The sequence below is a fragment of the Rana temporaria genome, chromosome 10, assembly GCF_905171775.1.
Source record: "Rana temporaria chromosome 10, aRanTem1.1, whole genome shotgun sequence".
Lineage (NCBI taxonomy): Eukaryota > Metazoa > Chordata > Amphibia > Anura > Ranidae > Rana > Rana temporaria.
In genome coordinates this window covers 30,859,546-31,138,184 of record NC_053498.1, presented here as the reverse complement: position 1 = coordinate 31,138,184, position 278,639 = coordinate 30,859,546, and the positions used below count along the sequence as shown (strand labels likewise).

General features: G+C 43.2%; 1 protein-coding gene across 1 annotated transcript; it reads left to right on the top strand.

The window, feature by feature from the left end:
• The first annotated feature begins 38,584 nt into the window (after positions 1 to 38,584).
• Positions 38,585 to 156,263, top strand: LOC120915824 (SH3 and multiple ankyrin repeat domains protein 1-like). The gene is made up of 12 exons (XM_040326624.1): positions 38,585 to 38,688; positions 80,058 to 80,140; positions 90,288 to 90,412; positions 95,088 to 95,223; positions 109,451 to 109,531; positions 123,275 to 123,283; positions 126,139 to 126,162; positions 142,221 to 142,277; positions 143,980 to 144,104; positions 145,311 to 145,419; positions 149,290 to 151,849; positions 155,616 to 156,263. Exons 1-12 carry the CDS (start codon positions 38,585 to 38,587, stop codon positions 156,184 to 156,186), a joined length of 3,984 nt encoding a protein of 1,327 aa, XP_040182558.1. The 3' UTR covers positions 156,187 to 156,263.
• Positions 156,264 to 278,639: the final 122,376 nt, after the last annotated feature.

Here is a 278,639-nt window from a genome sequence, read left to right as displayed (position 1 = left end):
GCTACGCTGCCATAACTTAGGGAGCAAGTGCTTTGTGAATACTGTACTTGCCTCTCTGTTACGTCGGCGTAGCGCATATGAGATGCGCTACGCCCGCTTATACATACGCCGCTCTACGTGAATCTGGATAATACTGTATATATACAACTGCAATTAGCCGTTCAAGCTCACCATACATGTTATAGTCTGAGTGGCAGATCCACATACATCTGCGCTGGGCGCAGCGTATCTAAGATATGCTACGCCGCTGTAACTTACTTTGAGTTGGTTTGAATCCTCAACGAATCCGCGGCATAAGTTACGGCTGCGTAGCGTATCTCTCGCGGCATAAGGGCGCGGAATTTAAATTTGGCGGGTAGGGGGCGTGTTTCATTTAAATGAAGCGCGTCCTCGCGCCGAACGAACTGTGCATGCGCCGTTCGTAAAAACTCCCAGGGTGCATTGCTCCAAATGACGTCGCAAGGACGTCATTGGTTTCGACGTGAACGTAAATGGGGTCCAGCCCCATTCACGGACGACTTACGCAAACTACGTAAAATGTTCAAAATTGTACGCGGGAACGACGGCCATACTTAACATTGAGTACGCCACCATATAGCAGCTTTAACTATACGCCGGAAAAAGCCGAACGGCAACAACGTAAAAAAAAATGCTGTAGTCCAAGGGAGGGGGCGAGCACTAGGGTTGCCACCTCATCCCTTTAAAAAGGAACACATCTGAATTACACAGATTCTGAGGCTAATTCAATGCAGATAAGGCACCAAGTGAGTTTAATTACCACCTTAATCAGCCACAGAACCTGTGTAATTCAGATGTGTTCCTTTTTAAAGGGATGAGGTGGCAACCCTAGCGAGCACGACACTCCACACCAGGGAGAAAGCCTCGCATTACGGTGTTGAGTTACAGACAGAAGAACAGGAAGTGAGGATTTCTCAGAAGAAATAAGGACATTTAAAAGAAAAATGGAAGGATGAGGTAAGTGAAGGAGGACTGCACTAAGGTAAAGGAAGCTATTTAGGGAAAAATAAAATTCCTTTACAACCCCTTTAAGGTATGTCCTCATGTGACCAATGCCCCCCCCCCCCGAGACAATCATGTCACATTGGCTTTTAAAACTGCTTTGCGGTGCCTGCAGCTGCCGAGTCTCTGACTCCCCCTCTATCTCTCATCACCAGGGCCGGACTGTCCCAGCCCGGTAGGCTGCCTGTCCTGAGGCTGCTTTGAGCTGTAGCTGATTGCAGCGCTCCCCCTCTCTCCTGCGTGTATGACACCGGGCATCTCTCGCTGTGTGTGAGAGCTGGGTCTGTGTTCGGCTGTGCTGCCTGTGCTAGACCTGCTTGTGTGATAGTAGATGGAACACTGATTGAATCAGTGTTTTGTCTATCACACAAGCCCGTCTAGGGGCTGCATTCATATACAAAGTGGGGCTGCATTTATATATACAGCGGGGCTGCATTCATATACAAAAGTGGGACTGCATTTATATACAAAAGTGGGACTGCATTTATATACAAAAGTGGGACTGCATTTATATACAAAAGTGGGACTGCATTTATATACAAAAGTGGGACTGCATTAATATACAAAAGTGGGGCTGCGTTCATATATACAGTGAGGCTGCATTCATTTTAGGGGTGCAACGGATCACAGTTCATCCGTGATCCGAACGGGTCACCCCCTTCGGATCGGAACACACTGTGATCCGCGGATTGCCGCGGCTCCAGAGCTAGGCCGAAGCCGCGGTCTTTCCTAACGTTATGGCCGCGGCTTCGGCCTACCTCCGGAGCCGCGGCCATAACGCTAGGAAAGGCCGCAGCTTCAGCCTAGCTCCGGAGCCGCAGGAATAACATTAGGAAAGGCGTGCTCCGGAGCCGTGACCATCTTGGTACACCCGGCGGCAGCCCTTCTCTGTTTACACCCACAGAGGAGGAGCCCGCACTCCTGGGGAAGAAGCACACGCTGGAAATGTCTGTACTGCCCGCGGGGGGTCTCTTGCCCCGAGAGGAGGGGGGGTCTCTTGCCCCGAGAGGAGGGGGGTCTCTTGTACTGAGAGGAGGGGGGTCTCTTGTACTGAGAGGAGGGGGGGGGGGTCTCTTGTACTGAGAGGAGGGGGGGGTCTCTTGTACTGAGAGGAGGGGGGGTGTTTGCACCGAGGGGGTACTATAGTTGGTGGGGGGAGATGTGTATATTACAGTGGGGGGGGGAGATGTGTATATTACAGTGGGGGGGGGGATGTGTATATTACAGTGGGGGGGGGGAGAGATGTGTATATTACAGTGGGGGGGGGGGAGATGTGTATATTACAGTGGGGGGGAGATGTGTATATTACAGTGGGGGGGGGGGGAGAGATGTGTATATTACAGTGGGGGAGAATTTTTTTTTTATTTGCCGATTCGAAAAATGATCCGATCCGTGACTCCTGATCCGAGGAACGATCCGAACTGGGAGTTTTTTGATCCGTTGCACCCCTAATTCATATGTACAGTGAGGCTGCAATGATGGGCACTGATGAGGCTGCATTGATCTCTTGTACCATGTCTCCAGTCTCTGACCATTCCTTGTACCATGTCTCCAGTCTCTGACCATCCCTTGTACCATGACCATCCCTTGTACCACGTCTGCAGTCTCTGACCATCCCTTGTACCATGTCTGCAGTCTCTGACCATCCCTTGTACCATGTCTGCAGTCTCTGACCATCTCTTGTACCATGTCTGCAGTCTCTGACTATCTCTTGTACCATGTCTGCAGTCTCTGACTATCTCTTGTACCATGTCTGCAGTCTCTGACTATCTCTTGTACCATGTCTGCTGTCTTGACTATCTCTTGTACCATCTGACTATCTCTTGTACCATGTCTGCAGTCTCTGACCATCTCTTGTACCATGTCTGCAGTCCCTGACAATCGTCTACAAACTATGGGATAGATTTATGGCATTTATATTTAAATATTTTTTACTAGTAATGGCGGCGATCATTGATTTTTTAGCGGTACTGCAACATTGCAGCGGACACACCGGACACCTAATTGAGTTCTGTAAGCAACACCTTATTTTCTGGCAGTGCCCCTCCCGAGACTAGACTCTGGATCTGCCCTTTCATGTGACATCGTTTTGGAAAATCTAAAGTCGATTATACAAAGATCGTATGGTCAGACTGTAAAGTGTATGGTGAGCCTTATTCAGTTGGGACGTGCGAAGCACAACGTGATCCTATTGGTGAAAAAGATCATTGTGGATTGGTTGAAGCTTTATTTCAGTGTCTGATAGTATTACACTTAAGAGCTGCTTTCTATAGGTTTTTATGGCTTTAGATCTAAATAAAAATATTTTATATTATTCAGAGAAATTGTAATATAAGGATTTGTTCTGGTTTATGATGCTTTGTATGGCCAATCACCTGTTTGCTACTTTGAGTTTTAACTTTATTACGTATCTGTTTCTATATCTTGTCATCATATCATTGTATATTAGAACAAGGGGGAAAAGATCTCCCATAACCCCATGGGGCTTGACCTGCTCTGCTCCTGCATAATACAGTGGTGGGGTATGCGGTGTCTCGGGATGTGTTGAACGTATGCGCTCTATTTAAATATACATTCCTTGTTTTATAATCATTTACTTTGTAATACAGTTAGGCGGGATGTAGAATTACATTGTGGGTGCAGCTATACATAGTAACCAATCAGCTTCTAACTTCAGCTTGTTTATTTAGACTCCATTCACACTTGCCTGACTCTAAAGTGCGACTGTGATCCGACTTTACACTCTCTGGATCAAAGTTGCATCAAAAGTTGCATAAAAGGCTGCGACTTTAACCACTTAAGCCCCAGATCAATATGCAGCTAAAGGACCCTGCCCCCTTTTTGCGATTCGGCACTGTGTCGCTTTAACCACTTAAGCCCCGGACCAATCTGCAGCCTAAAGACCCAAGGGGTTTTTACAGTTCGGGACTGCGTCGCTTTAACAGACAATTGCGCGGTCGTGCGACGTGGCTCCCAAACAAAATTGGCGTCCTTTTTTCCCCACAAATAGAGCTTTCTTTTGGTGGTATTTGATCACCTCTGCGGTTTTTATTTTTTGCGCTATAAACAGAAATAGAGCGACAATTTTGAAAAAAATTCAATATTTTTTACTTTTTGCTGTAATAAATATCCCCCAAAAACATATCTAAAAAAATTTTTTTTCCTCAGTTTAGGCCGATACGTATTCTTCTACCTATTTTTGGTAAAAAAAATCGCAATAATCGTTTATCGGTTGGTTTGCGCAAAATTTATAGCGTTTACAAAATAGGGGATAGTTTTTTTGCATTTTAATTTTTTTGATTTTTTTTACTACTAATGGCGGCGATCAGCGATTTTTTTCGTGACTGCGACATTATGGAGGACACTTCGGACAATTTTGACACATTTTTGGGACCATTGTCATTTTCACAGCAAAAAATGCATTTAAATTGCATTGTTTATTGTGAAAATGACAGTTGCAGTTTTGGAGTTAAACACAGGGGGCGCTGTAACATTTAGTGTTCACTGTGTATGTGTTTACTAGTGTAGGGGGGTGTGGCTGTAGGACTGACATCATCGATCGAGTCTCCCCTATAAAGGGGATCACCCGATCGATGCGCCGCCACAGTGAAGCACGGGGAAGCCGTGTTTACACACAGCTCTCCCCGTTCTTCAGCTCCGGGGAGCGATCACGACGGAGCGGCTATAAACAAATAGCCGCGCCGTCGTCCCGGATCGCTCCCCGAGGGGACCCGACCTCCGCATGTACCGGGGGGGGGTCCCGATCGGACCCCCCACCCACGTTAAGCAGGGGACGTACAGCTACGTACATGTGCCTGTCCGTGCCATTCTGCTGACGTAAATGTACATGAGGAGGTCGGAAACTTTTTTTGAAATGCGTTTTTCTGGCTATTTTTGTTGTTGTTCTGTCTCTCACTGTTAAAAAAAAAACCTAACTTAAAAATTATAGACTGATCATTTCTTTGTCAGCGGGCAAGCGTACAAAATCAGCAGGGGAAAATACTAGGAAAGCGAATGAATTGCTTTCCTAACACTGAACCGCCTCTCAGCCAATCAGGTGCTCAGGTCTGTTACCTGTCACCTGATTGGCTGAAACGACAGGTGCTATGATTGGACACTGCCCATCAGGCGTCCAATCATAGCAGAGGATGGGAAAAGAGGAAGGGAGAAGACATCGCCGTGACCCGCTTCCCACAGAGACAAGGTGGGCGGGGGATGCACAGTAGCAGCAATTGGTGGGCACACTGGCAGCAATTGGTGGGCACACTAGCGGCAATTGATGGGCACACTGGCAGCAGTTGACGGGCACAGTGTCGGCAATTGACGGGCACAGTGTCGGCAATTGACGGGCACAGTGTCGGCAATTGACGGGCACAGTGTCGGCAATTGATGGGCACAGTGGCTGCATCTGATGGGCACAGTGGCTGCATCTGATGGGCACAGTGGCTGCTTCTGATGGGCACAGTGTCTGCAATTGATGGGCACAGTGTCCGCAATTGATGAGCACAGTGGCTGCGTCTGATGGGCACAGTGGCTGCATCTGATGGACACAGTGGCTGCATCTGATGGGCACAGTGGCTGCAATTGATGTTTTTTTTTTCAGTTTGTTTGCGCCCCCATCCACCACTGGTCTCCATCCGTCTGGATTTCACAGATCAGATAGCAGCAGGTGTCAGCAGACATGTCACCGCTGACATCCGCTGCTCCATAGCCCGTGTGAAAGGGGCCAAGCAATGTCTAGTGTATGTACTGTGTGCTGCTTTCACTAAGCAATGTGCCGGTTTTTACTCCCTACTCAGTAGGGAGAAAAAAAAACAGCACACTGCTGCTGTATGAAGAGAGCTCTGTGTTGTTTACCAACACAGGGCTCTCTTCTGTCATTCGCTGAGTCGATCAGCGAGTCCCAACCATATAACATTGACCGTGACCCGCTAATGGGCTTGTGCTGTAACGAATGGCAGCATAGCCTTCAAGGTCTCGCTCGCGCATGTGGAAGAAAGCATGTACAAGCCCACCCGCTTCAGTAAATGTAACAAGTGGTTAATCTGGCCATACACTAGTAGATTTTCGACCTAACAAAAAAAAACACTCACTGTTGGAAATGTGTTCTTTCGATGTTCTTTTTAGGTTTCTACATGCTTGCTTTTCCATATCGTTATTGTGATAAACAGATTTGTTAATTAGCCACTAGAGAGCATTCTATATTCCACTGAAATTAATTACTCTCCCAACTTAACAATCATTTAACACTGAACTCCAAGCCCTCCCTTCAGTCTTGCACAGCTGAACATGCTCCTTGTACTGAAATGGCTTACTCTGATTTTACTGCACCCTGTGAGCTTCTCATAGTGTGCATTAGAAGTTGCAGCAAGTCAGACAGCTCACCTCATTTCCTGGCTGGAGGACATCAAGCATCATCTAGCACTTCCCTTCCCTCGCACAACTGTCCCTGGCCCGCCCCCTTCATTCATTTGATTTCACTTACTGTGTAACAGGAACAAGCTTTCCGGCTCGCATATTTTGTTGCGTGATTATCTTGGGATTTGTAGAGTCGCACGTTAATGCATGTTTGTCACCCAAAAGAAGCTCCTTCTCCTTTTTGGGCGACAAGCTAAGTGCAATTTTTAAATACACGTTTTGCTCGATTGAGAGCAATTCTGTTGTACGACAGTCGCGGCGCAGTCGCAACGTGTTTGGGGTTCCATTAGGAATTTGTCAGCGATTTGGAATATTAGACAGAATCACAGCGATTCTGACCACAATTTCACATGGCAGGGACCTAATTGTTTCAATCATAGGGGCTCAGCATCACGTGCTGCTTTGCCTAGGGTGGTCAGCATGTAAATGCAGCCTGCTTATGAATGCCCACTCCTCCAGACTGATGGTCATCCTTCAAGGTGCTTTGATATTTGCATCAGGGCCGGCCCTACCATGGGACCCGATGGTACCATTGTACCAGGCAGCACTTTCAGGGGGGCAGCAAATTTCCTGCCTGCACACCATCCCATTCCGCCAGCTCCACTCTCCACTCCACTGTGGGGCTAATTGCATGAATAGAGCCATAACAGGTCCTTTTTATACTTCGATATACATGTATAGAGCCATGATAGGTCCACTTTATTTATCATGATATAAAATAATGGATGTGGGGGCATTTTGGTGGGCGTAATTTTTTTTGGGGGGGGGGGGCAGCATTTCATTCTTGGTACCAGGCAGCACAATGTCTTGGGCCGGCACTGATTTGCATAGCACACCCCACACAGGCGATGCTGAGATAGGATTCCCCGCTGCTACATGGCCAGGCACACCGCATTTTCCTTCATGCATTCCAACACAGAACACTTTGGCTTGTTTTTGATGTTTTATTAGGGGTAATTAACTTGAATGAGGTAGGAAATGATGGGATGCCCAACTTGCCCAGGGCACTGATCATCAGTGCCGCTTATCAGTGCTCATCAATGCTGCCTATCAGTGCCACCAATCAGTGTAACCTGTCAGTGCTCATCAGTGCAGCTCATTAGTGCCTCCTACATAGGACTCTGAGCTGAGAGTGTCTCTCAAACAGCCCAGAGCCTGCACTGCCCCTCCCTCCTCCCTCACATGGATGGTAGAGGAGAGAGAGACAATCTGCTGCTTCTCCTCCTGCCCCTCTCCTCATGTGTGTGCACGGCGAGAAGTGTGAAGCCCAGCAGCTGAATGATCAAATTCAGCTGCTGGGCTTCACACTTCCTGCGGTGCACACACATTAGGAGAGGGAGGGGGAGGCAGGCTCTGGGCTGTATGATGGAAACGCTTTCCGCTTGGAGCCCTGCGGCCAGCAAACCCCACCAGGCCCACCCCCCCCCCTCCCAGTCGCAAGTGTGACCTTTTGCCACTGCTATGCACTATATTACTTTTTTTGATTTATATGACTCTGTATGAGATATCTCCCTTTTTTCACTCTCCACCTCCCATTGTCACTCCCATGATCTTTTTTAACAAACAAAGGTGATAGAAATAGAAAGTCATTCAATACAGTATACCTCTTGACATGGCACAAAACAGGACATACAATAATGAACATCAGCGTACAGAGATATCTCAGATCAGGCAGTGTAATAGGCCACATCATGTCGCACAAAGAAAAACAAACGGCAAAAAGGGCATCAACAAAACAAATAAAAATAAGAAAACCCCAAACACCCCCCCCCCCCCCCCCCCCAGAGGAGACAGGGCCCAGGGCCCTTAGGAGGAAAACCAAGGAGCCCATACTTTTTCATATTTCCACGGGCGTCAGTCCCATGATCTAATAGCTTTTTATAAAAAAAACATCTTGGCCAGGATTCAGAGAGATCGGCGCATCTTTAGATAGGCGTAGCGCATCTCATATGCGCTACGCCGACGTAACATTTAGAGGCAAGCTGAGTATTCACAAAGCACTTGCTCCCATATTTACGCCGGCGTAACGTAAATGGGCCGGCGTAATTTAAAGTAGCAAGGCAGTGGGCGTGTTGTATTATAATGAAGCGTGACCCCATGTAAATGCATGGCCAAACGAACGGCGCATGCGCGCGCATGCTCAGAATCGCGTCGAATTTACTCCCTAAGATACGCCGGGTCCATTCATGCGACGTGAACGTAACCTACGCCCAGCCCCATTCACGTACGACTTATGTAAAAGATGTAAAATACGACGGCTGTTCCGACGTTTCCGACAGCCATACCTTAACATGACTTACCCCTGCTTTATGAGGGGTAAACTTACGCCGGACGTACGCCTTACGTAAGCGGCGTAGCTTACTGCGACGGGCGCAAGTGCGTTCGTGAATTGGCGTATCTAGCTCATTTACATATTCGACACGCAAATCAATGGAAGCACCCTTAACGGCCAGCGTAAATATGCACCCAAGATACAACGGCGTAGGAGACTTACGTCGGTCGTATCTTGCCAAAATTCAGGCGTATCCGCTTTCCTGAATAAGCGTATAGATACGACGGCGCATATTTGGACTTACGACGGCGTATCTGGAGAAACGTCGTCGTAAGTCCTTTCTGAATCCGGGCCCTTGTTTTTTCCTTGTTGCCATCCTGATGCTCCTCCCCTCTTCCAAGCCCTATTTGTGGGTGTTTCTGTGGGCGCCTGTTGAATGTGCGCTATAGCGTGTACCTATAGCATGCACTTACGTCCTCTGCAGATGTCGGGTACACCAACAAGTCCAGGTACACCAACAAGTCCAGGAAGCATCACCACAGCATGCTTTGTTGTGAGGTCACCTGTATTGGGGCAGTTATTTGACAGATCCTTTCCCCTTGGCTTCCAAGTGACAGTGCATGGAGCCAGAAGCAAGTGATATCAATCAAGGCTAATTTGTTATCCTCTTCTTGTTACCTGCATGGTTGTTCAGTGGTGGGGTCAGGAGAGCACACTGACAACCATGCATCTAGCCTCATACACAATATGGAAAGAGGGGGATCAAGTGCTACATACACTTTGTTCAATGGGGGACAGAAAGAACAACAAATAAGTAAGTTTGATTTCACCTTTAACTTCTTGACGACCGCCCTATAGCAGATTTACTGCTACAGGGCAGCTGCATTGCACAGAATCATATATATATATATATATATATATATATATATATATATATATATATATATATATATATATATATATATATATATATATATATAATGTGTGAAGCAAACCCCTGAGGGAGCCGTTGTTTGTTCAGTCCGTTACTTTGCCTTTCAACCCCAATGAACTGTCCCAGCCCCTCTGACACACCTAGCAATGTGATTAATGGAATAACTCAGCAGGAATACACAACACAGTTCTTCTTGTAGTTTACTTGAAGAAAAGTAAAGTTCAGGTTAACATTAGTCAGCCAGGACCTGTGTAAGTCCCCAGGACTTGGTTGAAAAAGTTTAAAGAAAACAGTCAGGAACACTATGCAAACAACAAAAGCAATAGGTAACAATGGGCTAGATTCAAAAAAGTTACGTCGGCATATCTGTTGATACGGCGCGTAACTTCTATGATGCGCCGGCGTATCTTTTTTCTGTAAAGCAAGATACGCCGGAATTTTGCTAAGATACGACCGACGTAAGTCTCTTACGCCGTCGTATCTTAGGGTGCATATTTACACTGGCCGCTAGGTGGCGCTTCCATTGATTTCGCCGTAGAATATGCAAATGAGCAAGATACGCCGATTCAGAAACGTACGTGCCCGGCGGATTTTATTTACATCGTTTACGTAAGGCTTTTTCCGGCGTAAGGTTACTCCTGCTATATGAGGCGTATCCAATGTTAAGTATGGACGTCGGGACAGCGTCGAATTTTGCGTCATTTACGTTGTTTGCGTAAATCGTTCGCGAATAGGGCTTTGCGTAAATTACGTTCACGTTGAAAGCATTGACTATTTGCGACGTGATTAGGAGCATGCGCACTGGGATACGTTCACGGACAGCACATGCGCCGTTCGTTAGAGACGTCATTTACGTGGGGTCATGTTTTATTTGCATAAAACACGCCCACCTCTCCACAATTTGAATTTGGCGCGCTTACGCCGGCAGATTTACGCTACGCCACCGTAACTTAGGGCGCAGGTTCTTTGTGAATCCAGCCCCTGCCTCACTAAGTTACGGCGGCGTAGCGTATCTGAGATACGCTACGCCCGCACAAAGTTATGGCGGGGTATCTGAATCTAACCCAATATGTACAGATTAAAGCGGAGGTTCACCCTAAAAAAAAATCTATATACCATTACATCAAGCATACTTCCGACATCTACAGTATGCTGTTTTTTTTTGTTTTTTTTTGCCGTATATACCGTTTTATTGTTATTTTCCCCCCGGCTTCCGGCTCCCGCGGGAGTGGGCGTTCCTATTCAGAGGTTAGATGATTGACGTCTGGTGGAAAACTTCCCCTGGCGCATAAGGCGCGTCACCAGTTTTTTGTAACTAGCCGACCTGCGAGTCGGCTCTATATGGCGCCTGCGCAGTCAGCTCTACACGGCGGGCGCAGGCGCCGTATAGAGCCGAATTGCAGGTCAGCTAGTTACCGAAAACTGGTGACGCGCCTTATGCGCCAGGGGAAGTTTTTCACCAGACGTCAATCATCTAACCTCTGAATAGGAACACCCACTCCCGCGGGAGCCAGAACCCGCAACCCGAGGGGAAAATAACAATAAAACGGTATGTACAGCAAAAAAAAAAAAAACGGCATACTGTAGATGTCGGAAGTATGCTGGATGTAATGGTATATAATTGTTTTAGGATGAACCTCCACTTTGAATAGACTCCCCAATGGTTTTGGTGTGTGTGGGATGCTCTGGCTAAAGGGGAACCCCAGGCTGGCCTACTGTACCTCTAGTACCATCCAGTGAAATGATATCAATACCCGTGGTGTGTCCCCTTGAAGAGCAACCATGGTAATGTCCTGGAGGCAAAGCTTTGCGTTTTATTATGTTCACCAGCAATGTAGGAGCTCTGTGGACAATATTTGGATGTGGTATTCTATGAAAAGCATTAAAGGTTCCTCACCAAATCCTGTACACAGTCAGCGGTCCTCCCCTGAGCGATCAATCGATCTTAGATGAAGGTGTGTCGCAGTGCCATTCAGTCCCTGAGCTGTTGCAGGGTGTCCTTCTTTAGCATGGACAGTCTGTTCCTCTGGGCTGGAGCTGCATGCACAATCTGTTCCTCTGGGCCGGAGCTGCAGGCTGTGTGCCCCTTGCTACGCCGCAATTCCACACACACAGAGTGCAAGAGATGCCCTCCTGATGGGTTGCAGGCAATAAGAGGCCCTGGCCTAGTTTCTCTGGCTTTTTATCTCCTCCCCCACAGTCCTTTGCTGCTGTCCTCTGATTGGCTCAGGCTCTTCCAATAGGGAGGTTACAGACAACCTCCAATAGGGAGTTTACAAACAAGTAGTTCTGAGAGTCTGTGTGTGAAGAGAGAAAAGGGGGGGGGGGTGAAAAAGCCCATGCTGCTGCAGCAGACAGCTGTCTTCTAATAGATTGGATCAGTCTGGACAAGTACCCACTACATGTGATTCTCTTCTTCTGGGTAGGGGGGTGAACGTGCTGCTGACACGCCGCTTCTGCTGTGATTTGTCTCAGCTGAAGCTGATCAGCAGGTGCCAGCCAACGGATGTCCGCTGGCACCCACCGATCGTCAGGAAAACGCACAGAACTGAGCTCTGTTAATAAGGCAGAGCTCCGTCCTGACAGGGAAAGTAATGGATGGAAAGAAAATCGATCATCTTCCCTTAGACCTCTTTCACATTGAGGCGTGGAGCCGCGGTGACGGTATAGCCATGCTATTTGTAGCGCCGCTATACCGTCGTATTTACCGCGATATTCGGGCGCTAGCGGTCGGTGAGGTTTTAACCCCCGCTAGCGGCCGAAAAAGGGTTAATACCGCGGTTTCCCATTGATTTCAATGGGAAGGCGCGGTATAGGAGCAGTAAACACCCCGCTCCTATACCGCTCCAAAGATGCGGCTAGCAGGACTTTTGGAGTGTTCCTGCTACCGCACCGCTTCAGTGTGAAAGCCTTCGGGCTTTCACATTGAAGCCTGCAGGGCATGATTTTTCATGCGGTATAGCAGCACTATTTTTAGCGCTGTACCGCATGAAAAACACCTCAATGTGAAAGGGGCCTTAGTAAAAGCACCCCACATAGTACACACAAACACTGGCAAGGCACACATTTAACCCTTTGATCACCCTAACTGTTTAACCCCTTCTCAGCCAGTGTCATTAGTACAGTGACAGTCCATATTTTTTAGTACTGATCACTGTATTGGTGTCATTGATTCCCACAAAGTGTCAATTAGTGTCAGAATGTCCGCCGCAACATCGCTGTCCCGCCGCCATTACTAGTATTAAAAATAAATAACAATTCCAGTATATATCCCATAGATTGTAGGCACTGTAACTTTTGCGCAAACCAATCAATATACGCTTATGGGATTTTTTTTACAAAAAAATATGTAGTGGAATACATATTGGCCTAAATTTATGAAGAAATCCATTTTTTTTTTTGTTTTTTTCTTATTGGATATGTGTTATAGCACAAAGTAAACAATATAGTTTTTTTTTTCAAAATTTTATTTTTTTGTTTATACCTGGGTGCATTATCGTAGGATTTTCAGTTAAAGTAACGCAGTGCCGTATCGCAAAAAAATGGCCTGGTCATGAAGGGGGTAAACATCAAGTGGTTAAGGTAAAATGAAATGACCTGACATTGCAGCGCTTCCTGGATAGCATGGGAAATTTTACTGATGGGTGTAATTTCCTTCTTTCTTTTTTTCTCTTTAAACTAATACCAACTTTACTCTGGGTGAAGCTATTTTGAATTCCTATCTGCCATGTTTAGGCACTGTGGTTTAACCTCTAGGGGAGAGCCGATGCACATGCCCAGCGGCCGCAATGTCCACCGGACACCCGCGATTGCCTGTCACACAGATCCACGTCCTTTCTGGTTAGAGGAGACTAATGGTGTGTTCCCAGTACAGAGGAACACCGATCGGTCTCCTCCCCTTTTAAATCTCCTCCCCCTACAGTTAGAATAACTCTCTAGGTAACACAAATAACCCCTTGATTGCCCCCTAGTGTTAACCCTTTCCCTGCCAGTCATATTTACATTTTTATAGCACTGATCGCTGTATAAATGGTCCCAAAATAGTGTCAAAAGTGTCCGATATGTCCGCCGCAATGTCACAGTCATGATCAAAATTGCAGATCGCCGCCATTACTAGTAAAAAAAAAAATCAATAAAAATGCCATAAATGTACAGTGTCCCCTATTTTGTAGATGCTATAACTTTTGCGCAAACCAATCAATATACGCGTATTGCGATTTCTTTATTTTATTTTACAAAAATATGTAGAATAATACATATCAGCCTAAACTGAGAAACAAATTGTTTCTTTTTTTTTCTTTGTTTTTATTGGTTATTTATTATAGCAAAAAATAAAAAATATTGTGTTTTTTTTTTCAAAATTGTCGCTCTTTTTTTGTTCATAGAGCAAAAAATAAAAACTGCAGAGGTGAGCAAATACCACTAAAAGAAAGCTCTATTTGTGGGGAATAAATTACATATGGGTACAGTGTTGCATGACTCAATTGTCATTCAAAGAGTGACAGCGCTGAAAATTGGCCTGGGCAGGAAGTAGGTGAAAATGCCCAGGATTGAAGTGGTTAAATAGAAGGCGCTCAAATTGCCACTGGTTCATATGTTTTGCATATTTTCATTTGCATTTTTAATTGCGTATAAAAGTATTTATATCTATTATTGTTTGTTTGTAAGAAGGATCAGTATGTAATCCCATGTCCATTATTCGCCATAATACTTCCAGTATAACAGGGATATTTCCCATGTTCCATTATGACTGCTTAAAGCGGGGGTTCACCCTATAAAATAAAAAAACATTTTTTTTTTCTTCTAGCCTAAAATTCGGCATTGTAGCGCGAGCTACAGTATGCCGGTCTTAATTTTTTTATCGCCGTACTCACAGTGTAATCGTACATCGTAGATTCCGACTGCCCACGGGGAATGGGCGTTCCAATCCAGACGGAAGGTGATTGACGGCCGGCTCTGGCGCGTCACGCTTCTCCGGAAATAGCCGAAATAGGCTTGGCTCTTCACGGCGCCTGCGCATAGTCTGTGCGCAGGCGCCGTGAAGAGCCGAGACCTACTCCGGCTGTCTTCGGGGAGCGTGACGCGCCAGAGCCGGCCGTCAATCACCCTCCCTCTTGAAAGAAACGCCCATTCCCCGCGGCAGACGGAATCGTCTATGTACGATATAACCGTGAGTACGGGGATAAAAAAATTAAGACCGGCATACTGTAGCTCGCGCTACAATGCCGAATTGTATGCTACAATGTTGTTCTGCAGGGTGAACCACCGCTTTAATAAAAGAATTTCAATTGACTTTTTTTTTTTTTTTTTTAAATGTGCCAACCCTTTACCTCTATGTGCCCCAGTGTTGGGCCATTAAATGATGTAGAGTGGCATACAATGGAACAGATCAAGTGTTCAAGCTGCCACTGATTGAAAAGAACCTTAACTTTATTCATTATCCATAGTTGGATAAATCTTTGGTGACTTTCTTTAGGGCCAATTCACATGATAGAAACACGTTCCGGATGCATTTCTGCATGCGCGTTTTTTATGCGTTTCCAGTGCGCTTTCGATGCTTTCCAGTGCATTTTCCCTCTTTTTTTTTCCTTCACCTTAAAGCGGAGTTCCACCCACTTTTGAGAGGTGGTCTTAAAGTGGATGTAAACTCAATTTTTTTTTTTATGTATAAGATTTCCTATCATCTGTGCCCAGTCTTGCCACACTGAGTTAATCCAGCTCTGAGCAATCCTCTTTTATTGTTCAGCGAAATACAACAGACTTCCAGATAAAAACCAAAGTGCACAATTCACATCCTCTCCCCTGTGTTTTGATTAAATGTTTTCAAAATATGGGGTGAGTCACAGTTCAGTGCCATGAGAAAATGCAACAGCCATCAGAATATACATAGAGCTGGAGGGAAGAGGGGAGGGGGATGTGAATTGAGCACTTTTTACAGAAGCTGTGTATGTCTGCAAGCTAGTGCACGAGATATGTAAATAACCTGTCACTCAAGCAAGGACTTTGGTTTTTTATCCAGAAGTCTGTTTTATTTCCCTGAACAATAAAAAGAGGATTGCTCAGAGCTGGATTAACTCTGTGTGGCAAGACTGGGCACAGGTGATAGGAAATCTTATTCTCTACATTGTGACATAAAAAATAAATAAAACATTTTTGGGTTTTACATCCACTTTAAATGAAAGACCACCTCTCCACCCCTCGCTTTTTGCTAGTTAAAAAAAAACTAAAATAAATTGTTCTAACTTAGCTTTTTATGAAGTACAGCCTGTACTTCCGATCCATCCACTCCTCAGCGCAGAACGTCCTATCCTCTTCTTTGGCGAGCCCCCCCCCCCCGCTGTCTTCTGGGACCTGTGTGTGTCCCAATAGACAGCCGGCCATTCACAAAGCGGCGCGCCACTCACGCATGCGCAGTAGGAAGCAGGCAGTGAAGACGCGAGGCTCCGCTGCCGGTTTCCATTAATTAGAATGGCGGCACCTGCAGCCGATCTGATGGACAGATCGGCCTAGGGGGGCCAACATCGCGGTCTCCCTGGACAGGTAAGTGTCCTTATTAAAAGTAAGCAACTACAGTGTTTGTAGCTGCTGACTTAAAAAAAAAAAAAAAACTTGTGGGTGGAACACTGCTTTAAGCGCCAGTTTACACCACATGCAGTCCAGTGCGTTTTTTTTCTGCATTAAAACAGCATGGAAAGTAGGTTATAGGCATACCCCACTTTTCAGTACACAATGGGGTTTATTAACGCTGGAAATGGGAAAATCAGGCTCACTTCTACACAGAAACCAATGAGCTTCCCGGTTTTATTACGAAAGCTTAAAGTGGATGTAAAGCCACTCTCATCCTTTCTAAACTACTGCCATAGTGCTGATCTATAAGGATATAGATGCCTCCTGCATGTATCCTTACCTGTCAAATGTCTCCCCTCTGTCTGTTATAAGAACTGAAAAACTGCAGATTCTGTGGGTGGGTCTGTTGTCTGGAGCTCTGTGGGTGGAGTCATGATGTCAGTAGACTCCCCGCCCTCCTTTACACTCCCCTTGTCAACATGCATTTTTTCCTGTGTATTCCTTTTTTTCCCACAAGAAACTTCCTGTGTATTCCTTACACTAAATTCTGCTATGATCACTAACATCCAGTCAAAATCCAGAAATGTAACCACTTGACTTCAGAAAAGAAGCGGGGGTGGGAATTAAAAAATAATGCCTGTCTCCAGGCTAGTGCATGAGATATGTAAATAACCTGTCACTCACAGTAAGGGGGAGGAACGGACAAAAGTTTTCTTTTGTTTGTCCGTTTATTTCACTGAACAATAAGAGGATTGCTCAGAGCTGGATTAACTCTTTGTGGCAAGCCTAGGCACAGATGATCGGAAATCCTTTACTGTACATTGTGACTGCAAGAAAAAATAAATAAATCGGGTTAACATCCACTTTAATTGAACAAGCTGGGGTTAGAAGCTAATTGGTTTCTATGCAGAAGTGAGCATGATGTTGCACTTTCCAGCTTTAGTAAATAAACCACATTCTGTACTTAAAACATGTATATAACATTACATTCTGCATACTTCCAACATTTACAGTATGCTGTTTGTTTTTGTTTTTTTTGCTGTACATAGCGTATTATTGCTATTTTCCACCCGGCTTCAGGGTACTCACTCCCGCGGGAGTAGGCATTCCTATGCAGAGGCGCAGTGTCATGTGGGACTTCGCCCAGATGATTGACGTCTTGAAAAAAACTTCCCCTCGGCGGATAAGACGTGCCACGAACTAGATTTGGTGTTCTTAGTTTAGCCATATTCCATCAGCCAATGGATCAGGTGTGCTTGCCGATTTATAGAGGCCTTAGCGACACTTGTATATTTTTCATGTTTTATATGTTCCCACTTTTTTGTATGTGTTCATAAGATACTGTAAGTTTTTTTTTTTTCCTTGATTTCTTATGTGAGCCTTCTCTTCTTCCCCCAAAGTGTGAGTGGACTGTGCATTCAAAAATCTAGGACACGGGGCTTGTAATAGTTATGGTGTAATGACTTATTGCGCTCCGATATCAGTTTTTGTCCTTGAGGTGAAAGCTGCCTCCCCTTTCCTCTTTTCCCTTTTCTTTCCACTGTTTTGTATGACTTCAAATGTAAAATAAAATAAAGATTATAATAAGAAAAAAAGGGGGGGGGGTGTGACAGTTGAAGAATTGGAACCTTTGCCAATGTTTTTTTTTATCCTGTTCCGGTGTACCCCTCTCCTGTTTTTTTGTATGTGTTTTAGGCTGTTTCCTTGCATCCAATTGCATGACAGGAGACTAACCAGCTCTCTACAGAGCCGCTTCACATATCTCAGGAGCTGCAAACTGCACCAGAGTTCTGTGCGTTTTCTGGCCTGAATTCAGCCATGGACCTGAAGCGGTGAATGGAGATGTACCGGATCCCCTGCTGTGAGCCGCTCCGTTCCTCAGAGTGAACCCAGCCTTAGTGTTTTGGGGACAGGAAATGAAATCGATGGAAATAAAAAAAAATACCCCATTGACTTTATTAGAGATGTACTGTATACTGCAGATCGCTAGCCTCATTATAGGGTCCAATTTCAAATAGTAGGCAGATGGGAAGCAGATGAGCAGATGGGGAGGGGAAGACGGGTGCTAGCAAAAGCTTAGATAAAAGTATAACCATATGTAGGAAAATTATACTCCATTCAAATTGCAACATTCATTTTAGAAAGAACAAGCAATGCTTAGGACCTATGTCAGTTTTTTGTACTGTCTTCCCTCAGGGAAATTTCTCTTTACTTCCTGTCTTAGTGTAAGTTGTCACGAAGCCAAAAACAGAAGGGAAATCCAAAGTCTGACGGCAATTACCGGAACAGGATAGAAAAACGTCTCAGGGACACCTATTCCACCGATTTCCAATAGATGGTGCAAAATTATTTCCTGCAACCATTATTATACAGTATTTATAACCACTTTAAAGCGGGGGTTCCGCGGGAAATCGTTTTTTTAAACCTGTGCATCTACTGTTATTAACATTATTAAAGCGGAGGTTCACCCAAAAATCCACTTTTTGAAATTAGCTCCAGCATACTGCTAACATCTTGTTTTTTTTTTGTACTTATCGTTATATGAGCCCTTGTTATCCGTCTCCGAGCGGGGAATCCTGCGGGGAATGGGCGTTTCTAAGCAAAGAGGAGTTGATTGACGGCTGCTAAGGCGCGTCACGCCTTCAAAAAATACCCAAAGTGACACTCGGGCGTTTACGGCGCCTGCGCCTGCCGTGTAGAGCTGACTGCGCAGGCGCCGTAAACCCCCGAGTGATACTTCGGGTATTTTCGGAAGGCGTGACGCGCTTTAGCAGCCCGTCAATCAACTCCTCTTTGCTTAGGAACGCCTATACCCGGAAGTAATCCCCCGCTCGGAGCCGGATAATAAGGGCTCGTATAACGATAAGTACAAAAAAAAAAAACACAGCATACTGCAGATGTTAGCAGTATGCTGGAGGGATGTAGCTAATGTCAGAAAGTTTATTTTTGGGTGAACCCCCGCTTTAACAGTGTACTCACATCTCTGAATTTTCTAGGCATCCGCATGCGAATTCGGCCGTAAATAAGTATTTATAAAAATGAGTCCTGTGAGGTTCCATCTTGCTTGTGGGCACTGTGAAGCCCACAAGCAAATACTTCCTGGATTCTGTGAATGCTCTATCCCACGCATTGGTAGTGTTGACGGCGAGCGGCGACGTCAACACTACACGGTTGACGTCAGAACGGCCGGCGAGCAAAATCTTGCGACATCTCGGCATTCTGTGTTAGGAATCGTCTCCTGGGAAGCGTGACACTGTGCTCCCAGGAGACATTGCAATCCTGTCCCAGCAAACACTGGGGCACCGAGAAACAAAGAGCCACGCCCACTCCCGCAGGAGGGATACCAGGAAGTGGCTGCTATTGTCTACTGAATTGGAACCATTTTAAAAATTATGGATACCAGAATGTGTATGTAAATACGGAGCTGGTGTGAATAAGCTGAAGTTGTTATTGAGGGTGAACCTCGGCTTTAAGTACCTCCTTTTTTGAGCTTGAGATTTAAGATTGTCTGTCACAACTTTATTTTTTATAAACCACATTTGTTGTAGAGCTTCACAGGAAGTCAACAATCTTTTTTTTCTTCATGTTGTGCAATATATCATAAACATAAACTTGTGTTCTTGTAGAGATACATTTACTGTTATTTTCATGCATGCAATTATTTTGACTATGCTGCAAGTTCGTATGTGGAGATAGTTTTACAGTAGCTCTTAGGGTTATTACCAGTGGAGTCTTTTGTGACCTGATCATTACCCTATACGGAGAATGCAGATCTGTTTTGTGGCCGTATGTGATATCTCTTTATGTATGTAAAGTCAGACAAAGTTTTAATTGTCCATTTTTGATAAATAGAGGTCACGTGTGTCCATTAACTACTTAAAGGGGTGTTCCAGTCATTTTTAATGTTTATTAAAAGTCAGCAGCTACAAAAAGTGTAGCTGCTGGCTTTTAATAAACATACACTCACCTGCTCCACGTTCCAGCGACGCGCCGGCCGGGGCTCCGCTCCTCTCCCCCCCTCTCCAGCCGGCGTCTTCATTCTAAGTGTGGGCACCCGGCCGTGACAGCTTTCGGCTTCACGGCCGGGCACCCACTGCGCATGCGGCGCTGTCACGTGTCCCAGGCGATCTCCTACAGGGAGGGGCTGCCAAAAGGTGATATGACTATTCGCCTTAGCAGCCCCTCGGTGGAAGGAGGAAGTGGGACAGGAAATCCCACTCCTCCTAAAGCCCCCACTCCCCCCCCCAAAAAAATTACATGCCAAATGTGATATGTAAGGGGGCGAGGAGTGGATTAAGCGGAAGTTCCACTTTTGGGTGGAACTCCGCTTTAAAGTGGATGTAAACCCTCCATACACCCAGTGAAGTGAACAGCCTCAGATGGATACACAGAGATAAACCAAATCTCCCTACATAGGTTTTATATGTATATCTGCTGTCTTCACATTTATATACTGTTTAGAAAGTTGAAATTGTGTTATGAGATTTTCTCTTCCTGTTTAACACAGAGTGTGATGTCTGGGCATACAGCCAAGATAGCTAACATTGCTGATTGGAGGAAAGGCACACACCCCCTCTCCTCATAGGCAGAGACTCTCCGAGCTGTTTTGTAATAGGAGCTGCTCTCTGCTACTCTATTTTAGCAACCTCCTTAGACAAAAGATTCAGGCTGCTTTTGTCTAAAAAGTCAAAAAATATGTCAGGAGTTTTCAGGCTGATAACAGAGGAACCGTTCAGAAGAGAGCTATAACACTTAGTTCATTGAAAAGAGCAATGGCAACAAACTTTTACCCTTAAAAATCTCCATAGGCGAAGTTTAAATTCTACAGGTTGCATGTTGGTCTAGGGCTTGAATTATTGCTCTCTCGCTCTACCGATCGCGGCAATGTCTCACGTGTTTGAACACCTTCTTTATAGGCAGGCACTGCTCGCGTATGCGTTTGCTTCTTCACGTGAGGTCGGTGGGACGGGCCGCGTTAAAAAAATGTTTTCTTATTTATTTTACCTTTTTTATTTTTTACAATGTTCTTTTTAAAAAAATTGTTACTTTTATTCATATTACAAGGAATGTAAACATCCCTTGTAATAGAATCAAGCATGACAGGTCCTCTTAAATATGAGATCTGGAGTCAAAAAGATCTCAGATCTCATATTTGGACTAAAATGTAAAAAAATAAATAAAAATGATTTTGTCATTTGAAAAAAAAGAAAACAATGGACCTTTAAGAGCTATGGGTGGAAGTGATGTTTTGATGTTGTTTCCGCCTGCTATGGTATGGAGACGGGTGGGGGCCATCTTCCCCTCACTCGTATCCATACCCAGCCACCAGAAGGACCCGATCGCCTCCGCCACTGCCGAAGGCTCCTGTAAGCGGTGGTGGGCGCGGGAGGGGGGGCTCTCTCCCGCTGCTGATAACTGTGATCTTGCGGCGAATCCACCGTGGAGACCACAATTATCGTAAACTGGACCGTTGCCTGAAAACGAGTATATCTGGGTTATGGCAGCTGGCTGTTGCCATAAGAGATATCCCTCTTCAAAGTGCCAACGTATATAGTCATGTGGCGGTTCAGAAGTAGTTAAAGCGGGAGTTCACCCATTTAAAAAAAAAAAAAAAATCTCCCCTTAGCTTCCTGCTCGTTCGGTCTAGGGGAATCGGCTATTTATATTAAAATATGAGCAGTACTTACCCGTTTTCGAGCTGCATCTTCTTCCGTCGCTTCCGGGTATGGGTCTTCGGGAGCGGGCGTTCCTTCTTGATTGACATTCTTCCGAGAGGCTTCCGACGGTCGCATCCATCGCGTCACTCGTAGCCGAAAGAAGCCGAACGTCGGTGCGGCTCTATACTGCGCCTGCGCACCGACGTTCGGCTTCTTTCGGAAAATCGTGACGCGATGGATGCGACCGTCGGAAGCCTCTCGGAAACCTGTCAATCAAGAAGGAACGCCCATTCCCGAAGCCCATACCCGGAAGCGACGGAGAGGATGCGTCTCGTAAACGGGTAAGTACTGCACATATTTTAAAATAAATAGCCGATTCCTCTAGTAATAACGAGCAGGAATCTAAGGGGGAAAAGTGCCCTCTAAGGGTGAACCCCCGCTTTAAGCAGCTTCTGTATACTTGGGCCATAGTTTTTTTTTACTGCGTCCAAGAGTTATTTTTTGTGGTTATAGTTTTGGCTGCAGTGACTGCACCCATATGGGTGAGTTGGTAGACACGTGGGGGAAATTAAAACTGGAGCACTCAGAATCTGGTGCAGCTCTGCATAGAAACCAATCCGCTTCCAGGTTTTATTGCCAAAGCTTAATTGAACAAGCTGAAGTGAGGCTGCATTTACACTTGAGCGTTTTGAATCGCGGGCAGATATGTCGCGAATCTGCCCGCAAATTGAAACCGCTGATATGTGAATGACAAATCACAGGACTCGCATTTGAGATGCCATCTCTGCAATCGCGGCAACACGCATTGCGGCAATTCACATTGCGGCAAGCATGTCGCCCAAAAGTAGCTCCTGAACTTTTTTTGGACTACATGCTTCCCACGATGCGTGTGGCCGCCATTGCAGAGAGATTAATCGCTTTTCTGAGGTCGGAGCGACTGCAGTGGTGTGCATTAAAGGGCTCCATTCACTTACATTGATTTCCTCATGCAGCGTGACTTGAGGCGACTTGGGGCGACTTGAAGTCGGATCAAAAGTCGTCCCTGTGTGAATGGGCTCTAAAGGTGCTGTTTGTTTGTTTGCTGAGGTTATTCCAAACATCTGCATTGTTGCATCTCATTTTATAAGTGTGAGACTACTAGCGTGACCACATTTCCAAACTGCCATTCAGGGACACCCCCGTCCTTCACAAAAATGTACCAATTTTAACATTTTTCAGGAGCAGTGATGCTAGTTATGGTTAAAGTTCAACAATGAAAGTGAACAATTCCTCTAAATATAGTGCCTGGGGGGTCAAATCACATTTAAATTGACTTAAATTAAATCGGCCATTGAAAAAAAGAAAAAGCAAAAAAAAAAAAAAAAACTAGTGCCCCCCCCCAGTCCATACCAGCACCCACGGGCTCTACCCCCCACCCCAAAGCATCACATCCACATCTTACCCTGGCTGGTGGTTGTGGTGGCATGCAGTCAGGGGGGTTATTAGAATCTGGAGGCCCCCAAAGGGTCTGGAATGGACTAGGGGAGGGGGACCCCACGCTGTGTTTTTTTTTTTTTTTACTGGCAGCTTTATTTTTTATTTACGCTCTCCGTCTCCAATCTAAAGCTACACTCGGAGGAGGAGGAGAGAAGCCATAAAAAAAAGTAGATATAAAGATATTTACTAGCTTCGTTTTTTCAATGACACTGACACAGGAGGAGCGGTGTAGAAGGGGCTGGCAAGTGACTTTTTTTTTCTTAACTATGCAGGGAATGCTGTCCCAGGGCCAGGAGAGGCGGGATGGCTGGCCTGACACCCCCCAATGGTGGCGCTTACTAGGAACAGTTACTGTTTCACCGATTCAACAAAAGGAAAAATTAGTTAGATGAACTTTAAGGCCTCGTACACACCATCGAACATGTCCGATGAAAACGGTCCACGGACCGTTTTCATCGGACATGTCCGCTGGGAGATTTCGGTCTGATGGCTGTACACACCATCAAACCGAAATCCCTGTGTACAGACAGCGCGGTGACCATGACGCCGCCATGTCACCAAACTAGGAAGTAAAATACTTCCACGCCCTGAACGCCAGCTGGCGGCGCATGTTTTTACTGCAACTAAATTGATCATTGCAAGGGCCTGGAAGACCCCGGTTCTCAGTTTCGAAGCAGTTAAAAACTGCATTAATGATATTATGGTTAATGAGAAACTCACTGCTGTGTTAGCAGATACCCATGATAAATTTCTCAGGGTATGGCAACCCTGGGTGGCCAATAACCACCCTTCACGATTTAACCCAACACTACTTTCTCTTTGATAGGTCTCTGTTCCCCCCGCCCCGTGGACCCCCCCTTCTCTCTTTCTTTCTTTCTATTTTTCTTTCTTTCTTTTTTTTCTATTTTCTTTTCTCCATTTCTTTTCCTCTTTCTCTTTATTGCCATTTGCTCATACTCCTTATCTAGTTGACTCTCTTTCTTTTCATCCTCCCTTTCTTTGTGGCTTGGGCCCTCAGGCTTGGTCCTGTCGGTCCTGGACACGGGATGCATTATTCCTTTTATATTTGAAAAAACAGATGTCCTCTGCTATCTGCCTGCTTGAATTTTAAGTTTTTTTTTTTTTTTTTTATTATTTTCTTTATTTTTTATTTTATGTATTATCTTAATTTTTTTATTTTTAATTTTCTCTTTGTAATGTTGCGCATTGTATAGCAACTTTGCTTTCAAGTTCTATATTTACTCCGGCGTGTTAGCCGGTATGTTACCTAAGCCAACATTAGGTTAATTTAGCAGGCCATCTGTCTGGAGAACATTATATTGCCGGTCTTCTGGATTCACTTTGGATTCCTAGAAGCCAGATTAATCTCAGGTTTACGGACTATCTGTTCTGATGTCTGATAGTTTATGGTGTGTCCACCACTGTTTTTTTTTCTTTCCTTTGTATTCTTTTCTGTTTATTGATGTGCCTTTTCAATAAAACTCTTTGTACAAGAAAATACTTCCACGCATGCGTCGAATCCATTCGACGCATGCGGGAGTTATCTGTCCGCTGGTTAGGTGTACTAACCAGCGGACATGTCGGACAGACGGGTTTCCAGCCGACAAGTTTTAAAGCATGCTTTAAAACTTGTCTGCTGGAAAAACCTGTCTGCTAGGCTGTACACACGGTCGGATCAGTCCGCTGAAACTGGTCCGCGGACCAGTTTCAGCAGACATGTTCGATCGTGTGTACAGGGCCTTAGTTTATATAACATAGAGGGTGGCCATAAGGATTGAGAAAAGAGAGGGGAATAAGTAAAGGATTAGGGTGGTGAGGGATTAAGAAATTGTTTTTATCCCACAGGGTAAACTCCCTACACTTCTTGGTTTTCTCAAAGTTATTGTATTCAGGGATCCTAGAAACCTATAAAGACTTCAAATCTGTCATTCGATATAGCGGATAGATTTTAGTTTATTACTATCCATGAAAGTTTACATTTTACCAGCTATAATGAAATAGATGATGCCTTTCTTAATCTGTCTGACTATTCTAGTTGCGAAGAAAATAAAGGACATCGGTCTTCCAGATATATCCCTGGATGGTTGCTAGTTTAGTAGAGCTTCAGATGGGGATTTGCTGAAGAATATTTTTGTGATAAGTAGATTTTGGTAAGATCAGGGCTGCGGGAATGCATGGGAATGGAGTTCCTGCACTTTTTTCAGAGCAGGAACGCAGTTCCCTTTGCAGGACTAGAGCAGCCGAACCGCCCGAGCCAATCCTTCACTAAGCGGCGATGCCTAGCTCAAGTCACTGTCAGGGGCAGGTGAACCTTAGTAATCCTTTATGTTACTGGCCGCTTCCTGTATATGGATTTATTAGGTAGTGTGCGGGTATTCCATCACTTGCTCGATGCCGCAATGTCTCCTGGGAGCTTTTGTCATTGTTCCCAGGAGACATTGCGGACATTTGTCGTGAGTTATCGCGGGATTTAGAAAGAACTTGCTTCTTTCTAAATCCTGCGATAACTTGCTGCAGACCTCCGCAATGTCTCCTGGGAACAATGACAAAAGCTCCCAGGAGACATTGCGGCATCGAGGAAGTGACGGAATACCCGCACATTACCCGATGAATCCATATACAGGAAGTGGCCAGTAACATAAAGGATTACTAAGGTACAGTAGATCTAAAAAAAACAAACATGCGGTTTAGTAATTATGCATATGAGCGTATCATTTTTTGTAAGGGAGTGGATCTTGGGTGGGAGTTCCCACACGTTTTTTCCCCAGGACTTGACCTCTGGGTAAGATCCACCATATATGGTATAATTTGCCTTTTTGTCCGCAGCCACAAAAGTAAGTAGACGAAGGAATGAAATACAATGTGATGGAACCATGGACCACCTTAGAAGGACCTTCTAGTTTTCCTCAATAATTAGGGTGTTAATATAGGATTTTGAAGCTCTAGATTAGTGGTCACCAAGCTGTAGCCCCCAGGCTGGATGCGGCCCTTCCATAGCCTTTATCCATCCCTTGGGGCACTATTTCTTCCATTTGATACAAGACACTAGACATGTGCACTGCTGAGAAATTCTTTTTTTTTCGTATTCGTTTTATACATTTTTTTGCGTTTTTTGAAAATTCGTAAAATCTGGAAATTTGAAAAACCATTTTTTTTTCTAAATTTTCCATTTTTTGGAATTTGAGATTTTCAAATTTTAGATTTTCAAATTTTGCAATTTCGAATCTCGAATTTTAGAAACTTCCAAATTTCAAATTTTCCAAATTTTGCAATTTCCGAATTTCCCAAATTCGGAAATTGAAAAATTCGAAAATTGAAAAATTCGGCAATTTCGGAATTACCAAATTTTTCAAAATTCGTTAATCGAATTCGGAACTAAACAAATCTACAAGACATTGTTACTTTCACTGGCACCAATTATAAAGCACCATTGCTTCCACTAACACCCAACAATGGGGCATGATTCCTCCCACAGATGCCAACAATGGAGCACTATTTCTCCCACTGACCGCAACAGTGAGGCACTATTCCTCAAACTAACACCAACAATAGGGCACTAGTCATTCCACTGACACCAACGGGGCACTATCTTCCCACTCTACCAATGATGGGGCACTATTCTTCCTCCTACTGTCCACAGGTGCTATGCATTTTTTTGACCACCAAGCCTGAGGCATTGTTTACTCTCACTGACACCGGGCATTTTATAACCTCACTGGCCACAGTCTGCCCCCCCCAAAATTCTAAAGAACAGTAAAACGACCCTTTGCCATTCTCCCAGATCCATTCTTTCGCCCAGGTCCTGCTCCCACCATTCTACTCCCACCAGGCCCTTTCATGCTATTGGTTCAACCCAATAGGACCTTCCATTCTCCTCTATGGAGCGGCAGATGTAGACAGACTTGTGTCCATTTACACCCACCTACCTCCAATTTGCAAAAAAATAAAATAAAGGGGATCCACCCCCTTCCATCTGGGCAGATCGTATAAGAGGGTCCATTCAGTAGAGTAGGCATATACAGAGCAGACACAGACCAGACATCTGCCCGCTCCGCTCATTGTGGCCCACGACCGGTTAATAAGTCGCTTAAGTTGCCCTCACTCTGCAAAATGTTGGGCACCCCTGCTTTACACGCACATCAACTTTAATGTCTGACCATTCTTCCAGAAATGCGTTTGTGTGATCAGACACTGATGTTGAACAAGAACTGACTCACAGTCAGCGCTCTAATTCATCCCGAAGTGTTCTATCGGGTTGAGGTCAGGGCTCTGTGAAGGCCAGTCAAGTTCCTCCACCCCAAACTCGCTAATACTTGTCTTTATGGACCTTACTTTGTGCACTGGTGCACAGTCATGTTAGAACAGGAAGGGTCCATCCCCAAACTGTTCCCACAAAGTTGGGATCATTTAATTGTCCGAAATGCCTTAAGAGTTCCATTCACTAGAACTAAGGGGGCAAGCCCAACCCCTGAAAAACAGCCCCATATCATAACTCTCCCGCCACTAAATGATTTGGATCAGTGCACAAATCATGGGGTACCATTCTTTTAACAAGAATTGCCACAACGCATGAGAGGGAATGTGCACCGTAAGGGAAATCAGAAAATAGAAGGTCATTGGACTTGGAAATGAAATGGCAGGGCACCTTCAGGCAAAGGGAATAACTTTTATAGCTGAATGGTGAGTTTACTACCCCTAACCTGCCTCTCTAACGCCTGCCACACCTCCTTTTTAAATTAATTTAGTACTGCATTGTGTGTACAGCTTGGACTTTCCTTTTAAAGAAAGGGTGACTATAGGAAGAGTGCAGCGGAGAGGAGCAAAGGTCAGAAGCATGTGGAGCAAGAGAATAGGAGAGGACAACTTATTCCAAGCAGCTGGCACTCAATAACATTGCACTGATGTCACACAGCTATAAATAGCCCCGATAGCTAAGGAGTCACTTCCTGCTCTGTCCATATCCAACTGTCTAGCATCGGAAATGCCTTGTAAGTTATCATACCGTCTTTTAGAAATACATGTTTGCTATTGCCTTTCAGTGCTTGTAATAATACCATCTTTCTATAGCATAGTTTTAGAAGGTGGCATTTCATTTGCTAAAACACTTTGTATTGTCAACAAATATTTTACATATTTCACCATTTTCATTCTTGGTTGTGTCTTAGTACTACTTATCTAATGCACTTCCCGCCTACATGCACTCCAGACATGGCTGCATTGTGACTGCAGGTTTCCTGATGACAACAACTAGGGACCACCGGACCAGGCATGTGTAATGTGTGCTGAAATGGCTACTTGTAGATTCCACCACATGCCCATGTGGCAGGGACAGAGCTTGTCACCCCATATCAGAAAGTGATTCCACTTCAAAGAAGTAATTTCACTTTTACCCAATCCACTAGGGCAGTGGTTCTCAACCTCAAGTACCCCCAACAGACCATGTTCTGGGAACTTCCTTTAGATAAGAGCTATTTTATCAATACCATGTCATTGATATTGATTTAAAGCAGCTGTGCAAAGTAAAGGAAATCCTGATAACATGGCCTGTTGGGGGCATATGAGGACTGAGGTTGAGAACCACTGCCCTAGGGGACCAAGAACATGTGGCATTTGAGATCCTTTTTGCCGTTGGAAAGCAGTGTGATTGTAAACATTTCCCCTTGTTGTCTGACAACACTGCTAGAAAGGAGATGGACTTGTGATTGACAGCACAGGTCTCTGGCAGCATGGGCCACTTTGGAGACCAGTGCTGCAAACAGGGGCGGTTCGTCCATAGAGGGCGCTGGAGCACCACCCCCTCTGGCTCTCACCGCCACTGAGTCTAATAACATAGATTCATGCATTGCACGAATCAATGTATTGTTGCCGCTGTTCTATTCAGATGGCCGGACATGAGCGTCGACCATCTGATTAACGGCAGCTGGTTGGCTGTACGGAAGTGCCTATCAGAGCCAGCGTCATCGAGGGCGGGAGAAGACATTGAGGGTCGAGGACGTGGATGGCTGACTCCAGTAAAGGTAAGTGCCGGGCGGGGGGGGAAAGGGGCATTTTACAGGGCACAGCGGTGACGAAGGGCACAGTGACATCAATGGGCACAGTGGCGACAATAGGCACAGTGGGGACAATTGGCACAGCGGCATGAATGGGCACAGTGGGGACAATGGGCACAGTGGTGACAATGGGCACAGTGGGGACAATTGATGGCACAGTGGCTGTGTTTGATGGCATGGCACAGTGGCTGCGTTTGATGGCATGGCACAGTGGTGACAATTGATGGCACAGTGGCTGCGTTTGTTGGCATGGCACAGTGGTACGAATTGATCGCACAGTGGGCTGCGTTTGATGGCATGGCATTGTGACTGCATTTGATGGCATGGAACAGTGGTGACAATTCATGGCACAGTGGCTGTGTTTGATGGCATGGCATAGTGACTGCATTTAATGGCATGGCACAGTGGTGCGAATTGATGGCACAGTGGCTGCGTTTGATGGCATGGAACAGTGGTGACAATTGATGGCACAGTGGCTGTGTTTGATGGCATGGCACAGTGGTGACAATTGATGGCACAGTGGCTGCATTTGATGGGCACAGGCTGCAATTTTTTTTTTCCGTTTGCGACCCCCCAAAAATTTTGATCACTAGCCGCCACTGGCTGCCATTCTCAACAGATCATAAAGCCTATGGCTCTGTGTAGTGTATCTGCCGGTGCTTCCAAACATACACAGTCCCTGCCAGTGGATCACATAAGGCCACTACAATCGTCTCGGTGGCGTTATGTCATACACGGCACTGGCCAGACAGCACTGAATGCAATTTTTCTTAATGGCAACAGATCACTTTACACTGCAGGAATGTGTAGTCAATCTACAGTATGTCTTCTTGTAAACATACACATCCCCCCAGCTGATGGATCACACAGAGCTGTAGTACTTAGTGACCATTACCATAATGAATGAACAATCTGCACTGTCTGGGCAGCAATTAGGGTTGCCACTCATCTTTGATTCACCGGGTTTTGAATCACGTGTCTGGGTTTCAGACCGCCTGAAACTCAAGTGCCAAAACTCACAGTCCACTGCCTGCGTCTAAAGTCTCCCCCCTCCCTCCCTTCTCTCTCCTACCCCTGAGCGAGTGAGTAAGGGGGGCTCCAATCTAAGGAGTGCTCTTCAGACTCTAAAGTAAGAGGGGCTTTGGGAACCCTAATTTGCATCAGAGTTCCCCTTTACACCAGAGTCCATAGTGTTCCCCCTTAAAAAATAAAATTGCCATGCACTGCTAAAGTGCTCCGGCTTGGCTTAAAGAAACGTGGGCATCCCTAGCGCTGGTTTTTCAACCATATTAATCAAAGAGGGAGAAGGGATTAGGGGTTCAGTGCTGGATTTACCTTTTTCCACAGCAACATCCATAAATTGGGCTTAGGAACAGGGTGGAGCTGTCACCAACAATAACAAAAATAAAGATGAGTTTTTACTCTGCAACAGGGGAACCAATCTGTACAGGACCAAGTGCTGAATGCACTTGGACCCTTTTGGGATAAAATAAAAGTAAAAAAACGAAGTTAAAGTTCTTCTTTAACCACTTAAGGACCGCCTCCTGCACATATACGTCAGCAGAATGGCACGGCTGGGCACATGTACGTACAGGTACGTTCTGTACTAGTACCCAGCCGTGGGTCGCGGGTGCCCGAAGCTCCATGACCAGGACTCGCGGACCCGATCGCCGCTGGAGCCGGCGATCGGTCCCCAGAGCTGAAGAACGGGAAGAGCCGTGTGTAAACACGGCTTCCCCGTTCTTCACTGCATTGATCGCGTGATCCCTTTTATAGGGGGACACAATCGATGATGTCACACCTACAGCCACACCCCCCTACAGTTGTAAACACACTTCAGGGAACACATAACCCCAACAGCGCCCCCTGTGGTTAACTCCCATACTGCAGTTGTCATTTTCACAATAAACAATGCATTTTTTATTGTGGTCCCAAAAATGTGTCAAAATTGTCCGAAGTGTCCTCCATAATGTCGCAGTCACGAAAAAAATCGCTGATTGCCGCCATTAGTAGTAAAAAAAATTTTTTTACAAAAATGCGCATACATTTTGCGCAAACCAACCGATAAATGCTTATTGCGATTTTTTTTTTTTTTTACCAAAAATAGGTAGAAGAATACGGATCGGCCTAAACTGAGGAAATTTTTTTTTTATATATATATTTTTGGGGGATATTTATTATAGCAAAAAGTAAAAAATATTGCATTTTTTTCAAAATTGTCCCTCAATTTTTGTTTATAGCGCAAAAAATAAAAACCGAAGAGGTGATTAAATACCACCAAAAGAAAGCTCTATTTGTGGGAAAAAAAGGACGTACATTTTTTTTTGGGAGCCACGTCGCACGACCACGCAATTGTCAGTTAAAGCGACGCAGTGCCGAATCGCAAAAAGGGGCAAGGTCCTTTAGCTGCATTTTGGTCCGGGTCTTAAGTGGTTAAGAGTAAGTGCGATATTGAGCCATATATATCTGAAATTGCATTCCTACCTTCTTTTATTTGGAGAGCCAGTTTATACAGGTGACACTTATGTATGCAATGTTGTGATAACCCTAATACTGTTAGGTGACTATTTGCATATTACATCTTGGTGTCTGGAATATTATAGACTGCTATTAATGACATCTTGTATCTCTCTGTGGTTGGTACACTTTGCCGATCTCAGCTTGCTGGAATACCTACCTGGCATATTACCTGATGACCTGCTAGAAGTCTAGCCTGACATGTTAAACCTTTTTGCAAATATTCCTGTACACTGGGGAGCTTACTTGGCATATTACCTCATCCTTTGAATATTCATTATATTGTATACCACTGTGATTGCTGCTTGACATGTTACATCTTGCTGTAAATATTAGTTTGGCTATTATATCTGATCAAATATTTCTTGTCATATTACATCTTGCTATGCATAAAAATTGGCCTACTGCATCTTCCTGTTAATATTACTTGGCATATTACATATTGCAGTGAGTTTTATTTAGCCAGCATTATGCTGTGAATATTACTTGGCATATTACAGGTAGCTGGGAATTTTGCTTGGCATATACAGTACCATGTTATTGTGACTATTACCAGGCATATTACATGATGCCGTGACCATGAATTGGTGTACCAGAGCTTACTGTGGATAGTTTTGGAATATTACATGCAGATGTGAATGCCACTTGGCACATTATAATGTGTTATGAAGCTTATTTGACATATACCGTATTTATCGGGGTATTGCGCGCTCCGGCGTATAGCGCGCACCCCTAATGTGGACCCAGCAAATCCTGTAAAAAAAAAAAACATTTTACTACTAACAGTTTTGGTGTCTTGCGCGGTGTCCATCGGTGGCCCCGTCGGGTCTGGCGTCCGTCTGCGGCTTCGGTGGTGTCCTCCCGGCTTCTCCCGCGCTGTCTCCCCGTCGAATCGCCGCTTCCCGCGCTCAGTTTGAACGCCTCCGCCGACGTATACCGAGTGCAGTACACTCGGCTACATTCGGCCAGGCTCGGCTTCGCTCGTGCTCACGTTCTGTGAAGTTTATGCGTGAGCACGAGCGAAGCCGAGCCTGGCCGAATGTAGCCGAGTGTACTGCACTCGGTATACGTCGGCGCAGGCATTCAAACACAGCGCGGGAAGCGGGTATCCGCGTATATCGCACACCCACGATTTTCCCCTTATTTTAAGGGGAAAAAAGTGCGCGGTATAGGCCGATAAATACGGTAAGCCCTTTACCTGCCAACAGGGTGGATTTGATTTAAATCATGATTTATATCACTAGTAAAAAGGCTTGATTTAAATCTTAAAGCGGAGGTTCACCCAAATAACATTTATATCAGACCAACTTCTTTATACTTCTAACATGTACAGTCCACAATTTTTTATCTCTTTAGGCTGCACATACCGTATAATCTATATTTGCAAACAGTATAATAGTAAAAATTGCGCTTATCCAGCTAAATAATTAATGCACATAAATTAATATACCACAAGAAATATATAAATCAAAGGAAATATATATATGAAAAATAGGGAAGGCAGCAGTTCTGGTGCCGAAGCACAAATTTAAGAACAAGGAAAAGGGGGGTTAGAACTGCGCCATGGCACCCAGACTTCGTGTGTTATAAAGTCAATTGGATAAAGTAGACTTCAGGGTTTAAAAGGAAGAAAGTCAATAAAATTCTCCAGGGGTTCCACGATCCTAATGTACGGAATGATGAATCCCACCCAGATGGTCCACACTTATTCCATATATAACTCGACTGCCAGAGTCATGAGCAGCTTACCAGATCATTGACTTCAAACAGCAGTCGACTGTGACCCAGCCGCGGCCTTTAAGGAGAGGAGGGGGGGGGGGGAGACCCACTTCCTAGATGTCACTCACTCCCCAGAGATTGACAGAGGCGCAGAGTATATGAGAGAGGGTCCACCGTGATTCACAGCACGCTATGTGTGAAATCCCACCACCGATATTAGAAGCAGCTTACCAGAACTCCAATCATAAACAACAGTCGGCTATGACCCAGCCGCGGCCTTTGGGGAGATTCCACTCCCTGGATGAAATCACCACTTGCACCCTCGATAATTAACAATGGTGTCACCGCACAAAAAAGAAAACGGCAAACATAGCGTAACTCCGTGGGATAGGTTATTTATTAAAACAATAAAACAATAAAAAGGGTTACTCACATAATGTAGTAATCACAAGGAGCATTTGAAATTGCCGGCCGGCATGTAACAGAGCGAAGCCCTTACTCCAAACGTAATGACGTCACCGCACGTCCTCCCAGACGCGTTTCGTCATTCGAAGTTATCAATGGGATAGGGCGTTGCGGTGCGTCATCCTATTAATAGGCTCAGACCCCACCATGAGGTGTGAGCAAATACGCAGCAGACGCCATCTTGGTCGTGGGCAAACATGCCCATACCCGACTAACATCTAACTGGACCCAGCTTAGTTGAATGAACGAGTGCATAAGCAGTGTTGTGATTAGGAAAATAAAAAATAAATAAGTGAGCAGTCTATTGCGAACAGGCACTAACGCAACAGACTGCAGAAAGGCATCAAGATCTAAATTGCAAGCGCACACTATACGCAGTGGCGGTACCTATAACGGCATATAGGAGCAAAGTGCCACCTAGTGGTAGCTTCACAATGGTGCAGCGACAATTCAAACAAAGAAAAAGGTGAAAAGGGATCCCTTAGGGAAATCCTCATGTGCATAAATCCATATAAAAGCTCGCAGGGGACTGAGCTGCCAATCTCCGGAGCCACCGTGGAAAAAATACTACGTGTGTACAAATAAAAATACTATGTGTGTACAAGTGAACAAATTAGCATAATTCTTAATTATGTGCAAAAAAATGTTTTAAGTGAAAAAGAGATTAGAATAAAAAACTTATATAAATACCTATAGTTCTTTTAATCATATAGGTGACAGTGTTAGTTTTAAATATTAAGTATTATTTATTCTATGTTGGTGTAAATGCAGAACAAACAGCATGTGACCAAAAATAAACATATAAAGATAAATGGACAATATGACCAAAAGGAGAGGGGGGGAAAAATTAAAAAAAAAAAAAAAAAAAAAAAAAAAAGCATAAAGGGGGAGGGGAAAAAAGAAGGGAATACTGGTTGATGGGGGGTGTGACACCACCACCCAAAAGGCAGCTAAAAAGGTGCAACCAGGTCATTATACCCTAATTGTGATATAAAGAATATTATGTATCTTATATTTAAGTGTAAACATAACACCTCTAGACTCTATACAGATCCCATGGAAATATAGACAGGCGTCTGCTGCAAATCTCCCACAGCCCACCGTGGGTTTCACAACTCAGACAGTAAACATTCGACTATATACATGAATCAGGAAACAAACAAAACTTATACAATAAAACAATACCTGGAATAAAAACCTAAAAAAGGGGATATATGCTAGGCGTTGTTAATGAATGCATTAACGTCAGTCTCTTTGTTCAGACCGTATGGGGCGTATGTTTTTAGCCGGTATATCCAGCTCATTTCCATCTTTGAGATGGACCTGACCAGATGGCTCCCCCTCCAATGGGGTTTGAACTTATCTATTCCAAGGAATAGCGTATTAGCTGGGTTTTTACCATGTTTGAGCAGGTAATGCTTCGAAACAGAATGGTTTCTGAAGCCACTTAGTATGTTGGTTATGTGCTCGTTAAGCCGGATTTGAAGACTCCGCTTAGTACGGCCCACGTATTGTAGGCCACAAGGGCACTGCAATAGATAGACGACCCCTGTGGAGGCACAAGTTATGCATGGTTTGATAGTGTGCTCCTGACCTGTAGCTGTAGAGTTAAAGGTGGTAGTGCGTCTCTGTGAGCAGGAATTGAGAGTACATACTCTGCATTTCCTGCATTTATAATAGCCCGTGAGTTGTTCAAAAAATCCCATGCCTCCCATGGGGGGATTGAGGACATTAGGGGCTAGTTGGGACCTTAGAGATTGGGCCCCTCTAAAAATAACTCTAGGTTTAGCTGGAAGAACTTCCTTTAATACATTGTCATTGAGCGCCAAATGCCAATGTTTGCTAATGAGATGTTTAATACTTTTATGTTGGACTGAAAAATTAGTGATAAAAGGTACATCCTTGGGAAAACCGTCGCCTTGTACAGTAACCTTATCAGCCAAAAGGTTTGCTCTATTGCAGTGGTTCTCAACCTTCTAGTGCCGTGACCCCTTGATAAAACTTTCCAACCTGTGGGGACCCCTAACAGTAAAATTATTTTCATAGCGTGGGTTTAAAGCACCCAAGGCAAGACAAACCCGGACATTTAGCTCTTCCCGAGTGCCTTCCACTGGTACAGTAGTCAGCCTTGTCTAAGACTACAATACCACTGCCTTTATCAGCCGGCCTTATGACAAGATTTTTATTCTTACATAAGGTATCCAGGCCCTCTTGCAGAGATTTATTTAGTCTAGCTTTTTTAACCTCCATAGTATCAAGATCTCTAATGAGCACGTCCCTAAATACTTTCAAAGATGGTGCCAGGGACCCTGGAGGGTTAAAAAGGGATGCGTTGGCTAACCCAGAATGAACATATTGGCTAGTCACTGTATTATTAGTTTGTGAGATACCCAACATATACCTTTTAATGTTGAGTTTTCTCACAAATTTGTGAATATCCATGAAAGTATGGAATTTGTCAAGATTGGTGGGTGGGACAAACTTGAGACCTTTGTCAAGGATCGATTTCTCAGAGTCGCTCAAGACTACAGAACTCAAGTTAAAAATCCCCCTTCCTGCTACGTTCTTGCTCGCTTTAATTGCTCTGCTCCTCCTACCCCCTCTAGTTCCTCTTCTCTTTCTCCTTGTCTCTTTAATCCTTGGGTGGGTTTGTGAAAACCCCAGCTATTAGACCCATTGGTGCCAGGTTGGCCAGAAGAGACTGGGGGTCTAGTGTAAGTTTGATACGTAGGAGGGAGAGTTGTTCTTTGTGGTAAATACTGAGATTCTTCCGTGAAGGGGAAAAAATCGGGTCCCTCCCTATCACTCAGTGGGAAGAAGGCATTGGATATTGGGATATTATAATCCCAGCCAGACCCCCCCTCCGCCCCTAGGTATGAAGGGGATGGGTGATCTGAATCACCTACTGGATTTGGTCGCCACCAATTAGGGTAATCCCCATGAGGACCACTCCCACTTTGTGGTCCCTGAACCCAACCCCTACCCCGCGAGGGGTGACCTCTAGGTTTGGGTGGAGGGCCCTGATATTGTGGACCTTGATAAATATTCGGTCCATAGTCGGTTCTAGGCCAACTAGGTTGGCGTGCCTGGCCTTTTTGGGGGTAACCACCTCTGGACGGTCCCTGGCCCCTTCTAGGGGAATGGTAAGATTGGACCAACACTTTTTTCACTTTATCAGTGGCCTTTTTAGGGACCACCAATGGAGCCCGTTGGGAACCAAGCGGGTCAAATCTTCCTTCACCAGGGACTGTGGTGTCCATCTCATTAGAGTTATTTTTATTCTGTTCCTCCAACAGTTTTTTTTGCCAACTAAAGACGCTTCCTTCCTGATAGTCGGTGAGGTCTCTGTTGTATTTTTTCTTTTTCTAAATCCGTTGTTCCCTATCTTCCTTTTCCATGATTTTTTGGAGACTTGATGAACGGTCCCTATACTCATCACAATCTTTAATAGGATTAAGTTTTTCTCTGATGAGTTTAATTTCATCATCGAGCCTAGATAGTTTAGAGGTCTTTCTCTCTATTAGGAACCTGAGGAGTGTCACTCCGGCCTGGTTAAATGTTTATACCAACCTTCCAGGTCAGCCTCACCCTTCTGGGGAGCCAGTTCCCACCTCAAGCTTCTAGGTACCATAATATTTTTTACATATGTTTCTAGATAAACCACGTCCCATTTAGTGTGGTTTTCTGAAACCATGAGGTTTTTTAAACGGACAAAGGTCCCTCCCAAGTCTGTTTCATCTTCTTTGAAGGACTCAAAAACCCCTTCTACATTCAACATCTTTTTAGCTCTAAAATCAAAAATGTCCATATTAGGGACTGGACAAGGGGTGTCCATGGTGAAAAGGGACAGCAGCAATAATAAGCCAAAGAGCAAACAGTATAATAGTAAAAATTGCGCTTATCCAGCTAAATAATTAATGCACATAAATTAATATACCACAAGAAATATATAAATCAAAGGAAATATATATATGAAAAATAGGGAAGGCAGCAGTTCTGGTGCCGAAGCACAAATTTAAGAACAAGGAAAAGGGGGGTTAGAACTGCGCCATGGCACCCAGACTTCGTGTGTTATAAAGTCAATTGGATAAAGTAGACTTCAGGGTTTAAAAGGAAGAAAGTCAATAAAATTCTCCAGGGGTTCCACGATCCTAATGTACGGAATGATGAATCCCACCCAGATGGTCCACACTTATTCCATATATAACTCGACTGCCAGAGTCATGAGCAGCTTACCAGATCATTGACTTCAAACAGCAGTCGACTAGTTCCAACTAGAGATATGTGGATGGTCACGATTGATGTGACATCCCTGTATACCATCATTCCACATCATTTGGGGTTTGAGGCGGTACAATATTATTTGGAACGTGATTCGGACTTACAGGAGAAACAGGTCCATTTCATTATGTCCCTGTTAAAGTTTGCAGCGGCCTCGAACTATTTTTGGTTCGAGGGGAAGTTTTATAGGCAAGATACGGGTGTAGCCATGGGGGCCAAATATGCTCCCAGCTTGGCTAACCTATTTATGGCCAAGTGGGAGGAGGATGTCATCTTAGGTAACAATGTACCCCAGATTGCCCTTTGGGCAAGGTACATTGATGACATCCTCCTCCTATGGGCTGGTGAGCATGTTGACCTATTGTCCTTCATGGCCTCCCTAAATCAGAACGATAGGGGCATACTGCTCAAGTTCGAGGCGAGCCAGTCCGAAATACATTACCTTGACCTATCCATTAGAATAGAGGGTGATGGGTTTATAACATCTACCTATTTTAAAGAGACAGATAGGAATTCGTTTATACCTACCGACAGCTGCCATTATAAACCTTGGATAGCTGGAGTACCAAAGAGTCAGTACCTCAGACTTAGGAGAAATTGTAGTCATACTGCCGATTTTTCAAATCAAGCTGAGGTTCTGACGAGCAGATTCCTAGAGAAGGGTTATCCCCTGGAATCACTATTGGAGGCCAGAGAAGGTGTTCTGAATACCAATAGAGCAAACCTTTTGGCTGATAAGGTTACTGTACAAGGCGACGGTTTTCCCAAGGATGTACCTTTTATCACTAATTTTTCAGTCCAACATAAAAGTATTAAACATCTCATTAGCAAACATTGGCATTTGGCGCTCAATGACAATGTATTAAAGGAAGTTCTTCCAGCTAAACCTAGAGTTATTTTTAGAGGGGCCCAATCTCTAAGGTCCCAACTAGCCCCTAATGTCCTCAATCCCCCCATGGGAGGCATGGGATTTTTTGAACAACTCACGGGCTATTATAAATGCAGGAAATGCAGAGTATGTACTCTCAATTCCTGCTCACAGAGACGCACTACCACCTTTAACTCTACAGCTACAGGTCAGGAGCACACTATCAAACCATGCATAACTTGTGCCTCCACAGGGGTCGTCTATCTATTGCAGTGCCCTTGTGGCCTACAATACGTGGGCCGTACTAAGCGGAGTCTTCAAATCCGGCTTAACGAGCACATAACCAACATACTAAGTGGCTTCAGAAACCATTCTGTTTCGAAGCATTACCTGCTCAAACATGGTAAAAACCCAGCTAATACGCTATTCCTTGGAATAGATAAATTCAAACCCCATTGGAGGGGGAGCCATCTGGTCAGGTCCATCTCAAAGATGGAAATGAGCTGGATATACCGGCTAAAAACATACGCCCCCTACGGTCTGAACATAGAGACAGACGTTAATGCATTCATTAACAACGCCTAGCATATATCCCCTTTTTTAGGTTTTTATTCCAGGTATTGTTTTATTGTATAAGTTTTGTTTGTTTCCTGATTCATGTATATAGTCGAATGTTTACTGTCTGAGTTGTGAAACCCACGGTGGGCTGTGGGAGATTTGCAGCAGACGCCTGTCTATATTTCCATGGGATCTGTATAGAGTCTAGAGGTGTTATGTTTACACTTAAATATAAGATACATAATATTCTTTATATCACAATTAGGGTATAATGACCTGGTTGCACCTTTTTAGCTGCCTTTTGGGTGGTGGTGTCACAGCCCCCATCAACCAGTATTCCCTTCTTTTTTCCCCTCCCCCTTTATCCTTTTTTTTTTTTTTTTTTATTTATTTATTTAAATTTTTCCCCCCCTCTCCTTTTGGTCATATTGTCCATTTATCTTTATATGTTTATTTTTGGTCACATGCTGTTTGTTCTGCATTTACACCAACATAGTTTTAAATATTAAGTATTATTTATTCTAACACTGTCACCTATATGATTAAAAGAACTATAGGTATTTATATAAGTTTTTTATTCTAATCTCTTTTTCACTTAAAACATTTTTTTGCACATAATTAAGAATTATGCTAATTTGTTCACTTGTACACACATAGTATTTTTACTTGTACACACGTAGTATTTTTTCCACGGTGGCTCCGGAGATTGGCAGCTATCAGTCCCCTGCGAGCTTTTATATGGATTTATGCACATGAGGATTTCCCTAAGGGATCCCTTTTCACCTTTTTCTTTGTTTGAATTGTCGCTGCACCATTGTGAAGCTACCACTAGGTGGCACTTTGCTCCTATATGCCGTTATAGGTACCGCCACTGCGTATAGTGTGCGCTTGCAATTTAGATCTTGATGCCTTTCTGCAGTCTGTTGCGTTAGTGCCTGTTCACAATAGACTGCTCACTTATTTATTTTTTATTTTCCTAATCACAACACTGCTTATGCACTCATTCATTCAACTAAGCTGGGTCCAGTTAGATGTTAGTCGGGTATGGGCATGTTTGCCCACGACCAAGATGGCGTCTGCTGCGTATTTGCTCACACCTCATGGTGGGGTCTGAGCCTATTAATAGGATGACGCACCGCAACGCCCTATCCCATTGATAACGTCGAATGACGAAACGCGTCTGGGAGGACGTGCGGTGACGTCATTACGTTTGGAGTAAGGGCTTCGCTCTGTTACATGCCGGCCGGCAATTTCAAATGCTCCTTGTGATTACTACATTATGTGAGTAACCCTTTTTATTGTTTTATTGTTTTAATAAATAACCTATCCCACGGAGTTACGCTATGTTTGCCGTTTTCTTTTTTGTGCGGTGACACCATTGTTAATTATCGAGGGTGCAAGTGGTGATTTCATCCAGGGAGTGGAATCTCCCCAAAGGCCGCGGCTGGGTCATAGCCGACTGTTGTTTATGATTGGAGTTCTGGTAAGCTGCTTCTAATATCGGTGGTGGGATTTCACACATAGCGTGCTGTGAATCACGGTGGACCCTCTCTCATATACTCTGCGCCTCTGTCAATCTCTGGGGAGTGAGTGACATCTAGGAAGTGGGTCTCCCCCCCCCCCCCCTCTCCTTAAAGGCCGCGGCTGGGTCACAGTCGACTGCTGTTTGAAGTCAATGATCTGGTAAGCTGCTCATGACTCTGGCAGTCGAGTTATATATGGAATAAGTGTGGACCATCTGGGTGGGATTCATCATTCCGTACATTAGGATCGTGGAACCCCTGGAGAATTTTATTGACTTTCTTCCTTTTAAACCCTGAAGTCTACTTTATCCAATTGACTTTATAACACACGAAGTCTGGGTGCCATGGTGCAGTTCTAACCCCCCTTTTCCTTAATCTATATTTGCAATCTGGCTTCCGGGTACTTCTCCCCGTGGGAGTAGGCGTTTCTATGCTGAGGAGGCATGTCATCTGGGAGGTCGCCCAGATGTTTGACGTTATTTCAGAAAAAGTTCTCCCCGGCGAATAAGGACCCGCCCCCCCGTATTGCGTAGGCGCGCCACGAGTCACGGCATTTCCGAAAGAAGCCAAACATGCAGAGCTGCGAGTCGGCTCTATACAGCGCCTTCGCACCGACTAGGAGCCGTGTAGAGCTGACTGCGCAGGCGCCGTATAGAGCTTCTTCATGTTTGGCTTCTTTCGGAAATGCTGTGACTCGTGACGCGCCTACGTAATACGTAGCACGTCATTGTTTTTTTACGTCACCGCGTTCTGAAACGATCGTTTTTTAACCGATGGTGTGTAGGTACGACTGATGAAAGTCAGCTTCATCGGATATCTGATGAAAAAATCCATCAGACCGTTTTCATCAGATAAACCGATCATGTGTACAGGGCAATAGAGACCACCGGGACCATCTGGTCCGCGGTATTCTCTATGGTAAATTGCCACCCCTCATTCTTCGCACAGGTGAGCCGGTAGAAGCACCCGAGGGCAGCGGGGCGGCTGTTTTTAAATGAAAGGAAATCACCAGCTGAAAAAGAAGTTATCTGATGATGCAACTGCACCTAAGGACCGCCTCCTGCAGATATACGTCGGCAGAATGGCACGGCTGGGCACAAGCACGTACCTGTACGTCCTCCTTAAGTGCCCAGACGTGGGTCGCTGGCGCGCGCCCGTGACCCGGTCCAAAGCTCCGTGACCATGGGACCCGCGGACCAGATCGCCGCTGGAGTTCCGCGATCGGTCCCCGGAGCTGAAGAACGGGGAGAGCTGTGTGTAAACACAGCTTCCCCGTTCTTCACTGTGGCACTGTCATTGATCGTGTGTTCCCTGATATAGGGAAGCACGATCAATGACGTCACACGTCCAGCCCCACCCCCCTACAGTTATAAACACAGATGAGGTCACACGTAACCCCTTCAGCGCCCCCTAGTGGTTAACTTCCAAACTGCAATTGTCATTTTCACAGTAAACAATGCATTTTTTGCTGTGAAAATGACAGTGGTCCCAAAAATGTGTCAAAATTGTCCGATGTGTCCGCCATAATGTCGCAGTAACGAAGAAAATCGCTGATCGCCGCCATTAGTAGTAAAAAAAAAATAATAATAAAAATGCAATAAAACTATCCCCTATTTTGTAAATGCTATAAATTCTGCGCAAACCAATCGATAAACGCTTATTGCGTTTTTTTTTATACCAAAAATAGGTAGAAGAATACGTATCGGCCTAAACTGAGGAAAAAAAAATTTTTTATATATTTTTTGGGGATATTTATTATAGCAAAAAGTAAAACATATTGCATTTTTTTCAAAATTGTCCCTCTATTTTTGTTTATAGCGCACAAAATAAAAACCGCAGAGGTGATCAAATACCACCAAAAGAAAGCTCTATTTGTGGGAAAAAAAGGACACCAATTTTGTTTGGGAGCCACGTCGCACGACCGCGCAATTGTCAGTTAAAGCGACGCAGTGCCGAATCGCAAAAACTGGCCGGGTCCTTTACCTGCCTAAAGGTCCGGGTCTTAAGAGGTTAAACTCTAGACGTCATAATATGACGTCCACCTAAGGAGAAGTGGAGGGTTTAATACACCTTTTTTAAATACTACTTTAACATGTTATGGGCATAGTCATAAAGAAGTTAACAATTTGATCCTCCAGCCACTGAACACCATGAGAAGGTTGAGTGGAATTCTAAAAATATTAATATGCAACATTTTCAATGATGTTCACCTTCAGCATACAATTGAATTGTTGCCTACATCTCATTTCCAGCTTTTCAATGGAGAATCCAGGTCTTGGTAACCTTTGCAGTATTTATATTACGGTGAATGTTTGAAACATTTTGCTTTTTTTAAATTGTGAATCATTATTAAAATCATTGCAACCTATATAAGTATTTGAAAATGAGGAATTCACTATTATTTCTCATTTACATGGCTCAGAGCTTCACATAGTAAGGACACAGAATTTTTTTAATGTATTTATAATATATAAAAAGAAAAAATGCCCCTATGTCGTACTGTGAATATTACTCTCCATTTGCAGCTTGCTCCAAATCTTCCTTGACATGTTAGTTTTGCTATGATTGCTATTTGGCATATTGCATATTACTGGGAATTTTAATTTGCATATTACATTTTGCTGTGAATATTATTTGGCGTATTCTCGATGTGCTTCTCACTTGCCATTTTATGCCTTACTTTGATTATTTGCCATATTGCTTATTGCTGGGAATTTAACATGGCACATTACGCTTTGCGGGGAATATTATTGGCTTAGTCTTGATGTGAATATTACTTGGCATGTTCCATATTGCTGTGAATATTTCTTGCCATTCTACATGCTGCTGGAAGTATTACTCACCATGCAGCATCACAATGTGATAACGTTTTCTTTCAAAGTATAACCTGCGCCTGTTAACGTATTGATGTATTTGTGTGTTGAAATCTACATAGTGCAGCTTGATAGAATGTTGCTTGGCATATTGTTGTATTACTTACTGCTGGAATTAATACCAAATTTGGCCTTTTGGATTTGTACTTGTAACTGGCTTCTGAGATCTAGCAAGGATAGTATATCTATTGTTTCATTTTGTATCATGTGGAAGAAAATGGATCATTGCTAGGTGCCTTTCCGAAGACGGAATGTAGTCAGCTACCATGTTTTTAAGCTGAACTCCGGATAGTACAGATTGAAAACATATAAGGAAGCCGTTGCACTAGAATTGTATTGCCATTGTGAGGGGTTAGCTCGGTAGCGGGGTGTGTGACCCCTTGGATGGGTTCACCACACACTGAATTTATACAGACTGGCAGTCATCTTGCTGGAAAACAATTTCAAGCATCCAAACAGCATAAACAAAATCAAACCTAAAATAAAATCCTAGCCACTCTGGGTGTCTACCTTCCACACAGGAAGCTATCTAAGGAGTCTGGCTCAGCCTAGCGCTGGGCAGACAATGCTGGTCATACAGCACAAACAGTAGTCTTGATATTTATAACACAGGAAAAAGTCAATGGTCTCCTCACCTCATCAGTAGACTTTCTGGCACTGCTCTCCTACTCACACAGCCTTAGGAGTGATGCAGCAACCAAGTGGTAACCCTCTGGCTACTTATAAAGGCCTTGATTGCTTCATTCTGAACAGCTGAAGCTTTTCAACGGCCTTTAGCCTTCCACTGGCTACGTTTGTAGCCGACGCCGATAACAATCTGTGTATCGTCTAAACAAGGCAGAAATGTATGTCCCATCAGTGACAACACCCACAGATTTACCTGACTTCCTGTCAGACAGAGTAAATTTCTTTCCTGCAACCACAGTGTTGCAGGGGAATGCCTCCCGTGGAGCTATTGTGTTCTGGAAGAGCCACTCCAAATGAAAATCAATGCCAAGCCACAGTGGTGGCTGGTGCTCAAAATATTTGGCATGGGGGGGGGGTTGCAAACAAACTGGACAAAAAAAAACATGGATTATAGCCACTGTGCCCATCCCACGCAGCCACTGTGCCCATCCCACGCAGCCACTGTGCCCCATCAAATGCTACCAGTGTGCCCATCAATTGCTACGACTGTGCCCCATCAGATACTGCCCGGCACTAACCTGTCTCACAGTGGGTCAGCAGCAGACTCCTGCACGTCCTCCATGTCTTCTTCCATCCTCTCTCAGGCGTCCAATCACAGCGCCTGACATTTCAGCCAATCAGGTAACAGACCCAGCAACCTGATTGGCTGAGAGGTGGTTCAGTGTTAGCAAAGCAAATTCCTTCCCTGTGCTAACACACAGCTGAGTGAACAGCGAACGCCCAGCATTGCGCCCGCTGTTCACATTTGTGGGTGCCTATTAGAGCCTATGGCTTCCAAAAAACCCGCCGGTGTAATTCAGGTGCCCTGTGCCCGAAAAGGGATGGACACCTGAATAGGGGGTGTCAGCGGCAACCATAGATTCATGCAATCCATGAATCTATCTATGGGGATAGAACGGTGCAGGAGAGAGGGGGCAGGGCCCATGCTCCCCTTATGTACGCACCGCCAAGCCATATCCCATGACAGACTCCATCCTAATTGGAGATATCTTACCTGTACAACATAAAAATGTGGTCATGCATGTCCCCCCCCCCCGCCACAGATGGCCATGAACTGGAGCAGGAAGCTGGGGTTATATAGGGCTACTGGGGTAGCACCTCCCCTTTTATGCTGAATGCATTATCGTACATGTTAAAATGATTGTCAAGTCTTCTTTTTTTTTTCTATAAAAATAACCAACATGTTATACTTACCTGCCCTGTGCAGTGGATTTTCACAGAGCAGCCCAGATCCTCCTCTTTTCGGGTCTCTCTTCTGTGCTCCTGGCCCTTCGCTCCTGTTGAGGGCCCCCACAGCAAGCAGTTTGCTATGGGGGCACCAGAGCCGAGTCACAGCTCCATGTGTCCAATCAGACATGGAGGCCCGCTCCCCTCTTTCTCTGATTGGCTTGCTGACTGAGGTTGATTGACAGCAGCCAATGGCACCACTGCTGTGTCTCAGCCAATCAGGAGGGAGAGTTTTGGACGGCCGAGACACTCGTGGACATTGCAGGACAGATATGGGACTCAGGTAAATATTAGGGGGCCGGGGGCTGCTTACAAAAGGCTTTTTATCTTAATGCATTAAGATTAAAAACCTTCTGACTTTACAACCCCTTTAAAGTGAAACTAAAGTTGGCAATACTCATCCCCCCTCCACTAGGTCCATTGCAGGAAATGGAATCCTCTCTCAGACTTCCTCTGGTAAAGTAGGAACAAAAATTGTCTCTGGACAGCCGCACTATGAACAAATTGTAGCCTTTTATTAAAAGGACAGCACTACAAGTCACAGCAAAATAAAATAAAACCTGACTGCTGACGCGTTTCGCACTAAAACTAGTGCTTAGTCATAGCTACAGTATGAGGGTGAGGGTGAGTGTTGAGGAGCACCCAGTACAAAGGTTAATGATAGGAGTTAAAGTCCAAATCTTGATCTTTATTGATCAAAAGATTTCAATGCATTTTGGGGGAAATGCGCTCACGCTTTCCTCAGGACTAATGTATACAAAAATGAAACATAATATAAATAACTTATAATACCCCCTGACCAACTGGATAAGCGCAGAATCAGGTCTCCCTGTCGGATGACACAAGCTCTCCTGAGGTGTGGAGTCCAATTACTAACCAGTGTTCATCAGAGCTCATGATGGTGGAGATGGGTTTTGCTGCATGTTAGTACCAGGTCATGGTCCTCAGGATCACCTCACCAGGAGGTGAGTAAGCCGGGGTCCAATAGCAGATAAAAACTCAAAAAAGAAAATATGGACGGCCGCACCAAAAAAACTTTGAAAGGTAGCCTTTAATGGTAAAACAGGAAAAGGCACTACAAAGCACAGCAAGCAGTGGGGTATATAGCTAAAGTAGCAGTAGCAGATAAGAATGGAAGATAAGGATAAGCAGAAGTGTAGTCAGTAAACAAGCCAATAGTCAGTAACGTATGGTTGCTTGCAGGTTGGGAATAAGCAGAAGCATAGTCCAGGAAAAAGCCAAGGGTCGGTAATGAGTGGCAGCAAAGATGTGTGCAGCAGCAGGACTGCAGCAGCAGCAGTGAGATATTGGCTGGAGAGAGCACAATAATCTGGCAAACAGGAAGTGCAGAGACATGGCCTAAATCAGGAAGTATGGGTTGAACAAAAAAGCATTACGAAAATGTATTTTTCCAAGAAAGAATTGGACTTTGTAGGCACATTAGAATATAAAAATAGTTTTAATAGTACATAAATACATAGATTAATAATACAATATACAAAACAAAGGTCCCTGGGTGCAAAGAGGCTCAAAGTTTCAACTTCCAAACGGAGAGGCCCGGATACACATACATCGGCGCATATTTATGCCGGCGTAGCGTATCGAATATACGCTACGCCGACGCAGCGCAGAGAGGCAAGCACAGTATTCACAAACCACTTGCTTCCGAATCTACGCTGGGTTTTGAAAGCGCAAGTCGTCATAAGTGGAAGTGGGCATGAGCAATGCAAATGAGGCGTGACCCCATTCAAATGATGGGCAGAGCGCCATAAAGATACGAATAACGAATGGCGCATGCGCCGTCCCGTGGACGCATCCCAGTGCGCATGCTCAGAATCACGTCGGAACTACTCCCTAAGATTTGACGGATCACTGCCTACAACGTGAACGTAACCTACGCCCAGCCCTATTCACTTACTACGTAAACTACGTAAAATACGACGGCTGTGTTCCCTGGTCCATACCTTAGCATGACTTGCGCCTCATATATGGGGAATAACTTTACGTACGACTTACGCAAAACGCATATATTATGCGCCGGGCACAAGTACGTTCGTGAATCGGCATATCTCCCTCATTTGCATATTTGCATATGTGCATAGAAAATCAATAGGAGCGGCAAATGCGCCCAGCGTAAATATGCGCCCACGATATGACGGCGTAGGCAAGTTATGTCGGTCGTAGGAAGCCTATTTTCAGGCGTATCTAGTTTTGTGGGCACGCCGCACAGATACGAAGGCACATATTTGCACTTACGCTGCGTATCTCGAGATACGACGGCGTAAGTGCTTTGTGAATCCGGGCCAGAGTGTTTTCGCCCTCGCTTCCATGCAACTTGTAACACGGAGGGAGTAGTGTATTTGATGACTTTCAAATGCGGGGCATTTTATGTGGGCAAAACAATCCACCAATTCAAGCAGCAGATATATGACCATATATACTACTTCCAATTTGCCAAAATGCTGACCCCGGTCAGACGCCATTTAGGCCTCTATCACAAATTTGATACCAAGATGGTCCATTGTGTTAGAAGTTATACCTCAGGACCCACGGGGAGGCAACTGGGGTAAGCACATCCTCCAGAGTAATTGCACTCCACACCTCAGGGAGACCTGATTCTGTGCTTAACCAGCTGGTCAGGGGGTATTATAAGTTATTTATATTATGTTTCATTTTTGTGTACATTAGTCCTGAGGAAGGCGCAAGCGTATTTCCCCCAAAATGCATTGAAATCTTTTGATCAATAAAGATCAAGATTTGGACTTTAACTCCTATCATTAACCTTTGTACTGGGTGCTCCTCAACACTCACCCTTTAGTTGGATATCCACTGTATATCTTCTTTTGAGACCATCAGAGGGGCAGCAGCCCAAACCCGTAATAGGGCCAGTCTACATGGCTCATTTACTGTTAGCCACTTTGAAAGAGGAATGGCTCGGGTTAGACCTCTATGAACCAATATCCCACTTCTGTAGGCCACACACATGGCAGATTTGAAAGTCTAGTGGAAAGATCGCTTCAATGTTCACGCCAAACAGATTTCCCGTGATTCCTGCACCAGAGACCCATCCCCAATTTAAAACTTGAAAAAACAGTCTCGAGTCAAATTCCATTTTAACTTGAGTTTCCGGTAATTCATCACAGACAGATTTTGATTCCTTAAAATAACACAGGTCACATTTTACTGGAGTGTACCTTCACCATTTTGGCATCAGTGCTATAGTAACCTATATTGTGTGCCAATTTCTGGCTGGAAGTTTGCCAGTTTGTGGGGGCAGGTCTTTGTGTATAGCTCAAAAGCAAACAAAAATATCCATCTGGTTATTAGAAATGCCATATAATTTTTTTTGTAGATTCAAAATATACTTTTGCCTCAATTTCCCTCTCTCTGGGGCAGTGCCTGATGAAAGCGGAACACTTACGAAATAAAAGACACGGTTGATTATATGACTTACACTTTATTTTCCCAGAACTGTACTTCATCTTATTAAATTCCACTCCAAATGACAGTTTACTGAAGTAGTAAATACAAAAATTTATATAAAAAAACAGATGGTAAATTTATTAAAGAGTGTGTGTAAATGGGTATGTGGGCGTTGACTGGAGTTGTTTTTCTCAACAGACTAAATTTGAAACCCTTTATGAAAGTTAGGCCTAGATTCACGTAGGGCGGCTTTACGTTGTGCGGGCATAGCGTATCTTATTTACGCTACGCCACCGCTACTTAGAGAGGCAAGTGCTGTATTCACAAAGCACTTGTGTCCTAAGTTACGGCGCCGTAGCGTAAATCGGCCAGCGTAAGCGCGCGCAATTCAAAGTAGGCAGGTCGTGTTGTGTTTAAATTAAGCGTGACCCCATGTGGATGCATGGCCAAACGAGCGGCGCATGCTCGGTATCACGTCGTATTTACGCCCAAAGATACGCCGGCTCAATGCCTGTGACGTGAATGTAACCTACGAACAGCCCCATTCACGTATTACTTACGTAAACGACGTAAAAAGATACGCTTGTTCCGACGTCCATACCTTGCATGGGCTGCGCCACCTAGAGACCTGCTTTATCTTTACGCCGGCGTATGTCTTACGTAAACGGCGTAACTAATTGCAACGGGCGTACGTATGTTTGTGAATTGGCGTATGTTGCTCATTTACATATTCGACGCGGAAATCAATGGAAGCGCCACCTAGCAGCCAGCGTAAATATGCACCCCATGATACGACGGCGTAGGAGACTTACGCCGCTCGTATCTTGGCCAAATCTATGTGTAACTGATTCTATGAATCAGGCGCATAGATACGACGGCGGCCATTCGGACTTACGACGGCCTATCTGGAGATATGCCGTTGTAAGTCTTTTGAGAATCTGGGCCCTAGTCTTTAATCTGTAGTCCCTGGTATGAATCACTTTTTCTCAAAACCATTTGACCATCTCCTAGGTTTATGTTTTTTTAAACAATCTTTTCTAAAAAGGTAAAATTCTTAGCAACCAAAAGTAAAGACACCAATGTAGTCATGTCAATGAGATGCCACTACCTATCTTGACAGCAAGCTGTGAAAGTGCCCTGAATAGCCTGCTCAAGAATAAATGTGAGGTGCTTGACTCTTACTCGCATCAACCAAAAGATGGTAGTGGAGATCACAAAGAGAGAGGTACCCAAAAAAGTAGAGGCCACCCGAATGAAAGGTCTACAAAGGATCAAAAAGTAGATTGCCTATTGATCACCTAAAAAGCCTGGAGCCGCTAGATATCTTATGCTAATAGCAGGTAGGCAGGTTGAAATGTATTCGTTCTTAATCATAATAAATGTTTTGTACTACCTATGAACATCCCGCCAGACCTAGTTGTTAAACTAAAACAACAATCTAGCTACAATTGGGACAACCCCTCCATTACCTATCTTGGGATTCAACTTACTTACCCACCTAATAAACTGTATGAAGCAAATTATCCCTCCTTATTAACTCAAATCACTCAAGATACACAGTCTATTAAAAAGACACAACTATCTTGGATTGGAAGAATAGCAGCCTTTAAAATGAAGACGTTACCAAAAATTCTATATTACTTCCGCTCCCTCCCCATCCCATTACCGACTAAATTTTTCACACAAATTAACTTGAAATTGAGCAACTTGGTCTGGTTGGGAAAGAAACCTAGAATTGCTTTATCTACTATGTCATTGGTTAAAGCTAAAGGAGGCCTAAACCTCCCAGATTTACGCCTATATTACTTCGCCTCACTCCTTGATCAAATGAGATACTGGTTCAGATATTCAAATGATAAATTATGGTTGAACATTGAACGAGAAGTGTCTAAAGGGAAGGATCTATTTTCCCTTTCCATGGCCTGCTATGCTCTACCAAAAATTAATACACCCAACTTCCTAACAATTAGAGCTACTCTGGCAGCATGGAAGTTTGCTCTAACAAAATTACAGCCGACATGTAACCCAGTCCTAATGCCAATACCACTAGGAGTAATCGATTACTGTAAAGTAAGAATTACTACCACACCCTGGTCCAAACAGGGAATCAATTTTTTTGATCAGCTATCACCCGATGACATACATAAAATAACGAATAAACTCATAGCCAAACCGTTCAATAAAAACTTTGACCCAAAGAAAAGTGTGGAACTCCCTAGGGCGCTGTGGGAATTCTTCACTTCCTATAAAATAAGTGGGAAGAGAGGCATATCCCATATATATAAACTACTTTCATCTTTTCCAATTCAAACCAAAACTTTAAATATGATTAAATGGGAGAAGGATCTATCACAAACTTTTACGTGGGAAGAATGGCAAAAAGCCATCCATATTAACAGTTCTTCTTCTGCATGTGTAGAACATTGGGAGAACGCCCAGAAAATACTAAACCGCTGGTATTTGACCCCTTACAGACTATCCAAAATATTCCCTAGCTCCTCCCCCATATGCTGGAGATGTGAATCCCACACTGGCAATTTGTTACATACCCTCTGGGATTGTAAAACCTTATCTAGCTTCTGGAATAATGTATCCTCCTTTATCGCATCCTTCACTGGTAATCTAAAAATACTCACACCTGAATTAGCCCTACTAGGTTTAAATCTAGATGTCTATCCTCCTCAATTTAGAACTATAGTTGCCAACTTCCTTACAGCAGCGAGACTCACCATAACAAAACTATGGAAATCTACCTTAGCACCTAACTTATCTGATGTTGTCCAGAGACTCAATACTCAGGCTCACTATGAGCTAATGTTAGCACATAGGAAAGGAACCATAAGTAAATTCATTAAAAATTGGAATGAATGGATTACTCATCCTAGGGCCTCAAATTTTCTGAAGAATTTTAATAATTATTAAGTGTGTTCCTGAACGACTACACTCCTAAACTAGACCGGATGTAAAAGATAACTTCCTACTCACCTTCCCCTCCCCTCCTTCCCTTGATACCCCTTTATGTTTATTTTGATTTTATTAAATAATATAAGATAATGAGCCATAATCCCTTGTTTACAGCATGATCCCGTTGGGGTAAACAGGGATTGCTAGTTACTTGTTTAAGCATCTGACCACTATCCAACTGGACTAAGGCCCTATATGGTTACTGTTTAGTAAAATGATAATTTGAAGCCTACCCAGGCACACTGTTGAACACATAGTATGACTAAGAAACTGTTGTATTGTTATGACTCTTATTTGTGCTTTATTGTGTATCTTTGAAAAATACAATAAAAAACATTTGAAAAGAAATGTATTCGTTCTAGCAAGTTAGTGGCTGGCTCAGTTTCCAAACGTTGTGGTCCCTAGCCAGCCCACCCATGCTATACAAAGGGGGAAGGCTGAGGTCTAGGAGCCTTTGGAAGCCAATTTGGTTTGTTCTGTTGTCGCCTGCGGTTGGAGGTACTGGGACTGCTGCGACTTTCAGTCCCCTGAGGACACCAGGACTTTTGGAGGCATCCAAGCCATTGTGAATGTCAAGTTGGACTTTTACCTCATGGGCAGCCACACTAAAGTAGTTAATTTAGGGAGACGGATGTTGTTCATATTGAACTGGTATGCCGAAATCTGTTCAATAAAGGTACATGAACCATTCTGAGCCTGGTCGGAAGTTATTCAAAGGGGTGCATGTTGGTTCTGGTGTATCCAAAGAACCAGGATCTGTAAAGCACTTCAAGGTTATGAAGAAACACCACTATAAAGGGTTAACGCAGCAAGACAAGGAAGAATAGTTTTTTTGCCGAACCCTGGGTGCCAGAAAAGATATACCGGTATATATATCCAAATTACCAGGGGGGTCACATTAAACCAGAATGCGGGCTGCAATTGGCCCGTGGGCCAGACTTTGGACATGCCTGAGTTTAAATAAAGCCGTTTTATGTGATTTTTTTTCTTCTAAAATGTTACTCATTAAAGAAGTTGTGTATTCAATAAAATAATTGAATGCATTTTTAAAATATAGGTGTAGCCAAAACCTTTGTTTTTGTTATTGCATTAAGAAAGCATAAAATCCCCTATTATGTTTTTTTTTTTGCTGTCTTACTGGGGGAGATCACCCATCCCTTCCTCTCTTGGGGACACAACAAAAAGTGAGAGGAAATCTCCCAAAAGTAAAGGGAATCCCCTGCCTAGACAGATGTCACCTAAACCATTGTCTCTATTGGAAGATTTCCCCTAACCTCTTGTCCTCAGGACAATCCCAACATTTTGGATTTCTCCTCACTCTCCTGTCTCTGTGAAGAAGGTCGCGGGAACCAATCCTCTACAAGAACAGACTGCTTGATAAGCGGTGCACAACTTGTTTTGCTTTCTTTTGAAATTACTAAAAATTACTGAAAGATAAAAAAGGTTTTGCCCTTGCAAACATTTGCATGTCTAAGTGTCCTGCAGAGTTCTGTCTGCTTAACACATCAGAGACAACTCTGTAATTGAAGAAGGGCCAAACACATGACTTTGACAGGTCACATGACTGAGTCCAAAAGACAGCAGAACGCTCAACACATTTGTAAAGATGATCTTTATAAATGTGCCTTTTTTTCTCGTTCATAGAAGCAGCAGTGCGGTCACAGTAAGGCCATACTGCTCCCTTTTCTTATTGGGCCCCTTAACCTCATCCGGAACGCCCCATGCCTATATACTGTACTGCTGCAGGGCGGCCCTCCTGGGTGAAATCATACAGTGTCGCACGAGCACGCAATTATTAGTGCCGTTTTACAAAAAATGGCCTGGTCATGAAGTGGGTAAAACCTTCTGGAGCTGAAGAGGTTAAGTTGACCATTAGGGATGAGCTCGATGTTCATTGGGTGTTCGCCTGTTCGCTGAATAGCAAACAATTTGGGGTGTTCGTGGCAAATGCAAGTTATTATAAAACAAAGTGTTTGGGGACCTGGGTCCTGCCCCGGGGGACATGTATCAATGCAAAAAAAGTTTTAAAAACTGCAGTTTTTTGGGGAGCAGTGATTTTAATAATGCTTAAAATGAAAGTGAAATATTACTTAAAATTTCGTACCTGGGGGTGTCTATAGTATGCCTGCAAAGTAGCGCATTTTTTTCCCGTGTTTAGAACCGTCCCTGCACAAAATGATGTAAAACTACTCGCGGCTATAATGAATTGTCGGGCCCCGGCAATACAGTTAAGTCATTAAAAAAAACGGCATGGCTTCCCCCCCACAGTCCATTACCAAAATTAAAAAAAAAAAATGTGTTGGGGGTCCCTCCCGAATTCCATACCAGGCCCATCAGGTCTTGTATGGATTTTAAGGGGAACCTCGCGCCAAAATTATCCGAGCACGCAACCTGGCAGGCCTTAGGAAAAGACGAGAGAGCGCCCCCCTCCTGAACCGTACCAGGACACATGCCCGCAACACGTTTTTTTTCAATGACTTTTATCTGTATTGCCAGGACCCGACAATTCATTATAGCCACGAGTAGTTTAAAATTATCTTTTTTCCTTAAGAAATGTCATTTTGTGCAGGGACTGTTCTAAACACGGGAAAAACTTTACAGGCATACTATAAGCATTATTAACCACATGCCAACCGCCGCATGCAGATATACGAAGGCAGAATGGCACAGGCAGGCAAAAGGACGTGTATATATATATATATATATATATATATATATATGTCCCCTTTAAGAAGCGGCATTGTGGACGTGCGCGTGCCGTGAGCTCCGTGAGTGTTTACCGCTCCTTCCCATTAAAAGCAATGGGAAACCGCGGCTATACCGCAGGCAATGTGCCTCTGCAGAGGCGCATCGTGGGCGGTATTAACCCTTTTTCGGCCACTAGCGGGGGGTAAAACTGCACAGCTAGCGGCTGAATACCGGCGCAATTCCAACGGTAAAGCGCCACTGCACCTCCCGCCCCCTTAAAGTGGTTGTAAACCCATTTTTATAACTTTATGCTACAGGTAAGCCTATATTACCTGTAGCTACCCAGGATGGTTTAGGAGATATCCCCTGTGTCTGCATGTGCCGAAGTGATCGACACATGCGTACTGAAGAAATGGCACGTTGGGCCGCTGCTTCATTTAGATGTGCCGTTACTGGCGGCTCCCTCACGCTTTACAGTGTCAGAGCACAAACCAAGCCCTCATGACACTGAAGCCTTTGGCGGCTGTTTTCGTAATGTATGCTTGTACCAAAATAGCATAGCTCCCGACCGTCTCTGATTTTGAGGGACCGTCTCTGATTTTGAGGGACCGTCTCTGATTTTGAGGGGCCGTCTCTGATTTCGAGGGGCCGTCTCTGATTTCGAGGGGCCGTCTCTGATTTCGAGGGGCCGTCTCTGATTTCGAGGGGCCGTTTCTGATTTTGAGTGACCGTCTCTGATTTTGAGGGACTGTCTCTGATTTCGAGGGACTGTCCCTAATTAAGAGAAACTGTCCCTAATTTTGGTCTGATCTATATAGTTGTTTATAAAATGCACCTTTAACTAATCATTATTTTTGTATAATTCTCCTTTAAGGGGGCGTGGCAGGGGGTGTGTCCTATGCCTACATACTTTTGCTAATAGATATCCCTCGTTCTCAAAAAGTTGGAAGGTGTGAATTAGTAAGGGTTATTAAAGCGGAGTTCCACCCAAAAGTGGAACTTAAACTTAAACCACTCCTTGCCCCCTTACATGCCACATTTGGCATGTCATTTTTTTTGGGGGGGGGGGGGGGCTTCAGTAGGAGTGGGACTTCCTGTCCCACTTCCTCCTTCCGCCCAGGGACCGCTTAGGCGATACATCATATTGCCTACGGCGGCCCCTCCCTGTAGACGATCGTCTGGGACGCATGACAGGTCCCAAGCGATCGTCTGAGCACTCAGAGTGCAGCACCACTCGCGCATGCGCAGTGAGTGCCCACAGTTAGAATGGAAGCGCAGGGGGAGAGGAGCGGATCTGGACAGTGGAGCAGGTCAGTATGAAAGCCAGCAGCTATGCTTTTTGTAGCTGCTGACTTTTAATAAACATAACAAAAGTCTGGTACTCCGCTTTAATACACAAAGGGGTTGATTTCCCAAAGGCAAATAGACTGTGCAGGTGCTCCAGAACTTAGTAAATGAGGTGAAGCTTCACTTTGCAAAGAATGCCCAATCACGTGCAAAAAAGTTTTTGCTTGCATGTGATTGGCTGATGAAAGTCAGTAGAGTTTCCCCTCTTTTCCTAAGCTCTGGAGCAACAGGACTTGCAAAGTGCACAGTCTATTTGCCTTTACTTTAGTAAATCAACTCCATTGTGTTGCTTATTGAAAGAGAAGCCGTGTCAACTCTTCTTCTTTTCACAGTTTTAATAGGTTTACTTTAAATGTAAATTCTGGGCAAGCACGCAGGACACTGAATACTCAGTGGATAGTCACATTTAGGAACGGCTTTAACTATAAAAGGATTAGTAATCAGTAGCTGCTGCCAGTTTTTTTAAATCCAGGCACCCTGCCAGGCAGCACAGCCAGATTCTCCACCTCCACTGTAGCATCAGGATGGCAAAGAAATGAAGACTGCTGGGTGCTCACTCTGCTGTCATCTCTGGTTATTAAGATTACAGTCAGCACATGTGCATTGCAGCAGACCCTGATTGGCTACTACTGATGCCTGAATGCTGTTTTGCAGGAAACTGATAAAAAGACAATATCGTACGTCTTGATAGTTGCAAGTAGAAATAAAATTGGTTCTTAAAGCGGAGGTCCGGTAAAAAAAAAAAAAAAATTAAAAGTCAGCAGCTGCTAACACTGTAGCTGCTGACTTTTAATAAGGACACTTACCTGTCCTTGTCGCCAGCAATGTCAGCCCCCGCCAAGGCCGATCCTCGATCCTGGCAGCGCCATCCACAGTAAGGGAAACAGGCAGTGAAGCCGTGCGGCTTCACTGCCCGTTTCCTACTGCGCATGTGCGAGCAGCGCGGCGCTTTGTGAATGGGCCGGCTGCTTTCTGGGATACACACAGTTCCCAGAATGCAGCGCGCCCCATTCACAAGAAGAAACCGAGTGTTGGAGGAGGAAGAGAATCCACCGCAGAAGATGAAGAGGCAGATTTGTTAATTTAAAAAAAAAAAATAAAAATTTTTGTAGGGATTTTTTTTTCCAGGGTGGAACTCCACTTTAAAGTCACAAAAATTCTTGTACGACAGAAAAAAAATCGGAAGTGATGTCATGTGTTAAAAATGTATTTGTATTGTATTTTCGGACGACAACTGTACTGACTAAACGGAAATCGTACGATCTGACATCGTACGAGGAAAATTTTCGTGCATGTCCGATCGAATAATATCAGATGAACTGTCGTGATCGTCTCTCGAAAAGTAGTGTACACACGATCCAAAAATCGTACGATTCTTCCCCGGACGATCATTTTCGTCCGGTATTCGGATCGTGTGTACGGGCCATAAGGCCTCTTCTACACTGCTCTGTAGCAATTTTTTTTACCACAATTTTGCTGTTTTTTATATGTGCTTGTGTTTGTAAACAAAAGAAAGATACAATGGCCCGGATTCACAAAGCACTTGCGCCAACGTATCTCCAGATACGCAGCGTAAGTGCAAATATGCGCCATCGTATCTGTGCGCCGGACTCGCAAACTAAGATACGCCTAAAAACAGGCTTCATCCCACCAACGTAACTTGCCTATGCCGGTGTAGAGTGGACGCATATTTACGCTGGATGCATGTGGCGCTCCCATTGATTTTCTATTCAAATATGCAAATGAGGGAGATACTGCGATACACGAACGTACGTACGCCCGACGCAGTGCGCGTAAAGTTATGCCCCATAAAGGAGGTGTAACTCAGCAGCATCCATGCAAAGGGCTGCACCAGGGAACACAAGCCGGCGTATTTTACGCAGTTTACGTTAGACGTGTGTCTGGCTGGGCGTAGGTTACGTTCACGCCGTAGGCAGTGATCCGACGTATCTTAAGCAGTTGTTCCGATGTGATTCTGAGCATGCGCACGGGGATGCGTCCACGGGACGGCGCTTGTTCCGTTCGTTATAAGTATCTGTCTGACACTCAGCCCATCATTTGCATGTTGTCACACCTCATTTTCATGGCTCACGCCCACTTCCACCTACACCGGCTTACGGCTGAGAAACCCAGCGCAGTTTTGGGAGCAATGGCTTTGTGAATTCCATACTTGCCTCTCTGAGCTGCGTCGGCGTAGCGTACAGGAGATACACTACGGCGGCATAAATGTGCGCCACTGTCTGTGAATCCGGGCCAATGTATCTGTGTCATCCATTATAACAGAGACAGAAAACATGGGGCAGGCTTCACAGTGACTGATCACTGTAATAGCCAATTAGAGGCTATCACAGCGATCAGGAGACCCGGAATCAGATGTTCAGGGTCCCCATCGTGAGAACGAGCCCGCGGCTCCCGGTGAGACCCCAGTCTCTGTGCTGGGAGCACACCGCATGGCGCACTCCCAGCACAAAGGGAGATGTGCAAATATGCATCCCCACGGAAAAAAGGCCAGTCCAGTGAGGATGCATATTTGCGAACGATCGGTGTGAAGGGGTTAACAACTGAAGTAGTAGTTTTATGTTTTAAATTTCATAAAAGGACCTTGATTGCTTAGGGGCCTGAGTCCCAACTGATGAAAGTAACCTTGCCCGCATAAATAAACTACACATACAGTGCCTTGAAAAAGTATTCATACCCCCTTGAAAGGTTCCACATTTTGACATATTACAACCAAAAATGTAAATGTATTTTATTTTATTGGGATTTTATGTGATTGACCAACACAAAGTGGCACATAATTGTGAAGTGGAAGAAAATGATAAATGGTTTTCAATTTTTTTTACAAATAAGTATCTAAAAAGTGTGGCTTATATTTGTATTCAGCCCTCTTTACTTTTATACCCCTAACTAAAATCCAGTGGAACCAATTGCCTTCAGGAGTCACAAAATTTGTAAATAGAGTCCACCTGTGTGTAATTTAACCTCAGTATAAATACAGCTGTTCTGTGAAGCCCTCAGAGGTGTCTTAGAGAACTTTAGTGAACCAATAGAAATATGAAGGCCAGGGAACACACCAGATAGGTCAGGGATAAAGTTGTAGATCATTTTTAAGCAGGGTTAGGTTATAAAAAAAATACCCCAAGCTTTGAATATCTCACGGAGCACTGTTCAATCCATCATCCCAAAATGGAAAGAGTATGGTACAACTGCAAACCTACCAAGACATGGCCGTCCACCTAAACTGACAGGCCGGGCAAGGAGAGCATTAATTAGTGAAGCAGCCAAGAGGCCCATGGTAACTGGAGGAGCTGCAGAGATCCACAGCTCAGGTGGGAGAAACTGTCCACAGGACAACTATTATATGAAAGAGTTTTGCTCTGTGCAAATGTGGATAACAAGGGAGTCATGGGTTGCACGCCTAGCATGCAATGGTAGTAATTTATTGGCAATGGTAGAAATGACATGAACACCAAATAAGCAATTTAAGGATTATTACAGAAGCAATCTCAGTAGCGAATAATGTCCCCCCAATTACCTTTAGTCTAAATCCAGGCTATACCCTTCTTATTTTTGGTCACTGGTGGATGTGTATGATAGAGCTGGAGGGGAAGATAGCACAGCATTGGCCTCCTGTTGGCCTTTCCTTCCTCCACAGCAAATCATTAATAAGACCTCATCTGGAATATGCAGTTCAGTTTTAGGCTCCAGTTCTCAAATGGAAATCAAGGAACTGGAGAAAGTGCAGAGAAGGGCAACCAAACTGATAAAAGGCATGGAGGAGCTCAGCTATGAGGAAAGATTAGAGGATCTGAATTTATTCTCTCAAGAAAAGGAGATTAAGGGGGATATGATCAACATGTACAAATATATAAGAGGCCAATATAGTGAACTTGGTGTTGAGTTATTCACTTTACGGTCAACACAAAAGACAAAGGGGGACTGTTTACGTCTAGAGGAAAAAAGATTTCACCTCCAAATACAGAAAGGTTTTTTCACAGTAAGAGCTGTAAAAATGTGGAACAGACTCCCTCCAGAGGTGGTTCTGGTCAGCTCAGTAGATTGTTTAAAATAGGTCTGGATACTTTCCTTAATGTACATAATATAACTGAGAACTAACATTTATAGGTAAAGTTGATGCGGGGAAAATCCAATTGCCTCTCGGGGGATCAGGAAGGAATTTTTTTTCCCTGCTGTAGCAAATTGGATCATGCTCTGCTGTTTTTTTTTTGCCTTCTTCTGGATCAACTGTGGGTATAGAATTGAGTATATTGGATTGTACGATATATTTTTTTTTTATGGTTGAACTAGATAGACTTGTGTCTTTTTTTCAACCTGACTAACTAACAGCAACAACATTCTCCTCTCTCCAACTAAGTAAATAGGAGTATGGGGCCAGATCCACAGCCAGCAGGCTTAACTTAAATGTTCCTATTTAAGTTACACTGCCGCAAAATTTCTACCTAAGTGCCCGATCCACAAAGCACTTACCTAGAAATTTGCAGCTGTGTAACTTAAATCCGTCCGGCGCAAGGCGTGCCCAATCTAATGGGGCGAGTCCCATTTAAATTAGGTGCGCTCCCGCGCCGGACGTGCTGCGCATGCTCCCGACGCTATTTTCCCGACGTGCTTTGTGTGGATTTACGTTGCGCCGAGTTTCGAGAATCACGACGGGTGTAAAAGAAAAAAAAGATTTGGCGCGGGAAAAAAAAAAATGTAAAAAAAATTTGACAGCGACGCGGGAAAGAAGGGTCTACTTTTACATGGTGTACTAAGTTTACACTTTGTAAAAGCAGCCCTAATTTTGCGACGGCAAACTAACACTTACGGAAAAAAAACGGAGGGAAAAAGCTTTGTGGATCTCCGTAAGTGCTAATTTGGATACCCGACGCGGAATTTCGACGAGAAATGCCCCCAGCGGCGGCCGAGGTACTGCATCCTAAGATCCGACAGTGTAAAACTATTACACCTGCCGGATCTTAGGAATATCTATGCGTAACTGATTCTATGAATCAGCCGCATAGATAGAAACAGGGATACAACAACGTTTCAGTAGATACGCCTGCGTAGCCCTTTTGTGGATCTGGCCCATTGATTCTAAATTCAGCATTTTAGTCAGCCAATCAGTGGGTCAGAATCCTAAAGCCTCGTACACACGATAGGTTAACCAGAGGACAACGGTCTGAAGGACCGTTGTCATAGGTTAACCGATGAAGCTGACTAATAGTCCGTCACTCTTACACACCATCGGTTAAATAACCGATCGGGTCAGAATGCGTGACGTAAAACACAGCGACATGCTGAAAAAAACAAAGTTCAATGCTTCCAAGCATGCGTCGACTTGATTCTGAGCATGCGTGGATTTTTAACCGATGGTCGTGCCTACTAATGATCGGTTTTGACCTATCGGTTAGGAATCCATAGGTTAATTTTAAAGCAAATAGGTTATTTAACCATAGGTTAAAAAAAAGCCAATGGGGCCCACACACGATCGGTTTTGACCGATGAAAACGGTCCTTCAGACCGTTGTCCTCTGGTTAACCTATGGTGTGTACGAGGCCTTACAGAGACCCATTAGCATTTCAGTAAAGCTAGAATCTTCGAGTGACAGTCAAAGGCTCCCCAGGTATGTAGATATAAGATAGACAATAAAGAACGCACAACAAATATGTTAAATGTAAATTAAACATCACAAAGGTGAGTAGTGGCTTTTAATAAAAATAATCTTCTACCATACAATTGTGGTTTAGTTACATTAAAAATGGGAAAATTCTTTCTAAGTTGATTTGTCTTCTATTCCACGAACAGAATGTCCTAGGAGATCGGCAGTGAGCCTTTTACAATTATTTGCATTGAATTGCAAAATATGACATTCCTCCTGAAGTCACTACTGGGCCATTTTTTATTACTGTTGTCTCTCATGGCAAAACCTATTCTGTGCTGCTATTTCTCTAACTGTTCATTACCCATTCTGTAAGGTCAGGTTATACCACCGGAGAGCTGGAAAAAAAGCTAGCCTCATCAGATATTTCCGACCTCAGTCTCATGCCGTAAAAGTATTCGCCTTGCAGCTTTTTTTTTTATCCATTGAAATCTAAAGCTGGTGTTTAGCATTTTGTCAGCCCTTTTTTTCATACTCCATCATATGCTATCTCGCCTGCTAGTGGGAAGGTCTTTATTGAGCTGTGTGGGCAGTTTCAAGGGCAAATGTGTTACCTGTATTGCAACCCAAGATTCCTGATAGACAAGCAGAGGATAATCGGCCATGTGACGGGGGTACCAGGAAGATTAACTTTCATCAGTTAATTGGCATCAAGGATACTTTTTGGGGGAAGAGAGGGTCACTTAACCACTTCCATACCGGGCACTTACGCAGCTTCCTGCCCAAGCCAATTTTCAGCTTTCAGCGCTGTCGCACTTTGACAATTGCGCGGTCATGCTACACTGTACCCAAACAATTTTTTTATAATTTTGTTCCCACAAATAGAGCTTTCTTTTGGTGGTATTTGATCACCTCTGCGATTTTTTTTTTTTTGCGCAACAACTAAAAAAAGACCTAAAATGTTGAAAAAAAATAAAGTTTTTATTTTTGTCTGTAAATAAGTAAGTTTTCTTCTTCAATTAAGGGCACTGATATGGCGGCACTGATATGGCGGCACTGATGAGGTGGCACTGGTATGCGGCACTGATGGGCACTCATAGGCGGCACTGATGGGCACTCATAGGCGGCACTGATGGGCACTCATAGGCGGCACTGATGGGCATTCATGGGTGGCACAGATGGGTACTTATGGGTGGCACAGATGGGCACTGATAGGTGGGCACTGGGCATGGGTGGGCACTGAGGGGTGGCACTGATGGCATTGCTGGGCATCACTTGTTCATTTACCAATGTGTGCCAGTCAGTGCCCATTTGTGGGCACTGATTGGCATCTATTCTGCTCATTTTTTTTATTGTTTTTTTTATGGTTGCCCCTTCCCTGGGTGGTCCAGTGTGGGCATCCGAGGGGGGCTGCACTGATAAACAATCAGCGCAAACCCCCCCTGTCAGGAGAGCCGCCGATCAGCTCTCCTCTACTCACGTCTGTTAGAGATTGGACACGGCTGATCATGTGGTAAAGAGCCTCCGTTGGAGGCTCTTTACTGAGATCGGAGATGCAGGGTGTCAGACTGACACCCCGCATCACCGATCACTGTGCTATGCGCCCCCACAGGAGCGCACCGGCATGTTATCCTGCTGGACGTCAATAGACATCCAGTCAGGATAACACAACCATTTCCCGGACTTCAATATACTATTAACTGGGCGGGAAGTGGTTAAACCAATCGGCCATAACTTTTTCACCACCTACCTAATGTTGAGTAGACATGTGCACACTGAAATAATTTGTTTCAGAATTTTGTTTTCGTCCAAAAAAATACATTTATTTAGTTACTCTCGAAATTCTTTTTTATTTTGTTTCGTTAAAAAATGCATTTGTCCAAAAATCCGAATCAATTAAGGTCGAATCTGTCATTGAAGGCTTACGGTGTCTGTCGAATGTTCTAAGAAGATTCGACGAAGCAGCTAAACTGTACGACGCGGCACAAGTACATTTCCGGTCGAATGGGTTGCCCACAAGCTATAGAAGAATTATAATGCTGTATGACACTACTAATAATTATATTTATTAATTATTATTACTAGTCAACCAACATTAGAATTCTTCTATAGCCTATAGGTGGAGCATTTGGTGATTATATGTTTTTAGCTGCTTTGTCGAATCTTCATGTCTCTATAATGTCGAATCTTTTCTCTCTATGTCGAATAATCTTGGACTAATAGAGTTAGGTTACGCCGATTTGACCGCAGGTTCAATAGACACAGATGGCTATTGTCACCGTCATGTCGAATCTTCTATCTATAGCGAACTGTTGTCGCAGCGAAACGAATATAAAGCATTTTATGTCAGATCTTTCAGATTTCAGATTCTGCACGTTCGTTATCGTTTTTGTTAAAACAAACGCGAAAATCCCAGAAATTCAGACGAAAATGTATTGGGACGAAAACAAATGCACATGTCTAATATTCAGTAGGTTCCAGTTTTGCCGCCAAAACAGGCCTGACCCATTGCGGCATGGACACCACTAGGCATCTGAAGGTATTCTATTGTATCTGGCACCAAGCCATCAATAGCACATCCTATAAGTTGCAAGATAGGGCCTCCATGCATCGGACTTGTTTTTCTAGTACATCCCACAGATGCTCAATTCAATTGAGATGTGGAGATTTTGGAGGTCAAGTCAACACCTTGAACTCATTGGGCCGGATTCAGATACCTGAGCGTATCTATCCGGCCGGCGTAACGTATCTGTATTGTAACGCCTCTGTAACTTTAAGCGCAAGTTCCGTATTCAGAAAGAACTTGCTCCCTAAGTTACGGCGGTGTAACGTATGTGGGCCGGTGTAAGCCCGCCTAATTCAAATGGGGATGTTGGGGGCGTGTTTTATTTCAATGTGCTTTGACTCCAGCGTATTTTACGTTTTTTTTAACGCCGCATGCGCCGTTCGTGAAAAAATTCCAGTGCGCATGCTCGAAAATCCGCCGCAAAACGTCATTGCTTTCGATGCGAACGTAAATTACGTCCAGCCCTATTCGCGAACAACTTACGCAAACAATGTAAAATATCCCAGTGTGCATTGCGCCAAAGTACGCTGCAATGACGTATTGGATTCGACGTGAACGTAAATGACGTCCAGCCCTATTCGCGAACGACTTACGCAAACAACGTAAAATTTTCAAAACTCGGCGCGGGAACGACGGCCATACTTAACATTAGCTACGCCTCATATAGCAGGGGTAACTATACGCCGTAAAAAGCCGAACGTAAACGACGTAAAAAAATGCGCCGGCGAGACGTACGTTTCTGAATCGCTGTATCTACGTAATTAGCATATTCCTTGCGTAAACATACGGAAGCGCCACCTAGCGGCCAGCCTGAAATTGCAGCCTAAGATACGACGGTGTAAGACACTTACACCTGTCGGATCTTAGGGAGATCTATGCGTAACTGATTCTCTGAATCAGGCGCATAGATACGACCGACCACACTCAGAGATACGACGGCGTATCAGGAGATACACCGTCGTATCTCTTTTCTGAATCCAGGCCATTGTTTTCCTCAAACCATTCTTGAACCATATATGCAGTGTGGCAGGGTGCAACATCCTGCTGAAAGAGGTCACTGCCGTCAGTGTTATTTTTCAACTTCCTTTAACCACTTCAGCTCCGAAAGGATTTACCCACTTCCTGACCAGGCCATTTTTTTGCGATACGGCACTGCGTCACTTTAACTGACGATTGAGTGATCGTGCAATGCTGTACCCAAAAAACGTTTTATTTTTCCACAAATGGCTTTCTTTTCGTGGTATTCCATTGCCTCTGCGCTTTTTATTTTTTTGCTCTATAAACCAAATAAGAACATTTTGAATTTTTTTATATTTTTTACGTTCTGCAATAATACATATACGAATGAACAAATGTAAAAAATAAATAAAAAAATTTCTTTATCAATTTAGGCCAATAAGTATTCTACATATTTTATTTAAACTCAGTCCCAATAAGCGTATATTGATTGGTTTGCGCAAAAGTTATAGTTGTATAGTAAAGTAATTGCGGAGATCTGAGATTTTTAGCGGGACTGCGACATTGTGGCAGGCACATTTGATCCGTGCTATAAAAATGCACTGATTACTGTATAAATTACATTGGCAGGGGAGAGGTTAACATCAGGGGCAATCAAAGAGTTAAAAATTCCCTAGGGAGGTGCTTACTGTGTGTGGCACACTGAAGGAAAAGAGAGGCCTGTGATTCAGCTTAGCTGAATTACAGGATCTCTTTCCTTTCCTGACAGACCTGCTGTTTGCCCGGTTTACACTGATCTGTCTCTCCTGTGAACAATCGGCGTCCGCCGGATCCACTGGTTGGCTCACGCTGTGTCGTTAACTGCGTGCACCAGTGCCGCCCTGCCGCAGTAAATGTACATGGATCGGTTCGGAAGAGGTTAACAGACCAAGCTGTCCAACAACAATAGCAGTTAGAGTGGTGGAACAAAAAACACAAATATAAAGAACATAATTTAACCCCTTCATGCCTGCACTTTAGCTGAAAGACGGCTACAGCACAAGCCTTAATAACCAGGAGGGCGTCTATGTGATGAGTGAGTCAATGAGACTCGGCTGATCATAGATTGGAGAAAGGAGCCGATCCCGCCCCCTTACCACATGATCAGCTGTCCGAGAATGACAGCTGATCACGTGATGTAAACAGAGCCAGTAATTTTTTTTTTTCTCTCATGCTGACAGCGAAAAATACAATGAGGGGGAAAAAACAGATCCCTGGCTTCTGTCAGAAGGACATCGGTCCCAATCGGAGAACAGCCGCCTCATCTGTGCCCACCAGTGCCATCTGTCAGTGCCCACCAGTGCCACCTACCAGTGCAAATCAGTGCCCACCAGTGCCAGCCATCAGTGCTGCCTAGCAGTGTCGCCTATCAGTGCCACCTATCAGTGTGCTTCAGTGCTACCCATCAGTGCCACTTATTGGTGCCGCCTTATCAGTGCCCATCAGTGCTGCATTATCAGTGCCTATCCGTGCAGCCTCATCCGCACACAACAATGAAGGTGAAAAGTTACATGTCTGCAAAAAATGTTAACATTTTATAACAAACTATGAAAATATTTTTTTTAGGTCTTTTTTTTTTTTGTTCAAAATAAAATAAAAACCCCAGTAGTGATTAACCACTTAAGACCCGGACCTTTATGCAGGTAAAGGACCTGGCAATCTTTTGCGATTCGGCACTGCGTCGCTTTAACTGACAATTACGCGGTCGTGCGACGTGGCTCCCTAACAAAATTGGCGTCCTTTTTTTCCCCACAAATAGAGCTTTCTTTTGGTGGTATTTGATCACCTCGGTTTTAATTTTTTTGGCGCTATAAACAAAAATAGAGCGACAATTTTTAAAAAAATTCAATATTTTTTACTTTTTGCTATAATAAATATCCCCCAAAAAATATATATATAAAAAAAAATTCCTCAGTTTAGGCCGATACGTATTCTTCTACTTATTTTTGGTAAAAATCGCAATAAGCGTTTATTGATTGGTTTGCGCAAAAATTATGGCGTTTACAAAATAGGGGATAGTTTTATGGCATTTTTATTAATATTTTTTTTTTACTAGTAATGGCGGCGATCATCGTTTTTTTTTTTTTTTTAGTGACTGCGACATTAAGGCGGACACATTGGATACTTTTGACACATTTTTGGGACCATTGTCATTTTCACAGCGAAAACTGCTATAAAAATACACTGATACTGTGAAAATTACAATGACAGTGAAGGGGTTGACCACTAGGGGGCACAAAGGGGTTAAATGTGCCCTAAGGGAGTGATTCTTACTGTAGGGGGGTGGGGCTGTAGGTGTGATGTGACTGATCGTCGTTCCCTATAACGGGGAACAGATGATTAGTGTCACTGCCACAGAGAAGAACGGGGAAGGTGTGTTTACACTCACCTCTCCTCGTTCTCCAGCTCCTGTGACCCGATCGCGGGACTCCGGCGGCGATCGGGTCCGCGGTCACGCCGGCGGCGCGCGTGCGACCCACGGCTGAACACTGAAAGGGCAACGTACTTGTACGTGCCTGTGCCCAGCCGTGCCATTCTGCCGACGTATATCGGCGTTAGGCGGTCCTCAACCACTTCCCGCCCGGCCTATAGCCGATTTACGTCCGGGAAGTGGTTTTGAAATCCTAACTGGACGTTCCAGAACGTCCTGCAGGATTTCATGCCGTGGGCGCCCGTGAGGGCGCGCAGCGCGGCGATCGGTGATGTGGGGTGTCAGTCTGACACCCTGCATCTCCGATCTCGGTAAAGAGCCTCCGGCGGAGACTCTTTACCATGTGATCAGCCGTGTCCAATCACGGCTGCTCACGATGTAAACAGGAAGAGCCATCGATGGCTCTTCCTCACTCGCGTCTGACAGATACGAGTAGAGGAGAGCCGATCGGCGGCTCTCCTGACGGGGGGTTTGCGCTGATTGTTTATCAGCGCAGCCCCCCATCGAATCGCCACACTGGACCACCAGGGAAGCCCACCCTGGACCACCAAAAATAAAAATAAAAGGCTGAAAAAAAAAAAAAAAAAGCATAAAAAAAAGATGCCAATCAGTGCCCACAAATGGGCACTGACTGGCAACATGAGAATCAGTGCTGCCCCACAGTGTCCATCAGTGCCACCCCAGTGTCCATCAGTGCCACCCCACAGTGCCCATCCATGCCCAGTGCCCACCTATCAGTGCCCATCTCTGCCACCCATAAGTATCCATCAGTGCCACCCATAAATGCCGCCCATGAGTGCCCATCTGTGCCGCCCATGAGTGCCCAGTGCCGCCTATGAGTGCCCATCAGTGCCGCGTATGTGTGCCCATCAGTGCCGCCTATGTGTACCCATCTGTGCCGCGTATGTGTGCCCATCTGTGCCCATCAGTGCCGCCTATGAGTGCCCATCAGTGCCGCGTATGTGTGCCCATCAGTGCCGCCTATGTGTACCCATCTGTGCCGCGTATGTGTGCCCATCTGTGCCCATCAGTGCCGCCTATGAGTGCCCATCAGTGCCGCATACCAGCGCCGCCAATCAGTGCCACCTCATCTGTGCCCATCAGTACTACCTCATCGATGTCCATCAGTGCCATCTCATCGGTGCCCATCAGTGCCGCCATATCAGTGCCCGTAATTGAAAGAGAAAACTTACTTATTTACAAAAAAATTAACAGAAAAAAATAAAAACGTAATTTTTTTTCAACATTTTCAGGCTTTTTTAGTTGTTGCGCAGAAAAAAAAAATTGCAGAGGTGATCAAATGCCACCAAAAGAAAGCTCTATTTGTGGGCAAAAAAGGACGCCAATTTTGTTTGGGTACAGTGTAGCATGACCGCGCAATTGCCATTCAAAGTGCAACAGTGCTGAAAATTGGCTTGGGCGGGAAGGTGCGTAAGTGCCCTGTATGGAAGTGGTTAAGTGGTTAAATACCACCAAAAGAAAGTTCTATTTGTGTGAAAAAAATTATAACTATTTAATATGGGTAAAGTGTAGCATGAACGCCCATATTTTATTCAAAGTGTGACAGCGCTGAAAGCTGAAAATTAGCCTGGGCATGAAGGAAGTGCCCAGTAGGCAAATGGTTGAAAGCTAAATTTTGCAACCCCCCCCCCCCCCCCCCTAATAAATAAAACCCTATAAATAAGGAAAAGCTGTACATTTTTTTCTTTTTTTTTTCATTCAATTAGCTAAATTGAGTTTTCACTTTGGCAAAATGACTCCACCTGTCCCTAAACAGACAGTTATTGTAACACAGGAGGAGTTATACCCCATCTCTTTTATTCAGCTGGGCCTGTATACTAGATCACCATACCCTTCTCTCTCGCCTGTCTAGTTAATAAAAAATACAAAATCATACAATTTGTGTTTCATTTTCAGTTACTGAAGAGTTGGGAAACAAAAGTTGAGTCACAGTGGAATCTGAGAAGAGCGGTGAGCCTCTTAGAGGTTTCAAATATCACCTCTGCATCTGGCTTCAGAGAAATTTCCAGCTGACTCATTTGTTACGCCTGGGACATGAAAATGTGTCTGTTAATAATGCCCACCCTTACACCTGTGGCGTGTATCACTTATAGTATGAAAGATCATGTTGGTCTCTAGCAAAAGAAAACTTTAAAGAAGAACTCTATGGTGTTGATTTACTAAAACTGTAAATTGCAAAATCTGGTGCAGCTTGGCATTGTAGCCAAGCACTAGTCCATTTATCTGATAGAACAGAGCTTTGGAGTCACTTTGCACATGCTCAGTTTGGTGTGTATTGCTAGAGAGCTTTTTTTAGCACTGTCCAGACAGAGGGTCAGGGGTCATGCAGCTTCATAGGACAGTCAGAGGAGAATGAAAACTCCCGGGACGTGCGATACCCTTCGGTCCGAGATGCCCTTAACCCTTTGATTTGTCCTATAACGGATATTGCAGTGTGGCTGCCCATTTTGGATACATTCCCCATCTTGGCCTCGCCCCCTGCCCTTGTGGTCCCGGCTCTGTCTGTGGTTCTGGTTACCTGTCAGACTCTACTCTTGTCTTGTCGACAAACACTATATATACGTGGGTCTGATGTCCTTTAGAGGAATTCCTCTTTGATTGGCTGTACTAAGCTCTTCTATAAGCTGCATATTGATGGTACGTCTGCGATCTTAAATGTCCCTGGTGCAATGGACGGCTAACGACTATTCAGATTAATGAAATATACAATATCTCGCTGTCAAATTCTCCTAACCTCGTCCTGAGGAAGCCAAAAGGCGAAACGCGTAGACGAAAAGGAATTTTTGCAATTGAACGTATACTTTATATGGTTTTTCTATGTATTTTCTTTATGTATTTTATTGTATTTTTGTAATTAAAAGTTTATATTTTTTTAAACCCTATGTTCCTGTCTTGCCTTAAAAGTCCACCTTGTCACTGCCCTTATCAGTAACCCTTCCCCTATCCTCCTATAGGCTTTAACCAGACACTGATGGAAGTCACAAGACTGCTATATACTGCTGATAAAAAAATGTATTTAGCGGTTTATATTTACTAAAATAACTGCATTTCCATGTTCTGTGAACTGTGGGAGACCAGATATAGTGAATGCAGGGTTCTGGGTTTAGAAACACTTTAACCACTTAACCACCGCACGCCGTAAAATAACGGCTGCAGGGTGGTCCCTTAACTCTGGGAGGACGTTATATAACATCCTCCCAGAATCGTGCGCTCCCTGAGGCTCGCACACAGGAATGTCCTTGACCGCTGGGTCCAGAGGACCCGGCGCATCACAGATCGCGGTAAATTGCCACTGATAGCGGCCGTTTACCACGTGATCGCTCCAATGACAAAAAAAACGCATTTGAAAAATTGCTGTGCAAATACCATGTGCGATAAAAAGTTGCAACGACCGCCATTGTATTCTCTAGGTTCTTTGCTACAAAAAGCATATATAATGTTTTGGAGTTCTGTGTAATTTTCTAGCAAATAAATGATGATTTTTCCATGTAGGAGAGACATGTCAGAATTGGCCTGGGTGCTCCAGAACGCCTGATGGTGCTCCCTGCATGTTGGGCCTCTGTATGTGGCCACGCTGTGTAAAAGTCGCACACATGTGGTATCGCCATACTCGGGAGGAATAGCAGAATGTGTTTTGGGGTATCATTTGTGGTATGCATATGCTGTGTGTGAGAAATAACCTGCTAATATGAAAATTTTGTGAAAAAAAAAAATCTGGATTTTTGCAAAGAATTGTGGGAAAAAATGACAACTTCAACTCGCAATGCCTCTTTCTAAATACCTTGGAATGTCTTCTTTCCAAAAAGGGGTCATTTGGGGGGTATTTGTACTTTTCTGGCATGTTAGGGTCTCAAGAAATGAGATAGGCCGTCAGTACTTCAGGTGTGATCAATTTTCAGATATTGGCACCATAGCTTGTGGACCTTATAACTTTCACAAAGACCAAATAATATCCATTTTTTTTGTTGTTGTTATTTGTTACCAAAGATATGTAGCAGTATACATTTTAGGCCAAATTTATAAAGAAAAGTATATTTTTTTTGCAAAATGTTATAATAGAAATGAAGAAAAATTCATTTTTTTACAAAATGTTAGTTCTTTTTTCATTTATAGCGGAAAAAATACAAACCGCAAAGGTGATCAAATACCACCAAAATAAAGCTCTATTTGTGGGAAAAAAAGGACAAAAATTTCATTTGGTTTCAGTGTAGCATGACTGAGTTATTGTCATTCAAAATGTGAGAGCACCGAAAGTTGAAAATTGGTCTGGTTATTAAGGGTGTTTAAGTGCCCAGTGGTCAAGTGGTTAAAGGACTCAGAAGTGGTCCAATCGCTGAGTTGTTTTCTTACCGTGTTAAAATTTGGATATGACTACCGTATAGACTTGAGTATAAGCCGAGATTTTCTGCCCTTTTTTTGGGGTTGAATTTGCCTCCCTCGCCTTATACTCGAGTCAGTGTACCTAAAATTATTAAGAGGCTGTGGGCATCCATCGTTTGAAACTTGCGGTCTCCCTCTGTCCCTTCCGTGATAGGCAGAACTCTCTGCTGAGAAACGCCTATCACAAATGTTCTCTCATCCTCACCCATCTCAGCAGACACTGTGATTGGCGGAACACTGAACACAGTGTTTCCTGGGAAACTGTTTCCGAGGATGAGAGGACGTCCGTGATAGGCGGAAGAGGAACCAGGAGGAGACCGCAAGTTTTAAACAATGAATGGACGCCCGCAGCCTCTCAATTTCAGGTACACTGACGATGGGCACAGTAATGACGGGCACAGTGAGGATGGGGACAGTGACGATTGGCACAGTGACAATTGGCACAGTGAGGTTGCAATGGGCACAGTGAGGCGTGCAAATGGGCATTGTTGACCCTCTTTTTTGCTTGCAGTAGCTGCTGCATTCTCACCCTCGGCTTATACTCGAGTCAATACGTTTTCCCATTTTTTTGTGGTAAAATTAGGTACCTCGGCTTATACTCGGGTCAGCTTATACTCGAGTATATACGGTAGAAACAAGATAATTGCTGATTCATTGATTCATCCTGGTCATATCTGGCTTTTCATACAGTAAGCATTTAAACACTGGTGACTGTGCCATCACTATTTTATTGTATTTAAAAGGGAGTTTAACCTTGCCTTACCTCCCCTCAAAAAATCACGAATACTTGTCCCTGTCCAAAATTAAAAATAAAAACATACTTACTAGACCATTGAGTCCAGCGTCCTCTTATTAGTAGCAGAAGGACCCCCTCTGGCACTACTTATTGGTATGCCAGGTCTAAAGAATGACAACTCACAATCAGTATAGAATCCCCCTCTTAGTGCAGACCCCCCATCAGTATAGAATCCCCCTTAGTTCAGACCCCAGTAAAGACACCCCCCTTAGTACAAACCCCCATCAGTATAGACACCCCCCTTAGTACAAACCCCCATCAGTATAGACACCCCCCTTAGTTCAGAATCCCCCCTTAGTACAGAGCCCCACAGTATAGGCACCCCCCATTTAGTGCAGACTCCTGCAGAATAGACACCCCACTTGGTGCAGACCCCCTATCAGCATAGGCACCCCTCCCCCCTGTACATGTCCATCTACTTAAAATAGAGTGTAAGTACCGTACAGACCTCAGAACAGCGCGGACGTGTATACACAGCGGTGTGTGTCCCTCGGGTTCCTCCTCCTCACTGGATGTAAACAGAGAGGAGGAGGCGCCGTGGCTTCAGTCTGCTCCGTTGACACAGAACGAGGAGCAGATTAGTGTAGGGCAGCGGCGCCACAGCTGCTGCTATCCACGAGTGTCACCCCTCTGGCGGGTTTCACCCGGGTGTGGCCCGCACCCACCTAGCAACGCCTCTGACTACGGCCCCTGAAATGTGTTTCCTGTCCTTTCTGTGACCCATATTTCTGAGGGACCACACTTTGTGGAGAGCCTCTGAACCCCAGAAATGTATCGCCACTAAAGAACTACATTTCTATTGGTAGAGGATCCATTTTGAGCACCTCACTTTCACCTCATCTTGGAAACACTCCAGCAACAGGAGTGCTAGGAGAGCAGAGGCCCCACTCACCTTTGTCTACAGCTTCACAATGTCTTCGGCTGGACCAATGAGACTTTTTTATGGTGGCTCCCCTACTGGTATTTGAGATTCTGCAGTGTTTTGGCCAAAGAGAGAGCAAGACAGAAGAAGAGATGAGTGGTCTAGTTAGCTGCAACAGGACCATTAGACTGAAATAGGCCTTAGGAAGCACATTATGCTTGTCGTGTGTGACTAAGGGCCATCTTTACTAAATTACAATTTACAAATAATAAGGGATATAAAAGAATAAGGAATTATAAACTCAGCAAAGCAAGGTCCATAAAGACAAGGATGAGCAAGTTTGGGGTGGAGGAACTTGACTTGCCTGTACAGTCCTGGTCTCAACCTGATAGAACACCTTTGGGATGAATTAGAGCGAGCCAGGCCTTGTCCACCAACATCAGTGCCTGACCTCACAAATGTGCTTCTGGAAGAATGGTCAAACATTCCCATAGACACACTACTAAACCTTGTGGACAGCCTTCCCAGAAGAGTTGAAGTGGTTATAGCTACAAAGAGAGGGCCAACTCAATATTGAACCCTACAGACTAAGACTAATAGCCAGATTCAGAGAGCGTTACGCCGGCGTATCAGTAGATACGCCGTCGTAAATCTGAATCCGCGCCGTCGTAAATTTAAGCGTATGCTCAAACTGAGATACGCTTAAATGTTGCTAAGATACGACCGGCGTAAGTCTCCTACGCCGTCGTATCTTAACTGCATATTTACGCTGGCCGCTAGGGGCGTGTATGCTGATTTACGCCTAGAATATGTAAATCAGCGAGATACGCCTATTCACGAACGTACGCCCGGCCGTCGCAGTAAAGATACGCCGTTTACGTAAGCCGTTTTCAGGCCTAAGGATATTCCACCAAAAAGATGGCGCAGCCAATGTTAAGTATGGACGTCGGACCCGCGTCTGTGAATGGGTCTGGGCGTAATTTACGTTCACGTCGAAACCAATAAGTCTTTGCGGCGTAATTTGGAGAATGCGCACTGGGATATGTCTACGGACGGCGCATGCGCCATTTGTAAAAAACTTCAATCACGTCGGGTCACAATTCATATTAGCATAAATCACGCCCACCTCTTAGCAATTTGAATTAGGCGCGCTTAGGCCGGCACATTTACGCAACGCCGCCGTAACTTAGGATGCAAGTGCTTTGTGAATACAGCACTTGCCTCTCTAACTTACGGCGGCGTAGCGTATATGCGATACGCTACGCCTGCCTAACATTAGGCTCATCTACCTGAATCCAGCTAATAGATGCCATTTAACTTCATGTGTGTGTAAAGACAGGCACCCCAATTTGGTAATCTAGTGCAGGGATCTCCAAACTTCTCAAACAAAGGGCCAGTTTATTGTCCTTCAAACTTCAGGAGGGCCAGAGTGTGGCCAGTAGGGGCAGAAAATGTCACTTGCCTGGCATCAGTGAGAATAAATATGGCCATAGGGTTGGTGGTCAAAGAGGATCAGTATTGCCACTATTAGGAGGAGTAATAGTATCCGCCATTTGTATCAGTGGAAGAAATAGTGCCCCATTGTTGGTGTCAGTGAGAGGAATAGTGCCTCATATCAGTGGGAGAAGTAGTGCCCCAAGGGCCGTATAAAGGCTAGCAAAGGGCCACAGTTTGGAGACCCCTGATCTAGTTAGTATGTGAGATTTACCTTAATATGTAATTATAATGCATTCAGAGAGACAGTTGTTTCTGGACCCACAAGGTCAGAAGGCCTAAGGCCGCGTACACACGGGCGTTCCAAACCGATGAGAATGGTCCGACGGGCCATTTCCATCGGTTCACCGATGTTGTGGCCGGATGGTCTGATGTGCGTACACACCATCGTTCCAAAAACCGATCGGGTCAGAACGCGGTGACGTCAAACACACGACGTGCTGAATAAGACCAAGTTCAATGCTTCCAAGCATGCGTCGACTTGATTCTGAGCATGCGCGGGTTTTTGACCGATGCTTTTCTGTACTGACCATCGGTTTGGACCGATCGGGCAGCGGTCCATCGGTTTGATTTTGAAGCATGTTTTAAAATTTTGGACCGAAGGAAAACAGACCGATGGGCTATACACACGGTCGGTTTGGACCAATGAAACTGAACCTCGTTCCTTTCTCATCGTTTTTGTCCGAACGTGTGTACGCGGCCTTAGTAATGTGTATGGGAAGATTTAGCCGCCCTTTGAGGTTTTTACTGTTATCTGAGACCCCAATAGAAAGCTGAGAGGGGTTGTCGCCTTCCCCTTCTCTAATTTAAAGGCAGTGTATGATCTTTCTGTATAACAATTCTTTTGATGAAAGGGTTGTATCTTCAAGTTGCTTGTAAGAACTTGCTGTGATCATTTTCATTAAAACAGAGCAATACATCCTGTTGAAAAATCCATGTAAATTTTAAGTACTTTTTTTTCCCTTGCTGATAAATTATTATTTTACACTTTAAGATTGTTTGAAACTATCCTATCACATCTATATTTAGTTATTTATGTATTGTTGCATGTATATCTGTCATGGATGTGATCAATGTAATACATGTAAAGTTATCAATGTGTTAAAAACAATATCACAAGCTAAACACGTGAGTGTTAACATTTAAAAAGAAAATGATTTTACTTATATTTTTTACTTATATATTTTTTTGTATAGTTTGGAATTATATTTGTATATGAGAGCAGGCAATCTTTCTAAACGTATTGGGTTGAGGTCACGACTCCGTGCAGGCAAGTCAAGTTCCTCCACCCCAAACTTGCTCATCCATGTCTTTATGGACCTTGCTTTGCTAATTTTATTATTCCTTATTATTTGTAAATTGTAATTCTTTAGTAAAGATGGCCCTTAAAAAGCACATCATGCTTGTCATATGTGACTAATGCCTCGTACACACCATAGGTTAACCAGAGGACAACGGTCTGAAGGACCGTTTTCATCTGTCAAAACCGATCGTGTGTGGGCCCCATAGGTTATTTAACCATAGGTTAAAAAAAAGCCAACTTGCTTTAAAATTAACCTATGGATTGCTAACTGATGGGTCAAAACCGATCGTTAGTATGCAAAAGCATCGGTTAAAAACCCGCGTATGCTCAGAATCAAGTCGACGCATGCTTGGAAGCATTGAACTTCGTTTTTTTTTCAGCACGTCGTGTTTTACGTCACCGCGTTCTGATTCGATCGGTTATTTAACCTATGGTGTGTACGCGTGATGGACCATCAGTCAGCTTCATCGGTTAACCTAAGACAACGGTCCTTCAGACCGTTGTCTTCTGGTTAACCTATCGTGTGTACGAGGCTTAAGGCCTATGTCGGTCAAATTGCTCTGTTGCAGCTAACTATTGTTTAAAACTCTGCTTTCAGCTTTGCCGTATTACACAATAGTTGCGCTTTACTACCCCTTCTTACAATACAAGTCTACCACATTCAAAGAGTGCAGGATTTTAAAGGTGCCATTAAAGCAATCATTGTTATATCCGTTTAGCTTAATGTAATTTTTATATCAGTTTGGCTTAATCGATTGGCACCAATTAAAATACCATACTCTTTGAATGTGGTATATACTGTGTGTAAAATTTGGGATGTGGTGTCTTTTGGTTTTCCCCCTGCCATTTTTCCTGTACAATACTAGTCTGTGAGTCAGCCAACCGAAAACAACGCACTCCCTGTGTGACTGATATCTTATCTCAACAATTGTTAATCCAGGTTCCTGAAGAAGGCTGAGCTAAATACCAATCTCCCTCTAGTGAATAATATTCTAATCTCCATATTTAATATAACAAAAATGTGAAAGAACACTCTCTGCCCAATCTCTGCCTGCTAGGACTTGGGGGCTCATTGAGACTGGGTTCACACTGATACTACACCTCAGTCATACGACTTTCATCCTACTTTGCTCTGCGACATCACTCCTACATCGGTCCTGCATTGGTCCTACATCCATCCGACTTAAATGAACAGGATACTACTTTGATCCAATATTGATAGTCTGACTTGTCCTTTGACCAATCAAAACAATCCCAGAGATAACTTCCTTTTACTGCTGGCTGTAATCACATGTCGGATGTCAAAAGTCGGATGGTAAGGACAAGGATCCTACTTTGATTCAACTTCAATGGGCTGATGTAGGATCAAAGTAGGACCAAAGTAGTACAGGGAGCATTTTCAAAGTCGGACCGACTTGTGTCGGATCAGTTAAGACGGCTCTCATAGGGAAACATTGATTTTCACACATCATGCGACATGAGCTCCCAATGTCGGAGCGTTTGTTGTACCAGTGTGAACCCAGCCTGATGCTGTATTTGAAATGGGCAGGTCTTGGGATTCCTATTAGCTAGGTATAGATCTGGATATTACTTCTTTATAGGGCAGGTGAGAAGCTGGATGCTTTGCTCATGATGCTTCAGCCATGCTCTTGGTCTGTAATATGCAATGATTTCCAGCAGCAAGCACCTCTTGTACTCTTGTACTTGGCCCATTTATGCTGTATTTGAGTTGGACTGGTCTTGGGATCCCCATAAGCACCTACATAGACTTGAATATTGGTCAGTTTTAGGATAGGTGAGAAGCTGGAGGCATTGTTCATGATGCTTCAGCCGTGCTCTTGGTTTGTAATATCCAATGGATTCGGCACCAAGCACCTCTTGTACTGGGCCCATTTATGCTGTATTTGAGTTTGACAGGTCTTGGGAATCGGGATTCCCATAAGCTCTTACATAGACTTGCATATTGCTCAGTTTTAGGATAGGTGAGAAGCTGGAGGCATTGTTCCTGATACTTCAACCATGCTCTTGGTTTGTATTTGGGGGATATTTCGGGCAGCATGTAGCTTTTGTACCTCTTGTACTGGGAAATGCAGAATGCTTTCCATTATTGGGACTATGAGTGAGGAGGAGGTTCTCTGTCTGAACCCAGCTCCATAGTATGAACCACGAGCAAGATCAGTGTATCCAGGGCCGTTTGAAGGAATTTGGGGGCCCCAAGCAAGAAGCGGGGGAGGGGGTGTTGCTGAGTTACAAGTTGAGAAGCGGGGGGTGGTAAGTTGACAAGTGTAAAAAATTATTCTGCTATAAACCAGATAAGCGGAGGGGGGCTGCCTCCCCCCATGTTCTTTTTTAACCCCCCTTCCTCTCCCTATCACATACCGCTGCATACAGCTGCTGCCCCCCTCCCTACCACATACCGGCACATGCTGCTGCTGAACGTCAGCTAGTACTTCTTCTGACTGCCTCCCCAGGTCCCCCTATGTTCTTTTTACCGCATGCCGCGCTGCAGAAGATTCAGTTTGCTGTTCCCGGACGGACTGAAAGGAAGTGAGCACTTGGTGTGTGCACTTCCTGTCAGTCCGGTCTGGAACAGGAAACTGAATCTCCTGTACCACGCGGTTACGGTACCCGGCCGGACTGCAGGAGGAATTAGGAAAGGAGCTTGGCCAGGCTACAGGCTGCAGCATTTATAGGAAGCGGCGGCAGGAGCAATCTGCTGGGGCCCCAAGCAGTTGCTTGTTTTGCCTGTCCTGTTCCGACGGGCCTGAGTGTATCAAAAGTCTATCTATCTATCTATCTATCTATCTATCTATCTATCTATCTATCTATCTATCTATCGATAGTTGTTTAATGGGGGGGTCCATAATTTGTTCTTATGCAGAGGACCTTTAGTGCCATTATTTACCTCTGCCAGTATGTGTGCCTTTTTATAGACCTTTTGGCTAAAATCCAGTACCTATGTATGAATTTTACTTTACATTTTGACTGTAGTTGCTCCATTTTCTTTTGCACCAGGGCTCTGTGAATTAGTTGCACCTCCGGCCGTACCCACTAACACTGCTGTTCTTCTTTCAGTGACTACATCATTAAAGAAAAGACTGTGCTGCTGCAGAAGAAAGACAGCGAAGGATTCGGCTTTGTGCTGAGGGGAGCGAAGGGTGAGGAATTCTCTACTATAATTACTAGGGGTGTCCTGTGTCTCCCCGCTCTACTGGACTGAGACAGAGTGCCGCTGTCCATAGAGAAGTGCAAAGGCATGTTTTCCTGTAACAAGTACAAACGACCAAGATTAAGCCAACCGCATACAAGAAGTGAAAGATTTCATCTGTATTGCACCTCAAAGAATAACAACCATAGGTACCACTTTAGTCTGCCTGGTTGATGATTGAGAACTCCGGTCTACCCAAATCAATCATTCCATGCGGCTGCAGTGCTGTATGATTGGGAGTGATGTATTTTTCTGTCCTGAGCTGATTATGAAAGGCGCTTTCTCTCTACGAAACCCCTAATGGCCAGAACAATTCTTATTTTTCAGCTGTACTTCTGATCAAAGAGGAGCTTCAGTAATAACTAAAACTCCTGATCTCATCCCCCCTACCCTAAAGCACTCTTTAAACTAGAAGCAAGGCAATTTTGTTTTATTTTGGATAGAATAGGGGATGGTTATAACCCTTGCCAGTTTTTTTTGCCATCTGTGTTCTGTTTGGGAGATTTCCCTTCACTTCCTGTCCTAGAGGCACACCAGGAAATGAGGAAAACCCCTGGTTGCTACCAGGATCACCAGAACAAGCGTCTTCATTAAAAGATTTCTTCTCAATTCCTGTTCTGATGACAACTCAAAATTTGGGATTTTCCTCTAGGCACATATATTCGACCATGGTTTCAATGTGGCAGTCTGGTGCTGTTCTATTAATCAGTTCAGGTGTAATTTTTATTTTTTTACCTGAACCGTACCCAAAAACACACAGGACCCTTTTCAAAACTGCACCATAGCCACCCGCACATGTGTTAACCAGGTCCATTGAAAGCCGGTCCAATTCACATGTTATGCAAATTGGATGAGGTTGAAAACGCATCCAATGTGAGCTGAGTCTTACTGTCACTCTCCATTTTAGGGTTGTTCCGATACCAAGCATTTGCCCGAGTACTTGTACTCGGGCAAATGCTCCCGATGCTTCACCCGATACTTGTACTGTCGGTGGTGATCAGTGCGTGGGGAAGTTACAAGCACCGATCACCGCTTAAAAGTAATTTCTCCGCTTCTCTCTACACCCCCTCTCCCCGCGCGGCTTTCAGCTGCTTTAAAATCAGCGGTGATCGGTGCTTGTAACTCCCCCACACGCGATCACCGTTGACTGTCCCGTGTCCTCCTCCAGCCCCCCTCTGTTTTGCTGCAGTCTGTCTCTCTCCCTCCATGTCCCCCGCTGTGTTTTTCTCTCTCTCCGTGTCCCCCGTGTTTCTCTCTCCCTCCGTGTATCCCGCCATGTATCCTGCCGTGTTTCCCTCCGTATATCCCGCTGTGTATCCCGCCGTTCTTCTTTCCCCTTCCGTGCTCCTCCTCCACCCCCTGGTGTCAGGATGGAGAGTGGGGTAGGAGCCGGTAAATCCGGCTCCTTACTGCTCCGAATGGACAGAGTCAGTGATCACTGACTTTGTCCATTCACATAACTGAAAAATCGTAACCTGTGTTTACAATGTTTTAGTTTATGAATGAAAAGAAGACGCTGTCTTCTCCTTTAATTTTCAGCGCAGCTGATGCTGCTGAGAAAGGGACTGGGGAACATGTGTCCCTAGTCCCTTTCCCTGTCTCAAAGGGGAGATGTCAGAGGTCCGTTAAGACCCCTGATATCTCACCAAAGCCCCCCAACAGGGCTGAAAAAATAAATAAAATAAATAAAGAATAAAAAAACAAAAGAATAAAAAATAATATTGTAGAAAATAAAAGAATAAAAGAAAAAACACACTGACACGGTCCACCCCCCCCCCCCCTTTAAAAAAAAGAAAGCATTATAAATAAAAAAAAATATTTAAAGATAAAAAAAAAAACTTACTGACACATGTGCCACTGTCACATGAGATTAAAAAAAAGTATTGGTATTCAGTATCGGCAAATACTACAACCCTACTCCATTTTAATGATCACAAGACAAATAGACAAGGAAGATGGTCACCAAGACAAACAGAGAGGGTGGATCTTCCTAGTAGGCAAACAGACAGCAATACAAACTTGACTGGTGTTCTAGTATTCAAAACCAAACCTAAAAAATGGGCGCAATGGTTTATTGCAGGGAAGGAGGTGGCCTGGCCCTAACTCTAAGGGAAGCAGGTGGACGCAGTTTGGCATCTTTTCCCTGGGCGCTGGATGACTGTGTCCCGGCACTGAGGCAGGCATTCGTAATAAATAATTGTACATCTTAAGGAGATAGCAAAGTCAGTTTCGTTGAAAATATGTTTTTTTTGTTACAGCTGAAGTTGCATAATTTATCTGAAGTATGGCGCACTTCTTTCGTGCTGATGGTTCCTATAGAAATCTTCTCTATAGTGATGCCCAGTGTTGAACATTTGGCATTGCAGAGCTTAAAGGATAAGTTCACCTTTGGGAACATGTTACACTTTCCACCTGTTTTTAGGGTGGAACATGTAATATGTTCCAAATGCTTCAGGAGCTGGAACAGGAAGGTCACCCCCAAACTGTTGCACAAAGTTGGGAGCATGAAATTGTCCAAAATTTATTGGTTTGTTGACGCCTTAAGAGTTCCCTTCACTGGAACTAAGGGGCCAAGCCCAACCCCTGAAAAACAACCCCACACCATAATCCCCCCTCCACCAAATGATTTGGACCAGTACACAAAGAAAGGTCCATAAGGACATGGATGAGCACGTATGGGGTGAAGGAACTTGACTGGCCTGCACAGAGTCTTGACCTGAACCCGATGGAACACCTTTAGGATGAATTAGAGGGGGGACTGAGAGCCAAGCCTTTTCATCCCCATCAGCCAGGCCTTCTCATCCCCATCAGTGACCTCACATGCGCTTCTGGAAGAATGGTCAAACATTACCATAGACGCACTCATAAACCTTTTGTACAGTCTTCCCAGAAGAGCTGAAGCTGTTATAGCTGCAAAGGGTGGGCCAACTCAATATTGAACCCTACAGACTAAGACTGGGATGCCATTGAAGTTCATGTGCATGTAAAGGCAGGGTCCAATACCTTTTGACAATACAGTGTATGTTATCTGTTGTTTGTACCCGTAGTTGGACATGTGCATTCGTTTTCGATCCGAAAGATCCGACATAAAAAAATGCTTTGTTTTCGTTTCTACAACAGTTCGATATAGATAGGAGATTAGACATGACGCTGACAACAGCAATCTGTGTCTAATGAATCTGCGTGTTGAATGTGCCTAACCTCTATTAGTCCAAGATTATTCTACATAGAGAGAAAAGATTCGACATTATAGAGACAGTGTTGGGGTAGAAAATATGAACGACGAAGATTCGATGAAGTAGCGAAAAGCATACAAACGATCTGTCATTGAAGGCTTATGGTGTCTGTCAAAAGTTCTAAGAAGATTCGACAAGCAGTAAAACTGTACGACGCCGCAATCATACATTTTGGCCAAATGCTCAGCCCATAGGCTATAGAACAATTTGAATGTTGGTTGACTAGTATTAATAATTTATAAATATAATTATTACTAGTGTCATACAACATTCAAATGTTAAAAAAAGTAAAAAAAGTGGCAAAAAGTAAAAAAAGTGGCAAAAAGTAAAAAATATTGCTTTTTGTTTTGGTTTATAGTGCAAAAAAATAAAAAAATGCACACTACTGCTTCTGGGCTGCACTACGGGTAGACATGTGCACACTGAAAAATGTTGTTTCAGAATTTCATTTTCGTCCGAAAAATAAATGTATTTAGTTACTCCCGAAATTAATTTTTATTTATTTTGTTAAGAAATGCATTTGTCCGAAAATCCGAATTAAGGTCGAATCTGTCATTGAAAGATTATTGTGTCTGTTGAATGTTCTAAGAAGATTCGACGAAGCAGAAAATTGTACGACGACGCAATTGTACATTTCCGGTCGAATGTTCCGCCTACAAGCTATAGAAGAATTTGAATGTTGGTTGACTAGTATTAATAATTTATAAATATAATTATTACTAGTGTTATACAACATTCAAATGAAAAGGTAAAGTTTTCCTCTGGATACATCTTAGACCGGAATGGCAGTAGTTTTCAACTTCGGATCTCATGCAGGGCCAATAGAATCTGTCTCGGACCAGTTTAAAAGTTCTCTCTGCTCCTAAGTGACCATGGTCATCATGCAAAGCTTTCAGCACATTTTCTCTATGCTTCTCTGGGAGGAACAACTGCTGCTTTTCTTCTAAGTCATCTGAGGGGCCCCTTCGGTAGACCACCCCGTCTAGCAGTTTCAACCGTTCCCACTCTTTGTGGACCAGACGAGCCCTCTTTGACCCGCTTTCATTGCTCTCAGAGTTAACCCGATCAAAGGATCTTCAGCCTGATCTACTCTCAGGTCCTTCTTCGTGAAAGTAGGCAGGCCCTCACTCCTCAGCTGTGTAGGGTTACAATACATTTTAGGGACACCGGCAGCCATGACTCCTATGGCCTCTGCTCCAATCATTCCTTTGGTTCGGCACTCCACCCCTTGGCATAGGGCTTGAACTCCATCTGGAGTCAAATGAGTCCACTCTGTTTCTGGGACCCCTGTGCTATAGGGTCTCCTGGATAAGGCATCCGCGTCTTGGTTATTGACCCCAGAGCGATATTTGAGGCTGAAGCGGAATCCTGACAGGGCAGCCAACCACCGGTGCCCAGTGGCATCCAGTTTGGCCGTAGTGTAAGTGACTGGGTTGTTGTCAGTTCTGACCACGAAATTGGCCCCGTACCGGTAGTCTTTTAGTTTGTCCACCACTGTCCACTTCAAGGCCAGGAACTCCAACTTGTGAGTGGGGTAATTCTTCTCAGAAGGGGTGAGACCCCGACTCACATATGCCACCGGTCTCAGGAGGCCATCATATTCCTGGTATAGTACTCCTCCTAGCCCTTCTCTGCTAGCATCCACATGTAGTTCATAAGGCTTGGCAGGATCAGCGTAGGCAAGGACAGGAGCCTGTGTTAAACTTCCTTTCAATTGGAGGAAAGCTCTTTCACATTGGTCGGTCCATTCCTCCTGGATTGATTCACGAGGCTTCATAGTTCCATGGGCTGATGAACCCGGCTCAAAGGGCATTGATTCATCTTCTGCTCCTTCCATTCTTAGAAGCGTGTTCAGAGGCTGAGCTATCTTGGCAAACCCCTCTACGAACCTCCTATAGTATGAGCAGAATCCTAGGAAGGACCGGAGTTCAGTAATATTACGAGGTCTCGGCCATGAAGCCACAGCTTCCAACTTTTTAGGATCAGTTGATATGTCTTCTGCTGAAACAACATGTCCCAGGTACGTGACTGAAGGCAGACAGAACTGACACTTCTCTAAGGAAAGTTTCAATCCTTCTTCATGCAGCCGCTTCAAGACCTTTTCCAACCGCTGCTCATGTTCTTCCAGTGTTCTTCCGAAGACTATTAGGTCATCCAGATACACTAGTACCTTGATCAGGTGCATGTCTCCCACCGTCTTTTCCATTAGTCGTTGGAAAGTTGCTGGGGCTCCTGTGAGGCCTTGGGGCATTCTATTAAACTCAAAGAATCCCAGTGGACAGATGAAAGCAGTCTTCTCTTTATCTTCAGGATGCATGGGTATCTGGTGATATCCACTTCGCAGGTCAAGTACACTAAACCACTTTGCTCCGGACAGACACTGTAAGGCATCTTCTATTCGACGAGTAGTGTATTGTTCGGGAATGGTTCTTTGGTTGAGTGTGCGGTAGTCTATGCACAAACGGATGGAACCGTTTTTCTTGCGAACTACCACGATGGGTGAGGCATAAGGACTCCTGGATTCTTGGATTATCCTGGTCCTTTTCAATTCAGCCAGCTGTTCCCTTAGGTCATCTAGATCTCCCAATGGGACTCGCCGTGACCTTTCTCGAAAAAGGGCATGTCATCTTGGAGGTGAACGCGGTGCTGAGTGCTCCTAGCACACCCCACATCAAACTCATCCTTGGAGAATAAATCTTGCCACTTGAGGAGCTGAGACTGAATTCGCTTCTTCCACTCAGGCGAGATATGGGCATCTTTAGGATAGAATCGTTCAGCTGGGATCTCTGTCTACTCCCTCTATTAATTCAGTGGGTGAGAGGGGTGTGGCAGTGGCCACTTGTCCAATCGGCATCCGTGCCTTAAAGGTCACTGGGGAGTCTGACACATTGCATACACTTACAGAGACTCTCCCACGGGCCCGCTGTAGAGCTCTGGTGGATATTATCTCAGGCACCAATTCCACTCCAGATCTCTTCATATTTCTGGGATCAGTTTCCAGGACCACATAGGGGCCTGGTTGTGACCAATTCAACTTGACTGAGGCCCGGAAACTAGTCATTTCTCCTGGCTGTAAGACCTTCTCTGCTCTTTCTAATCTCCAAAGCCGTCCCACTTCTGCAGGGGCCCTCTGTTCTTGAATAATCCGCTGGTAGATTGGCCGCAACATCGGGTGCATCTCCTCTGAAGTAGAACTCTCTTCCGTCACTAATGGAGTTATAAGGCGTCTCACCAAGTCAGTATTTGTTCCCACAATCATAGAACTTCGATTAGCTCCTGGTGGGCGGGGACATACAATGGCTAAGGCGTCACAGACCCCTGGTTGTCCAACAGTTGCCGAACTGAACTCCAGCTTCACTTGTAGACACCCATCATATGGAAGCTTCTGAGTCCCAATACTCCAGATTTCGAGATCCTCTAACTCCATCAGGGGTAGATGCTTCAAATGCTTCTGGTAGAAGTCCCAGTAAATCAGTGTTACTTGAGCACCTGAATCGAGGAGAGCCTTCGTGTAAACCCCTTCTACTTGAACTGGGATAATGGGTGAAGGGCCTATCAACTGGTCAGGGAACTTCTTCGGAGTAGTAGAAGGCATAGACCCAGTCGGCTGCACTCTAGCCCTCTTCCTCGCTTGTGGTGGTTGTTTTCTTCCCCCTTCCGGGTGTTTAGGTTGTGGGTGTGCCTTGCCTCCCTCTGACACAGGACCAGACGCCAGGGGAGGGGATCTTTTTGTCGTAGCAGGTGAGGCTCTGGGTAAAGACTTGGGCCTCTTATTGGTATCCTGGGAATCAGAGCAGTCTTCAGTAGTTGGGCACCCAGTTTGCTCCCTCACTGGGGCCCTCTGTAGTTTCCCGCCGGTCGATAACTTCCTCTTGAATTCGATGGGCTCGGACAGGTATTTCAGTAATGACCCACTCCTCCGCAATTATAGCAGATGTTTGACGGTTTCTTGATAGGCACCACCTGAGTAGTAGATTCAGGAACTGGTTCTGAAGTGACTTTTTCAAGGGGCGACTTGACACCTGCAGACAATAGGGTTAACATTTGCGTCAGCTGGGAAACTTGAGCCTTTAATTGCTCCACTTCTGAATTCCCATTCGACACATTGAGCGTTCGAACCTCAGCAGGAAATGAAAATCCTGAGCCCTTCTTTTTCTCCTCTAGGATAGCCTCTTCCTCCCTTACCATCTTAATGAGATCAGAGTATCGCAAAGAGGTACCCCCTTGTAAGGTCTTCAACTGGATCCAGATAGGTTCGGAACTCAGAGCGCCTCTCAGGATCTGTTTCATTCTAACTTGATCCATATCCCTGGCTTCTATTCCTTTCTTTAGTACAATCTGGTATAGCATTTTGTTTAGTCATCGAATATACTCGGAAAGCTGCTCATTTTCCCGTTGAAACATGTGTTCAAATAGGAAGATTAGATCTGTAGCTTTCTCTGTGCGCCCAAACTCATCTTGTAGCATGCGAAGATAGTCATATGCTGTACAAGACTCCTGACTGAATTTCAAATTTCGGATGGCTTCTGCTGCAATGCCTTTCAGACTTTCAGTAATGCGTTGTTTCTTTTGAGCCTCTGGAACATCCCATTCTTCCAGTGCTTGCATAGCCTGTTCCATCCAGGTTTCATACTCTTCTTCTCCAGGAGGTACAGGCTGCACTCCAGAAAAAATTCTCAACTTCCTGTAGCCATAGTTCACAGATGGCGAGGACATTTTTCTAACGCTCTCAACCAGTTTTCCTATGTCCATGAAGAAGGAAGCTGGGGGGTAGTTAGTGGTTGGTACAGAAGTGGTAGTTACTTCCACTGTGTCTGACATGGTCTGGCTTGGTCCCTCCAGACAACTTGCTGAGGTGAGTAGAGGGAATAACCATGCTTTAACTTCTCCGGCTAGCTGGATGCTATCACCCTGGAAGCAGGTTGGGACTCCTTTCTTCCATTCTAGTAGGGCATAGGTATGGGAGACTTTTTGATCTATTTTCGTGTCTATTACAAACACTTTCTGGTCAGGTGCTAGTGTAGTTACTGCTTGACGGATCTGTTCCTCTGTCCATTTGTCAGCAGGAATGTCCATTACTATACTCAGCCCTAATTGGCCATTTTGTTCTTTGCACCACTCTGCTGCGGTGTTTGGATCCATTGCTGGCTCGTTTGTGCGGTTATCACTTTGCGAGAGGTATCAGAAGAAATCCCGGACGAGGCCCCCACGTGTAGCGCTCACCCCCGAAGGAGCCGCTGAATTATCGGGACTTCTGTCTCACCTCTGTGACACACCACAAACAATGAATCCACAGCACACCAGCACACCTTGTGAAGCTTTATAACATATTTAATAACTGTGGGATAGAGCAAAAGCCCTTAACGTCTCCCCACTCTAATATAATACAACTAATAACAGGATGAGATAATACGTTTAGATTGAATGCAATGAACAGTAATATATATATGTATACTTAACGGTATCTACCCCACCCTAAACTACTGGCCAGTAGTACTGTCCTAGGCTAGCCAACGTTGGGGCCCTGGTGTAGGAAGTACACTTGTTGCAATGGCCAAAGGCCGCTCACCACTTCCAGTGTCTCTTTGGGAAAGGAGGATGATTGTCTGCGGAAGCGAATGTCCCTCTCTCCTCAGACTGACGTCTGTGAAATGGATGCAGTCTTTTAAAGCCTCTGGCAGGACATCTCAGATCGTCTAGGGGCCGTCTGGGGAATCTGGCAATAACCTCCGTCAGCTCCACTCACTCAGTTGGGCAGGCTGGATTACTCCGGTGGCTGGATCGGCCCTGCGACCAGGCCTCAGTTCGATCGCTCAAAACACAGTCTCTCTCTGTTTCAGTAGACGAACATCAGTCTCTCCAAGAACTATTGCATAGAGCCTGTGTCTCAGTGGCAAACACACAGCTCTGACACAAGCCGTCTTCAATCACCCTGTGATGCATATCTGTGTTCCCTGGGTCACTGTTCCAGACTCCCTCTCCTCACTACTTCCTCCTCACTCCCCTCTCCCCCGGAACTTCCTGTCTCACAGCCTCCTGGGAAATGCAGTTCTCCAGCCCCTTGCTGTAGAAATGTATCTCTATGTCTGCTCTGTACTGCAGTCTCCAAATCTGTGCTCTCTGGCTCCACCTGCTGCAATATATATATATATATATATATATATCTACATCCTCTTAAATGGCTGAAAATCACAACAGGGCTACATTGTCATAAGTGATTCATGCTGATAGCTGAGAAGCATGCGCAGAAGCTTTTTTTTTATTTTAAACGGCGGACGAGAACGAGCATAGTTCTCGTGTACTAATAGCCACACTCCGCCCCTACCTCCCCCAGTATACACCCCTGTACTGTGTAGAAGCCGAGGATTAGAAAAATCAGTTTCACTTTCCACCAGAGCAATGGGGGCGGAGTGAAGGCTGGGTTGTAAAGAGTTATGCAAAGGACAATGAATGGAAGGGAGGCGGAGCTACAGCGTCCTAGAGACGCCCAAGAATGTCCTGCCTCCTTGCCTGTGAAAGAGAGAGAACGTCTACATGCAGAGCTGTAGGCAAAGGGAAGGGGCGAGCACGTTCTGGACATTCTGCTTTCCACCATGCAAAACAGCTGAGATGCTGGTGGAAAGCAAGAAGAGGAGGCACAGGATATGGCACTTTGAAAGCTAAATTACGATATTTTGGAGGGCAAAATGAAAAAAGAGGTAAGGAACATTTAAATGCTCTAGCTTAGATTAATACATTTTGTGAATAAAAAACAAACCTTTAGTGTTCCTTTAAGGTCACGGTGTGAAAAGGGTGGAAACTAATGTCAAGCAACTGAAGATTAATATATAATAATATGGACTTTATCATGTTTCTTTGCAGCACAAACCCCAATTGAAGAATTCACTCCAACTCCAGCCTTCCCAGCGCTCCAGTACCTGGAAAGTGTGGATGAAGGGGGAGTGGCCTGGCGAGCAGGGCTGCGGATGGGAGACTTTTTAATTGAGGTACCCATATATCTTTTAAAATCAATTTATTTCCTTTGCCTGGAAAATGTAATAATTCAATATACACTACTCAGTCAGACCAGAACTTTATTATTGGGTCAAACCAGATAATCTTTGCGTCTCTATAGCCACTTCAACCACTCTGTTAGTTTGAGGAAGGAGCAAATATGTGCATTGCCATACTATCCTTTGGGGCTGTGTGTTCCTATTGATGCATGCAGTGTAGGGAGATGCAACTCAAGTCCTTGCATGCAAGGGTGGTTCCATAGGACACTGCGAGAGAAAGGAGCCACCCTGAAACTGGAAGCCTGGGGCAGCGATCATGGCATCAACTTAAAGGATATTTAAAGGTTTAACTACTTGTAGCGCCCCCTACTTTTGGTACGGGCGCTACACTAAAATTAGTGGGGGATGAGAGGCTTAGTCACTCCCATTCACAAATTATGGAATTTAGGCTGCTGCCAATTCCAGAATCGTCCTGTAGGTCAGTCTGCGCGCAGGGGGTTCGTTGACACCCCTGGGCGGCAGTTGGCGCTAGAGGGGTTCTGGGGGATCCACCTCTTTTCAGCAGCCAATCAGGGGGGGTTTTCCCTCGTTGGGCATGCTGGGAAGAGGATATATCTGGGGAGGCCTTTTTTGGCGGGTTGTTCTTGCGGGGCCCGAGTTCACATGTGTGGTTTGAACACTGTTTTCACATGCAGGCGCTACTCACGTATGCGAGCTCGGCGGGACAGGGCACGTTTAACCACTTAAGGACCGCCTCCTGCACATATACGTTGGCAGAATGGCATGGCTGGTCACAGGCACGTACAGGTACGTCGCCTTAAAGAGCCCAGCCATGGGTCGCGCGCACACAACTCGGTCCGAAGCTCCGTGACCTTGCCCGCGATTTGTCACAGGAGCTGAAGAACGGAGAGAAGATGTAAACACACCTTCCCCGTTCTTCACAGTGGCACTGTTTCCTGATATAGGGAAAGACAATCAATGACGTCACACATCCAGTCCTGCCCCCTACAGTTAGAAACACATATGAGGTCATACATAACGCCTACAGCGCCCCCTAGTGGTTAACTCCTAAACTGCAATTGTCATTTTCACAATAATCAATGCATATTTATAGCACTTTTTGCTGTGAAAATGACAATGGTCCCAAAAATGTGTCAAAATTGTCCGATGTGTCTGCCATAATGTCGCAGTCACGAAAAAAATCACTGATCGCCGCCATTAGTAGTAAAAAAAAAATATTCATAAAAATGCCATAAAACTATACCCTATTTTTGTAAACGCTATCAATTTTGCGCAAATCAATTGTTAAACACTTATTGTGATTTTTTTTTTACCAAAAATAGGTAGAAGAATACGTATCGGCCTAAAATGGGGATATTTATTATAGTTAAAAATATTGATTTTTTTTTCAAAATTGTCGCTCTATCTTTGTTCATAGCGCAAAAAATAAAAACCGCAGAGGTGATCAAATACCACCAAAAGAAAGCTCTATTTGTGGAAAAAAAAGGACGCCAATTTTGTTTGGGAGCCACGTTGCACGACCGCGCAATTGTCAGTTAAAGCGACGCAGTGCCGAATCGCAAAAAGGGCCAAGGTCCTTAACCTGCAAATTGGTCCGGGTCTTAAGTGGTTAAAAAAAAAATATCTTATTTATTTTACCTTTTATTTTTATGGACACAGTGAGGCAAAGTAAGGCACAGTGAGGCATGTAGATGGACACCCTAGGCTTTTACTCGAGTCAATATGTTTCCCCAGTTTTTTGTGGTAAAATTAGGTGCCTCGGCTTATATTCGGGTCGGCTTATACTCGAGTATATACAGTAGTTGGCTGTAGCAGGAGGTAGCTTGTTTGCCAAAGATATGGAGAGTTGTTCATGAATGAGTATCTGCAGGCAACAGTGAAGCATGGTGGAGGCTCCTTGCAAGTTTGAAGCTGCATTTCTGCAAATGGATTTGGAGATTTGGAGAAGATCAATGCTATCCTCAAAGCTAAGAAAAAAAAGACAGATACTGATTCATCATGTCATACCATCAGGGGGTCATGTGCCTGGCCCAAGGTGTATTTTTCAGCAGGACAATGACCCCAAACATGCAGCCAATGCCATTGTTTTTGTGTATTGAGTCGCTTAGCCTGGTCTCCACATCAGAGGAATGGCTTTTTGGCTGCAATTGTTCCATGAAGACCACTTCTGGTCAGACTTCTCTGAAAAGTAGGTAGGTGTACCTGGTTCCCACCAGTTCTGTGCTGATGACACTGTTGGACCTTATCTGATGTCGAAGGGAAATAAGCATGATGTGTCATCTATCTGCTGCTTTAAGTTTCCTGACCACTGCTTCTACGGTCCCCAACGTTGCCCATTTCTTTATGCTTCTTCAGAAAAGCTTTAACATCAAAACTTGAAACCCCAGTTTGCTTTGAAATGTTTGTCTGTGAGAGACCTTGCTGACACAACTACCCTGTGTCTTGTTACTGTGCAAAGTCTTGTCATGGTGTATGGCCTGTGGCATGATACTCCACACCCCGGTTTTAAGGCGAGGTGTAGGAACGCTGATGTTTTTGTTTCAGTTAGTAACTGTGTTTCAACCTATGTATCAAATGTAGATCATTAGCCCCTGCTTGGTATAACTAAGGGGTGCCCAACCAGTGGCCCGGGGGCCACATGTGGTCCTCGGAGCCCTCTGATTTGGCCCACGACCTGCTGCTCTGGGATGGAATAGAATACTGTTATTAAAGGTAAGTTTATTACTTAAATTACAGTGTATATATGGGCATATCTGTTCTGCAGTGGTTACTGGGATACTTTCAAACTGATCCGCAGGTGCAGAGTAGTGCACCTGAGGGTTACCTGCACTGAGCCATAGGCCCCTTTTTACACGGTCAGTCCGAACCAATTGGACCCTCCATTCACCTCTAAGGAGTAGCATATGTAAAAGGACTTGTGTTCGTTTACAAACATCTACTTCCAATCCGATCCACAAAAAAAAAGTAGAGCGGACTCTATAGAGTAGAGTGGAGTAGCCATGCACCCGCTCCGCTCATTGTGGCTCGCGACCGGTTACCAAGTTGCTTAGGTGGCCCTCGCTCTTCAAAAGGTTGGGCACCCCTGGTATAACTGGTTAATTATACACTTGACTCTAAGGGCCAGATTCTCGTAGATCTGCGGCGGCGTATTGTATCTCATTTACGTTACGCCGCCGCAAGTTTTACGGGCAAATGTTTGATTCACAAAGCACTTGCCTGTAAAGTTGCGGCAGCGTAGCGTAATTTCCCCCGGCGCAAGCCTGCCTAATTCAAATGATCCGGATAGGGGGCGTGGATCATTTAAATTAGGCACGTTCCCGCGCCGAACGTACTGCGCATGCGTCCTTAAATTTCCCGCCATGCATTGCGCTAAATGACGTCATTTTTTTAACTTCGCCGTGAGTTACGTCCTTTCCTATTCACGGACGACTTGCGCAAAAAAAAAAAATTTAAATTCGACGCGGGAACGACGGCCATACTATAACATGGCAAGTCTATCTATACGCCACAAAATAGCAGCTTTAACTATACGCCGGGAAATGCCGACTAGCGACGACGTAAGAGAATGCGACGGCCGCGCGTACCTTCGTGGATCGATGGAAAAAGCTAATTAGCATACCCGACGCGGAAAAAACGACGCAAACTCCACCCAGCGGGCGCCGAAGTATTGCACCTACGATCCGAAGGCGTACGAAGCCGTACGCCTGTCGGATCGAAGCCAGAAGCCGTCGTATCTTGGTTTGAGGATTCAAACTAAAGATACGACGCGGCAAATTTGAAAGTACGCCGGTGTATCCGGCGTACTTCTTCTGTGAATCTGGCCCTAAGCCTACAAAATCCCTGTACAAAGTGTGAAAGTGTAAGAATTGATTCCGGTCTGAAGCCAAAGGGTAGTCACTTTAAATCTTGATTTGATTTAGATTTCTCTTCTGTTCGCTAACTTTGCATTTTGTAAGTTGATAAAAATAAAGAATAACGTATTTATTTTTTAAACCATTCTTACTTTACAGCATTTCTTCACACGAAAACTTTTGCGCAGTACTCTATATACAGTTTTTTTTACGCAGGATAGTCAGCATAGGTGTTGGGAGGGGTTAGGGGGACATTTTTAAGACTTGTTAGGTTCAGGATGGAATTCTACTTTAAGCCCACCTACTTCATAAATAGATCAAAGAATGCCATTAGATTCTTTGTATATGTAAATTGAAAGTTGAAATGTATACAATATATTAGAAATTAATTCTAAAACCCAGGCAATAATGAATATACAGTTGAAACGAATATATGCACTCTTTTTTGTGTAGCTCTCTGCATGTACACTGTTAGCACATGTGCACTGCAATAGAGCCTGGCTGGCTCCTAGTTCTGGCCATCTTGATATACAGGGGGTTACATAACGTGAATAAAAATACCAACTCGGGTGGCGACATTGCAGAGGTGGCCAATTCTTCGTTTTCATTTTCTAACCTGAACTGGATAGCTGTAACATTCCTGCTTCACCTTTTCACAGTGTAAGGTTTCTGCCATATTTGTTACAAGTGTGCCCCAATTATAAAATCTGAATAATTGTATTTAAAGTAAGACAGTGATTTGGGAGGCTAAAACTATTTAGTGCACAGAATATGTGTGACATTTTGCTTTTTTTTAGGTGAATGGTCAAAATGTGGTGAAAGTTGGACACCGACAAGTAGTGAATATGATTCGGCAGGGAGGAAACAACTTAATGGTAAAAGTTGTCATGGTGACCCGTAACCCTGAAATGGAGGATGCCATGAGGAAAAAAGGTATGATAGACTTTTATTTAGGTTTTATTACTATTACCATCTATTTACAGATTTTTTGTTATTGTGAGGAATATACTGTTATCAGATTTAGGACGGGTCCTTTTTGATCTTAACATTTTTTCGGATGCTGTTGTTGAGTTTCGACACCAAGAAGATAAGAAAAATCAACCCCTTCCCTTGACCCAAACCCATTACATTTACTATGATGTAAAATCAGCCCTTGGGTACATTTTATAAGTATTTAATGTGTGTATTTATATTGGTACATACATATACAGTGATATATATATATATATATATATATATATATATATATATATATATATATATATATGTGTGGATATGTACAGTACTGTATTTACTGCTGTTGCCAGTAAAAAAAAATATTAAAAGCCAGCAGCTACAAATACTGCAGACTTTTAATATTAGGACACTTACCTGTCCTGGAGTCCAGCGCCGTCCGCAGCAGAGGACGAGCGATCGCTCATCTCTCTGCTGCTCCCCCCGCCATCCTCAGTGAGGGAACCAGGAAGTGAAGCGCTCCGGCTTCACTACCCGGTTCACTACAGCGCATGTACGAGTCGCGCTGCGCCCGCCGATTGGCTCACACGCTGTGTGCTGGGAGCCGAGTGTTCCCAGCACACAACGGGGGACAGACGGGAAGTCAGGAAAAACCCGTCTTTTGCCCGTGACGTGTGGCCGGAAGTGGGTGCAAATACCTGTCTTTAGACAGGTATTTGCACCGCTTTAAATACAATGGTAATAAAGTATCTAATGTAAACTAATCTATGGACCCTCTCATGCAGGCACCTTCTATTCTGATCAGCAGGGGATCTGTCTGCTGATCAGAGATGAAAAAAGTGAATGACAGGTCTGTGTCCACTAATTTTCTGCAGAGCCGACACAGGGATTTATGTAGTGCCAACACTTTGCGCAGCACTTTGCAACATGTGGGCAGACAGTACAGTTAAAAAACAATTCAATGCAGGAGGAATCAGAGGGCCCTGCTCATTTAGAGCTTACAATCTAGAAGGTAGGGTCAAGTGAAACAAAGGTGATAATGTCAAGGATTGATTTCCTGACACAATTTCAGGATTAACCCCATGTCTGCCGGTTGACCCAAATCAACATGGTGAAATATGCAGACCAGACAAAAATCTACATCTCACCTTTTTCAGCGTTCAACTTCGAGAGAGAATTGTATTGCCAGCACAGCTTTATAAACATCATGACATCATTCACATGAACACAAGCATATTTGATTGGTTCAGTCTATAAATTTCAGCCCATGGGCGTCCGCTGAAATATTTTCAGGGGAGGGCGCTTCGGCAGCGGCGATACACAATCACATTTAACACTTTTTTCTAACGCTAGCGGGGGTTAAAAGTGCCCCGCTAGCGGCCGAATAGCGCAGCTAAGACGATGGTAAAACGCCGCTTTTTAGCGACGCCTTACCGAAAACGTGGCCAGCTGGCAGTGTGAAATAGCTCTTGAGATAATTCAACTTCACTCTATGCCCATATAAATATAGTCTAGAGAATGTAAAGACCCTCCTTAAGCACAGATGGACCCCCCCTTCAGCAAAAATGGATCGCCCCCTTCAGCACAGACCCCCCCCCCCCCTTAGCACAGATGGACCCCCCCTTCAGCACAAACCACCCCATTCCGCACAGACCTCTCCATTCAGCACAGATGGACCCCCCTTTCTTCAGCACAGACCCCCCTATTCTGCACAGACCCCTCCATTCAGCACAGATCAACCCCCCCTTCAGCACAGACCCCCCATTCCACACAGACCCCTCCATTCAGCACAAACCCCCCCTTCAGCACAGATGGACCCCCCCTTCAATACAGACCCCCCCTTCAGCACAGATGGACCCCTATTCACTACAACCCCCCCCTTCAGCACAGACGGAACCCCCCCCCCCCGCCATCCCATTTAGTACCTAAGGTCAGCCATCAGTGCAGCACAGGCACAGCACAACACTGGAGGGGGAGGCAGCTTCACTCTGCTCGCTGTGCCTGTGTGACATCCGACCTGGGACTGCTCAGACAGCCCGCAGCCACGAGAGAAGGGGATAGTTGGTCAGGTGCAGTGATGTCACCCCGCACCAGATAACCAAACCGCCCCCCCCCCCCCTTGCAACACCACGGCCAATAGCTTGCCTCTCTCTCCCTGTTCTAACCTGCCTGTCACCGCGGCGCTGTCACTGCTTCAGTTGCGGAGGGGTGTCTTCAACACGTTCTCGATTTTCCAGGGGGGGTCAATTGCCCCCCCTTGCCCTATGGAGCGGACGCCCATGTTTCAGCCCCCTTATTACACGCCCCCTGTGACGTCTGTACTTGGCATAGAGCCCTCATAGGTCAGTTTACATAAAGGGTGGTCTCTTCTTACAAGTCAATTTTTGGGCATGCTGCTCACATTATCCTTCTTGTAAGTCCATGTGTCATTCAGGCATAAAACGTTCCTTGCACAGTCGCCATGTTTGGTTCTTTCGGTGAAGAGAGGACAAGGGGCGGTTTCCTCTTGCAACGGAGTCCATATTTGTTCTTTGGAATGAGGAATTTTAGGAGTGCAGTAGAAAGGAGGGGGGATGGAGTGAGTGGGGGTTTGAACACATCTGAATAACTCTCTGTTGCCTTTTTCTTCCAATGTTGAATTGTAACTTTAAAACACTATCTGTTTCTTTATGTAAGGACAATATCAATATTGCAGTATATACCCATATATACAGTAATAACTTCATCAACATTTGAGTAACTCTATTCATAACACAAAAATATTTATTTTATTTTCACTTCCATCACAATAACTGATGGGGAAAAAAGGGACATACAGTTGTTAGGTGTGGGTAGGATAGGTTTCTCTGAAGAGGAGGGTTTTCAGGGATTGTCTAAAAAGGAATAAAGTAGGAGATATTAAGACAGATTTGGGTAAGGAGTTCCATAGGATTGGTGAGGCTCTGGAAGAGTCCTGGAGGTGAGCATGGGAGGAGGTGACGAGGGAGCTAGAGAACAGGATGTCTTGAGAGGAACTATGGCCCAGATTCACGTAGAATGGCGGCGGCGTAACGTATCGTAGATACGTTACACCGCCGCAAGTTTTCATCGCAAGTGCCTGATTCACAAAGCACTTGCGAGAAAACTTCCGCCGACGGCCTCCGGCGTAACCCCGTGTAATTCAAAGGGGCGTGTGCCATTTAAATTAGGCGCGCTCCCGCGCCGGACCTACTGCGCATGCTCCCTTTTGAATTTCCAGCCGTGCTTTACGCGCGAAGTGACGTCATTTTTTCGAACGGCGACGTGCGTAGCGTACTTCCGTATTCCCGGACTTAAGCCAGAAGGAAACATTTTTAAATTTCGTCGCGAGAACGACGGCCATACTTTATACAGCACATACGTGTGCTGTGTAAAGTTAGGGCACCTAAAACGACGACTAACTTTGCGACGGGAAACTAGACTAGCAGCGATGTAGCGAACGCAAAAAACCGTTGTGGATCGCCGTAACTCCTAATTTGCATACCCAATGCTGGTTTACGACGCAAACTCCCCCCAGCGGCGGCTGCTGTATTGCATCCTAAGATCCGACAGTGTAAAACAATTACACCTGTCGGATCTTAGGGCTAACTATGCGTAACTGATTCTATGAATCAGTCGCATAGTTAAGAAGACCCTAAAACAGAGATACGACGGCGTATGAGGGGATACGCTGTCATATCTCTTTAGTGAATCTGGGCCAAAGAGAACAATTAGATTGGTATTTTGAGATTAGGTTAGTGATGTAGCTGGGGGCTAAATTGTGGATGGCTTTGTAAGTTGTTAGCATTTTGAATTAAATTTGTTGGGTGATCAGAAGCCAGTGGAGAGATTGACAGAGAGGAGTTGCAGACACAGAGTGATTGGTAAGGTGGATGAGTCTGGCAGCATCATTCATGATAGATTGGTGGGGAGTTGCATTAGTTGAGGAGACCCAGGAGTGAATTAAGCGCTTTGTTGTATCAATGGTTAGAAAGTGGCGTATTTTGGAGATGTTGCGGAGGTTGAAGTGGCAAGATTTGGATAGTGATTGGATGCGGGGCTTAAAGGAGAGTTCAGAGTCCTGGACTACGCCTAGGACCTTGGCATGCGGGGAAGGGCTGATAGTTGTGCCATTGATTTCGACAATGCGATCAGGGGAAGGGCCATGTGGTGGAGGAAAAATTATAAGTTCAGTTTTGGATAGATTAAGTTTGAAGAAGTGGTGTGACATCCAGACTGATATATCTGTTAGTAAATTAGTGATACATGAAGAGACTGAGGGAGTGAGCTGAGGGTTAGAGAAATAGATTTGGGTGTTGTCAGCGTAGAGATGGTATTGGAAGCTATGAGAGGCTATCAGTTGACCCAGGGGGAGGAGGTGTAGATTGAAAATAAGAGAGGTGCAAGAACTGAACCTTGGGGGAACCCAACAGAGAAAGGAAGAGGAGAGGAGGAAGTAGAATTGTAAGTAACACTAAGACCCCTTTCACACTATAGTGGCGGTCGTTTTTGCGGTGCTTTTTGGGCACTAGCGGGGTGTTAAGAAAGGGAAAAAGACCCATTTTGCAGTGCTTTCAAAGCTTTTTTAAGGCACTGTGGAAGCGCTGCCCATTTATTTCAGTGAATGGGAACTCACCCCAAAGATGCTGCTTGCAGGACTTTTTCTAACGTCCCGCAAGCCCACCGCCACGAGTGTGAAAGCACACATTGCAATGAATGGGAGGTAGTTTTCAGGTGCTTTTTAAAGGCTATTTCTAGCGCTAAAATGCCTGAAAACTGCCTCAGTATGAAAGGAGTCTAAAGGTGCGGTTGGATTAGTAGGAAGAGAAATGGCGAAGCGTACAATCACGGAGACCAAAGGTGTCAAGTTTTCTAAGAAAGAGTTGGTGGGCAACCGTATCAAAGGCAGCAGAAAGTTCCAGGAGTAGGAGTACAGAATAGTGTCCATTGGTTTTGGCTGTTAGTCGATCATTTGATAGTTTTAGGAGAGCAGTTTCTGTGGAGTGTTGAAGACAAAATTTAGACTGAAGTAGATCAAGAAGGCTTTTCTTGGCAAGGTGGTCACTCAGCCTGTTGTAGATCAGACATTCAAGGAATTTGGATTAAAAGGGAAACAAAGAAATGGGACGGAGGTTGTTGAGATTAGTTGGGTTCAGTGAGGGCTTTTTAAGTATGGGGCTGACTAGTGCATGTTTTAGAGAGTTGGGGAAGATGCCAGAAGAGAGGGAGAGATTGAAGATGTGGGTTAGTGAGTGTAGAATAGATCCAGAGGGTGAACATGGCATGAACATTTTTAAAAGAATGGGATCCAGAGGGCAGGTGGTTAGCTATGGACAGCCAGGATTAAATAGACTCCGCTATCTGTTTACATCTGGCTACTGGTCCACTCAAATGAAAGAGGACACGGTTCTCCTAAAAAAAAAAAATGAACAGGCCTGTTTGAACCCAGAGGTACACCCACTTATCCAAAGGAATGCATTGACCTTTCAATCAGATCTGCCTGAAATACTGACAGGTGGACCTGATTGGATCGCCCAAATGAAAGGGCCTTATTTCTTATTGTGACAGCAGCAGTTTCCAATAGGGTTGTCCAGATACCGATACCAGTATCGGTATCGGGACCGATACCGAGTATTTGCGGGAGTACTCGTACTCGCGCAAATACCCCCGATACCTAAATAGAATACTTTCCCCCCCTTCCCCCCCCGCCGCTGCCGCCGCATCGCGCCGCTGCATCGCGCCGCCGCATCGAGGGACATGGCTAGAGGGACATTGCTGCATATGTGAGGGACATGGCTAGAGGGACATTGCTGCATATGTGAGAGACATGGCTGCATATGCGAGGGACATGGCTAGAGGGACATGGCTGCATATGTGAGGGACATGGCTAGAGGGACATGGCTAGAGGGACATGGCTGCATATGTGAGGGACATTGCTGCATATGTGAGGGACATGGCTAGAGGGACATGGCTGCATATGTGAGGGACATGGCTAGAGGGACATGGCTGCATATGTGAGGGACATGGCTAGAGGGACATGGCTGCATATGTGAGGGACATGGCTAGAGGGACATGGCTGCATATGTGAGGGACATGGCTAGAGGGACATGGCTGCATATGTGGGGGACATGGCTGCATATGGGGGGGACATGGCTGCATTTGGGGACACATTTAAAAAAAGTATCGGTATTCGGTATCGGCGACTACTTGAAAAAAAGTATCGGTACTTGTACTCGGTCCTAAAAAAGTGGTATCGGGACAACCCTAGTTTCCAATCTCATCACTCGTTTCTAGAATACGATCACACTTTCTGACTGTTGCACTGAGATTTTTCAGCCCATAGGACCGCAATCTAAGCACCAGGAGACTGAGAGTGATGATCCATGGATGACTCCACAGTTAACTCTTTAACCACTTCAGCCCCGGACCATTCTTCTGGTCAATGACTGGGCCACTTTTTGCAATTCGGCACTGCGTCACTTTAAAGCGGATGTTCCACCCCAAAAATATATTAAAAGCCAGCAGCTACAAATACTGCAGCTGCTGACTTTTAATATAAGGACACTTACCTGTCCTGGAGTCCAGCGCCGTCCGCAGCAGAGCACGAGCGATCGCTCGTCACCCTGCTGCTCCCCCCTCAATCCACGCTGAGGGAACCAGGAAGTGAAGCGCTGCGGCTTCACTGCCTGGTTCCCTACGGCGCATGCGTGAGTCGCGCCGCGCCCACCGATTGGCTCCCGCTGTGTGCTGGGAGCCGAGTGTTCCCAGCACACAACGGGGGGGGGGGGCGACGGGATGTGACGAAATGCCCGTCTTTTGCCCCTGAATGCCGGCCGGAAGTGGGTGCAAATACCTGTCTTTAGACAGGTATCTGCACCCCCCTCCCCCCTGAAAGGTGTCAAATGTGACACCGGAGGGGGGGAGGGTTCCGATCAGCGGGACTTCACTTTAGGGTGGAGAACCGCTTTAACTGACAATTGCGCGGTTGTGCGATGTGGCTCCCAAACAAAATTGGCGTCTTTCCCCCCCCCCCACAAATAGAGCTTTCTTTTGGTGGTATTGGTGGTATTTGAACACCTCTGTGGTTTGCGCTATAAACATAGATAAAAGAAATAGAGCGACAATTTTGAAAGAAAATTTATATTTTTTACTTTTTGCTATAATAAATATCCCCCAAAAATAGATAAAAAAAATTTTTTTCCCCTCAGCTTAGGCCGACACGTATTCTTCTACATATTTTTCGTAAAAAAAAAATCGCAATAAGCGTTTATTGAATGGTTTGCGCAAAAGTTATAGCGTCTGCAAAATAGGGGATAGTTTTATGGCATTTTTATTAATTATTTTGTTTTTACTAGTAATGGCGGCGATCAGCGATTTTTATCGGTACTGCGACCTTATGACGGACACTTTGACACATTTTTGGGACCATTGGCATTTTTATAGGGATCAGTGCTATAAAAATGCATTGATTACTGTAAAAATGCCACTGGAAGGGAAGGGGTTAACACTAGGGGGCGAGGAAGGGGTTAATTATGTTCCCTAGGTGTGTTCTAGCTGAAGGAGGGGTGGGACTGACTAGGGGAAATGACAAATCGCTGTTCATACATTGTATGAACAGACGAACAGTCATTTCTCCCCCTGACAGTTCTCACTCTGTAACGAGCAATCGCGGGTGCCCGGTGGTGATCGCGCCCACCGGGCACACGCGTCGTCACCAGGGGAGAGCACGCGCCCCTAATGGCTGAAATGCGAGATGACGTAAAATCGGCGGCTGGTCGGCTAGTGGTTAAACATGCAAACAATAGTTGTCACCATGTATTTCATTGGAAACACGCACCGTTCACGGTATCTACTATAGCTATTCTGACCTTTTAAGAAATGTCTGTGACATTCGCTGCCTTGCCTAGACAGGAATATTCAGAGTTTAAAATATGGTAGTCTTTACAGAGGCAAATTGGTTGATTTTTAAATATCGATTCATGAAAAGAAGAATGGTGCAAGACAATATTTACGCAAAAAATATTACAAAATAGGCAATTTCAACAGTAAAAAATAAAATTGGAGTAAAAATGAAAGGTACTTTAGAAAACTTTTCTTAGTCTTTGGTTCCTTTTCAGACTTAAATATACTAAGAGAAAGTTTGACACTGCCCCTCAGAAATAACTCTTATCTTTCTGGCAAGGTTCCAGTGGAAAACAAGAGCCATGAGCTACAGGTTTGCCATCTTTTCTGATTTCCGAAGAGGGTGCTTTCAAAAATTTGTCTGAAGGGTGTTGAAGTGTTTTATGATGATCCAACGGATACTCCCTCAATGTAAATTTTTCTAACTGTATCAATATTTCCGAATCACCATATTTTATGATCTGATAACTAATGTGTCATTGAATAGTAGAAAATCATGATTTGATCAACATCAAACATGATATTTTTTCTTTCGCATATTTTTCTTAGGTAATGTAATGCGTCTCATTCGACTTCTGGACATTATACCATAGGCATATTTGGTATGGAACTGATTGTTATTCTCTTATATGTAGCGCCCTGGGGTTTAGTCAGGGAGTTTCTCACCTTGTCAAGGGTAGCTACCATAGGTCATTTGTTCGATATCCATTGATTTCTCCCTAAGTTTGGCCTTGTTGTACTTTTCTCTTCTATCACTAGGTGGCCGGGCACTTGGTGGTACTAGATAGGAAAAAGGATAACTCGAGGTCAGGTTATGGGTATATGGCGTATCTCAGTCAATGAGCAGGGGTTTTCTTGAATCCCTTGGCTTGCTGGGAGAGCCTATATATTCGGGTGGAGTCAGGTGATCTGTGTTCTGTGCCACCCGGACTGCCGTCTGGGTAGACGTGTGTCATCTTCCCCAGGCTGCTAAGCTGGAGATTGGGCCTATCCCAGGGGCAACTGGGTGCCAGGCTGTGTGAGGGCCTATCCAGAAGTAGGAGGGCAGCGCAGGGCAACCAAAAGTGAAGGTTCTGCTGGCTGGAGAACCTGTCGTTGTCGGAGTTAGGCTCCATTCACACTAAAGCTTTTTTTTATGCATTTTGCATTTTGAAACAGAGTAGAAATGGGGGAAAGGAAGAGGGGGTAGAGCCAGACTACGGGACATGGACCAACCAAATAGAGACCTTATGCAGGCTTTATGCCGGTATGCCCGGTCGGAGGGCAATGCCTACGTGATTGGCCCAGGGCTCCCAGATGGATTCAAATCGATCTTGATTTATAATTTAGTCCTGAAATACTTCCTGTATTGGACAGAGATAATCCAATCTTTATGCACCATCTATTATATCTCCATTCCCTGCTATTCTCTCCAACTCTAGATCTAATGCCCCCTGTAATCTGCTCACTGTATTGTATATTTTTTTTAGAACCTTAGCCCCTAACTCCCTGATCCTAGTTTAAAAGCTCCTCCATCCTTCCAACTGTTCCCCCCACACTGCTGCACCTTCCCCATTTAGATGCTGTCCATCCCTACAGTACAGCCCGGAGACAGCCGAAAAGTCATCCGAGTTCTCCAGTAATCCAAAATCCTTCTCTTCTGCAAAAATGTTGCACCTGCTTGTTCAGCTCTCTAGTATCCTAGAATAGTGTGGCTTGTTGCATATGTCTCTGATTTTTTTTTTTTGTATGCTCCACCTTCCCCTAACCTTTTCATTAAAGCTAGGTCTTCCTCAGCCCCTCCCAACAATCCCCCCCAATACAAAATATGTCAAACCTGAGCTCCTGGTAAATAGCAGACGATGACGGTCATGGTGACAGATTACCCTGTCTTTCTAATGTGTCCCCTACCACCAATATTTGTCTCTCCTTATCTATACTCCTGCCATCATCCATTAGTGGATCAGTCATTCCCCCTGGTTGATAGAGGAAGTATTCTGCTCCAGCAATGATACCTCTTTAACAGATACATAGTATACATACATAGTTAGTCAGGTTGAAAAAAGACATAAGTCCATCTAGTTCAACCAATAAAAAATAAACAAAAGAAGCCCCCATACAATCCCATATACAGTACTAGGGTGACCACGTGTCCCGAATTGCCCGGGACAATCCCACATTTTACAGGTCTGTCCCGGGCACCTTCATTCCAGGGCAATACAGTGCCCTGGAATGAAACTGACACAGCCAAACGAATGCCTTCAAAAATTGCTGCCACATCACCGCTTTACTCACTGACAGTACTTGTTCTGGCCGGGAATGCCTAAAGGAGCACAGTCCCCGCCACCTGCTTGTGATTGGAGAAATAATAAATCCCGCCTCTTGTGTCCAATCACTGTGCTGTGATTCGTTACACCACAAGCTGATTTTTAGGAAGGGGGTGTCCCTGAATGGTAGTTTGGAAATGTGGTCATCCTACCATATACACAATCCTACCGTATACCCACAGCTGATCCAGAGGAAGATGAAAAACCCCAACAAAGCATTATTAAATTTGCTAAAACAGGGGGAAAAAAATCCTTCCTGATCCCCTAGAGGCAATTGGATATTTCCTGAATCAACTTTACCTATAAATGTTAGTACCCAGTTATATTATGTATCCCTATATCATCCAACCAGGCATATTAATTGGAGTGTATTGACTCAGGGATAGCCTCACTAATACTTTTCTCTCCATCCCATCTTCTAACTGCAACCCAGATATCTACCTCTGGATCTTGCTGTTCCATCTCTTCACCGGCCCCAACCAGCATCTTATGGGTGAGGTCAAACTCCCCTCATAAGGATCAATTCACAAACAAAATCCACATGTGATATGAAGGTCACGTGACTCATTTTTTGGGAATATCATATGAGATAAGAGTCAAATTATCATAGTAAAATATTGAATGCAAGTTAAATACTGCAAAAAAAATTGATTTAGTAAATTCACTAGAGAACACACACAGTCATTTTTATCACCTGCCAGTAAGCAGTGGGTATTTTGGCAAAGTACAAAATAACAATGAGGGAAGGCACCTTTCACACGCCCCAGGTGTCATCCTGCTCAGCGGGGATCAACTTACACTTATGCAGAGCGGATACAGACACAGCCCGCTCTCCTCTATGGGTGGTCGGACGTTAACAGACTGCCTGTCCATTTACACCCGACTGCCATCTGACGTATGTTTTAAGCGGATAAGATTGGATCGAATTGGATGTCAATGGGTGTAAACGAACAGATCTGTTTACATCCATCATTCCATAGGGAATAATGTAGAGTCTGCCTAAAAAACAGACACGTGGACCCATCGGACTGCCAGTGTGAAAGGGGCTGAACTCTGCACTGGCCAGCAAGTTAAAAGTATACAATGTATCAATGTGGAAATGTTCTCTGCTTGGGGGCACTTAGCAAGGGGGAGTAGCCTTGACTGCTGGCGGGGGACCCAAACAGAACAGGATCGGGGGTATTCTGTTCAAAACCATTGAATAGGGCAGGTAAGTATAACATGTTCTATGCTGATGACACTCAGATATACATTCACACTAAACCAAATTCTACTTTAGCTGCTTCCCACCTATCTAACTGTATTCATGATATAAAAACTTTGAGGGCCCATCATTTCCTTCAGTTCAACTATGACAAGACAGACATCATGCTTATTGGCACCACCCATCAATTATGTAAGGCCAGTCCTGATAGCATATCTATAGATGGCACTGTACTTGAACTTCAGTCTAAGTTTACAAATCTAGAGGTGATATTTAATGACTAATTTAACCTTTTGATCCCTATGTACAAAATGTCAGAACTTTTTATTTTTTTCCACTTGGGAAACATTCCTCGGCTGTGTCCTATGCTATTATACTCTGTAGCTGAAAAGCTGAACCATACATTTGTGTTCTCCTGACTCCAGAATTCTCCAGAATTTTGTACATATTGTAGTTCATTAATAGTGGATTTAGCTACACCAGTGAGTAGAGCATTGCAATAGTCTACTATTTCAATGCTCTACTCACTGGTGTAGCTAAATCCACTATTAGTCATCTCCAATATGTACAAAATTCTGCAGCCAGAATCCTGACTAGATCTGGTACAAGATATCATATTACCCCTATCCTGGAATCTTTGCATCGGCTGCCTGTAAGGTTTCGCATGGACTTTAAAGTGGAGTTCCACCCAGGAATTTTTTTTTTGCCCATAAATCCCCAAAACAATAGAAAAAAATTATACTCACCCGAAATACCTGTTGCTATGCGGAAGTCCGTAATCTGCCTCTTCCTTAGCCACTGTCTATTTTCTTCTTCATCTTCTTCTTCTAGTGAATGGGGTGCGCTGGTTTCTGGTAACTGTGTGTGTTCCCAGAGAGGAGCCGCCCATTCACAAGTCGGCGCGAGACTCGTGTATGCGCAGTAGGAAACGTGCATGGAAGCCATAAGGCTTCACTGTCTGTTTCCCTTAGTGTGAATGGCGGCGCGGGACCGGCACCGATCGAGGGATCGGCATTGGAGGGGCCATCAGCGTGGGCGAGTAGGACAGGTAAGTGTCCTTATTAAACGTGAGCAGCTACACTGTTAGAATCCCGCTTTAATATGCTCTTGCTTGACTATATGGCTCATCATGGCTTGGCACCCCATTATCTTTTTTTTATTTTAATACTTTTTATTGAGTATTTCAAACCCCATTATCTTTTTGAACCTTTATCAACTTACTCCTCCCCTCGTAAACCTCCGCTACTCAAATTCTGGTCATCTGTGTGTCCCCTACTCACCTATGCTCAATGGGAGGCAAAGCATTCTTCTGCTTTGCCTCAAAACTCTGGAATTCACTTCCAAAGAACATCAGAGAGTCATATTCTCTAAACTCATTCAAATCAAATCTAAAAACTGTTTTCTTTAGACAAGCTTTCACGTAATTTTGCCTTTTTCCACTGTTTTTCTTATTTCACTGTTTTACCCCTTATATTTCTTGTGTTTTCCTTGTAAGGCGCCTTGAGAAGGTACCTTTTTTAAAGGCACTATATAAACTAAAGTTTATTATTATTATTATTATTATTATTATTATTATTATTATTATTATTATTATTGGATTGTGTGTGTTGCTTTAAATTCATTAATAGCTATTTTCTTTGCTGACCTTGCTCTAAATTTAGAGGTTAGTCAGAGGGTTAGTTACCTCTGACATATTTGTTTTCAAATTTGGACCTCTGTTCCAGCTGTGGCTGTACTGCAGGTGATCACTATTGTTGTCTGGGGTGTCAGTTCCACCCCAGGTCAAGGGTGGTAGCAGTCAGATCCAGGCGTGTTGGGTATTCTTTCTCAGCGACCAATCAGTGGGGGTTGATCGCCTTGCTGTGCATGCTGGGGAGGAGTATTTAAGGGACAGATGTCACGTGTTCTGGGTCGTCGTCCACCCTGGGCAGTCGTCCCACCACCCCTGTGTGTTGTCCTCCTGGCCGGAGGTGCGTATACAGAGTTTCCTGGCTCCGGGACCACGTTGGTCTGGAGTCATGTCTTTCTGAGCAGGCCCAGTATCCAGACTGGGTTCGCATTGACAAAGTGGTCCTGTGCTATCCGTCCTGGAGGGAGGAAGCCACCGAATGATGTACCAGTCTGGAGAGCACCCAGCACGAGGCTGGTACATTCAGGGGGGGCCTGAACTTCATTAAAGCACACATTACTACTGAAAGGCTGAGCAGTGATCGCCCGTCAGTTTCCTGATTTCCCAAGTAACTACTTTGAGATGAGATCCAGGTGCTTAATCCTAAATTTTAGAGGATTCTGGGCCGAACGTATCTTCACCTTTGGGAAGGTCAGTGGCAGAGACTGTACCAAGGTTCTGTGTGACACCCTGGCTGCTAGGACTAGTGAGAGAGGCCTATCCAGGGGCACAATACCCACTCTGGCTAGAGCGGCGATGAGAGTTCATGTCTGGAAGCAGGAGTGCTTCCGATCAAGTTCTTCACCTGAACCCACTACCTATACCCTATTTCACCTATTCTTTAATCTTTTACCACATTCGGTAAATGAAGCAGAGAACAAGGAACGCAAAGTGTGGACATTGACTTTGTTTTAGCTCTCATCCAGTACCCTAGACGGCGGATAAATAGAGGTAACATGCCACCCAAAGAAAACCAGCAGCTCATTCGGGGGTAGTGCTACAGGTCATTATTAGAATTATCAAAATGTTTTTTTTATTATAAAGATAAAACTCTTGACACCAGCAGTGGTTTAAAACAAACAGATATGACATCTTGATAAAGAAGATATTTTTTTTTCTTTATTCTAGTGCCTCAGCAAACAAAGCGAGTTACTCCACCTGCAATATCACTACGTTCCAAATCCATGACATCAGAATTGGAGGAAATGGGTAAGCGCTGCTCTGTATGGCATATGACCTGGCAGATCACAGATGCTCTGCATGAATGTCTTTCTTTCATTGTGGCTTTCAAACTGCATGCTTTGCTGCACGACCTTCACTTTTTTGTATACGTAATTGGCTGTTTTAAAGTGTTTTCAAAGAAACTCACCACAGTTTTCATAAGAAACTTAAAATGTAGTCCTTTAATATAATTATTTTAAAAATAATATATATATATATGTGTGTGTATCTATCGATCAATAGATAGACAGATAGATGATTGGATGGATGGATAGATAGATACACAGTGCTGTGAGAAAGTATTTGCCCCTTCTAGATTTTTTATTTGATTGCATATTTGTCACAATTAAATGATTCAGATCATCAAACTAATTTTAATATTGCACAAAGATAACCCGAATAAATGCAAAATGCAGATTGCTAACTCACACATGCTACTGTAGGTGACCGCGATATTGTGTCAATCTCACTCCCTTTCTCGGCGAGATTGACCACCTACGAGCCCCGTCGCGGGAGCCAGCGCCGAGACGGCTCACCACGATGGGAAAAAGCTGTCATAGAAGCGACAGGGATCCGACTTGGATTCCCGCCAATTCTAGCCACGGCGTTTGGTATGAATCATGAGGGGGAACTCCACACCAAATTTTAAATAAAAAACCGACATGGGTTCCCCCCCAGGGGCATACCAGGCCCTTAGGTCTGATATGGATTGTAAGGAGAACCCCCTACGCCGAGAAAACAGCGTGGGGGTCCCCCCACAATCAATACCAGACCCATATCCAAGCACGCCGCCCGGCCGGTCAGAAAGGAAGGGGGACGAGCGCCCCCCCCTGAGCCGTACCAGGCTGCATGCCCTCAACATGGGGGGGTTGGGTACTCTGGGGCAGGGGGGCGCCCTGCGCCCCCCCCCCACCCCGAAGTACCCTGTCCCCATGTTGATAAGGACAGGGCCTCTTCCCGACATCCCTGGCCATTGGTTGTCAGGGTCTGCGGTTGGGGGGCTTATCGGAATCTGGGAGCCCCCTTTAATAACCCTAGGTAAATGAATATGGGGTACCCCTACCCATTCACCTGGAGGATAAGTGTAAAAGAAAATATACACACAACACAGGGTTTTAAAATAATTTATTAGTCAGCTCCGGGGGGTCTTCTCCCCTCTCCCGGGGGGTCTTCTCCACTCTCCGTGGGGTCTTCTTCCATCTTCTCTGCTCTCCGCTGTCATCTCGGCGCTCCCCGGTTCTTCTCCCGCTCGCTCTCCGGTGCCTTCTTCGGGGCTTGCCGCCGCTAGTAATAGAGCTAAAAAGAAGATAGCGGCTGGAGAGTGGAGAAGACCCCCCGGAGAGTGGAGAAGACCCCCCCCGAAGAGTGGAGAAGACCCCCCCCGAAGAGTGGAGAAGACCCCCCCCGAAGAGTGGAGAAGACCCCCCAGGAGAGTGGAGAAGACCCCCCGGAGCTGACTAATAAATTATTTTAAAACCCTTATTTTAAACCCCTGACCCAGAGCACCCAACCCCCCCATGTTGAGGGCATGCGGCCTGGTACGGCTCAGGAGGGGGCGCTTGCTTGTCCCCCCTCCTTTCTGACCGTCCGGGCGACGTGCTTGGATAGCGGTGTGGTATGGATTGTAGGGGGTTCTCCTTACAATCCATACCAGACCTGGTATGCCCCTGGGGGAGAACCCATGCCGTTTTTTTATTTAAAATTTGGTGTGGAGTTCCCTCTCATGATTCATACCAAACGCCGCGGCTAGAATTGGCGGGAATCCAAGTCGGATCCCCGTCGCTTCTATGACGCGCTCGCTGGAATGTGCTTTTTCTATTCCAGCGAGTGCGAGATGTCGGCGACAGGTATTGTATCACTTGGCAGTGGCACTCCAATGGGAAAACTGAGGAGCAGTACCATGTCTTCCCTCCACAACTCCCGAGCCAGACACCTGGTGGCGGTTTCCATTTTGAGGTGTTATCTTAGATTGTTGTATAAGCTGATTTATTTTACAATGGGCATCTGCTCCTAAAGAAGTGAGATTATTGTCACAAAACGCATTGAGCTAAAGGATTTAGAGTCGGTTCACACTGGGGAGACCTGGGATCCGACCTCAAGTCGCACGGTCGAGAAAATGAATGGGAGCCGTCTTAATGTACACTACTGAAGTCGCTCCGACTTCAGAAAAGGTTCCTGTACTTCTTCATTCCGACTTCTAGGCAACTTGTTGTAGGCAACTGATTTCAATGGAAGTCGCCTCAGAAGTCGGATTAAACCTAGACTTCAACTTTAAGCTAGACAAGGAGTCAAAATATATCTTTCATAAGTGAGACTGTACAGATATATTATACACACTCATATATTTTATTGCTGAATATGAGAATGCTTGCATAAGCCCACAAAAAAGTAAAATACTGTAGCAGATGTTAGACATGATACATGCCAGCAGCACGTTGATGATTATCTTTATGCACATAGTTTAACCATTCCAGCTCCAAAAGGTTTACCACCCTTCATGACCAGGCCATTTTTTGCAATACGACACTACGTTATTCTAACTGACAAATGGGTGATCGGGTTTACCCAAATAAAATTGATCTTTGTTTTGGTGGTATTTGATTGCCTCCTGTGGTTTTTATGTTTTGCACTATAAACAAAAAAGCAGACAACTTTGAAAAAAAACCTATATTTTTTACTTTCTGCTACAAAACATCCGATAAAAAATACATAAAAGCATTGAATTTCTCCATCAATTCAGGCCAATATGTATTCTGCTACATATTTTGGTAAAAAAAAAATAAAAAAAAATCCCAATACAGTAACTGTATATTGATTGGTTTGTGCAAAAGTTATAGCGAATACAAACTATGGGATATTTTTATGGAATTTTTATTTATTTAATTTTTTTTACTAGTAATGGCGGCGATCACTGACTAATAGCAGGACTGAGACATTGGGGCTGACATATCGGACACTAAGCAATACTTAATCAGTGCTAAAAATATGCACTGTCACTGTACGAATGACACTGGCAGGGAAGCTGTTAACATCAGGGGCGATCAAAGGGTTTAAAAAATATGTAATTATAGGTATACACTGGATGCAGACTCATTAATTTGTCTCTAGTGGGTGCACTTTTCCAATAATAAATAAAAAAAAAAACCTAGACACTGCTGATATCTAGATCTTTATACAAAAGTATGATACTTCTATTTATTTGTCAGAAAAATGTCAGTGGCAATTTGACAACTATTAATATGGAATAGGTATTCTTAATATGTCTACATTGATCATGGGTACCACCTAGAGTGCATTAAAACCTCATAAATCTGAGCTCCTGTCCTCAAAATAATGTCTAAATTCCCAGAATCTTTGTGTGCTTTGTGTATTTCTTCCAGATCTGTGCAGTAATCCAGTCTGAAACATTGCTTCTGTACAGGATCTTCCTGTAATAATGACCGGTCACTCTGATCTCTCTCCTTGTGCAGGGTGAGCGGTCTTGTCTCCGCCCCCTCCTGTAGTTTTTTTCAGGCAGCCTGTAGGGACTGGGACTGCTGGGTCCTTACTGTATGTACAGTATCTGAATTTGCAAAGGCATTTTGTGCACACAAAGTGGATTGATATCCTGCATGGCCATTGAGAAATATATTCATAGTTTTTGTGCCCAGAGTTCAGCTATAAAACCACAGACCATACCGATTTTAAACTTGTCAATATCTGGGACGATTATTACTTATTTAAAAAAGCAGCAGAAGCACCTTTTTAATATGTCCTTCAAATGGCAATTTGCTTCCATCATTGATTCTTTGGGACTTCACCTTTGATTTGTAGGATCTGAGACTCTTCAGATCTACATGATCATAAGCCTTTTTTTTAGTCTGATGGGATCGGATCGGTTTTAAACCTTTACAATGGCATTTATTAGCCTCAAGCCTCGTACACACGATCAGTCCATCCGATGAGAACGGTCTAAAGGACCGTTGTCATCGGTTAACAGATGAAGCTGACTGATGGTCCATCGCGCCTACATACCATCGGTTAAAAAAAATTGTGTCAGAACGCGGTGACGTAAAACACGACGACGTGCTAAAAAAAACGAAGTTCAATGCTTCCAAGCATGCGTTAACTTGATTCTGAGCATGCGTGGATTTTTAACCAATGGTTGTGCCTACAAACGATCAGTTTTGACCTATCGGTTAGGAATCCATCGGTTAAATTTAGAGCAAGTTGGCTTTTTTTTAACCAATGTTTAAATTACCTATGGGGCCCACACACGATCGGTTTTGACCGATGAAAACTGTCCGTCAGACCGTTGTCCTCTGTTTAACCTATCGTGTGTACGAGGCCTAAGTCTCCATCAATGAAATGTATTCCTCCAATAACTTCATCTGCTGTAAGCAAAAGAGCAAGGACAGTGTGCGTATTATTACTGTTATATAGCTGAATGACATACAGTAGGCTCTCAATTCATCAGTTACACCATCTAAAACTTAATATTGGATGAATATGTTGAACCCCAGCTACCTTAAAGTGGTTGTAAACTCTGTTACACCACTTGTGCCTAAAGGTAAGCCTATACGGCTTACCTGTAGGCAGTAGTGTATTTAGGTTTTGTACTGCCCTAGGCCTGACTAAACTCATGCACCGCCTAATTTAAATATGACCCACCCCTTTCTGTCAAGGCCACACCCCCTTGCCATTTAAGACCCACCCTGAAATTTTTGAGCGCTAACACTAGTTCTGAGGGCCTGGGAGAGGGGCAATAAAGTCCCTTAATTTGCAAAGATTTCCTCTCACTTGCTGTTTTGCTATGAGGCAGGAAGTGAAGGGAAATCTCTGCAATAGGACAAGGATGGTAAAAAATAAACTGACAGGGGCTATAATCCTCCCTTACTCTATCCAAAATGAAAAAAAAAAGTGTTGCCTATAGTTCTACTTTAAGCACAAATTTCTGATAATCTTATGGAGAGGACTAAGAAGAGTTAAAAATGGCAATGGTGCAGCAGAAAACATATAGCACAGTGAGGAAGGTTTGTGGTCCAGGATAAGACAGTCAAAATTAGAAGCCGTGCCCCCCCCCTCATAGTTGTGGAATGTCGGCTGTCCGCATATCGGAAGCAGTGCAGCTGCTTTATGGGGGCGCTAGACTAATTTACCTCTCAGCCCAGTCCGCCCCATAAGACTGGCGCTACACTAACAGTGTAACGCAACCTGGCAGAGACTCTTTCTGTGCTGCCCCCCTGCAAAGTACTGCCCTAGGTCTGGGCCTTGTTGGCCTAGGCCAGGATACAGCGTTGCCTGTAGGTACTGTAAATATCTCCTAAACTTGCACCGTTTAGGAGATATTCACTATATGCGCTGCTGCCAACCTCATCAGTGCATGCGCATTGAAGAAACAGCCATTTCAATAGTCGTGCCATGACCGGAGGCTCCCGCGGGAGTGATGTCATTGTGGCTCTGGCCAATCACAGCGCCAGAGCACTCGAACCCGGAAGTGAATAATGTGAAAGATGTCGGCCATGGGAGCGGAGTGCGGGCGGCACTGCAGGGCACCGTTCTAGGGTACGTTTTTTTAATAATGAGCTAGACTAGCTCACTATGCCTTGGTCTTGCATGTTTTTTTTTCAGAGGTTTACAACCTTTTTATTCTGACTTTTTGAGCTGTGCGTCTTTTGGTTAATTTCAGATCCGAATTCAGACCAAAAGTCGGGCTGAAATCAGACCTGAAACGGTGAACTGGCACGCACCAGACCCTCATGCGGCTCATATGTGAGCCCAGCCTGATTCTGACTCTTGAATACAAGGAAATTTATAATTTTTGTACTACATTTATCTGCAGCTGCCTGAGAACGGAAATTACACTCCTTGGCATAGATTTTTTGCACAAACGTGGAGTTCAATAACTGCATTTGTATCCAGTCTGTAGGTGTGGTGCAGCAGCAAAGATTCACAGTCAGGTGCAACAAAAAACTTGCATTGAAATAATGCTTTTAAGAGAGCAGAATGTGGCCCGGCTGTCTCGTGCCCAAGTGGGATCAAGTCCAGAGAACCCTACACTTTCCCTCCTCCTCAGGAACCTTTCCCTACTGCTAGTTTTGTCCCTAACAGATGGGGTACCTTTCTCCACACTACCCCCTCATGTACAGCGTGCCAAACCTGGGAGCCAGGGCCTTAAATTGGCTCTGCCAAGTCATCGGATAAATTCCCTGGTGACCGAGGAATCTATAGAGGAACCATGTTCCTCTTAACTTCCTCTCCAGCTGCAAGGCCGCTGCGGGTGAGCGCCACCTCCAGTGGAAAAAGTAGACTGCACCTGCCTTCAAATGCCTCCCACCACAGTTCTAAAAGGGGTGAAAACATGCCAGTTTGAGTTTCCCTTTAATTGCAGCCATTGCATTGCAAGCTTGATTTCACCTTAGGCTTGTACTGTATTTACAGTGGAAATTATGAGAAACAGTTGAAACATGATTACATTATTTTATTATAATTATGCAGTTAGTTTATGATGCCTCTAAATGGAAATTGGAGAAACTGTTTATTGTACATTAATTTGTCTTTAGGGGAACCTACTTGGTTTGAACGATAATTCTAGGAATGTTTAGACCAAGTAAATAACTGAGATTAATGTAACTTGATCAGTTTTCTTTTATAGTCCCAGGCACATTAAACCAATTATACCTATGTGTTATACTTTTGTTGTATTACATTCATAAGCTATCAAGGTATTTATATCTTATACAAAGTATTACTGACATGGACAGATTCAGTTTAAAGAATAATCTATTCTAATTTTAGGCACCATAAGATGATTGTACATGAGTTTCATGTACTTCACTGCTGCTTAGTTCAACTGCTGGAGAGCTTTCTTAAAATTAAAACCTACTAAGGGCTCTACAAACTTCTCCCTGCCCCCCCCCCCCCATGTGACAATGCACATGCTTGCGATTGGACGCTGAGGCTGATGGCGGATCTGTATATGGTTTCCTTATGATGCTTACTTTGCAGTGGCTTGCTTTAAAAGAAACTGCCATGAGAAAGCATGGAGACACCCATTGCTAATTTCTCCTGGAATGCAGTTAAAGAACCAAAGGGTTAGCAAAACACCCTGGCAACTAGAATAACAGGTTTTCATTAAAGTGGGTTTCCCAGCACACCTGCTACTGTAGCTAGCTAGCCAAAAAACCCAAACAATGAAAGCCCTATGCATGGGGTTGTAGTGTTTAGCTGGGTGGGAGGGCTCAAGTATCCCATTAAGCTCTGCTGCTGAAAGCCTGTGAAATTCTGTGAGAGACTGACAGCTACACTAGTGTAGTGTACCTAGATTTATGAACGTTTAGGGCAGTATGCTCCAAAGGACAAAGCCAATGCAAGAAGTCTACTTTCCAAGCATTCATCCATGGGTGCATGGTGCCCTAAACATAGGTATCAATAGGTGCACCGTTTAAACTCGTCCAGCCACAGCGGCTGTCAGCCTCTCTTAGAGTTTCACAGGCTACCAGCAGTGGGGCTGGATGGGACACATCTGCTCTCTGCCTGCAGATAAATACCAGAGTCCCATGCACTGGGGCTAAACACCCAATGTGCATGGGCCTTTCTCTGTTTAACAGAGATTTTAGTTGAATTTTTTCTGCTGGGCTTCTGATGTGTCCCTGTGCCTTTAAGGGAGAATTGACTGCTATACATCTTTAAATTTTTTGTAAATGGAGGAAAACAATTATAAGTTCAAGGCCCCCTGCAAGGTGATGTCATAATGTGTTAGTATGTACCTTAAAACAAAGCCCTCCGGCATGCTGTCATTGCTGAAAGGGCTTCGATATTCACCCCGTCTACCTTCCACATTCACAAACTCCACTAATTTAAATGGTAGAGACACAATGATGTCACTCCCACACATGTGCATGGGAGCCGAGGTGGACGGTATGCCTTACCTTCAGAGCGCTGTGTGCATGCATTGGAGACATCATCCGCTATAGAAGCAGTGAGCAGTGCACGTTTAGAATATTCATTTTACCTACAGGTAAGCTTACCTTTGGGTAAAAATTGCAGAAAATAGTTTATTATTGCTTTTAAGAGTGCACTATGTAGAGGGCTTTGATGAGACAGTGCCTCTTCCACAGGAATTTTGCAAAAACTTTAGATTTTAACGTAAATTGTGTTCTAAATTCAGGCAATTGCCATTTTTGTTTTACTTTAAAATTGTTCTGTGCTGTGCCCATGGAGGTCACTTTGAGCGGAGGTTCACCCTAAAACATTTTTCTACCTTTACATTGTGCTCGTTTGCAACAATTAAAGTATGCGGGGTTTTTTTCGCTGTACATACCTTCGTACAGCTATTTTTCCCCATGGAATCACGCGGGAGTGGGCGTTCCTATCCAGCAGGTGATTGACGTGATGACAAAAACTACCTCCCCCTAGTTTTTGTCATCACGTCAATCACTCGCTGGATAGGAACGCCCACTCCCGCGGGATTCACTACCCGGAAGCCAGGGAAGAAAATGGCTGTACGAGGTATGTACAGAAAAAAAAAAGGCATACTGTCATTGTCGAAAGTCGGCTCAATGTAATGTTAGAAAATATTTTTTAGGGTAAACCACTGCTTTAACTGTTTCCCTTACCTGCACATGCAGTACCACCCAGGAGAGAAGACCTAGTACTTCTGAATATGAGGAGTATGTGACTTACTACCCTCCCATGTGTTGGTTCTGGTGCTTGTCCACTTGGGTACCCAGTGCTGTCACAAGTGGGTAGAGAGAGAGTCCTCAGTCTTGTAGCAAAAGGATGATACCTATATGGCCACAAAGGATATAAAGCCACTTTGTGTGCACTAAATGCCTTTGCAAAACCAGATTTTACTTTGTATAAGTAGCAGGGCCGTTTGAAGACATTTGGGGGCCCCAAGCAAAAAAAAAGTGACAAGTGACATTTCAAGTTGAGAAGCGGGGGGGGGAGTTCAGCTTACCTCTATCCTCCGTCTCACATGGTGTCCGCACAGGGGCCCCAGCAGGGAGGGCCATCGCTGCGTCCTCCTGCAGTCCGGTCGTCCGTGTACCATAACCGCACAGTACAGGAGATTCAGTTTGCTGTTTCCGGGGCCGGACTGAAAGGAAGTGAACACTCAGTGTGTGCACTTCCTGTCAGTCCGGCCGGGAACAGGAACCCGACGATTCTCCTGTACCGCACGGTTATGGTACACGGCCGACCGGACTGCAGGAGGACGCAGCGGTGCGGCAAGGGCCCTCCCTGCTGGGGCCCCTGGCCAGCTCGGGGCCCCAGGCAAATGCTTGCTTTGCCTGTCGGGTTCCGACGGGCCTGATAAGTAGTATTGACTTAATCAGTGTGCTGTACATAGCTTGTGCAGAGACCAGAGCTGTGGGAGCGACCAAGCAGACCCCACCTACTACAGAAAACTACAGGGGTGGGTGGATACAAGACCAGTCACTCTGCACAAGTAGATAGAGCAGCAGTGACCGGTCTTTATTACAGGAGGCTTCTGCACAGAGGCAAAGTTTCATACTGCAAAGATCTGGAAGAATTGCACAAAGCACACCACGATTCAAGTAAGAATACCCATGCCTCTTGCATGTAGACAATATTTGCTTATCCTGGAATTCAGCTATAAGTAAACCAGTCGCTTTGTCTTGCATGAGCAGGAAACAGATTCACTTTATTGGACAGTCATTTTTTTTTTATATCTCTCCGGGTATCAAATAGAGACATTATAGCTTGATATTAACTGTACAGAAAAGAAGAGCCACAGATGGTTGTGCAATAGTGAAAACAAATCCCACAGTGTTTCAGTGTTGGGAGGATGGCGTGTAGGCCCTCTGTGTGTCATGCCTGCTCTCCAGGACATAGCAGTATACTCTGCAGAATACTATGTTCCAGGCCAGCCTCCAGGGGATTTCTGCCATCAACTCTTACTGTCTTGTCATTGTGCTAATTAAACAGGATGTAAGCATGTTCCGCTTGGAGTCTGTTCAGCTGTGCTTGGTCTCTTTCCCATGTTTGGGATGTTGCAATTTGGTGTTTAGTTTAAAGAGAAAATATCATTGACTTCTTGATGTGTTTTATGATTGCCACAAGAGATCCTTACAGATCTCTGCATACATTCATATTTGATGTGGATCGGAACTCAAAATTTACATTTTATACATGGGAATTAAAGATTGTAATTCAATTAAAGGAACGTTTAAAACAAAAAAAAGGTATAAAATAAAATAAATTACAGGTTATACTAGTTCAGGAAATTTCTTGGAAATATATTAATCATATTCACAGGAACATTAAAAAATAAAGTGAAAAAGTATCAAATGTAAAAAAATTACATGTTGAACGAAAGCTTAAAATGGTTAAAGCCGTGGTTCACCCTTAGAGAGCACTTTTTAGCCTTAGATTCCTGCTCGTTTTGTCTAGGGAATCTGCTATTTGTTTTAAAATATGACCTGTACTTACCCGTTTACGAGATGCATCCTCTCCATCGCTTCCGGGTATGGGCTGCGGGAATGGGCGTTCCTTCTTGATTGACAGTCTTCCGAGAGGCTTCCGACGGTCGCATCCATCGCGTCACGATTTTCCGAAAGAAGCCGAACGTCGGTGCGCAGGCGCAGTATAGAGCCGCACCGACGTTCGGCTTCTTTCGGCTACGAGTGACGCGATGGATGCGACCGTCGGAAGCCTCTCGGAAGACTGTCAATCAAGAAGGAACGCCCGCTCCCGAAGACCCATACCCGGAAGCGACGGAAGAAGATGCATCTCGAAAACGGTAAGTACTGCTCATATTTTAAAACAAATAGCCGATTCCCCTAGACCAAACGAGCAGGAATCTAAGGGGGAAAAAATTTTTTTTTAATAAATGGGTGAACTCCCGCTTTAACAGGAAATGTTGGACACTAGTCCTTAGGCCTCGTACACACGACCAAGGAACTCAACAGGCGAAACACATCATTTTCCTCTTCGAGTTTTCGACAAGCCAATTTTCTCCATTCCCGTCAAGGAAATAGAGAACATGCTCTCTTTTTGGCTCGTCGAGTTTCTCGGCAGTTTCCTCGACAAAAATGTACACACTGCCGGTTTCCTCGGTAAAAAAAATTCTCCCAGCAAGTTTCTTGCTGGTTTTTGCCGAGAAACTCGGTTGTGTGTACGAGGCCTAAGAGAATTTTAAACAGAACAAGCCTTTATGAGTGATTTAGACAGCAAGGCACATGGGTCCTAGTTTTGTGTATTGGGTGCAAAGTACATTGGGAGATCCTCTATGATAGTGATGGCGAACCTTGGCACCCCGGGCCCAAAGTTTTGGAACTACATTTCCCATGATGCTCATGCACTCTACAGTGTAGTTAAGCATCATTGGAAATGTAGTTCCAAAACGTGGGGTGCCAAGATTTGATATCACTGCTCTATCACTGCTCACATTGCCTAAAAATGAATCTGTTTATTTTCTATAATTTGTATCTGCTTGTGACCACCCCAGGTATTAACCTGGGGTGGTCACAAGCAGATACAAATTATAGAAAATAAACGGATTCATTTTTAGGCAATGTGAATATACAGTAAGAGCCCAACTACAGCCAAAAAACATTTGTAATCCTTTAAAGAATTCACGTCCCTGTGTACAAAAAAATAAATAAAAAATACTTTAATGTACAAACATGGAACAGGTCAAATTATTTGCCTTTTTATTTTTGCCTAGTTTTGATTAAAGTGAAAAAGACTTAGAAATCTTTTCAAAGTCTTAAGCCTCGTACACACGACCGAGTTACTCGGCAAAAAACAGCAAGAAACTGCTGGGAGATATTTTTTTGCAGAGGAAACCAGTCGTGTGTACATTTTCGTCGAGGAAACTGTCGAGAAACTCGACGAGCCAAAAAGAGAGCAAGTTCTCTATTTCCTCAACGGGAATGGAGAAACTTGCCTTGTCGAGTTCCTCGACAGCCTAACAAGGAACTCAACGAGGAAAACGATGTGTGTACGAGGCTTTATAGCTTCCTGAGCCCTCGCTTATCTTTGTCCACTGACTTATAATTTAGAAGGAATCTAAATCTGTATTACTATCCTGATTATATAGAAAGACTTTGACGTGCAATATTATGTTGCCATGTTCAAGTCAACAGACGTAACTGTAAAGCTGACAAACATAATGTATGCATACAATTATACATTTTATTTTGCAATTTGTTATCAATTTATCACCTCATTCAGCAGTACATGTCCACCCAGTCAGTATGGCACACCCAGCTATATATTCCCACACCCAGCAATGTATGTCCATCCATTAAGTATGGCTCCCCCCAGCAATAAATCTCCCCACTAAGCAATACATGTCCACCTAATCAGTATGGCTTTCCCAGTACTATATTACCCCACCAAACCATATGTGTCCACCCAATTAGTATTACATTTGTGACAATATTCCCCCCAACATAATACATGTCTGCCCAAACAGTATAGCTCCTCCAGCAGTATATCTCTCCACCCAGTAATATACTGTATGTCTTCCCTGTCAGTATGGATACCCAGTAATATATCCCCCATCCAGAAACACCTATCCACCCAATCAGTATGGTTTTCCCAGAAACAGTGGCGGCTGCTCCATATGGGGCACAGGGGGGCCGCCCCCCTATTCATGCGTCTGGCCCCCTAATCTACATGTGGGGCAGTGGAAGCATGGATTCCAATGTTTTTTTTTTTTTTTAAGCACATGATTAGAGCCCGAAGCTCTAATTGGGCTTCAAAAAAGGGTGGGCTCGAGGTGCAGAGCACTGAACCCCGAGCCCACCCACTTGTGCGACGATAGCAAATTATTATTCGCTATTGTCTTCCTGCTTCTCCTCCCAGCCAAACAGAAAGCAAAAGGAGCACGATTGGCCGAGAGGAGAAGCGATTGTATTGGCTGGTACCAGGGACAGGGAGGATGTACCCAGATCCGGAAGATAGCCGCCATAATTGTCTCTGCATCCGCCATCTCTACATCGCTGCCAAGGTGCGTACCACCTACCCAGGGGCAGTTGTGTGGTCTTCTGCGTCTAGTCATGATTTTGCTGTGCTGTGGTCTATTTATCAGTGTTTTTACCTAAAATCCACTCAATGTTTACTTCGCCTTCACACATTTTTCTAACTGAATGAAAGAAGTAAAGTGTGTGATTCCTTGGTGTAAATCTTGGATTAAAAAAAGGATCAGACCTGATGGTTTTACCTTGTTACAAAGGCCTAATTGTAGGACTAAGCCCTTCTAACTAACATCCGTGTGTGTCATTAGCATGCTCTGTCTTGCCACTAAGGCTGACTGGCCAGTGGAATAGGAGTTAGGAAGACCTAGACATAAAGGCAAGAAAAGCTTTGCCCCTTTATCAAAGTGATGCAAAATAACACAAAAGATTATGGTTGGCTATTGTACTTTCGATTGGATCAAATAGGTAATCTGAGATGTAATTTATTGTTAATGTCCAGGATAAATGAATGGACCATTGACTATTACTACATTGCAGGCTAGGTAGAGTCACAGATACAATAATCTGCAAACCATTTGGAAGTTGATGATAATTTCTCAATAATGCATATTCTTAAATGAGGTGTTAACTGTTGCTCATTTTCTCTCTTTTTCCTCTCTGTTTTTGGTATTCCATTTCATTTCTGTGCATACACCTTTGCATTCCTACCATTCTCTATATTTAATATGATTATGTGCTAACTATGTATGTATATTCCCATACTTTTCTACTCATTTGTTGCTTCTTGTTATTAAACATCAAGTGGAAAAAGGTATAGTTACTTACCCGTTGAAGGCAGCATAAGATCCTCCTACCATTTCTATGTTTGTAAAGTTTCCACCCAGAAAGAAAGTTTTAGAAGAGTAATGTTTAAAGGGATCTTGTCATATCCTTATACAGTCGTATGCAAAAGTTTAGGAACCCCTGACAATTTTCAAGATTATCATTTATAAATATTTGGGTGTTTGGATCAGCAATTTCATTTTGATCTATCAAATAACTGAATGTCACGGTAATATTTCAGTAGTGAAATGAGGTTTATTGAATTAACAGAAAATTCACAATATGCATCAAAATGAAATTAGACAGGTGCATACATTTGGGCACTCTTGTCATTTTCTTGATTTGAATTCCTGTAACTACTTAAAGCGGGAGTTTACCCGAAAAAAAAAATGTTAACAGTAGATTGGGCCTAATTACGGGAAGCAGAATCGGGTGTTTTGATTAAAATCAATGCAGTACTTACCTTTTTTGAGATAGATGTTCTCCCGCCGCTTCCGGGTATGGTCTTCTGGACTGGGCGTTCCTATTTGATTGACAGCCTTCCGACGGTCGCATACAGCGCGTCACGAGTTGCCGAACGTCGGTGCGGCGCTATACGGCGCCTGCGCACCGATGTTCGGCTACTTTCGGAAACTGGTGACGCGCTGTATGCATTTTGGCTGTAACATTATTTATGAGGCATTTCGGTTTAGACTACCTGTAAGCATTTCCTGTTAGAAAAAAGTTAACATATCTACTATAATCCACCAAAAACCTAAAGGTGGCCTTTCCCAGTTTTTTTGTTTAATTATGAATAAAGTGAGGTAGGATTTGATCCCAACCTAGGCGTTTAGAGCTGTTTATGCCCATGGCAGAGCTTGACTGTGAGCCGAACCTTGTTGTCGCTCTGTTGGAGTGGTTTACCTTTAAGTAGAATCCACTAATGGGCTGATGACACCATATTTTTTGCAAATATAAAAAAAAAAAAACGATGGTAGATGGGAGAAAAGGGTGATCTTTTTGGGAAGTCCCCAAGAGATATAAAAACAATGGGTGTCAAGCTTCCACACCACCTATAACTGATAGACCACTTGTTGGTGGACTAAGCCTATATGTGTTCAGGGAAGTGATTGTATGCCTATGCCCATGCATGAACCAGGTGAATCAAGCAGTCATACATTACAGCTTTCCACCAGCCACTTCCATCTCATTTTGCTGGTAAGACATTTTAGCTTCATGGATTCTTTGCTGTAAGCAAGTGGAGCTTCACCTTGTTATGTGTAAGTTTTTGCCTTCTGTTATTGTTCTATATGTGAGGGACGGAGACTTTTGCTGTTTGATGCTTTCTATGCAATCTATATATATTTTTTTAGCCTGTCTGAGAGGAGGGGCCACAAGATGACTGCTTTTAATACCCATGTGTTTCCCTCTAACACTAGTTTTACTGACTTTTACTAATCGTTTTGCTTTCCTGTCTTCAGGAATAAGCTCCAGCAACTGTCTTCCTCTGTCTATTGAGAGCCCTTCCATATTAGCAACCAAGATACTTGCACTAGACAGGAGGGTGACAGTTGGGGTGGCTTAGCTGCAAAAAAGGTAATCCTGACCCAGGAATCCCATGGAATCAGTTCGTAAGGCCCGTACACATGGTCAGACTTTTTGCCAACTAACTTCAAAATGAGCAAGTTTGCAAAACAATCCGACTTTTTCGGTTTTCATCTGACAAAAGCTCGCTCTGCAAACGGACAAACTTTTCGGCAACAAAAGTCCGATGGTGCCTAGTCCGACCGTGTGTACAGCAAGCCATCGGACTTTTGTACAAAGTCCAAATATGCATGCCCAGAACCAATGTTAAAATCAACCAACAATAGCAGAAGTTGACCAAAGGGTGGCGGTAAAGAGCTGAAAAACCATGTGATGTTAGGAAAGTTTGCAGAAAAGTCTGATCGTGTGTATGCTATGGGTGTGCCCGGCCAACTCCCTTCGGACAAAAATCCAAGGAAATTTTGTTTGAAGTCCGATCGTGTGTACGAGGCTTTAGACAGACCACACAGGAAAGATTATGTTAAAAAATATCCCTGGTAATAACATCCTAAAGTAGTTTGCGCCCCCCCCCCCCTTTTTTTTCTTCTGCATTGAAATACAAAAAAAAATCTTTAGCAGAAAGGGTTGTTGGTTTTTGAAATTCCATTGTTCTTAAAAGTGAATGTCCAAGGGGGAAAAAACATTGTCACATGTTTAGTCCTTATTGCAAATACCTACTTGCTTCTCTTCTGTACATACCAAGATAGCCATTCAAGTACATATTTGAGGAATGAGAGCCAGTTACATATATATAAAACATTTGTGCAGTATGTTACAGTATTTGCAATTATGCATACTTACTACTTAATACTTCCAGTTTCCATTGAATACAATGGTAAAAAAAGTGCAACATGTAAAAATATGCCAGGGGCATTCCTGGATAAATTAAAAAATGTGAGCATATGGTGAAAAAATTGGTAATCAGAGGTCACCTTGAGTCACGTGATTAGTACAAGTCATGCTTGGCCCTGCCTTCTACTTCTTGTTTGCCTCCATATCGGTCTAGGATGCTACCCAGAATATTAAAGACCAAATAAGGAAGCTTGGGAGTTTGTAGAGGGTAAGGCCAAGCGCAATTTTCACAAAAGAAATTGAGATAACTCTAGTTGCCTAAAGCTCTGGATCCACCAGTCATTTGGGCATGCTAATTTCACCTAAAGTAACCTCTACTTATACATTTATTATAATATGCTCAGTCAGGAATGAGCAAGCTTAGTCAAAAGGTTTTCTTCGAAGTGTGACACATTGAATTTAAACTAATGTGTGTCTTGTTTCCTTTAGTTTCTCCTTGGAAAAAGAAATCTGGTGAGCATATCTTTTCTTTTCTGATTAACTGCAAATTAAATTGTTATTACATAATGTCTAAAAAGGTTTTCTATTTAGAAATGGATTATTATGGGGTTGGTGTTTAACTACATCTGAGAACTGCAAACCTATTATCAGTGTGTGCTTCAGAGTTGGACACCTTTGACTGCTATTTATAAACTATTTCAACTGGATTGACATTAACCGGTTAAGGACCGCCGCACGACTTAAAGGATCACTAAAGGAAAAAAAATGTTGTGCTAAAATGACTGTTTACATGGTATAGAGACATAATAGTTAAATGATTCATTTTAAAAACGATTGAAAAGCAATTCAATTCAATCATATATTTTACCTTGGTTTCTACTTTGGTTTCTCTGCTCTTCACTTCCTGCTTCTCTGCACTATTCATGTGACCATAGTGCTTAGAACTACATTTCCCAGTATCCTTTGCAGTTCAAAAAAATCGGGCATGAGAGCTCTCTCACAGTTTTTGCATAAACCGCCCACTATACCGCCCAACAATGATTATTCAAAGCTTCTAAACACACACACAAAGCCATACATGCTTCTCCCAGTCTTCTTCCCCTTACAGTATATTACACTGACTATAAGATTTTACATTATTTTTGAGCTTGTCTGCAAGGTTTTCTCCGTTCAGGTGCTGCTTTCAGTAAACTCAGTGTAGTGTGTTCGATATGGAAGTTTTACACTTGGCAGGGGGGCGGGGTCCAGGCAGGGCAGTGGTTTCCTAAAACGAAACGTATTGGAAAAGAGGAGGTGCTGGGGTGTTACAGACACACCCAGTAATTCACACCTCCTTGCTGTTTGGGAAACGTGCACAGTGTTCACATGCCCAGTTGTTGTCTCCAGGAGGGGGCGAGCACGTTTGTCCACACACCAGGAATCCCCTCGCTCTGCCATGCTTTTCTTACACAGACAACCAGGAAGTAGGGAGAACAGAAAAGCCATACTAGAACATCTGTGCTAAAACGAACAATGAGGGCATGAAAACGGCACTGCACTAAGGTAAAGGAAGCTATTTAGCTAATACGTTTTTTTCCTTTACTGACCCTTTAATACGTTGGCAGAATGGCACGGCTGGGCACATGGACGTACATGTATGTCCCCTTTAACCTCCCTGGCGGTAAACCCGAGCGTGACTCGGGGTAGGTTTCCAATGTTAGGATCGGTATCCCCGAGTCACGCTCGGGGTGGACGTGCAGAGTGTGCAGCGGCGCGGCTTACCTTTCGCTGGATCCACAGGCAAGTTACTTACCTTGTCCCTGGATCCAGCGATGCCACCCCGCTGTGTGAGCGAGCGGGACCTCCTCGCTCGATTCACAGTCTCCCCGTGTGCCGCCGAGCTCCGTTCCCTGCGACGTTACGACGCACGGGAGCGGAGATCGGCGCCAAATTCAAAAAAGTAAACAAACACTTTACATACAGTATACTGTAATCTTATAGATTACAGTACTGTATGTAAAAAATACACCCCCCCTTGTCCCTAGTGGTCTGCCCAGTGCCCTACATGTACTTTTATATAATAAAAAATGTTCTTTCTGCCTAAAAACTGTAGATTGTCCAAAAGTGTCCCTTTATGTCAAAAATGGTTTTAGATCAGCTAGAAAACAGCGATAATAAATTACAATCACTTGCAGAAATGTGCGATAGCGATTTGTGGGGAAATTCGTCATAAAAAAAAAAAAAAATGACAGCGACAATTCTGCAACTTTTCAGTGATTTTGAGTTGATTACATTATTGAATAATTTTTATTATAATTATATTATTATTTGTTATAATTATTTATAATTATTTATTATATTATAATTTATAATTTTGTTTTAAAAAAAAAAATCATACCCGGGATGCCTACAAGACTCTTGTTTGGTCAGATTTAAGTGAGTTATTTCTAAAAATTACAGGCCTACAATATAAAACGCCAAATTTCCTTGCAAAATAATTGTACCGCTTTTGGTACGTAATTCCAGACAGAATCATACCGCCAGGGAGGTTAAGAAGCCCAGCCATGGGTCGCGAGCGCTCAGCCAGCAGCACGCTCGTGACCCGGTCCTGTGCTCCGTGACCGCGGTACCCGTGGACCCGATCGCTGCCGGTGTCCCACGGTCAGGTCACAGAGCTGAAGAACGGGGAGAGGTAAGTGTAACAAACCTTTCCCCGTGCTTCCTAGTGAGCCTGTCACTGATCGTCTGTTCCCTGTCATAGCGAATGACGATCAGTGATGTCACACGCCCAGCCCCGCCCCCCTACAGTAAGAAACACACATTAGGGTAACCCCTTTAGCGACCCTACAGGTTAACCCATTCACTGCCAGTGTCATTTTCACAGTAACCGTTGCCATTTTATAGCACTGTTTGCTGTAAAAATGACAATGGTGCCAAAATAGTGTCAAAAGTGTCCGCCATAATGTCGCAGTCATGATAACAATCGCTGATCGCCGCCATTACTAGTAAAAAAAAAAAATATTCATAAAAATGCCATAAAACTATCCCCTATTTTGTAAACGCTATAACTTTCGCGCATATTGTTTATTGAGTTTTTTTTTTTTTTAACCAAAAATATGTAGAAGAATACGTAACGGACTAAACTGAGGAAAGAAACGTTTTTTTTATATTTTTTTGGCGGATATTTTTTATAGGAAAAAGTAAAAAATATTGAATGTTTTTCAAAATTGACGCTATATTTATATTTGTAGTGCAAAAAATAAAAACCGCAGAGGTGATCAAATACCACCAAAAGAAAGCTCTATGGGAAAAAAGGACGTCAATTTTGTTTGGGAGAAACGTTGCACGACCGCGTAATTGTCAGTTAAAGTGACGCAGTGCCGAATCGCAAAAAGGGGCCTGGTCCTTTAGCTGCACAATGGTCCGTGGCTTAAGTGGTTAAACAGCCAAAAATTTGGGAAAAATGTATTCCATACACAAAAATAAATTGGTGTCAAGAACTAAAAATAATAAAAAAATAATATCACAAAATATTATATTGTGATATATATCTAACTGATTCACAGTTTTTATTCTACATCATATTGTTTATAATTCTATACCTTTTAAGTGGCCACTGATGGACAAGTTTGTCCAATGTGTTTTATAAATATTTTTTATTCCGTTATTGATGTTACTAGCTGTGCCATAGTGCTGAGATACGAAAAAGTTGGGTAGAGCGAGTGCATATTTTTTTCCTTTTTTTACACAAAATATATGAATGGTTTATAAATAATGATTCTTCAACAAAGCTCTGCACCTGTCCTTAAGGCTCCATTCACACCTGAGCGACAAAACGCCTCAAGCGCGACGCTCAGATACGCTGGAGGGGAGAAATAACATTAATCTCTATGGAGATGGTTCACATCTCCACGCCGAAACGCCGATCGCGTGAAGCTCAAACAAGTCCTGGACCCTTTTTTGTCACGCGTATTCAGGCAGCTTCGGCGTTCAGGATAGCCGACAATGACCTGTTAAAAAACCGCGGTTAAAAACGCAGCGTTTTGTCGCTGCAAATCGCGGTACAAAACGCCACGCTAAGGTGTGAATGCAGCCTTAGGCCGCGTACACACATACGGTCCATCCGATGAGAATGGTCCAAACCGATCGTGTGTGGGCCCCATCAGTTAGTTATCCTTCGGTCAAAAAAATAGGAACTTGCTTTAAAATTGAACCGATGGACGCCTAACTGATAGGTCAAAAACGATCGTTAGTATGCAAAAGCATCGGTTAAAAACCCGCGCATGCTCAGAATCAAGTCAACGCATGCTTGGAAGCATTGAACTTCATTTTTTTCAGGACCTCGTTGTGTTTTACGTCACCGCGTTCTGACACAATTGGTTATTTAACCTATGGTGTGTAGGCACATCAGACTATCAGTCAGCTTCTTCAGACCGTTCTCATCGGATGGACTGATCGTGTGTACGCGGCCTAACATTTAACCACTTGTCCACCAGAGGACGTCATATGACGTCCTCGACTTTGTGCGGTGATATCTGAATGATGCCTGCAGCTACAGGCATCATTCGCCATCTTCAGCTGCTGATTCTGTGCACGATAAGAACGATCAAAGCTGCGGTTCGGCCCCTTGATCGTTCTTATAGGCAGCGGGAGGGGACTCCCGCCACCATCCGGTGCTTCTCCGGGCTCTCCCGTGCCATCGGGGGCCCGGAGAGCGAATCGGTCGGCGCTGCCTGGAAAGCATATGACGTTATCTTATGACGTCACGCCCGGTACCCGGAAGTAAACAAAGACGCAATCGTGGCTGTCGGCATGTGATAAGTGATTTTTTTTTCACCGATTTCATGCTTGTAAGCCTGGAGGATAGATGTGGGGTCTTATTGACCCCACATCTCTCCAAAACGAGGACCTGTCACACTGATTCCTATTACAAGGGATGTTTACATTCTTTGTAATAGGAATAAAAGTGATCAAAAAAATAAATAAAAAAATAAGTGTAAAAATAAAGAAAATTAAGTCAAATAAAATAAAACATTTTTTTTCCAAACGCCCCTGTCCCCGTTATCTCGTGCGCAGAAGCGAACACGCATGCAAGTCCCGCCCACATATGTAAACGCCGTTCAAACCCACATGTGAGGTATCGTCGCGTGCGTTAGAGCATGTGCAACAATTCTAGCACTAGACCTCCTCTGTAACTCGAAAATAGTAGCCTGTAAAAAAGCATCACCTATGGAGATTTTTAAGTACCGAAGTTTGGCACCATTCCATGAGTGTGCGCAATTTTAAAGCGTGACATGTTAGTTATCTATTTACTCGGCATAACATCATCTTTCACATTATACAAAAAAATTGGGCTAACTTTACTGTTTTGTTATTTTTTAATTCATGAAACTGTTTTTTTTCCCCCAAAAAAGCGTTTGAAAAATGATTGCGCAAATACCGTGCGAGAAAAAAAAGTTGCAATGACCGCCATTTTATTCCCTAGGGTGTCTGCTAAAAAAATATATAATGTTTGGGGGTTCTGATTAAATTTCTAGCAAAAACATTTTGATTTTTACATGAAGGAGCGAAGTGCCAAAATAGGCCCGGTGGACAAGTGGTTAAAGAATGATGTAAAGCAATAGCGTCTCCCAGTGCCACTTCTTGCTGTGAAAAAGATTAAAGAAATTAAATGTATTTACACAACTGCATTAGAACATGTATTTAAGACTTTTTTTTTTTTTTTTTTATTAATGCATAACTGAATAAGTGGTGATTTTTCATTACTGGCTGGGGTTTTATTTGTCTTCCAAACACAAACATATCCACAGGGAAACAGATGTTAATTTTCTGCATCCACGGCTTAATTTCCTATTTACCTGGAATTCTCTTGTTAAATGTATACATTGTAATGTGGTAGTTCAGCTGTATATTTTTTGATATGGCAGATATAAAATACACAGTATACACTGTGTATACAATATTATGTAATGATTATATTGTTTTAATGCAAACCGTGCGTGGATGTGAATTGGACTTAATATCCGGCTCTTGCAAGCCACAGTTCAGTAGCCCTTAAAGGGGATGTAAAGGTACATTTTTTTTTCCCTAATTAGCTTCCTTTACCTTAGTGCAGTCCTCCTTCACTTACCTCATCCTTCCATTTTGCTTTTTTTTTTTTTTTTTTTTCCATAAAGATTTTATTGAAGCAAAAAGGTATGGACAATGTTACAAATACAACCTCGACTTCAACATACATAACATGTCCTCACACGAGGATTCACAGCAAAGTGTTCACATGAGGGGGAACAGGTACAAGTTAAACAGGCGCGACAAGTATCATAAACAGAGACATTGTCTGTGTAGGTTACCTCATCCACATTTTATTCATGGGTAAGGTGCATTGTGAATCGATCTGGAGGCAGTACATCTACTTGTAGCTATGTAAAGGGCCTCTATGTCCTCCTAAATACAACAGATATCCCAAAACCCTTACCCACTTGTACTACGTCCCCTATTCAAACTGTGGATCCTCTCGGTATTAGTGGGATGGGCGGGGGGGTCGACTCGGGGTCATCCCGTTCGACCCCAACGTCCAACCCCCGTATACGAGCAGATGAGAAGAACGAAAGAGTAAAAGGGCAGAGAGAGGGAAGAAGAGAAGAGGAGAGAAGAAAAGAGAGAGAGGAGAGAAGAGAACATAAAAAAAAAGGGGGGGGGGAGGGGAGGGGGGTGGACTCAACACAGGGAAAAAAGGGGGGGGGGAGACACACACTGTAGGGAGTAAGTGGGGAGGCCCACCACCCCCGCCGTCTACTTTATAGTGGAGGCTCCACTTAATAGCAACCTCATGATTCAGGTAGTATTGAACGTATCCTTCAGGATTTCAATCAGCCCGTATTCTGTGTAAGGTCCTGGTACTCCGCTGAGCTCCGGAAATCGAACCACTCAGTCCAAATAGAAGTGAAGTTAGAAATTCTATTGTGTGCCGTGCTTATCAGCTCCTCTATCGCTGCAATGCGGTCAATGCGTGCAATCCATTCCTTGGTAGTGGGAGGCGTTGTGGCTCTCCAGTGGACAGGAACACATAGTCTGGCTGCATTGACCATATAGATCGCTACCGAGTTGCGATACCGCTTTTTGGCAATTTTCGAAAGATGAAGAAGGTATTGTGCTGGTGAAAACTCCAGGGGAAGCATAGAAACTGCTGTCGTCACGTCATGTACCTTTTGCCAATATGGCTGAATCAGGGGACACTCACACCAAATATGGATGAAAGTACCCAAGGCCCGCCCACACCTATCTGATACTGATGGGGCAAACTTGTGTACAACATCCGGTGTCCTATACCACCGCGTCCTAATCTTAAATCCATTTTCCTGAATGCTCACACTCAGTGAGCCTTTAAAGATCAACCAGTTGATCCTCTCCCAATCTTTCATCTCAATTGTTCTGCCCAGCCGGGTTTCCCAGCCATTTTGCTTTTTAATATCCTTATTTCTTCTGAGAAATCCTCACTTCCTGTTCTTTTTCCTCACCAGGGAGTAATGTGAGGCTTTCTCCAAGAGAGGGGTAGAGCACGACACCACACCAGGGAGAAAGCCTTGCATTACTGTGTGGAGTTACAGATAGAAGAACAGGAAGTGAGGATTTCTCAGAAGAAATAAGGACATTTAACCACTTCATTACTGGGCACTTAAACCCCCTTCGCGCCCAGACCAATTTTCACCTTTCATCGCTGACGCATTTTGAATGACCATTGCGCAGTCATACAACACTGTACCCAAATTATATTTTTATCATTTTTTCCCCACAAATAGAGCTTTCTTTTGGTGGTATTTGATCACCTCTGCGATTTTTATTTTTTGCGCTATAAACATAAAAAAACAGAAAATTTGGAAAAAAAACACAATATTTTTTACTTTTTGTTATAATAATATCCCAATTTTTTTTTAAACAAATAAAAAATTCCCTCGTTTTAGGCCGATACGTATTCTTCTACATATTTTTGTTTAAAAAAATCGCAATAAGCGCAAAAGTTATAGCGCCTACAAAATAGTAAAAATTTTTTTACTAGTAACGGCGGCGATTTGCATTTTTTTTGTCAGGCCTGCGATATTGCGGCGGACGTATCGGACACTTTTGACACCATTTTGGGACCATTCACATTTATACAGCGATCAGTGCTATAAAAATGCACTAATTACTGTATAAATGTGACTGGCAGTGAGGGGTTAACACTAGGGGGTGAGGAAGGGGTTAAATGTATTCCCTGGGTGTGTTCTTACTGTGTGGAGGGAGGGGACTGGGGGAGGTGACCGATCAGTGTCCCTATGTAAAAGGGACACAGATCGGTCTCCTCTCTCCCTGACAGCACGTGGAGCTCTGTGTTTACACACAGAGCTCCATGTCCCTGCTGTGTCACCGACGATCGCGGGTGTCTGGCAGACATCATGGCCGCCAGGCACACGCATCGGCTACCGAGCGATGCGCCGGGCATGTTGTTTCCCCGCTGCAGGCCCCTAGCGGCGCGCATGGGGAATAACAACAACAGGACGTCCAGGGACGTCCACCCGGCACTTGAGAGCCGTGCTGTGGACGTCTTTCGTCCATAGTGCAGATCCCAAGTGGTTAAAAGCAAAATAAAAGGATGAGGCAAGTGAAGGAGGACTACACTAAGGTAAAGGAAAAAAAAATTGTACCTTTACAACCCCTTTAAGTTGGAAGAGAGAGAAGCAGCACAAGGAGTCAATCAGTTGTGATGCAGTACTTATGGGGGCACTAACAAGGAACATGCTCATATGAGGAGAGAGCAGAGTGATCAATCAAATGCTTCTTCATTCATGGATTTATGGGCACTGGTGTGACACTGTAGCTGTTCTATGTCGGCTCTAAGATCATGAAATGGGTGATCATGTGATCGCGGATTGCTCAGTTCTCGGTCTACTTGAAGCAGAGAGCAATGACTTTTGGTCACCGTTAACTGCTCTTTTCCTTCAGTGCTTGAAAGCCTTTGGCAGGGGCGGGGGCATGTTCAGTTGGCCTAGATTCTCAGCAGCTTGCTGAGAGGCAGAGCAAGCTGTCAATCAGGCAGCTGGGTTGATTCCAACAATAGTGTCAGGATCCTACCAGAGTCTGGACTGGCTGTGCCCCATCAGCTAATGACAGGCTTGCAGCACTCCTATGACCTACAAACTAAGTATGGCCAAAAAACCTTTTGTTTTAAAGTGGTTGTAAACACTTAGGCCCAGATTCACAAAGCACTTACGCCGTCGTATAACAAGTTACGCCGGCGTAAGTGCAAATGTGCGCCGTCGTATCTGTGTGCCAGACCCACAAACTAATATGCACCTAAAAACAGGCTACACCCCGCCGACGTATCTTGCTTACGCCGGCGTAGGGTGGGCGTACATTTAGGCTGGGAGCATGGTGCCGCTCCCATTGATTAGCCATTCAAATATGCAAATGAGGGAAATACGGCGATTCACGAACGTGTGCCAGGCGCATGCTACGCGTAAGTTGTACGTCCGGCGTAAAGTTATTCCCCATAAAGGAGGTGCAGACATGCTCAGGTCTGCACCAGGGAACACAAGCCGGCGTATTGTGCGTTGGACGTGTGTCTGGCTGGGCGTACGTTATGTTCACGGCGTACGCAGTGATCCGGCGTAGTTTAGGCAGTTGTGCCGGCATGGTTATGAGCAGGCACAGGGGGGTGCGTCCACGTCACGGCGGATGCGCAGTTCATGATACTTACCTGTCTGGCGCTCGGCCCATCATTTGCAAGGCTTACCTGTAGCTACTAAGGATATCTCCTAAACCTGTACGGTTTAGGCAGGGGTGTATTAAGGTTTTGTGCTGCCCTAGGCCTGACTAAACTTGTGCACCCCCTAATTGAAATATGACCCACCTCTTCCTGTCAAGGCCACACCCCTTGCGGTTTAAGACCCACCCTGAAATGTTCAAGTGGGGACACTAGTTCTGATGGCCTGGGGGGGGGGGGATGGATTCCCTTAATTTGCATAGATTTCCTCTCACTTCTTGTTTGGCTATGGGACAGGAAGTGAAGGGAAATCTCTGCAATGGGACAGGGATGGTAACAAATTAGAAGCGAGCCCCCCCCCCCCTCACAGTTGCAGAATGCCAACTGCCCACATACTGGAAGCAGTGCGGCCAATTTATGGGGATGCTAAACTAATTTGCCTAACAGTGTAGCGCAAGCCGGCGGCGACACTGTTCGTGCTGCCTCCCTGCAAAGTGCTGCCCTAGGCCTGGGCCTTGTTGGCCTAGGCCAGGATACAGCATTGGGTTTAGGAGATATCCCCTGTCCCCTGCATGTGCTGATGTCATCGACACATGGGCATTGGGGCAAACTGAAGCAATTGCACATATGTGCCACGCCATTACCGCCGGCTCCCGTGCGCATGTGAGCGAGTGACGTACAGTATCTCGGCGCCGAAGCTGCGATACGTGGAAGTAACCCCCGGGAGAGATGACGCTGCCGAAGGGTAAGACGAGGACTGCTGCAGGGGCTTCGATGTAAGGTAACTAATTCATAATGAGCTAGTATGCTATGCATACTAGCTCATTATGCCTTTGTCTTGCATGTTGTTGTTTTTTCAAGGGTTTTCAACCACTTTAACTGCAGCATTGAAAAATCAAGTCTCCCTGCCCTGCAAAATGAGTATGTGCTTTTGACAAAGCTGTCCAAATCCTAGAACTGGATGAACAGAAATATATATTCTTTAGCATGTAAAACAACTCCCTTATATGTATTTTATTCATTATTAAGCTGTTTGCTTGAAACTCAGCTTTAAGATCATGGTGCAGTATGAAGTAGAACCCCCTCCTTTAAGTGTTTAACGCCTCTACAGCAAGTTTCCGTCGCCTTTTATGACAGTACAAGGAGGCAACTGCAGAAATGAACAGTGGGGACTCTTTCACAGTCGACTGTCAAACATAGGTCATTCCGTTGGCTCAATGCACCATTCATGGCTGTTTTTCTCTACTGATGGGAGCAATCTTCTTATGTGCCATTTCACAATGGGAAATCTCCTCAGTCCTGTGTGCAGCACGTGGGTTGAGCACTGAGCTGTGACTGAATGAAGCAAATAAATAATTTATCACTCCGTGTTTGTACTCCTTTCACACACACTCTCTTGAAGAATGTTCTTTAGAAGAGAACTTGAGAGGAAATACAAGATTAAGTAATAATCATGTAATCCCGTGAGCAATGCGGTTGAAGAATTGGCGGTGGAGTTTTGTGGCCCACAGGACATGACTACCAGTAGGAAAGGTACCATTTTTCCCGTACCTGTGGTTTTAAGATGAAGCTGAGATTGGAGCAATGTCTAGAAGCTATAAAGTTAACTAGCTTGCTTTTTGTTTGGAAGAAAATGTATGAAACAATTCAAACACGGGGGGGACTGACAACTCATGGGGCCCCCAGGCAATAAGAGATTATGGGGCCCCCGGGCAATAGATTATGGGGCCACACAGTATACACACACAGACACACAGTATACATACACACAGAATACAGACACACACACAATATACACACACACAGGGCCAGATTCAGGTAAGAGATACGACGGCGTATCTCCAGATACGCCATCGTATCTGAGTGTGCGGCGTCGTATCTATGCGCCTGATTCTTAGAATCAGTTATGCATAGATTTGACTAAGATACGACCGGCGTAAGTCTCTTACGCCGTCGTATCTTAGTTGCATAATTACGCTGGCCGCTAGGTAGCGCTTCTGTTGATTTATGCAAGGAATATGCAAATTAGGTAGATATGCCGATTCAAAAACGTACGTCCGCCCGGCGCATTTTTTCTTTACGTCGTTTACGTTAGGCTTTTTCCGGCGTAAAGTTACCCCTGCTATATGAGGCGTATCCTATGTTAAGTATGGACGTCGTTCCCGCGTCGACTTTTTAAAATGTTCTACGTTGTTTGCGTAAGTCGTCCGTGAATGGGGCTGTGCGTAATTTATGTTCACGTCGAAAGCATTGGCTTTTTGCGGGTTAATTTGGAGCATGCGCACTGGGTTACCTTCAAGGACGGCAAATGCGCCGTTAGTAAAAAACGTCATTAACGTGGGGTGATGTTTTATTTGCATAAAACACGCCCACCTCTTTACAATTTGAATTAGGCGCGCTTACACCGGCAGATTTACGCTACGCCGCCGTAACTTAGGGCGCAGGTTCTTGGTGAATACAGAACCTGCCTCACTAAGTTACGGTGGCGTAGCGTATCTGAGATACGCTACGCCCGCATAAAAATAAGCCATTCTACGTGAATCTACCCCACAGTATACATACACACAGAGTACACACACACACAATATACACACACAATATACACATACACACATTGAAAAGGTACTGGAGAGGCGGGGAAGCTATGATCTTGGGATTTAAAAAAAACACAGATTTTTACATACTGTCCTTGGTTTTACTGAGGCTGGCAAACCTGATGGGACCCCCGGGCAGTGCATGAGTGCCCGAATGGTCAGTCCGCCCCTGGACAAACACCATGAAGCCTAATTGTAAAAAAAAAAAAATGAAAAATCAGCACAAGGGACATCACAGGATCTATTAATGGAGGCGCGGACCTTACAATCATCCACACGTCCTTCACTTAGGTCGTGTTTCTTTTATAGAAGCAGTAGTGCTGTTTCTATGAATAGGGTTGCTGGGTTGAAATGGCAGACATAGTCACGCTCTCTTTATGAGAGCCTGTGACACCACTGTGCTGGAAAATTACATTGGCAGCATTGAGGTGGTCACAAACAGAGGAAATTTCTCTTAAAAGGTTATCAGTAAAAGGGACACATTCTACTAGCTGTACAGTGCATCCAGAAAGTATTCACAGCGCTTCACTTTTTCCACATTTGGTTATATTACAGCATTATTCCAAAATGGATTAAATTTATTATTTTCCTCAGAATTCTACAAACAATATCCCATAAATGACAATGTTAAAGAAGTTTGAAATCTTTGCAGATTTATTAAAAAGAAAAAAAAGAAAAAATCACATGTATAGTACATAAGTAGTCACGGCCTTTGCTCAATACTTTGTTGAAGCACCTTTGGGACCAATTACTTCCTCAAGTCTTTTTGAGTATGATGCTACAAGCTTGGGTAGTTTCTCCCATTCTTCTTTGCAGGACCTCTCAAGCCCCATCAGGTTGGTGCACATCAATTTTCAAATCTCTCCAGTGATATTCAATTGGGTTCAAATCTGGGCTCTGGCTGGGCCACTCAAGTACATTCACAGAGTTGTCCCGTATCCCGTTGTCCTTTTGTTATCTTAACTGTGTGCTTAGGGTCGTTGTCCTGTTGGAAGATGAACCTTCGCCCCAATCTGATTGCTCTGAAGTAGGTTTTCATCAAGGATGTCTCTGTACATTTCTGCATTCATCTTTCCCTCAATCCTGACTAGATTCCCTGCCACTTGAAAACATCCTTGAAAACAACATGATGCTGAGCAGTGCCTGGTTCCATCTTGGGGTTGGGTTGGGTTTCCTTCTGGCTACTCTACCATACAAGCCTAATTGGTGGAGTGTTGGAGAGATAGTTGTTCTTCTGGAAGGTTCTCCTCTCTCCACAGAGAAACATTGGAGCTCTGTCAGAGTGACCATCAGGTTCTTGGTCACCTCCCTGACTAAGGCCCTTCTCGCCCGATCACTCAATTTGCCCGAGCGGCCCGCTCTAGGAAGAGTCTTGATGGTTCCAAACTTCTTCCATTTACGGATGATGGAGGCCACTGTGTTCATTGAGACCTTCAATGCTGCAGAAATGTTTCTGTGCCCTTCTCCAGATCTGTGCCCCGATACAATCCTGTCTCAGAGGTCTACAGACAATTCCTTGGACTTCATGGCTTGGTTTGTGCTCTAACATGCACTGTTAACTGTGGGACCTTATATAGACAGGTGTGTGCCTTTCCAAATCATGTCCAATCAGCTGAATTTACCACAGGTGGACTCCAATCAAGTTTTATGCCTTGTACACACGACCATTTTTCCCGGTGGGAAAACTGTCATGTTTTCTTTTGGTCGCAAAAAACGGCCGTGTGTATGCTCCCCAGCAGTTTTCCTGACAGAAAAACTGCGGGGAAAAAAATGAGAACTTTTTCCTTTTTCTCATCATGAATCGCAGAAGTTTTTTTCCCGCAGTTTTTCTATGGAGAAACACTGCTCTGGAGCATACACACGGCCGGTTTTCCCGACCAAAGCCCTCAGGCAGTTTTCCTGTCGAGAAAACCGACTGTGTGTACACAGTGAAAACTGACCGAGCCGGTTCTCGGTTTTCCCTTCGGATTTCATCTCAAGCATGATCAGTGGAAACAGAATACACCTGAGCTAAATTTTGAGTGTTATAGCAAAGGCTGTGAATACTTACTTATATACATGTGATTTTTTAGGACTAGGCCTATAACGGATTTGTACTTATGTCAAGCTCATAGTAAATAGAAATTGTAGTAACAACTAGTACTTGCTTATGAGAGGCACTATAGTTAAAGTAATAGTACTTGCGTATGAGAGGCAATATAGCTCAGGTAATTATAGTTTCATATATGAGTTAAATATTGCTCTAGTAATTTGAGGGTAGCTGACCCTTTAAGGTGCTCCTGTGCAAACAGTCCTTAGCACAACAGTATCTCCCAAATAGTATGTTGGTATCCACATAGCATGTTTAGTAACACAATTGTAACAGATGGAACACTAGCAGTAGATCTTCTTATTGGACTACAAGTGATAGAATGGCTACTTATCCGTTTGTAGGCTTCTATGCAGGTGATAGAGGATCCATGGTGTAGGGTGTTTAGCAAAGGCCTCAAGGTTGCCCCCAGCAATGCTCTGTTGCAGTAGGTGCATTAGCACCAAAGTAGTAGTTTTTTCCCAGAGCAGTGTTGCAGCATGGGGAGCGATGGCAGCGGTATGAATGAAAGAATGAATGTAGTGCATTGCATTGCACTGAATTTGAAAGGAGCACCGTACTAGGTGCACTTCCACGGTGGAACGCACGAGACGCCGCGCGATGATGTCATTGTGCGGTCGCCGTAATGCGTTCCAGCGCGGAACGCATTTCAGGAAGTGACAGGTGCACGGAGCGCCTGTTACAAGTTCAAAGCATATTCATGTGTTAGAATGGCCCAGTCAAAGTCCAGACCTAAATCCAATTGAGAATCTGTGGCAAGACTTGAAAATTGCTGTCCACAGGTGCTCTCCATCCAATTTGACAGAGCTTGAGCTCAGACTTGCAATTGTAATTGCAGCGAAAGGTGGTTCTACACAGTATTGACTCAGGGGGGCTGAATACAAATGCACGCCACACTTTTCAAATATTTATTTGTAAAACATGTGCCACTTTGTGTTGGTCTATCACATAAAATACATTGACGTTTTTGGTTGTAACATGACAAAATGTGGAAGATTTCAAGGGGTGTGAATACTTTTTCAAGGAACTGTAATAGTGGCTGTGTTTGGGAGTGCTTCTCCTACATCCCAAACAGGTAAGAAAATGCAGGTCCCCAGATCTCTAGACTTTTAATGATAAAAGGACCTGGAGAGAAATGGTGCAGTACGCAGGTGCATGGATGGAAAACGGAATTACTGAGCAAGTAGGTTGGCTCCCAATATGTATTACAGTTGTAGGTAACAATCACCTTTTAATATTTTAGTTTGATGTAAAATTTTTAAGTTCATTTTAGACTGAACAACTTGTTGTGGCATCATAATTCAATAATGAATGTATCAGGGTCACATGATAGTTTACATTTTTAGGGTCTTTATTCCATATGTGCAAAGAGAGATCCAGATAAAGATAACAAAATATGACAAGAATACTTGACTAAAGATGCTGTTTTGCCATGGAGTCCCCCTGCTTTTACACAGCATGGCTGACCAGGCTCTGACGCATGCATAATTTGCAAGCTCTGGAGTGAGACTAGCCTATTCCCGTTTGGGCTGTGCTAATATAGAACTTGAATGTAAGGAAATAGCCAATCGTAGAGAAGAAAGTGGGCTAAGCCACATCCAGCTCAGTTAACAATGACATTCCTTTGGTGGAAGGTAAAGCTTTGCTTATGTCCGTATATGGCCTCCTAAATAAGATTTGGAGGCTTATGCCTCGTACACACGATTCCCGAAGAGAAAAGTGTGATGTGAGCTTTTTGTCGCAAATTCTGACCGTGTGTATGCTCCATCGCACTTTTTTTGTGAGAATTCCTGCCAGGAAAAGATTGAGAGCAGGATCTCAATTTATGTGACAGGAAAAATTCCTATCGGGAATCGCGATTCTCTGTATGCAATTACGACGCGGAAAAACCTGTGCATGCTCAGAATCAAGCAGAAGATCTCGGCTCGTCGTACGTGTTGTACGTCACCACGTTCTTTACAGTCAGAATTTTGTCTAAGATTAGTGTGACCGTGTGTATGCAAGACAAATTTCAGCCGTTTTCCTGCTGAAAAAAACCCGCAGTTTTCTTGACGGAAATCGCGATAGTGTGTACGAGGCATTAGATTCATTAGTAAGCCACATTATTAATAAGGAAATATATAATATACAGTTTCCCCATCACTTAACTAATGACTTTTGTTCATTTTAGATTATGAACCAACTCAGAACACTGAGAAGAAAAGGACGGTGTACCAAATGGCACTAAGTAAGGGCTTATTCTCATTGAGCATCCTGTTACCACTTATTGATTAGAAAGTAAGCAGGGCACCATTCAAAATAAGTTCAATATATGAGTCAGTTCATTTTTAAACATTTCTTTCAGTAGGTAACCTGAGACGCTGATTTCGGGTCATGTTTTCATTAGACAAAGTATGAATTTTGTCTCAGCTGGACTTTTTTGGCATTTCATTACAGCTGGGAAAAAAAGGAACAAGGTTCTTATCTTGCTTATGGAAAATTGTGGGGTCCCTTTTCTTATCTTGCTTATGGTCCCTACTATGGTCCCGACTGTCATTTAGTATGAAATCATGGAGAAAGCACGAGCATGCAAAATCTGCACCTACAGGCTATTTACTAAGGGCATATTCTTCTAGAGGAATTGGTCAGCGATAAAGGGGATGGGGTTGGATTCCAGGTAGCAACTGCTTAACTTAGATGACCTTCAGAGTCTACAGATACGGCAGCAATCAAAGCCCCAACTAGTAAATGCACCTCATATATGCAACATCACATTACCTAGCTGATTTCTGCAACATGGAAAATGTTATGATTATCTCTATCTACAGACCTGTGTGCTGATTTTTTGTCTATTTCCTTTTTTTTTAAGAAATATATTTTCTATAAAAATTTGTAAATGAAAGAAGCAATACAAGCCTCCTGTGCCTATTATATATGGCCCTTGAGATTATGATACATGCAGGAGAGGCATTAACAGTGGCAAAATGATGCCCCTTCAATAAAAAAAAGTAAGTTATTTTGAAATAGAAAATTTAACATTTCTGGATACAGTTGAGAAGGGCTAAACCTGTGTCAGGTTTTTATTGCTGACTTTGTCACCATTGGGAGATTTCCCCTCACTTCCCCTGTCACACCTGATATGCAATATGTAACCTGGGCAGGCAGTGAAGGGAAAAGTACAGAATGGGGTCACAGGCAACAGTAATAAGCTGATGGAGGTTTTAACCCTTCCCGGCAAAATTATGTTTTTTTTGCTTAACTTTTAGGATAGATTTCCCTTGACTTCTTTTTTACTGCAAGGGAAACCAGAAATTGTGAGAAATGTCCTCAATGGAGGCACAGTTTGACACAACATGGCTACTCGCCATAGTTTCAGCCTCAATTAACCCATGAGTCAGCTCCAGGGCACAAATGGTTTCCAGCTTCTTCCATTCCCCAGCACCCTATAGAAAGGGGTGCCCTGATCTCCTGAAATGTGTTAACTGTATTTGTTTTGTTTTAATTTCCTAGAAATCGGATCCATAATACTGTTGCACTTTTTATTGCTCATCAACTACACACAGTTGGTATATAGCTGATGAACTAATACTTTGATTCCCCCAAAAGTTGAGCAGCCTAGGACTGAACAGTGGGCCCTACAGGCCACTACCTTTTGAACTCCTCTGCCTTGGGTTCAAACCACCCATCAAAATCCATTCGATCATCCAGTGCCACCCTACACATGAGGGTGTTTAGCAATGGAAACCTCACATGGTGGGCATGCAAGGGAAATAATAAACTATGCTTTGCTCAGATTTTTAGAACTAACATTTGTTTATCCTCTTCATCACAGTACGGAGGAATAAACACATGCATTTGCTCAGCACCATGTGCTCTAAGATGCCATTTTGATGTGCTCCTTTACCTCTGGTCACATGGCTGTCACTAATATCCCTTTCCTTCCCATGCAGACAAGCTGGATGAGATTCTGGCAGCAGCCCAACAAACCATCAGTGTGAATGAGAGTTCGAGCCCAGGTACACTGGCATCACTTGGAACGTCACGAAGTGCGGGGAAGGGTTTTTTCTCCTCTGAGGTACAAAACTGCTGAACTACATTTAAGTTTGCATTTTCTAACTTCTTTTACACAATGCATCATTCTAAGCAGGATTTTAACTGAATTGAACATCTCGTATGCATGCTTTAACTGTTACAGCTCAGTTCCTGAAGTTGATACAGTTTATAGTGCCGTTGGGATATGACAGTCTTTATCAAGCCCTAACATGGCTCCTTTATTGCATCGCATCATCATTCTAATAACATCCACTGCTCAAGTCCTTATAAAAGATCCAAGCATACTCTAAAGACATGCTGGTAGGTTAATCGGATCCTGTCTAAATTGGCCCTAGTATATGTATGAATGTGTGTTAGTGACCTTAGGTTGTAAGCTCCTTGAGGGTAGGGACTGATGTGAATGTACAATGTATATGTAAAGGGCTGTGTAAATTGACAGCGCTATATAAGTACCTGAAATAAATAAAATAAATATTCATGGCCCGTCAAAGTCCAGACCTAGATCTAATTGAGAATCTGTGGCAAGACTTGAAAATTGCTGTTCACAGACACTCTCCATCCAACCTGACAGAGCTTGAGCTATTTTGCAAAGAAGAATGGGCAAAAATGTCACTCTCTAGATGTGCAAAGCTGTAGAGACATCCCCAAAAAGACTTGCATACAAATACACGCCACTCTTTTCACATACTAATTTGTAAAACATTTTTGAAAACCATTTATCATTTTCTTTCCACTTCACAATTATGTGCCACAAAATGTGAAAACATTTCAGGGGCTATGAATACTTGTTCAGGGCACTGTAGTTCTGAGTTGCAGACAGTTTCTAGTCCCTTCTTATGGGCCTTTTAGTGGCTGTTGCCCACCCCTCAGTTGGATTGCTTTTGGACATCTTGACTGTTTCTGAATGAAATTAATTGAGGGACAAAAGATAATAGGTTGGCCAAGAGAAGAACCTACTTATCTACAGTATAAAGTGATTTCTGCCATTACAGGAGACCTCTACAGGTCTCAAAACAGATGTGTAATCTACTGTATTTTCTGGGGAAATAACCATGCAGTAGCTGCTATGAAACATTGTGGACCTATGTTCTGCAGTTTTTGTACTGTCTTCAAAAAAGGTTATGTAAACTAGAAATCAGTCTGTAACTGGAATTTGAAAAAAAAAAACACCAGTCCATGTGTACTGTCTTATTTGATATATAATATGTTCATTTATGTGTTTTCATAGCCAAGTTATGGTCAGCATAGAGTCCCAAGTGCGCAGTCTGTCTTTGAGGGTCCATCCTATTTGTCCTCTTCGCCTTCCCAGGCATTGATGCTACGACAGAAATCTATTGGTGAGTACAGTCTAGCAAAACGTGTTTATTGAACCAAACATTTTTTTTTAGTTTTGGATAAAGTGGGGAAGTGTTCTTGAATACAATGGCAACTTAAAGAGTCTGATTTTAACTCAAGACAAGTGACCACTTTGCTGGTCATCCATGTTTACTGAATTATGCTCCTCGCTCTAATTGTTGTACACTTTGTGTTGGATGCTCCCCATATTAATGCATGCATAGTGAGCTTGGTGGATATATGTGGGGTGAATGACCTAGCAGATGGTCTTATTACTTCCCTAGTCAAATACATTTGAACTGTGATTAAAACTATTGAGACTTCTGTTCCTTTATCATTGACCTTAAGTTCTAATTCCAGCCAAAATGCTTTAATTTGTCTTTGAACAGAATTGTTGAGGAGCTCTCCCCTCACTTTCGGTCTCCCTGTCTCTGGCACAGGAAGAAAGAAAAAAAATTCTTTAGCTGAGGGAAAAACAGTGTAAAAGCAGTAGAGTGGAGAAGGGTTAGACCCTCTGCCTCTCTGATAATGTTTTTGTCTGTTGTTATTGGTGGGGAGAATTCCCTTTAATATTAGGTAACCCATGTGTTTGTATGTAAAATGGTGTTGGTGGCACAAGAAGTCCAGAGAAAATTTCACTGATGGGGAACAGCATAAAACCTTATATGCTCTATCTAAATATAGAAACACCTTTGGTGGGACTTGCGCTTTAAATTATTAAGATGCCATGTTATTTGTGAAATGCCAAGTATGCCTCCAATATAAATTTACAAAACACAAGCATACTATATGCCACTGTTGAGTGCCGTCAAGTCAATGGCAACCTCATTGAATGTGTTTTCTCCAGTACTTATTGGTCTTTTCTTTGGATATTAAAACTCCACAATGGCATTGTTTTTGTTATTGTGTCCAGCCATCTAATTGCTGGTGGCCCTTTTCTTACAGTTTCCAAGCATAATTTTATTTTCTAGTGAGTTGACTCTTCTCTGAGCTTCTAGTGAATGGTTGGGCTTAATTTCTTGAAGGATCTGTTTGTTTCTTTTCCTTGCTCTCGAATTTATTCTAAGAATTCTTCCCCAAAGTTCAAAGGCAATAATGCTTTCCCATCTCTCTTATTTGTCAAGCTTACACATTCATTGAGTGTAATAGAAAATACCATAGCCTGGACAATTCTCAACTATGTTCTCATTAGCATTTTTAAGTTCTTTACTAGGTATTCTATCATTGTTCCCCCAAAGATCAGTCTGTGTCACATTTCATTACTACTGGACCCTTTGTTAACAATTGATCCAAGGTTGTAGAGGCTGTTTTTATCCACCACCAGAACTAAATTAGATTATTTCCTGTTGTATTCTATTACAACACCGTAATGCAAGGCTTTCTCCCTGGTGTGGAGGGGGCGAGCAGGAATGTCAGGACACTCTCTACTTTGCAGATAGAGAAAGGAGCTGTGTGTTAGTGAGCGTCCTGACACTCCTGCTCGCCCCCTCAAGAGGCTTTCTCCACACCAGAGAGAAAGCCTTGCATTACGGTGTGTACAGACAGAAGAACAGGAAGTCAGGATTTCTCAGAAGAAATAAGGACATTTAAAAGCAAAATCGAAGGATGAGGTAAGTGAAGGAGGACTGCACTAAGGTAAAGGAAGCTATTTAGGGGGGGAAAAATTACCTTTACAACCCCTTTAATGTCTTTCCTTTAAAGGTGTTTTTATTATTAGTCTTTATTATTTTCATATTTGCTTGATCTCTATTTTATCAGTGATTATTTCTCCACAGGCAGCTTAGTGCATGCATACTCAGTGTTAATTTATTTTTGCACTAATCTTCTAGAAAGTGATCCTTGTTTTTCAAAAATTGTTTCTGTCCTCGATGTTTTCACAAATGTTATTGAAATATTGGTCATTCTGGCAGGTCCCTGGATTTACCTTTCTCAGTTATAGTACTATTCAAGATTTTTGTCTTTCTTGATTTTAGTTTTCTCTTTCTACAATTTTACTGCTATCTTTTGTCATCCACTTTAATTTATTTTTAATTTGTCCACATTTTTTCTAGTTTCAACCTCAACATTTTTTTAATTCACAGTTTATCTGGTTCCGTCAATTATGTCTAACATCCAATTTTATTTTCTGATATTTATTTTAAAGATCGTAGGTATGTTATCCAGGCAATAGCTGATAGTTTCGTTGTTTTTTCTTTTTCCAAATTTGCGTTCACATTTTAAAAGTTTGTGGTCTGTTTTACAATCTGTTCCAGGTCATGTCTCTGCTATTAACATGCTCTTCCTTTGTTTGGCACAGACTGTAGTAGTTTTATTAAATTTTGATCAAGTTTGTTTGGTTATGTCCAGGTGTTAGGTTGTCTGACAAATGCATTAGTAATGAAGAGGTCATCTTAGTCACAGAAGCTTATTAGCCTTTCTCCTGCTTTGTTTCTACAACCACATCTGACTATTTTCTTCCTTTTAATTTATTACCTTAGCATTCCAGTTGCCAATTATGAGCAATATGTCTTGCTTGCAGGTCAATCCCAGCCTGGATTTGTTTTTAAAACTGTTCAACTTCATCTGCATCAGTCTAAGCCTATCAATTTGAGTCCACTGATCCCTTATGCCGCGTACACATGACCGTTTTTCGGGAGGTAAAAACTGCCATTTTTAATAGTCTAGAAAAAACTAAGTTTTTTTCAACCCGATTATTGTTAAACCGGCCTTGCCTACATACGATCGTGAAAAAATATGTTATAGCAAAGCGCGGTGACGTACAACACGTACAACGACACTATAAAGCGGATGGCGCCACCCTTGGGTCTGCTTTTGCTGATTTTGTGTTATTAAAAGACGATTTGCGCTTTTCAGTCTGTTACAGCGTGATGAATGTGCTATCTCCATTACGAACGCTAGTTTTACCAGAATGAGTGCTCCCATCTCATAACTTGCTTCTTAGCATGCACGTTAAAGCCCACACACGACCATTTTTTACGACGTTAAAAACAATGTGAAAAATGAGAGCATGTTCTAAATTTTTAATGGCCATTTTTTTACGTCGTAAAAAATGCTCTGGAGCCCACACACGATAGTTTTTAAAGACATTAAAAAAAAATTTACAACCCGAAAAATGGTCGTGTGTACGCGGCATAAGACTTTGTGTTTAAATGATACATGTCCCTCTTCACTGTGTCCAAGTTTACCTTGATTCACACTTCCAACATTCCAATGATGATCCTGTTTTTACAAATTTGGATTTTCTTTTCTTGCATTGGCAACATCATGGGCCAGACAGCAAAGACAATTTAGACTCTTTGTGTCTTCCACACCTGCTGTAGTTTGAAAAACCCCCAGTAATATGTATAATGTCTTCTAGCCTAAGGGCCGTCTTTTGGCATTACCTAAACATAATTTTTTTTTGTTTATTGATGTATTTGCCATTATCACCTCTGTGATTATCCATCATCAACCTTGTCCTGTATTGCTACCTGCCCAGTATACATTATGTGGTAGGTTTTCCAATATACGGTATGTGGTGGATTTTTATCTAGCAACCTGAGTAAAGTCTGTCTGTCATGGGTGGCCCTAATAACAGGTAAAACTTCAGGCAGCATAGATTTTAGCTTTCCTGATACACGCAAGCCTCCTTGCCTCCACAGGACTCCAATATAGTGCAATCTAAAACAAGGAAAAAGTATTAGTCAAGTGCAAAGAAAACTTGTCCCATCTTGTAAGTATTTGAAAAAAAAATTATGGTCCCAGGAATTCACAGAAGTTTATACAATGTAAAACTTTCACATTATCAATATCTCACATTATCTTTTAACATGTTCTTCTGATGTATAGCAATCTGTGAATCTCTCATTCTCACACTGTCACATATCTTGTAGGTGCTGGAGATGATGAAAAGCCATTCTTGTCTGCACCCCCGATAAAGTTCAACCGCAGTCTTTCTGTTCCCAGTTCAGAAGATATCCCTCCTCCTCCAACTACTTCTCCTCCAGATCCACCATACAACACTGCCCCTTCATCTTCACCCAGGGTTAGCCCAGTTATGAGATCTAACTTCAATCACAGTGGAGATTCTAAAATTTTCTCCCCTACCATGCGTCAGGAGTCAAGTATATTTGACCAGCAAATGATGGAAGCATCTCAGCGACGGGAGAAACTGCAGCAACTATACCATCAAGATTCTGAACAAGGAGCAGATGACCAGATTCGAATGGGGACACCTAACATGAGAAATTGGAGGTCCCAGGCTCAGGAGATGCGTTATTTCAATCTACCTGCTAGAGCAGCCAGCACGGCAATGTATGTCCCACCCAAAGCAGTGCGTCGAAAAGGTCAGCTAGTGAAACAGGTAAAGGTGGAAAATGAACAGCAGCAGCACTTGCAACAGCAGCAGCAGCAGCAATACCAATCACATCACCAGCAACAACAGGCCACCAAATCCCATGAAAAAAGTTCCATTGCCATTCCTACAATTATTATAAAGGCCCCATCAACCAGTAGTAGTGGAAGAAGCAGCCAAGGGAGTAGCATGGAAGCTGAAACCCAGCCAGATCCTATCCCTTCTTTGCAACTGAGAGATAACATTGACTTCACAAGCCAGTTTGGAGCAGCTATTGTCGGTGCAGCACGGCGGGACCGTGAGTGGTTTAATGAAGCCCGTCGAAAGTCTGCTCTCTTTCTGTCTACTGATGAAGATACAGAGCCTATCCCTGCTCCAAGATTGAAGCATTCCAAATCTATTGACGAGGGTATGTTTTCTAGCGAACCATACATGCACTTGAATGTTCCCACCAATTATGTGGCCCCTGTAAATAGGGACATTTCTACTGGATACTCCTACCAGCCCAAATCTGGAAAGGTATATGGACCCAGTACCACTAGCGCATTTAGCACTGTGTGTTCCACTTATTTACCACAGCTACAGTCATGTTCCAGTTCAATGACAATGTCCAATATTAACCCAGTTGGAGGATCCATTCCCCTTATACATCCTTTGACTGGGAAAATACTAGATCCCAGTTCCCCTCTAGGCCTTGCTTTGGCAGCAAGAGAAAGAGCTTTAAAAGAGTCACAACAGCATACGAAGAATGAAATAGAAGAAAGAAAGTCACGCCCCTCATCTCCACGGTTTGCTGAGCAAAAGTCACCAATAGAATCTCGAAGCAGCTCACCCCATCGACTCTGGGATTCTGGCCCAGTTAAAAGAAAAGAGATGGATTACAAGCCTTCTATGATGTCCCAGGCTGGAGAGAGAAAATCAGATGAGAGTTCTGGTCACCGGTCCCCAGCACTCTTGTTACTCCAAGGAGTTGAACATGGTAAAGCTTGGGAGAAGAGGACAGAAGGCCAAGAAAAGACAGAATTACATGTTCGCTTTATGGATAACTCCACTCACAAGGATGAACAAGAAAATAATAGGATGTCGATGAGTAAGGAATCAAGAAATGCAAGGCCATTAGTCGGCACAACCATCAACCATGCTCCCTTACCTAGCACAAATGTGGGGCCACATGAGACAAACTCCAAAGAGAACGGGCTCCCATTATTAGTTTTGCCTCCCCCAGCACCATCTATTGATGTTGATGATGAATTTCTATTTACAGAACCGCTCCCTCCACCATTAGAATTTTCAAATAGTTTTGACAAGCCTGATTCCCCACCAGGTGCATCAGGTGGGGCATCAGCGTTACCTCCTCCTGTACCCCCGCCTCCACCTGATTCCGGTAACAATCCTGCTCTTGATTCTACAACGTCAAGTATCACATCTTATGACAGTGAAGTAGCCAATTTAACTCAGACAACACCAGAACTCAAAGAACCTCATGTCAATTTCTCATCTGTTGTGTCATCGATCCAAATACCAGCTTCAGACACCATAGATACTGTGACTGATTCTGGTATAGAGGAAATTGATAGTCGAAGTAGCAGTGACCACCATTTGGAAAATATTAGTAGTGTTTCTACTTTGTCAAGCATGTCTGGGCTTTCAGCAGAAGGAACAGAACTTCTAGACACTTATATCACTTATCTAGATGGGCAAGCATTTGCCCAGCCTGAAAAAGCTGTTCTCCAAAATAAAATACGGTCCCGAACTTTCCCAAGCAGAACACCTGGATTACTCAGAGATCCCATCACTGCCACAAGTACTACTATTTCAGTTGCACCATGCACAGACAATGTCTTTACTCTAACACCATCTAAAGGGCCTTCACTCTGTGCTCCTGCAGAGGCAGCCAAGGATTCTCAGCGGAAATCTCCCACTCTGCCTTGGGAAGATTACTCCCAGGAAAAAACTTCTCCAGTCTCTACAGTAAAAGCAAATATGATCACAGAGTTAAGTTCCAAGCTTCAGCATATAAGTGGAGTTTCTTGGTCAAGGCCACCAGAATCCGCAGTATCATTTACACCAGAGAGACCAACCTCGATACAGAGACATAGGTATGTAAGGTTTTTATGTAAAAACATGCATCAGCTTTTTAGGTACAGTATGTAACATATGTATTCAGTGAAACTGAACTCATTAGCTTGAAGAATACTGTAATGTGACTTTTAGGTTACCTCTTTAAAATACAGTATTTTTTCACTGCATAGTTTTATTTCATTATTGGTGTTTATCTTAAAGTAACACTTGATGTGACTTTTACACTATTGCTCTTCCATCATTTTTTAATTTCATTGACTATAGATGCTTGTTGATTGGTCATTAGAAAAAAACTCTTCATATCTCATTGCAGTTACTTTATTTCTCTTAACATATTGAAAAAAGACATCAGCCACAGACGGAGAACATTGTTTCGAATTTGTTGGCTGATTCATAGGGGTTAATTTTACTAAAGACAAATTAGCTGTTCACTGCACGGGAAGTTTCTCTTAGCTTAGTGAATGAGGTGAAGCTTTGCTGGCATCCATCTTCCAATCATGTACAAGCAAAAATACAGTTTTTTTTTTTTTGCATATGATTTAGTATTCTTTTGCAAAATTTGTTTTCAATATTTTTCCTAGCAAATTGAACAGCCTTTTTTTTTTGCGTTGACTAGTGTTAGTTTTAAACAACTAGTGTTACTGCAGATGTTGTCTAAATGTAATTCTATAAGTTGTCCCTTGTACAATAAAATTGAGTCTGGTACATGAAAAGTTTTTTTTACAAAGATGAGTTATACAAGAGTACACATCTCACTTGGTTCTGTGTTCTAAAGGGGATCGATCATTTAATATCACATTATATGAAAGGACATAGAACATGTCAGCATTAACAAATCATATTATTATTATTTTTTGGAGTGCATGTTTCACATCATTAGTAGCCACACAGATCCTATTGTTCTTAACAGCTACAGCGGTTTGCATTTTAGCTATGGGTTTATTGATTCGGCAATAACTTTGCCATTACTTAAGCTAACTATATAGTACAAACAGTATTTTTGGGGGTGGGCGGAAGCAAGATCTTCTTTGGGCAATATTTTCTTTGCATGTAACAGAAAGAAAAAAAATCTAGTGTTAGGCTGGCCATGCATGGTTCATTTTTTTTAATTCAGCAAATGGGCTAAACAAAATAAACTAAACCAATTTCCCCCATCCACTCATTCAAGGTGGATGGGGAATCTCAGACGCTGTCAGAATATACAGATCAGCGCAGGAGTCATTGGCTGCAGACGCTGATCAAAAGTAAATGACAAATGTGGGATTTAAAAAAAAAAAAATCAATCATGCATACTCACCTCCATGCTGCATCATGGTTAGGATGCTACATCTGACCCCCGTTTGATTGCTCAGTCTGCTCTGAGCAGAGAGGGGATGACTGTCGGTCACTGGCTCTCTGCTCTGCTGGGGAGGTGGTGGGAACATCTGGTTTTGAGGTTAGGGTGAAGAGTGTTCAACTTTTTTCTAAAAAGGTGAACTAACCCTTTAACTCTTTTCACTTGTGGTGGTCGAGTGTAAAGGGGGGTAATAAAGGAAAACATTTTGCATTGTGGAGCTAGTGTTAAGATGCTTTGTCTTTCATGAGCAAAACAAAGGTTTACTTTAACCACTTGAGATCCGCGCTGTAGATGAAGGACGTCCACAGCGCGGCTCTCAAGTGCCGGGTGGACGTCCTGTTGTTTACATAACCTGTGCGCGCCGCTGGGGGCACGCAGCGGGGAAACACTGTGCCCCGCACATCACTGGGAAGCCGATGCGCGTGCTTGCTGCGATGTCCGCCATGTACCCGCGATCGGCGGTGACAGCAGGGACGTGGAGCTCTGTGTGTAAACACAGAGCTCCACGTCCTGTCAGGGAGAGAGGAGACCAATGCTGTGTCCCTTGTACATAGGGACACAGCATCGGTCACCTCCCCCAGTCAGTCCCCCTCCACACAAAGTTAGAACACACCCAGGGAATACATTTAACCCCTTCCTCACCCCCTGGTGTTAACTCCTTCCCTGCCAGACACATTTATACAGTAATTAGTGCATTTTTATAGCACTGATCGCTGTATAAATGTGAATGGTCCCAAAATTGTGTCAAAAGTGTCCGATACGTCTGCCGCAATATCGCAGGCCTAACAAAAAAAAAAACCGCAGATCGCCGCCATTACTAGTAAAAAAAAATCAAAAAAAAAATCATAAATCTATCCCTATTTTGTAGGCGCTATAACTTTTGCGCAAACCAATCAATATACGCTTATTGCGATTTTTTTTTTAACAAAAATATGTAGAAGAATACGTATCGGTCTAAACCGAGGGAAATTGTAACTTTTTTTAAAAAAAAAATGGGATATTATTATAACAAAAAGTAAAAAATATTGTGTTTTTTTTCCAAAATTTTCTGTCTTTCTTTGTTTATAGCGCAAAAAATAAAAATCGCAGAGATGATCAAATACCACCAAAAGAAAGCTCTATTTGTGGGAAAAAAAATGATAAAAATATAATTTGGGTACAGTGTTGTATGACCGCGCAATTGTCATTCAAAATGCGTCAGACCTGAAAGCTGAAAATTGGTCTGGGCACGAAGGGGGTTTAAGTGCCCAGTAATGAAGTGGTTAAGAAAACATTATTTTTAGGGTTGTATTGCATTCTATGCATTTAAATGTTTAAGTTTTCAGCTCTGGATCTCAGCCTCTGTAAAAGAAAAGCAGGAAGATCAGTTGAAGGATGAGTCACAGTGACAGATAGTTGTATCTGTTCTAATGATAGCAACACCTGGTCTTATGTCAAGAGATTCTGCAGGCCTGCATAGCAGCGGGAGACTTGACACAAAGCTATTGATTTGCAGTCCTTTGATGGGGAGGATTTTTTGACAATTCGCAACACTGAATACCTATAAATAATTAGGATGTATTGATTCAGCTGCTGATTTTAAGCTAGAGGTAGAAATCTGTTATTTAAATACGTATATGTAAACTATCTAGTTTACCAGAAGTAATTCTGCTCTCAGCCTGACAGCACATCCATGTAGGTGATATTGTTCTACTTAACTGCAATGGACATTGGGGTTAATTTACTAAAGGCAGATAGGCTTAGTGAATGTTGTGCAGAATCCCCAATCACGCGCAAGGAAAATAAAAAACAGCTTTTTTGCTTACACATAATTGGATGATGGAAGTCAGCAATGCTTCACCTCATTCATTAAGCTTTAGGGCTAATTCCCTTGCAAAGTGAACAGCCTATTTGCCTTTAGTAAATTAACCCTACAGTGCTTTTAACTAGCCCACCACCCCCTCCCCCAATCAAGTATACTTACCCAATTACACTCCCTCGTTATCCCCTTCCTCTGCTGCTGCATCCTTGTCTGTCTTCAGTTTCAGGGCCTAGACAGGCAGATGGCATCATAGTATCATTTACATGACAGTGCTTGGCCTGGTGAAGAAGTCACATGCGTCCCCATACGAACACTTGCTCTGTTAGCAAGGGCTCTGGTAGTGTGGGGAGCTGGTGTGGTCGGTGAGCTTTGTGTTGATACCTCCTCTGCCTTGTCTTGACTTTGACTCATAGTATGTGTATGTATAAATGTGAGTTGGGGACCTTAGACTGTAAGCTACTTGAGGGCAGGTACTGATGTGAATCTACAATATATACTGTATGTAAAGTTCTGCATAAATTGTCGGCATTATATAAATACCAAATATAAAATAGAGAGAGGGCTCATCAGTTTGCTGCTTCTTCTTTTACTGTATGAATGTAGATTACTATCATCTTGTAAACTGCTTTATTTTACTTTATTATAGGATAGTGGATGATTCTTCTGCTTCTTTAATCTCTTCTAAACCTGTGAGCAGTCTATTTCACAACTGGCCTAAATCCCCACAGCCTACTCCAAAACATCCCAAGAGTGTGGATTTTGACATTCGACCAACCCTGAGAAGAGCACCAAGTCCATCAGCCTTGCCAACGGAGCACAAGATAAGCCCTACACCACGTCCCTCTTCTTTACCCATCTTGCCTTCTGCCCCTGTTTACACGGGGGTCTTTGACCTGAGGGGCTCCCCCACAGCTGGAGGAGATAACTTCCCTGGCTTCCAGACGGGCAGTAGGTCCCTATCCCCAACACATTTCATTCTACCCCCGACAGAAAAATCATTTGCATCTAAGCCCATCCATTTCTGGACAAAGTATGATGTGGCTGATTGGTTGGAGTATTTAAATCTTGGTGAGCACCGAGAACATTTTCTAGACAATGAGATTGATGGGAGCCACTTACCATCACTGACCAAGGAGGATTACATTGATCTGGGAGTTACCAGAGTCGGCCATCGAATGAACATTGACCGAGCTCTGAAATTCTTTTTGGAGAGGTGATTTAAAGTCATTGGGTTCCATAGTTTTAACATCTCGGCATTCATCCCTACAAACCTATAAAGATTTGGTACAAGGTCCCTAGAGTGGAGGATCTGAATGTACTTTGAATCCAAATGAATAGCAAAACAAAAAGAAATCTTATAAACTATATAGATTATATACATACATATATATATAAATATATATGTAACAAAATGCACAGAATTTTCATGAAATGATTAATTCACCAGCTGCTTATTTTACTATGTGGGGGCAATGAAGGCTTTATCTTGAGCCATGATGTATGCTCAGTAGCTGGAGGCACCAATGATTAAGGAGATCACACTAGCACTGCAGTGTTCTATATTCACTGTGCCCCACTTTATCTGTTTCCTACATCCTAACTGTCAACACAGAATGTAGTCTGGTAGGCAGAAAGTGAAACATGTTGGCTGAATGGAAATCTCAATTGTTACTATTAAATGAGGGGAGGAGAAAAATCCACAGAGGCATAAGCAGTCTTCCCTAATGTGGAAACGCTGTATGTGGACTGTCAGAAAATGTTTGAAAACAAAATGTTTGCCAAATTATAATTCAAAAAAATTAGATGCCAACCCAACTTAATTTAAATGAAAATGTCATCTAATTCTTGCCATCTGGTATGAAAGTCGGGGGCATTATTCTTCTTAAACTGTAAATGAAGTGGGCACCCAATGATCTTTAGATGGTGTTAAACTGCTTAACAGGGCTAATGATCTCTTGACAACCTATAAATTCTGGGTGACCTCTTCTTTGTACTGTTTTTGGAAGCATTAGCATTTTTGAAACTTATGTATTGTTTACAGAATTCAGACAAATTACGATGGAGATCAACTTTTCGTTTTAGCTGAAACTGAAAGTATATATTTGCTGGATATTGGGGTGGAATATTATCTCTTGTAGGCAGTCGTGGTCAAAGTATTTTTTTTTTAATCAGGACTGGGTGTTTTATTTTTTTCTTGGTAAAAGAATGGGTTTGCATAGATGACCTTTTACTAACTAGACTACTGAACATTGAGTTTAGGTGTTTTTGATCATCTGGGAATAGTGTATTTTTCAAGCACACAGCAAAGAATATTGTTGCGGGAGCTAGACTAATGGTCATGAAAGGGCTTGTTTGTCACGATAATCCCTAACCTGGTCATGTGACTAGTTTCCACTGGGTTTATTTTCACACATATGTTTTGCTGTGTGCAGTGATAACTACACTTTAATTGTTAAAGCTCCCCTGGTTGTCAGCCAACAATCAAGAAGCACATTTTGATAAAAAGCTTAAAGGAACAATACTGCTTGAAAATAAGTTGGAGATGGTCAAATTTGCTCCTGTTTCACTTAGTTTCCAATAGTTAATTCTATGCTTGTAGTAGGCACTGCGCTCTCTCTTGCTCTTTAGCCAAAGCCGAAGGACCACTGTGCTGTTGTGACTGAGACCCTGGTTTCTTTAAACTCAGACACAACACTGTCTTAGTTAACTTTGTCTATTTTTGTTTATTTATTCATTTATTTTTAAGACTGTGGATAGACTCATTGTGGTCAGGCTTTATATCTAGTTGTTCTCATACTAGCTATGAGAAATTTTGCAGCGTAACAAAATACTTGAGATAATCAATGGATATCTGAGATTTATAGCCTTATTTTATATTTACTTATTATTTATTGGTTATGTATAGGTGTGTGACTTACAGGAGACAATACAGCTGAGCTGAATTTCTCTAGAGCACCATATAATTATTCTGACATCTATTTTGTAAAACGTCACTTTAACAGGAACTCTACTTCCTGGACAAAACAAAAGTTTACTGTTTTATTAGGTAAAGCATATGTAGTGTGGGTGCATTGGTTTTGGTTCCTCATCTACTATAGTATATGGCTTATAAATTTTGTTTGATCAAGTAGAAATGTTTGAGAGTAACTATTAGATCAAATTATCTGTAAGTTAGAAACCAAGTAGAAGATTGAGGGTAGGGTGTGCATAATTGTCTCCAGATGCCAAAGAGTGTTTTCAAATTGTGGCATATGGCCTCCCTGAAATTTTTACTTTTTCTTGCTGTATGTATCATATGGCACTAAAGTCTACTGGTTTTCGAGTTAATTTCTCTTAAGACTTGGCAAATCGATGAAGCTGCATCATCATGAACAACAAACAGTACATAGTAACCTTCCCTATTAGATTTGTTACCGAAGTCATTTGTGTGCCAAATAATGCTACGGTCTTGACCACCAACAACAAACTACCAAACCATTTTGTCTATTTCTATGAAGTGAGATCCGCCAATGTATTATATTCTAGATTTTAAAAATCTCAGCAAAAAATTGTAAGTGTATGTTTAGCCAAAACCTTTTTTTCTTAGTTTTGTATAGAGTGGGAAAAGGTTAGAACCTTTGTCAGGTTTATACTGCTATTCGATGCTCAGTTAGAGAAATTTACCCAAATTCTCTGTCCTGCTTTTACCAGTCAGGAAGTAAAAGGTACCCTCCAACAGCAACACAGACAACAATGAAAATGCTTTGCTTAACCACTTAAGGACCGCCTCCTGCACATATACGTCGGCAGAATGGCACGGCTGGGCACCTGTACGTTGCCTTTTAGAGCCCAGCCGCGCTCCGTACTCCGAATGCTCTGTGACCGCACCCGCGGGACCCGATCGCGGCCGGTGTCCCGCAATCGGTCACAGGAGCTGAAGAACTGGGACAGGTGTGTGTAAACACACCTTCCCCGTTCTTCTGTGTGGCAGTAACACTGATCGTCTGTTCCCTGATATAGGGAACGATGATCAGTGATGTCACACCTACAGCCACGCCCCCCTACAGTAAGAATCACTTCCTTAGGGCACACTTAACCCCTTAGCGCCACCTAGTGGTTAACCCCTTCACTACCACTGTAATTTTCACAGTAATTGGTGCATTTTTATAGCACTTTTCGCTGTGAAAATTACAATGGTCCCAAAAATGTGTCAAGTGTCCGATGTGTCCACCATAATGTCGCAGTCATGAAAAAAATCACTGATCGCCGCCATTACTAGTAAAAAAAAAATATTAATAAAAATGCCATAAATCTATCCCCTATTTTGTAAACGCTATAACTTTTGGGCAAACCAATCAATAAACGCTTATTGTGATTTTTTTTTAACAAAAATAAGTAGAAGAATACGTATCGGCCTAAACCGAGGAAAACATTTTTTTATATATATATTTTTTTGGGGGATATTTATTATAGTAAAAAGTAAAAAATATTGAATTTTTTTCAAAACCGACGCTCTATTTTTGTTTATAGCGCAAAAAATGAAAACCGCAGAGGTAATCAAATACCACCAAAAGTAAGCTCTATTTGTGGGGAAAAAAAGGACGCCAATTTTGTATGGGAGCCACGTTGCACGATCGCGCAATTGTCAGTTAAAGCGACGCTGTGCGGAATCGCAAAAAGGGGCAAGGTCCTTAACCTGCATAATGGTCCGGGTCTTAAGTGGTTAAATAGAGCATGGAAAGGATGGAACCCTTTAAATATTTTTATTATTGCAAGTGACACTGTTGCAAATTTTCCCTCACTTCCTTTCTGGTTTCCTTGTCAGCATGACAGGGAGTGAAGTTAAATCTCTTTTTACAGAACCTCGGATAGCATCAAACACTTGAAAGAAGCTTTAATTCTTTCAAGATCTATCCAAAACTTGTAAAACATTTTTGGCTTGATGTGCACATTAAAATAAATATAACATACACTTTGCATTGGCCATTTTTTTTAATTAATGGCATCATGGGTATTCCTAGGAAAACAAAATCATATGCCATACATATTCTTTATATACTCATTAAGAATCATACTTAATGGCCTGGATGATGTAAGGAAATAAATCTTAAATTGCTATTTCATTTCATCCTGTAGGATTTTTGTAGTGTGACGTATTTGCCTCCACCCTGGTCTCTGCTTTGCCCTAGTGAAAACAAAAGGAAGAAAGTTTCACATTTTCGAATCCTCTGGTTATTCAAGATGTCAGGGATATGATTCATATTGGCACTTTGTAGCTCTCAAGAAGCGCTGCTCTTTTATTCCTCCAACAGCCCATTATCCTGTCTTAAGGGCTCAGAATTTTAACATTTTCTATTTTTATCTTTTCTCTATTTGCCAGTAGAGAATAAGATATTGATGCTACCGAAAAATATATCATAACAAAATAAACTTTAAGACTGTCTTCCAGATCATAGAGGGCATCAATTTATTTTTTATTTTCTAGCTTGTGCTTTGAATTTTTATAAAAAATTACAAGTAATTATTTCTGTTTTCTGGTAAATATTACCTTGTGTAGATAACAGCCTTTAGCAAAAAAAGAGTTACCGTAAAGAAAAAGTTTTTGTGTCTTACTCAACTGTAATAACCAACAAAGGAAAACAATATGCTAAATTTCCTATATATATATATTGGTCATTTATTACATCTAAAAAAATGTATGTTAGGAATGTGAGCCATTCTTTGTGTTACATATTAATATTGATTTTTGCAATTATGAAAGCTGCCAAAATGGGTGCATGAATGCTGTTAGTTCAGAGGGTAATTTCATTGTTATTTTAAAAGTAATTTGCAAACATTGTGATGCAATGAATAAGAAAATGAACAGATTAGACATAGTATTTATTTACCTTGGCCAGGGACAGTAAACACAAACTGAAGTGGAGCTTGTTATTTGCGTTCAATGGTATTTACTTGGCCCTCCTTGCGAGTAGATGTAGATGGCCATTTTAACCAAATCATATTGTAGGAATCAAGTACATGGTAGCTGCTACATCACATTTTCCATTTATATCTACATAATTTCCAATTTGTGGGCTTACTAGGAAAACCACAAATGTTGCCAAAACTTATTATCCTTATGTTTGTTAAGCTGGACTTTGCTGTTTGATAAACTAGCCTTTTAGTAGGTTCAAGATCTGGCCAACTATGCTAAATTCAATGATATAGACATTTATTATAGTCACAAATGTGTGGATCACAGATGTTATACTCCAATTTACAATTTTGAATACCAGCTTTTTAGTATTCAGTCAATGTTGGTCAGATATTGATTGGCAGTGGATACGGTTTTCATATTGTACCTTGAATTGGTATTTGCAGGTTAGGTCCAAAATAAAATATTGTGCTATCTTAATTGTTCCCTACTTGGATCCACTTTCCTACTATCTAAATCCTATCCAACAAGGTCAGGTGTGAAGGAAGATTCTGTCAAATTCTTAATCCCTGTATCTTCATAATGCAATTTTCAGAATGCAACATACTAAAGAAGAAGGGGTAAGAAGAGTTGTAATAAATCTTTTTTCATTTTGAAGCAGGCTTTAAACTGCAGTATCTCTGCCTTATGTTATGGTATGGAGGTTCTCCTTCTAATGCAGTATTTACCTATAAGATCAGGCTTGGAAGTAGTTCTTTAGGGGGTCACTGCTTGGAGTGCATTTTTGCATAGCTAAGTGAACCTGTGTTTACTCTGAACACCCAATCATATGGGAATTTAAATGGATGCAGAATTAAAAAGTATTTTAAAGTACCGGTAAATACAGCTTTTACTAAGCTAAGTAAAAATTCTCCTTTAGTAACCCAACCTTATTTTTTTTTAATCACTATTGTAAGATTAGATCTAATTTATAATTATACATTTACAAAAGCCCACAAAGCTTTTTATTTTGGTTAATGCAGTGAATTACAGTCTGTTAATATACATTTCTCTTGGTCAATAGGATTGGTTAAATTATTTGAGTGCAATATTTTAATATATATTGGAAAGACTGTACATCATCAGGTGTTAGTATATCGGTTCATGTTCTACAAAAACAGATGTTGACTTTCAATTTTTTAACCTAGATCTCACATACATTGTTTTATGCCAGCTAGGAACAATTATGTTCAAGTTCAATCTGAGACATATGAAACCATTTGATTTTTTTCTCTACCCTAAAGATGGATACACACTATACAATTTTCTTTAGATTTTTATTTAAAATTGACAAAAAAACATATAATATGAAGTCAAACCTCAAGAGTTTCAATTTGTATGCAATCAGGCAGGCCCCTGCACTACGTGGTTTTGGTAAATCTAAAGAAAATCGGACAACAAAAGTTGTATAGTGTGTATGGGGTCTTGGGCCCCTTTTTACATGGGCTGTCTGATCAGTGTCACCTGTCAGTTTTTCAGGCAGACCTGATTGAACCCTCCAGTCTCTTCTATGGAGTGGCGGATGGTGCGGGCTCCCGCAGCAATTCGATGCTATCCTGTTCACCAAAAACAGATGGATGGTGGTTCTATTCCCCTCCGTCCGGCAGATTGGATCGGATGAAAATGGACAGGGGGTGCATAGCGGAGCAGACACGGACATGTCTTCCACCTGCTAAGTGGGGATCAGCGGAGAGATCCCAAACTGAGCAAGCGGATTCCACTTGGCAGAGGCACCTGTATGAAAGGAGCCTAAGACATTTTTAGTGAACAGAAGATCTTTCAGCTAATGTAAAGCATAAGCTCTGTAGTAACATTGTGCACTATGGGGTTGATTTATAAAAACTGGAGAGTGCAACATCTGGTGCAGCTGTGCATGGTAGCCAATCGGCTTTTAACTTCAGCTTGTTCTATTAAGCTTTGACAAAAAAAAATGGAAGATGATTGGTTACTATGCAGAGCTGCACCAGATTTTGCACCCTTCAGTTTTAGTAAATCAACCCTAATGTTAATTCCCCCTAGTGATAATAGCCCTCCTTCTTTTTTGTGCGTGCATTATTGGATACAATTTTCATGTTATGACCTCTCACTTTAAATTTTTAATTTTCTCTAAATGTAGTTAATTGCCAGTGGAGAAAATTAGATAAAATGATTCCCTGTGTACTTTAACATAAAATTTATTGCAATTAATTTATTGTTTATCAAGTACATTTTTAAAAATTAGTAAAAAAATAATTTTACATAATAGGATCTCGTATTCATGTATATATAAATAGGTAGTTTCTTTATTTCCTTTTTTCTGTTGTAATACCAGTTGAAGGCAGAAAATAAGTCAAAACTTATTTTATGGGTAATTAGCTGTATTAAATATATATTAAAAAAATTCACGCAAGCAATGAGGTTAAATTAAAAATAAACCTATAATGTGAACTAATGTGTATACCTAACATGCACTGAAATTAAACTATACAGAAAAAGAGTGTATATTATATAATAGTTTATTTTTTCATTATCTTAAAACATATCGCCTATCTGAACTTGTTACCTGTTTATAAAATAACCTAAATCGAGAGATTTATATTATATACCATATCAAATATTTAATAGAATAATAATTGACCATTTTAAAGTAAAAAAGCAAAGTATAAAATCGAATGCAATATCTAATATATTAGATTATTATAAGTTACGTGCTAAAACAATTTCCTGTAATTATAAAATAACTTTCAACATGCAGTATTCATCTATTAAAAGATGTGTTTTCTTGAGTTTAAATGTAATTTTGAATGCTTTTTAAGATATTTCACAAAGAAGTTTACTACCGCAAATAGCGCAAATAGCGCAAATGAAAACCAATTACATATAAAACATTTTGTCATTGTGATGTTAGCCCAATTTAATTTAAATATTCCTGTAGCTATATAGGCTGACAAAATCAACATTTTAACAAAATTTTAAAAAATAACTCAGGTTTTGTTGATTAAAATCCTGCTGTATGTGTTTCGTTTATTTGAAGTGGATTAAGGGAGCCATTGTGTTTTAGCCCAGTGAACCTATTATTGCTGAAAACAGGCGGTAATGTTTCCTCTTAATCTGGCTATAGATTAGAAACACACATAAAGTAAATACTACAGTTGAAAATGATTTTACATCCGAAAAGAAAAGCCTGATTTCTTTTGGTTTCTGAAATAAACCGTTTGATTTTTTGATGTTTACATTGATAGTTGACCAGATTGGATACAATGAAAAATAACAGAGACTGATTTACTAAAGGAGTTGATAATATTTAATCAATAAATTGTGTGAACACTCACTTAAATGTTTAAGTCATTTGAATAGCAAATTCCTTTTTACTTCATCTGCACATGATTGTGTTTCAAAAATGATAAGGTTTTCACATTGGATCGAAAACTGAAGTGAATAGTCGCACAGTTTGAGTAAATCAGCCTCACTGATTTCACCAGTTACAAGTAAATGCATTAGAACAAACACAGTTTAGCTCTTATTTTAAAAAACGCATTGTTAAATATTTCCCTATTTTTGCTTTCTCATTCAATTGCTGAATTTTGAAGCATCTTAAAATGTTTACTTTTTTTCTAAAATGACTGCAATAATGTACACAACTATGTAAAATTAACTAGTGCATGTTATTAATATTTTTAATGTTAACAGGTTGCCAATGTAATATCTGCCAGGGATTATGTAATAATGTATACTTGAACCAATGTGAATGATTATATTATTTAGAAAAAAAAGTTCTCACAAAATATATTTAGTCAGTTTTTTTAAAATTATAACAAAGTATTATAATCTAAAGAGGAAATTTCCACTGAAATAAAAAAGTACCTAATTTTTACCTAAATATATTTGGGTTAATACATTTCTGAAGACAGACAAGAAACTCTGATTAACTATTAATTGTCCTTGTTTATGTACCTATTTAAAATACCTAAATTATTATTTTTTTCAACCATACTTAATCCTTATGCATTTGGAATTGTTTTCCTTTTTAGATGTTTAAGATGTTTATATTTAAAGTGTTTGTGGTTATGAATTATGGGTATAATTTTAGCAAGCAATTTGAATATTTAATGGACCATCCACGTTCTCTACACACAAATTTATTTGAATGCTGTAAATTATCTTAAATTACTTTAATGCTTATATTTTCTTTTAAACTATATATACTTCTATAAAATGATAGCAAATTTAAAAAAAGGCATTCAAATGAAAAATGTTTTCTCCTCTCAAAGTTATATAATTTTATAACCAAGTTAGATTTTAATCACTGAGGATTACATAAAGTAGTGGAAGTTGAAGAACAGTGTGTGACATAGTGAAACAAATAAAATAAATATATAACACATTTAAAAGTTATTTTATGCACTATTATAGTGGTACATACTTAGCTAACATAAATTAATATTTGTTAGCTTCTTGTGTATACCACTTATAACGGAGGCAAATAGGTATGCACTAAATTAAGATGTTGCATTATTTTTTATTGTGCCATGTAATCACACATCCTTCTTTCTCTTCATAGTTAGGAAATTATTTACCAAAGTATGTAAATCTTACATCAGTTTGCCGACCAGTGCTTCACTCATTGTCCGATTAGGAAAATATCCAAATTTTAACATTAGGGGATCTATTTACACATTTTTTTTCACACGTGTTACAGGATTCAAACCTTTTTTCCAATGCAATCCAAATGTATGAATTTTGGGTGAAAGTAGTGAGAATTTTATCTGAAAACATTTATAAATAGACCCCTAGCTGTTTAAAACATTTTCAGGATTTGCATAAAACTGTAGTATTAGTCCATTCTGTAAACTGTTTTATTTTATTTATTATTTTAACATTAACCTAAAAGTAATTAGTTTTTCTCATTTTTTTACATGCTTTTATTTTCCTTTTTTCATTGTCTTCTATATAAATATTTGTAAATGCACCCCTAAGTAGTCATCTTTATATAAAGAAATATGTTTACTCTTTCTTTAATGATTTCTGAGATTTGTTCCATTGATTAGCCTAGAAGAAAATCTAATGTGCTTAGTCTAATCCGATCCAATGATGTGGTTTGAGAGAGAGGAGCAGTGAAGCATAGTTATTATTTAGTGCTTTAATACTAAAAAAGAAGCAGAACCTTGCATGCGTAATGAGCAAATATATCTGCCCCATGTACACAAATCATTACAAACTCATAGAAAAAAAAGTTTTTAGAATACTAGAAATCTTTGATAAAATTATTTACATTAATCTGGTCAGACTATCAGGATTTTCTAGGTCTTCCCAATACCAAATTCATAAGATTCTAATACATTCTGTTGGATTTCTTGTTTAATTTATTTACATTATGAAGAAGGCAACTGTAGCAGTGATATGCTATTTGGTCCAGGAAGAGGAGCAAAATATGAAATATGTAAAGAAGAGCTGGTAGCTACAGTGTGGAAATCATGCTACATATACATTGTGGGAATCGTGGTAAACCATTACACATTCTTAAATTGCTCCCTCAAGGTTTTCTGGCTATTTTAATAAGATCCGTTTCTGTTTTATAATAAGAGAAACACTGGAGCGCTGGTATCACTATATGCCCTATAAAAACTGGGCAAGTTTATCACTACACAGACAGTAATGGCCATTTCCATTTCTAATGATGCTTGAAACATTGCCCAATTCTGGACTGACCCCAAAGAGACCCAGTGAGCCAAATACAAAAGCAGAGGCATGATAATTTTGGAAGTTCTGTCCTCAAAGTACTGTTTTTATGGCTTTAAGGCCGCAAAACATTTTTGGTATCTTTTAAAACCATGATGTCATGAAAGGATCGGTTCAACTTTGCCCAAAAAAATCCCTCCCTATTCATATAGGGAACATCTGTAGATGAAAACAAGCTGTGCAACTTTGACCAAAGTTGAATAATGACTTTCTATAGGTCTAGACCATTTATGTAGCCTAACTGGAAAGCGTCGTCTAGGATGTTGCTAAGAGAAGCCTCGTGTTACTGCTCACCTTCATCATCACAGGAGTGAGCTTATGCTCTGATTCAAACCCCCTCACATAAACGTTCTCTCTCCTTAAAGGGGTGGAAAAAGTTCCCTGTCTCAGCTCCTCCCTGCAAGAGCTAACCCCCTTACGGGAAGCTCTCTCCCAAAGGGGGGTTAGCTTGCAGGCGCGCTTCCGTGATAGTCAGTGGCATAGGATGCATGACAAAACATAAAGCTTTACAACCCCTTTAAGCAGTTGCTCTGAACTCAGTGTTTGAGAGCTCACTTGTATAAAAGTGAAGGTGAGCATTAACACTAGGCTTCTCCTAGTATTGTCCTAGAAGTTTCCCAGTCAGGCTTCATAAGGTACATAAATGGCCTACACCTATAGCAAGGGCATTATTCAACTTTAATCAAAGCTGCACAGCTTGTGTTTATCTACAGGTGTCCCTTATCTGCATAGGCAGTATTTCGGTAACGGTGAACTAACTCTTTAAACTTTAAAATGGCTTCCGTAGCAATTATGTTACATTAATTTTTTAACAATTTTTTTTCTGAACATTTTGTAATTCCAATCCTGCCTTAGTTGTTGAATGTTTTTGAATGAAACACATTGACACAGTGAGCATTTATCAAACATTGTGCCATTCAGAGACCTGCACAGAGACCTGGTTTGATATTATCTGAAGGCCTGCTTTGGATACAGCTGTAAACAGTACTGTACTTGTTCTACAAATATAAATTTTGAATCTTAAAAAAAAAATCTCTTCCCCTCAGTTCATATGTGATATTTGAGCGATAGAGAACCTTATAAAAGGATTGTTCTTTTGCAGCTGTGAAATTAAATAATTTTAGATGAAAAACTGAAACAAAGGTTGTACTATATTTTTCTTTATTCAAAGTGCAATATCTTAAAATCTAGAATATTGAAAAATTATTTTATATAATCTTATTTACAGATATAGCCTATTGTATTCTTAATAGCACACTGTTTTTTGTTTCGCAATATGTTGTGTGATTTTCTTTAAAGAAAACGTTTTAAGTTCTGCTGAGGCTTAGGTCTATAGCATGTGTTGCACAGAATATATTCATCTTGTGTGAACATGTGCACATAGCTTGCGATAATATAAAATATTTACATTAGTGTCTATAAATAATGTTATAGTAATGTGTATATGTAAGCTCCACAGCAACATTAAGTCAGTCGTCAACCATCCAATGGCGGGCATTTGATCTGTTATGGAATGGTTTAGTTTTATATTTTTTTATAGTACATAGAGAAATCTAAATTACATATTGGTCTTAACCTACGTGTTATTTTATTTGTAATTTATATATTTGACTAAATGCATGCCAAATGGCAGAACTATAAAGAATTATAAATATAGCAACTTTTTTTAAGTTGTACATAGATAGTCATTACTAAGCATAACCTAAAAAACGAGTGCCAATATATCTTTCTTAAAGTCTGTATGGTATTCACTCTTTCTAACACTGTGTTCTGATGATGGAATTTGTTGGAAGGATTTTAAAACACTTAATACAAGAAATATTGATAGGATGTGCATATGTTTTTGTTTGCTTTACAGCTAATTATTTCCTATTAACAGTTAATTTGCATCTACATAGAACCTCTCAATGCAGGGCAGGCAAAAAATGATCATAAAATGTCACTTAGAGGTCATAAAAAATATATTGTATTTATACTAATATTGTTTTTGTTGCACAATGTCAATTGAAAAAATAGTTTTGGCTACAAAATACCCCTGGTCCCACTTATGAACAACATAGAAAACTAATATATAGAGTGGAGCTACGTATTGGGAGATGGGAAGCATTTTCCCACTTTGTCTTGGTTACTCGTTGGCTCTTTCTGTGGTTTGGATAGTGTATTATCTATTTAAACACTTATCAGGTATATACATTTAATCTATTTAAACGTATCTACCTGAGTAGCTTTCTAGAGCCACTATAGTGCTGATGGTTGCAGATTTAGTTAGGGCCAGTAATTACAGTAACGTAAATTTGAACAGATAATTCTGGTATTTGCCAAAGAGAATGGCCAGTTTGAGAATATTTATGGGTTGAGAAGACTGAGAATATTTGTGAGCTTTATGTGAGCTGCTGTTGGCTGCTTCAACTTAGTTCCTATTTTTATTAAAACAGCTAAGCCTATACAAATTATGCATAAACTCAGCCCTATGTTTTTTATTTTGGCCATGTGACTATTGTCAATTCTTTTAAATAGCTGTCTTGTTTATTAAACCATCATCATACTTCAAGAGTAATAAATCCACAAGCCAGTTCTGTAATATTTTTGGGTGCATTTTCTGAGGTCTTACTTATACTTTGGTTAGACAATCTTTAACTGGGAACTTTTGAAATGGGGATTTTGCTACTATTGATTTATGTCACTCTATTCAGTGATCCCTTGATATGTTATCCTAGTGTTTTTACTTGATATTCTAATGCTTTCTTCAAAGGCAACAGATAAAGCAAGTATTTTGGCATCTTGCTTAGAGGCATATTTATAAATTGAGAGTGCAAATTGCAATGTTAATCCACTTCACGGCTGGAATTTTATGACTCATTTATAAAATGCATGTCGCTGTGTGGAGTCTGCAGTGTTCCATGGCAGAGAGAACTCCATGAGTGGAGGAGATGCCAGTTATTTTACTTTAACAAGTCACTTGACCTGACATTCTTGGCTTTGGACATCAAATAACTGTGCTTTATAAATATGTGATATTTTTTTTCTCTAAGCAATAGTATGGCTGTGGTAAGGCCATACCACTGCTTTATAAAAATTCCCTCTTACTAATTCTATATAAGTGGCAACATTGATTTAATCATTCATGCTAATATTCACTTTCTATGCTAAAGTTCCGAATAATATAGGAGGTTTGAAGCAATTTTACTGTCCAAATCAGTTTAAAGCAAAATCTCACAATTTTTATCAGGTCTGGATGCAGTAGACTGTGTGTTTACAGCTTTCAATGGCCATGATTTGTTGATCCCCTACCAAACACAAGAATGACCAGATGCTACTTTCCTTTTAAGTCAAGTTCACTTTCTAAAGTGAATTTTCCATATATTGTTTACAAACACTCCACCATACGGCAGAGAACCAGAAATGCTTTAGGCATTCGTCAGCATTTCTGTTACCCCCCACCCTTTGATATATGGATAATTCACTATGGCAATGGAGAGCTGTAAAGAACCAGTGTTTATTTATTGGTAGGTTGTTCCACATTGAATTTAATGGCTAAAAAATGTGTTGTAGTAGGAAACATTGAAAAAATGTTAGCTGATAAAAGGACTCGAAGATGTGGAAAGCTAAAGAGTTTAGGCAATGTGTATAAAAGCTTAACGAGTGACATACAATCTAGTAAGGTGGAATTGTTTGAGGCTGGTAATAATTATTTTGTTAGACTGCCCTACCAAAGTACTGTTCCCTGTCCCCCTTCTTGTTTGTATTTTGCAAATAGGAGCTAGCTGGATCAAGTAACAGAATAATGGTTCAGCTTACATTGATCTTTCTCATGTACCTAACCATCCTTTTTATTGTTTCTATATGAACAGTGATTGTTTTTTAAACTCGTTTGTAAGTATGTAGGTTAGAAAGGCATTACTAAGCAAGCCCAGAGCATAAAACGAGTAAGTTTGGACTTAGCATTAGGCTTTTTAACCTAGGGCATATGTGACAAGCTAATCAAGTAAATATGACCCTTCTCAACACTGAAAGGCCAACACAGGTCTACGATGTGCCACACATTTTGTCATCTTTAAAGGATTTTATGATGCAGATTATTGTTGTTTCCTGCTAAGCTATCTCTTAAAACAAGTGTATATTTTCCCTTGACAACTGTTTCTATCAATAAGGGGACTTATTTACCTAATTTCTAACTGCTTTAACATAGCCCAAAAGCAAGAAAGGAAGGAGTAGTACAATGGATTTTATCATATAAATGACAGACCATGGACAACGTGCTTGTTTCCAGAGACAGCTTGCCAATTTCTGGAAATACTTGTGTCTGTCTTATAAGACTCATTGAGGTTTATTTGTTAAAGGCAAATAGGCTTGTCACTTTGCAAGGACATTTTCACAGCTTGGTGATTAAAGTGAAGATCTGCCGACTTCCATCATACATTTTTTTAAGCAAAAATACATTTTTTTTAATTGAATTTCACATTATTGGATATTTTTCGCAACTTGGATTTTCACCACATTCACTAAGTGCAAAAACAACATTGCAAAGTGACAATTCAATTTGCAAAGTGAGCATGCTCTACCTCTTTTATAAATCAACAATGTTGTATTAAAAAAAAGTGTATTATGGTGCAGCACCTTGGTATAGTATACATTTAGTATAAATATAATATAATTTATTATTATAAAATAATCTTTCAAGAGCCTTGGTTAAAATGTACTTCTCTTGATAAAGTGGCAGCAGAAACCATAGCTTTCTGCATAACGAGATGTTACCATGTAATTTGAGATACTTACTGGAATCATAAAGGCCTCTGCCTCCTGATAAAAAACATCTACAAACACCGAGCTCTCAACATCATCTACAGACAAAGTGCCCTCAACTTATGGACCTATAACAAAGTAGGCAACTTGGCATTCATTTAGATGTGCACACTTTTGGTGCTAGTGCACAACTAGTTGCCAGAGAAGGTCAGTAAGCATGAACATTAAAGGAATGTTGAGGATGTCTTTTCATATAACATCAGAAAACATTTAATCCTTTCTCCTCTCTTCAGCACTTTTAATTTGTATATGTTTTTAAATACCGCCCAGAAGTCATACTTTGTACACATGGTTAGTCTATGCATTAATACAAACTAGCTAAAAATAAGCAAAATCACAATTACATTTTTATATTTCATTTGATGCTTGTTTCAAGAGACAGCTTAGCAGAAGGCAAGAAAACATTGCATCTTGGTGTATAAACCTTTAAAATTGGTTCTGGAAATAATACATATACTTTGAATTGGCTTGCTAAGTCCATGGTGGAATTTCTATCTTGATTATGTAAGGCTTTTCTAAAAATGTATAAGTACTTAAGAGTTTAGCCTTGTTGCCTTGTGTCTGAGCCAGTACCTCATTTTTTGAGGAAATCACATATCTACTTGAGTGGAAAGATGGGGCCTCCATTGCCAGTTTTTCCTGTGAGTCAATGTATAGGTCATCTTATAATTCACATTTCTTGGTTACACATCTTAGCTAAAAGACGAGAAACATAAGAGCATGGTGTATTTAAACACTATTTTTATACAAATAAAGAAAATCAAAATCAAAATTATTGCTTAGATTATCTGTGGGGAGATTTTATAACCTTTAATCTATTGTATGTAACGGGTATTTAAAAATGGTCCTTCTGTGGTTTCTATGGGTTTCGCTTCCCTAAAAGTGGCATGCTGTCCTTATAGACCAATATAGAAAGATACCTAATGATAATTATATATTGATATGCATTTCCTATATGGGCAGTTATTAAGAGTCATAACTAAAAAGGAACATATAAACTGCTGCTTTTTTGTGCTAAGTAAGTAGTTTGTCTTCAAAATACGACCCTTTCTTTACCTTACCTGACAAAAGACACCTCTACATGAGCCTTAGTGAAAATGAGGTTCAGAGTTTCAGGCCTGTATACAAGGGTAATCTTCATTTTAAAGCCATATCTGCCAAGAGACAACTTCTATATTTTTAAAGAAAGTAGGAATTTGAGAATGCAGGTGCATACACTTACAATTGACTGGACTGTTCTCTTTTCATTAATGAGCCCAACTTTCGATTTCCTCATCCTCCTTGTTGGGATTGGTGGTGGAAGACATTGGTATAGGTCCACAGAGCAAGAGTGGGTGGGTAGAGTGGTTGATATATATCCGTATATATTATTATGAAGGTGGGTGGGTAAAGCTCCTGTGTGTCTGCAAATGAATGTTTATTATAAATGCATAGGGAGGAAATTTTGGATGAATGTAAATCCTCCGCACTTAGTGGGGAAAGACGTTTCTGCTGCCGGGAAGGGCTAATGAGTATAACTCATATATTCCCAGGGAAGGTTGGTAAGTAGCGTTCGTCTACTCCTTGGTACGGTCGCAATGGGTGCCTGTGTTCTCTGATTGTAATAAAAAAAATGTGCCAACCATTTTGTGTCTTGCTTTATTTATTTTTTAAGGTTTAAAAAATGTTGGTGAGCATTGCAGCAAATAAAAAATAAACAAAATTATATATATATATATTGCAAAGCATTAAAGTGCGCCTCCAAACACAAAAATGAATGGTGCCTGCACATGGATAAACATTGAGTAAGTTTTTTTATTTAAATAGTTTATTTTTTTCCCAGACATTTTCAGGTTTCCCCTGAGGCACCACAAGAAGATCACATCACCAATGCCTTTAAAGTAATCTTGTCTAATATCGGGCATGCACAGTATGAAATCTGGGGAGACATGCTATTAAGCCACCTGAGATCATGGTGCGTGTGCCACATCTCTTACAGAGCATGTATCATACAAGATCTAGGGTGGCTTGTTATTGCTCAAAACCAAGCTGCCTGGATCTCGTAGGGTGCAAGCACTGTACGTGATCTCAGATGGCTTGTTATTGTTAAGTATAATTTCCCCCCAGACCTTGCACTGCGCATGTGCCAGATCTGGCATGACATCCTTTTTATAGGACAACAACACAAGCTAGAAGAAGCCAGCTGCCAATAATGAAAATGTAAAAAATAGCAGCATGGGGCCAAGAAGGGAGAGCCTATTGGAAAGGAGAGAAGCCATTAAAAAAAAAAAATGCTTCCACTGGTGAGGTAATTGGTTTGCCTGACCGAACTTTAAAGCCCAACTGAAGTTTCCTAAATTGTTACTGTAATGTAGTCAGACTGCATAAAAAGAAATAACTGTGGGCTGCTCTTTTATATTTTAATACTACTATTTGCTCGTGTGGGTTAAAATACCCTGTGTGATCAGCATGCTAGAGATCCTGATTGCTAATCAGCACAAAAATCTGCAGTCTGCATCTCCAGCTGCACAACAGGCCCTCTACACAGTGCAATAGTCAACAGTGCTCATGATCTGTAGCACTGAGCAAACAGTGTGTCACGCCACTGGAGAGCTGGACCATTGCACTTTGTTTCTAACTTCTTATGTCTGCTGTGCCCTATAATGTGGATGATAAATAATATATAAATATAGTTGAACTGTGTTTTAGATGTTTTTATGGAGTTACACTTTAAAACCTACTTCACTCCAAACAATGTTTTAAGTTAACTCACATACTGACTTTTTATATCTCTTGGGGACTCCTGTGAAGAGAGATTACCCATAGAATTTCCAATTCTAACATTTTATTCGTCTGTTACAAATCTATATTGTGGTTTGGCACTCCTCCAATATATTTGTCATAATGTCAGATACACAGTTGGAAAATCCATCTGGTGAAGAAGGCAAACTGAAATTCTGAGCCATGGAAAGTGATTCAACCCACCAAAAATGACTTGAAATTGAAATATAAGATATGCAACATTAAAAGCCATTTACTTATTTGCAAGTGCATGTCACATGTAGCATCTTGTTAGTAAGCTTTTGGTTAATGCACTGATAAATGCCTCAAAGGGTCCTCTATTAATCCTAATGACGTGATCTGATTTGTGTTTACAAGTTTCTATAGACTTTTTGAGCACGTCAGCCGATTATTAGCAGATAAACTGTTCATATAAGGTAAGGTTATACTGCTTCTTTGGTTCCTCTACTTTGGTTGCATGTGTTCTTCTACTTCTTTCCTTCTAATGAATTTGTGTGCGTCTCTCCTGTATCTGAAAAACGTTACTATGAAGGCTTACAATTACTAACATTTAGGCTGGGTTCACACCTATGTGAATTGGATGCAGGTTTCCCTCTCTATGGAGCTGGTTCACATATCTCCCTCTGCGGCTGCGGAGCCACTTGAACAGGAACACTGTATGTCTTTGGCTCTGTTTGATTTAAACTTTTTCAATTTTTGCCTGATTTCGGCCCTTATTTGTCCCTGAAACCAAGAACAGGAACGCACCGGACCCCTACTGTGAGCCTCATCCATCAGAGGTGTAAACCCAGCCTTAGTCATGTTTTAATTGGCGTGTGCTGTGTTTTTATCCTGCCCTGCTGGGTACTCCTAACCACCACTAAGGGGTGCTGTTTGGATAAAGGGAACCTGCTTTGCATTTGGGCAGAATGTGTAGCCTGTTTCTCTGGAGCAGCTTGTCTAAAACTAAAGCCGGAAATCCAGTTCTGGAAGACTCTAGGCCACAATGTCTGAGTTATCAAGGCAACCCATCATTTAGGCTATTTTCAGAGTCTAAAGGACACATACAAATGAGCAATTCACAATTAAAGAACAGTTATACGTTAAAGTAGAGCTGTCTCGAGAGAAGTATGGGGGCTGCTATTGGTGGCCTTTAAAAAAAAAAATGCTAGATGCCTGCTTTGAAATCGGAATACTGTAGAAAAAAAAATAGTGTAAAAAAAAAAAAGCAGCAGACTTTGTCTATGCTTGTTGCAGGTCAGTGGCTCACAAAATATTGAAGTCAAAGCATCAGCATGACAGCTAGAGGACGAATAATCCCGTAAGAAGCAGTCAACAATGGCAGTCAACAAAATTCTCTTGTGACAGGTGTATTGATACAAAAAAACTGATATTTCAAGTTGGGGACTTAGGGGTTGAAAATGCTTTACAAACTGTACTCTCCATACAGTCATGTCTTAGCTGCAAAGAGCCTTTTACAGATATTCGCAGAGAGGTGACAGTGATTTTTTAATTTATTTTTTTGCACTAAATGGTGCTGAAGTAATACTGTTACAAACCTGGTTCAGGTTTCAGTTCAAACCAAGAATATGATGAAACAAACAAATAAGCTGAAGTTGCCTTTCGCAATGACAGATAATCAGTAGATTCATACGTAGGTAGCTATCTCACATTTTCCTTAAAAAATAAATAAAAAATCAAGGCTTACCTTCCCAAGCTCTCTGTTAATCCAGTGTAGCGGGACCCCCATGGGGGCTGCTGATTGACTCTATACCCCATAGGCTATCCAGACTCTACAGATTATCTCTTACCTCTGACACCTTGGATTCCATGTTTGATTGACTCATAGTGAACAGTAATACTTTTAGGCATATGTGCTTAACCACTTAAAGAATGTTTACTAGACAAGAATGAAACCGTTATTATGCAAAACATAAATGACAAATCATAGATTTTCTGCAAAAGGGCAAAGCAACACCTTCAATTAAATGCTGTTTACTCGTTGTAACCATTTACCATATTAGGAAGGTAAATTTGAGTAGGTATGCAGCGGAGATGATCCACAGCACTATAATGCCGGCATTGGGATCCCTCTCCACCTAGGCCCACACACACACACCAAAAACGACAAAGCAGCAAGAACAGAGCAAAACAATCACATTAAGTGCTATAAGATTATGTTACCAAATGGCTCCCTCTAGAGGACAGTTCAGTATTACTGTAACCATATGTGGTGAACTTGATGTATAACCAAAGTGATTGCTGTTCCAGTTGGTGTCCGTCTCTCTTCAGCTAGCTCTGGTGGTGCACTTAATTGTAATCCACAGGTGAAAACCTCAGCTTATACTTATAATTTGTATATCGCATCTAGTTTTCTGAGGGCTGTAAGTACTTGATAAGACGGTGAACACACAAAAAGAGTTAAAGGAAGGTAATAAATGGCATAAAGTTAAACTTGTGTTACCGTGTTTCCCCGAAAATAAGACCTACCCCGAAAGTAAGACCTAGCGCTATTTTCCAGGAGGGCTGCAATATAAGCCCTACCCAAAAAATAAGCCCTAGTTCGAGGAAATTGTGTGCTTTTCGAGGAAACATGGTATAATCCTTTTAAGGCAGTGTGCTCTCTATATGTGTTTGTGTGTGTGAGACTCTGTCTCTAGCAGTGTCAGATGACGTTGCTACAGAGCGGCATACAGCTAATCTCCCCCCTGGTCTCCTCTTCTTCTGCGTGTCTGTGGGGGATCTTGCCCCCCTCCCTTCACAGAGCTTCGGCGGGTCACTGAAAGTATGGAGCAGAGCCTCTGCAATCAACGTGTGTGGTATGCAGCATGAATACTCCGGTCAATTCTCCTGCCTGTCTGCGGGGGATCTCGTCCTCCCCCTCCCTTCGCAGAGCTTCAGCTGGTCACTGAAGGTACAGTGCAGAGCCTCTTCAGTCAACATGTCATACGGTAATGTGTGCGGTATGCAGCATAGCTACTCCACAAGGTATTTACAGATTATTTTTCTTCACATGCTGGTGTGCTCTCTTCCCTGCTTTGAGCATTGCAGAGGGAGGGGGGCCAGGGTGCCTCGCTGGTGGCTGGGAGAGGTGGAGGAGAGCTGAGGTGTTAAATTGCAGGGGCACACACATTCTGTATTGTAAAAGATAGGATTTGGGCATTTTAAGTTTGTTCAAACTGGGGATTCCCAAATATGTTAAGACCTACCCGAAAATAAGCCCTACTGGGTCTTTTGTTGCCAAAATGAATATAAGACCTGGGCTTATTTTCGGGGAAATACGGTACTAGTGAATTTGGGCCCAACATATCACATTCCAAGCATAATACAAAAAGTATTAAAAATGAAAATTGATCATTATTGAAATAAAAGGCATTCTTGGAATTAAAGATGCATCCACACTCCTCTGGTACCCTTTATAGCTTCATCATAGAAGGTAAAATTGTACTTCCACCAAGCTAAGCACAGCGGCTGGGATCACGGTTTTTGATATTTTGTGATTTTTGTTTGGACTGATTACTTTTAGGTGCAGAGGCTCCAAATGCAAAATGAGCTAACTATTCAGCAGAATATGGGTTATTGTTAGGCTCTTGTTTAGGGGTTAATTTTAAAGTAGAACTCCAGGATACTAATCGCTTTAGCCTCTTCCCCCCCATCCCCAACCAGAGATTTTTCTTGTGTTTTCCTATGTAGCTTGTTTATACCTATAAACTTTCAGTCATGTGATAGTGCTCCTAAATTCCTAATTCAGGATAGGCTGAAGAAGAGGATTACTGAAGCACACCGCTGTTCTGGGACTACATGTCCCATAAGGCAGATTGCTTCACTAGCTGTTGGTACCGAGTTAGCTTTGTAGATCTCAGTTTGGTAGCTTGTATTGTCCACACACTGCAGAGGCTTCATCAAGACATCACTCAGTGAACTACAGGGTGTGTATTTTAGGACAGCTAACCTGGAGGGGAAGGACATCGAGTTGCTGGTCATCTAATTCTCTGAAAGTAAAGGAGCGGACCTGAATACCTAATGCAAAGTTACAAGGCTAGCAGTCAAAAGAAAGGGCTTTTGAAGCAGATGAAGATTCTGGGTACCATTCACAAGGAGTGCTACTTTCAGGGCAAAGACTTAGGGATGGAGTTAGAGGTTGGTGTGTTTTTTTTTTTTTTTTTTCTGTGGATGAAAATCTGACCAGCTATACCTTTCCTATAGTTTTTTACAGCTTACACTACAACTTTAAACTACCCCCTTGCACTCCCTGAGACCCTTCACTTCCTACAATAGTACTGACTAGCCTGTTTCCTATACTGACCACTACACTAACCTCTACACGGACCTACATGATTCCTAGACTGACCATTACACTTACCTACTTGTCCACTGCACTGACCTACTCGATTCCTACATTGGCCACTATACTACACTGCACACTGACCACTACACTGCACGCTGATCACTGCAAACCACACTGCACACTGACCACTATACACTGACCACTACACTGCACACCACACTGACCTACCTGACACCTACACTGACCTACCTGACACCTACACTGACCTACCTGACACCTACACTGACGATTAAACCGACTGACACATACACTGACCCCCCCTTCCTGATACCTACCTAACACATACACAGACCCACCTGACTCCTACTTCCTGCACTACTCACACACGCCCCCCTCCACACAGCTCGGTGTAGATCCATCCTTCTTACCTCTGCTCTTCATGGATTCATCAACCTATATCAGGACTCTCTTCAGCAATGGGTGTGCAGAATTGCTTCAGAGTCCCTGCCAGCGCCATCCACCCACTCCATGGTGTCCCAGCCGGGCGGGAGGTCAGCTAACAGACGCTACACCTCCATGCTCCCATCTCCACTGAGCCCCGCCTCTCCCCTCCGCTGTACACACAGACACACAACCAGAGGGACAGGTGGAGAAGACGGTGGCCTCAGCGGCTCACGCTTTCCAGTGCGTGTTTCCCGGCGTACTGTGATTGGGCATATGGGGGTCATGTGCGGAGACCAGCCCCACGGCACACATGACCCCCATACGCCCAATCACAGGGCACCGGGCACTAAACATGGCGGCTGGAGATCGGGGGACACAGGAAATTTAATTTAGGACGAGGCAGCCAGTAGTGACACTACTGGCACGAAATGCTGCCCCCCTAAATGTCACGCCGGGGGCCACGGCACCCCCTGCACCCCCCACGCTGCGTCACTGTCAGGTTCTATTTATGAATCATGTTACCCATGTTTTTTCAGGACAGAAACAAAACCCCATTCCTCCAGGGGGCCTGAACTAACACAGCTCCTTTCTCTATCTGCAACATAGAGAGCGTCCTGACTCTTGGAGGGGGCGAGCACCACACTCCACACCAGGGAGAAAGCCTTGCATTACTGTGTTGAGTTACAGACATAAGAATAGGAAGTCAGGATTTCTCAGAAGAAATAAGGACATTTAAAAGCAAAATCGAAGGATGAGGTAAGTGAAGAAGGACTGCACTAAGGTAAAGGAAGCTATTTAGGGAAATAAAATTGTACCTTTACAACCCCTTTAAGGGCCAGTTCACACCAGATGCAGTTCCGTTCAGGTCTGTGCGCTTTTGTTCTGCACTAAAAATGCAGGCACAGTGTTTTCCATGTATTCCAATGGCGCTAGTTCACACCATGCAGTCAGTTTCCGGTAAGTTTCCACTGTAGAAACTGACTGCATGGTGTGAACTAGAGCCATTGGAATACATGGAAAACACTGTGCATGCATCTTGTGCAAAAAAAAGCGAACAGAACTGCGTTTTGGTGTGAACTAGCACTAACAAAGTTTTAAAAGCAGAATAAAAAGCATATTAGGTGACATGCACAAGGATTATTAACAATTGTGACAGAAGTGTATTGGTGGATCGACACGTTTTGTGATAATTTTGCTTCCTCAGGCTCCATGCCTGGTGTGCAATTTGATAAACATTTTTCTCAGGCCCTGTACACACGCTCAGTCCAAACTGATGAAAACGGACTTAAGTTCAGTTTCATCAGTCCAAACCTACCGTGTGTATGGTCCAGCAGACTTTTGTCCTTCAGACCAAAGTTTTAAAACTTGCTTTAAAATCGGACTGATGACCGATCGGTCAAAACCGATGGTTAGTATGCAAAAGCATCGGTTCAAAACCCGCGCATGCTCAGAATCAAGTCGACGCATGCTTGGAAGCACTGAACTTCGGGTTTTTTTTAGCACGTCGTTGTGTGTTACGTCACTGCGTTGGACTCAATCGGATTTTGAACTGATGGTGTGTAGGCACATCAGACCATCAGTCCATCAGACCATCAGACTTCAGCCTTCAGTCCGTTTTCATCAGTTTGCACTGATCGTGTGTACAAGGCCTCAGTGGTCTACAAATAAAATTGCACATTTATTATACAACATCCCAAAAAATATGTAACATCAAAAAATATTAATACATATATAAACAAAGATAGAAAAACATATGTGCATTTGGATGGTGAGGGGAGGGAATGTTGATCTGCTATTAACAACTTCAATACAGGGCATTTTCACCCCCTTCCTGCCCAGACCAATTTTTAGTTTTCAGTGCCGTCGCACTTTGAATAACATCTGCGCAGTCGTGCGACGTGGCTCCCAAACAAAATTGGCGTCCTTTTTTCCCCACAAATAGAACCGCAGAGGTGATCAAATACCACCAAAAGAAAGCTCTATTTGTTGCGCTATAAACAAAAGAAGAGCGACAATTTTGAAAAAAAACACTATCTTTTACTTTTTGATTTAATATATATCATAATTTTTTTTTAAAAAAAGTTTTTTTTTCATCAGTTGAGGCTGATACGTATTCTTCTACATATTATTGGGGAAAAAACGCAATAAGCGTATTTGATCGGTTTGCGCAAAAGTTCTAGCATCTACAAAATTCGGGAATAGAATTATGGCATTTTTAATTCGTTTACAAGTAATGGCGGCGATCTGCGATTTTTATTGTGACCGTGACATTACGGCGGGCATATCGGACACTTTTGACAAATTTTTGGGATCATTCACATTTATACAGCGTTTAGTGCTATAAAACTGCACTGATTACTGTGTAAATGTGACTGGCAGGGAAGGGGTTAACACTAGGGGGGCGAGGAAGGGGTTAATATGTTCCCTAAAGTGTGTTCTAACTGTGGGGGAGGGGGACTCACCAGGGGAGGAGACTGATGTGTGTTCCTCTCTGCTGGGAACACACATCTGTTTACTCAACGCTGACAGGACATGGATCTGTGTGTGTTTAAACACACATATCCATGGTCCTGCCGTGATTGCGGGCAATCGCGGGCATGTGCACCGGGTCCCGAGCAATGCGGCGGGGAAGCGCACGCCCCCTAGCCGCCCGGGAATGCAAGGATGTCATATGACGTCCAGTCTGAAGGAGGAAGGGTTCCCGCCGACGTCATTTTACAATGTCTCGGTAGGGAAGGTGTTAAGCCAGTTTTTTTACATGATTTTCAATAATCCCTGTGTATGTCACATGTCACTTAAAAGTATTACTAAAACCACAACAGTAAAATCAGTCTGTATATGCAGTAAATCATGCTTGTTATTGACACCTATATACTGCTGCCATATTATTATCAATATCCTGGTCTGATCATTTTGGATGTTTTTGATTATAGAGCCACCAGAGTGGTCAACACTGATGGTGTTTTTGAATCATATAAAAATGACGAGGGTGACCTTAGTGGTTTATTCATGAGATTAAAGAACCTCACTATATCCGAGACACATACCCAGTGGGATATCGCTTATTTAGACACATATGTTAAAAATGGTATGGTGCCTAGAAGTTTAAGATGGGAGGTTAGCCCGCAAAAGGGTGACGTTCAGATTGAGGATTGGTTTAAATACTTCAACACCGCGGGTGTTAATTTCCTTAATTCTTTATTTTAAAGAAAAAATTCTAAACTCTTGAGCTTGGATAAATAGATCAAAACAATTAAAGAGAAACTCAATTCATTTAGCGATAGTTTGGAATATAAAGAGAAGTCACAGTCTCTTCTTAAAATCTTAGAAAAAGAGGACAGAGAACAAAAATTTAAGAAAAAGAGAAAATATAATAGAGACCTCATTGATTATCAAGGGGGTGTAGTGTTTGAATGGCAGAAGAAAATTCTAGCTGAACAGGCCAATACAGCAATGGAGGTGACGGTACCCCCTAATGAAACTAGGGTCCCTCCCCCCCTCTACAGGTTCACACCAAAATAAAAGTAATAATCCCAATATGGGACCTAGTGGTCCACTGACTAAAGGGAGACGAGGGTCTCATCACTCCCCATACAGGTCTGGTACCTGGAGAGAAGGACCCCCACCGGGTTATCCACCTTCAGCCCAAAGGCGCCCTAGTAGATCGAGTCAAGGGTCGGGTGGTGGCAGGGGTGGTAATTTTGGTAATCTACATCCTGGTCCGAATTATGCTCGGCCCCTTCCACAGAATTAAAATAATGGGTACAATGGTGTACCCCCTATTCCCCATCCACCAAACCAATGGATGAATTCCAATCAGTCATATGGTTCTCATTATGGTCGTGGACCTGACTCTTTCGAAAGACTGAGATCGGGCCCCTATCATTTCGAACCTTTGGGGGCTCGAGATCATAGGACTGATTATGATTATAATATCAACATGTCCAATAATTTTTTCCCTCTTAGTGATAGAGATGGGCCCCTCAATAAGTATGATGAAAGAGGAGCTGTGGTTTCCTCTAACCCTTCCTATTACCCCGCTCCTGAGACTGATAGGTTTGATGGTCCAGGTCCTTCCAACTCAGGGGACCAATATTGGGGTTTTCAAAAACCCAATCAGGGTACAAAAAGGTCGAACGATCAAAGAGAGGAACAAGAGGAGGTAAACGGTTACGAGCTAAAAAAGAAAAAGCTATAACCGTCACAAGCATCTTTAATCTGAGCTCAGTGGTCTTAACAGATTCTGAAAAGTTGGTACTGGATAGGGGTTTGAAGTTTGCTCCCCCTCGCAGGCTGAGCAAATTTTTAACTTATATGGATGTTCACCGTTTTATAGTAGTGTTGCTCACGAATATTCGTATTGCGAATATTCGGCTCGAATATGTCATATTCGAGTATTCGCGATATATTTCGAATTTCGCGGTGAATATTCGCTATTCCGAATATTCGCATTTTTTAAATTTTATTTTTAAAACAGATCACATCCTATCGACGTCTAAAAGCATTGCTGGTATGATTAGAGACCCTGGGCCGAGTAGCTAAGCTGAGGCGATCCTTTTATGTTGCCGAACATAAAAAAAAAAAAAATGCGAAATTTCGCTAATGCGAAAATGATTGCGAATTTTCGATTACTGTGGTAGGAGAACTCTGATTGTCTCTGATGCAAAAGGGGGGGGGGCTTTGTGTATGTTTCTGTTATGAATATTTGTATGTTTGATATTATTTTTTTTGTAAGAAGGAAAAAATTGCGCATACCTTAAAAAAAGGGGAGAATACAGCAGCAACTCAAAAATGTTATACAACATAAATTAATACAAGACAGAAAATGGAGTCGCTCTACAAGAATAAAAAATATGTCTAGTGACAAGACGTGGGCAAATTATAAAATAAGCAAGCGCAAATAACTTGTGAAATACACAGTGAAACAAATATATAAAGAAATATAGTCCCAATAGTAGAAAAATAATCTTTTATAAAAATGTCTTTGATATGTGAAGTGAAAAAAAGTCCAAAGCATGCAGCATGAACGTGTTCAATCTTCAAGGTGTTTGATTGACAAACGGCTGTGACAGATGGATAGAGTAAAGAATCACCACCAATGCAAAACACTTTTTATTTTCTATTGTAAAATATCACGAATATTCTGAGCCAATCAGAGTGCTCCTTCCGCATTTGCCGAATATTCGCAATTATTTTGTATTGTAAAATATCACGAATATTCTGAGCCAATCAGAGTGCTCCTTCCGCATTTGTAGAAATTTCGCAATTATTTTGTATTGTAAAATATCACGAATATTCTGAGCCAATCAGAGTGCTCCTTCCGAAATTTCGCCATCAATATCGCATTCGCATTTTGCGAAATTTCGATACAATATCACGAATATTCTGAGCCAATCAGAGTGCAAAATATCACGAATATTCTGAGCCAATCAGAGTGCTCCTTCCACTGTTGTCGAAATTTCGCAATTATTTTCGCATTCGCAATAGCGAAATTTCGCAAAAATTTCATTTCGATAAAATATCACGAATATTCGAATTTAGCGAATATTTCTTGAATATTCGGCTATATATTCGTGATATATCGCGAAATCGAATATGGCGTATTCTGCTCAACACTATTTTATAGGGAGATTGAGTGTCAAGCGCCACATGTTATCCAATCCTATCCAGACCAACTCTGTTGTTTCCAACAATTTTAACCATTCAGGGCTTTCGACTGCATCTTTAACTAATCTAGACCCGTGGATAAAGGTGAGGGGATCATTATCCTTAATAAAAGTGATTATCTATCAGAAATGCAAAAAATTTTAGGAGATCGAGATACTTACACCCCTCTCCCTTCAGATCCTAAAACTAAATATAAAACTGAATTGGAGAATTTGGTACATAAAGGTTTCCAACAAGGCATTATCAATAGAAAAGAAAAATATTTTTTGGTACCTATAGCACCACGCACTCCGGTAATTTATTACCTGCCAAAAATACATAAACATCCTATTTGCCCCCCGGGACGCCCTATTATTAGTGGTATAGATTCCATCACGTCCCGGGCGGGTAAATATATTGATTTCCATTTTCAACCATTAATCAATAAGATGCCATCATATATAAAAGATTCCGGCCATGTTATCAACATACTGGCAGGCCTCACCCCTACAGCGGGGATGTGGCTAATGACAGCAGATGTCACATCTTTATGCACGGTGATCCCGCATGCCTTAGGCCTGTTTGCGGTGGAATACTTTGCTTTCTAAGGCGGGATTCAGTTCTCTATGATGAGCAAATTATGTTTATTATGGAACTGCTTTCTTTTGCGGCATAACGGAGCTATTTTTGGTTGAATAACCAGTTTTATAGACAGTTGAGGGGAGTCGCAATGGGGGCCAAATATGCCCCCAGCCTGGTGAACCTTTTTATGACCCTATGGGAGGAGGATGTCGTCTATGCCCAGCGACAACCAGAGGTGATGTTGTGGGGCAGATATATCGACGACATCCTCCTCCTATGGAATGGTGACCGTGATGCATTAGATCTTTTTATTTCAGATCTAAACATTAACAACAGAGGTATCATTTTGATTTTTGAGGCCAGTCAAACTGAGATAAATTTCTTGGATTTAAAAATTAAGATCAATAATAATACCTTCACCACGTCTACTTTATTCAAAAGTACCGATAGGAATTCCTTTATTCCTATTGGAAGTTGCCACCATACATCTTGGCTGAGGTCTGTACCCAAAAGCCAGTTTATTAAGCTAAAAAGGAACTGTTCTAATGATTTAGAATTCCGAGATCAGGCCAATGTATTATTCAAGCGTTTTGCAGATAAGGGGTACTCGGAGGACTCCCTTAGACACACATTAGATGAAGTTATTCTACTCAATAGGAGGGACTTACTCATAGAGAGGCCACCGAGAACCAATAGGGCGCCTATTGTCCCTTTTACAACCATTTATTCGGTGCAACACTTCAGTGTCAAACTCTTGAGAAAACATTGGCACATTCTTACTAATGACCCAGTACTTAAACCTGCACTTCCAGACAGGCCACAGGTAATTTTTAAGGGAGCTACATCTCTTAGAAATAGAGTGGCACCAAACATTTTGGACCCCCCCCCTCCCTATCAAGAGATTTTTTTTGAGTACATCACTGGGTTTTACCAGTGTAGAAAATGTAGAGTATGCACATTAAGTGGAAGCAACCATAGACGTACTCATAAATTCATCTCCTCCAGCACTGGACTCGAGTTTGAAATAAAATCTTTCATAACATGCTCGACTGAAAGAGTCGTCTATTTGCTCCAATGCCCGTGCAGGCTTCAATAAGCGGGCAGAACTCAGCGACCCTTACGTGAGTGACTAAACAAGCACATAACTAATATCCTCACAGGTTTTCCAAATCACCCAGTCTCTCGCCACTATTTGGAGTCCCATGAAAAAAACCTAGATAAAACCATTTTTCTAGGGATAGACAAATATGCTCCACAATGGAGAGGCGATTCAATGGTGCGTAGTATATGCAGGCTAGAAATGGCCTGGATCCACAAAATTAAGTGTTTTACTCCATTTGGCTTAAATGTTGAGTTTGACCTCAACGCATTTATTGATAACTCATGATTGCTCTTTTATTTATTGTTAATGTCATAATTATTATATTTTTGTTCTTATTGTACACTTGGTGTGACTTTGAGACTCTGCTATATATTTGTTGTCTTATATATATCATGCATTAACTTAGATTCTATGCATTTTTTATTTAATAATTGTTATTGTTTCAATTTTTCATGTTTTTTCATTATAATATCTTATGGATTACTATATTATTTTAGTAATTTTTTTAGGTGTATATACATTATTTTTATAAGATCTTGTATTAACATCTAATTGCATTCTCTTATTTAACCAGTGGAGGTGCATTTTTTTTTCTCTGAGTATCATATGCTGGTTTGTTCCAGCCTGTGTAATCATATTTTAGTTAGTAATTTCATATTCTCTGGTCCTCATTTATTTATTTTTTATTCACTTTATATCTCACAGCTCTCCATTATGGTTATTTCCATTTGGAGATTCTGTTTGATCGTATTGTCGTGGTTCCGTCGTCTCAAAGTCACATTGAGGCGTGGTTCCTGTTGTTTCCTTTATATGCGATGCGTCAGTGCGTCACCTGATCCCCTGCGACGACGTCTTTGTGAGAAGAAACGATTGTCGGGAAGTTGACGCACTGACGTCTTCGCCCATAGGACGGGTGACTGCTTCCCGTCCGGCTGTTTGTTTTTATACGTGATTTTATTCAGATGCTTTTGTAAGTATATCTGATTATTTTTACATGAAACTCTGTGCATACAATATTATGCTATGCAAGTATTTCTTCCCTCGGTACTGTACGAGATACCTGCTGTGAGTGAGGTGATCGTTTCCACTCGTTCAGATTACCGTATTTATCAGCGTATAACACGCACAAGTGTATAACACGCACCCTAACTTTAAGAGGGAAATTTCAGGGAAAAAACTTTCCACAGCCCCCTGCACATAACGCGCAGGCACAGTTTACCCTCTATTTGCAGGATAAAAAAGTGAGTGTTATACGCCAATAAAAACAGTACTTCCATCCACCATCCAGCTGTCAAAATTAAGGAGATCGATTTTGGATCCGTTCGAATTTCCCGCGTCCATCTTCCTAACGACCTATTCCAGTCCAGAGTGTGTTTGACTTCCAGGACTATTTAGCCTGTGTTCTGGTAAGCAGACTTGTACTTCTGGTGAAGGGACACGTGTGATATTGGTGCCATCATAGGCTTTTCTTCACGTTTCTGTTATTGTGGAATAACTTTTGTATGAAGCATATCAGGACTTTTTTTCCTTTTTGCTGACATTTAGTTGTTGGCAATTGGACTTTTATATAATTTAATATAAAACCATATGGGTACATTTACACTTATGCAATTAGTTTGGTATTTATATTGTTTATATTTAAGATAATCTCCACAGTTTTTATTTTTTTTGTTGGTTTACAGCGCAGTTTCCGTATTTTCTTTTGCTTAATCATTTGTGTTGTCGCACACCCACCACCCGTCCCGCTCCGCCCCGCTTCCAGGCTCTGTGACCTGTAATGGAAAGGGGCGGGGGATGGGTGGTGTTGCATTTTCTATTGTAACCATGCGGCCGGCTCCGATTCTATTTTGTGCCCCTTGGCTTCTCTTCTGTAACTGGGGACACCTAATGTAAGGAGGGGCTGCGCTGGGGACACCAGGTGTAAGGAAGGGCTCCACTGGGGACACCAGATGTAAGGAGTGGCTCCGCTGGGGACAACAGATGTATGAAAGAGCTCCTCTAGGGACACCAGATGTAAGGAGGGGCTGCGCTGGGGACACCAGATGTAAGAAAGTTCTCTGCTGGGGACACTAGATGTAAGGAGGGGCTCCGCTGGGGACACCAGATTTAAGGAGGGGCACCGCTGGAGACACCAGATGTAAGGAGGGGCTCCGCTGGGGACACCAGATGTAAGGAGGGGCTCTGCTGGGGACACCAGATGTAAGGAGGGGCTCCGCTGGGGACACCAGATGTAAGGAGGGGCTCCGCTGGGGACACCAGATGTAAAGAGGGGCTCTGCTGGGGACACCAGATGTAAGGAGGGGCTCCGCTAGGGAACACTAAATGTAAGGAGGGACGCCGCTGGGGACACCTGATGTAAGGAGGGGCTCCGCTGGGGATGCCTGATGTAAGGAGGGGCTCCGCTGGGGATGCCTGATGTAAGGAAGGGCTCTGCTGTGGACACCTGATGTAAGGAGGGGCTCTGCTAGGGACACCTGATGTAAGGAGGGGCTCTGCTGGGGACACTAGATGTAAGGAGGGGCTTCGCTGGGGACACCTAATGTAAGGAGGGGATCTGCTGGGCACACCGGATGGCATCTGGTGGCTTTCCACAGTTTTTATTTTTTTTGTTGGTTTACAGCGCAGTTTCCGTATTTTCTTTTGCTTAATCATTTGTTGTCGCACACCCACCACCCGTCCCACTCCGCTGCCAGGCTCTGTGACCTGTAATGGAAAGGGGCGGGGGATGGGCGGTGTTGCATTTTCTATTGTAACCACGTGGCCGGCTCCGTTTCTATTTTGTTCCCCCTTGGCTTCTCTTCTGTAACTGGGGACACCTGATGTAAGGAGGGGCTCCGCTGGGGACAACAGATGTATGAAAGAGCTCCTCTAGGGACACCAGATGTAAGGAGGGGCTGCGCTGGGGACACCAGATGTAAGAAAGGGCTCTGCTGGGGACACTAGATGTAAGGAGGGGCTCCGCTGGGGACACCAGATTTAACCACTTGACCACTGGGCACGTAAACCCACTTAATAACCAGACCAATTTTCAGCTTTCGGTGTTCTCACAATTTGAACGACAATTACTCAGTCATACAACATTGTACCCAAATTAAATTTCCGTCCTTTTTTTCACACAAATAGAGCTTTCTTTTGGTGGTATTTAATCACCGTTGTGTTTTTTATTTTTTGCGATATAAGAGAAAAAAGACTGAAAATTCTGTAAAAAAAAAATAATTTTTCTTTGTTTCTGTTATAAAATTTAGTAAATTTTGTATTTTTTCTTCATTCTTTTGCATAAATGTGGAAGATGAAGTTACGCCGAGTAAATAGATACCCAACATGTCACCCTTCAAAATTGCACACGCTCGTGGAATGGCGCCAAACTTCGCTACCTAAGAATCCCCATAGGCAACGTTGCAGGGTATTGCGGAGTATTGTGGGGTATTGCAGAGTATTGTGGGGTATTGCGGAGTATTGTGGGGTATTGCGGAGTATTGTGGGGTATTGCGGAGTATTGTGGGGTATTGCGGAGTATTGTGGGGTATTGCGGAGTATTGTGGGGTATTGCGGAGTATTGTGGGGTATTGCGGAGTATTGTGGGGTATTGCGGAGTATTGTGGGGTATTGCGGAGTATTGTGGGGTATTGCGGAGTATTGTGGGGTATTGTGGGGTATTTTGGGGTATTGCAGCAGATTATTTTGGGGTATTGCAGCAGAGTATTGCTGGGGCATTGCAGAGTATTGCTGGGGCATTGCAGAGTATTGCTGGGGCATTGCAGAGTATTGCTGGGGCATTGCAGAGTATTGCTGGGGCATTGCAGAGTATTGCTGGGGCATTGCAGAGTATTGCCGGGGCATTGCAGAGTATTGCCGGGGCATTGCAGAGTATTGCCGGGGCATTGCAGAGTATTGCCGGGGCATTGCAGAGTATTGCCGGGGCATTGCAGAGTATTGCCGGGGCATTGCAGAGTATTGCCGGGGCATTGCAGAGTATTGCCGGGGCATTGCAGAGTATTGCACAGGGAGGGATGGATGGCTGGCTGGATCTGTGACTGCATGTGTCACAGATCCAGCCCGCAGCAGCTGCTGCTGCATGCGCTCTCTCCTCTCTCACACTGTACCGTTCGGTACAGAGAGGAGAGGGAGGAACCGGCGTCGTCACATGACGCCGGTTTGTTTACTAGTGATCGCTCCGTCATTGGACGGAGCGATCACGTGGTAAACCGCCGCTATCAGCGGCGATTTACCGTGATCAGCCGGGTCCGGAGGACCCGGCGGTCCGGGAGATTCCCGTGTGCGCGCCCCACAGGGCGCGCGGGAGCGCGATTCTGAGAGGACGTACATTGATGCCCTCCCAGAGTTAAGCAACCGCCTTGTAGATGTATTTCGTCTATAGGGCGGTTGCTAACTGGTTAAGGAGGGGCACCGCTGGGGACACCAGATGTAAGGAGGGGCTCTGCTGGGGACACCAGATGTAAGGAGGGGCTCTGCTGGGGACACCAGATGTAAGGAGGGACTCTGCTGGGGACAGTAGATGTAAGGAGGGGCTCCACTAAGGAACACTAGATGTAAGGAGGGACGCCACTGGGGACACCTGATGTAAGGAGGGGCTCCGCTGGGGATGCCTGATGTAAGGTGGGGCTCCGCTGGGGATGCCTGATGTAAGGAAGGGCTCTGCTGGGGACGCCTGATGTAAGGAAGGGCTCTGCTGGGGACGCCTGATGTAAGGAGGGGCTCTGCTAGGGACACCTGATGTAAGGAGGGGCTCTGCTGGGGACACTAGATGTAAGGAGGGGCTTCGCTGGGGACACCTAATGTAAGGAGGGCATCTGTTGGGCACACCTGATTGCATCTGGTGGCTTGCGACGTGGCAAGTGACACGCTCAGGGCTCCCACTGATTCTACATTATGGTGAGTTGAACTATTTAATTTTATATAACAATTTATAATAATAGAAATAATGCACTTAAATCATCCTGACACCATAAGAATCATGGTGCCAGAATGATTGAAGCGCTAACACCAGGTGTTTGAAGTATCTTTATCTGCTGATTGTTAAACTTTCTGCAATACACATATTTCTATTGTGGTGTAGGATCTGGGCCTGCTGTCCCTCCATCTCTCTCTCTCTCTCTCTCTCTCTCTCTCTCTCTCTCTCTCTCCTTCAGTCCCTCGTTCATCTCGGAATCTAACCACGCCCATTTGAGTCCCGCCCCTTTAAGCCACACCCAATATTTAGCGTAAGCCGCACCCATTTTCACAGCTTTTTTATTTCTCTGATATGCCACACCTACAAACGAATGCCTCGCCCCCTAATTATAACAAGACTCCGCCCCACAGCGTCAAGCAAGTTTGTACTGAATATTCCTGGGTATCCCATAATCCCCAATTTCCCATCCAAGTTTAATCCCCTCAAATAAAAAAACAAAACAAAGCTATGGACTGTTCTATGCCTCTGAGTGTCTGAGAAATGGATGTCTGGCTGGCAGGGTGACAGGTGAACTGCTACATTCAGCAACCCCTACAGGGGCATGGCTGCATACTGCTGATGAGAAAAAGATATTTAGCAGTTTATATTTACTAAGATTATTTAATTTCCATGTTCTGTATACTGTGGGAGACCAGATATGGTGAATGCAGGGTCCTGGGTTTAGTAACACTTTAATCACTTTCCGCCCGGTCAATAGCAGATTGACGTCCGGGAAGTGGTTTTGTTATCCTGACTGGACGTCATATGACTTCCAGCAGGATAACACCCACCGTTCGCCTTTGGGGGGCACGCATCACAGCGATCGGTGGTGAGGTGTGTCAGTCTGATACACTGCTACACCGATCTCAGTAAAGAACCTTCGACGGAGGCCCCTTACCCCGTGATCAACCATGTCCAATCACGGCTGATCACGATGTAAACAGGAAGAGCCGTTGATCGCGAATACAGGAGAGCCGATCTGCGCTATCCTGACAGGCGGGGTTTGCGCTGATTGTTTATTAGTGCAGTCCCCCAGCGGATGCCCACACTGGACCACCAGGGAAGCCGCCAGGACCACCAGGGATGGGGGCAACGTGGATGGCCAGGTATGTACCCCATGGCCATCCACATATAAACAAAAATAAGTAAAATAGATGCCAATCCGTGCCCACAAATAGGCACTGACTGGCAACTTTATGGACAATAAAAAAAAATGATGCCCAGCAATGCCACCCATCTGTATAATCAGTGCCACCTCTCAGTGCCCATCCATGCCTATCAATGCCCACCTATCAGTGCCACCCATAGGTGCCCATCAGTGCCGCCTATGAGTGTCCATCAGTCCCGCCTATGAGTGACCATCATCAGTACTTATCAGTGCCGCCTTATCAGTGCCCGTCATTGAAGAATTTAAAAGAAAATTGAGGGGTGGTGCTGCTGAGGGAAAATGTAAAGCGTATAATCTGGGGGGCTCCATCACTTTTACTATTTTGGTTTAAGCTGCAAAATATTACATTTTTGTTCATGGGTTTAATATGCTTGAATGTCAACTCTGGGTGTTTTATACATGCTTGGATATCTCCTTATAACAGAGGAACTAATATGTGTAACTTGTCTATTTCTAATGTCTTGATCTTCAGGGTATGTTTAAATTCTTGCAACATTTTTTTAGCTTCAAAGCAGCATTGATGTCACATAATGTTTACTGGCCTCTTTTTAATAAGGTCACTTGCTTGATTTTTTACTAAGAAGTTTGCTAAATCATCCAAATTAGTCTGACCTAAATCTTTTTAAAATGATAACCCGGCTAATCAAAACAGCAGAGCAAGCTAAGCCAGTTAAAAAATAATCTGATGGAACAGTAACTACATGTTCTTTAATTGAAGGTTCTTATGGGAATTAAAATTGGTTAGGCCTGAACTAGGTAATGATATAAGGCCTATAGGTAAAGCGTCTGTGATGTGGTGAACAAACAATAGTAATTCTGTATCTGACGAGCAGATTTAGTGTAATACCGATGGAATATTTACTCTTGGTGCAGGACTCCTGATGCGGGTAGCATTCTGAGTGGATTTGGGAAGATTTAGCACTAATACTTTATAATAAAGTAAGTCAGTAAATGTGCGTTATTAAAAACTCAAGAGTGCAAAATATGGTGCAGCTCTAGGACTAGCACAAAGACTTCCTATTTACTCATAAGTCATCTATCTTAAGTTATACTCAGGAAAAAAAAACTATAAGTTGGTGTCCAGGTGGTATCGAGTCCCAACTACAATTAAGGTCATGTTTCCCTCTGCTACCAACTTTGCTGAAGATGTCACTTAGAGGAAGGCACCTACCTTCACGTTTGGTGGGAATGCGCTGAGATCCGCCCATTTTGGGCACAGATTTTTCAAATTTATTTGAATTTGTGAACCATTAAAATTCGGTCTAATGCCGCGTACACACGGTCGTTTTTTGTCTTGGTCTTTCAAACTTCATTTTAAAAAACGACGTTGCCTACACACCATAATTTTTTCAAAATGCTCTAGCAAAACGCGGTTACGTACAACACGTACGACGGCACTCTGTTCCATTCGAGCCCGCGTCATAAATTGCTTCTGAGCATGTGCGGGTTTAAAAATGTTGTTTTAAACGTCGTTTTAGCCCACACACGATAATTTTTTATGACACAAAAAAACAACATAAAAAATTGAAGCATGTTCGAATTTTTTTTTGCCGTTTTTCAGAAGACATAAAACAAAGTTTTCCCCACACACGGTCATTTTAAATGACGTTTTTAAAAATGACGTTTTTTTTTCCATCACAAAAAACGACCGTGTGTACGCGGCATAAGTGTGTTCGTTCGAGCACTAATACAGGGCCCAACAAGAATTCTCTTGCCTTTGTGGCTATGTGTGGTGAAGAGATGAGCTCAGGCGTGTTATTTGGATATACCGTATTTATCGGTGTATAACACGCACCTTCACTTGAAAAAAAATCTTACATTTTAAATAAAGAACAGTGAATCAAAATAAGGGTCACTGCCCCTCAAAACAGCCTCACAGCCTCCCCGTTGCCCTGAATGCAGCACTCCCATTGCCCTGAATGCAGCACCCCCCGTTGTCCTGAATGCAGCACCCCCCGTTGTCCTGAATGCAGCACCCCCCGTTGTCCTGAATGCAGCACCCCCCGTTGTCCTGAATGCAGCACCCCCCGTTGTCCTGAATGCAGCACCCCCCGTTGTCCTGAATGCAGCACCCTCTTGCCATGAATGCAGCACCCTCTTGCCCTGAATGCAGCACCCCCGTTGCCATGAATACAGTATCCCCGTTGCCATGAATACAGTACCCCCGTTGCCATGAATACAGTACCCCCGTTGCCATGAATACAGTACCCCCCGTTGCCATGAATACAGTACCCCCGTTGCCATGAATACAGGACCCCCCCTTGCCATGAATACAGCACCCCCGTTGCCATGAATACAGCACCTCAGTTGCCATGAATAGAGCACCCCCCTTGTAATGAATACAGCACCACCGTTGCCATGAATTTAGCACCCCCCTTTATCGGTGTATAACACGCACCTTCACTTTAAAAAAAATCTTACATTTTAAATAAAGAACTGTGAATCAAAATAAGGGTCACTGCCCATCAATATATTGTAGAAAGAAATGTTTGGACAGCCGCACTCTGGAAAAACCTTCTTGGTTGCCTTTTATTGATAAAAGTTATCAAACACCATACATCACAGCAAAGACAGGGGCATATAGCTCAGGGGGTTTAGTACACGCCCCACACTATAAAAGGCCGCCTGCAGGTCGGCCGTGTGTAGTGTGTTGCGGCGGTGGTTAGAGAGAGAGAGAGAGAGTCATTTTTTTCTAGATAGATAGAGCAGGCAGGCTAGTCAGTTAAAGTTAGTGTGTAGAGGATATATATGCATCCCAGGTGTTGTGTGTATATATATTTATACACTATGGCCCAGATTCACAAAGACTTACGCCAACGTATCTACTGATACGCCGTCGTAAGTCCAAATGTGCGCCGTCGTATCTATGCGCTGATTTTTTAAATGAGATACGCCTGAATTTTGACAAGATACGACCAACGTGCGACCGTCGTATCTTGGGTGCATATTTACACTAGGCGCGCTTCCGTTGATTTACGCGTTGAATATGTAAATGAGCGAGATACGCCGATTCACGAACGTACTTGCGCCTGTCGCTGTAATCTACGTCGTTTACGTAAGGCGTTTTCCGGCGTAAAGTTAAACCACCAAAAAGCTGGTCTAAGTCGTTTAGGGTATGGACGTCCGAACTGCCGTAGGATTTTACGTTGTTTGCGCAAGTCGTACGTGAATGGGGCTGGGCATAGGTTACAATCACGTTGAAAGCATTGAGCCGACGTATCTTAGGGAGTATTTGCGACGTGATTCTGAGCATGCGCACGCATGCGCCGTTCGTTCGGCCATGCATTTACATGGGGTCACACTTCATTATAATGCTACACGCCTTGCTACTTTGAATTAGGCGGGATTACCCTGGCCATTTTATGTTACGCCGGCGCAAGAAAGGGAGCTTTATGAATACAGTACGAGCCTCTCTATGTTACGTCGGCGTAGCGCATATCAGATGCGCTACGCCGCTCTAAAGATACGCCGATCTCTCTGAATCTGGCCCAATATAGTTTAGCTAGATCAGCTCTTCCTAATTTACTGTCAGACAGGTGATTGTGCTAGCTGCAGTATTCTCACGTGGTGTACTGCCTGTGTCCTCTGCAGTGTGCACCTAAAGCTATGTGGTGTGCGTACTGCCTTTGTCCTCTGCAGTTTGCACCTAAAGCTAAGTGGAGTGTACTGCCCGTGTCCTCTGCAGTTTGCACCTAAAGCTATGTAGTGTGTACTGCCTGTGTCCTCTGCAGTGTGCACCTAAAGCTACTTGGTGTGTACTGCCCGTGTTCTCTACAGTTTGCACCTAAAGCTACTTGGTGTGTACTGCCCGTGTCCTCTGCAGATTGCACCTAAAGCTACGTAGTGTGTACTGCCTGTGTCCTCTGCAGTGTGCACCTAAAGCTACGTAGTGTGTACTGCCTGTGTCCTCTGCAGTGTGCACCTAAAGCTATGTGGTGTGTACTGCCCGTGTCCTCTGCAGATTGCACCTAAAGCTACGTAGTGTGTACTGCCTGTGTCCTCTGCAGTGTGCACCTAAAGCTACGTAGTGTGTACTGCCTGTGTCCTCTGCAGTGTGCACCTAAAGCTATGTGGTGTGTACTGCCCGTGTCCTCTGCAGATTGCACCTAAAGCTACGTAGTGTGTACTGCCTGTGTCCTCTGCAGTGTGCACCTAAAGCTACGTAGTGTGTACTGCCCATGTCCTCTGCAGTTTGCACCTAAAGCTACTTGGTGTGTACTGCCCATGTCCTCTGCAGTTTGCACCTAAAGCTACTTGGTGTGTACTGCCCGTGTCCTCTGCAGTTTGCACCTAAAGCTACGTAGTGTGTACTGCCTGTGTCATCTGCAGTGTGCACCTAAAGCTACGTGGTGTGTGTACTGCCTTTGTCCTCTGCAGGCCATTAGTATGTCTGGGAGGACAACAAGGAGAGGCAGAGAGTCACGCGCTGATAAAAGAGGGCAAGCTGGCTCTGCGTCTAGAGGCAACAGTGCTGGTCTTGGACACGGTGCATCCTCATCAGTACGTGGCCGTGGGACACGCTTGTCCTTTTTTTCGGCAGCTGGCCATGTTGAACCGCAAAATGCCTAAGACATGGTAGAGTGGATGACCAAGCCGTCCTCATCCTCCTCATCCTCTCTCACCCAGGCTCAGGGTACTTTGTCTGGCAAAGCAGCTGCCAAGGCGTCCTCTTTCCTCTGCTCAATGGCATCAGTCACTCCTTCCCTAGCCCCACCATGTCCTCCTAGGGAGTCCCCCGAACTGTTTGAACACAGTGTTGGGTACATGCTGCATGAGGATGCGCAGCGTTTTGAAGGCTCCGATGATGGTACACAGTTAGAGGAAGGCAGTAATGTGAGCCCAGAGAGAGGGGGTGCCCAAGAAGGACAGCAATCTGGCAGTCATGTTCCCCCAGCTGCAGCATACTGGCAGGTTTTCTACAGTGATGAGGAGGGAGGGGATGATGAGGTCACTGACTCTGCGTGGGTGCCTGAGAGGAGGAGGAGGCACATCTCCAAAGAGGCAGGATGCCCTCCAGGGGCCAGCTAAAGGGCAACACACCGACTGCATCACAACACAGAGCTACGCATGTGCAGGGCGCTGCTGTGTCTCAGTGTTATTCCAAAAGTTCTTTGTTTTGGGCCTTTTTTGAGACGAGTGCATCAGATCACACCGCTGCCATTTGCAACATATGTCTCAAGCGTATCTCGTGTGGCCAAAACATCACCCGCTTGGGCACCACACGCTTGACCAGACATATGTCGACCTGCCATGCAGTTCGTTGGCAAGTGTACCTCAAAGACCCACACCATAGAACAAAGCGGACCTCCCCTTGCCCCTCATCAGCTGGGATCTCCAACCCCACTATACCCTCAGTCCTCTCTGAAGCCTGCACTGATAGGACTGAAGGTGTAGAATTGGGTGTGTCACAGCCTAGTACATGCAGGCAATCTACTATTGATACACCGATGGCAGATTGTACCAGGCAAATTTCCCTGCCCCAGCTGCTGCAGCGCCGAATAAAGTTCTCTCCCAGCCATCCACATGCCCAGCGGTTGAATGCCAGCTTGTAAAAAATTGTATCTCGTGCCAAAATTTAAATAAAATAAATTAACAATAAACTACAGCTGCTACCCAGAAATAATCAAGTGATTATAAACAGTGGTATAGGTGGGGATGGGTGCACTATATAGTAAATACTTTATACATATAATTGGTACTGCTATCATATATGTTAAATAAAGTGCATAAACACAACACCACCTATGATAATAAAAATAGTGATACAAGTGCTCCAGCACAAACAATCTGCTGTGACAGTAGTCCTACTGAATATGCACCAGTAACATGTGCTGAACCACACAAGATAAAGTCTTTAGGTGGTTTAAAGTGCAACAGTGCGTGTGCTCAGGAAAACCACAGTGTTATTCCACCTTCACCAGTATTACTGATATACACCAAAAGTGAATATTTTTAGATTGATCCTTACCAGATGGTAATGCTCCTTATTTTGATACCAAAAAAGGAGTCATTTAACGCATATACAGGTAAACCTGTGAGATCGGATGTATCATGACACATAGACGTCTGGCAGTCATATGGATTCCAGTAATAGCATGAAAAAATAAAATGATGCCAACATAGTGTAACTTGTTTATTTAAAAGGAATAATGTAAAAGAAGAGCCAAGTGGCCGCTTACTGTTAGGTGTGCCCCAAACCCGGCACTGAGGCTTGATCGCATGGGTATGTTTAAGATCGCAAGTCATGGGCGCTGGACGTCTGTCCCGGGCGTGCGCTCCACCTCGATGGTAACCAAAACCAGCAGGACAGGAAGTGAAGAATTGTGTGTGTGGATGAGAACCGCCTCGACGTACGTTTCGTTGTGAACGTCTTCAGGAAGCTTCACGGCGTATTTCTGTACTGCGTCAATTGACATCCGCCCCTTTGCTCGGGGAAACTCTGCGCTGGCCGTGTCCCTTAAACACAGCCAATCACAGATCGCCGTGAACGGTCAATCAAAGTGGCCGTTCGGTAGGCGATCTGTGCGGCCAATGAGATCATTTCTCATTGCCGGTTCTCACACAGACAGCATCCTGTCAGGGAGAGAGGAGACCGATCTGTGTCTCTTGTACATAGGGACACAGATCGGTCACCTCCCCCAGTCACCCCCCCTTCCCCCCACAGTTAGAACACTAAGCAGTATACACATTTAACCCCTTCCTCACCCCCTAGTGTTAACCCCTTCAATGCCAGTCACATTTATACAGTAATTAGTGCATATTTATAGCACTGATCGCAGTATAAATGTGAATGGTGCCAAAAATGTGTCAAAAGTGTCCGATGTACCGTCATAATGTCGCAGTCCCAATAAAAATCGCAGATCGCCGCCATTACTAATAATAAAAAAATAATAATTCTGTCCCCTATTTTGTAGGCGCTATAATTTTTCGCAAACCAGTCGCTTATTGCGATTTTTTTTTTTTACCAAAAATATGTAGAAGAATACGTATCGGCCTAGACTGAAAAAAATTTTTTGTTTTGTTTTTTAAAAATTAGGATATTTATTATAGCAACAAGTAAAAAATATTGTATTTTTTTTTTAAATTGTCGTTCTTTTTTGTTTATAGCGCAAAAAATAAAAACCGCAGAGATGATCAAATACCACCAAAAGAAAGCTCTACTTGTGGGGAAAAAAGGACCTCAATTTTGTTTGGGGGCCACGTCGCACGACCGCGCAATTGTCAGTTAAAGCGACGCAGTGCCGGAAGCTAAAATTTCACTTGGGCAGGAGGGGGGTATATGTGCCCAGTAAGCAAGTGGTTAAAGAAACAGCCATTTGCCCAGTGGAAGTGCACTTTATGGGTTCAAATGTAAATCATTGATTCCAAATTGAATATACCTCATCTGGCCTCTAGATGGTGCCAAGTATTATAGGAAATGCTACTTTGTTCCATCTAGTGGCCAAATGCAGTATTTTACGTTTAAAATCAATGATTTACAAACAACTGCTTTGTGAATCATTACTAAATTTTGTGGAAATGTTTTTTTTTTTTTTTTAGAGTAGCATAAAGCAGGCAGATTCTTTCCTTCTTCCAATACATCATGAGAGATTAAGGTGCTTAGAGATTGCTGTGTTCAATGAAACCTATTCTTTATTTAGAGTTTTCTTCTAGACTTATCCAAAAATCCAGGGCCAAAAGCCAAACCTAAAGAGCAAAGAGCATGAACTTTCAACAGACAGATTTCCTTGTAATGCAAGCAGGTTACAGCGCCTTTCTTGTGGTTTACTGAAACAAGACTGCTTGATAAATAAGGCCCATTGTTTGGGCGCCAAAGCCCTTTACATGCCAGATGACTCTTGTATTGTTTGCACTATCAAGATTACCATTTTCTCAGTATAACTTGCACTTATGTGCCAATTATTGCTGAGTCTCATTATATTTCCATTCAAGCTAAGCCAATTGCTACAATTACTACCTATTTTGGGGTCCTCCGAGGATGATTTCTTGGAAGTGACCCAAACCTTTTGTTGTACCTCACAAACAACCAGCCTGATCTGCAGAAACAAGAGCTCGAAAACTGAGCAGAAGTCACTCATTCTGGCAGTGAGCTGGTCTCCTAAAAGCGCATTTCCTGTAAGAGCCACATGAGGGAGCAACAAGTTAAAGAGTGGGATGTAATGGCACTGCAATCAGAGACTATTTATATGTAAATGGACTTGCTGCATTGTAGCTCTGCTATACACTTTTTATATATAGCATTCCTACAGTATGTGAATCACAGCCATTATATGCAAAGTGCGCCTTTGCAGAATGTTGCATGTCAGAATCACCAAATCAACTTCGCTTTTAGAAGTGATGCATCGTGCTAGTGCTGAACCTTGAGAATGTAATCCCTGCTTGACAATGAGAGGTGTAAGCATTTAAACAATATATATATATATATATATATATATATATATATATATATATATATATATATATATATATATATATATATAACATAAAAAGAGCAACACTTTATTTCTACGCTGAACTGCATCAGAAATATTTTTTTATGCAGACTCTTCCCTATATGAACTGACTGCTAAATACTGACTGAGGATGTATACATAAAATACACACACATGCTTTCTATGTATATGTGTGTGTGTGTGTGTGTGTATACAATTCTGCGTAACTTCAATTTGTCTTTTAAAGGCAATGCAACGTGCGTCATACTACAAGCAATTTGATGAGCAATATGAGTGCAATGTGAACATGAAGGGGTATATTTATAAAAGAGATTGTATAGCTGTACATCCGTTGAAACAACATATAAATTCATTATTCTGTGCAAATGTTCTCAGGGTTCTCTGTAGTCTAATGTGTGAATGGGAAGAATTATGCATTATGGCCACTAGATGGCGCAAAGTATTAAATAAACATAGGATGGAAATAAAAATGCTCATCATCTCCATCTAGTGGCCATAATGTGTTTATTTCCCCATTTGCACATTCAGAACCGGATTCACAAAGCACTTACGCCGACGTATCTCGAGATACGGCGCGTAAGTGTAAATATGCGCCGTCGTATCTGTGCGCCGTGCCCACAAACTGAGATACGCCTGAAAATAGGCTTCATCCGACCGACGTAACTTTCCTACGCCGGCGTATCGTAGGCGCATATTTACGCTGGGCGCATTGGCCGCTCCCATAGATTTTCTATGCGCATATGCAAATGAGGGAGATACGCCGATTCACGAACGTACTTGCGCCTGGTGCATAATATACACGGTTTGCGTAAGTCGTTCGTCCGGCGTGAATTTAAGCCCCATATATGAGGCGCAACTCATGCTAAGGTATGGACCAGGGAACACAGCCGTCGTATTTTACGTTGTTTGCGTAGTACGTGAATAGGACTGGGCGTAGGTTACGTTCACGTCTTAGGCAGAGATCCGTTGTATCTTAGGGAGTAATTCCAACGTGATTCTGAGCATGCGCACAGGCATACGTCCACGGGACGGCGCATGCGCCGTTCGTTTTAAGTACTTGTCTGGTGCTCGGCCCATCATTTGCATGGGGTCACGCCTCATTAGCATGGCTCACGCCAACTTCCATCTACGACGGCTTACGCCGAGGGAACCCAGCGCAGCTTGGGAGGCAAGTGCTTTGAGAATTCGGTGCTTGCCTCTCTGTGCTAAGTCGGCGTAGCGTATATTGGATGCGCTACGCCAGCATAAAGATGCGCCAATGTATGTGAATCCGGGCCTCAGTCTGCAGAGAATATAGCCTTAGGAAAATAATGCATTGGGGCCACAAGATGAGGCTGATAGCTATAATTGGTGCCATTGAGTGGCCGTAATGTTGTATTTTCTTCATTTACACATTTGATGCATTACAGCCACTAGATGGAGCTGGTGTGCATACTCAGTGTCATCTAGTGGCCATCATAATTTTCCAAATTCACACATTTGATTTACAAAGAATAAAGCCTAAAAACATTTGATTGTGCCTTATTTGCACAGAAGGAATTTACATGCAGTTTCAATGGATAAACAGCTATGCAGTTTTTCTTTCAGGACAGACACAGTGATTTTCGCTGCCAGTCCTTTAGTTATTGGTGTTTCCTCTGGTGGGGAGACACTGCTAGGAACTGAGGCCAGATAACGGACAAATTAGCCTCAGCCTCCCTGGCTAAGAGAGGCCTGGGGCTCCCGGGGACCGGCGGTGCTTACCGCTAATACTTCTTGCCACCCCATCTTCTCCGGGCGAGCGGGTGGAAGATTTGGGGGCCTGCTATCACATCCACAGGGATGGCGCAGGGAGGCAGTCTATTCCCCTAACACGCTGGTGCAGCTGCACTGGAAACTCGAGCGGGCCAAGTAGCGGGTGACGTCACCCCCGGCAGTGAGTCAGGTGCTTCCCTTTGACCCGTGGCTTCTGGTTCCGGCTGCTGAAAGCGGGCCAGGCACAGGCTGGAGAAGATCTGGGATAGCTGTGCAGGCAGCGTGAGGCTTCACAGGTGACCACCAAGCAGTATCTAGGGTATGGCAGCCATGACAAGTGCCATGGGCGCCATATGAAAAGGGCGCTGTTGAGTGGCTGGGCAGCAAGGCACTTACCAGGGTCTGAGGGTCTCTTCTTCCCTCCTCCCGATCATAGGCAGGATCTCCTTTTGCGCACCTTTGCTAATGGACAATGGCAGCGCTATCCCTGCTGCGTTCAGCCACAGCCCTCCCCTGTTCTCCCAGGCTCTCCCATTCCATCTGGTCAGATTGGCAGCGCACAAAGAAGAAGAAGGAACACCAGTTTCTCCCTCTCCTCTGTATCCAGCTTTCTCCATAAAGAGGATATGTCACTACCCAAGGTATCATAAAAGATTTTAAATATCACTAGTTTTGTTAGCTGTTTTTTTTTGTTAAGGTTATCTAAAAGATGGGTTTCAAATGTTTCGACAGGGGCGCAGTTTCAGTGCTTGCCATAGGCGCTATTTACACTAGATACGCCTCTGCCACCAAGCCACTACCATGTCTGAGGCAGAGACAGCCCAGACAGTGCACAGCAATGCCAGCTCCAGCCACTCAAAGGTAAGGGAAGCCAGGGGAAGATTACTCATTGTATTTGTTTAACCCCCACCACAATAGGTCCTAGGGTGGTCAGAGGAGGAGGGAGGCTCAGGTTCCTGAAGCTGGAGGGCCTTTAGTGTTTCCCACGGTTAGTTCCCTAGATGCAGGTTGGCAGGGGGGAGGGGGACACCTGCTAATCAAGACTCATGTTGTTTTCTTTATGTCTTTCAGGGCAAAGCTATAGACAGATCTAAATCTGCCCATAGCTCTAAGAGAAAGTCCCCCTTCTGCAGGGCCACGTTAGGGGATTCCTTGACTAAGGTGTTATGCAGGAATTGCATAGATGGTCTGCTACGGAGCTCTCCTCCACATTTCAATCATTTTAAATGCTCTTTGAAGGGTATCAGGCCCTGCAGTCTTTGGCGATCCCTGCACCAACACAGGTTGCAGTTTCTCCGCCAGCAGAGCAGGGTTCAGCACCAGTTCTGCAGGACACCCTTTTCTGTGATGAACGGACCTCTGGGGTCTCCAGGGAGGAGACTAGGGAGGAACCAGACAATATGGCCTCAGGCTCTCAGGCGGAATCAGAGGGGGAAGGTCAGGATGGGGAGTCCAGCAGACCATCTCAGTAAAAACTATCCCTAGAGGAGGTAGAGGACCTCTTGGGGGCCATTTACACCACTCTAGGAATCCAGGTGGACAAAAATCCTTTGACACTCCACGATCAGATGTATCAGGGCATGGAAGAACAGAAGAAGAGGATTTTCCCGGTCCATGATGTTCTGGTGGACAAACAAGAGTGGCAGGACCCAGAAAGGAAAAGTTTCTTCTCCAGAGCACTGAAGCTTTCTCGGAAGATCCAGCGTCCGTGAGGAACAAGTGTCCGAAGCTGGACGTAAGTGTCCAGGCACACAGATGTGACATTTGAGGATATGGGCGCCTTAGCAGATACTATGATTAAAAGGATGGACTCCCTTTTAAAGAAAACATGGGAATCGTCCGTAAGGAGTATGAAACCGGCAATGGCCATCACAGTAGGGGCCAGAAACGTAGAATACTGCATTACCCAGATGCAGGCGCACATTGAGGCGAGGACCTCCAAGGAGACAACCTTGTCATCCTTACTTATGCTGGTGCATGGTGTGGCCTACACAGAGGACACCTCCGGCGGGATCCGTATGGTTGTACACCAGATCCTCGGCCAGAAGGGCTTTGTGGCTCAAGACTTGGCAGGGCAATAGCGCCTCCAAGGTCAAGCATTATCAACCATAATGGTGGATTTGCTCTTTGGGCCTGGGCTGGAAGCTGTGCTAGACAGCACAACAGATAAAAAGAAGTCCTTCCCAGTCAAATGCAAACCTCCAGGTCAGGCAAAGAAGGGATTTCATGCTCAAAAGCACAGGGGAGTCCCTAAACCTGAGGAAGAGCAAAAACCCTGGGGACAGAGGGGCAAAGGGGCACAGAACTCAATGACGGTCCGATCCCAGTGGGAGGAAGACTGGAGCCTTCCTCCCACAGTGGGAGGCGATCTCCTCCAGTCAATTCATCATAGGAATTGATCATTAATCATAGATAGCGCTCAATAATTCTGAGATACGTTACGCCCCGCCGAAAGATACTCCAATGTATCTGAATCCGGCCCACTGTGTCTCTTTCTCTCTCTAACTGACTGACTCACTGTCTGATTTGTTCTTTAACAATGCCGCAATACACTACATATACACCTTATATAGTGTGGGGCGTGTACTAAACCCCCTGAGCCATAATTGGCCAAAGCCACCCTGGCTTTGGCCAAATATGGCTCTCCGTTTTTTGCGCGCTGTGATTGGCCAAGCATGCAGGGTCATAGTGCATGCTTGACCAATCATCAGCGCGCAATGCTGCAGTGAATTATGGGCCGTTGCGCGTCACTCGAATTTGGCACGAACGACCCATTTTGTTCGAATTTCGTCGAACGTACGAACAGACGATGTTCGAGTCAATAACAAAGCTCATCCCTATTATTAATGTGTTCTTGTGTCTCCCCAGCTGGCCGAAGGTGCTCTTAGAAAACTGAAGGACCGGCAGGGGAAGTCGCTTTTTTAAAATGGCTGACGTGGTGTTTCCTGTGGAAGGGAGGAGCCAAGGTCTCTCAAAGTGGCTGCCCTGAACGACTTCCAGAAAATACGTTACCTGTAAGTGTAACTTTAGTTTCTTTAACACACTCCCTAACTGAAGCTTGTATCATGTCACACGATGACTCACCAGATATTTGCATGGAAAGAAAGGAGTAAAGGTGTTCCTAATAAATTGCTCTGTAAGTGTGTGTGTGCATATACTGTTTGCATGTGTGTGTGTGTGTGTGTGTATATATATATATATATATATATATATATATATATATATATATATATATTGTGACAGGAAGTCAGGTAAATCTGTGGGTGTTGTCACAGACGGGAGATACATTTCTGCCTTGTTTTGACAATACACCAATTATTATCGGGTTTTGGCTGCAGAAGTAGCCAGAAAGGTTTAAGGGCGTTGGAAAGCTTCAGCTGTTCAAAATGAGGCAATTAAGGCCTCTATAAGTAATCCAGAGGATTACCACTGATTGCTGCATCCTGAGGCTTTTTGAGTAAAGGAGAGCAGTGAACAGAAATACTTCTGAAGAGGTGAGGTGCTGTTGATTTTTGTGTGTGATAAAAATCAAAAAGACTATTTGTTTTCTGCTGTTTGACCAGCAGTGTCTTCTCAGCACTAGGCTGTGCCAGACTCCATAGATAGGTTCCTGTGTGGTGACGGTAGACGCCCCAGGTGGCCAGGGTTTATTTAATGTTTGATTTTGTTTATGCTGTTTGGATGCTTGCAATTGTTTCCAGCAAGATGGAAGAATAAACCAATTTTTTTGTTTTCAACCATCTTCGGCTGTTTCTCTGTATCGTTCAGTGTGTAGTGAACCCATCCAGGGGGGTCACACACCCCCGCTACCGAGCTAATCCCTTACAATATACAGTATAAAGTCAAATGGGAAAGAGAAAGGGTGCTTTACAGATAATAATGAAAACCATTAATTTATTTTTATTTTTAATAAGAATCAAGTTAAAAACATAACAAAAGCAGTTGGTTCACAGAGGTTCAATTAGGAAATGGTCACATATAAGCAGATGGTAGACCACAGCAAGTGTTTCAGATTCCTATATTATCCCGACATGTTTTGTCTGGTAGCTTCATCAGGGATTATACGAATCGTTTAGGAGATTCACAATTCTATAAAAAAAAGATGAAACAAAATTGAGTAACAGAATAGGCATATAGACAAATTATAGCCTACATACAACAAGAAATATGCAATGCTGTCAACAAAGGAAGCTGTGCTTAGAATACATTTATACCACATTGATTCACAGGTGTGAACCTGTGAACTGAACACCTATATTGCGTAATCATAAATGCATAATGAAAAATACTGAAGAAATAATTCACCTCTAATCATAAACTGAATACTAATGACAGAATATATAATAATACACTGTGAAAAATATCCTAAATATACCATATACATAATATCCTAAATATATACCATATACATAATCAAATAAAAACCATGTGGTAATAATAATTGGGGCAAAAATAGGGCAAATAAAAGTCTCTATCCACAGTGATCAAGAAGATAAAATGCTGCAGCACCCAGTGACAAATCTTCCACGGACACAGACTGTAAATCCACCACCACCACACAGAGTCAAAGCTTACCAGCTTTTCAAGCTAAAGTAGCTTGTCACCCGATCCTAGGTATTGCGATCTCCCGCTGCTGTAAGATGATTAACAGGTCTGGCGTTTCCCAAAACTCCGGCCTAAAGATAATGGCAACTCTAATGTGTCAGCATTGACCAGCACACTCTATGATGGAGCTTGCTATTAAATCCAAAAAGGACGTAGCTGGAGAGATGATCTCAATGGATACATACGGCCCAGAAAGAAAAACAAAAAAACATTGCCATCGGTAAAACCAGATAATATATTTGGTAAAAAATATTGGTCAAGACAAGCATAGGACTCAATCTAAAAGCACAGAAAACACACGCCGGCCAGCAAAATGTTTAAACTGGAAAAACACGCAAGGCGGGACGTGACAAAGGCTCAGTGATAACAGAACGTCGCTCACTCGTCTTTTTTTTTTAACATTCCGAGTTTATTGAAGCAAATTTATAGCCTTACAATACAAGTCAAGTGCAGAGGCCTCTGCTTAAAATGAGACAAAAACAGGTACAAATAAACAATACAGTTCACAACCTAGAAGGACAGGCAACCATAAAGTACTGCGAGTAAGTCATCAATCTTATGTTACCAGGACTAAGTATCATCAGTAGCAATTTCTAAAGTGTTTTAATAGCCTATACGAGCCCATAGACCTGTCATTTTTTTATGCGTTCTGTTGGTGTTGTATATCACTTTGAGTTGCAGCTTGTTATTTTTTAGTTTAAATAGCGCAGTTTTCTTTTTTACAATGCTGTCAACAAGTTTGCTCTAATGAAAGGGGAGCTTCCTGAGCCTGAAATCCCAGAAAATGGCCACTGCCTATGGTAGGGGTGAACCAATACCTGAAGGAAGGGGGTCTTGCGTGGTGACAGAGGACACATGGTGACCTGGCTATATAATAATCTAAAGAAAAGCAGGGTAAAAGAAAGGAAACATTTTATAATTCTGTTTCTCTTTAGTAGTTATAATATAAAGGGATAAAACAAATTGGGCACCAAAGCAGAGAAGAATGCACTTCTAAGTGCAGTAATAAAACACTTTACGATCAGAAATAACTCTGACATTGAGGGGATACAGACAGATGACGGAGAACATAAAATTGCGGCTTACGCCGATGATATCCTGTTATATATAGTGAATCCAACTACATCTCTCCCTAACCTTCTAAAAACTCTTAAAGTCTACGGAGAAGTTTCTAACTTCAAAATTAATCTCTTAAAATCCGAAATTCTGAATATTAGTGTGAAAGCAAAGGACGTAAGCAGATATAAAAAATATTTCCCATTTATTTGGAGAGATACTGTATTAAAATACCTAGGCGTAACACCATCTTTTTATAACACCATCTTTTGAGTCAATCTATCAGCATAATTTTATTCCACTATTGAACAATATGAAAATGGATTTAAACAAAATTGCTTCCAGACAGGGGTCCATATTAGGAAGAATAAATAGTTTCAAAATGCTAACTCTGCCCAAGATCCTATATAAATTACAGATGCTGCCGATTGCAATACCAGAAGTATATTTTAAAACGTTAAAAAAGTTATTAATTAGATTTATATGGCGGAAAAAGAAAGCGTGCATAAGCATGTCCATACTAACCAGAGACAAGGCGCAGGGTGGATTGGGGGTTACCAGACATCAAGGCATATTATACGGCCATTCACATGACACGGGTGGTTGAATGGGTTAGAGAAAATAATGAAAAACCATGGGTTAAATTGGAAAGTAGTTTAAATAAAGCTAGGTTAGGTAAGGAGATTTGGATTCCGGCACAATTTAGACAGCCAAAAGAGCACTTGCACACGATTACACAGACATCTATGTTAATATGGGATAGGGTTCACAAAAACGAAAAATGGGGATATAATTCTTTACTAATCCCACTATATGATACTAATTATTTTGCACCGGGGAAAGCAAGCTTGTCTGGGAGTTGGATTAAAAAAACTGACGTAAAACTAAGGGATATACTGAAAGATGGTAAAATCTGTACCTATCAGGAACTCGGGGAACACAAAGAATTGTTTGAGTTGAATTGGCTGAGATATTTACAGTTGAAACATTTTGTGGACTGACTTCCTCATCCGATCAGACTAGATGGCAACCTGCTCCCATTAGAGCGTATGTGCCTAGCCCCGAGCGGAGGAGGCGGGATTTCACAGATCTATAAAATATTGTCAGGATTCAAAAATAAGGGGCTACCTCCGTATATTAAAAAATGGGACGAGGAGCTGGCAACAGGGGATATTGAGAAAGATTTTGGGAAAATATTGAAGATGACACACATCACATCCACTCACTGCGGGATGATAGAAATGCATTTTAAATGTATATCAGGATGGTATATCAACCCGGATATTGCACATCGATTCCAAGGGGAGACTTCCAGATTCTGTTGGAGGGGTTGTATGGAGCCTGGAACTATGTCCCCCCTTTGGTGGACGTGCCCCAAAATCAATAGATATTGGCATAAAGTTGTATCAGTAATCAAGGAAATTACTAGAATTAAAATAGCAGTCGATCCGTGGGTGTGCTTGTTCCATGGGACAAACATGACTAGTAAACAATATATGAGAACCTTGCTCCCCCATATCCTGAATGCAGCAAAGAGCCTGATCCATAAACAGTGGAAAGATCCTGAGAGCCCAACAATGAGGAATTGTCTTGGTAAAATAAATGATATTTATTATATTGAACAGCTTAAGTTTATGGGGGAGGAAGGTGAAGGGGGATTTAAATTGAAATGGCAGGTCTGGGTTGATTATAAGCTATCACAGAGTTATCTAGTTCAGATGGTATAGGGTAGGTAGCACATCTTTGTAAAAGTGGATAAGCTAAGAGACTGAGGTTCGGAGAGAAAGGGGTGGGTTTGGGTAGGGGGCGGTTTGGGATAGGGGAACTGGGTAGGGGCGTTTCAGGTTAGTGGACTTAGGTAGGGGCACTCTGGGCTCTGTACTATGTAAACTTTTGCACTTTTTGTATTATGCCATTCTGGGGCCACATTGGCTTAATATGTCTATACACACATATTGACATAACTAACAAAGCAAAAAGCAAAAAAAAAAAAGGTATTTTCCTACCACGATGCGAACCAGGATGGAGACAGCGTATGAACGCAAAATTGATTATGTCTCTGGTTAGTGTTCTCTGAGGCCCCGTACACACGACCGAGGAACTCGACGTGCCAAACGCATCGAGTTCCTCGTCGAGTTCAGTGTGGAAGCCACCGAGGAACTCGGCGGGTCGACTTTTCCCATTGACTAACGAGAAAATAGAGAACATGTTCTCTTTTCGGCCTGACGAGTTCCTCGTCGGCTTCCTCGCTGAAAAGTGTACACACGACCGAGTTTCTCGCCAGAATCCAGCTCCGACCGAGTTTCTGGCTGAATTCTGCCGAGAAACTCGGTCGTGTGTACGGGGCCTGAGTCGAAAAAAAAAAGAAAAAAAAACACTTTAACCACTTTCCTACCGGGCCTATTTTGGCACTTCTCTCCTTAATGTAAAAATCATATTTTTTTTGCTAGAAAATGACTCAGAACCCCCAAACATTATATATATATTTTTAGCAGACACCCTAGGGAATAAATTGGCTGTAATTGCAACTTTTTTTCTCGCATGGTATTTGCGCAATCATTTTTTAAATGCCTTTTTTTTTTGGAAAAAAAAAACGGTTTCATGAATTAAAAAATAACAAAACAGTAAATTTAGGCCAATTTTTTTGTACAATGTGAAGGATGATGTTTCCGCCGAGTAAATAGATACCTAACTTGTCACGCTTTAAAATTGCGCACACTCATGGAATGGCGCCAAACTTCGGTACTTAAAAATATCCATAGGCGACGCTTTCAATTTTTTAAACAGGTCACCAGTTTAGAGTTACAGAGAAGGTCTAGTGCTAGAATTGTTGCACATGCTCCTCTAATGCACACGGCGATACCTCACATGTGTGGTTTGAATGGCGTTTACATTTGTGGCCGAGAGTTGTGGTCGCTTCTGAGCGCGAGCTACCGGGGAAAGGGGCGTTTTTAAATTGTATTTTTTTTTACACTTTTATTTTTTGATCACTTTTATTCCTATTACAAGGAATGTAAACATCCCTTGTAATAGGAATATATTGTGACACATCCTCTTTATGGAGAGAGGCTGGGTCAATAAGACCCCACATCTCTCCTCCAGGCTGGAAAGCATGAGATCGGGGGAAAAAATCACTAATCTCATGCTGACAGCCACGATTGCAGTTTTGTTTACTTCCGGGTACCCGGACGTGACGTCATAACAGTGCGCCCGTGCCTCCGACGTTCATAGAGATGACCGGTGACCATCTGGTTAACGGAAATCTCTATCCTCCTCATCCGGCGCTGGCCGATTCGTTCTTCGGGCCTCTGGTGGCACGGGAGAGCCCGGAGAAGCACCGGATGGCGGCGGGAGGGGGGACGTCCCCTCCTGCCGCCTATAAGAATGATCATTATGGTGCGCAGAATTGCCAGTTGAAAAGAAGGATATCTGATACCCAAAGCCCCTTTATTCCAGGATGTCATATGACATCCAGCCGTAGGGAAGTGGTTATTGACAAGGAAGGGTTAAAGACACTTACAAGATGGAAGTAAAAAACAGGCATATCAATGAATCCATGACGTCCAACTGTCTTTACTACTGGGAGTAAAGACGGCATCCTGCTGAATGTTATGGATTCATTGATATGCCTGTTTTTCACTTCCATCTTGTAAGTGTTTTTAACCCTTATTTGTCATTAAAGTGTTTTATTACTGCACTTAGAAGCTCCTTCTTCTCTGCTTTATTTTTCTTGTGTGCTTCCCTCTTCTGAAGTGCTGCTGTGGTGCATTAATAACATTTCAAGAGCCAGTCATGTACTGTTTGTTATAGTCTCCTTGTTATCCAGAGCGCCCTTAGAAGAGTGTGTGTTAAAACTACTGACACTTAAAACCGTTTATTTTTTGTGGCAAAACCAACTGCCAGGAGGGTCAACGAGCTAGATGCTTTCTCTATTAGACCCCCCCCTTTATTTTTGTATTTTCAAAAATTCTTTAATGATAGAAGAAATAAAGTGATGTATAATAACATGAAAGGTAATGAATATTATACAGTACCTGGTACAAAACCAACCTAAGCAGTACTGTAGCCTGTTATACATATACTGGTAAGTAAGGGGGGAGCAGTGATAGGGGAGAAGGCAAGGCGAAGAGTAGCAAGTTAGTACTTAGAAGTGTTAAGTTGTATCATACAGTTTAGCAAGCATTTTTCCTTGTCAAGAATATCTTTATTAAATGCAAGAATAAATTGTACATGAAGCATACATTCGTTACAGTAATCAGGTGGTTATTATAACATAAGATTGACTAACAGTATCATCTTTCTTAAACAACAATAAACGGGAATATTTTAGCCATGTTCTGTGTACTATCGCAGGAAGAGTTTAAGTAGTTAACATAGCCAAATATGTAATCCTTACAACTTGTCCTAGTGGCTAGTGGATAATATATCAAAGATAATACGTCCTTATTTAATGTAACCTTACTACCTATCAACTTTAAATTTCTAAAATGTGCTACCTTTTCAAACTTAACGGTAGATACACGAGGGTACTACCTTATGCAGTATCAGATCAGGAAAAGGAAGAAGGGAAGAAAAGGAAGGAAAATGGGGGGGGGGGTCAGGTAAGGAAGTCTGCAGGGATGGGCTAGGATCCGTCGTCAAAGCATGAAATTTTGTATAGGAAAGCTACCATGGCATCATTACACCTTTATTAAAATTTTCTGGTATAGCATATTGTATCCAAGGGTTCCATATTTTTTCAAAGTTGGCGATCGTGTCCGTTTCTAACGCTTCCATTTTGGCGTGCGTCATAGCAATATTCATTCTATTTTTTGTTTCCGTCGTTGATAAAATTGGAGTTTTCCAAGCTTTTGCTATGGTTTGTTTGGCTGCCGTAAAGAGTTGTGTTAGTAGCTTGAAGTGCGTGTGTGTTAGATTGATGGGCTTTAAATTCAGTAGTGCCAATTTAGGGTCTGGAAGTATTCTCAATTTAGTCACTGCATTTACCATCTTGAAAATCTTATCCCAGAATTTCTGTACTATTGGACACGTCCACCAAGTATGAAAATATGTACCTTCGGTGATGCAACCCCTATAGCAATGTCCGGTGCAGTTTGGTGCATATTTAGCTATTCTGCTTGGCACCAGGTACCATCTCATTAATACCTTATAGCCCGCTTCCAATGCTATTATATTCGAGGAAGCCGATTTAGTGTTTCGCCATATTTGATTCCAATCCGAGGTATTAAGTTCTATACCCAGGTCACTCTCCCATTTCTGAACATAAGGAAGCTTTGTTGTGTTATTGTGGGATAGTGACTGCAAGTACAGAACCGAAATTGTACCTCTTACATGTGGATTATCTTTACATATACTTTCAAAAGGTGACATCTGGTTTTTCAGAGCCGAAGAGGTCAGATGTGTTTCCACGAAATTTTTTATTTGGAGGTATCGAAACAATTCTGATTGAGGTATACCGTATTTTTTACATACTGTCGGGAAGGGCATGACACCCGATGAATCCAAAAATTTATAGAAATATATACAGTCTTTCCTTACCCATTCCTTGAATGTGTTAGGGAAGATCCATGCCGGATAAAATGTTGGGTTTTTATAAAATGAAAGCAGTGGGTTGAGAGGGGACACCAGTGAATACTTGGATTTATAGCTATCCCATAGTGAGAGAGAATGTTTAATAATTGGATTGCAGATTTTCCCGCGTAGCTTGGGAAGAATCCATAGTAAGTTAGCTGGAGGGATGGGATCACACTCGGTTGCCTCAATCGCTACCCAGAGAGGTGTTTCCTTTTTTGCATGATATTTGGCCAAGGTTGAAATTTGCCCTGCCCTATAGTAGTTTGTAAAATTCGGATATCCTAACCCTCCTTGAGTTTTGGGGAGATGCAAGATTTTCGCCTTTATTCTGGGCCTAGATGTGCCCCATATAAAGGTCGTCATTCTGTTTTGTATTATCCTCAGAAAGTAAGCCGGTATTGGACTCGGGAGCACTCTAAAAAGATACAACAATTTTGGCAATATTGTCATCTTAACTGCGTTGATCCTACCTAACCAGGATAATGGGAGCTGGGACCAGGATTTGAGTAAGTTTGTTATCTGTTTAAGAAGAGGGGGATAATTATAAGAGAATAAATCAGATGTATCAGCCGTTACGTGTGTTCCTAAGTACGGGATGCTCTTATCCGACCATGTAAATGGAAGACCTACTGTGGCTGCACTTAATTCTAGTCTTGAGAGGGATATGTTTAGTGCTACACATTTCTTGGGATTAATGGCTAGACCTGAGAACGTCGCGAATCTATCAAGTATTGGGATGAGATTAGGGCCAGTTACTTGCGGGGAAGAAAGAAATAAAATAATGTCATCCGCAAATAGGCATAATTTATGTTTATGACCTCCTAATTCTATACCTAGGATAGTGAGGTCTGATCTGATTTTCTGAGCAAGCGGTTCGATAAGGAGGGCAAATAATAACGGGGATAACGGGCAGCCCTGACGTGTTCCTCTTCTGATATCAAATGTGTCAGACTTATATCCTGCGTATTTAACATAAGCTTTAGGGTTATTATAAAGTTCCATAATCCAATTCGTGAAATTAGGGCCAAAGCCCCATTTCTGTAGAGTATATTTTAAATACGCCCAGGAAACAGAATCAAAAGCTTGTTTGATGTCCAGAGAGAGAAAACACGCCGGTATACCCCTTTTCTTTGCTATGTTGGCCAAGAGGCATGCCCTGCGTATATTATCGCCCGCTTGTCTGGATGGCATGAAACCTACTTGATCTCGATTGATTAGAGTACCGATAAAATTGTTAAGGCGGGTAGCTAGTATTTTACCTAATAGTTTTATATCTATGTTAAGCATAGATATGGGACGATAATTGCTACAAAGTGTGTCATCCGAATGTGGTTTGGGAATCATACAAACCGTTGCTAGCAACGTTTCAGGTCTGAAGGTTTTTTGCTCTAGTAAGTTGTTAAATGCCTCTGCCAGTCTGGGTGAAAGTAACTCAGTAAAAGTTTTGAGGTAGTTTGCCGAGAACCCGTCAGGTCCCGGTCTTTTGTTAATTTTGAGTTCCCGAATGGCTAAAGCTACATCCTCTTGCGTAATTGGTTCTGACAACTGTTCTTTCTGTGATTGACTTATTTGTGGAAGATTAATTTGTGCAAAAAAGGAGTCAGCTTTAGATTCGTCAAATACAGTAGTTTCTGAGTAGAGTTGTTTTAGATGTGAGCTAAACTTTTGAACTATTTTAAGTGGGTTGCTGGAGAGAACCCTGTTGGCAATTTTTAACTTTATGGGTTTAAAAGTCTTATTGAGTGTGTTTAGCGCTCTAGCTAAATATGTCCCTGGTTTATTAGCTTGCTTGTAGAAAGCATGTCTAGATCTATTAAGTGTTCTATTTGCCGAATCGGTTAAGAACAAGTCGTATTCCAGACGTGCTTTGTCCAGCCGAGTTCTATTAGTTTGAGTTTGGCAGTTTTGTAGGGCCAGAAATGCTAAGTTGAATTCTGTTTCCAATTTTCTTGCCATCAGTGCTCGCTCCTTTTTTAAGATCCCTATTTGCCGCTGGAATGCTCCTCTGAGGACTGGCTTATGTGCTTCCCATAATGTAAGTGGGGATATTTCAGGGCTTGCATTGAGTTCTAGATAGTCTTTTAGAGCTTGTTCAATCAATTGGCAATGGGCAGGGTGTTTGAGTATAATTTCAGGAAGATACCAAGTGGGATCATGGTTTTTCGGAATGGTTGATGCCATTGTGGTGTACACCGCATTGTGATCTGACCAAGGGATGGGTATTATATTTGAATATAGTATTTCAGGGACCATACCGATTGTCACAAAAATATGATCAATTCGGCTGAAGGATTGGTGTGGGTTTGAAAAGTATGTGTAGTTACGTTTTGTGGGATTGTGTTCTCTCCACGTGTCTACTAAATTGTATTTGGCTAATAAGTTGGGAAGGGTCCATTTAGCTTGGTGTTTAGGTGTGACATAGGGGGTTTTATCTAAGAATGGAAGAAGGACTTGGTTGGAGTCTCCGCAGATGAGGAGATTCCCTATTTTATGTGAATTAATTATTTGGAAAAGATGCGATAAGAAGGGTAACGGGTTTAGATTAGGAGCATAATAAGATACTATCGTGATCTCCGTATCTAACACTTGGCCTGTTAATAGTATGTATCTGCCCTCTGGATCTTTGATTTCCGTTTTTAGAGTGAATGGTGTGGTGCGATGAAAAGCGATAAGGGTTCCCCTTTTTTTGACTGAAGCAGAGGCTGAATAGACTTGTGGATAGGAGGGGTTAAAAAATCTAGGAGTCGTGTTCGTAGTAAAGTGAGTTTCCTGTAGGCAAACAATATGGGCTTTTTTGGCCTGAAATGTTCTGAAGGCCTTGGTTCTTTTCTGTGGCACATTCAATCCCTGTACATTTAACGACAATATATTCAATGGTGCCATGGTAGCTTTACTTCTCTGTCCATCTTACCGTGATAAACCGGAGGACATCTGGCCAGCCCAATCCCTGCAGACTTGGGGAAAGAAAAGGAAAAGGGGTCTATGGGGTATTCAACCTTGGAAAGGAAGGTAAACACAGAAAAAATTTGTAAATAAACAGTCAACAATAAACCAATAAAGTTTGTTAGGTTTACCCGTGACGGGGATGGACTACCCCCGCCAGGGGAAAAGGGGATCCCATCAATCCCCCGCTTAATCTTGCGGGGAACTGAGGAGATCATGGTGGAGCACAGGTTGGTTCCGTGCGGTGGAAAACCGCTGTAAATATGTTCAAGTAAACACCGTCTGAGGTGTTTTTTCTCAACTAAGCTGTTAATAACATTTCGAACAGGATAACACTAACTACTCGCCTTCTGTTGTTTAGGCGAGAGATATGAGAGGGGGTTAACTATCCTTAATTAATTAAATAAAGAGATTGTAGAATTCATTATCCTATACCAAAGATGTTTTAATTGGATCATGTGTTCCATTGGAATTTTAGGAAAAAATTCCTCAAGTAGGTCCAATAGTTTGGGTAAGATTAGGCTTCTATTGATCAGATATATGTCAGATTGGGTATCTACCTATTGACCATTAAAACAATGCAGATTCTACACACCAAAACTCGCCTTGCGCCTGGACGCTGACTGGGCTACTAGTGCACGAGGTGGTGTAATGTGGTGAAGCAACTTTGGATATTATAACTAGAGGAGGAAAAGAGAATGGGTTTTAGAGGTGTCTCTTAGGTCCCCGGGGTGTAATTAAATGGTGTGGGATGTCATAAGTCTGAGGGACCCTGCGAATGAAGGGGCAGGCCTTGTCGTTTCCCCCCCCCCTCCTCCCCACCCAAAGGTGAGGAGGAGGTGAGGAAATAAAAAGTGGGGGGGAAAGTGGAAAAAAATGGAAAGAAGTAAGAATGTGATAAAGGTAGGAGTGCAAGGTAAAAAATGAAAAATAAGAATCGCAATAAGCGGTGAAAATGAGAATAAAATTGGGTCAAAAGAGAAAAATTTAAAAGTAGAAATAAAAAATAAGAGTAAAAAAAATAAAAATAAAAATAAAAAACATCAAGTTCTCAATCCATGCAATCTGTACATCTTTTCTTGTGAAGTGTTCTTGTGACCAGGGGAAGAAGAAATTCATGAGGTCCTCTGGAAGGTGGTCAGTCCATGGTATCCTCTTGGTCTTGGGGTTGAGACACAAATCTTCCTCGCTTGTTTGTGTGATGAGTTCCATTGTTCTTTTCAGGTTGAATGATGCCATTGCGGGAAGATGTTGATGCTGATCTTCTGCGGGAGGAGTTGTGTGTGATACTGTGATCAATGAGCTTCAGATCAATTAAAGCTTGGTGTAATTGATCAGGTGATCTGCACACTATCTTTGAGCCCTGGAATGTAAATCTGAGGGAGAAGGGAAATCCCCATTGGTACTTTATGTTTCGCTGTTGTAATTCCACTAAAAGGGGTTTCATTGCACGCCGTTTGGTAATTGTCAGTTGCGATAGATCGGCGAATATCTGGAAATTGTTTCCCTGGAATGTTAAACTGCTCTTCTCTCTGGTTGCTTCCAGAACCTGCTCTTTTGTTCTGTAGTAGTGGAATTTTGCAATGATATCCCTGGGGGGTCCCTCAGATTTTTTGGGGGCTAATGCCCTATGTATTCTATCAAATTCCAGGCGTTCTACAGGCAGTCCCGGCACTAGCTCCTGACACAGTGCTAGAATGGTACCTGAAAGGTCCAGGACCGTCTCAGGAATTCCCCTGAATCTCAAATTCGATCTCCTGGCGCGGTTCTCAAAATCTTCTAGTTTGCTATGAAGTACCAAGTTCTCCTCTTTAAGCGCATCTAGTTCTGATTGGCAATCTTGAGTATAAATTTCAATTTCGTCCATTTTTGCATCTAAAGTCTCTGTGCGGCAGCCCAAGTCTCTTATTTCCTTAGTTAGACTAGTGGTGATTTGCTCTGAGGTGCGCTTTAGCGCTTTATTCAGCATTTTCTCGAATTGACTTAGGAGCTCTGAGGGGACTGTCTTACTTAATGTAGCTATTTGTGGGGTATTAGACAAGTCCTCCTCCTCACTGTCCGTGTCCATGTTCCTCAGAGAAGCTGCGGATTTCATTCCCTTTAACAAGCATTGCTTGCCTTTCCCCTCAGTATTAGACTCTGAGGTAGCTGAGGTGGCTGAGGAGAATGCCGCCTTTTTTACAGAGCCCTTCATCTGCTGGGCCGTGCTATTAGGGTTGGATTTACCCTTATTTCTGGCACCCCCCAGCACCATATTTAAATAAAATGGTTCTCCTCACCTCCTGGGAACTCGACCCGTCGTTTTCTGTTCGTTTGCAGCTCTATTAAAATCAATTATTTGCGGTTTTCTTTCCCCACAGAGCGGAGCTCTAGTGCAGCATGACTGTGCAGCTAGACCCCGCCTCCTGGCTCCTAGCAAGCATTTTTCAATAGTCAACGAAGAAGGGGACAGGTATATAGAGCCTCTTAGGGTCAGGGCAGCTAGTAAGAGGTGGTATCTGGGTGGTGAGTCAAGTTAAATGAGGCTCTCTGGTGTCTGATGGCCAAAATTGCCAGTGTTTGTAGAATTTGTCCAGTGTCATCTGTGCTTTGGCAAATAGGAATTCCATTGATAGGAGATCATTAAGTATATCAATGGTGTTGCAAATTTTAGGTGCATCAGAAATGGGCAATAGATAGTCAGGAAGCAATTAATATGCGAGTAATGATAGGATGATATTTTAGGAGCCAATGTGAGAGGCCAAGACCAAAGAGAGCCAGCTGGGGGGGGGGGGGGGGCAAGATATATTGGGAGTTAGTGATGTCCTGAATAAGGGTGGTGATGCTTGCCCAAAATATAGTGATAGGTGGGCATTCCCACCAGATATGCAGCATATGTCCATCTTGGTTGCAGTTTCTCCAACATTTGTTGGACTGATATGGGAACATCCTAGCTAGTTTTACTGGGGTGTAGTACCAAATTATATAGTATTTTAATCCGTGTTTCCCAGTGGAAAATGTTCCTGGAATAAATTGTAGAGGTGTGAATTGCTTGGTACCAAGTGTGGGGATGTATCCGAATTTGTAGTTTGTATTCCCAGTAAACAAAAGGTGGCTAGTGCTCCCCCCTTTTTTTTGTTACACAACCGTGGCCAAATCTTAATTTTCACAAAGTCTGCTGCTTCAGTGTTTTTAGATCTTTTTGTTTGATGTTACTATGCTATAGTCAGGGATTTTTTTCCTCAGAAAATAGGTGCAGGAACTCAACCACGACCCCCCAAAAAACCCTACCTCCCACACTTACACCTTTCAATGTGGGAGGATCTTAAAGGGACATTAAATATCAAGAGTGCCGAGTTCAGGGGTGCGCTATGTACATGTACAAGTGCAGAGTTCAGTCTTCTTTAACCACTTGAGACCCGCGCTATAGACGAAAGACGTCCACAGCGCGGCTCTCAAGTGCCGGCTGGACATCCCTGGATGTCTTGCTATGTACATTCTCTGTGTGCCCGGCGCATCGCTCAGAAGCCGATGCGTGTGCCTGGCGGCCGCCATGTCTGCCAGGTTCCCGCGATCAGCAATGACAGCAGGGGCGTGGAGCTCTGTGTGTAAACACAGAGCTTCACGTACTGTCAGGGAGAGAGGAGACCGATGCCGTGTCCCTTGACACAGCATCGGTCAAATCCCCCAGTCAGTCCCCCTCCACACACAGTTAGAATCACTCCCAGTTTACACATTTAACCCCTTCCTCGCCCCCTAGAGTTAACCCCTTCACTGCCAGTCACATTTATACAGTAATCAATGCATTTTTAAGCACTGTTCACTGTGTAAATGTGAGTGGTCCCAAAATAGTGTCAAAAGTGTCCGATATGTCCGCCACAATATCGCAGGCCTGACAAAAAAAAAACGCAGATCGCCGCCATTACTAGTAAAATTTAAATAAAAAAAAAAATCATAAATCTATCCCCTATTTTGTAGGCGCTATAAAATTTGAGGAAAAAAAATGTTTAAAAAAAAAAAAAAAATTGGGATATTATTATAACAAAAAGTAAAAAATTGTGTTTTTTTTTCAAAATGTTCTGTCTCTTTTTGTATATAGCGCAAACAATATAAACCGCAGAGGTGATCAAATACCACCAAAAGAAAGCTCTATTTGTGGGAAAAAAATGATAAAAATATAATTTGGGTAAAGCATTGTATGACCGCGCAATTATCATTCAAAATGCGTCAGGGCTGTAAGCTGAAAATTGGTCTGGGCAGGAAGGGGGTTTAATGAAGTAATGAAGTGGTTAAGTCTTCTATCTTTTGTTTACAAACGGTTTTTATTATGGTTATTGTCATAGTATAAGATTTTAACAGTGGTAGAAGATGAACAAGTGAGAGAGTCATTTTGTCACGGTCTGGAGTCAGGCTCAGAGGCCAGTAGCTATAGCAGCAGAGCAGGTCACCCTGGCTGATGACACGGGGTCACCTGAGGTGCGGAATCTAAGCGCTAACCGGTGTTCACCAGAGCTTCTGAAGGTGAAGATGGATTTTGCTGCGTGTTAGCGCCAGGTCGCGGTCCTCAGGATTGCCCCACCAGGAGGTGAGAAAGCCGGGGTACAATAGCAGATAAACAGGTAAGGATCAAACAGAAGCGTAGTCGATAACAAGCCCAGGGGTCGGTAATGAGTATTTGTAGGTTGGGATCAGGCAGAAGCGTAGTCGATAACAAGCCAAGGGGTCGGTAACGAGCAGTAGCAAATATGGACGGCAGCAGGGAAGACAGGAGCAAGATACAGGCTGGAGATAGAACAATATTCTGGCAAGGAGGAAGTGCAGAGACATGGCTTATATCAGGAAGTTCGTGGGAGGAGCAAGGGGTTCAAGGTTCAAGACAATCAAGACACAAGGCAGGAATGTTCAATGGATCAGAAGGGTTTGTCCAGCAGATCAGACAGGGAGCTGTCCAGCATCCCAGATAGCTCAGTGAGAAGGTTCACTGCCAGACACAGCTGAGGTCCCAGGTTCAAATCCAGGTCCTGACACATTTACACTATACATTATATCCGAGTACAAACATAACATATATGAGAAAATACATATATTAGATTATAAATCTATATAACATTAGTGGGAAAATATCTGTGGGTGTAATTAATTAGAATCACAGTAGTGGACATTACACCAGTAGTGAGGTTTCCCATAAAGACCATTTTTTTTGGTATACAGTATATGCATGGTGTCATATAGCGTGTGGTGTATTCTTTATGATAATTTGATGTTTGCCAGAATTGTTAGATTATGCAGTTTCCATATTGCTAATGAGTTTTGGTTATTTTCTAAGGATGTGAAGTGAGGGTCTCCAAGGAAGGATGCTAGGGGAGCGATGTCTGAAGACATGTTAAATTTCGTATCTTGTTTGTTTCACAGTTGTAGGGAAAGTGTTACAATTATATTTAACAGTCTTATTTTCTGTGGTAAAATAGATTTGGACCAGAGTAGTCCTTGTAGGTGGTAAGGGAGGACTGATTGTTCTTCGAAATGGGGCCATGGGATTTGGGAGGCTGGGGCATACCATTGTGCAAGTTGGGTGAATCTGGCTGACAGATAAGTCTTCTATCTTGATGCTTTGATGTCTTCCTTGGTCTACCATTACGTTTCCCTTTAAAAAACTTCCAATCTGATTTGTACTTGGAATAGATTTTTAGACACATCCGACTGGGAACAACCAACATCTTTTGCAACATTCCATGATGATTTACCTTCTTAACCACTTCATTACTGGGCACTTAAACCCCCTTCTTGCCCAGACCAATTTTCAGCTTTCAGCGCTGACGCATTTTGAATGACAATTGCGCGGTCATACAACACTGTACCCAAATTATATTTTTATCATTTTTTCCATAGGTTACACAGTGCAATTGCTTACTTGCCCCGGCGTTACGAATGCTCCTGATTCAGGAACATCGTAACGCCGACTGCAGCCTAAAATATGCGTGGCATAAGGCTCTTATGCCACGCATATCTTAGGCTGCATTCTAGCGATGACCGCTAGGGGGCGCTCCCATTGTGCTCAGTGTATAGTATGCAAATTGCATACTAACACCGATTCACAATGTTGCGCGAGCCCTGCGTACGCAATTTACGTTGTTTCCGTACGGCGTGTTTAGCGTAAGGCTGCCCCTTCTAATAGCAGGGGCAGCCAATGCTAAAGTATACCAGACGTTCCCGCGTCGCGACGTTCAAATTTTACGTAATTTGCAACGTCATTTGCCGCAATGCACGTCGGGAAAGTTTCCCGACGGAGCATGCGCTCTACGCTGGGAGCCCGCCTAATTTAAATGATTCCCGCCCCCTACGGGATCATTTACATTAGGTGCCCTTACGCAGGGCAAGTTTACACAGCGCACACGCAATTTACGGAGCTACTGCTCCGTGAATCGCGGGTAGCGCAGTAAATTTGCGGGGGCGCAGGGCAAAAACGCTGCCCTGCGCCTCCGCAAATAAGGGGCAAATCAACCTGAATCAGGGCCAATAGTTTTTATTTTTTGTTATAATAATATCCCAATTTAAAAAAAAAATAAAAAATTTCCCTCAGTTTTACGCCGATAAGTATTCTTCTACATATTTTTGTTAAAAAAATCGCAATAAGCGTTTATTGATTGGTTTGCGCAAAAGTTATAGCGCCTACAAAATAGGGGATAGATTTATGATTTATTTTTTACTAGTAATGGCAGAGATCTGCGATTTTTTTTTGTCAGGCCTGGGATATTGCGGCGGACATATCGGACACTTTTGACACAATTTTGGGACCATTCACATTTTTACTGCGATCAGTGCTATAAAAATGCACTAATTATTGTATAAATGTGACTGGCAGGGAGGGGTTAACACTAGGGGGTGAGGAAGGGGTTAAATGTATTCCCTGGGTGTGTTCTAACTGGGTGGGGGGAGGGGACTGACTGGGGGAGGTGACCGATGCTGTGTCCCTATGTAAAGGGACACAGATCGGTCTCCTCTCTCCCTGACAGCACGTGGAGCTCTGTGTTTACACACAGAGCTCCACGTCCCTGCTGTCACCGCCGATCGTGTGTACCCGGCGGACATCGCGGCTGCCAGGTACACGCATCGGCTTCCTAGCGATGCAACAGGACAGTGTTTACCCGCTGCGTGCCCCCCAGCGGTGCGCGCGGGTAATGTAAACAATAGGACGTCCAAAGGCGTCCTCCCGGCACTTCAGGTCCGCGCTGCAGACGTCTTTTGACGATAGCGCGGATCTGTAGTGGTTAAAGATGTATACATTAAAATTTAAGGGTGGGGTGTGCCATGTGGTCTGTCAACATCCCAATATTGGACTGCATGAAATGCATCCAGAAACCCCTTATAAACTTTGAAGGCAGACTCAGACCCGGACCATATTGCTGGTCAATGATCGGGCCCCATTTTGCGATTCGGCACTGCGTCACTTTAACTGACAATTGTGCAGTCGTGCGACGTGGCTCCCAAACAAAATTGGCGTCCTTTTTTTCCCCCACAAATGGAGCTTTATTTTGGTGGTATTTGATCATCTTTACGGTTTTAATTTTTTGCGCTATAAACAAAAATAGAGCGTCAATTTTGGAAAAAAAATAATATTTTTTACTTTTTGCTGTAATAAATATCCCCAAAAATATTTAAAACATTTTTTTTCCCTCAGTTTAGGCTGATACGAATTCTTCTACATATTTTTGGTAAAGAAAATCGCAATAAGCGTTTATTGATTGGTTTGCGCAAAAGTTATAGCGTCTACAAAATAGGGGGTCGTTTTATGGCATTTTTATTAACATTTTTTTTTTACTAGTAATGGCGGCGATCAGCGATTTTTATTGGTACTGCGACCTTACAGTATGATGGACACATCAGTTACTTTTGACAAATTTTTGGGACCATTGGCATTTTTATAGCGATCAGTGCTATAAAAATACATTGATTACTATAAAAAATGTCACTGGGGCAGGGAAGGGGTTAACACTAGGGGGCGAGGAAAGGGTTAATTATGTTCCATGTGTGTGTTGTAACTGAAGGGGGGGTGGGACTGACATAAGGAAATGACAGATCGCTGTTCATACATTGTATGAACAGACGATCCGTTATTTCTCCCCCTGGCAGGACCGGGAGCTGTGTGTTTACACACACCGCTCCCGGTTCTCGCTCTGTAACGAGCGATCGTTGGTGCCCGGCGGTGATCGCGCGCGCCCCTATTGGCTGAAATGCGAGATGACGTAATATTACGTGATCTCGCGCAGCCGAGCCGACCTGCCGCCATATAACTGCGGCGGCTGGTCGGCTAGTGGTTAATAAACATTAAATAAAAAGGGGTCATAGTGAAGTAATGTAACAAAGCATACATAATAAACATCTCATAGCTAAAGCAATGGACTAATAAAATGCTGGACGGCCCTCCACTCCAATGCAACATCTTTATTCTGTCAATTAAAATGCATACTGTCAATCCATACAGTCACAGAGGTACAGGCACAATAGATATTTTCTTTGTTCATTGATTACCTGCAGAGCCAGCATCTGTACGTCTAACAGGAGGGTAGGTGTTCCATGGGATTACTGCCTGGAGCAGTGTGAATTCATCTTTTCTCATAGCTTAATGTTGGAAGATACCCATAAGAACCATCTAATCCAGGGATCCTCAAACTACGGCCCTCCAGCTGTTGTAGAACTACATATCCCATGAGGCATTGTAACACACTGACATTCACAGACATGACTAGGCATGATGGGAATTGTAGTTCCTGAACAACTGGAGGGCCATAGTTTGAAGACCCATGATCTAATCCATCCATAGAGTCACCTATGTGGGACACATAGTTACATCTCCAGGTCAGCCCAGGTAAATTAAAGTGGTGCAACCCAACTTGTTTCAGACGTATTGTCCTTCCTCAGGGTATGTATAGTATATTTTTGCTTCTAGGAGTAGATATCTAACATTTAATTGGTTACATAACAATTGTTGTATTCATAAACACATATACATCAATATAAATATGTAAATTTGATTGTGTTATTGAGTTATAACGACGATTGTGTTATTGAGAATAACGACTGCAGTGAATACTTAAAGCAGATGTGAAAACATGCAAATGACATGCACAGAGGAGCAACTGCACAATGGAACCCAATGGAGGGGGAGCCAGGTGGATAATCTTCAAGCGACCACCACTGCATTCACAAGGACCCCAAAAGAAGGGGCTGTGGTGAGCCCCAAAGAAACACCAGCCAGCATGTATCGGAGTGTAAGAAAAAAAAGCAGTAGGGAATATGGTAATCCATAATAATCAACGAAAACGTGGAAAGGATTCTATGTAAAAAAAGGAATACTGATATACTAAAGTGTAAGTAAACCCTTCTATTGTTTTCAGCCCAGGAAGCTACCATCTTGGCCTCTGTTTAATCTGCAACTGCCATAATGCTGCACATGTGATCCATTATGATACCGGTCATTGGATGGTTTGACAGTTTGGTTGAGAGCACAACCAATGTGACAGCTAGCATTTCCGGCATGCTGGGAATTTTAACTGTTTTTTGAAACTATAAAATAGAAGGGTTTATCTCCGCTTAAGTTGCTTTATGAGTATCTCTCACTCCATACCAGTGGGGGGAGAATATTACAATCCATAAAGTATAAAGGTGCAGACAAGTATAGTTTCAGTTGATTTTATATGGTATATGTAGGGATGAGCTTACGTTCAACTCAAACATCGGGTATTCGCCCGTTTGCCGAAGAGCGCCACAGAACGCCCCATAATAAACCGGGAGATTGCAGTGCATTGCTGCATGATGATTGGCCAAAGCATGCACCTGATCTGCATGCTTTGACCAATCACAGCACCCTCTGCTAAGAGAGCCATAATTGGCCAAAGGCAGGGTGTTTTTGGCCAATCATGGCTCTGGGGGACCAAGTCCACGCCCCACACTATATAAGGCTGCTTACACAGTGGCCCTGTGTAGTGTTGTTGGTGTGGACAGGCAGGTTATTCAGTTAGTAGCAGTGTATTTGATATATATATATATATATATATATATATATATATATATATATATATATATATATATATACAGTCAGTCTAGGTTGGCATTGCAAGCAGCAGGAGGGGACTCCCACCGCCACCTTCCGAAGTTCACTCAGGCTGTTCCGTCCCACTGGGAGACCCGAGCTACTAGCCGCCATATCCACCGGCTCGTCGGAGACCCAAAGAAACCCGGAATCTACTTTAAACAGGCCGTCACTATGGTAACCTGGAAGCGATGATATGGCATCACTTCTGGTTTCTAGCATCTTAACGGCGCCATTTTTTTAAAGTCTAAAGTATTCAAAAAAGCTGACCTAGGCATTTTGAATGCTTTCAAGTGCAAAGGAGGAATTTGGGGTCTTGTAGACCCAAGATGCCTCCATAAAGAGTACCTGTCACATGCTTATTGCTGTCACAAGGATGTTTACATTATTATGACAGCAATAAAAGTGTTAAAAAAAAAAAAAAACAATTAAAGCAACAGTGTAAAAATAATAACAAAATTATAATAATGAAAAAAATGTTTTAAAGCACCCTGTCTTCCATGCTAGGGTGAAAAGTCGATTGCGTGTGTTGGTTCCGCACACACATACCAACTGCGATAGTCCCACATGTGTGGTATCGCCATAAACATTGGTTAATGGGCAGTAATTCTAGCACTAGTACTCCTCTGTACATCTAAAGTGGTAACCTATAAAGGCTTCTAAAATATCGCCTATGGATATATGGAATTTCAAAGCGTGACATGTTTGGCATATATTTACTTGGCGTGACATTATCTTTTTACATTTTACAAACAAATTGGGTCATATATTGTGTTTTTTGCATACATATTTTTTTAAAGTGTATTTTTACCCCTAAAATTGCATTTAAAAAAACGCTGCGCAATTACTGTGTGCCATAAAAAATTGCAACATTTTCTAGGAAAAAAAAAAACAATGATTAAAAAAGTGCCAGAAAATGCCCAGTCTTCAAGTGGATAATAATACTTTAATAATGTATTAATATATAGAGAGCTACATAAATGTTGTCTTTATAGCTCCCTGGAGTGCAGTTTTTAGGACTACGCTGTTGGCAACAAGACTGCAGTCTGCAAGGACAAGTGCAATAATGAAAGTGCTGGTACAATTTGGCTACACTAAACATCTAAGTATGATGAGCCAGAACTTGGAACGAGAAACCTGTCCCTTTTTAAAATGGTATAAATCAATCAGTTGGGTGCACACACTATACATTGTTGTGATCTACTGTTCTAAAAATGTTGTTTTTATATATTTCAAGCTTAATCAGACCTACAATGTCCTTTCTTTGGGCTTTTTATAAAATCTTTATTCAGCACCAGTCTCCCCACTGTTGGCCTAATCCATCCTAGAAAGAGCAACTCCATCCCTAACAAATTGTAGGCTAGTGTGCAGCACAATGGCTTAGTGGTTTGCACTTCTGCCTTGCAGAACTGGGATCCTTGGTTCAAATTCAAAATTCTAACCAGCGCACAGTTTGCAGGGAGTTTGCATGTTCTCTCTGTGTTTCAATGGGTTACTTCTCACACTCCAAAGAGAATAATTGGCACCTGTATGTCATGTGACCTTTAAATTTAGCACTTTAGATTTCTCCCATAGACTTTTACAGGGTGTTCCGCGGCTTTTCGAATTTGTCGCAAACACCCCAAATTGTTCGCTGTTGGGCGAACAGGCAATGTTCGAGTCGAACATGAGTTTGACTCAAACTAGAAGCTCATCCCTACTCTTTAAGAGCTTCCGTAATGAAAGCCACGGCAGCTATTGTAAAAACTCTGGTAACCAGTAATTCAGAGCAGTAGCCATTTTGGAACGGGTAATTATGTTGTGTTGATTTTATCTTATATTTTTTGGTGTTCTCTTACATATTGATTTATTGAGAATTATACAAGTGATAATTATTATCCCAAATCAATAACCGCCTTGTAGATTTTTCTCTAAAGGTTACATTTTCAATATTTTTCATAGTTTTCATTTTATGACATAACAAATGTCTAATCTTATTTCACGTTGTTAACCACTTACTTACCTGCAGTATAGTAACGGTTGTGAAATGCAGACATTCTGTCTAATTGTCATTATTACAAGATTATTGATTCTACAGAGAAGTTTATCATTGCTGTGTCATGGCAAAGGTACTACACTCCAATTTAGATAGTGTGTCAATTAATATTCAAGATTTTATGTAATGCAATCAGTATTTTAAATTGTATGTACTGTTTGTTTATGTCAACCAATATATTTTATATGATTACATGTCTGGTGAATACAGTTCATATTTTTAGACGGTGGTCATAATAGATTGAATCTGTATTTTAAAAATATCATAGTTAAAATTTACTTGATTCATAAAGACCGTGCAGGAAAACTTTCACTTTCACTTGTTGTGCGCCGATACTTCTTCCCCAGTATGTGCCGTGCGCATAGTGGGAGTGAAGTCACAGAGCTGGAATCTGCGGCCCCGGAAGGAAGAGGATCGAAGATGGACGCGGCCTGCACAGGGGACAGCGCGGAATTCATTTGAAAGTAAGTGTAAGCTTTTAATTTGCAGGGTTTGCAGGGAGCAAAAGAGGAAGCTTTAACCTTGCAATGTGGGGGCAGTTCCACTGCAAGAGGGGAATTTTCCTTTCTCCACAGATGGGCTTTAAGATAAAACTAAGTTTGATGTATTTGTATTTTCAACAGCTATTACATTGTAAGAATATCCTGTTTATTTTCCATCAGACCAGATCTCGTCTAAGATGTTGAAGACACGGCAGCCAAGACAGAGTACATTGCAATCCAATAAGCTGCATATGGCTGTAGAATGTAGAAGCGTTGCTTTGGGTACTGTACGGCCTCGTACACACGACCGAGGAACTCGTCGTAAATGAAACATCATTTTCCTCGACCAGTTCCTTGTTAGGATTGTCGAGAATCTTGACAAGCTTTCTTGACAAGCTTTCTTTGCATCGCGCTGATTCTCGGCGACATGGTGCCGACATCTCGCACTCGCTGGAATAGACAAAGCACATTCCAGCGAGCGCGTCATAGAAGCGACGGGAGATCCGACTTGGATTCACGCCAATTCTAACTGCGGCATTTGGTATGCACCCTGAGAGGGAGAACTCCACGCCAAATTTTAAATCAAAAACCGACATGGGTTCACCCCAGGAGCATACCAGGCCCTTAGGTCTGGTATGGGTTGTAAGGAGACCCCCCCCCATCGCCGAAAAACCGACGTGGGGGGGTCCCCCACAATCCATACCAGACCCGTATCCAAAGCACGCTACCCGGCCGGCCAGGAAGGGAGTGGGGACGAGCGAGCGCCCCCCCCTCCTGAGCCGTACCAGGCCGCATGCCCTCAACATGGGGGGGTTGGGTGCTCTGGGGCAGGGGGGCGCACTGCAGGGCCCCCCCACCCCAGAGCACCCTGTCCCCATGTTGATAAGGACAGAGCCTCTTCCCGACAATCCTGGCCGTTGGTTGTCGGGGTCTGGTACCACGTGGGTAGGTACCGGAGCATGATGGGACTGTGACATCATAAGAGAAGCCTATATAAATCGGATGCACACCACGCTCCCGTCATTGCAGCGAGAAGAGGCGTCGTGTCAACATTGGGAGAAGGCAGAAGAAGGGAAGAGAAGAAGACGTCACAAAAGAGCGGGCTGGCCGCCTGCTAGTAATTTAGCTAACACAAGAAGATAGCGGTGGCCAGCCCTGAAGGAGAAGGCACCGGAGAGCGGGAGAAGAACCGGGGTGTGCCGAGTCAATAGCGGAGAGTGGAGAAGACCCCCCGGAGAGCGGAGAAGACCCCCCCCGGAGAGCGGAAGAGAACCAGACGGCGGTGAAGAAGAAGCCCCCCCCTGCTAAAAGAGCTAAAGAAGACGGGGGGTCCCCGAAGCAGACTAATACATTATTTTAAAACCCCTGTGTCGTGTGTTTTTTTACTTTTACACTTTGCCTCCAGGTGAATGGGTAGGAGTACGATGTACCCCATATTCATTCACTTAGGTTGGTGGGCCGGTATCTGGGGGCCCCCTTATTTGAAGGGGCTCCCAGATTCCGATAAGCCCCCCGCCCGCAGACCCCGACAACCAACGGCCAGGGTTGTCGGGAAGAGGCCCTGTCCTTATCAACATGGGGACAGGGTGCTCTGGGGTGGGGGGGCCCCGCGGTGCGCCCCCCTGCCCCAGAGCACCCAAGCCCCCCATGTTGAGGGCATGCGGCCTGGTACAGCTCAGGAGGGGGGGCGCTCGCTCGTCCCCTCTCCCTTCCTGGCCGGCCGGGTAGCGTGCTTTGAATACGGGTCTGGTATGGATTGTGGGGGACCCCCCCACGTCGGTTTTTCGGCATGGGGGGGCTCTCCTTACAACCCATACCAGACCTAAGGGCCTGGTATGCTCCTGGGGGGGGGAACCCATGTCAGTTTTTTATTTAAAATTTGGCGTGGAGTTCTCCCTCTCAGGGTGCATACCAAATGCCGCAGCTAGAATTGGCAGGAATCCAAGTCTGATCTCCCGTCGCTTCTATGACGGCTTTGTCTCCATCGCGGCAAGCCAGCTCGGCGCTGGCTCCCGCGATGGGGCTCGTAGGTGGTCAATCTCGCCGAGAAAGGGAGCGAGATTGACACAATATCGCGGTCACCTACTGTACACACTGTCAAGACAAAATCTCATCGTTCTCAAACGCGGTGACGTACAGTACAACACATACAACGGCACTATAAAGGGAAAGTTCTAATCCATTGGCGTCACCCTTGGGGCTGCTTTTGCTAATCTCATGTTACTGCGTGTTAAGTAAAAGTTTGGTGAGAGACGATTCCCGCTTTTCAGTCTGTTGCAGCGTGACGAATGTGCTATCTCCATTACAAACCCTACTTTTACCGAAGGCACGCTCCCGTCTCATACTTTATTCTGAGCATGCGCGGGTCTCTAAGCATACACCCGAACGTGTTTCTCGTTGCAAACCAGCCCGACGAGAAACACAATGAGGAAATTGAGATTCCCGACGAGGAAAAAGAGAACTTGTTCTCTTTTTTTCTCGTCGAGTTCCACAACAGTTTTCTCGACGAAAAACATACACACGACCGTTTTCCTCGGCAAAAAAGCTCTGCCACCAATTTTCTTGATGGATTCTGTCAAGGAAAACTGTCGTGTGTACAAGGCCTGCCACTGGTGTACGTGCAGGCTATTTATACTGCGTAAAAACACAAGCAAAGCTTCCCATGTGGAATGGACCTGATGCTCTTTATTCACTGGGATGCTGGCCAGCTACTTGTTAAGTGGGATCTTGCCTTGTAGTTTGCATTACATCTTCAGGACTACAGTCATATTTATAATGACTTAATTATTGTCCTATTTTTACCTATCGACCCTTGCATCTGCAGTTCTTATCTTTCAAGAGCTTGGAGTATAATGATGATCAGCATTTTTTTATACTGGCTGAAAGTTTTATTTGATTTCTATTTAAGCCAATAGCAGCCATCTCTGATAAGTAGCTTACGAACCACATGTCATTTAGTTCCTTCTTTGATTGCTTGACTTCTAAGGCAGCCAGTATGTACTCACCTCTGAAATAGAGTTTCACACTTCACATACTATATACAGTATTATGGAAAAGTTTTAGACAGGTGTGAAAAAAAATATGGTGTAAAGTTGCTTTTAAAATATAAAATGCTTTTATATTTTTTTAAATATATATTTTAATTGTTTGTTTTTAGCAGTTTACAAAATGCTAAGTGAGCGAACAGAACAAAAATCTGATTTCAAATCAATATTTGGCGTGACTACCCTTTGGCTTTAAATCAGCATTAATTCTTACACTTGCACACTTTGTACACTTGCATATGATTAACCAATTATACCAAGCAGGTGATAACCATCATCAATTTCATATGTAGGTTGAAACTGAAACAAACAACTGTGTAGGAGGCTTAAAAGAGGGCGAGGAGCAGCCAAACTCTGCTATTAAGATGAGGTTGAAGAAGACAATTGCGTGTTACAGGACATACACCATGACAAGACTGAGCAGACACAAGATAATTATACAACATCAGCAAGTGTGGCAGGCGTAGCACTATGAAGTGCCTTAATGCGCTGTGGCATTAGAATAATTTAGATTTCTTTGATCTTTTAGTCCAAACAAGACTATCTGTTACTCTATAATTCCTCTAGCGCCGTTCTATGGAAGCAGTAGGTTTAACCACTTAAGGACCCCTTCACTCCGATATACGTCGGCAGAATGGCATGGCTGGGCACAATCACGTACCTGTACGTGTCTCTTTAAGCCCAGCCGTGGGGTCGTGAGCGCCATGGATTTGTTTGTTTTTGTTCTGTGTGTCTCTCTAGTTCACAGGAACATGAAACCAGTTTAAAAGTGAAACTAACCTGCAGGCACATTATATGATTGATTTTTATCTATTTGTAATCATTTTTTGAAGGAATCAGTTAACTTTTATGTCTCTATACCCTGTAAACAGTCATTTCAGCAAAAAAATGTTTTTCCTTTAGTGATCCTTTAACAAACGTTTTGGGGGAGAGAGGGTTAGGGCTAGGACACCCTTAGGTAGTTGCAAGATTAATTGGTAGACTATGAGTCTTCAATAGGAGGACAGCCATGCAGGGAAAGGCATCCAGCAACAGTATTTAACAGTCCCTAACACAAACATAACAGTCCTTTCCCTTTCACTACAATCGCTCCTTGTAGTTCTTCAGCCCACTGAGCTGTCGGTCTCTCACTAGACCTACTGATTTACTGCCACTGAATCCCTTGAGCTCCTCCAATATTCACAATGGTATCTTCCTCAAGTGTCTCTGCTGGGTCCCTATCTTGGCACTTTAGATACTTTTCAAGCATTACCCATGCTGGCCTGCTCTGTCCCTGGCTTGACACACAAGGCTGCTCTGCAAGCGTCATCTCCGCTGGCTGGGTCCCTAGCTTGATACCCACTGAAGTTTCCCGATTCTTCGCCGTCCCCGGTTGGTGAGAATACTGCTCCGGTACTTGCTTCAGTTACTCACTGTGGTCCCTGGTAACAAGGTGGTTGGTCCCTTAGTCCTTTTTACCTTCGACCACGACAGGTTCTCCAGCCGGCAGAACCGTTACTTTTGGTTGGACTGCAAGCCGCAGTTCCAACCCTGTGCTGTTCTCTTGCTTCTACATAGTCCCTCAGACGGCCTAGCAACCAGATGTGCCCAGGATAGGTCCAATCCTCGGCCTAGCAGCCCAGGTAATACAACACACATCCACCTAGGCAGTCATCCAGGTAGCACAGAACACAGATCACCTGACTCCACCCAAATATATAGGCTCCCCCAGCAGGCCAAGAGATTAAAAAAACCCTGCCCATTAGCTGAGATACCCCATAAAACCATAATCTGACCTTGTGTTGCCCTTCCCATATCTAGTACCACCAAGTGCCCGACTGCCTAGTGGTAATAGAGGAAAGTGTAAAGGGCCAAACTTAGGGAGAAATCAATAGATCTCTAACAATAAACCAGGATAAATACTCCTTGCAAGTAAATATGTGAGGATCAACCCTGTCTAAGCTCCAGGGTGCTAAACAGAGATGAAAAAAATCCTCCTACATAAGTTTTTTTTTTTAATTTTGTATTTATGTCAGGGAAACTGGTCCACGCACGGACCGCATCAACAACAGCATCAGAATGAATAACAGTACAATAAAACATCCACATTGTAAGGGAACAGTAACAGACAATAGTTTAACGTGTGCATCTAAAACATGCAGTATTACGTCTTCCCCTTGAAGTACCCCATGCATAGTGGGGTGTAATAATATCGCTTCCTCGTTCAGATCTCTGTACCGGGAAAGTTCTCATGCTGAGCTTAGCGCGGGCGCCTCTCCTCATGGTTACCCTTTGTGGGTGGCCGGTTTCATCCGTGGCACCGCGGGCTGACCGGCCCAGCCCCTGTTTTTTTTTTTTTTTTTCCCCATTTCCCTCCAACGAGTATAATTACCTTGGAGGAGAAAAGAGAAGGGAGTTATAGGATAGAAAAGGAAAGGAGAAGAAGAGAGAAAAAATAAAGCGAGAGGGAGGGGGAAATTGTGCTGAAGGACAGAAAGGGGGGGGGGGGGTGGAACCCACAGACATGGGTTCGGTCTCTCATCCACATGGCAATGTCGTCAATCCTTGTATGAGAGCCTCCTCATGCCAAAAATCGCAAGGTGCCTATGAGAGTTTATCGACAGCTCAAGTGCTCCTCTCAGGAGCTGCCCTTCAGTGGAATAATTTAGGAGGTTCCAATGTTGCCAGGTTTTGGTGTACAGTTCTTGTCTATTTTGGTTGGTTAAGATCAGGTCTTCTAATCTACCTATTTCGTCCACTCTCCGCAGCCATGTGGCTACAGTCGGCGGGTGAGGGGATTTCCATAGAATAGGGATGCAGGCTTTTGCTGCATCCAGCAGGTGGCATACAACCGATTTCTTATACACTCGCGCTTGTGTGTTGTCAGCATGCAGAAGGAAGTAGGCCGGTTCGTTCGGGACATTACGGTCTGAGAATTGTTGGGTTATGCTGCGGACCTCTCCCCAGAAATTCTGAAGTCTGGGGCAGGATCAAAAGATATGTAAAAGAGTGCCACTCTCCTCTTGGCATCGCCAACAGAGGTCCGGTGTCGTAGGGAAAAATGTGTGCAATATGGCCGGTGTTCTATACCAGCACGTAAGAAGCTTGTAGTTCATTTCCTGGGCCTTGGTGCATAGGGAAGACTTGTACGTGAACCTTAGTATGTTCTGTCTCTGGGCAGTGGTAAAATGGCAGTCCAGGTCCTGCTCCCACTTAAGGAGGCATGGAGGTTGGTAGTTCTCGGGTGGCGTGATAAGTACACTATAGGTCAGGGAGAGCATGTGTGGCAACACTCCTGTCTCCATACAGAGCTCCTCAAACTCCGTAAGGGGCAGACTCACGTCGTTGGGAGGGGGCAGGCTGGCAAGGAAATGACTAAGCATTAGCGCTCTCATAAAGTCCAGGCGATACATTCCCCCTGGATCCGAGAGCTCCACCTTCCCTGAACACTAAAGTGAGATACTTAATGCATGCCCGCCTTCTTTAGAGCCTGAAAGGGTTTATCCCTCATGCCCGGCTCAAATTGAGGGTTACCTATTATGGGTCTCATCGCCGAGCCGTGAGTCGAGAGTGGGGGGAGCGTCAAGAGGCGTGCACATTTTTTTTATTTTGTTGCCGATCAGTGGATGCCTCTTGAGCTACATAAGTTTTACCTGTTTATTCAAGGTCTTCTCTTAACTTGAGCCTTTCCTGCGTAGCCTCTCTCTTCCACCCTTTCTACCGCTCTGTGCTGCTTTTGGTTCCTGAGTCTTCTTTTCCCAGGAACTCTGCAATGCACGTCGGGACCCTTCGGGGTAAGACCGAGCTATATTAAGATACCTCTCAACTCAACTCAACTGCAGCTGTTCAAGATGCTGAATGTATACAGCTTATCTGTGCTTTCAGAAAGCAGGGGGCAGGGAGCTGAGGTTACACTCTGCAGAGCTCAGTGAGAGCTGATTGGAGGGAAGGGACACGCCTCCCTTTTCACAGCACAAAGGAACAGAGGCTGTCAATCACAGGCTGTGTGTTGGAGGTCCCTCCCCTGTCACATTTTTACCTCTTGGTGTCTTGAAAACTTCTCAAAAGTGACTCATGATAGCAGAGGGATGAAACCACAAACAAAAAGTACACTTAGTGCCAGGGGCGGACTGACCATTTGGGCACTCGGGCACTGCCCGAGGGCCCTATGCCCCTAGGGGGCCCCATCGGGGTTGCCAGCTTCAAAAATCTGTGTTTTATTACATCTGTCCCTGAAATGTCCCTTACTGACTCCTTTTGGTCTAAAAATCCCAAGATTATAGCTGCCCCGCCTCTCCAGTACCTTTTTAGTGTGTGTGTACTGCGTATTCTGTATGTATGCATACTGTGTGTGTGTGTGTGTACTGTGTGGCCCCATTATCTATTGCCTGGGGGCCCTATAATCTTTTTGCCCAGGGGCCCCATAATCTCTTATTGCCCGGGGGCCCCATAATCTCCTATTCCCCGGGGGCCCCATGAGTTGCCAATCCGCCCCTGCTTAGTGCTCTGTATTGAGACAAGTACACAATATAGAGGGATATGCTTTATTCATATTTCATGTCTGAGGTTTACAACCACTTTAACACCACGGCTGTGATATAACCCCAAACTATCATAACGGGAATACTGTGTCAGCACTTACCTTTTGCATTTTCATTTCTTTAACATGATATCACCTGCTGGGAATTGACACACTTAGTGTGTAGAAAGGCGTTTCACCTGGGCTAGGCAATCTGAAATACTACTTTAGCTGCGGCCTAACTTTGATGCAGAATGTTTGTTAACCTTTTATGCATGTGTCAGGATTTTCACAATTTAGTATAATGAAACTCAACAACATCGGGTCTTCGGGGAACATGGATCCATTTGAGAAAATTGATAAAACATAACTGTGAGGAATGTGTGGTCTTTTGTGCCGCATTCAAATAAACCCGAACGCTCTGCATTCCGTTTTAACAGCCAATTACAGGAGCATCTCGCGGCTCGGCTGCACCTACTCCGCTAATAATTTAATGTTTATAAAGAGCTTTTTAAAATTCCACAGCTTCTCGCTACGACATTAGTAAATGCAGGCTTTTAATATCTATAATTCACTCCGCTTGGCGTTTTGCCATGAAGAACGTCTGACAGTCCTGGAAGAATTATTCCGTTCTTTTCTCAAGGCCGGTACGTTTTTTTTTTTTATTAGGCTCCGAACTAAACTATCATTTATCCAGATTCAATTGACTCAAAACTAGAAGCAAAGTCAAATGCTTGGCAAGGCATAAAAAAAAAAAAATCCCATTTGTAGGTCTTGTCTTACTGACAATCGGAGGTCATGTAGTGTTTATTTTAAAGAGAAACTCTGCATTAAATGTCAGGTTAGAAATAGGTGGGCTACCATCACCAACTTATTTTTGCAGTTTTGACCACCAGGGCTGTTATCCATGACCAGTGTATTAGAGAAATCCACAAACTCTCACATACCACCCCTTTACCTGCAAACCTCTTACTTAAAAGATACCCCTTTTTCTTTTTCCCAATAAATAGACCACACCAGAGTTGGAGTATAACTGGCCATAACAGCCTTGTTTATTAACAAATAAATAACTCCAAATGTTAACCACTTCCCTACCGCGTCATTGTGAAATGACGGCGGCAGGAACCCCTCCTCGATCCGGGAGGACGTCATATGACGTCCTGGGTTTTGTGGGGGGGATATCTGAATGATGCCTGCAGCTAGAGGCATCATTCAGATATCCTTCTCTTGTGCCGGCGATTCTGCACAACGTAAGAATGATTATAGCGGTGGTTCCGCCGCTAGATCGTTCTTACAGGCAGCGGGAGGGGACATACCCCCCTCCCGCCGCCATCCGGTGCTTCTCCGGGCTCTCCCGTGCCATCGGGGGCCCGGAGAACGAATCGTCCGGCGCTGGCAGGAAGCATAGAGATGACTGGTGACCAGATGGTCACCAGTCATCTCTATGACCGTTGGAGGACCCGAGCGCGATGTGATGACGTCACGCCCGGGTCCCCGTAAGTAAACAAAGCCGCAATTGCGGCTGCTAAGCAACGATAATCATGAGATCGGTGAATTTTTTTTCACGGATTTCATGCTTTCCAGCCTGGAGGAGAGATGCGGGGTCTTATTGACCCCGCATCTCTCCATAAAGAGTACCTGTCACACACATTTCCTATTACAAGGGATGTTTACATTCCTTGTAATAGGAATAAAAGTGATAATAAAAAAAATATAATAAATAAATATGTAAAAAAAAAAAAAAGAAATAAAAAAAAAAAATTTAACGCCCCTGTCCCCAGTAGCTCGCGCGCAGAAGCGAACGCACACGCAGGTCCCGCCGACATATCTAAACGCAGTTTAAACCACATATGTGAGGTATCGCCGTGTGCGTTACAGTGCCAGCAACAATTCTAGCACTAGATGTCCTCTGTAAATCTAAACTGGTAACCTGTAAAAAATTTCAAAGCGTTGCCTATGGGGATTTTTAAGTACCGAAGTTTGGCGCCATTCCATGAGTGTGCGCAATTTTAAAGCGTGACATGTTGGGTATCTATTTACTCGGTGTAACATCATATTTCATATTTTACAAAAAAATTGGGCTAACTTTACTGTTTTGTTATTTTTTTAATTCATGAAACAATTTTTTTCCAAAAAAAAAGCGTTTGAAAAATTATTGCGCAAATAGCGTGCAAGATAAAACGTTTCAATGACCGTCGTTTTATTCCCTAGGGTGTCTGCTAAAAAAACATATATAATTTTTGGGGGTTCTGCATAATTTTCTAGCAAAAAAATTATGATTTGTACATGTAGGAGAGAAGTGCCAGAATAGGCCTGGTATGGAGGTGTGTATAACTCCAGAGCTCCTCTGTGGCACAACAAGTAAAACTGCAGCTGTGGAACCAGGAAGATCACGGTTTGAATACACCCAGCCTCAAATGTACTTCACTATGTGGGCCCCATTATTCTTTTTACATACTTGCTGAACACGGAGGATTTCCAAGGATTGTCATTATATCCCAGGACCCTTAAAGGCCCAGGCTAGGGTTTTAGCCACATGCTGGTTATTTCATAAGCTCTGGTAAGCCTCCGATTTATAGGGTGTCGGTGGTGGTGGTTCTGAAGTCACTATTTTTTATGTGTATTGATCCACGATATACTTCACCATTGAGTGTTTCTTTTGTAACACGGTACAACAAATCGTGGATTCGTTTGGGGGTTTCAACATCTCTCTTCTCCCCCCCCCCCCCGTGAGGATCGTTTAAAGGCCCTGGCTGGGGTTTGCAGCCGCAAGCATTTATTGCTTGCCTTGTGGTAAGCCTCCAATCTTTATTGCATCGTGGTGGTGGCTGTCTCATTTGCCTTTCATTATTTGTTCACCTTCATATGAACTTTATTTAGTGTGGACACATTGAGACTATTTTTTATTTTTATTTTACAGCTTCCCATTAATTTGGGTCTATTGGTTTCAATTTTCTACTTTTATCAATCTTTGTTTAGATTTAACTAATTACCAGCGCAACTTCTTTTCCCCTTTTTCTATTTATATTGTGTATGTATGACACTCTGTTGTTGCAGCTTTGTTAGTAATTTTTTGATTGTTCTCTAGCGCGGTAACTCCTTTTTTATTTCCACAAGTGTGTATAACAGCCCGGTATGGAAGAGGTTAAATAACTTTCAATAAACATTTCCATTAACATATCTACAATTATTTTGTAACGACAGTTTCATATCACCCAGTCTGTTGGTCTCTGACGGCACTCCGAACTTTTTTACCCTACACTGCGGGACCATCATTTTCCATACCAGGCCTCCAGTCGTAAACCAGCTCAGAGACAACCCCTTCCCGCAGTCAACCATTACCGTATCCCAGTGGACACCGTTCCACTGAAATACACCATAGGGGCACATACCATCGATGAGCCCCCCACCAAGTCCATCACCTCTGTTTTGTGCCACCGTCAAAGACCAAAGACACCGCCATCCCACTGCTGCTATGACGACCAGATCCATGCGTCCTGAAATAAAAGAAAACAATGACAAAACAAAACACATAGCACAGTACAACATAACACCACAGGGGGGGTGGGTGGGAAAAACTTCCTCTCACTCGTAAGCTGCTGACAAAGTGACCCCCTTAGTTCCCGCCCCCACCATATATACTGCTCCTCCCCTCTGCACAACTGAGTTTCTTGCCTCCTCCCTTCTGCCTTCCCCTAAATTTTAACCATTCGTTCTGCTCTACTCTCTCCCTTGTCATGCCCGACCCTTCATTATTTTTAAAATTTTTTAGAACATGCTCTAATTTTCTCGTTGTTTTTCACGTTGTCGTTTTTCACGCCTTGAAAAACGGTCGTGTGTAGGCTTTAACGACGGGAAAAAACACGCATGCTCAGAAGCAAGTTTTGAGACGGGAGCACTAGTTCTGGTAAAACTAGCGTTTGTAATGGAGATAGCACATTTGTGACGCTGTAACAGATTAAAAAGCACGAATACTGATAAGCGCGAATTGTCTCTCACCAAACGTTTACTAACACGAAATCAACAAAAGCAGCCCAAAGGGTGGCGCCATCCGAATGGAACTTCCCTTTTATAGTGCCGTCGTACGTGTTGTACGTCACCGCGCTTTGCGCAAGCATTTTTTTTTCACGATCGTGTGTATGCAAGGCAGGCTTGACAAAAATCGCGTTGAGAATTTTTTTTTTTCCATGACATTAAAAACAGTCGTGTGTACGCGGCATAAGCCTCAGAGCAGCACAGTGGCTAAGTGGTTAGAAATTCCACCTAGCTACACTAGAATCCCAACCACGGCACTACCTGCCTGGAGTTTGCATGTTCTCCCTGTGCCTGTGTGGGTTTCCTCCAGGGATTCTAGTTTCCGCCCACACTCCAAAGACATGCTGGTAAGTTAATTGGCTTGTTTTCTAAATTGGCCCTACAATGTGCATGAATGAATGTGAGATAGGGATCTTAGAGTGTAGGCTCTTTGAGGGCAGGGACTGATGTGAATGTACAATATTTAAAATTGTCGGCACTATATACATACTTGTAATAAATAAAAAATAAAGCTGCACCTTCCAAAAAAAAAATGGTAGCTCCCATATTTCTGTCCTTACAGCAGGTGTGTCAAACACAAGGCCCACGGGCTGAATTCGGCCCGCCAGGCCCTTTCTTGTGGCCCTCCCCTCCAGGGGAAGAGGCAGAAGTCTAGATGTGGACAGCCTAGGGAAAGAGCTGAACCCTGCATACTCCTCGACCCTGCACTCTATATATTGTGCACTCCTCAACCCAGCCCTCTTTGCAAAGCACACCCCTGAACCCTACACTTAGTACATAACACATTCCTGGTATTTATTGCTCCATTAAAATCTTACCAACATCAGTGCAATTTGGTCACCACCATCTTTCCTCTGCCCGTTCCATGACAGTTGCATGGTACATCTCTTTGTAGATCTACAAGCAGCCAGGGGAAGTAATGTGAGATTGACATGTTGACTTTTGAAAAAATAAAAATTTATAAGTGATGTTAACATTAATAGTAAAAAACAGCAAATGATGAAGGTACCACTTTGAGAAAAATACACTTGGCACCCGGGACAGCTTCACGCTAATAAACCCTAATGGACAGCTCCATTCATGCTTCCATATCATATTTTTGCAGAAAACAAAAAATGTAAGCCCAATTTTAACTGTAACTACTGCCCACACCCTTCCCCCTTCTTCTCAAGCCTTTTCTCTTCCCTTCCATGAATTATACCTGGTGACAGTGGTGACAACCATGAATTCAGGGTTTGCCTCACTTTAGAGTTGTTTCCTCCCACTTGCTGTTTTGGCTATGGGACTGTAAAAAAAAAGTTTTGCCTTTAGCTTTACTTTAAAAAAGTGAAAGCATATTAATTAAATATTTGTAATTAGGCATAGTAAATGCAAGAGTATTTTGTCAGGTTCCATGACAAGTCCAAACATATGCCAAACCGTCCTCTCCGCTCTTCTCAAGACCTCCTACTGTCAAGCTCTCTTGTCTCCTCCTCCCATGCTTATCTCCAGGATTTTTCCAGAGCCTCTCCCATCCTTTAGAACTCGCTACCTCAACCTGTCCGGCTATCCCCTACTCTTGCTACCTTCAGGCGATCCCTGAAAATTCACCTCTTCAGGGAAGCCTATCACGTCTACAACTAATCTTTTACCACTTCCATCAGCTCATTCTCCACAGTTACAACATTTGTACCAGTGAAAAATAAATATTTAGTTCCAATGCGCTACTGTGAGTAAACAAAGTGTGTGAAAATAGTGTAAATGATGTAAATGATAACCGGGGCAGCTATATCTAAAAGTGTTCACATAACACAAAAAAGGATAACAAGGTAAAAAAGTGATAAGCGCTCCAGGTATGTGTCAAATTACAACCAAAGTATATATACGTGAATGAATGAACCACAATCAAAAAAATGAGTGACCAAACTCAAAATGTGCAGAGAATATATATTCAGATGTGAAACACTATAGGGATGTCCAATCCTCTGTGAATCTAAAATCACTGTGATGATCACACTTAAATAAATATATAAAAATAAATATATAAAAATGAATATATATACATATATATATATATATGGAATTGTGTAAAAAGTGCATAAGCAAATGTATAAAAGTGCAACAATGGTGCTGATAAAGCAGTCTATAGGTGGAGATGATGAGATGTTTCCATATTAAGATATCTGTGTAGAAGGCAGCAGTTTGAAAATCCTCATTGGTGTTGTAGTGCCCTTACCATGAAGGTGCTATATGTGCGCATATAGAGATATCCCTCCGGGTCTCCGATCACCCCTGTCCTGGGGTCAGTCAGTGTACGTTGTGCCAGCAGCTGTATTCCATGAAGGTGTCCTGGGCGCGTATCTACTGATGTCCTCCGGGTCTCCGGTCACCTTTCTCCTGGGGTCACTTAATTCAAGTCTGTTCTGACTGCTGCATACCTCCAAAATATTCCCAATTGCAGTGGTCCAATAGGCAAAACAATGGGGTGGGGAGAAAAGAAGATAGCCTCCAATGGTGTAGTAGGATTAGGAATCCAAAAGTATTTATTGTAGTTAAAAAGCAGGTAGCACAAACAGTGCTTAAAATAGCAGAGCAGCGTTATATATCAAGGTGCAGACGTGGCGTTTAAAATTGCCGCCTTACGTCCGATGGCCTCCGGCTTGTGCGAGTATAATCCTCGGTCTCGACTTTCGACTCCCTACGGCGTTACGTCACGCACCTCGTGACTTCATCTGCCCCACGCTATTAGATTGTAAGCTCTTCTGAGCAGGGCCCTCTTAATCCTCTTGTGTTTTATTGTATTGTAACTGTATTGTCTCCCTTTTGTATTGTAAAGCGCTGCGTAAACTGTTGGCGCTATACAAATCCTGTATAATAATAATAATAATAAATAAGTGCCGTTCTCCTCCTCTTCTCCAGCACTAAGCAGAGTTTAGTGTTGCATTAAATAGTACTCATGTTGTGACCTCACCCCCCTAGGCTTAAACTTACCTGTCCCAACATAATAGCTGTGTGGCCTCTTTGGTGCCACCCAGCCTCCTGTCAGAATTTTCTCTACAGGGGCCACTTAGCATACCATAATCTTGATTCAGTCCTAAATTTCACAATTTAGAGTGGTGCAAATATACAGACGCTGTAGGAAGAATATGGTAGAACACTGTGCAGTGCTGACGAGGCCGCAGGACCAAGGTCTTGCTGGGTTGGGGATCGTTGGCAGAGGCTGGCAAAGAAGGCTGGGGGCAAGTGTTCCAACAATAAGTGTAAAAGCACTGGAACTAAAATTACACTTTAAAAGCTGGCTTACCATGTCTAGGGTCTGCCATCTTACAAAAGCTGAAATATATTACTGATGGGGAAGACCGTCGTAAAGGTCAAATGTACCCTTTATATCAGTCTTAACTAGTGTTCCTCCATGAGTTTCTTGAGTTGTGGTTGATTGACCTCCCATCTGATGGCCCCTGCATATGTCTCCTATATTTTCTACACAGTACACACCAGCTCAAGAAGAATCAGACCTCTCTATTAGTCACACTTACTGGAATTGCTCATGTGAGTCCTTGTCTCGCCCTTGCCTTATATTCCATATATTAATTTCTGCACAGAAGCTGCCACTGCTAGTGAATTATTTGAATGTCTTGGCTAATGCACATTAAATAAAATGAATATGGCTTTCCAAGCTCCTCTATACAAAATGGTTACTAAGCTGAATTAAGTGTAAAAGCTTATTCACTCTTGTGTGTTTTGGACTCTTGGCAGCCGAATGAAATGTGCAGTACAGATTAAACAAACTTAAAGAGGGAAGGCTAGTTTATTTAAAAAGCTGAACCCAGTGTAAGCCCAGAGCATGGTTTTCTGGGCCCACTAAATGTGTCCCTTTTATGACAGACTGTCAACTTCAAATTAAGCCTCAACATTTCCAGGAAACTGGAAATGAAGGACTTTTATCATCCTCTATTGTCCTGCAGCCCTGGCACAGCAGTGATTTTTCTTCATGGCCGGGCCCTGCACATCAGTCCTTTTTCATTCCTATAAATGGGTGTCAAATCAAACTCAGATTAAAGTAGAGAGCTAGCAATAAGAATGAATCTCCATACATGAACCATGGCTTGCATGCATTTCAGCTATGGGGGGGGGGGGCTTAAAAAAAGGTACTGTACATCTGTCATAAAATAAATATGTGGGCCTCTCTTGCTGGCCTTCTTTTGACAATGCCTCTTTACTAGCTGTATTTGAATTTAATTTTTATGATTCATATATCTGGAGCTGTACAAAGAATGTACAGCGCTACAAACTCAGTGAATCAAGACAAAAAATGTGTCCTTAAATGACTGTAGCAGGGTCATCATGTCAGAACCTTACGACAGGTTATCCCCGCTGGAACTTTATCCACACCATTGTAAATATACAAGTTACCTTTAAGGAGTTATGCATTGTGGGATTGCAAGTAGCAGGAGCTATGGACTCCATTGACTCGTAGGAGAAACAGACTATACTTCCCACAATGCCCTGCGTTATTTGAACACGTGACACCTCCGCACAGACTTATGGGGGAGGTTACTTAAAGAAAGGGAGCGGCTGATTTCGCTCTCTCGGGACCTGCACTTCTCTCCTCTGCGGAGCTGCTGACAGTGTACAGCCGTACGGGTAGGCCAGAAGCCTAGGCCTAAACCTACCAAGAGACCAGCCGTCTGGAAGGAAGCAAGACTTCAGCATCCAGCCCATGTACCCGGGGATCGTAGAGGCAATCCAGCTGTCAGTTGAACCAGTGGAGCACAATTGTCCGGGATCTTTGTGCTGTGGAGCGGTGATTCGCCTGCGCGCCTCCTGAGGAGAATTCAGGCGGATCGGCCTGTCGGGTGAGAGAGCACTTGCTCAACTTCTGACTCTCTGTTTACACAGACACCCAGAGCAACCTCACAGGCCGGAGACACATTCTCGGCCTCAACCTGAAACTTAGAGGCCCAGTTAACTGTTTGAGTGTTCGTGGAAGTGACTGACACTGACGAGTGTTGGCTCACCAACGTTCGCTGTTCCAGACACCCTGTTGTTTAAGTTCCCTCATTAACTGCTGCATTGGATTACAATTTCTTATGTGCACCAACCGGCCGCAACGTGATCATTAACTGTTCTGTAGGACTGCCCGCTAGAGCATAGACTGTCTACCTTAGTTTAAATGTTTTCAAATTCATCAACTTTACCTACCGTTTCCTCTCTTTACTCTCTCATCACCAGCTCACTGCCTTTACTGTGTATTATTATTATTTTTATATTTTTTACAGATGCCTTTTGGGCTCTTACCTGTTTACCAGTGAAAGGGCTACTCTTTACCCTTATGTTTCGAATTTCTATCTGGACTGCCCTGCCGCCACTTTATCACCGCCTCAGCTCCCTGGTGGTCTGTATGTTGACCCCTGGTGCTTCTCATCTTATACACCAATAGCTACTTTTGTATCATTGTACACTACAACCTACAGGTATGAGTGTTCGGATTAGACATGTTGTGTTCCCTCTCTTCCTGTTTTGGTTAATTACCATTAACCAATAATCTATTCATTACTTATTCATTATAGATGACCCCAATTACTGCTCCTGATGAGTGGATATTACTCCACGAAACGCATCAAGCCTCACTATCAATTGATGTCATACCACAGCAACCATGAAGCCACCATGGGTTATATTGAGAAGTTTGAGTCATTAATCAATGTTATTCCAATGTATTATTTTAATATGTTCAACATTTGGGTACACTACTGACATCTATGAGAATCATGGGTTACTATGCACTTTATGCAACTAGCTTTTACCATGTTTGATATGATTTACCAATCATTTTATACCATACCTGGTATTGTTTTATGGATGTATTATGATGTTTTGTTTCATATAAAGTCCCACTTCCTCTTCCCTGCCCCTTCCCTTGCCCCTTTTGCCATTTGTTCTTCAACTATTTGGGGATGGAGACCTGTGTACTTTATAGTCATGGTCTCATATAAAGCCCCAACTATCTTTGTCTTCAACTGTGTGAATCAATAAAGTGAAAACAGTGCAGCGCTAAGAATCAAATGTTGAGTACTGACATATCAACCTACTGTGACATACAAAATAAATTGTGATTTGCATATACAAAAAACTCTAACACCATCATGTAATTGATAGTGTCTCTAAAGTGCACTGTGCAAATTGTAAATCAACAATGGTAGTATAGTCCCATTGGTGATTAAAACATTAATCCATTAGTATATATTGATGGGAAGGAATCCAGGAGTGTAGGACTAAAGAAGTCACCACCGTGTGTGCATCCACCACCCAGGGGAGAAGATTAAATACGCTTACCAGAAGGTAGCATCAATCAGGCATATGAAAGCTCTGGATAGCGAGTGGTACAATTCCTCCTTCTCAGCTGAGCTACCTCAGGAACCTCGACCCGGCATATGAGAAAATGGATCAGGATGGCAATGTCCCAGATGTTAAAAAAAACTATATCCGCCACAGAACAGTTAGGTAGGTTTATGGTTAACAGCATCCATAAAAAAACAACAGAGAGCCTCCACATAAAAAAAAACCTTGTGGTCACAGGTTTATTGGGAATAAAAAGGCTTTACATAGATTCCAAGATTTATTGCATCAAGTAAAAAATATCCTCTGTGATCACAAAACCATAAAATAAAAAAAATAAAAAAAGCGCAATGGCATGGAAAGGACTGATCAAACTGGGTACCCCAGTTAAAATCTGTGTAGACAAAACTCGTCGGTTTTGATAAATCCTTTGCATGCCATTGTGCCTTTTTGATTTATTTTTTTATAAAAAATAAATTAATAAGAAGCTGATTATTGTAAACACTCCTGTCATTAGTAAATGATTTGTCTCAACACTCTTAACTGATACATTTGCAGGACAGCAAGACTAAAAATGAAAACAAATGCAGCCATCACATCTAAGAACTGGTAAGCTACAATATAATAAATGTTTGCTTTTGCGTTTAAAGCTTCATACACACTATCAGTTTTCCTGCAGGTTTTTCTCTTCAGGATTACCAAAACCATCTAATATGAGGTCAAACCTTAAGGCCGGGTACACACGGACAAACATGTATGGTGAAAGCGGTCCGTCGGACCGTTTTCACCATACATGTCTGCCAGAGGGCTTCTGTACGATGGTTGTACACACCATCGTACAGAAGTCCGCGCGTAAACAATACGCGGGGCGTGTCCGCGGTGTCGCCGCGTCGATGACGCGGTGTCGTCGCGACAATGACGCGGCGACGTGCGCGGCCCGCCTTTAAAATGCTTCCACGCATGCGTCGAAGTCATTCGACGCATGCGAGGGACGGCGGGCGCCTGGACATGTACGGTAGGTCTGTACTGACGACCGTACATGTCCGAGCGGGCTGAATTCCAGCGGGCTGTTTTAAAACAAGTCCAGGAATATTTGTCTGCTGGGAAAAGGCCCGGCGGGCAAATGTTTGCTGGAATTCGGCCCGCTCGCGCCCACACACGACCAAACATGTCTGCTGAAACTGGCCTGCGGGCCAGTTTCAGCAGACATGTTTGCTCGTGAGTATGGGGCCTAAGAGTTTCAAATCGTATGCAATCTGGCAGGCCCTTGCACTACATGGTTTTGGTAAACCTGAAGAGAAAAACCTGCAGGGAAACGGATAGTGTGTATGGGGCTTAATACTACATTAAGCAGGAAAACGGGTTTCTCAAAAAGCTAACGCTCATTAATACGAATAAATTGATCACATTATTATGTACAATATCTGTAAAAATAATTATTTATGCCATGGAAAACTGCTGCTTCTTGGTGACTGACCACTTAGGCAGCCAGCTCATTTATATAGGGATGTACTCTTTTCATATACCTTATACCTTCAGGTTTTCTTCCTTACCTATGAGTGGCCAATTACCAGGCCCAGGCCCTAGTACAGGGGGTGGGAGTTGGGGAGTGATTTTTTTTTCAACGTCCAATCACAGCTGATCATCGCATGAACCAGGAAGTGCCGGTAAACGGCTCTCCTCAGTTCACGCTGACAAGGAGAGCCCATCGGCGGCTCACCCTGTCAGGGGGGGAGTCTGTGCTGATAATCAGCACATTGATTATCAGCTCAGCCCCCTTCAAAAGGTGCCAATCAGCTGCCAATCAATGCCCATCACATGCCAGCCTGTGTCCTTCTATAAAGTCTGTTAGGGCCCATGAAAGTACAGATCAGTGCCCAAAAAAGTGCCAGTCAGTACCCCATCAGTAATGCCTGTCAGTGCCCCATCAAAGCGCCAATTAGTGCCACTCAGTAAAGTCTGTCAGTAGCTCCTCATCAGTACTGCTTATCCAGTGCCGCCTATCCGTGCCCATCGGTACCGTTAGTGCTGCCTATCAATGCCGTCCATCAGTTTTTTTTTTTCAAAATGTTTGCTCTTTTTTTGTTTATAGCGCAAAAATTTAAAACCGCAGACGTGATCAAATACCACCAAACGAAAGCTCTATTTGTGGGAAGAAAATTATAAACATATAGTTTGGGTACAGTGTTGCATGACCGTGCAATTGTCATTAAAAGTGTGACAGTGCTGAACGATAAAAATTGGGCAGTAAGGGGGAAAAGTGCCTGGTATTAAAGTATTTAAAGAGGTCTGCCCCCTGCCAATCCAAGTTGGGGATTAGTCAGGGATTAGTCAGGGCTCCTTAAAATACCCTGGGCAGCTCCACCTCTCTTCCCCCTCCTCCCTTCTAGAAACCTCTAGAAGCCAGAGGGAGGTAACCGAGAAGTGATGCTGCATGTGAGTCACCTGCTGCTACCCTAGGCCACTCCCAGCACACACAGATCAAAACAAACAGGCCCATCTTACAGCTAGGCCTGATTAAATTTTCCTGTACTGACAACAATTGTACTTCTATTAACTACCCAAAGTAGAGGGTGCTACATTTATTTAAGATATGCAACATGACAGTGTAGTATGACATGACGGTTTGTTCTCAATGACAATGATTAACATTGATACAATAAGCAAATAGAAACGGGGGGTTTAAAGACTGCATTAAAGCCATAGACCAAGTTTCTTCCAATAACATACATTGCCCAAAGGCCATGGCATCCACAGTGAGTACAGACATCCCAACCTTCAAAAACGAATTTCAGGGAGGTGACTTTTCACGCCGGCGCTGACCCCCCAATGAAATGCAGCCTTACCAGTGTCCACCCATGCCACCTCACCAGTGCCTACCAGTGCAGCCTATCATTGGCCATCAGTGTCCATTCGTGCCACCTCATCGGTGTCCATCAGTGCAACCTATCGGTGTCAATCAGTGGTTGAGTGGCAGCCATTGGTGTGCATGGCTGTCATCCCAGAAGGAAGCCTCTTCTAAAGATAATGCACAAGAAAGCCTGAAAACAGTTTGCTGAAGACAAGCAGACTAATGACATTGATTACTGGAACCATGTCCTATGGTCTGATGAGACCAAGATAAACTTATTTGGTTCAGATGGTGTCAAGCGTGTGTGGCGGCAACCAGGTGAGAAGTACAAAGACCAGTGTGTCTTGCCTACAGTCAAGCATGGTGGTGGGAGTGTCATTGTCTGGCGCTGCATGAGTGCTGCCGGCACTGGGGTGCTACAGTTCATGAATGTGACATACGGAAGTCGCGCATGATCCCTTCCCTTTGGAAACTGGGGCACAGGGCAGTGTTCCAACATAACGACCTCAAACACACCTCCAAGATGACCACTGTCTTGCTAATGAAGCTGATGGTAAAGGTGATGGACTAGCCATGCATGTTTCCAGACCTAAACCCTATTGAGCATCTGTGGGGCATACTCAAACGGAAGGTGGAGGAGTACAAGGTCTCTAACATCCACCAACCCTGTGATGTCTGCATGGAGGAGTGGACGAGGACTCCAGTGGCAACCTGGTGAACTCCATGCCCAAGAGGGTTTAGGCAGTGCTGGAAAATAATGGTGGCCACACACATGGGCGTCCGCGGACATTTTTTCAGGGGGGGGGGGGGCGCTTCGGCAGCGGCGATACACGTGTCACATTTAACCCTTTCTTCGACCGCTAGGGGGGGTAAAAGTGACTTATTTGTATAATCCAATCAGTAGATTTGCAGCATTGGTATTGTGTATTCAATTACCATTTTTTATGCAATTCATTTATAATATTTCAACATATGTGGTAATATTTTGGAGAATATTTTTTGGGGTATTTATAGATTTATTGCACTGGAATTGTGTATTCAATTATAACTTTTTTGATATTTATTTACAATATGTTTCTGCACATGGTTAAAGGGTAGTGCAACACCATTAATCTTTATATATTAAGTTGTGGAATGTGGGAACACATTTTATGGTGAGCAGCAACTTGAAGTATTTATAATATTAGGAGTTGGTGGCAGTGCAGTAGTGCCATGTACACAGTGCACAGTACACAGTGCCATGAGTAGAATGCATGGGCATGTTGCTTTATTTATCCTTACCTTCCCTGTTTCATGCCCAAGATCACACTTTCTTCACTCCTGCACTCAGCGTCCTCTGAGCCAGCAGCATCATCCTCACCACACACAAATGAGACCTGTGCATAGCTCTTCCTAGCCTCAGCCCCCGCCCAGCAGGAGGGACATATGGAAATAAAATATCTTTCCACACAGTGCCCCACTGCTGAAGCAGACGTTCTCCGGCCACACTCCCTATATGGGAGGGGTTAGCAATGGAGCGTCTGAAAAGTTCAGTATACTGTTCAGTCAGCACTGCGAGAGCTGCTGCAGTATGAAGCTTCTCAGCCACAACAATTCAACACCTTCTTACGATTCCAGGGGTGGTCAATTGACCCCCCTTGCCCTATGGAGTGGACGCCCATGGCCACACAAATTATTGACACTTTGGGCCCAATTTGGACATTTTCACTTAGGGGTGTACCCACTTTTGTTGCCAGTGGTTTAGAAATGAATGTCTGTGTGTTGAGTTATTTTGAGGGAACAGCAAAATTACACTGTTATACAAGCTGTACACTCACTACTTTACATTGTAGCAAAGTTAATTTCTTCAGTGGTCACATGAAAAGATATACCGTATTTTTCGGGGTATTGTGCTCTCCGGCGTATAGCGCGCACCCCTAATGTGGACCCGCATTCCTGTAAAAAAAAAACATTTTAGTACTTACAATTTTGGTGTCTTGCACGGCATCCATCGGCGGCCTTGTCGGGTCCGGCGTTCGTCTGCGGCTTCGGTGGTGTGCTCCTCGTCGGGTCCAGCGTCCTTCTGCGGCCATCGTGGTGTCCTCCGCCGCTCGATCTCCGCTTCCCGCGCCGATTTTCAACCACTGCGCCGGCATATACCGAGCGCAGTACACTCGGGTATAGTCAGGCAGGCTCGGCTCCTCTCGCGGTCACATCCTGTACGTCCAGGATGTGACCACGAGAGGAGCCGAGCCTGCCCGACTATACCCGAGTGTACTGCGCTCGGTATATGCCGGTACAGTGGTTGAAAATCGGCGCGGGAAGCGGGTATCGGCGTATATCGCGCACCCACGATTTTGCCCTGATTTTCAGGGCAAAAAAGTGCGCGGTATACGCCGATAAATACGGTAATAAAATATTTTAAAAAATTTGAGGGTGTACTTACTTTTGTGAGATACTGTATGCTTACTTTGATCCAGGCTGGACCAATGTAACTATGTAAAAATTGGCATACCTGGAATTCAGCTTTAAACAACTTAAACTCAACTGAGCACCACCATCTTCTTCTGCCTTTTCCATGACAGCAACATGTTACTGTCTCTGTAAAGCAGTAGATACTCATACAAGTAGCTGAAAACATTTTAAGCTCAGCTTAAAGTACATTGGCTCAGGCAACACATCAATGCATTTGATGGCTGAAATTAAGGACAGGTGCACTTTTATTGTTTTTCCTGGATTACTGCCCTTTGCATACTCATTGCTGGTGCCATTTCTTTATTAAAAAAATTCAGTGTGGCTCCCGAAATTAAAAAGGCCTATAGCTTTAGAGAAAAAACTAATTTTGTTTCAGAGCTGCAACACAGATCGAGTCCACAGGATGGAGATAAAGTGTAAGAGAAGAGGAAGGGTCAGGACAGTCATTGCCATGAAAACAGTGATAAGAAGCAGAGATGTTACAACAGACAGGTCTTACAAAGGTGGGGCACGGCAAGAAATAATGTGGCATCTTTTTTTTGTGCTCTTTAGAATACTGCCAGGAATCTTTCTTTCTTTCTTTTTTTTTTAAATATCTATAAGCTTTTAATGAGGTTTTATATCTTTATTTTTATTTATTTCAGATACCTATATAGTACCTTCATTTTGTGCAGCACTTTACATATGTATTATATAGGGTTGTCCCGATACCACTTTTTTAAGACCGAGTACAAGTACCGATACTTTTTTTCAAGTACTCGCCGATACCGAATACCGATACTTTTTTTTTATGTCATGTGTCAGTATTTACGATGCTCAGTCATATGAATGGACAGAGTCAGTGATCACTGACTCTGTTCATTCGGAAAAGGTAGGAGCCGGGTTTAGCGGCTCCTACCACCGCTCTCCATCCTGACAGAGGGGGCGGAGGAGGACATGGAGGGGGACACAGAGCACAGAGGGGGGAAGCAGCAGCTCGGAGGTGGGGTATGGAGGGGGAGAGCAGAATGGAGGACAGCAGCAGAGAGGCATCGGCAAGGAGGGGGGGGAGCAGATCTGAGGACAGCAGCAGAACGGCAGCCGCATGGAGGGGGGAGAGCAGATCGGCAGCAGCACGGAGGGGGGAGAGCAGAACGGAGGACAGCAGCAGAACGGCAGCGGCACGGAAGGGGGAGAGCAGATCAGCAGCGGCACGGAGGAGGGAGAGCAGAACGGCAGTGGCACGGAGGGGGGAGAGCAGAACAGAGGACAGCAGCGGCACGGAGGGTGGAGAGCAGAACTGCAGCGGCACGGAGGGTGGACACAGGAGCATTAAGGGAAAGTCAGGTATCGGTAAAGTATCGGAGTATTTTCCCCCGAGTACAAGTACTCAGGGAAATACTTGGTATCGGTCCCGATACCGATACTAGTATCGGTATCGGGACAACCCTAGTATTATACATTCACATCAGTCCTTGCCCTCAAGGAGCTTGCACTCTAATGTCCCTAACTCACATTCATATGTAGCATTACCCCCGGAGGAGCTGCTGGATTTTTGGGCGGCGTGTTTCCTCGTGGCTCCTCTGAAATTCCTAGGGGTGAATGATGCGTATTGCATTTAGTAGAAGTAAAGGATTGACCAGACAGGTGCTCTTTGCTGTGCTCTTTTTTACCCAGCCGGGTAAAAACGGTAAACTTGTGGTGAGGAAAGTAAAGCTAAAGAAGATAGGAGAACTGCAGATTCAGGCCATCCCATGAGACATTGCATGATCCTGTCAATCACAGAAATGACTCCTAGAGGCAGAGGCATGATGGGATTGGTAGTTTCACCACAGCTGGAGGGCCGAGGTTGCCTACCCATGCTCTACAGGAATAAGTCATGTTTGAGACATGCAGAGATTACATTAGTCCAAGCTCGACCAATGTAACCATGCAAAAATATGCATGCCCAAACTTCAGCCTACCCTTCCCATGTTGGCCATTTGTGAAATAGGAAATGCATTGCTTATCAAAATTACAGAGTTAGTGAGTGCAACTAGTAATTATATGGATTATGCCATTGGGACAGCCAGTTGTAGAAGGAAAAAAGAGCCTCTCAAATTGGTAACCAACTATCAAGTCAGTTCAGTTGTTTTCTTGTTTGAAAAAATTGTACCTTTTATTGAAAAGATTTCATTAGCCTTGTAATGGAAAATGACTTATAAATGTTCATTGGATCTTTTTTTTCTCTTTCAACATTTGCGTCTCTGTCTGGATTTGTTCGAACATATTGTATTGATCGGCAAAGTAGCTTTCTCAAGAATTTAAAACAGTTCAAAATTTTGTTTGTCTGCAGAGAAATGCTGATGAATGTTTGGCTTATAAATCTCAGTAAAGATAATTAATAATGATCCATAAGGGTAGAAGAGAAAAGCTTTTAGTATATGGGTGGGGATTTGCCTGTGACTTGAAGGTGTTGGGACCAATTAAATACACGATGATGTTAGTTTTAATGTTTTAATGAGCTTTATACAAATTATTTCATCCTGCTGCAGAGAATTATAGGAGCTCTGCCATTCATGCCATGAGTTTTGAGGGGTCTCTCATGCCCCTCCACGAAGCCGTCTTACAACTTTGGGCTTGTTTAAACTTGCGTAAAATGCTGGCGCTTATTAGACACGCCTATAGCTTTAATATGCCTTAATAGGTGCATTTGATAAGCATTTAACTCCTGCAGACCCTTACTCCTCCTCTGCACCAACTCCTGCTGACTATTACTCCCAGGACTCTTCTCCTCCTTCACAAAACTTCACTGAGCAATGTTAGTTTCTCCCCCCCATCATCTTCATACTACACCAGGGATCACTCTGAATGGTCCCAGACGCTTGCTGAACTTAAACTGAACTGAGCTAAAGTAGGATGCCTGCCCCTGACAATTCCATTTGCGTATTGGTCAGGGCTCATCACATGAGCTCCCTGCCATTCAAATTCCCAGCCCTGCCCCTCTTCCAGAACATTCTCCCTGGAAGCAGGGGAGGCGCCCAAGAACTGAAGGACAGGTGATCACACCCACTGCTATACTAACCACTCCCTGCCCCAGATCAAAAACAATTTTACCTACCTAGCAGCTATCCCAAAAAATAATCACCTCTAACACCTACCTATGGTAGAAGGTGCTACATTTGTTTAGGTTTGACTGTGTGCTGTTCATGGTATCATTTGCATAGGCGCTTGAAGGGCGTTAATAACGCCCATCAAAGGCTTGCTTTCAATGCCAGTTTGAACTAGGCCTTAGTGACATCTACATCTAAATCCTTTCCACTTACCCTAATAACTGTGCCTTTATACTTCCCCCTCCCAATTCTTACACCCACCTGACCGTGACCCTGGCAGATGGACACTGCGGTTCCTCGGGAACCACAAAACTCTTCTGGCTGGTCCCAAAGTCTTCTGCGAAGTGCACACACAATCTCATTAATAACTGGCTGTCTATCAACCCAGAGATAGAGGGCCTCGCCACAGGAATATATTGAATTAGTTTGCCCATGCGCATAAGACTTTGGCACCAACCGGGAGAGTTTCTAGCAGTGATTATGGGATTCCTCTTGGGTCACACAATGTGGCTTTGCCAGGATTGTGGACAAGTCATTATAAGATCTTGATGGTAGAGGTGGGATATGTAAAGGATCACTTTACAAAATTAAAATGAGCACATACTGTACATGTCCCTTCCTCGACTATTGACATACTTCATCCTCAGGCCCCTCACAGTTTAATTTCATTCACATTCATATCTCTTCCTCGGCCTGCTTACAAATGCAATGTCTAGGCTCCATCAACACAAACCAAGACCTGACTGTCTCAGTTAAGTTGATCGTAACCCTATAAAGAATTGTACAGTTATGCTGTAATAATGTAATGTGATGTAGCGCCCCCTTACTTTCAGTATGGGCACTACGCTAAAGTTAGTGGGGAATGAGAGAGTTATTTTGCTCCCATTCGCAATTTGTTAAATTTGGGCTGCTGTCATTCCTGAACTGTCCTGTAGGTCAGTCTGCGCTCCAGGGATGTCGTTTCCACCCCTGAGCGACAGGTGGTGCTAGAGGGGTTCTGGCAGAGTCACTTTTCCCCAGCAGCCAATTAGAGGAGTTTTCCCTTGCAGAGCATGCTGGGGAGGAGTATATCTGTGGCAGACGCCATTTTCCTTGGTTCTTCGCGGTTTCCGGGTTCCAGGTGCGGCACCCACCTTTAGGGTGTGCGCATCCAAAGGACCCCGGTGGTGGCCTACCAGGCCGCTGTCGCATTCTACGCAGAGTTCCATGTTCCTGAGAGGGGCCCCATTGACTTACTGGGTCCTCAGTTCTATTGAAAGGATCCCAGGCTGGGTGCTGCTCGATTGGGGGGTCAGCTTGAGGAGAACCCGGAGGCAGAGGTTGTCCAACAGGGCTTGAACGAACCATCGGGGATCTGGTGACCGGCATGTTGACAGGTACACTTTGCTGTCATCCAGTGACCTATGCTTAAATCTACTGGGAGGATTTGCTCAATTCGTCCATTTAGCTCATTCAAGTGATAGGCCTGTGGCAGAGGCCCTAGAGCCAGGTCTGTGGCAGAGGCCTGTTCCTCCCAGCAATCTAAAGTGACACTTCGGCTGCCAGGCTTGTGGCAGGAGTCTGTCCGGGGGCACTTCACCCACTCTGGCTAGAGTGGTGACGAACTGCAATTGATACTACTGAGAGCAGGATTGCTCGGTTCATATCCAGGCCTGATACTGCAAAGTTCTCTCTTGCTTCATCAACCTTTTCTCCCTATTTGATGTTGATGTTGGCCGTGGTGGGCCTGGAAATAAAGCATTTGAAAACCTTTATTCATTGACTAGACATTTGCTCACTACTCTACTCATCAACTAAACCCCTAGACAACACTGAAAGGTAACTTAATATGTCGATCCCAACAACAACCAGCGGCTCCTGCGGGGGTAGCGCTACAGCGATATAATGTAATGTGTGTGGAAAGTTGAACAAGTGAAAATTTGTGATACTAAAGGTTCGAATAAAAAAAAAAACCTTCACTGTGCAGTTTGTTTTGCATAAAGTGGCCCCAAATGCTGTCTCCTGGGGTCCCAGGTAAGTAAAACGGGGGGGGGGGGGCTGGGGGACTGGGGACTGACAGAAGTTATTGCATAGGATGCATTAAGGTGAAAAAACAGGAGGGTTTACAACTTTTAGTCCATTTAACCTGTAACCTGTAGTAGTGATTTTTTTCGCTGGTTTACCTTGGGTCGGGTGCGGGTGGGCTTTGGGATATTCCAAACTAGCAGAAAGATAAAGGAGGACATTTCTAACCTAACTGTCTCTAAAGGGTGCAACCACCCCTCTTGTGTTCAGTGTTTGGTGAACTACAACTCAGGGAACCCCATTGTGAAGGTAAAACTTGAGTCAGTCTCTTTGATCTTTTAGGCTTGTACTCACTGTGCCCTTAAATGCTTTCTTGCAGTATCAGCCAACCTCTGCACTGGATACCTTCAGGTCAGATCATCTGCAGACCTCCTGCACTGTTCTTCAGGAACTTTGCACATGGGTCCCCTAGCTTAGCCAGAGCTGTAACCCAGATGGCCCCTTCTAAGCTGCAGTTATCAGCCCAGGCTAGGTCTTCTCCCATAGGAACAAGAACCCTGCTGTCCCAGGCCCCAGCCTATGTATACCCGCTTTAACCCCCTACTGGGCATTCCTCTTGCCAGGGATTGGATATGAATATGCAAGTGTGGGGCCACCTCTTCCACCCACAAAATTCTGGAGCCTTCCAGAAATTAGGGGAAATCGGTTGAACCTGCACCAGCAGAACCCAGAACAGCCAAAAGCAAATGAACACTGCTCCTACAGTGAAACCAAAAACTAACGTTGCCTTGTTAAAAGGGTGCAAATCTGACTATAATTTCAATCCAAATACTTTAAGTCTTTAACTATTTTTTTTTAAACCTTTAGTAAGTAACATAGTGGTGTTAAGTGATTAGTATCATATGACCACCAGTTGAAAGTCACTACTACTCACTCAGTAGTGGGGCCTCAATAGCTATACCCAAGGATTGAATAATGGATGTGTTGTATTGCCTGCTTGCTGCCTAGGTATTGTCATGATTAGCTGTTTGTTGCCCATGTATTTTTACAATTATTTGCGCCCCATGTATTTTCAGAATTGGCTACAATTTTGTTCACCTACTGTCAAGATTGTCTATATGTTGCTCACGTATTGCCACATCTCCCCAGTCCCCATGTATCGCCACCGTTTACTGGTCTGCTACCATGTGAGATCAGGTCAGCACTGTTTGTTTTAGAGGACCATGTAACTATAATCTAATGTGCCCTGTAAACTTGTGTCTGGCAAATTACACACCTAAAAGCTCAAACGTTTTGGCAACACTCTTAATTAGGTATGCCTCACTATTAGCACTGTAATGGCACTCGCTTCTTTGTTGAATCCTGGCCACTTAGGATATCAAAAATTACTAATTATTGGGAACACACACGTCATTAACTTGGATTTACGCAGCCTCCAGTCACTGAATGCCCCGAGTACAGGGAAGCCTTTTCTTACCCTATAACGCCATTTTGTGGGCAAATAGAGTAAATTATTCATGTAGCACCATTCATACCTATGTACATTTATTTGCTGGAACATGCACCTAAACTATAGGAAGATGGGTTAAAATTCAACAAACAAATCAAATAAAGCACTGAGATATAAATGAGCCCTTATTAGCCTTTAGAAGGTGCAGCATTGGCAAGGTCTGGTATTGGATCAAACTACAGCGTATGCTGTCAATACTGGTATGAGCCCAAGCATAATGCCCACCACCAGACCCTGCTCCTCCCTTTCTGACAACTTTCCCTGCTACTGGGGCTTAATCATAGATGGTTAAAGTTCACCTCTTACATAAACTGGCCTGTGCAGACAAGTGGCTTAAAATACACTATGCTGTTTGTAAAAAAAAAAAAAAATTTACGCCTGGTCAAAATACTTCCAATTTACTCCCAATGTTTATACTCCTTTGTCCTGGCTCATATTCACATAGCTCCCAACTGTCCCTGATTTCGAGGGACTGTCCCTGATTTGGAGCCATGTCCCTCTGTCCCTCATTCCTCCTCATTTGTCTTTCATTTTGGTCTGATCTATATAGTTGTCTATCAAATGCACTTTTAATCTTTCAAAAAGTGTTTTCCAGTTCTAAGCCTTTCATCTGATTTATAAATTGCTGCATTTGTAAATTCCAAAAGCCAATATAAAATAATAGTAGTGGTAAAAAAAGGACTTTTTTTTTCAATTCTCCTTTAAGGGGCGTGGCAATGGGGTGTGCCCTATGCCTGCATACATTTGCTGATAGGTGTCCCTCATTCCCATCTCAAAAAGTTGGGAGGTATGTATTCAGGAGACGGCCAACGGGTATGGCATTTGCTATAGACAATATATTTTTTATGTTCCAGGGCAAGGTGTATTTTAAACTACTGAGGCCCCTTGTCTGCAAAGGCCTCTTTATGTAAAAAGTGAAGTTGCCCTTTAAAAGTATACCTAACTGCAAATCCTTTTTATTTAGTTTTATATAGAATAGAGAGGGATAAGAACAACTGCCAGGTTTTTATTCCTGTGAGTGTCCCCATTACGGAGATGCACCATTTTTTGTTTACTGTTCTCACCATACATTAGAGTAATAAGGAAATCGCACATTTTGGGTTTTCACCAGAACAGGAATGGAGGAGAAATCTTCCAATGAGGACACTCGTTTTGGTGACCCCGCTGACAACCAAGGATTCCCTCACCTTGGAGGGATTTTCTTTCACTTCCTGTTTTGCCTATGGGACAGGAAGTGAAGAGAAATCTCCTTAAAGGGACAATGGGACAGATAGGGTTGCCTCCTCTATCCCTTTAAACCCTAACACATATTAAAGCGGGGGTTCACCCGAAAAATGTTTTTTAACATTAGATTGAGGCTAATTGTGGAAAGCACAATCGGGTGTTTTTTTTTTAAATCAATGCAGTACATACCTTTTTAGAGATAGATGTTCTCCGCGGCTTCCGGGTATGATCTTCGGGACTGGGCGTTCCTATTTGATTGACAGGCTTCCGACCGACTTCCGACCGTTGCATACAGCGCGTCACGCATTGCCGAAAGAAGCCGAACGTCGGTGCGGCTCTATACGGCGCCTGCGCACCGACGTTCGGCTACTTTCGGCAACTCGTGACCACCCGATTGTGCTTCCCACAATTAGCCTCAATCTAATGTTAAAAATGTGTTTTTTGGGTGAACCCCCGCTTTAATTAAACAGGCTCTGAGGCTAATTTAATGCAGATAAGGCACTAAGTGAGTTTAAGTATTACCTTAATCAGCCACACAACCTGTGTAATTAATACATGTCCGGGTTTAAAACCCTAGACATAGATGGCAAAAAAAAAAAAATTGACAGGGGTTATAACTCTCTATGCTTTATCTAAATTAAAGTTTTGTTTTCAGATCTACTTTAAGCTCCAGCAGTGGTGAAACATCACGGAGGAGGGCATTGTGTTTCAGATTGATGTTTGTGAAGCTTCTTGGAAAATAAATATGTTGTAGAGTTGTGGCTTCTTCTTTTTGTATTTTGCATTATTTAATGCAAATCCAAATAGATGGGCATGGGGAAATGCTTACGTAAGCAAGGCATTTCCCTGTTCTGCCTAGTGACAGGACAGTGATCTACTGCTTCCTGTAATCAGGAGCAGTGATCACTGTCGTGTCATTCGAGCCACAGCCCCCACACAGTTAGAATCACTCACTAGGACATACTTAACTCCTTCCTTGCCAGTGTCATTTGCACAGTAATCAGTGCATTTTTATAGCACTGATCGCTGTATAAATGACAAGGGTGTCAAAAGTGTCCAATGTGTCCGCCGCAATATCGCAGTCACGATAAAAATCACAGCTCGCCGCCATTACTAGTGTAGTGCTCACCCCTGAAGGAGCCGCTGGTTGATTTTGGGATCGGCCTGCTAAGTTACCCTGGCGGTGTCTAGGGGTGCAATTGTGAGAACATTGGTAGTGAGCGAAGGTCCAGACAGCCAATAAAAGGGTTTTCAATGCTTTATTGTCCAGGCCAAACACGGCCAACATCAACACGTATTAGGAAGGTCAAGGTTGATGAAGGAAAGAGAAGAGAACCTTGCGGTATCAGGCCTGGATGTTAAATGGAGCAATCAATACTGCTCTGCATAGTACCACTTGTAGTAACTCGTCTTATTATAGCAAAAAGTAAAAAATATTACTATTTGCTATTTTTTGGTTTATAGCGCCAAAAAATTAAACCGCAGAGGTGATCAAATACCAACGTATGGTGGGCGCAACATCTCACAACAGCGCAATTGTCAGTTAAAGTGACTTAGTTTCGAATCGCAAAAAGTGGCCCGGTCATTGGGCAGCCAATTCTTCCGGGGCTGAAGTGGTTAAAGAAAGTATGAACAGACAGGAGTAAATATGAATTCTGCTTATACATGACCCAGTTCTGTGGTATGATTGGCACAGTTCTTTGAACAAGAAATATCGTAGAACAAAAAAAGATGAAAACTCGCTCCATGCATAAAAATAAAAAAGAGAGAGAGAGAGAGAGAGAGAGAGAACAGGTGAAAACTGCAGATATGTCTTCGGGAACAAACTTGCAAGAAAAGCTGTGTTTGTAAGAAACTCAGCAGTAACTATGGAACACTGCATGTTTAAAAGCAGCACAGTGACAATTTTTTCTCTATTTCTTACTTTAACACACGGACAGTAGCAATTCCATCTGTTGGCACCATCTTTGTCCATCTGTTTAAACATTTATAGCAGCAAAAGATAATTATAGTTAAACTCTGCGTAAAGCAACCTGACACAATTAGGCTATGATGAGAATTTAGAGAAACTGTCAAAGTTATAGCAGAATAAAAAAGCAATATAATGTAATATCTGTGTCTTTGGTTGAACCTATTTCAGTCTATTTAAGTGGTTCTCAAGCACCATGCCATGGCTACCAGGTGGTGGCCTCTCTTCTGTGGGCCTTCAGCCAGCTGCTGATCCCCTTACCTGCCACTGTGCATTCTAGCTCCCATAGCCACCCAATATCTTATAGTAGCTTACAGTGATCATTGACCATTCACAGTGCTCCCAGGCCCCCAGGGGATCTCAGCCCTCACAGTGCCGCCTAAATTACCACAGAGCCTTCAGCCCCCCATAGTACCCCCAGCCTCCAACAATGTCCCATGGTGCTTTTCTAGTGCAGTTCAGTCATCCACAGTGCCCCTGAAATGCATCCATCCTCCGGAGAAACCCCAGACTAATAGCGTCTGCCCCATAAATACCCTCCCCCAGCATGCACAGCAAAGCTCAACCCTCCTGATTGGCTGCTGGGGAAGAGCACTCAAACCTCGACTACACTGCTGCCACCCACTGTCCTGGGGTAGGAACTACACCCCAGTAACAATAGACAGCCCACAGCACAGCCAAGCTGAGACAGAGACCAGTTTAGAACATAATAATTGGATCAGAGTCAGTTAACACTCTGATCCTCCTCTAGATTTGACTAGCACCGGTACCTTTTAAGTAACTTTTGTGAGTATAAACATTTTTTTATATACTGTTGAGACATGGAAGGTTTTGAAAAAATGTACCTGGCCCTTGTCTCGATAAGGTTGGGAACTACTGCTCTACATGATCTCCTGCTATGATCTGTCGATCTTCAGCAGTGAAAGGATACATAGAATCCAGACGTAATGTAATTTCTCATAGACAGATTGTTTTTACATTTTATTCAGCCTTCAATCGAATGGGGACAGCCACACATATATTGAAATTTCGCCGGTCCCTGTTGAACTGGCCGAATTTCAATGCATCTATGTTTAGCGCACCGCTGCAAGAGCTGTTAGTTTGGTAATCCCTCTGGAGTTATTCTGCTTTCACTGAATTGAGTGGTGTAATACCTTGACCACTCTGACACACCTTTTACACAAATAAATATACCATACCAGTTTAAAATGACCGTGAGTATATTAAAAATTAATACGTTAACAAAGGCAAGGTTATACAACTATAATCGCAACTTTTACCATTTACTACTATGCAATACAGTCTTGAAACAGACTTTAATATGGAGATGTTTCACTAAAGGTGACTGGGCCCAGATTTGATATGTAACAGGACCCCCTGAGTCCAAACAGAGTAGCTACAAGAATGTTAAAACTTCAGGGAGCTAAGCAAACTCTTTAATTTAGACGGGTCATCCCTGAGTCAAAGTTGCCTTCAGGGCTTTGATATATACATCAGGTAACATAAGTATTGAACATGTCACCATTATTGTAGGTAAATATATTTCTAAAGGTGCTATTGACATAAAATGTTCACCACATATCGGTAACAACCCATGCAATTCATAAATACAAAGAAACCAAAACAAATACGTTCAGAAATTAAGTTATGTGTAATGAGATGGAATAAAACAGGAAAAGGTATTGAAAACGCTAACTGAAGTTTAGTTAATACTTCACACAAAATCCTTTGTTGGTAATAATAGCTTCAACGTGCCTCCTGTATGGAGAAACTAGTTACATGCATTGTTTGGGTGTGATTTTGGCCCATTCTTCCACACAAACGGTATTCAAATCTTGAAGGTTCAGTGGGCCTCTAATATGAACTCTGATCTTTAGTTCTTTCTATAGATTTTCTGTTGGATTAAAGTCAGGTGATTGGCTGGGCCATTCTAGCAGCTTTTTTTTTCTTTCTCTGAAACCAATTGAGAGTTTCCTTGGCTTTGTGTTTGGGATCATTGTCTTGCTGAATGTCCACCATCCTTTCCTCTACATCAGTGGTTCTCAACATGGGGGTCGGGATCCCCTCGGGGGTCAAATGCCGATTTGCCAGGGGTCACCGAATCCTGGGCTGTTCCTGAAGCCTGCACCGCTCTCCTAGCCTTTTTGTGGCTGCCCACTTAGCCTCTTCACAGTCACCGACTCAGTTCACAACATGGCTGGGGGGCAGAGACTAGAGGTCAGCTGACTGGTGAGGAATGTGAAGTGGAAAGAGCTGGAGGAGACCCTATCTCCTGATTTCGGCATAGGTGTCACTGCTGCGAGACACCACAGAGCTGGAGACTAGGGGCCTGATTCTCAAAAGAGATACGCAGACTTAACTGCTGTTCAGCCTGCGTATCCCTGTGCCTAACTTTGGAAACGATTCTCAAAAGGCTTTTTCCAAAGTTAGGCAGAAAATCTGACATGTGTAAGACACTTACACGGTCAGATTTTAGGATGCAGTACCGCATCCGCCACTGGGGGCATTTCTCATTGAAATGCAGCTTTGCGTATGCAAATGAGGACTTAAGCAGATTTTCAAAGCATTTCATCACTGTGATTTCTGCCTAAGTTCCGAATTTGCCTGCGCAAAACTAGGGCTGGTTTTATAATGTGTAAAGTTAGTCACACATTGTAAAGGCCCATTCCAGCGACGGCATTTGGTATGCATTCCCGAGGGAGAACTCCACGGCAATTTTTAAATTCAAAACCGGCATGGGTTCCCCCCCCCCAGGAGCATACCAGGCCCTTAGGTCTGGTATGGGTTGTAAGGAGACCCCCTCTCCGCCGAAAAAGCGACGTAGGGGGTCCCCCTACAATCCATACCAGACCCGTATCCAAAGCACGCTACCCGGCCGGTCAGGAAAGGAGTGGGGACGAGCGAGCGCCCCCCCCTCCTGAGCCGTGCCAGGCCGCATGCCCTCAACATGGGGGGGTTGGGTGCTCTGGGGCAGGGGGGCGCACTGCGGGCCCCCCCACCCCAGAGCACCCTGTCCCCATGTTGATGAGGACAGGACCTCTTCCCGACAACCCTTGCCGTTGGTTGTCGGGGTCTGCGGGAGGGGGCTTATCGGAATCTGGGAGTCCCCTTTAATAAGGGGGCCCCCAGATACCGGCCCCCCACCCTAAGTGAATGGATATGGGGTACATCGTACCCCTATCCATTCACCTGGAGGCAAAAAGTAAAAGTTAGTAAACACACAACACAAGGCTTTTTAAAATAATTTATTATTCTGCTCCGGATGCCCCCCCTGTCTTCTTTATTAGCTCTATTAGCAGGGGGGGCTTCTTCTTCCACTCTCCGGGGGTCTTCCACTCTCCGGGGGTCTTCTTCCACGGGGGGGGGCTTCTCCGGACTCCGGGGGGCTTCTTCCATCTTCTCCCCTCTTCCGCTGTTGACTCGGCGAACCCCGGTTCTTCTGCAGATGTCCGGTGCCTTCTTCTTCAGCACTGGCTGCCTGCCATCTGTGTGTGTTAGCTCAATTTCTAACAGGCAGCCGGCGCGGTCTTCTGTGACGTCAGGGTCTTCTCTTCTGTTCTTCTCCCCTCTTCCGATGTTGCCTCGTCGCCTGTTGTCACTGCAATGATGGAAGCGCGCCTTGCATCCCATTTATATAGGCATCACCGTCCCATCATGCTCCGGCAGGTACCCACGTGGTGGGTGCCTACCCACGTGCACCCACCACGTGGGTACCTACCGGAGCATGATGGGACGGTGATGCCTATATAAATGGGATGCAAGGCGCGCTTCCATCATTGCAGTGACAACAGGCGACGAGGCAACATCGGAAGAGGGAAATACGTATGTGTAGCGCTAAAATTAATAAATGAATATCAAAATACCAAAAAATGTGTATAGTAAAAAATAAAACACATATAACATTAATAAATGTTAGACACAAATTGTGAAACATGTGAGATTCCTCTGTAGCGAGGAGTGACAACAGTGCCAACTGGCACGTGAACTGATGCACCTGAGGTGGTATCAAACATAAAAACAAAGTCCAACAAAAACTCCTAAGTGTGATGATCCGAGGTATGTAGCAAAGTTCATCAACATCCACAAGTCATTCAAGTGAAAAGGTGAATAAATAGAAAAAGCGTGACTCCTTTAACGTGACAATCCCATCACCGGAAAAAGTGCAGGCTTACCGGAACTTGTTGACCACTGGTGGCATATGCCAAAAGAGGTCAGTCAAGGCTTTATATGACGATTGTCAAACAGCAATCCTTGGCAGGAAGCGTAGGTCCTTATATGGAATAGGTCCCCAGGAGTAAGCCGGAAGCTATACTGATGTTGGTATCCCAAAACCAATTGGCTCAGTGTTTTAGTGGTGCATAGAGAAAAATAAAGAGAAGTGGCCACATAGCGTAACTCCGTATATAAGAAAAAATACGTGTTTATTCACAGCTAACAAACTTACATTTGGCTGGAAGTAAAAGAGCTCTTGCATGTAAATGGGGCGACAGTGGAGTCCTCCCGACGCGTTTCGTGGTCAAAAGCACATCGTCTGGGGTGTCTCTCCACTGCAGCCCACTCCAATATATGTGTAGTCCATGTAATCACATCCAATCAAATGAAGATCTGACTCACCCCAAACAATCAGCAATCACAGACAGCACATCACCTATCCAAGATGGCGCTGCAGTTTGCACTCCAAGCCTCTATATGAAACAGGAACCTGCAGTTTGCACTCCAAGCCTCTATATGAAACAGGAACCTGCAGTTTGCACTCCAAGCCTCTATATGAAACAGGAACCTCACAGAGAATATGGGTATAGTGTCTTTAACGTGGCTGTTACATTTGGAATGTAGTCATTAGGAGTGTGACATGGACATACTGAGTAAAATGAAACAAAATGAAATGCACTGGCCATTAAAATACTTGAAATGTATAAAATAAATAATAGTTGAGGCAAACTGTGAAAATTTACCATGCCACGGACGACAGATGCGACCGCGCGTGCGCCAGAGCCAAGCCTCGTTTGCATGTGCTAACAAGCACGGCAGAGCATAGTAACCATATATTGTTTGTGTGTCGTGGATTACACTATTCTACCGCGCGTGCGCGATAGCCAAGCCTCACTCTGAATAGATAGAGGCTGCTGTGTAGTGTCCAGTGAGAGCGCGCCTGCAGACCAGGCCTCGCTCTGAGGAACTCGGATGTCTAGTAGCTAAAGTGCGCATGCGTGCGCGCCAAGCCTCATTATGAGAGAGGTCATCCGTGATTGGTCAGACGGCGCCCGTAGAGAGGAGTCGCATGTCCAATCAAACAAATGAAAAAATGGGGCACAAAAATAAACGGAGAATCACAAAAATAATGTCCATTGCAAAGCGCAGTATAAATGGGTAGTGTTAATACTCCCATCAGCGGCACATCAACTATAAGGGCCAGTCATAAAAATTAAATAAAAATAAAAACTTATAAAAATATCGATTCTGCGCTGGAGATGGAAATTGACATCCACTCCAGATCAGAAACAATTAGTGTTAAAAAAAGAGTTTATTTCGAACATGTATTTAATATGTTAAAATTGCGATCTTGTATAATGGGCTATGGGCTATGGGCTAGGTATATAGACGACATCCTGCTCCTATGGAATGGTAGCCCTGAGTCATTGAAGTCATTTTTTGACTCTTTAAATAGTAACGATAGGGGTATTTCCCTAACATATGAGTTTAGTCCTACTAAGATTAATTTCTTGGATTTGGAGATAACCATAGTTGATAAGAAGTTCCACTTCCAAACCTATTTTAAACCAACCGACCGTAATGGTTATATCCCTACGGGGAGTTGCCACCACCCATCTTGGCTCCGGTCGGTTCCCCGCAGTCAATTCCTTAGACTGCGTCGGAATTGTACGGACGATAACTCCTATCTTGCCCAAGCAGAGATTTTAAAATCTAGGTTTCTAGAAAAGGGGTACCCCATTAGTGATGTAGATTCAGAATTACAGCGAGTCCTTTCATTAAACAGGAAGTCACTAATATCTGTTAAGTCCAAGCGTCCTACGGATGAGGGTTTCAAATTTGCTATGCTGACTACATATTCCACTCAATATAAACAAATTAAGAGTATTTTCAACAGGCATTGGAACATCCTTAGAGGGGATAGAATTTTAGGTCCACTGCTTCCTGAACAGGCTAAAGTGGTCTTTAAAGGCGTACCTTCCTTACAGAGCAAAATCGCTCCAAATATAATAAACCCTCCTGTCAAAAGCTCTTTTTTTCATAATTTAGTAGGCTTCTTCCCCTGCAGGAAATGCAAGGTATGTCAACATAATGCTCTAACCCCAAGAAAAATCTTGGAGTTTTCCTCCACGGTTACCAACAAGCAGTATACTATAAAAACATTTTGTACATGTGCGACTAAGTACATTGTATACTTACTAACGTGTCCTTGCGGCATGCAATATGTCGGTCGCACCATCCGCACTTTCTCGATCAGAGTGAGCGAACATATTGCACTCATAATAGGCGGGGACACCAAACATCCAGTCCCCCGACATTACAGGGAATTCCATCATAGAAACCCCAAAGGGACACAATTTGTTGTCATCGATAAATATACTCCTCCATGGAGAGGTGGAGCCATGACTAGGGGGGTCTCCCGCCTAGAGACATTCTGGATATACGAACTTCAGACATATACCCCGTTCGGAATGAACGTCGAATGGGATATAAATTATTTTATTAATATGTCATGAGCTATTCATATTATTCTATTTTCTGGGTCTTTGGAAATTCAATATATACGCGCAATAATCATATACGCGCTTAATGTTTTATTCTGGATTCTGTTATATTTACAATCATTTATGCTATGAGAGTCAATGTATATGGTGATCTGACTCACACTAAACATGAGGCATTTTTTTGATCACATGAGGTAGTAGGGATATATTTTGTGTTTTTTTTTTTTTATATATGCGATTCTAACACATTTGTTTTTAGCGATAATCTATATATACATTTATTTATACAAGATCGCAATTTTAACATATTAAATACATGTTCGAAATAAACTCTTTTTTTAACACTAATTGTTTCTGATCTGGAGTGGATGTCAATTTCCATCTCCAGCGCAGAATCGATATTTTTATAAGTTTTTATTTTTATTTAATTTTTATGACTGGCCCTTATAGTTGATGTGCCGCTGATGGGAGTATTAACACTACCCATTTATACTGCGCTTTGCAATAGACATTATTTTTGTGATTCTCCGTTTATTTTTGTGCCCCATTTTTTCATTTGTTTGATTGGACATGCGACTCCTCTCTACGGGCGCCGCTCTGACCAATCACGGATGACCTCTCTCATAATGAGGCTTGGCGCGCACGCATGCGCACTTTAGCTACTAGACATCCGAGTTCCTCAGAGCGAGGCCTGGTCTGCAGGCGCGCTCTCACTGGACACTACACGGCAGCCTCTATCTATTCAGAGTGAGGCTTGGCTATCGCGCACGCGCGGTAGCATAGTGTAATCCACGACACACAAACAATATATGGTTACTATGCTCTGCCGTGCTTGTTAGCACATGCAAACGAGGCTTGGCTCTGGCGCACGCGCGGTCGCATCTGTCGTCCGTGGCATGGTAAATTTTCACAGTTTGCCTCAACTATTATTTATTTTATACATTTCAAGTATTTTAATGGCCAGTGCATTTCATTTTGTTTCATTTTACTCAGTATGTCCATGTCACACTCCTAATGACTACATTCCAAATGTAACAGCCACGTTAAAGACACTATACCCATATTCTCTGTGAGGTTCCTGTTTCATATAGAGGCTTGGAGTGCAAACTGCAGGTTCCTGTTTCATATAGAGGCTTGGAGTGCAAACTGCAGGTTCCTGTTTCATATAGAGGCTTGGAGTGCAAACTGCAGCGCCATCTTGGATAGGTGATGTGCTGTCTGTGATTGCTGATTGTTTGGGGTGAGTCAGATCTTCATTTGATTGGATGTGATTACATGGACTACACATATATTGGAGTGGGCTGCAGTGGAGAGACACCCCAGACGATGTGCTTTTGACCACGAAACGCGTCGGGAGGACTCCACTGTCGCCCCATTTACATGCAAGAGCTCTTTTACTTCCAGCCAAATGTAAGTTTGTTAGCTGTGAATAAACACGTATTTTTTCTTATATACGGAGTTACGCTATGTGGCCACTTCTCTTTATTTTTCTCTATGCACCACTAACACACTGAGCCAATTGGTTTTGGGATACCAACATCAGTATAGCTTCCGGCTTACTCCTGGGGACCTATTCCATATAAGGACCTACCCACCAGTTGGACCTACGCTTCCTGCCAAGGATTGCTGTTTGACAATCGTCATATAAAGCCTTGACTGACCTCTTTTGGCATATGCCACCAGTGGTCAACAAGTTCCGGTAAGCCTGCACTTTTTCCAGTGATGGGATTGTCACGTTAAAGGAGTCACGCTTTTTCTATTTATTCACCTTTTCACTTGAATGACTTGTGGATGTTGATGAACTTTGCTACATACCTCGGATCATCACACTTAGGAGTTTTTGTTGGACTTTGTTTTTATGTTTGATACCACCTTAGGTGCATCAGTTCACGTGCCAGTTGGCACTGTTGTCATCCCTCGCTACAGAGGAATCTCACATGTTTCACAATTTGTGTCTAACATTTATTAATGTTATATGTGTTTTATTTTTTACTATACACATTTTTTGGTATTTTGATATTCATTTATTAATTTTAGCGCCCCCCCCCCCGGAGAGGGGAAGAAGAAACCCCCCCCGGAGAGTGGAAGAAGACCCCCGGAGAGTGGAAGAAGACCCCTGGAGAGTGGAAGACCCCCGGAGATTGGAAGAAGAAGCCCCCCCTGCTAATAGAGCTAATAAAGAAGACAGGGGGGGCATCCGGAGCAGAATAATAAATTATTTTAAAAAGCCTTGTGTTGTGTGTTTACTAACTTGTACTTTTTGCCTCCAGGTGAATGGATAGGGGTACGATGTACCCCATATCCATTCACTTAGGGTGGGGGGCCGGTATCTGGGGGCCCCCTTATTTGAGGGGACTCCCAGATTCCGATAAGCCCCCTCCCGCAGACCCCGACAACCAACGGCAAGGGTTGTCGGGAAGAGGTCCTGTCCTCATCAACATGGGGACAGGGTGCTCTGGGGTGGGGGGGCCCGCAGTGCGCCCCCCTGCCCCATAGCACCCAACCCCCCATGTTGAGGGCATGCGGCCTGGCACGGCTCAGGAGGGGGGGGGGGCGCTCGCTCGTCCCCACTCCCTTCCTGACCGGCCGGGTAGCGTGCTTTGGATACGGGTCTGGTATGGATTGTAGGGGGACCTCCTACGTCGATTTTTCGGCGTGGGGGGTCTCCTTACAACCCATACCAGACCTTAGGGCCTGGTATGCTCCTGGGGGGGGGGCCCATGCCGTTTTTTTCTTTGAAAATTGGCATGGAGTTCTCCCTCTCAGGAATGCATGCTGAGCGACGCTGTCATTTTTTTTTTAAATTATTTGTTTTCCCGGCGCGTCTTTTTTTTTTCACCCATCGCAACTTTAGTGTCCCGTCGAAATTCTCAAAGCCGCCCGGCGTTAATTACGTTCGCGCGCTGCACGTCGGGAAAATGACGTCACACGCATGCGCAGTACGGCCGGCGCGGGAGGGCGCCTCATTTAAATTTTAAACGCCCCCAGGAGAGGAGGACCGCCTTACGACGGGGGCACTTAAGTTACACGGCGTGTAATTTCTAGGTAAGTGCTTTGACGATCAGGCACTTGGGTAGAAATTTTAAGTCAGTGTAACTTAACTGCTGAAAGTTAAGTTAGGCAGCTTTTTTGAGAATTTGGCCCACAGTGAGTAACACTACCTGTGATTATAGTCGCCATTAAAAGTACCCACTACAGTTCTCAGATCATCAGATGACTTTGATCAAGAGCACCCAAGTTGTCTGACCAGAACTCCCCCCAACACTGACACTAATCCCACACCAGCACTGCTACTCACTTTATTCCCCCCACCAAGGAGTATTAGAAGGAATAAAAATAGAGAATACAAGAAAGGGAGCGAAAAGAGGGGGAGGAACAAATAAAAAAGGGATAGAAAGAATAAGAGAAAGAACAAGAAAGACGGCTAGAGAGAGGGATGAAAAAAATAAGGATAGAGAGATAAAAGGCAAAGAAAGGAGAACATAGAGAAATACTGTACGAGTGGAAGGGACACAGGGAGCACTAAGTGTCCGTGGGTTAGGGGCACAAATTACTTGCCTTGGGTGCTAACAACCCACGCTACAAAAATAATTTTACTGTTAGGGGTCCCCACAACTTGGGAAATTTTATCAAGGGGTGACGGCACTGTAAGTTTGAGAACACTGCTCTACATTATCCTGGTAGATGGCAATGGCAGAAGATTTTTATCAAGAATATCTTGGTACATTTTTCCATTCATCCTTCTTTCAATGACATGAAGTTTGTCAATACGGTATGCTGAAAAACAGCCCCACACCATGATGTCCCCACCTCCAAACTTCATTGTTGGTATGGTGTTTTTGAGATGATTGGGCAGTGCCATTTGACCTTCAAACATGGTGTGTATTATGGCATCCAAAGAGTAACATTTTGGTCTCATCTGAACAGGCAAAATTCTCCCAGTATTTCACAGGCTTGGCTAAATGTTGTACAGCAAACTTTAAACAAGTTTCAACATGCTTTTTCTTCAGCAATTGAGTCTTGCATGGTGAGTGTGCAAACAGGCCATGGCGGTTGAGTGCATTACTTATTGTTTTCTTTGAAACAATTTTACCTGCTAATTCCAAGTCTTTCTGAAGCCCCAACAGTGCTCACTGGAATTAGGGGAGAAACAATATCAAGCAAGTGGACATTGATGGTCAGACTTTAAGGCCAAGGAAGTATAGTTTTGTAAAAATATATAATTTAATAGCATATAAATAAATTAAACAGGATATACATAAAATAAATAAATACAAGAAAAATTATCACAAATTCATCAACAGCAGATGACCACTGTACATTCCTCCGAAGTCGCCAACGCACGTTTCGCCGTGGGGCTTCTTCAGGGCGAGGATGAGGAATATAAAGTTAGCAGAGAGATAGAAACTTATATGGCTGGTGGTCCCTCGATGGGTGCGTCCACGGGGCATATAAGATACAGATGGAGATATAACAGGTCGGGAGATAAGCTTAGGCACAAGCTTCCATATATCGAGAATCTTTGGTGAGTCGAAAGAGTCAAGACTACAAGTCCAAAGGGTGGAAAATATGTACCACAGGGAAAGTTGATACTCGGACTATTTTTATGAAGTCCTGAGCACACTGGGACAGCAGATGGCAGTATAACAGCAATGTGGGGGGCTTACATAAAGAAACCCTTTCTGTAGCAGCCTTTGCATGGGGCGTTAGTACAGGCCCTATAACTGATTGCAGCAATGCGTCTGTGTCCCAGGGTGTACACACTCGTATTACCGTGTGTACACCCTGGGACACAGACGCATTGCTGCAATCAGTTATAGGGCCCGTACTAACGCCCCATGCAAAGGCTGCTACAGAAAGGGTTTCTTTATGTAAGCCCCCCCACATTGCTGTTATACTGCCATCTGCTGTCCCAGTGTGCTCAGGACTTCATAAAAATAGTCCGAGTATCAACTTTCCCTGTGGTACATATTTTCCACCCTTTGGACTTGTAGTCTTGACTCTTTCGACTCACCAAAGATTCTCGATATATGGAAGCTTGTGCCTAAGCTTATCTCCCGACCTGTTATATCTCCATCTGTATCTTATATGCCCCGTGGACGCACCCATCGAGGGACCACCAGCCATATAAGTTTCTATCTCTCTGCTAACTTTATATTCCTCATCCTCGCCCTGAAGAAGCCCCACGGCGAAACGTGCGTTGGCGACTTCGGAGGAATGTACAGTGGTCATCTGCTGTTGATGAATTTGTGATAATTTTTCTTGTATTTATTTATTTTATGTATATCCTGTTTAATTCATTTATATGCTATTAAATTATATATTTTTACAAAACTATACTTCCTTGGCCTTAAAGTCTGACCATCAATGTCCACTTGCTTGATATTGTTTCTCCCCTAATATTATTACAGATGTGGCCCATGTGAGTGCCATCCCTGTGTTTCCACTTTAATTCTCTTCCCCCCCTACGCCTTTCTCTCTCCTTCTCTCCTCTTCCTTTTTTCCTTCTCATTTCTCTTCTCTCTCCTCTTTTCTTCCCTCTTCTTTACTCTTCCCCCAGGTTCTTTAACCAACCCCTCCCCTCCTTGAATCATTATAGTGCTCACTGGAACATTCAGAAGTTTAGAAATCCTTCTGTAACCAATGCCATCATTATGTTTTGCAACAGTATTGTTGCGAAGGTCTTGAGAGAGCTCTTTGCTTTTACCTATCATGAGATATTTCTTGTGTGACACTTTTTATAGGCCATCATTTGAGACTTAACCAGCTGAAATTAATTTAAACTGATAAGGGGTAGGATTGCTTCCTAATTACTGATAGATTTCAGCTAGTGTCTTGGCTTTCCATGCCTTTTTGCACCTTTCTTCATGTGTTCAATACTGTTTCCCTGTGTCATTCAATTTATAATACACATAACTTAGTTTCTGAGCGTATTTGTTTTGGTTTCTTTATATGTATGGATTACATGGATACTTACCCAAATGCGGTGAAAATTTTATGTCAATAGTACCTTTAGAAATATATTTACCTAGAAAAATGGTGACGTGTACAATACTTATTTTACCCGCTGTATATAAAAATAATAAAAAAGGATCTTTAATAAAATAAATAGTGATACAAGTGCTAATAATTAAGGCAAGAGGAGATTGTTAACAATATGTAATTTTTTTTTTTTTTTGTAGCTTAGTTGGGGCCCTTCTTTGATGGTGCACAAGTGGTGAATCTTGGTTAGGTCCATCAATCTTTCTAGAGGTATTTGTAGGGTGATACTTTAGAAAATAAATAGAAACACCGATAGGAGAAAATAGTTTGAAACAAGTGAGAGGAGAGAGTAGGAAGAACTCTATTTCTATTTGATTCCTAGGACATGTGATATAGCAGTATCTGTTTGTTCCTGTAATTTGTGTAAAATGGGTTTTACAACCCTCTCTCACCATTCCTTGTTCACTGGTCTTAATGGCGGAGGGATCCCTTTCAGCTTAATAGCTCGAACTCCAGGTAGAATGACCTGATATGTGTAGCCAAGTCATGGGTCCCCTTTGGTCTAATCATTATCTCCAGAGTTAGGGATAGCGGACATCCTTCTATGTAGAGTGGGTTACGAGGCATGGTGGGTGTGATGCAAGATAGATTTATGGGCAACAGACACTTCTTAAATGCAAAGAGATTTATTGTTTCTTAAACAGAACTGTGGGAGAGAGGGTTTAGGGCCAGGACACTATTTTAGTAGTTGCAATGTCAATTGTTAGCACCCAGCCGGACACCACATCTGCATGTGTAGACACGCTGTCTCCTATGACAGAAATCTTGAACAGTTCCTAACAAAGGTTACAGTGAACTCTTTCACTTCCTCTACAATCTCCTATTGTAGATCATCACTCAACTGAGCTCTCAGTCTCGCTCACTATACTTGTTGATTTACTGCCACTGGATCTCCTGAGTTCTTCCAATCTTCTTGCTCAAGAGTCACCTCTGTGTCCCTGCTGGGTCCCTAGCTTCGCATCCAAGATGCTTCTCAAGCGTCACCCCACTGGTCTGCTCGGTCCCTGGCTTGGCACACAAGGCTGCTCTGCAAGTGTCACCTCTGCTGGCTGGGTCCCTGGCTTGACTCCTGCTGAAGTTTCCCAATTCTTCACTGTCCCTGGTTGGTAAAAATACTGCTCTGGTACTTGCTTCAGCTACTCACAGTGGTCCAAGGTAATGAGGTGGATGGTCCCTTAGTGGTGACAGCCTCCCCTCTACCTCTGACCACGTCAGGTTCTCAGACCGGCAGAACCATCACTTCTGGTTGGACTGCAAGCCGGAGTCCCAACCCTATGCTGCTCTCTTGCTTTTGTATAGGCCCTCAGACAGCCTAGCAGCCAGATGTTCCTGGGATAGGCCTCAGGCTCTGGCCTAGCAGCCTGGGACAGCATAACACGTGTCCACCCAGACAGCCGTTCAGGTGGCACAGAACCCCAATCATCTGACCTCACCCAAATAAATAGGCTCAAGAAGATCCCTGCCCATTGGCTGAGATACCCCATCTATTCCTTATCTGTCCTTGCAATGTCCTTGTCTTATCTAATGCCACCAGATACCCGGCCATCTAGTGACAGAAGAGAGAAGTACAGAAATTCAAGAATTAGGGTGGAATCAATTGATCTCCTATCAATTGACCAAGGCAACTATACCTGGCATATTTAACATATGAGAAATGATGATTAATGACCAGGTCTGTACTGAGATGTAGAGACTGCAAGCAATGATTGGCAACATTTTCCTTGACACACTGAGAAGTCACAATATTTGGCTAGAGTCCTCATCCTAAATTACTGAGGGGTGTATACAGAAATATACTATCAAACTCTCTTCAAGAAATTACCACGAACCACACCTTGTAATGGTACCTGCTGACGACGCTGACAAGTCACTCTGGGATTGTCGCTGACTGTCCAAGATGCCTGCTGTAATTTTTCTGAGGTAATAGTGGTAAGAAATAATACTGATCGCTTCTGTTAAAGATGGCTGCCATCCTGTCCCTATAGTATGGTATCCAAGGGTAAAAATTTACAGTTTCTTAGAGAGGTTGCTGACTGTTAAAGATGGTTGCCTTCTTCTTTCTGAGAGAATGTTGGCCGTGGGTGAGACTGATAACTCACTCTGGGATTGTTACTGATTGTTAAAGATGGCTGATGTCCTCTCTCTGAGGTAATGGTGACCACAAGTGAAACTGACAGCTTTGTTGACTGTTAAAAGATGGCTACTGTCTTTTTTCTGAGGTAATAGTGGCTGTGGGTGAGACTAACAACTCACTCTGGGATTGTTATTTATTGTTAAAGAAGGCTCTCGTCCTCTATCTGAGGTAATGGTGACCACAGGTGAAACTAACAGCTTTATTGATTGAAAGATAGCTGAGGTCCTTTCTCTGAAGTACTGACCACGTCAGGACAGAAAAATCCACCAGGCTCTGTGCTTATATCCCTGCGACCTTTCTCTTGTCTAATCTTAGCTGATCTTGTCTCAACTCTGGGAAGAGGGTAGTGTCAAGCCTCGTACACACGCTCGGTTTTATATATACTCAGTATACCGAGCGTGTGTACAAGGCTTTTTAGGTTTCTCGTCAAGAAAACTGCCTAAAATCTCAACAAGAAAAATAGAGAACCTGCTCTCTATTTTCTAGTCCTGATTCTCGGCAGTGTTTTCCTGCCGAGAAACCAGAGAGTGTGTATACTTACCTGTTGCCGTGGAAACCTGCGCATGCTCAAAATGACTTTGATACATGCGCGGTAGCTTCCTAGGCATAGGCATGCAGCAAGATGGCGGCGATGGCATCGAATGTGACGTACGCGTTCTGCCTATAGAAACAGCTTAATGTTATTCTATGTGTTCATGTACATTTGTGTTTCTGATTGGAGCTTTCTGGCAAAAAAAATCTAAACTGTGTACAAAAACGCTCATTAAGAGCGACAAGGGAACTAGCATTTTTTAAGCCCAGTGTGCATGCAGCCTAAAACAGTCCCTTTGCTGTTTCTTGCAAACAAAATTAATGCTATAAAAATTAAGTGCTAAAGCTCGAAATATGCTAGTAGAATTTTAAAACAAAATTGTATGAAAATTCTTAGGAAGATTAGTAAGAACATTCTCAGAACATTCCAATGTCGTCTAAACATAGTTTAAGATTTTGTTTGCTTCTAAAACTAGATTTTGTTGTAAATGGACTTTAAAGCCAAATTCCAGGAATTCAGCCACTTTGAAAAAAGTGAAGGTACATTATGAGTTAAGTACAAGGAGCTGCATGGCCTATCTCTTTTATTTACATTTGACAGGGGTTTCTCTCTGCTGGAGAGGTGCTCTGGTACCTGAGAGGAGAGAAACACACAGAGCAGCTATGCCTGCCCCTCTCCTCTGCTGCCCATTTACAGAAGCCTTTGTATTTTGACAATGTGTTCACACAATATCAAGGCTTCCATGAATGGGCAGGAGGAGGGGTGTTAACAGCAACTGAAGCAACTCTCCTTTTCAAGATGTATAGCTCTGAATGATCAGCATTGGAATCCCGGGACTACAGCGATAGCTGTCTTCTGGGAGTATTGTAAAGCTGTCAGATATAAATAAAGGAGCTAAGCTCAAGAAATGTCATACATCTTGC

What these genes read in the sequence shown, in the direction of transcription:
- LOC120915824 (XM_040326624.1), top strand. Translation starts at nt 38,585, where the DNA reads ATGGGGGCCAAATATGCTCCCAGCTTGGCTAACCTATTTATGGCCAAG. An exon ending in GGATGCCATGAGGAAAAAAG is followed by an intron (nt 95,224 to 109,450) that starts GTATGATAGACT and finishes TCTTTATTCTAG; the next exon opens with TGCCTCAGCAAACAAAGCGA. An exon ending in GGTGTACCAAATGGCACTAA is followed by an intron (nt 142,278 to 143,979) that starts GTAAGGGCTTAT and finishes CTTCCCATGCAG; the next exon opens with ACAAGCTGGATGAGATTCTG.